The 288,358-nt window shown below is 42.3% G+C and overlaps 2 protein-coding genes across 2 annotated transcripts; both read right to left on the minus strand.

The window, feature by feature from the left end:
* Positions 1 to 37,118: 37,118 nt before the first annotated feature.
* On the minus strand, positions 37,119 to 47,509 carry CAVIN2 (caveolae associated protein 2). Its single transcript, XM_030488932.1, has 2 exons — positions 46,981 to 47,509; positions 37,119 to 39,716 (listed from the first exon to the last, which is right to left on the minus strand). Exons 1-2 carry the CDS (start codon positions 47,371 to 47,373, stop codon positions 38,922 to 38,924), a joined length of 1,188 nt encoding a protein of 395 aa, XP_030344792.1. The 5' UTR covers positions 47,374 to 47,509; the 3' UTR covers positions 37,119 to 38,921.
* Positions 47,510 to 75,047: 27,538 nt separating this feature from the next.
* TMEFF2 (transmembrane protein with EGF like and two follistatin like domains 2) lies at positions 75,048 to 202,769 on the minus strand. Its single transcript, XM_030488933.1, has 11 exons — positions 202,248 to 202,769; positions 200,786 to 200,895; positions 194,763 to 194,892; positions 192,094 to 192,120; positions 128,739 to 128,835; positions 108,512 to 108,660; positions 107,339 to 107,398; positions 83,392 to 83,515; positions 81,736 to 81,894; positions 76,730 to 76,816; positions 75,048 to 76,322 (listed from the first exon to the last, which is right to left on the minus strand). The coding sequence occupies exons 1-11, from the start codon at positions 202,420 to 202,422 to the stop codon at positions 76,226 to 76,228; spliced, it is 1,215 nt and encodes a 404-aa protein (XP_030344793.1). The 5' UTR covers positions 202,423 to 202,769; the 3' UTR covers positions 75,048 to 76,225.
* Positions 202,770 to 288,358: the final 85,589 nt, after the last annotated feature.

The raw sequence follows: 288,358 nt of genomic DNA on the forward strand, positions 1-288,358 counted from the left end.
GATACAACTTAAATTTTTTTGTGTGCTTCAAGGAATTCCCAGAGGGGAATGCTGTGAGGACTGCACTCTTTTAAATTAACCAGCTGGTTTCTTTACAGCTTTGCCATGTAAGTGCCTAGTGAAGCCCATGTCTACGTGATGCCAAGATGCAGGGCAAAAGAACTGAGCAAACAACAAAATACCTGCTTAAACCAAGACTGTGGTGTTTCCAAACACCAAACCCAGAGTCTGTCACACCAGGCTGGCTGGGTTTGGAAATGCCTATTGCAGCATCAGTTTTCAAGGGAAGTGACGAAGGAGGTGAGTGGCTGCTGGACTTGTGACTCACGTTAGTGGCTGTTTGCCATCCAGAAAACCATGCAGTGCTCTGCTGCAGGATATTTAGAGGGTTCTTAGATGTTCACATGGTACGTATGGTGGCCAAAGCCACGTGGAGTAAAGGCAGTGTGTGGCTGGGGTGGAGGAAGACAGTGGGTTGAGTCGCCTGCTGTTCTTCATCCTCACTGTGCCTAGGGGACCAGGACTCTGCTGGAAAGTGGGGATGTCAATCTCTTGTTTTAATTCCAGGCTAGCTTGCGCTATTTAGAAAAGATCTTTTTCTAATCTGTGCTATAAAATAATGAAATTAAATCTCGAGTGGGTAAGTTTTGTCTCTCCTAGTTATCTCTATTTTGTATCTCTGTATGCAAGGACAGGAGTGATTAGTTCAGGGGAAAATGAAATCTGCTTTCCTTCTGCCACTGAAATAGGTGTTTTTGTGCTTTGTGAAAAGTACTGAGTCCTGCAAATGGAAAATGAGAGTGGTTTGGGTTGTTTTGGTCTTGTTTTGAGGCACTAATTTAGAAAATGAGGCAAATTGCACATCTGTAAGTGGGTGAAGCATCAAAGCTATCCCTTGCACCTGCAGGACAGGCTCTTTCAGAAGACAAGATGTCTGGCTTAACTGCTGGAAGGTCAGCTTTTAATTATTGCTGTAATGAATCTCAATTTGATCTTTTTTTTTATCTACTCAGCAGTGACAGGAGGAACTGTTGCAGAAACTCATTAAAAGCAGGACTCTTGAGCAGAGCAGGGAGCCGTTCCTGGACTCTCCAGGGGGTGAGCCGGTGGGTGAGGGCTCAGAAATAGCACATTGGGCTGACAGCAACATTTAGGACCTCAAATACCACTCCAGGACAGCTTGAAACCTCCAAATGACTGAAATGTTGGACTGTGCATTTGATGTGGAAGTCTTGGGTGAGACGGTGGCATCCCAGTGTACTAAACACCCTGGCAGCATGGAGCCCACTTCATGGGGGTTCCAATTTAAGAGTCCCAATCTAAATCTGAACATCCCAGGCCTGAGCCTGAACAGTAAGAGGCTGTTGGAGACTAAGGCAGTAGTGGGTTAAGTGAATGAACAGCAGCTGTGTCCTATTCTAAACAGATCTACATTAAAAATAGGATGTCTTTCTCTTCAGCAGAAAAGCGTTTAGTTTTACAAGATAAAAATAATTTGTTTCCAAGCATCTGCCTTTCTGCGATTGCTTAAGAAAACAGCATTAGTAGCATCATTGTAGAATAAGCATTTTAAAATCACTTGGTGTATGTTAGTCACGTTTATGTGGATAATTCCATAGCATGAAGTTTGTTAGGGTTTGAACAAATAATTCTTTTGAGACAAAACAAGTAACTAGTATGTGATTTAAAGAAGGCATTCTGCAGATGCTGCCTTTGCTTTGATATGCTCACATCTGCACCACGTAAATGTATTAAAGATGGTCAAAAGTATTCTGGCCTGCTGGGATGCAAGTTTAATATGAAGTCACTGTAAAACTATTTGGAAGACCACAACTTTGTTTCTTAAGTTGAAAAGAGAGAGTTGAAAGCCAAGTGCTTACCAATGGGAATACCTGAAGCACCACCGTGTGATTTCAGGTATAAAAACATAAGTCTTGTGAATCTGGGGGGCTAAAGAGGGATTCTGCTTTCTACTGGCACGTAGGGTAGGTCACCGTTTACAGTTACAAAAGCAACCCCATCCACTAAAACCTTCAAACGTGGCATCACCCCCCCCAGAATCTATTATCACTTTCATTCCTAAGTACCTTTATGTTGGTTTTGTGGTGAGACCCAGTGCCCTGCTGCCTGATTAATTTGTGAGGGAGACTGCTGTGCAGTCTGTCTCATGTGGTGAATCTCTGATGCTGAAAAATCTAGCAGAAAGCTGGCAGGTCAAATGGGAGAGCAGTAGAGATGTTGCTTTTCCTTGTCAGGGTGAAACGAGGTGTTAAATAATGGGAGGCTTTGTGTATTCCTTGAATTCTGTGTATATGACTAGGCTAACCCCAACATGCAGGCAGATCAGGAAGATGAATTGATAGGGAAGTGGGCATCTGAAGGTGATCAGTGGAGTGGTTCAGAGTGAAGGTTATTAAGGGCTGTAGGGAAGGTGAGCACAAGCTCATGTCTGCAGCAAGAAAGGAAACCTTCATCTGTGCTGATCCAGTCATGGCCCTGCCACCTTCTTTGCACTCCTGATGAGAAGATGAAGGCTCTGACCATGATTTGCCATGCAGTGCTGGCTGCCCAGGTCTCACCTGTGTGCTACTAAAGCCCTGCCTCAGCAGGCACTCTGGTCTCTCCCAAAGGGCCATGGCCCCTCTCCTTGCTTGGCTGGGCAGCATGGGGTTCACACTGCTCAATGGAGAAATCCAAGCTTCAAAGTAACTACCTGATGTTTGGAAGAGAGTGGCTGAAGGAACAGGAGGTTGGTTTCCTTCTGAGAACTGTTTTCATATTCGCTTCTCACAATAAAGAATTAAAATTGCTCTTTTGTTTGAATCCATGGTTTTTATAAACCATGCTCCCCTCTAAGGAAATTGCTACAAACCCACGTGTTCAAAAGCTGAACATCATTTTTCCTTATTAGAGCATGTTATTATCCCACGTAATCTCTGGATTATAACTAATTAATGTAGCTACAGCTAATTATTGAGTTAGCTACAGGTGAGAAGGAGCTTATTTTTAATGAAATTTTTTTTTAATGGAAACGGATTCTCCAAATGGCATGTCTTTTCATCCATGATTATTTACCAAGAACTGGATATTGTAGTGATGTAGGTTGCGTTTTCTTTTGATTTCTTTTTGGGTATTTATTCCAAATACAATGTGCAAAACCTAATGTGTGGTAACTTGGTTGACTGTTCAGGAGCAAAAAGTGCTATTTACTAGGATTCTCAAATGCAAGAAACTTGCAGTGGTACACTCTCACCATAACATCGGTGTCACAACTTGAAGCCAAATTTAGTCATAAACATCCTTTATTAGTTCATCCAAATGCAGGCAAATAGTTTTCCCACTGATTATGGGAACAGTATTGTTTACTTGCTATCTTCTTGTTATACATTCTTTCCTTTTTTTTCCCTCATGATAAAATGAAGATCTTTTGATTAGAAACTACAGTAAAATGTGAGTGATGTATTCGCGAGAGTTGCTGTTTGCCAAGTACATTGCTGTAGCAAAAGTACTGTTTGTTATGACATTGTACTGAGTCACTTGTTGATGCTATTTGCGGGAGAGAACTTAGTTAAAGAAGCTGGAACAGGATGTTCATTTTATTTCGGTATTTGTAATCCTGAGTCATCTCTTGATAGCTGATGAAATACAGCAACTTGCGTTTTAGACAGGGCTTCTCCTAACATAATTTGGGGATGCTGTAATTTGATAGAGGGTGGAAAAACACACAGAGCTGATTTTATGCGGAGAGGTTTATTTTAGTTGTCACTCTCTGCTGAAGCACTCTTAAACTTTGCACATCTGCGGCACTTTACCGTGTCTTTAAATATGTTGTAGTCGGGGTGAAATAAGAGCTGATGTGGAGGCAGCACATGGCTGGGCAGGTGTTGGGGCTTTGAGGACACTGTCTCTGGTATGTGCAGATCAGTTAGATTGCTTTTTGGTTGATCATTTTGGCTGCCTTGTGGTTTGCTTCCACTGCAAAAATAGGAAGTCCAGAGGCGTTTGGTTGTGTGCATGGCAAGTAAAGCAGCAAAGGAAAAGTTATTTCTCATGTAAGAGATTGAATTCAAATTTTAGGTGAAATTTTGGATGTAATTTTGTTAAAGCCTACTCAGCTGTGAGACCGTGATTATTAAGGTGACAGAGTAGTATGAACCATCGAATGTGTATAATTATTTCCTGTATGAAGTTATTAATGATGGTAGGATTCTGAATTTGAGCATATTTCTTCTTAGGAGCAGAGAGGCTTTTCAAAATAATTTGCATGTTTCACTTCAGCTTCACTTCAGGGTAGCAGCCAGCAAATCTCTGAAAGCACAGAGTACTTATGGGCAGAAAATAAAGAATGCTGACTCTAAAGCTTTAGGAAGAATTTATGGTGGAAGAATGTAGTTATTAGATTTGGAATTTGACCAGGATGTACAATACTGCTTTAAGTGAAGGAAAACATAGGGTGAATATTGATCAGAGGCTATAAGAATGTATTTTCACTTTTAATTTGGATATATGTATGTCCAGCGGTTAATATTCTTGTACCAAGGTGACAAGCTGGCTTGGAAAGCAAAAAGATACCCATCATCTCATGCAGTTGTTGGTTTCCTTTTGGGATACTGTGGATCCAGGATAGCCAGGTTTGGTCTGGCACTGGTACAGCAGTGTGTCTGTCCAAAAGGCTTCTCCTTCCACCCTTTCACCTCCTGACATTCCCAGGAAATGCATATAAGGCTCCTTCATCCCTTGATAGGAAAGTACAATGAATACAGAGAACATAGGTAAAACTGTGCAATTAAATTAGCTGCAGTCAAGTAGTGAAATATATTCATCCCTTCTGGCACTATGGCTAATTTATATTTAAAGCAGTATGAATTTCATGAGCATTTAAAAAAATCATATTTTAAATTCAATTTGCTGTCAACTCATTCGATGTTTTGTGTAAAGTCATTTCCTGTAAACAGGTTATTGAATATCAAAACACTTGTCTCATACATAATTTTTGGAAAGAAATAATATTATAATAAAGGTGAGAATCTGGCCCTCGTGTGAGTTGGCAAGCACTTTCTGGATCACTGCAGTTCTTTGGTCCTTGCTTTATCACAGTCAAGGGAGTGTCCTGGGCAAGGAACATTTAAAAGCAGTCAACAATAGTAATTGCTTTCTAGCTACAGTAGGTTATTCTGCAATTAACTACTGATATATAATATATGAGGAAAGATATCAGTGTATATTTTTTCCAAATATCAAAAAGAGAGTTGGAAGAAAATAGATTAAAATACCTCAAATCTGACAGAACTTTCAAGTTGTAGAGCTCACACAGGGTAATGGACTGGGTAATATTAATAGATGTGTTGAAAAGCTGAGACATGTTTGTTATGAACTGTTGAAGAAATAACTGCTGTATTTTAGCATGGGATTCTTACCTGTGTATGGAGATTGCTGTCATTTGGCAGATGCTGTGCGATGTAAAACTGAGCATCAAAGCTGGTATGAAGCTGAATCCTTTGCAAGACAAAATAAATTGGCTTCTGGAAGCCACCAATTTCTCCTCCAAGTGTGAGTAATATACCCTGGGTGTAAGCATATAACATAAGCTGCTTGGGATCTCTGAAAGATTTGATGGATTCCTACCATAGTAGATCATGCCAGTAAGACTGAAATAGCATTTTATTTATCCATTTATTTGAACAAGCTCTGTTGTGAAGGTGGGCTTCTCCCTCTGTGTTTGAAAGCTGCCAGAAAAAGTAGTTTCCAAATTCTGAATTCCTTGTATCCTTGTTGCATGTGGTGCATCAATATAACATAAAGACTGAAATAGTCTTTGTTATATTAAAGGACATTAGAGGTAACTAGACATGGCACTGAGTAGAATTGAATTGTATTTTGGGCTTTCTCCAGCAAACTGCCTCCTAATTGATACAGGTGTGAAGCAGTTGCACACCTTAATGAAATTTAAAGCTAAACTTTGAAATCCCAAGCTCCCAAATTTTCCCAAATCAGTGGTTTTTTTTCCCAGCTGCTGATTGTTGATTTGTATGTTATTTCAATTAGGGAAGGAAGCTCCACTTAAAAGCTAAGCATTAAAATGCCCCAAAAAGTAGAATTTCTGATCTTGAGGCAACTCAGCTGAAGCCACTGAAGCATTTATGAAGCAGCACCATCATGTCCCACCTCCGAACCTGCCTGGAGCCCTTCTCTGGTTGTCTCCGAGGTTTGCTGTGTGTGTCGTATAGCATTCAGAGATGTGAAGACTCTTGTACAGGGCTGAGATGAGAGTTATCCAGCTTTTCACCTTCCCCATCACTTCTGGGCTGGCTCCAGATGTGGTGCCTGTGGCCAGAGCTTTCTCCTGAGCTGAAGGTTTCCATCTGGGTCCTGTTTGCTGCAAGCCCATGTGCTGAGCTAACAGCAGCAGTGCCCACATATGAATTTTAGCCTCCATCAGCTATGTGTGTTTCAGTATATTTTTAATGAGGTTAGGAAAGACTTGGGAGCCAAAGGGTTTGTAGATAAGGAGATCAAAGCAGACCCATGCTGCAGGGGAGGGAGAGGAGGATGAGTCCTGGCAGGGGCTGAAGGAAAACCCTGTTACTGCAGAAGGTGGTGAGTGGTGGCAGCTTGTTTTTGCACTCTGCTCCATGCATTTTATAGTTTCTGGGCAAATTCTCACCTGGTGGGTATTGCCTATTGCCTCTATTTTTTATTATCTTCAGTGGAACTAATCTGACTTGAAAGAGATGTGACTTAATGTGCATATCTGAGATACAGGTTCATTACAAGGAACAGGGAGGTGCTGTACAAATCCTGACTGTTCACGTGGTAGTGCCTTCCCCTGTGTTTCTTTTACAAGCAAACTAAAATGAGTCCCTGAGGGTCTCAGACATCTGTACCTAGTCTGAAAATGCTGACACCATTGCCTTGATTTGATTCTTGGGGAAAAAAAATCATAGCGGAAAGAAAGTGGAGCACGGGTGAGGCAGAACGGAGAAAATGGGAATAAAACCAGCTTTCCCCAGCAAGTACATGGCTTTGAAGGAGTAGAAGTGTAATGTGCGCTCGTAATGCTGAAGCCTGCAAGTTAGAATTGTTACAACATGAAGCAAATCCACAATACCCACAGCAGGAAGCTCACTGCGTTACAGTGGAATTAATACACTATTTCTGTGGTCAAAACATGGGGCATGCTGAACAGCAGCTAAATTGGCTGGGAAGAGCCTTGCCAGAAACCCCATATTCCTTCTGAGCGCTTGTTCTGAGAGCGTTTGACATCTTCTTTCCCACTCCAGGGAAAAGCAAAAGCTTCCCAGTGCCCGTGTGTGGGGCAGGGCTGATACCCATCTTGGTCACACCAGTTCTTTGAAAGGCCACCGTGTCCTCAAGTGTCACCAACGTGCCTCCTCCACAGAGACCGTGGCCTGAGGGCAGTGAGTGGTGGTCAAAGGTGAGGAAGACAGAGCATCCTTTGGTTGCTGGCTGGTGCTGTGCTGGCTCTCCATCGTGTTCAGCACTCATAGCTGCAACTGGTCACCGCCTGGGACAGCCTCCCAACATATCCGTAGCTCTCTGCTGCACACAAAAGACTGATGCTGCTGGGAGAAAGCTTTATATAATGTGGTATTTCTGATGATACTGCTGTGGAGTGTGCAGAAAAGGCTCAGTGGTGCGGAGATGCCAGGATATCTGCAACCTGTGCAAGGGATGGGCATTCCCTTGCTGCAAGACCAGTGGGGTAGGGGTAAGTTGAGAGTTTCCTATATGGCAAGAATAAATTGAACTGGAGAAGATGCCTTTGAGTTCTTGAAATACAGAGAAAAGTGAAAGAAAGCTCATTTGAAGCTGAGAAGTTCTCTGTCACCAAGGCTTTTGTGACAAGGAATCCAGAAATGCCTGATCCAGAGGTGGGGAGGCACAGAACCTCCTTTGCAAAGCACAGTCACTCACAAAGGGACAGCAGCATTCCCTCTGCTGGGATGGGTGGACACGTAGGAGGGCAGAAAATACTGTCAGGTCAGGTGCACCCTGGTGTCTGTAAGTGTCTGTAAGCTGGTAAGGTCACGCGCTGCTTTTTTGGGGCGTATTTTAATGTAAGATACTGGCAGTACAAGGATTAGTTTCCATGCTTAGTGAGGAGCACGGCTGAATTGCCGAGTCGGGTTTCTGGCCCTAAACCAATGGCTCTGTCATGTCGATAGGTGGTGCAAGTTTGCTGCAGTTTCTGGAAAGCTGGAGCATTTAGTCAAAGATTCCAGTACGTGTGTTAGGCTAATAGTGGGATTGGAGAAGGAAAAGGAAATGCTAAACACTGTGCCTGCTGTAAGTAAAAGCTGAATCTTAACTATAACGACTATCTGTAGTCTGGCCAGTACCAAACCAGCAGAAGCAGTGTCCTCTCTTGTGCCTTACTTCCATGTGTCAGGTGGATGGCATTTGGACAGGTCTTGCAGCAGAGGGTCAGGGCAGACAGTGGTGAACTCCCAAGGGTAATGACCAGGCTGGTGAGAGCCCTGCGTCTGCTGCTGGGGGCTCCCCCAGCCGTGCTGCGCAGCCCGGATGCTGCAGCTGAGAGGGGTTAGTGCTGCTCCCTGAAAACACACTGGAGAGAAGGGATGCATCCACAGGGACCTTCACAGCTGGAGAGGTGCGACAGTGCAAACCTCATAAGTTCAACACGGCCAAGTGCAAGGTCCTGCACCTCGGTCAGGGCAATTCAAAGCATGAACATAGGCTGGACAGAGGCTGGATTGAGAGCAGCCCTGAGGAAAAGGACTTGAGGGTGTTGGTCAATGAAAAGCTCAACATGACGCAGCTTCAGTATGTGCTTGAGCCCAGAACCCCTCCATGTGCTGGGCTGCATCCCTAGCAGCATGAGCAGCAGGTCAAGGGAGGGGATTCCTCCTCCTCTGCTGTGCAGTGAGGAGACCCCCCTTGCAGTCCTGATCCAGCTCTGGGAGCAACAACACAAGAGGGATGTGGAGCTGTTGGAGCAAGTCCAGAGAAGGCCATGGAGCTGCTGCGAGGTCTGGAGCAGCTCTGCTCTGGAGCCAGGCTGAGAGAGATGGGCTGGGTCAGCCTGGAGAAGGCTCCTTAAGAGGAGACTTTAGAGCAGCTCCAGTGCCTAAAGGGGCTACAGGAAACCTGGAGAGGGGCTTTGGACAAGGGCCTGTAGGGACAGGACAAGGGGGAATGGCTTTAACCTGATAGAGGGGAGATTGAGATTAGACATTAAGAAGAAGCTCTTCCCTGTGAGGGTGCTGAGGCGCTGGCACAGGGTGCCCAGAGAAGCTGTGGCTGCCCCATCCCTGGCAGTGTTCAAGGCCAGGATGGACACAGGGGCTTGGAGCAACCTGCTCTAGTGGAAGGTGTCCCTGCCTATGGCAGGGGGTTGGAACTGGGTGAGCTTTAAGATCCCTTCCAACCCAAACCATTCTGTGATTCTAAAATCAGGTCCTGGAGAAAAAAGGCTGCAGCAGGGATGACAACGAATAAGTTAGACTCTTAGTCTCCATGTTCTGTGCAGTATTAAGTGGTTATGACAGAAAGCGAAAACCTTGCTGGTGCTGAACAGAAATGACAAAGCTCCTGGTGTCAGCTAGAGCAGCTATGACTACTAAAAGTAAAGAAAAAAGGATCTAAACCAAAGCTGGGTGTCTAACAAGTCCTTGCACACTGAATGTGCAATTGCATAGGTTGCTGATCAGACTCTAATTGTGTCCTGTAAGGTTTGCAAGTGGTTGTGTTGCAGGTCTAGGAAATCTGGTATAAATCAGAGGCAGAGCCAGCGGTCTGCAGGAACATCAGGTCTTCCACTGCCAGAGCTCTATTCTAGTGTTTGTTTCCAGCGGTTAACTTGTGGGGTTGTGGAGTCTAAGTTTATCATATGGAAATATTTAGTTCAGCTTTTCCTTCCAAACAGATCCCAATGGATAGCTGTTTGCAGGTCCACCCCGCAGCAGAAGAAATTAATGCTCTGGCCCTCCAATGTTTAATGTAAGAAGTCTATGAAGTCGAGGACAATGATAAGCGGTGCAGCCTGGCTGCAGGATTACTTACTAGAAGGGTTTGTTTTCGTGCCCTGTAGCTGGCAGCCATCCTGCTCACAGCTGTCCAGGGAATGATGATTTCTCTTTGCTTCGGCTTTCAAGGTTTTTAACTGTGTCTGTTTCATATTGAAACAAACAAAAAATTCTTTGGGAATGTTTTCATCAAAATGGAAACATCTGGTTTGGGTTTAAAAATAGCAGGTGTGTTCTCAACACTGTACATTTTGCTTCTGCCTCTCCTCATGTGCGAGGGCATTAAATCCAACTATTGGGAGACTCTGTTCCCGCCTGGTCACTGTGACACCAAGCTGCAAACCCCATGGTGTGTGTGTCTGCACCCCATCCAGCATCCCTGCCTGCTTTCCCAAGCAGCTTTAATTGAAAGCAGTCTATCTCCAAGCTGAAAGGGTTTCTGGAAAGCAGTATGTTCCAGGAAAATGTTGCTTGGTTAAAAATGTCTCAAACAGCAAGAACACTGCGGGCGATAGGAACAGTGGCGATAACAGGGCTTAGACAGCTTTTCTACTGCGTTGTCACTTTGCTGCGTTTGTGGATTAATCAAGGCCTCTGCCAGACAGGATGGAAGAGCAAAGTTAAGGCAGATCATGCTCTGGTATCTCTCATTCGTTCTCTCCCTCCCCTTCCCGGCTGTCTCTCCTCACATAGCACAGTTTTGAATGGGGTGACAGCTTTCTCCTGCTGCTGTTGCAGTGAAGCTGCAGGGAGAAATGATCTCTGGTCACTGCAGCTGAGAGCAGACCTTGCTGTCGTCCCCAGTTCCCCTGCTCTGGCCCACCATAAGGCCCACTCCATAGTGCGTGATTTTCTTGTGGATGAATTCAGGGATGATGGCACTCTCCAGTGAATCATGGGGTGCACCTGAGATGGATGGGTGAAAATGCCGCATTAAGATCTCTTGCTAATAATCCTAGATTAATGTGGTTATGCTTTTGTTGTTAAAGGCTGTTGCTGGACAGGATTAAGGAAGAAATACCTCTGAGAAGCAGGATTGGTTGCGAGTTATCTCCCTGTATCTTTTAATGTCTCATGTGGTACAGCCTGATGTTTTCAAGTCTTCCTTTTGAAATGGCAGGTAGAAACATATTGCTGCTGTCTGGAACCTTTAATCTTCAAATGGAAATAAGGTTTTCTTGCAGAAGTAGGCTGCTTTTTCACATGCTTTCAGAAATGCTGATCTTGTGCCTTGGTTGATCTGGCTAATTAAAAACGTGCTCCTGTCAATCAAAACTATTACTTTAATGGTAATGGCAAAAATGCAAAGTGTAGCTCTGGTAAATCAGTGTTAGACAGAAATGTGCCTTGTTTCCTCTGTCTGAGGTACTCAGTTAGAACTGAGGTTTTTATTGTGAGTTTTGATATTCACAGACCTTTCTGTTATGAATTTTACCCTTTTAATTCCTGTTGGCTGCCCAGATGACCAATACTTGTTCATTCAATACTTGCCCAGAGTTTGGGAAGGGCATTGTGAGGTCCCTCCTCGAGGTCTTCACTGGGCTGAATCCCAGTGTCCAAGATACTTCCTCCTCCTTTGCCTTGTACCATCTGCATCCTGCCCCTTGGGAACACCTGGTTTTAGCAGATATTAATTTGCTCCCTGTAAACAACGAGCAGAACTGAACCCCTAGCCCCATGTTTTCTACCCTGTTGTCAGTCCCCTGAGCTCTGCCATTCCCCAGGGTCTGTTTGCTGTCCCAAATGTCCTGATAATGCTGAATCCTCCTCTGGAGATTCCCATCTCACCGGCTGTGACTGGCTGAGAAGGCATCTAACATAGGCTCCCTGATTAAGCACGCACAGGCAGGGAAGTATTTTTACTCCCTCCCTTACACTTTTTGTGTGTATTTGGCTTTTTAAAATCTATTTCTGCAACAAATAGATCATTTTTGCAGTGAAAGATATTTGCAGAGTATAGAGTTTGACTTAGAAGTGCATGCAAGAAATGCTTGTAGATGCGGCTGATGGCCAAGGTTTGAAGGTTATAGCAAGCAGCATTAGAGTGGTGTCAGCTCTGCCCCAGGCTAGCAAAGACACAAACCAAAGCAAACCTGCCTTTATATATGCAATTTCTCAAATGTTGGTAGGAAGACTCCAGGTGATTAATGACTAATTAGACTCAAAGTGGCAAATATGACCACCTAGCAGTAAGAACTAATTATATGCAAATAGTGAATTAACTCAACCTGAGTTAACTCAAAAGACCTCAAAGCAGCTCAAGGTTATAAAACAAAAATATTATCTCCACACCCTGCCAAATGCAAGGAATGGACCCTGACCTTCCTCAGAACAGCCTCGTATAGAGAGACTCTGACTTCTCCCTCTTTTCCTTTATTTGCTAACCCCCAGTACCTCTCCTTGTCACTTAAGCTTTTCAGTGCAGTGTCTCCCTTCTTCTGCCTTCCTGAGGTCCTTCCCCTGCTGACTCCTGCTATCTCTGGCTCTGTTCCTGTCCCTCCCTTCTTTTTGAAATAATGCTCTTTTGTTCTGCTTCAATGCATGTTCTTGCATCCAACAGTGCAGCAGCACTTCCCTGGTTCTTCAGTTGCTGCCTTATCCCTTCTTTACATTCCTGCTTTAAGTGCTCTGGTGCATCCCGTTTCTCCTGCCTGTCTGCAGCCCCACTGCAACCATGAGCTAAAACTCCTCACTCGGGCAGGGGTAACTGTGGTAATTTAATGGCACACCTGAATGCATCAGGATAGGCTACCACAGGCTCAGTGTTGTTTCCCAAGTCAGTCTTCCCTATTGCTTAACTGTCCTTTACATTTAATTCCATGGTGGCAACAGTTTCCTCCACAAGGTCCTACTTTAGCCTGTCTCCTTGCAGGAGCCCTGGAGGTTAGCAGGGATCTGACAAAGAAGAGTTGACATAGATCCTGCATGCATTTACAGCAGAGCCTCTTGCCCTACCATGGTGGAGGCCTCAAAGAAAGTATCAGCTAGGGTATTCCAGTGCTCTTACACCCTTAATTACATTCTCATGACTTAATCATAAGCTGCCTGTTGCTCAGGTCTGCTTGTAACATCTTCCTCTTTTCTGCTTCTGACGTGTGGGCTTTCCCTTTAGTGTAGCAGCTGTTCAGTTCTTGCCTCAGTGATGGGATTGAAATACCTGCAGACAAGCAGGGAATGTTTCAGATTCCTTTTGAAATACACCGGGAGATTGCAGATTCGGTTCTCAGATGGAAAGCTCAACTGCCTGACACCTGAGGGAAGAAATGAGGCACGAGCTTCTTGCACAAACAGGCAAGTGGCACAGATATGAAACACAGCCTCCGTGTTGAAAGAGCTCTGCACTTCACAATTCACTACTGTTCTTTTACTCGGGAGTCTCATGATAGTGAGTATTTTCCTTGGGGCTCAAGCTTCCAGTCTTGTGATAGACTGCTTTCATTAAACCAAATTGGCCTGAAAGCATGAGTGTGTTCAACAGGGTGATGCAACCGGCTTGAAAACCACAAGACAAAGATACAGAACTCTCCATTTTAAAGCTTTTTGGCTTTAGAGATCACGATTTCTTTGGAGGAAACCAGGGTGATAATTTTGGTGTGCTATTAGCAACTATTCATAGTATCTGAGTACTTTCACGGTATTTGAAAGAATGTTTTCTCCTGGTTTTGCTTCTTTGGGATATATCTCAGGGTGGAAAAGATCGTTTTGAAAAGCCTCTTTTGCTTTGTTTGATTTTTGCATTTAAAATATTGTTTTTTCTTAGACTGGAAGACATGTATTTTTGGCCAAGCTGTTTTGAACATGGCTGTTGACATGTGCTTTGAAGAAAGCACGTCTTGGTTAAAGATCCCTCACTACCAGTGAAGGTGGAGGCAGCCTTTTCCTGGTCATGTCTCCAACATGTCTGCATTGAAGTAGTTTTTCCTTTGGATGGTTTGAACATACAACGAATTAAAATGAGCATCCTTTGTGATCTGTTGGGTGTCATTCCCCCCCCCCCCCCCCTTCATTTTTTGATAGTGAGAAAAGAGAATGTGTTCAAGTGGGCAAGTAAACAAGCCTGTATATAACAGCTCTAAGCTACGATAAGAAATGCATAAAATAAGCACCCTTTATTTCCCACAGGTCCTGCAGCAAAGCTGGGAAAGATCTGCCTTATTTTTCTAAGGAAAAAACAACATTTACTTATAAAAAATTTTCTTGAGTGTTTAAGTTAAAAAAAACCCCAAATATTGGAATTGAGTTTCCAAAAAATCACATACAGATTACCTTTATCATCTGTTTAATGAAAACTAAAGCAAATATGTGGACCAAGTAAAAGGTTAAGGTCTAGCAGAAACTTGGCCATGAGTTTGGGAACTCGAAAACCTTGAGAACTGTGTATTTGGATCATGCAGTCGTTCAGAGATGAAAAATCTCCAGAGTCACCTCCTCAACCCTTTGCTGTATGTGATACATTTGTCATTCCGCTGCATATTGTGAATTCACCTGGCTCAGATTTATGCACATATAAACATTATAATGAGAAGGAATTACTGCTGCCACCAGTGGATGTGGCTGGCCGGCCGCCAGGGAGTTCACTGATTGGTGGGGAGATGCCAGCGCTTATGAAAAACAAGTATTCTTTAGAATCACAAAATTGTGTTTGATGGAGGGGGCATTATGAATAGCTGCAGTGTCTGCGGTGGCCAAATAAGTTTACTCCAAAATCAGTGCTTGATGCTCTGATTGGCAAATGCTTGGCAGCTATTGAGGGGTTTGGGCTGATTTTCTGGTGCGCAGAGTGCTGCCGATGGGGACTTGGCACAAGCAAAGGGGGTCTGGTCTATGGGAGACCCTTTGCTGGTGATCAGCAGCCCCACCAGGCTGTTCCCCTCTGCCGCTCCTTCCTGAGCTGGTCCTGCTGCTAAAAAGCAGTGGAAAAACACTTTGGTCTGGAGGATGTATTCTGTATATATATACAGATATATTCTGTATTCCCCTTGGTTGGCCCTGACAAGTTCTCCCGTTTACCACAAGCGATCCTGCCTCGGTTGGGCTGCTTTACTGTGGTTTCTTTAGTTCGGCTAGGCTCGCTTTGCCCTCCTGTGGCTGACAGCGGATGTTCAAGAGGTCTGTACTGATTGATCCCTGACATGAGTGTCCTCCGGGGCTGGAGGTGCGCACAAGCCTGACTCTTCTGCTCGAAACAACTCCTTGATGGCTGTGCTCAGTGTTTAGTACTTTCTATTAAAGGTAAATGCAAATGTCTTGTCTATCATTTAATCAAGAGTTGTAAGCTTGTGATTAGTATTGCCTATATTGTTCCCAACATTTCTAACTGGAGTAGGTAAAATTGGTTTAGGATTTATTTACTCACCTTGAAATACAACCGAATTCTTATGAAAAGAAACCCACTGCCAGTTTTTCTTTCTCTGAACCCAAATAATTATAGTTTCAGACAAAAGAATTCATATTAACAAGAGCTTCCCTGGTAAGAGATGAAACATTCAAAGTCACTTTAGAAATATGTATAATTCTACCCCAAAATAATGTTAATATTGTTAATCTCCTGCTGCTGCATCCTCAGCTCTTCAGATCTGTGGCTCCTTCAGGCACCTGTTGATGTTGGCTCAGTTGGTTTGTTTTCTGTTGCCTGTTTTCAGAAGGTAATAAAATGTATTGAGAGGGATACGAGCGGGGAACAGCTCATTGGCTCTGTGGGTTGTTCCCTTCTGGGGTGCTGCAGAGGCGAGTTGTGTCAGGTGCATGGAAACGCACCACCTCGCATGGCCCCTGCGATGGTGGCACGTGGCTTTCCCCATCTGCCTCATGCAGGCATGGGGATGCCATCTCCTAGTCACTCTAATTAAGCAGCTGGGACTGCAGTGTGGTGCTAGATTGACTTTCCCCTGAGAAACTGGAGGTGTCACATGTGAGAGTGGGAAATGGCTTCCAAATTTATAGCTGCTGCGTGTCAGGGTGACTTACTGGAAGTGGAAGGGTTGTTTTTATCATTGGCAGGTAGGATTTTTAATGTGAAGATACGAAAAATCTCATGTTTCAATTGTGAGAAGAGAAAATTACTGAAATAAGAGAAGCTGCTGATGTTATTTGGCTCAGGAGGTACTCGGCTATGTTTACAGTTTCAGCACTATTCAAGGATATCATTGGGCTATTTTGATTTCTAGGTGGGAAAATGAGAGAGCAGCATGAACACACATAAAGCTTGCTTAAGAAATATGTCTTTAAAGTACTATAAATGGATTGCTAATTAACTGGTACTTCATTTAAGATGGCTGAAATCTAAGCAGCTTAGGTCAGGTAAGGGTTCTTATTCTCTGGTATCTGTGTAGTTCCCTATAAATATCTTAACTGTAAGGTTTGTGAAGAGGAAAAAAAGAAAGTAAACTTTGAGATGTATGAATTGCAGCACTCTAAAATAAATACAAGCAACCACTGAAGATAAATGCAGTAGACTAAAGCAAGCCGACTGATAATGCAAAGAAAAGCAGTTATTGAAGCAAGCAGGAGCTCCTCCCTTCCCTGCTGTGCAAACGCTGCTGCCCTGGGTAAGCTGATTTCATTTGATGCCACATGCTCGTTTCTCTGGCACTGGTGCCAGCCGAGGGTGACTATGTCCCATGCAGAAGTCTGCCTTGTAGATATCTGAAGTTAGGGGAGAGTAATCCCATCACATATGTCATATGCTCCACAGTAATAGGGTAAGATTTTAGTGGATCCTTTTCTCCTATTTCTATTCATAATTACTGTTGCAAGCATCTGCTATTGGCCGTGCATCCTCCTGGCAAAATTCCTGAAACGTGTTCTTACAGTTTTTTGAGGATGAATTCTGGGAGAAGTTGGGAATTTCTGTTCAACACTTACCCAAAATCATACTTAATGCATTTTACATAAATATTCAGAGTTTGGGGGTAAAATTGATTTTTTCTGTTCTACTATAATTGTAGGTAAGCACAACTTCTTGTCCCTCCTACAGATAGAGCATACTTTTTCTATTGCTAAGCTCCAAAAAAACCCCAGCATTATAACTTCTTTCAGAGTGACAGTAACAAAATCTCTCCATTTAATGCTAGAACTGTGTTCCTTTTTAGCATCTCTTTAATAAAGAGGGTGTTGAGGATTCTGCACCATATGGCTTTTGCAGCCAGAAGTCCAGATGCAGTAACTGGTGCATTCAAATGGTGAAGAACCAGTTTCTTGGCTGTGACAATAATGATTGCATATGGCTTAACCAACGATGGGTGCTGTGCATTGGAAGATACGTCCCTGCCCGCAGCCATGAAATTTCCAAAGCAGGACTGGGACCCAAATGTGATTATAATGTGAGTCAGAATGTAATTATGAATGCAGGAGGGGATGTGGGAGTGCAAACTGTGTTTGATATGGTAAAATCTTCAGCGTGCTGTAGTTCTCAGCCTGAAGTTCTGCATCCATTGAAGATTTCCAGAGTTGAAGCTTTAGAGTTGCTTTAACGTGAAATATTTATTTTTACATTACAAAGAAAATAATGGCCTAGGGAAAAAAAAAAAAATGGGGAAAACGTTCACAAAACATGAGGATTAGGACTGTGAAAAATTGCATAGGAAATTGCTTTCAGGTCCACATTTCAGAGCCAAAGTGGCACAAGTTCTCAGATGTGACAAGCAATCACCGGCTCCTCTTAGACTCTACAGGAGCTGCTTGAGTGCTCAGTGTGTGTTTGAAAATGAGGCCACTGATTTAGGCTTCTGTGTAGGGATTTAATGGCCTGATCTGAGGCATCCACTTCAGAAAGTTTTGACTGGATTCACATAAACCCTTCAAGTCAGAGTATATCATTTCATATTTCCTGTGGCCAGTCAGAGACTTAACTCCAGTTTTGCATTTCATATGTAGAATTTGTTTATAGCCCTTGGAGGAAGGGAGGTATTTTAGGCAGTGTTGTTCTGAGGAATGGTCAACCTCTTAAAACTCACTGGGTGTTTCTGCTTCTGCAGGCTGAGGGCAGCAAAAAGCTGATGCTTGAGGAAGACTTGGGTTGGCTCAGCAGCATCCTGGCTCCCACCCTTGCCACTGAACAGAACTGGAGGTGCAGTGCTGCAGAGGGTCTCATCCCATCACCTTGCCCAGCTACAGGTATGTCATTCCTGGCAGGGATTTGTCCAACCTGCTCTGATCAGCATTTGATGATGGAGACTCCTCAGCCTCCCCAGGCAATCTCACCAGTGCTTTGTGGTGACTACTGTTAAGCATTCCCTCACCCATTCTGATATTCACTCTACCTCTCTGCTGACATCTTAGGTCATTACATTTCCCCATTACTTTAGGGAGATAATACCTAGATGATTCCTTCCTAGTTTTGGAAAGTCCTCCTTGCATCTGGCAGCTAGTTATGCTTTCCTTCAATCTTCTCTGTGCAGGAAGGTTGAGACAATTGTGACAAATGCATCCTGTCATATTTTCTGTTCCTTTGACACTCTTGGCTCTCTCCAGTTGGCCTGTAGCTTTCCAAATGCAGTATTTCAGCCAGAGTCTAAAGACTTGTTGGGTTTGCTGTTACTGTTACATCATGGGGATTTCTTATAGATACTGCATTTTATGACGTAAGTCTCCTTGCAGCAGCATAACTTTGACACATATGCATTTTATGATTACTTACAAACATCCCAGAAGCATTCCTGTGCCACTGTCTTGCCCTTCCCTGTTTCATACAGGTGCTTATCCTTACTAAGTGTAGGCCACTGCATTTTTCTTCACTAGGTTACAAACTGGGTTACATTTCCAAGACTTACATTTTTAAGACTGTTTGTTCTCTTGATTTGTCAAGACCATGTTCATTCTAGCTGTCTTCAAACCTCCTTAAAGCTTTTGTCATCTGCAGAATTAGTAAGCATGTTCTTTTCCATCATCCAAATTATTTATGAAAGTGTTCACGTCACCCAAGACAGATCATCATGGAAAATACCCTTCCAATCTGACAGTGAGCCACTGATACTGCTCTTTGAGGACAGAGTATCTTCTGCACTCTAAGTCATGTTTCCTTCTTTTTTTTTATGATTATGTCTGCAAGGAAAGCCTTGCTGAAGGCAAAATATGTATCATCGCTCTCTTTTCTAATAAGAAGTGGAGCACAGGACGATCACTTCTCTTTGCCCAGAGAAGCTGTGGCTGCCCCATCCCTGGAAATATTCAAGGCCTCGTTGGACGGGGCTTTGAGCAACCTGGTCTAGTGGAAGGCATCCCTGCCCTGGCAGGGGGTTGGAACTGGATGATCTCTTAAGTCCTTTCCAACCCAAGTCATTCTATGATTCTATGGATGGTCGTGTTTTGTCCTGTCCTACTATCTTATCCCACTAAGCCATGAACAAACTTGATGGACAGGCCAAGGTAGAAGGAATGCACACAAAGGATTTTCCTTTCTGCATTTCTTTTCCTCTGAGTCCTATGGGATTTGGATGACCAAGGCTAAGACAGAAGAACACATTCTCATGTTAGCCAGTGCAGAGGTTGAGCCCATTTCTCTTGGTTCCTCAGGTGTAATCCTGTACCACATCCTGACCAGGCTGCCTTTACACAAATCCAAGGCACGACGTGCCGACTGGACATGCTCTTGTGCTACCCTGCCAGCCTTGACCTACTAAACAAGGTCTGGGACCTTGGGAACTCAGCACCACACTAGCAGCTTTAATTGCTTTCAACCAGGACTTGAAACGCAGCCAGAAAATACACCAACTCTGAAAGCTGCTGTCTCAGCAGGGCTGTATTAAAAGGAGATTTAATGAGGGGAACACGGATGGAAAACCGCCGGAGAACTGCTGCCAGAGCGCTGGTCGGTTTTAACCCATTTTGTCACCAGTAAGGTGCCCCTGCCAGCCTGCGGTCTGTGGGGACCCAGAGAGGTCTGAGGAAGACGATCCGGAGTGGAAGGCAGCCAGGTTATCTACCCAGGGGTCATTCCTGCCTACAGGTTTCTTGTTGGCGAGGCTTGGGTGATGGGATCGAGCAGCCTGGTGCCGTGGCAGCGCTGTATTTGGGCTCCCATTGCTGCGGGGACACGCAGGGACCACCCGGCCCTGGCGCCGGACGAGGCTGGAGGAACCGCTGGCGGCTTCCAGGCGGGGTGTTAGGGGCACCCTCACGGACGGAGAGCGGCCGACGAGACCCGCAGCCCGTCTGTACCGGCCCCGAGGGCGGGCGGGCGCGGGCTGCCGGCGAGGCGCCAGGGGGCGCCGCAGTGCCGCGGCGCCGGGCGCTGCCCGCGGGAGGGCTGTGTCCGGGGGTTCCGGCGGGACCCCCGGCGCGGTCCGTGGGGGCCCGCCGGGGCTCTCAGTGGGCCCGGCCGCTGTGGGTGATGGCCCTTAGGGCTGTCGGATCCCGGTTTCCTGTGTGTCCGGGGTCAGCTCCTCAGGCTTTTCCAGCGGCGGGTGCTATGTGCGACAGGGCTGCACTGGGACTTTGTGCTGCAAGACGTGCAATAAATATTGTTCTTAATAAGATTCATGTACTGAACATGCTGTGTTTTTAAGCACAATATCTGTGGAAGGAAGGTGTATGAATATACACTGACCCATCCTAAATTTTGCAGGTCCAAAAACTTGCTGTCCTGAGGCACTGGCAGCTGAGCTGTCTCAAGGGCACAGCACCGACTGCCCTTAGCTGGGGTGAAACGTGGGGTTTCTCAAAGTGTTTCCGACCTGTGGTCCCTGTCAGATAAGCGACCTTGAAGATCTATGACGGTAGAGGAAGGGGAAATCCTGTGAACCGAGCCCCACCTATGAGCAGAAAGGAAAATGCAGAGGGTGAACTTCAGTGCGTCCTTGGGTTTTGCCTGCGCTGTGCAGCATCCCACATAAATTAGTGGTGAATCATAGCACAGTGACAAATTCCAGTCCCTGCGACTGCCCCTCTCCCCTTGCTTATCTGCTGGCTGCCACTTTGCTTTGTGCTAAGTGGGCCACCAGACCATAATAGTGGTTCTTGCATAGATGACTTGAAAGTACGGGCTGGGGAAGGAAGAAAAGAATAGTGCTATTAATTAGTGACAGTGTGGCGTAACTCTGGTGCTGTAATAAGAGATTACATACCACGAACGTTAGTTGCTGCTAATGGGAAGTGTCACGTCTAAATAACATTCCCATCTGGCTAAATATTTTCCACTGAAAGGTAATTCCTGACTGCACGCTTTTTCCTGAAGCATATGCTGTCTCCTGCTTTGCCGCGCTGGCATGCGGTCCGTTGATAGCATGTAGTGAGGCATGTTAAGCATTTTGCACTATATTCTTATCTTAATTGATATTCATAGCCCTCCAACTCTTTCATGGGGAGGGGAGGAGAAGGCAGAGCTGTGGATTAAAAGCACCTGTGTATGTGAGGAATACAAAGAATGTTGATTTCCAATAGTTTCATCTTGCAAGGTATAATATAAGCTAAGCTGGAGAGTAATGCTAGTTGTTTCATCTCCTGAGGCGCTTGACTCACCTTTGTGCTATTGGAGGGCAGATTTTCAGTTGAATTGAAGTGCAATAGTGGAACTAGCAATAATAATAATTCTTACTTTTGTATTGTTTCAGTAAGTGGTGCTAAGGACCTGTTCCTCAGTTCCCTCTCCTGTACTTTCAGGGCAAGTTAGATGGATTTGACATTCACAGCTTGTTAATCACCAGAACCCTGGGTAAAAATAACTGGATGCTTTAAGTGCTATAAGATTTTCTACTGATACTCAATAACACCCTGGATGTTTTTCTTAGGTCTTGTACTGCGTGTGCATTGTAGTAGTTTCATCATTGCAGCAGAAACCTGTCTTCAGCCGCATTGAGATGGAGCAGGAAATGGGGTTCATGTTTGAAGCTGCAACAATGGCTTTTGTTACTTTTGGCAATTTCATTCCAACCTTTTTTATTTGGCTTATTGTGAGTGGGGAAAAATATAGTCCTTGAAAGTACAGTGCTTTAAGCTGTACAGAAAGAACGTGTGCTGTAAGGAGCATTATGGACCTCAGTGCATCATACCACTTTTGTAGGGAAGGACAAATGACATGTAAATTTTACTTGTTTACTCTTAGATCATGTTCCTTTTTTTGACATCAGGGACACGGTTGCATTCACCTGATATTTTCACTTTGAGTTGCTGTCCTCATAGCAAGAAGAAATGTTTTGGAAATGGTGAATTTCAGATGGTAGAATTGTTATAGATTGAAGGACTACAATGGTGAAGAAGAGGAAGATGGTTTTTAAGGGGTTTTTTTTACATATCCATTTTGACACCACAGTCAGAAATTGCGTGGTCTGATTTCTGCCATGTGCATTCAGGGTACTTTTGTCTCGGGCTAGAACAAAGCTAAGATAAAATAGCTAAGCTCTGTGGCCTGCCTTCTGGGGAGCAGCTAGGAAATGTCAATGGCTGTTACATTATAAGATTCTTCAGTGTGAGTTGGTGTTACAGGGCATTGGTTGTCAGGTGATATTCTCATTGTTATAGATGTGATAAGCCTCTGCCAGAATTTGGCTGGCATGCAGCTGCATGGATCCAGCTCAAATTGAGAGGGTTTGTTAGTTAAATAGTGGTTGGAGTTCCCACCTGGAAATTCAGGAAAATTAAACCAAACTACCTGGTGCCTAGTAAACTAATTTTCCTCAATTGCAAACACAAATCAATTGGTTTAACAAACAATACTTTATTAAAGGGAATTAAATTCCCCTAGCTGGTACTGCTTTCATCTGCCCACATGATCCCAGACAGCAGATGCTTGGCTTTAGTCTTTCCATAGATGTAGTGGGTTTGCTTGCCTGAAGCCCACGGAATATCTGTAAATACCAATCTTCATCCAGTGGGAGATCCTGCCCACTGTGATCATCCAGTGGGAGATCTACTACCAATGTGGGCAAAGGCTGCTTGATCAGAGAGCCCTGTGTTGTCTGAGTTGGGGAAATGCATGATCATAGAATAGTAAGGATTCGAAAGGACCTTGAGATCATCTAGTTTCAACCCTCCTGCCATGGGCGGGGACACCTTGCACTAAACCATGTGCTCCAAGGCTCTGTCCAACCTGGCCTTGAACACCGCCAGGGATGGAGCATCCACAACCTCCCTGGGCAACCCATTCCAGCGCTTCACCACCCTCACTGTAAAGAACTTCTTCCTTATATCTAATCTAAACTTCCCCTGTTTAAGTTTGAAGCCATTACCCCTTGCCCTATCACTACACTCCCTAATGAAGAGTCCCTCCCCAGCATCCTTATAGACCCCCTTCAGATACTGGAAGGCTGCTATGAGGTCTCCACACAGCCTTCTCTTCTCCAGGCTGAACAGCCCCAACTCTCTCAGCCTGTCTTCATACGGGAGGTGCTCCAGCCCTCTTATCATCCTCGTGGCCCTCCTCTGGACTCGCTCCAACAGCTCCATGTCCTTTTTATGTTGAGGACAGCAGAACTGTACACAATACTCCAAGTGAGGTCTCACGAGAGCAGAGTAGAGGGGCAGGATCACCTCCTTCAACCTGCTGGTCATGCTTCTTTTGATGCATTCCAGAAGATCATGATCTCATGATCTTTTTGGATCTCCCTACTAGGAACCACTTCCATATTGCATAGCTTCATTTACACAAAGTGTTTGGCCAGTATTGCTGATGACAGCTGACTTGTAACTCCAAAGAATTGGAAAATACTGCAGGCCTTGTCAGCGCATTGTTTATTGCATTCCTTACATTGACGCTGCATGACATAAATTTGTTCCTGGATATGCAAACTCTGCTCTAGTTGTACTTGTTTTAGTTCTGGGGAATGCACATATTGGAGGGAAAGATTTACATGTCAGGCATGTCTTTGAATTGCAGAGCACTCCCTTATTAATAGTTCTAGGTTTTAATATTGCTGTGACAGTTTGCTGAGAAACAGATGTATACATCCTCACAAACAGCGATACATGAACATTTCCCTCTAAGCTGAGGGGAGAGGCTAATTTATTTTAGCTCTATGTTCATGCCTTTCAGCATCGTGAACGGCAGCGCTAGCCACAGCTGATGCCACAGAGTCCATGGCTAACAAGCAGGAAAGAAAATCAGTGTTTTCACAGCCTTGTAATGCCCTGTTTATTTATGTAATAGATTGAATGTCATGTAAAGTTTGAAACTGCACTTAGCTTTTCTCAGCTCCCTTGATCTGTCTCACAGCTGTGGTAGAGGTTCTCTCAGCTGCTGTTGCTGCCGCTCTAATCTGCACTTTGATTTTGCAGGCATTTCTTATCTGCTGGTTGTGGTCTGTTTGACACGTCCAGATATGAAAGGAAGAACAGACTGTTGAGAACTCCTGTAATAATACTTCTGCCCCAGTATAAAGGAACTTTCTGTTTCTTGCAAACTTGCCATATGCATGCCAAACTGCGTGTGTTAAAAAATTCCTATAAACACCAAGTTATTAAATGCCAGTGTTACCCTAATTTGTTTTGCACTTGATTTTCAGTGAATATGAGCTGATGTATCTCTGTGGGTATCGGTGAAGCTGTATCTGTTGTCAGAGGAAACTTCAGAGCTGTGTAGTTCCTGGAGCTTTGTAATGACCAGGTTTTACCAAACCTTCTCATGATGATAAGTGTTTTTGCCTATACGTCTGTATCATGAGCCCAGGTTCCCTAAAGCTCAGGCTGACCCTGGAGACCAAACTCCGGGGCCAGAAGCTGCATTGGACCATGTGAGATCCAGACGACTGAACACAGCCAGCAACTTATCGCACTGTCCAGGTTGCCATTGTCTGCCCACAGGTGATATACAGACTGTCCCCGTGGCTGAATTGGGGTGGCTTACAGGGTGTGCTGTGGGTCGTCTAATGTTTGCATCACCAGAGCTGTTGGCGCTGTTCATCCTGAGCAACAATGCTGTCTGCTTGATGTGGCCCTGGCACTGGAGCCTTGTGTAAGTGCATGGGAAACTCGTATGTCCCATGACACAGTCTCTCTGGAGCAACCCTCCGTCTTCAGCACAGCATCTGTTTTATCTAGGCTTGTGCAGGTTTTTAATATGTAAGTTTATTTTTTTGTGTGTGCACATTCTAATTACTTCGATGTTCTTAAGCAGGTTTAAACTTCGGCTTCTTTGGTTTGCTACTAGATCTGTTCGGGAAGCCAACTACAAAAGCCTGCTCTGACTACCATTTTGTCTTCTGACCTGAAAAAGCTGGTGCAAAAGAAAACAAGCTGCTTCTGCTCTGCCTCCTGCTTTCCTGGGGTCTCAGTGACAGAAACCTGTTCCTTCAGTGGCAAAAGGCTACGGATAAGTGTTTTGCCGGAGCAGTGATATCCAGCTGTTCATCTTCTCTAAGTGGGGAAGAAAATGACCCAGAGGAGCAATGGCTCTCCCTGAGGCAGCATCTGACATGGATTTATGAGGCTGTAGCAGACATAATCAACCTAGTTAGTTTTCCCAAAGCAGGAAATGAAGCTCTCCTCTGGGAACAGACATTCTGTACCCTTAAGCAAAATAAATCTCACTTCCTGGGTGATTCTACTAGATGGAACCCAAAAGCTGGGTGTTGTGCTGCTTCAGCTGTGGGAAGCTTATTTACCTGCTTGTGGAACAAGATCTGCTGAGGATGCTCAGGGCTTTATTTCACCTGGCAGGTATTACAGTCTATCCTAAATCTTTAGAAATAGCTTTCTAATGGATGCTCGCCTGCCTGAGGAAAAGACGGCACTCATGCCTTCTTGCTCTCTACTTTAGGCTCTAAGCTAGTGCTAGTTTTCCTGAAGCAGATTGCTGTTTTTCCATGAGAGGTGACCCTCATCAGCAATGACCTGTTTCAGCAATGCTCCCTGCGTAGACAGTAGTGCACAGGTACAACCAATGCTGTTGAACCTGCGGGGCTGGTTAGAGAGCACACTAAATCTACAGCAAACAGCGCGCAAGTGAGCTGTGCAGCTTCCGATTCCGGCATTTATTCATTTGAATTGTTTGGAGAGCACGGCAAGGCTGAGCAGCGAGGGCCAGGGGTGAGCCAGGGCTCAGGAAAGCGTGTTTGCGTGGCAGTGGCCCCTGAGAGGGAAATCTCCTTCACCTCTCAGGAGACTCGGGAACACAGGATCTATTCTGAGAGCAATGTCGTCTGCGTCTCTGATTGTTTGGATGGTCGCTTATCGCTGTGAGGCAAGTGCCTGGATGCAATCCTCTTGGGGGGAAACCTGTTGTTGTTTCCTCTATTTACTCTTTATTGTGGTAGTATCTGAGAGCCACAGTCATGGTTCAGAGCCCCCTTGTGCAGGGAATTGATTATGAACGGGACTAGGATGAAAGGGGACAGTTCCTCAGGGATGGACTGAAGTTTGGTATTTTCTGAAGTTTTATGGAAAAATATATTAGTTTCTAAATGAGTGACAGAGCTATTGGTATTTATGGCCAGTGTGAGCAATGTAACTCCTTTCAGCATTTTACTTCAGGGTGTGAGCAGCAGAAGGCTGAGTCCTGGGAAGAGGAGCTTGTAAGCGAAGCTCTGAAAATGTTACTGCATTCAGGCAGCACATTTCAGTGGCAAATTCTGACATTTTTAGCCTGTGCCTGTGGTTTCTGAAAATACAGAGGTAAAACACACGTTTAACAAGACGTGGAAATCATCTTCAAGGGGTGAAATATTTGCTATCTGTTGGAAGATCTAGTAAGAATGTTTTTAAACATACGCTTGGTGCAGGGTAAAGTGGTTGGTAAGTGCTTGTGGAAACTTTCCCTGCTTTCTGTTAAATGTGACCTTTTCTTACTGCTCTTTTCCAGTTTATTTTCTTGGCTGATTTTGTTTTGTTGGGTTTGGGTTTTTTTGTTGTTGTTGGTTGGTTTTTTCTTTAATCAGAAAAAAACTCTTTGGGAGTTAGTGTAGATCTACCTCAAAATTTCTTTGTAAAGCACTGCTATATTTTTGCTTGTCTAATTCATGCTGAGAAGCAGCGTAGTCCAAAGGAAGCACCATTAATTTTAAAGAACCATTCAGCTTTAGTAAGGTTGATTAGTTGAGAGTATCAGGTGAGAGTTTATGCAATATTGAAAGTGTCAAGCTCCTACCAAATTTTATATGGATTTTTACCGATTGTCACATTTTTTGACAAGTGTTTTAATTGTTGACTGAAAAAGGAAATGATTATTTATGTTCCTTCTTTTGTTGCCTCTCTATTTTAGAGACAGGAGTAATTAATTATCTCACGGACGGAAAACAATTAAAGTGGTGTGTCTTTCATAACTGCATGACAATGGAGTAACAAAATGGTGTCTCAGACCCAAAGTTCGTGGGAGGGAGAGGAGTAGTGTGTGCAGCTGAGCTGGCATAAGAAATGTCTCATTTGTCATGTGCTAAGGGGTGATTGAAATCTCCCTGTGAGCTACTCTATTAGATATGCTTATGCACTGCTGAAGAAACATGCAGTCTGTAGAAGAAAATACCATGGCAAGCAAAGCCTGAATATAGTAATACTTAACTTGTAGTCAGCTCTCCACTTATCTGGCTGAAAGCCAGCTTTTTTATGATACAGGCATCAGTGTTTGCTTAATGTGTCCCTTATCAAATCCAAAAGCTAATATTTGAGTTAGTCCTCCACGAAGATAAACAGGAACTGTTTGAGTGAGAATTAAGATATTGTGTATCATACTCCTCAGAACAGTACCTGGGTACTATACCTTGAATCCAGTGATATGTCTCACAGATGTGTATTCGATCTGTGTGCAGAGAAAGTTACCTTAAAAGCTAGTTTATGTAGTGAAAGTATCTGGGGAAGTTAGAGAAAAGAGAGGGACCTCGGTTTTAATCAAATGCAAAGCATGCTGGAGTTGATTTGAATCCACCAGTTGGCTCTCGGGTGAGTCTTTTAGGCCTGAAGGCGGTAGAAAGACTGACTTTTGAAGACGCAACAGGAATTCTACAATCTCAGCCTAGTTGTGCAAGGGAGTCTGGTCCACAACCAACTTTTCTGCTACACTGCACAGACAGAGCTTATGCAGCTCCATTGGCTTCAGTGCATTCATTCCAAACGTGCATCCACATATACAAGAGTAAAACTAAGCTCCCCGTACCTACTTCTCACTCAGTTTAACCACTGATTATTTTCCTTCTGAAAATGGCACTTTTGAGTACCCTATGTACAAACTCAGATTTGGAGGCAAGCAGCAACATAAGGACTCTTACTATATGGTTGGGATAAATGTAAATAAATGTATGGTGCAGCAAATGATTCCAGGATGCCACTGCTGATGGATGTGAGGACCACACGTCCCCATCACCACCATGTGATGGTGGTGTGTTAGTGTTTAACGTGTTAGTAGAAGCCTGGTGAAAAACAATCTCATAATGTAAATTGTGGTGGCAATGGTAGCGAAATGTGGATGCAAAACAACCCAGAAACATAAAAGGCAGCAGCCACAGTAGTGCAGCTTGGAAAAGGAAAAACAACAAATGATCACTGTACTAAATCCAGTTAAGAATGAAACTATAATATATATTAATTGTAGCAGGCTTTTCCTCACCAGGCAGCATTCAAAGCTGAACATGAAAATCTGAAAATATCACGATCCTGTATAAAGAGGATTATTGTGCAAAAGAAACTTCAGGGAAAAAAAGAACTACTTCTTACTAAGGGCAAACTTTAACTATGATATAAGAACAATAACAACTGTTAATGCTGATAATCATGAACATTTGGTGTCTTCGGGTTCTTGCCAGGCTTACCACATGTTTTGTCAAGTTAAATGCTGGGAGGAAGCACTGTAGCTGGGACTTGCTGAAGCACATCAGGTGGAGAAGAGGAAACCCTGTTTCCTCACAAATAATTTTTTCAGCAAATGCTTTTTTTGCAGTATTTGGCCAGCTGCATTGTTGAGTGAAAATAATATTTGGAGACAGATGACAGAATTCACTGAATAATATATAATCTTAAAGGATAAAATGTCTCCATCACAGTGGGGAGAGGGAAGTGGGCTAAAGCCTTGTCCTTACCTGCACGAAGTAATTATTCTGTGTAGCCTTCTTGAATTCTGTACAGGTCAGGAATGTCAGAAAAGCACCTTGCCTCTTCTTCCATCTCAAGTCCCTGAGGTCATCTGGACAGCAGAACTATGGCAGGAGAACTGCTGCTGGTGACAAATCTGACTGGGAGTTTTGCTCAGGGCGCCAGTGGATGGGCCCTCTGTATCATGGAGGGGCAGGCATATAGGTTGCTCCTGAGTCCACAGGCAATATTTCATGCCACTTTCCCCAGAGGATTTAGACCAGAAGAAAATCACTGCAAAGTTTAGCTGATCCCTTCTTTACTCTCATATTGGACCCTGTACAAAGAAAATGAGAGCAAACACCAAGTGCTGTATGGTAGTGTGATGACTAAGATTTATAAAGCCAAAATAATCTTTCAGATTGCTCCAGTAGGATGGCATCAAAAAGGAATTTTTGCCATGCTTCCTGCTATAACAAGCGAATCAGATGAGTTCTGAGTAGATAACTTTTTCTCCAACTTCAGTACTTAACTGCAGGTAAAACATTTAGCAGATGCATTTTTCTTTTGTTTAATTACAATCTGAAAATCTATTTTGTTCTATTACTTGGGGTAGGTTAGGCATTAATGGAGCAACAGTGGAGCAAAACCCCCTACAACTGCATTGTTCATGCAGGCAAAGCTCTTTGGCTGTGTTACCTAATAGTATTGTACAGGCAGAGATGATCTCACCCTGTCTGTGTTTTGAGCTGACCAGGCATCATATGGATGCAGTTAGTGCAGGGCCCCATTTGAGCTAATAAGAGACGTGGCATATTAGCGTGGGGCAACGTTTGACATTTAACATGTCTTCCAGTTGGCTTGAAGCATGGGCAGAGTGAGCTTGCGTCTGTCTCAGCGTGAACATTTGTCTCTGCCTGACAAATATTGCACAAAACTGTGCGTGAAAGACTTGCAAAGTGATTTTGTGAAATCCTCATACAGTGAAACACTCTGTAATATGAAATTACTCCTATTAGAGCTGCAGCTTGAGTAACTCTTATGCATGATCAAGAACCACCAATTCAAGTTCTCTTATCCCTGATTTTGTCTAAACACATTTGGATTTTGTTAAGTCTCCCACTGCTGGCATGTATTCTTGACTACTGTCACATCATGCAAGAGGGGACTGCCTGAATTTGTGTAGTTTTTCAGAATGGATGCTGAATGTTGTGATAGCATAAACACTGTAGGAAACATCAGGAGGAAAACCTTCGAGGAACTTTGTCTTTATTAGTTTATAGAATTAGTTATACATGTGCAGAGGTTTCAAAATTAATGAGGCTTGGGTGCCAAATATTTTTTTGGGGTTTAGAATATTAATCCTGTAATAAATAGCATGCATGGATATAAAGGTGTGCATATAGAGATAGATATGTGTCACGTGGGTATATAGGTGTATGCATATATGTATGCATGTATGAGATAGATATACGTCACTGTAGAATTGTATGGCAAAGAAGCCATAGAACTGAGTCTCCACTGTCATTTTTATCTCTCAATACATCTCCCCCTTCCTGTCTTCTGTAGAAGGAGACTTTCTTTTCAGGCACTGAAATTTGACAGCAGCAAAGTAGGCAAGTAGAGTCCTACTAGGTTTCCTTTCCATTGGCTCCAAAGCTTTTCCATCATTTTTTCCATATGTTTCCCTCTTCTGTGTAGGAAATGATACAAGTATGGCAGGTGTGAAAAACCCTGTATCCATTAACCCGCATTCTGTGAGCCAGTAACAAGAATTCATAGTAGAGCCTTTCATTTTATGAAAGAGTTATGTAGTGTATCGGAGAGCTTCTGGAAAAGTATAAGAAAACGTCAGGAAACAACCTAGGACGTGTTAGGAGTGGAGCAGGAGAAAGCTGCTCCCCATCTGAGGGGTGCAATGGTGAGAAGGGGACGCGGGCAGGTCTGTGCTGGCATCGGAGCAGAACCTGCTGTGCAGAGTGGCAGAAAGGCACCACTAAAATAAGAAACTGAGGAAAGCCAGAAAGAACAAGCTGTTTCTCAGCAGATATGTGAGAATGGAGCAACTCCCACGGGAGGCCAAGCATGAAGGAGAAACGGCCCAGCCAGCATTGCTGCCTCGTATCTTAATTTAGCAGACTTCTTGGCAAAGCAAGGGGGTGAGGCCCAGTGGAGGAGGAGAGCTGGGTTTGCTTGCCCAAAAACCTGTTTGCAATAGCAGAGAAATCCTTCTGGTTCTGCTCCAGCAAACTGCTGGGATTCAGTGATCTGACAGTGAAATCCAGCTGTGGAGATGCACCCATCAGTGCTATCTAGCAGATCTTGCCTGTCCCTTGTCTGCAGGAGGTCTGTACTCAGTGGGGGATTAGGTAAATGTGTGGATAAGAGGAGACTCCATCCTGCTGTTAGCTGCATCTATGCTCTTGCCCACTGACCCCCCTCCCACCAAGCCTTTTCGGAAGCAAGTAAGCATGGCAAATGTGTGATGGTGTGTGAACTTGCACTGCGGACCCGGGAAAGGGGCTGTTCCCAGCATGGGCTTCTGCAGGCTCAGGCTGAGCTGTTTTGATGTGAATAAGATGTTGCTTTTGCCTGTTCCTGACTAACTTTTCTCCCTCAAAACAAACTCCAAGCAAAACAAAAAGCATTGACAGCATTGCACAGTAAAAATCTTGGGCGCTGCCTTTGCGATACAGATTGGCAGGTGGGGAGATGATAAAATAAATACTGTGCTCTTTCTTCACTGTTGCTATCTCTCACATGGCAGCTATCCCACAGTCTTTTCCGATTCCCTACTCTCATTTCCATCCTTTTGAACTCTAGACCATATTGACTCTTGGTTTTCTTTGTTTTCCCTGATTTTTTGGTGCCTCTTAGTTCTATCCCATCCTTTGCTTTGAGGCCTTTGTCTCTGTTCTGGGTGCTCTGCTGGTGTTTCTTTCTCAGTAGCATTTCAGCTCCTTCCTCCAGTTCCCCACCCTTCCTACTGACTCCTTCCCTCACATGTTCCTTCTTTCATGCACATCCCACTGTTCCATTTCTTATCCATATTTTCCTATTCATTTCCTCCTACACACTTTTCCCTGTCTTGATGCCTCCCTCCACTCTCAGCTGGATGTCAGCTATTGTGTCATTAAGAAATAATGGGAACTGATTATAAAACCCAATCTGATGGATTGGGGTTTTTTTAGGATTGGATTTGTGGGATCCTGACAGTCTGTTTCCTTTTTAGTGAAAGAATTTATAACCACTCCAAAATCCAAGAAAAGTTTTCCAGGTTCTCACCTTATTTGAAACTGGATGTCATATATATTACATATATGTTTTACTATGTCATATATATTACATAGTGTTTTAGAGCTACTGCATAACACGACCATGGTTTAATGGAGATCTTCATGCTGCTGAACCTAACCCAGAAATGCATGCTTCCATGTACTGCAGGCTTGCCTTTCATTCAGAGAGGTGTGCAGCTTAAAGGGCTTATGCCTGGACGTGCAAACAGAAACCTCCTGCTTTTCAAATTTACATAGGAATATTTACACAGCTCTTACATGACATATCACCTCTTAATCTTTTCAGTCATAACCTGCTCCGTGACTTTCAGTCTCCAGCAATCATCAACAGTAAAATGGTAAACTTTGTAGGGAAATGAAGGCTATTTAAAGAAGTCACAAAGTGCACATAGCCTTCACTGTGATAGTGTGGAAGTGACAGTTGACTGCAAATGCAGACAACTTCTGTGTGTTCATACTTCATTTACTACTAGTCAGACATTCTCACTGTCCCTTTTTCCATGTCTTTCTCAGCGCTGTGTTGAGTTGTAATGATTCAAGGACCAGGCAGCTGGTTAATGCAGCTCATGCTGTCACCCTCATGGGGCTCATTTGCCTACAGGCATGTCAGAAAGAACAAGTAATATAAGGGCATACATAACTGTATTTGGCGGTGTACTGAAAAGATGCTAAGCTTGCTTTAAATGAATAGTGTAGGACATCAGGAGCTAAGTAGCTGAGAAATGAGATAAATTTGCTTGAATGGAGTGTTGTGTTTCTGTAGTTAGGCTGTGCCTGGTACTCGATCTAAATGAGGTATGTGTACATGGTGTGCAGTGTAGACATCCCCTGTGTGCTATTTGTTCCTAACACTGTCTTGCACATTTTCAATATCCAGCACAGTTCACATCACCCGAGCTTCTCTGCAGCTTAAGCCTGATGGGAGGGAATAAAGAAGACCGAGCCATACTCTCCTCACTGGAGTTAATAATGCAGGGTGTTACAATGACCTTCTCCCTGTGTTCCGGAATTTGAAGGTTTGGGGTTATTTTTTCCCCTCAAACCTTTAGGGAGGAGTACACAAGTCTGTAGAGTGAGTGATACTGTTAGCTGGTATTCTGGTCTTACATTGTGTGCCTGCACAAGCCTGTGTGCGCTGCTTCACACTGGCAAGGCACGAGCGAACCACATACCCTTGCTTTTGGTGCAATCTAGGTTTGGTTAAGCTGTTGCGGATCACACTGCAGAGCAGTGAGAGGCATAAGCATGTTCTGTCTCTCCATTCTGGATTCTGACTGTTGATTGAATGTGTGTGTCCTTGGGTTTGCTAATTGTCTTTCCCAATTCTTTTATTGCAAGAGGCACTATAGGTTTTCTGAGTGCTTCACACCAGCACGCAGCAGACTGTTGTAATGCAAGTGTAGGAGACAGCCACACGCAAAAAGTCTTACAATCTCTTGTGATGATCTGGTGTGATTATATGTTGAGATATTCCAAGGAACTGTATGGACAAGTTTTTCCATGGCCAGGTTTTCACTGAAGGGAGTAAAGAGAATCACGGTTGCTACTGGTTTTGGGCTGTGTATTGCAGCTTGTTCTGTGGGAGAGGAAATGTTGGAGAGTTTAAAGCTATTGACTGGCAGAGGAGCAATGCTAGTGTGCAACCTTGCTGCCACCTAGTATAATACGGTTTCCAGTTTGGATCAATTCCAGCTGTCAGACCCCAATTTACTACCCATGTTGGGAAGGACACAAGTTTTCTTTTTAGAAGGTCAGTATCATTTAAGGTTATTGAAAGTGAAGAAACCTGTTCTGCCTTTATAAGGAAAACATTGCTGTGGAGTTCTTAGGAGCCACACGGTTATAATGAATAATGAATGTATGGTACTTTGTGTAGTGTTTAGCTCAGCCTGAGAAAGAGAAAATAATGGAAGTCTCTTCTTTCTGCCTCTGTGTTCAAACGAAGGAAAATCAAAGCTGTTATACCAGAGCTATATATCAGCTAACATATTTTAGGAACTGTGGAATGATCATAATTACAAAAAAGTCCTCCAGAGAGAAATTATGACTCATAGTTTATGTTCTCTTTAGTGTTGCTATGGAAAAAGAGGTTAGCGCCAATGGTCATACAGCAATATTAATCTCTGATCTGAAAGAAAAATAAATAACAATCTCTAGCTTAACCCAAAGCAGATTTATTCTCAGTTACTGCAGCACACTCCATTAAAGGGGATAACCATGTAAGAAAAATTAAAGATGACATTGATTATCAGTTCTCAACATGCAGTTAAGAGTTCCTTATTTGAATTGGTGTGCACTTCATAGTCCTGCAAATGACTTGGTGGAGTGAGAGGAAGGGAAGAAAGGCATTTTGATCAAAAGGAGGGCAGGAAAGATCAGCCACCACCGACAGCTGCAAGTATGCTGATTAGAATTTCTTTATGCATGCAGTTAGACTCAGCCTGGGGTTGATGCTGATTCAAACGCAGCTCCTGAAGCAGAACCCTGGCGAGGGTCAGTGTAAAGTGGTGGAAAGTGGCTATCAGCCTTTTTCCGTTAATTTGGGACAGTAAGGGCTGTGAGTCAGACAACGGTGAATACTTGGGTGCTGAGTCAGCACCCTCCGGCCTGCTCTGGCATTTGTTTCCTGCCAGTTGTTTAGTTGCCTAGGCAAAACCCTAACCAGGACGGGGGCCAAACAACTGCATGCTTGCTTTGTTCCGAGTGGAGAATCTATTCCTTTGCATGCAGGAAGACTACCTGACACCTCTTGACACGCAGAGTGAGCGTGTGTGTCTTAGTGGGTCACAGGAAAACTGTTCTGCCTGCGTACCTGACTTTTTTCAGGAGTTAGAGCTATGCCTGCTCCTTTGTTACTGACAGCAAACACTTGCAGACAGAACTTAGCTTGAGATTCTGCTCACAGTGCACCCTGCAAAGCAGGCTGTAGTCTTCCTTTCTCCCACACCGTTGCATCTGCCGTGCTGATGGCAGTAAACCTTTTTATTCTGTTGATGAGCTAAGCAGTTTGGATTGGGGAGATACACGGATCTCATGTCCTGCATCTATGCACACAGCTCTTGCTGGTGGTCACCGGACTTGTACATGTGGCCCCAAGCCATTGTATGGCTCAGAGAGTCCTTTGAGCCAGCTGAAAGCTTTTCATTGACTTTCAGGGTTGGAGTGGTCCCTTGGTGAACAGTTTGCCCTCTATCGAATTGCCATTACTTCACTAATTCTTCTGAGTTTACCTCTTTCAAGTATGTGACTATCAGTCATCAGCCGCACAACTGTTTAGCATTACAGCCTGTAACAACAAGTGGGTTTCACTGCATCAGTGTAAAGGGCAAACAGGTGTATCTTACCTTCTGATCCTTTTCTTCTTCTTCCCTTTCTTCTTTCTCTTTAATCATGAACATGCTTCAACAAGGCCTGTATGAGGGCCTTTCACTGCACTCTTATTAGACAGTGATATGGTTCAGAAAGCCCGTATCTGTGCTTTTTCACAGAGGAGCTGGCTCAGGGATTAGCATATGGGGGTCAACGTGATGCTCTTTGCCCTTTTCCCCTAAAAGGGGACAGAAATGTCAGCTGGTTTTCTGGCATTGAAAATAGAAGAATCAGCAGCCACCGGGTGCTGCCTGTTTAAATATTTATACCATAAGGACTTTATCACACCTTCTTTCTTTGTGCAGAGCTCCTGCCGATTCCAGCGGAGGTCAAACTCTGAATCTGAGCAGCAGCCAACAGGTCGGGTCTTCTAAGGAACGATGGTATGAGTGGAGCGCGCAGGCAGGCGCTGTACCCGTGTTATCGTGTCAAGAAGGGTAAACAAGCAGTTTTTTTAACCAGTAATTATGTAGACAAACCTGTCAGCACAAGCATGGAATACCCCTGCATATGCTTGACATCTGCCAGCCTGACAAGATCCAGGCACATGCTTCAGATACTTGAAAGAATACAGTGCTGCTGGTGCTGCAGTCTGTCTCCTCCCTGAAACAGTAAGTTTTGCAAGACTAGTGTTTCTCGTCGGGACTCCAGCTTCTTCTCTGGTTTGTAAGATAGCACAAAAGCAGACATTCATGAGTTAACATCTTTTTTCTCTTGGAAAGCATGCTTTCTTATGGTTGTTAGAATTACAGGCCCGCTCGTCCTTGTAAATGTTATGATCATGATGGAGAAAACATTTAATTCTAGCCCTGCAGCTGATGGTGGTGTGCGTAGTGTATCCTGAAGTGGGTATTTGAATTAATTCTCACAGATGCTCAGTATCTGCATTTCCAATGTTTTTTCTGGATAGCACTGTAATGCTTTTACAACACCTCGCATGGGATTCATTTCAGCATCTCTAAAACTGGATAAAGCATGGCCAAGGGTATTGTTTGAATTAAAGCTTAGCAGGACAAACAAACCAGGCCTATCTGAAAGCAGAATGTAAACATGATGCTGGGGTTCCTGGTTAGCACTTGGTGGCTGTGGGAAGTTGACAGCTGTTACATAAAGGTTAAACATGCATTCTTTGGTCTGTCAGTAAAATTAAGCCTGCTATAGACTATGTGGCACTCTAGAAGACGTGAGTTTATCTGTGTGCATAAACAGAATATACACTTCAATATAAATACACTTTTCAGGACTATTTAAAGTATTAGAAGCATGCTGCAGTCTAATAAAAAATGCAGATGGAACTAGCAGATTTGGAAAGTGCCTGACTACATTCAGATGGGTTAGAGAGCTGACAAGTGTCTGGAAAGCAAAGCACTGATGTTTGCGTTGCTAAAGAACAGCAGAGGATGAGAAAGAAAATGGTATAGGTACAACAGGGACATGAACTGAAGTAATAAATGCTTGACCTTTAAATTTCATCTTTTCCAACTTCTCACACTGCTTATTCCAAAAAGACTGACGTGGCTGTGTTTTATGTTAGGCTTTTATTTGTCATAGTTGTAGTTAGTTACAAGTAAAAATGATTGAAATCCATTGTAGTTAATACAAAATAAAAATATAGCTGCACGAGTTATGTCATGATTTTTCTTACAAACAGTATCACCTATATGATACCACACACTTAAGAGCTTAACTCTTACTAGTACTCACCTACACTAAGCTCTTAGTGACTAAGTTCCAGTGTGATTTACTGGTTACAGATATTAACCCTGTGGCATAATACCTGCTAATCATTTCATAATGGTATTTTTGCTGGGGTTTTTATTTCCCCTGTAATTTGTGATTCTAAACACAAGTTGAAGGAAGCAACCTCTTAGTGCAATGTTACGTATCAGTAGAGTTTTATATGTATATAAAAAATAAAATATAATCCACTGCATAAACAACTAAGGATGTAAGGTAACTGTTGTGGGTATTGTGCTTCCCTTTCCTCCCTTCCCCCTTACCTTTTGTTAAGTGACAGGAATGAACATTCATAGCGAACAAACTACCCTGTAACCTCTCATTTTCAATTAATTCTGAAAAATTACAGACTTGTAATTCTGAGAGCAGGTAGGTGGCTTTGACGAACATTAGCAGAGAATCAAATCCTGTGGCTTTGCAGACTCATCCTTACGCAAACTCATCCCTGCCATGAAGTTCAGTCCGTAACACATTGTTCCCTTTAGACGTGCCTAAGTGAGTGTTTCACCTTTTGGAAAAAATTGTCCTTACATCCCTGTAATTACCTAACTCTTCTGTGTAGATATAAGCTCTATATAGGAAATAATCTGTAAAAAGATAAATTATGCTATTTTCAAAATACTCTGAGATATGAAGTTGTGCAGGTGCAAAGTTTGATAGTATATTGCTATAAAGACTAAGAATTAGTGTTATCTGAGTACATATTCTTTAAGCTAGGTGTATAGATTTAATATTGTGGGGGGTTTCTTTTTGCTTTTTTTACATTTCATAGCATCTCATACTTTCTTCAGACTATCTCCATGTTTCTATCAAATCCCTTCTATTGTTTTTCTTCCTTTTCAATTTCTGATTCCGTAAAGGTACAGTAACTGATCATACATTCATGCTTGTCACTAGTGTACTTCCATAACTCTGGTAGATTGCAAAACGTCTTTTCATTTCCATCTAAACGCAGTCATTTCTTCTAAGTGAAATAGCAGAGACTATTGGCAAAAATCTTTCCCCTACTGAAATGGATGGAACCAACTTCTCGGCTTCTAAGCACTCTGCTCTTTTAGTCTTACAGCATCGTGGAGCAAAGCCCCAAACGAACTATACGTGTACACACAGCTACTGAGGCTGTTAGTATTCCTGGAGCATAGCAAGGAAACCGAAATCAAATGTCCTCATTGGTATTTCCACATTTACATACAAAACTACTCACAGTGCTGTGAAATACTTATAAAGAAGAAAACAGAAATGTTTGGGTTTTGACTACTCTCCACGCATTCCTCTGACCTAACTATAAGAAAGCCAGCTGACCAGCTTGCTTCTACCAGACATACTCTTTTCCTGCCAGTCTCTTACACCAGCTGACAGCATCTCTAAATTAATAAACACTGGTCATTCGGCCTAAAACAGAGCATGTTGCAGCCTGTGACATTGACCTTGTTCACTCTGCATTCCAACACAATGCAATAAATTACCACTGCAGAGAAAAGGATGGAAGAAACTTGAATCGCTACTACTGCCTGTGTAGCAGAAACCAGTTACTCGCCTAAGTAAACCTGTGTGTATCTGTAAGGCGAAGGAAGGCTCAGGTTGATTACGCTGTTTGGTCTATCTGCAGGACAGCTGCTTGGGTTGTTTCTTCATCAGATGGTTCCATTTCTGCGCCGACTGGGTTGTTTCTTTCATCATAGAGTTTCTGGCTAGAAACTTGCAGAGGCACCCCGTACTCTTCATCATCTTCAACAATGGACAGCTCGATGTTGTTGTTCATCATGGCATTCCCTTCCATTCTTGCTTCCTTCTCTAGAGAATCGGCTACTGCTTTGCCCTCCTCGGTCACTGAGGTGGTAGGGGTCACATCTGAGTGCATGCTGGCGAATGACACTTCATCCTCGTTCTCAGCTTGGTCATTGCTTGCAGTTTCTGTTGGTCTGTCCTCGGTTTCAGCAGGGCTTTCTCCTTCACGGACTTTCTTCACGTTGAACATGAGGGGCGATACTTTGAAACCTGAACTCTTTGAAGAAGAGGACTTTTGATGATGTACAGTAAGCGATTTCTTGATCTTTTCTCTCCGTTCAGGTGAGACGATCTTTGTGCTGATCTTGTTCATCTTCTTCTCAATGTTTTGGCGAGAAAATGCTTTCTTGAGGCTGTCTACCTTCTTAAGGCTGGATCTTTTAAGTTTCTCAGCTCTTGATTCTTCTGTTTTCTCCTCTGCACTGTCATCCATATCATCTTCCTCATGAAACATTTCATCATCCGAGTGCAACTCCACTGTTTGCAAGGTTTCTTCCAGGGTCTTGTTCTCATCCACAGGTTCTTCTTTTCCTTCTGTAATGCTGGGAACAGGCTCTTTTGCAAAAACACTGGCAGGGATCTCATTTTCCTCCTGAAAGAATTGACAATATTTGAGTTTCATAGTTCACAGGACACTAATTTAATAAACAAAGCACAACCCTGCACAATTACCCCCCCACACCCTAATGAGATGAAGGCTGCTGAACATTTCTTCTTGTCTCAGTATATTTAACCAGTAACAAACCACTCAAAGCCCACTGAACCATTATCTGATAAAGTTAAAGACTAATGAGCTCTCAGCTGTAAGATTTCTCTTTCAGAGTGACTTGGAATATATACAGAATGGGAATCCTGTTCATTGTTATTTAAATTAGATACTCTTTAATGAGAGTTTAGCTGTAAAGTTTGTACACCTCTCCCTGGAGAGGAGGTATTGTGCCTAAGGAGGTCATACTACAGACCCCTGCACAGACCTACAGAAGTCATGTAAGCCCCCAGAGCTTTCACTCTCTCTAGCCAAAGACTGGGAGTATCTCTGCAGAGATGTTAGTTGCATCTGACAGGTACCTTAGATGGCAAATGCAGTTAGCACTTTCATTCTATTTCAGCAAAATGTGTGTTGCTGTTAAAAATGGACTGTTGATACTGAGAAGCCATGCAGTTCATGATGTTTAGACTATGTGCTATTTTACAGCTATTCACAGGAGAAAAAAAGTATATTTGGTTGGTAAATATTAAAAATATGGACAGAAATCCTTGAAAAAAATGTTTATGGCACACAAAAATAAACAGACATTATATCACATAGAAAACACAAGTAGTCACTTTGAACTAACAGGAAAATGATTGCTTTTTAGAAACAAACCCAAGAAAGGGCATGGAAAGAGAAAAGGTGTCTGAAAACAAACCAGGCTGAACGAGGGCAGAAGCTGCAACTCATAATGAAGGACCTCTGTGGCTGCAGAGTGCAGAAGCTCTGCAACCCTGAGCAGTTCAGAGGCAGCACAATGAACACTCTGTTCTGTGGTAGGATTTGCAGGCATCTTCCCTGCAAAGAAAACGAGACACCTCGCACGCTCCCTTTTCCTTTTGGAATTGTTACGCCTTAGGTCTGCATAGTCTCCATTCATTACCTTTTTTATCACTCTCAGACAGAGTGCATGCAGTATCGCTTAGCTGTATGGATTGGAAGGATTTTCTCGCCTCCCCCCTTCCCATTTATCTTTAGATAGGAAAAGCAGTAAGTTCTGAGTGAAACGGTTGTAATAGTCTCAGATCTGTCCCTAGTGGGCCTGAGTGTACAGTTAAGGGGAAGAAAGGCCACATACACTTCGAAGCTCATGCTCATTATTTCAGGACTGAGCATGCAGTTGTGATCACTGGAGAGAATAGTGTCTTGGGTTAAATTTGCTGTTGCCACTCTATAAGAATGTTTTTAAAAACAAAATAGTCCCAGCTACCTTGTAGTGCTCCTGGAACTCAAGAATATGCATATGGCCCGGCAGAATCATTTTATACCATACATACACAGTATATAATCATATACGCTGTGATTTAAGTGTGGTGTTGTGTAGCTCTCATAAAATGAAAAGTATGCATGGCAATTTGGCAGTTTTACAGTTGGTATGTACTTTACTTCTATGGTTTCTGCACACCTTCCTGGACCAGCAGCCTCAGCCACAATCACTGGCACAGACAAAGCTTTCCAAACCCATTGCCTGCAGTGGAACATCTAATAGAGCCAGCCACCCTCTCCCAACATCTGTGACGTTATTGCAACTATCGGCAACAGCGACCAAGATAACACAACAAAGGAAACCCGCACCAGCTTTAAGTGAAAGCAGCTGTAACTGCAGTACAAATATTTATATTTTCTCTTCACTGCAGTTAATGAAATATGGATTACATGAGTGGGTGCAGTGTAAAATTATTCCCCAGAGCATGACAACTCAGTATGAAGCATAATTTGCATGTCTCGTTCATTCTTTCCAAACCTAGGCAATCACATGCAGTTTTAAATATCTGAACACTCAGGTCTAAGTGTCTGAATGGCGTAGAGAACTCCGATTTTAATGAGTAAAGATGGGTTGTAACTTTTAAAGTATTTAATCTAGGAAAGTGGTGGTGTGTGAGATGGATTACAGTACAGTCTAAGCCAGAGACGGACCTATATGGCTCTTCTCAAGGTCAGTTTAGCTCCTTGTCTGCTGTATTCACATTAAACTGAAGTACTGCATGCAGCCTCTAGAAGAATATGGACATAGATTTTTATTTCAATTTTTATCAAATTTGTGACTGAGTAGAAGAGAGACTGTCAAGCAATCCGTATTCATAAAGAAAAAAACCAAAGAAAGATATACTACATAATAATGAGCTAATGATTCAATTAAAAGCAGTTTCTAGGTGGTCTTTAGCTATCGGACAGTCAAGAAATCACTTCTCTGTCTCAGCCTCCTAAATGGCCCTGGAAAACATAAGCCTCTGGGCATCTATTACTCTTCTTATAAAATGGGAATGACATGCTCTCTTATCTCACATTTCTAAAAGACTTTAGGATCACAGAAGTTATTAAAATGCAAATGAAAATAAATTAAGATGTTTTGGAAATACAAAGGTGGTATAGTAGGAACGCCCTGGTGGAACAGACGTTTCTATTTCAAATGTGGTTACTGATAACATGTTCTAAGTGGGCTATTGGTAACTTTTTGGTCTAACAAGTTTATGTGACAGCTATATTTTGTTTTGATGCATTTTTCAAGCAGTCTGGTATTTCATTTAGGACGACTAGAACAATACACTGAAAAATGCCAGCTGTTACAAACTGCATAACTATTTTCTGTGCCAAAAAAAGTAGAACTTTGATCTTTTCTTCTTGATCTAATCTAAAATTCTGAGAAAGCAACACATCTTTTTATTTTCCACATCCGAGTTCAAAAACAGCACTTGCATTTTCTCAGATGAGCTTGACTGTAGGCAGCTAGCTCCTCTGAATTTTATTTTTCCATGTAGGAGACAAATAGAATAGTGCAAGCTCTTTGTGTAAAACAAGTCTTGCTAATACTAGTAATACCTGCAGAGTTAAAATCAGTGCCTTCCCTGCAGCTTTCATCAGCCATTCTCTGGAGCTTTCTATAGGTCATAATCTCATCCCTATCTTTCACCAGAAAGGAAGATAAGATCCATAATGGTGTACTACAAAACTGTATGGCCTGAGTGAGCAGGTAGGTAGTTTATTCAGGAGTGCTGCATTTCTGATGCTGCATAAGGAAAATCAGTGTGCTTTGGTTTGGATTTTTGTTAGATTTGTTGTAAGAGGCCATGGCCTTCAAGAAGGCAAGGTGGCATTTCCCCATGCTTGCAGCAGTCCAGGCTCCTCTGCACTTTCTAGATGCTGTTATGTGCCCACATGATTGCTAGTCTAAAACTTGTTTTGCTACACAAAATAGCTCAGAAGATGACAAATCCTTCTAAAAAGAGCAATATTTCCACCTACTTTCCTTCGGACAGGCTCTTCTCAGACCTGGATGTCACCACAGGGAGGGAGGAGGGGCAGGGAGCAGGCTAGGGCTACGGGCAAGGAGGAGAAACTTGCTACGTGCCCATTTGCCCATCAGTACAGCCTGGGGTGTGGGCTGTACCATCCCCCTGACCTCCTGCAGCACAGCTGGATCAAGCCCTAAGAGCCACACAAGGTATTTTTGTCATAATACAAGCATATTCTCCCTGCAAGGCTCCAGTGGGACAGTTAGCAGTTAGATGATAGCATTACCAGCCTGTAATTCTTCTGCTTCCCTCACTTGTTCATTTCTGAGTTTGAAGTTGCTTTTTCGAAAGAGTATTACGGTGACCCAAACAACAAGGTACAATCAAGTGGCTGCTTTTCTGTGCCCTTCTTCCTGCTTCATTTCAGTTTGAAGCATTTACCATGAGCAGTATCTGAAATGGACTCGAACATCAGTGTGCTTGACCCCATGCTATAACTTTGACTTATTTTATCTGTCTTATTTACCAGTAAATGTGACATTTTAATTTAAATATTAAACATGAGCCTTTTTAAATCTTGTATTTTGCTTTTGCAGCTAAAAAAAAAAAAAAAGCAAAGTCCCCACCAAACTAGAACCAAAAAGCTGGTCACATGGCAGGAACAAAATAGAGGGGAACAATGCCAAAGCTTAACAAGGATTTTTAAAACAGTCACTTCAGTGTTTTGCTGAATTGCTGTGTCACTTGTGGCATCTGTAACAACTTTTGCATCCCCAAATGCTGGGAACGGAGCGCCCTTAAAACATGTCACCAATTAAATAAATATATGCAAAGCAGGAACAATGCAGACAGCTTAGGGGAGAGAAAACTAAACGCATTTTAATGGAAAATATGTAAATAGGTGACCTTTTCTCAACGTGGTTCATTCTCAGCGTGTACGCTGAGGGAAAGCTGATGCTGGCGAGTGGCAACATGGCATCATAAAATGCAGAGCTGGAGCTCAGTCGTGTTTTGGCTACGCTCAGTGCCCCCACCAAGAATCAAGGAGTTTGAGGTACACTGAATCACAAATGTGTATTTTGGTTTTCGTACCAAGCTGTCTTCCTAAGCTGGAAAAGTGGGTTCTAATGAGAAACATGCGGAGTGAAATTTGGGATTGGTTTGGGCTTTTTTTCAGTGGAAAAGAAGAATCCCTCAGCTGAAGTCTCTTACATCCAGATTTCCCTTTTGTGTTTACAGAAATCTGGCATCATTATGGCTTCATTGTTGAGGCTTCTCCTTCCTGCAATTGTTTTTCCATGGATTCCTGCTCGGGGCAGGACAGAAACCCAGCCAGCCTTCTGCTTTCCCCTCTATACAGTTATCCTAGCAAGGCAGTGGCCCCACTGGCTACTGGGTCGTCCCACCTCCAGCCTGTAAGAGACCCTACAAAGCGATGCCATGGAGGTGGGCACACAGGTAAGGTGCCTGCCTGGGCTGGCAGCAGGCATGTGGGCACAGCCTGGCAAGCACCCACCATCCCTCCGGGTGCGGCTGCTTCCCCAGTGGAAAATCCCAGCTCCTCCCATGCCTTGGGAAGCATTTCTGGCCACCCGGGTTTTCCAGCCAGCAGCAGTGCAGTGCCAGGAGCAATTCCCAGTTGACAGCTGATTTTTTAACTGAATTTAACTGCAGTGTTTCTGTTCTAAGGCTTGTATTCCTGATCTGCATTGGTTTGGGATTGGTTACATTCATCTTCCCCCTGCCATGGCAATCTATTTTACAATGAGAGACAGGAACAGGGTCAACTAAATCTTTGTAAAAGCAATGAAGGATCTGCTGTCCGAAGGTACCAGCCTGGTGATGGGCAGTGGAGAAGCAGTGGATTTTCTTTAGCTGTTATTTTGAGACACAGACCTATGTTGGTTGGTTGCTTTGGGTTTGTGCGGTTTAGGACCCAGTATTAAGGAAAGGCTTGGAGGTTTAAATAGGCCTTAGCTTTGCAATACTGTTCAGCGTCAGGAAACAAGTAAAGCCAGCTCTCCCCTGTCAGGACACTGCTTGCTTTACCCTCCAAACTCTTCTTGCTGAGTTTTACCATTACTTTACCTAGTGCCTGCAAATCACTGCCGCTAGGCAGCAGCAAATGGGGATCCCCAGCCGAAGTAACAAGACCTGCCCTGCACACACACAGCCATGTTTTTGGCTTTCCACTCTACATTATGTCATTTTAAAAGGCTACAGTGTTAGTTCCATGGAGGAAGACGCTGTAGTTGCAACAGCGAGGCCTTAATTCTCATGCTTGGAGGTAGCATAAATGCCATAGAATTGCCTTCCCCCAGGCCACGCTGGTGCACCCTCCCCATCCGAAGCCTTCAAGGTCTAGGTCTGAACCTGGAGGTGGGAGCCAGCTAGCGGGGCCTGGGAGATGGCAGTGTCTGACTTACAGCAATGGATCATAAATTCCTTGCAGAAGCGCAGAACATGTGTCTTTTAGTTTACCCAGTCCCTGGAATAATTTCCACATTCCTTCTGGGGTGGAAACTGCCACGCTCTGTACATGCCACAGCTCCTCCTCTTCTGGCTTAGCAAGCCAGGACTGCAGTTTGGGAGAACAATAAGCAGGAGATGGGGGCTTCCTTTCTGGGGGAAGCACCTCTGCACTAACCAGGCCTGCCAGCTTTTAAAATCAAGCACTGCTCTGTTGTTTTGGGGTTGTTGCATTAGAAATAACCTGCAACAACTCAAGGAGGGGAGTCAGTGACTGACAGATACAACACCCAGCCAAAAAGTTTAGTGCGAGGAGGTGGTGACATGCCTGAGCTGGGGCTAATCCAGCCCTGCATTTGCTCTTCTTCCTCCTCAATGTGTTGTGGAGGTCTGGCTTTTCTTTTTCTTTATTTTAAAGATGTGAAAGTCACGTCCTGTGTTTAGTTAAAGCTCATGCCGTGTTCTGTCCAGGCCATTGCTTAAAAAGGGGAAAATATGCAAACTGCTGCTCTCGCTGGGTGGAATCTCAGGAAGCTGAGTTTTTAGCCGGATTTTTAGCTCATCCCTGAATGGGCCGCAACAGCTTGAGGAGTAAAGCAGGGTATGAGGTTCAGTATGACAGGGAGCTGCAGCACTGCCCCTCTCCTCATCCTGAGGGCAGATGCAGTGGCAGTTTTTAGGGGCACTGGTACAAGTTAGCAAAATGGGCTCTTGTCTCAAGTTTGCCAAGTTTACTAATTAAAAACAAAAAAGCCCTTTCTTCAAGTTTGCTTTAAAACCCCAAACCCCACAACAAAACAGCTCTTTCCCCACACATCCTAAGAGTTAGTAAAAGATGGCCCTGTCCCCAAATTTGCTGAGAATAAAGGGTGGCACTTTCCCCAAGTTTACCAGGAGTTAGCAAAACAAAGTCTCTTTCCTCAGGTTCAGTAAGAGTTAGTAAAAGACAGCTCTTTCTCCAAGTTTGCCAAGAGTTAGAGGGCTCTTTCCCAAAGTTTGCAAAAAGTTAACTGAAAAAGGTCTTCCCCTCCCCAAACTCCCTAAGAGTTAGCAAAAAGACATCTCCTTCCCCAGGTTTGTTAGGGGTTCGCAAAATAGGCTTCTGCCCCGAGTTTGCTGAGAGTAAAAGTGGGTGTTTCTCCTAAACTTGAGAATTAAAGCAGGCTCTTTCCCAAACTTTGCCAAGATTAAAAGATTTTTTCTCCCAAGTTTGCTAAGTTAGGAAGAAGACAGCTCTTTTGCCAAGTATAAAAGTTAGGAAGAAGTCAGCTCTTTCCCCACATTTGCCCAGAACGAAAAGCAGCTCTTTGCTCTTTCCCTAAGCGTGCTAGGAGTTAGCAGAAGCGGTCTTTTCCCTGGAGCGTGTGCAGGGGGATACGAGGTGACCGGGGGCCGTGTCTCACCTGGAAGATGAGCACCTTGAAGCGGTCCCGCCGGAGGAGCTGTGCGTGATGCTGCTCCAGGCGCCGCACCTGGTCGCACTGCTTCTCCAGCCGCTCCCGCACGGCGCGGGTATGGGCGCACACCTTCCGCGACTTCTCCAGCAGCTTCTCCACCGCTTCCCCTGTCGCCCCGTGGCTGCGGCACAGTTTCCCCAGGTCTCCCTGAATACCCCGCACCGCCCCTTCCAAACCCCGCTGCCTCTGCTCCATCTGCCGCTGCTGCCCTTCCACCGCTTCCAGCATCGACACCAGCTTCTCCAGCAAGGCCAGCACGGTCAGGGCGTTCACTTGCCCCCCGACCGCCTCCGACGGCGGTAGCGGAGGGACCGCGCTGCCTCCCGCCGCTTCCCCCATCTTCGCACCGGGATGGGACGGACGAGGCCGCCGCCGCTCTTAAGGGCTGCGCCTTCCCCTCCCCTGGGGAGGTTTCGGGCAGAGCCCGGCCCCGATCCCGGCCCGCCCCGGGCGGTCAGACCGCCCGGGGCGGGCCGGGACCGTGGCCGGGCTCCCGGTGCCTCCCCGCATCCCGTCCCCCGCCTTGTATTTTAACAGCAAAGTGGGGGGGATTGTCACCCCACTCTTAACAAAATGCAGTCCTCTCCTTCTCGCAAGCATCAGTAGATGGCAGGAGATACCGCGGAATGCGGCTGCTGGAGGAGGAGTTGGGATTGGTGGTGGTGATGGTCCGGGAGAGTTCGTGAGAGTTTAAAGCCTGTCGTTGAATCGGAAGGAGTTTAATAAAAATAAATTAAAAAAAAAAAAGTAATTAATATATAAAACATAGTTATTATGATAATAAATTAACATTAATGTGCCAAAGCATGTTAATATCATAATATTACCGTAGTTGGGGTTATAAAATATTAATATAATTATAGGCATGTATAATTTCAGTACTTAAAAGGGGTTTACAAGAAAGATGGGGAGAGACTTTTTAGCAGGGCCTGTTGTGATAGGGCAAGGGGTGATGGTTTTAAACTAAAAGAGGGGAGGATGTAAGGAAGAAATCCTTTACAATGAGGGTGGTATGATACTGGCACAGGTTACCCAGAGAGGTAACCTGTGGATGCCCCATCCCTGGAGATGTTCAAAGCCAGGCTGGATGTGGTTCTGGGCAACCTGATCTAGTTGAAGATGTCCCCGCACATTGCAAGGGGGGGGGGTTGGACTAGATGAGCTTTGAAGGTCCTTTTCCAACCCAAACCGTTCTCATCCAGTTCCAGCCCCCTGCCATGGGTAGGGACACCTTCCACTAGAGCAGGTTGCTCCAAGCCCCGTCCAACCTGGCCTTGAACACTGCCAGGGATGGGGCAGCCACAGCTTCTCTTTGGTGAAAAATCATAGGGTCAGAAGGGCTCTTTTGGGGGAATAGCAATGAGCTGGGTGTGGTGGCAGAGGGACGGTGTTCTTGAGCTATTGCAAAGCTTGGCATGAAGAAATGCCAAGCTGTTCATTTAGAATAATACATAACTGTTCCCAGGTCTGATCCAGAGCTGTTATCATCAGGAGAAATATTACAAAGTTTTGCAGACTTGGGTTGCTCATCTGTGTACTGACGTCCTCAAGCATAGCCAGTTTCTTTTTATCTTCTGTTCTTGACGTTTGCCTGGTAACAGGAATTCTTGCTGCAACACAGATGTTTCTAATACTTGGGTATGTAGATTTCTAATACTTAGGTAGCTGAAATATATTATTTTCTAATGCTTGGGTATATATAATTCCTCCATGGTTTTCCTGCATCCTGTAGATCAAAAACATCTATTTGGAGTCTTGATAGCTGTGATCCTCACCTTTTTTTTTGTTTCTTGTACAAAATCATTTAATCATTTTACCATGAAAAGGAATAAAAATTAATGACTGAAGAACAATGCAGGTGTGTTAGCCATGCCAAGCTCTGCATGTTTGAACCCCTGAATGTTCCACAACATTACTGGTTTTGGTCCTTGATATTTTTTTCAGGCTGCAATTTCTATTCCTCAAGTTGTGGGAGCTTGAAAAATGCATTTGGTGAGTGTGTTCACTTAGGAAAAGAACAAAAATCACCGAGTCTGCCAGAGTTGTCAACAAGGAAAGTATGCTGAGACTGTGAAATATGCAGGCTCGGAGAGGAGTGGACGTAGTATAAAGGAGCAAACTAAACAAACCCCTTCTGTTTCCACGGGCTCTCCCCGGCAGCACTACCTGATACGCCCTTCCTATGACATTCCTGTTTCCAAAGGGCTGCCGGTGTCCGCCCCTCTCAGTAGCTTGTTTCCTTGTTCTCTCACTTGGTTTTGGCTGGGATCTTGGAACCCGGGCGAGGAGTTTAAACCAGTCACAGTTTATAGCAGAAGCAGCACACGCTGTTGCATGTGTGTGCGAGATGCTGGCTTTGGCCATGGTGGTGCAGGGGAGAGATTGATTTATTCCACATTAATTTTTCTTCAGGTTTGAGGAGCTGTGGTGAAACCCTGGCCTGGCCGTGGTCCAGGTTGCTGGGCAAGCTGGCTATCCATCCCATCTCTGGTTTGCGCTCTGGAGCCTGTCTCCCTGAGCCTTTCTGCATCAACCTGTATACATGGCACATATATGTGATGGAAGAGATGGGGAAGCTGTCTATGCAATGTAAGTAAACACTCTCCTGGCTCCTGCTATGAGCCTTCAGCAAAGGTTCTGCAAGTTTTGGAGTGTTTGGAACTCCCAGCCCTGTGCATCCTAGGGAAAAGCTGGAACACTCCATGCCAGCCAGCACAAAATGCTAAGTGCGGTTTCCCTGTTAGTCCCCTGACCCAGCAAAGCCAAGCCAGGAACAGCAGTGTTGATGTGGCTGCAAGGCCCATCAGCACCCACTGCAGAGGATCCCTTGGAGTCCCAAAGGCTCAGGAGGTGCCTGTTGCCCCTGTGCTCCCTTGCCCAGCCTTGCCACTTCGGTCACGGCCTGGAGGCAATGCCGTGGGGAAAGGAGCACTGATGAAACCAGGAATAAGATAGCCCCAAATTGGTACCTTTCCCAGCCTGCTGTTAAATTCCAGCTGTGGATTTTGACACCAGCTGTCAGCTCTGATTACCTGTCCTGTTTGCAACAACACTGTCAGGCTGGTGGAGCCATCAGTGCTTGGAGGAATCTGAGACCTTTTATGCAGGTTTGGTGTTTTTCTTAGTTTTATTGATTAATGCGGCAGGGTAGCAGACGAGTGTTTTTGCCAAGTTCAGTGCTGGTTTTACTGGTGAGAAACTTTCTAGAAGAAAACATTTTATATGTATTTAGAAAGAAAAAGCATTAAAGAGATTAAATTTATCAGGGTCATCCGATGTAAGTCAAGAGTTCTTTTCATGTAAAATCAATGTGCGTGAATTATATGGACAGAAATTGGAGGTTAACTCACTCATTAGTCACATGGTGCTCAGGATAAGAAATGTTTGATGCTGGAGCATTGCTCATAATTTATTAGGCATGGAGTAATAGGTAAAACAATATGACAGGAAAGGAAGGAGAGGGGAATTAATAAGGGAAAGAAGAACGGCAGTGACCATACAGGTCATCCTCAGCTTATTGGATTTCATGTCCAAGCTCCCACTGACTTTAAAGATGTGGCATGAGGCCATCTAACTGTGCAAATGCAGCTAGGTAAAGAGCTGGTTAATGAGAAGAGCATAGTGGGAGAGCCCAGCAAGGGAGGGCAGGTGCCTCGAGGGGCCTCCAGGGGGGCAGGGGAGAAGGAAGAATAGGCACGGGTTGGGAAGAAGGGATGCTGCCACTACTGGCACCAGGACTGGGTGTCTGCACCCAGCAAGTGAAGGCTGAAGACATGAAACACGGTTGCCTCTTGCTGGAGGGTTACTCTGAGGGCTGCTCCTGGATCACAGTAACATTTCCCTCCTGTCTGTCTGCTCCTTCTGCCGCGGTGATGTTTGTCATACCAGCAGAACCTCTGCCTTGTAGCCAGGGTGGTTTGAAACTGGTCAAAAGCTTCTGTGGAAGCAGAGAATGGACTGTCTGGTTTGTTAAACATGCATGGTGAGTTTTGTGTTATTGGGCAGTGAGGCTAAAAATGCTGATGGGATTTGTCCCAGCAGAAGGCATTTGTCCCCCTTGGCCACAGGCTGCTCCTTCCACTGGCACAGCACGAAGAAATTAGTCCATCAATCCCTTGTGTTGCCTTTTGATGTTTTATTAAAACAAAACTTTATGTCTGTTACAAGCCAGTCTCACTGGCAGCACCCAGTGTGTGGTGTGCTGTAAAAGCATTGGAGAAGAAACATAATGGGTTAGAGAAACAGTGACTGATTTACTGCATTGTCTTTGGCACTGAGCAACCAGTTTGGACAAACAAACCCAACCCTGGCTGATAGATGCCAGTAAGTGCAGTGGATTATGGAGAGCCTCTCCTTTAGCAGTAGTTACTAGTGCGTTTTGAGAAGGTATCAGCATCTCAGATGTGATGTAGTGTTTTGTGTATAGGAGCAAGCACTGGGCTGGGGAGGAGAAATCTTTTACTGCTCGCACTAAAGAGGCTTCACGCAGTGTGGTGGGTGCACAGAATATTTCGTATGAGGCGAGCAAGTGGAAACCCACCACCTGTGTACAAGGTGGATTGGGATCTGTGCAGCGTGGGGCCCTGGGTCTGCTGCAGGGAGAGGGGAAGTTGGTGGATAGGGAGCTGTAGAGGGAGGATGCAGCAGCAGCATCCTTGATACACTGGCAGCATGAGCCTTTGGGAAGCGGTTGTGGGTGAGGCAGTGGCTGGAGGATGCTGCAGGCAGAGACCACCCTCTCCTGCTGCACTGTCCATGGGGGGAGCAGGGCATTGTACCCACCTGCAAAGGCTCTGCTTGTCCCAGTGGCCATCCAGCCCGCTCCCTGAAGGAGGGAACCCCGCAGGGCCTGGCTCCTAGCTGGCAAATCCCTGCAAACATGAGTAACTGGCTTTGGAGAGCTAATATGCGAGAGTGGGAAATTTGGAGAGTCACTGCTGGGAGTAATTTTAATATTTGGGGGAAGAGCAAGATGAGACCGTCTGACGGGAAATGTATCATCATCGAAGAACACGAAACTGCAGTTCTGCTCTCTTGTGCAAACGGTATCCAGCAGAACTTAATATGCAACGAAGAAATCCACTTCCACTTTATCGTCCAGACTAAATCATGTTATGCACAGGAGACTTCCTTTTCGCTGTGTGCCAAAGAGTAATAATTCTATGCACACTTGTAGACAAGGAAAAAAAATAAGCCACATAAAAATACCATATGTGCCAGGCATTCTCTGTGTATTTCCTCAGACATTTGAGGAGCATAATAATAATAAACTACTTCTTTTTCAATTTGAAAAGCAAATTAAGTTTTGTGAAAGGGTGAGGAATAGTTTCCTTAGCTTCAGATAAAGGAGGATATTTCAGCCACTCAGTTGGGCTTTTTAGCAGCTTGGACAAAAGAGAGGTCAGGACACCAGCAGATACGGCATTGACGTACGGACACCATTGAACGGCATATGGCCAGTCAGACCAGAGTTGCCAATGTATTTTATTCATCTAGTGAATATGTGGGGCACAGAGCAGGATAAGCAAGTCCATTAATGTCAGGATAAAAAAAGGTACGGAGGTGATATTAAAAGGACATGAAAAATGGCAGGATCTGCAGGATGGGCCGTGATTACCTACAGGGAACTAGTTCTGCTTTTGGAGAAGAGGAACAGCTTCATCCTCGAGACCTGCTCCTGTGGCCAAGCCTTTGTAGAGGGTGTGAGGATCAGCAAGGTCACAGGGACCAGGGAACCAGAGCCCTAGAGAGGGTGTTTTCTTGTTATTTTTGGTGAAACAAGACTGGAAGATGGGCTTTTAGGCAGTGTGATTAAGATGCTCACCAGCATTTTAAATTTCCTCCAAAGGTGCCAGCTTCTTTGGAAGAAAATGCTGGTTTTTCCCCCAATTTCAGATCAGAAACTATACATGGGAACAGAGCTACTTTTACGTTTAATTTTTTTCTATTTCTGGAAAAAAGGGGAAGTAGTTTTCAGTGAAAGGCAGAGATCACCTCTCTGCTTCCTCTTTCCTCGTCCACTAAAAGACAGCAAAAATTAGAAAGCTTTTAATAATTTGCAGCTGAATACACATGGATGCTTCTTCTTCTATGATACTTTTTATTACATTATGTGCTCAATGATTTATTGTCTTTTGAAATTTCTCAAGGAACATTTAAGAGAGCAACCTTCTTGGAAAGGACGAGGACAGTCTGCTCCTGTGAAGACTGGCAGAGTGATGTCACGTTGCTCTATGAAGACTGCTTGAGGTGGTGCCTCTTCCTAGCGGAGGGGAGATTTTCCAGCAGTAAATCAGGGATTATGATCACTAAAAAGAAGTCTGCCTCTATCTGGCACGTTCCTTGTGATTGTTATTATTAGTAAAAAGCTGAAAGAAGAGCTTTGTAATCAGGTTGTTTGGAAGAAGGAGATAATGAAATCACATTTAATGGAAGCAAGTAGAACATTAATTATGTGAAAAGCAGGTGAATTGAAGAGATCTGTTTTCTGCAGATAATTGGGGAGTCTTGAGTCACTTTCAGTCTGCAGACACATGGTCATTCATGTCCCTTGAATTTTTTATTTCATGAGGTATAATGGACCTGGAATCTAGAGAGTGTCTTTCCCTCATTGCTGAGGCATCCGTCATGTTGTGCCATGCGACTTCATGTTGTTCAAATGACATTGCAGGAGATAATAGTGCAATGCAAAGCCAAGCCTGATAAATACGACATGGCATGTCCAAAACAATACTTGCTTTTAGTAGATCAGTTATCCTTTAAAAGCTAGTATTTAGGTTTGTCCTTAGATAATTCAATAGCTCCTGTCTCTGGTAGGAATGATGTCAACCTGAGTTACTGTTTCTGATGAACAGTGATGATGGGACAAGATGGCATGAAAAGGATGAAAGAACAGCAGGCGCCGGGTGTGCATCCCAGAGCTCTTCTCTGAGTACCCGGTCAAGGCGAGGTTTGCGGGGCTGAGCACGATAACAGTGTGAGAAATAGTCCAACGGGACCCGTCACGGGCCAGCTGGCCTCAGTGGTAGCATTTGCCCACTGCAGCACTCTTGATTTTTTTCTGTCCTTTTTATCCTCAGGTCCCCTCTAGCGTGCCTGTAATAAGGCAGTGGAAGAGGAAGGGAAGAAAAACAAACCACCAAACATATGGTAAGTTGTGTGAATTGGGTAAATGAGGATCTGGTGAAATCAAATGATTCAAAACGAAACTGGGACTGAAACCTTGACCAGCCAGTTTGTTATGAAAGCTGCATCTGATGTGATCAGGCAGAGCACCAGGGAGAAGACAGGCCCTCACTCCCCTAGGGAGAGCTGGGGTAGGAGAATTTCCAAAAAATGGGGTGCATCCCAGGCCTCCAGAGTTACTTCCTCTTCACATGGGACTAGGTTGAAATCTAGTTATTCTTGTATGTGAAAACCAGAAATCTAGGCTTGAAGGATTTGGGTATTTGATTTGGTGTATGTTCTCTTTTTCTCTCTCTCTTTCCTGCACTCTCCCCTCGCTGCCTTATAGATGGCCTTTGCATGCTGCTAACTGTCTGTTCTTGATAGCAATTATTTTCAGTGGTTGAAAACACTTATTAGTTATAAAAAAAGTTGCATATTTTTCAGAGCCCCTATTGAGGTTAGGAGAAAAAAAGAAGATTAAATCAGGTACCGAGCATCTGTGGTGCATGGTATTAATACCTTATTTATTACTGCACGGCTATTAAGTGTTTTCATTCAGAAGTATTGAATAAGCAGAAAGTCATCTACACAGGACACGGCTAAAATGTCAGGCTGCAAATTAGTTTGTTTACGCAGCAAGCACTGAGGATTTCAGCCCCGCTTCCTGGCATGCTGTCATGCTCTAGGTTACAGGCAGTGAACCCACGTTCACATCAAAGCCATGAGCAGGGTGAACTTAGTCTTTAACCCGAGCACAGTTCACCAGGAGTTATTTACATGTATTGGCTGCAGAACTGAACCCGTGGTGCTGTTCAGTGTTTCAGATGACCGCTTGCTTGTGCCCTGCAGCAGTCTGTAACTCACCCCAATGCCGCGTCCCTCCTCCAGCTGTCATCTGAGAGTGTTTCCCATTGCCTGCTCCAGATGCACTGAGGGGCTGCTGCAGTGGTGAAGCGGGTGTATGTATTTCCCTGCAGAGATTTTAGTTTTATTTTAGGTTATGGATCTTAAATTACCAAGACCTGACGCTGTCTGTCAGGCCTCTGTCTGTCCACAGGCTTCAGGCTGTGTTGCCAGACTTTCTGGAGATCTCTCACACAGTAGCCACAATTCAGGGTTGCAGCCGTGTAAAGGTTACTCCTGCTATGAGAAAGGGTGGTGAAGCGGTTGCATTGGGTGCACTCTGTCATTAATGATCCTTTGCTGAAATCCATTGTGTTTTGCCATGTCAATGTGTTTGAACAAGGTTGTGGAAGAATTTTCTGTTTTCTCAGTGGCCACAGCAGTGATTTGGCAGGATAGCCTTCTTCCACGCTGGCCTCTTGCTGTGCATCAGATCTGGATGTATTCCCAAGCAGGTCAGCCCTGAGATCTCTGTTCATGCTGCCAACACAAAGATCGATTAGTCCGTGTTGTATGGGGCACTTTAAGGAGGAGACCAGTGCACTACAAACTGGTCTGGACCTGCAGAGCCATTTCATGTCTGTCACCAAGGAGCTATCAAAGAGTAATGACTTTGTCATTAGTATGCAACTGAGATGGATGTGAAGTGATAATCCAGATGTGTAAGACTCCATCCCATAATTAGTCCTCCAAACCAACCAGCTGCTGTGCCATAACTTTTCAACTGGCTCTCACCCTGATTGCATACCCACACAGTGCTGCTGCATAAATCCACAAAAATCTCTCATATAAGTTAGTGGCAACTGTACCTATCCCTGTCTGCACAACACTAGCTGTAGGTAGGTCTCCAGGTCCCATGGCTTCCCCTGTGAATGGAGATAATCTCTTCTCTTCATCCCTTAGAAGGGGAGGACGTTTGGGAGCTAGGGCATTTAGGGCACAGGAGGAGTATGTGGGCATCTCATCTAGCTTAGAGTTTTCCTCACCATAGGATTTTTTTGTAGTGCAGACCTGTTGTTGAAGGGACATCATCTCTCCCAAAAAACCCTTCAAACCCAAAGCATTTTCCACTCTGAATCTTCTGACAGCATTGCAGGTTGCTGAAAGAAGGGTTGAGAAAGTTCATTGTCATCCGGGGAGGGCTTTTTCTCCTAGCTTGCCTTCTCCACAGAGTCTTGCTTTTCAGCTTCTTCATTGCTTGCTAGGAGCAGTAGCCACAAATCCAATTCTGAATGGAAGCAAGGAAGACCATGGAAGGGAAAAGCTGGGATTGAAAAAATGGAACATCAAGATTTTGTGGGGGTTTTTTTTCTCCAGACAATCTCCCTTTTATAAAACCTATAGGGCCAAAAAAACCCAAACCCACATTAAAATTCAATTGGTGGTGTGCTTTAGTAAAGTGCATCAAAAAAGTAGTACATTTTAAAGAACAATAAAAAAAGCTTGGTTCCTTACTGCTAAACATATTTGCCTAACCTCAGAGTTCACTAGTAACTCTACTATGTTTCTTAGCACCAGGCATCATTGCAACTATTCTGCAGTGTATTGCTTTACAGTGCTATGGTGGGTTGGTTTGTTTGTTTTCTAGGCATCTGAGGATACCCCAATGGGTTAAGGCAAGCAAGATATTGTAGTTTTAGTCTCAAAGCTATTTAGCTTTTTACCCTCATACACAGAAAGCAAAATAGCTGGATGGTGTAAATTAGCTGCATGTAACTCCAAGAACTAATATGAACAGAAATACTGGCTTCTTTAGCTGACTTGTGATGAAAAATACCATTCAAGGGACTCAGAAATTCGGCTCTTGGACAGCACCCAGCTGAATGGGAAGTGTAAGAGAAAAAAGTCAAGCTAAATTCTGCCTTAAAACAGAGCACTCTTCCCATCCTCTCTCTTTGTCTTTAATTTTAAATGCTGATAAACATTTCCCCCCTGTTTATCATCACATCGGTCCATAGTTTTGTGTAGTGCAGCAGCCTGTAATTCAAGGTAGCGCAGTCTAAAGAAGCAGCATGCTTTAAAGCTGTTTATTTTCTCAGATTCAACAGTATTGGGCCAGACAGCAGTTCTGCACCTTCTGTGGCTGCAATGAAGCTCAAGAGGACCAGGCAGACAGAGCAGAGTGTCACTTTCCACCTGAAATCCTCTCTATGTCGTTTGTCGTATCTACATTTGTGAGGATCCTGCATTCAGGAGAGCTCTCCATCTTGAGCTGTAAGAGTGTGGGTGTTAATAGAAATGAAGTGGTTTTTACAGAAAAATGAAAAAACTAAGAAGCTTCTGGCCAAGTTGCACTCAAAGGATGTGCCACAGGGATGATTCAGGAGGTTTGTGGTGAGTTGTTGAGAAGTTAATATTCAAACTGAAAAGAAAATAATCAAATTTGCTCCACCGAATACCTTCGGCAAGTATTTCCACATCTTCTCCAGTTACTAAATATGGTAATGTTTAAAGAATTAAGAGGTGAATGTAGGAGCACATGAAATATCAGGTCGTAGGATATTAAAGACGTCTTTTGAAGTCCAGCTTCCCGAATAATTTTCCTCTTGCAAAAATTTGATTGCCTTTTGAATAACGCTGTTTAGAATGCATTTACTGATCATCATCTTGTGGGCTTACATCCTGTAATGAAATCTTCCCTGCTGCCTTTCGGAGTGTGGTCCTTCCGGAGCTGGAAGGCTCAATGTGGCTGTGGCAGTATTGCAGCTCCATCTCACCCCTGTCTCCTGACACCAGCCACTTCCCTTCCTCCCCTTCTGCTTTTAAAGGATAGCCAAAGTGTTTCAAGTGTTGAAATCCCTGTCTCACTGAAATTGCTCTCAACTGGCTTATTTCCTTTGCCTTACAACTTGTAATTACTTAGAAAAAGGTTAATTCTGTGCCTTCCAGTACGTTCTCTCCAATATTATCCAGACCATGGCTGTCTTTCCCTGTTTCCCTCTTTCCTCTGTCTCTTCTATAAAAATGGCTTTTCAGGATTAGTTGGATCTTGATATTTTTGTCTGATGCCTTACAGGTCTCTATTTAAAAGCATATTACCAGTGTCACTACCTGCGAAATCCATATAATTATTTTTTAGGTTTGAAAGGTTTTTGCTTTCAAAGGGCAAACAACACCTTGCAGCAGCCTTTCCAGGTGCATTGAAACACGTGGGAATTTCCAAACACAGTGGGAGGAGAGGTTTCACCATCAGCAGTGAAGAGCATCTGGAAGAGCTAGCTGGTGGCCCTTGACACTTTGTGAAGGATGATGGTCATCTGCAGAGGATTCTCAGAGCCTAATTTTAAGAGCATTTTAAAGAAATCTCTCTGTTGGTTACAAAGAGAGACTACCCAGGTAAGGATGGATGTCTAAAACCTATTGTGTGTGCCCTTCCAGGAAAATTCAAGGTAATAAAACCAAGTTTTAGAAAGTGTCAAAGCCTTTTTCAAAGTTTTTATTTCTGGGTCAGGCGTTTTGTTTCTCATCAAAGTATTAATCAAATTCAGCATGGTTTCACCAGTTAGTTTTAGTTGTGATCAAAGGTTATCCAGTGTCCCCTGGGTATATCCAGCAAAATGAGGGGTCATGATGCGTCCTTCTTTTGCGCATCCTTGCCCTACACTAGTTTAGTCTTCTTTGTACCAGGAGCGCCAGGGAGCAGTGTGGTCCTGTCAGTAAGTGATGCGCAGTTAGGGGCAAGCCACCAAATCCTGGCTGATGGCTGGTGCATTGTTGCAGCTTGCTTTCAGGGAAGATCTTCTGGCATGGGCTATTTGCTCTTTGTGACTGCTGCTCAGCGAGCTGGTGCCTTTCTGCTCTCCCCTTCAGGGAATGACTACAAAAAGTGGCACAGGGGCAGGGATAATACATGTTTGAGACTCTTCTGATGGGATCAGAGATTTAGTACAGTATGGTATGTCTTAGTTTGGTGAAGGATAGTGTTGTGTAACATTGTTGGTATTGCTGCTCCACCAAGATTAACATGATCTTGTCATCAGAGAATGTCAATATGCACCAGAAAAGAAAATATCTCATCTAGAAACGCTAAGTAAGCACATGGAGAAGCCAAAGGTAGGGGAATGTGGAAGGGCAGATCAAGCCAGTGAGAGGACCACATCTACCACCTGGGGGGGCTTTGTACATGATCGGTAGGCAATACTCTTTTCACTGGTGTAGCTGAATATAGATGAAGCTCTGGCAGTGTAACATAGGGCACATATGCAATAGACAATGTACATATACATCCTGCACCCATTGAACCAACCTTTAATATTCTTACAGTCTGGTGTGTACCACACACAAAGCTCCACCAACCTTCTAGTCCCTGGAGTTCTCACAAGGGTGAGGTAAGGGCATGGTCAAGAGGTTCCTTCACCATTTTGCTATTTTTGAGGAGAAGGTTAGAGGTACTTCAGCTGTGCTGCTGAACTCCTGGTTTTGAGACAGCTTAGTATTTCTTAGTATTCTGGTTTGTGCTTACTTTATTCAAGTACTAATTATGGCAACATTAATATAGACAGATTTTAATACTGAACAAGCATGCACCAACATTTGTGAAGACACACTGCCAAGTGATTTTACAGTCATCCTTGACAGAGGACAGGATGGAGGTGCACAAGGAGAAGAACTGGGAGGATTGGGAAGGGATTTAGGGAAAACCTTGAGTCTGAAATTTGAGCGAATTGGGAAGAAGCAAGAGAACTGTTGTCAGGAGCAGCAGGAACAGAAGGGATACGTTTCTGCTCTAGTGAATCCCTGGTTACAGGTGAGCAGAAGTCAGGAGGACATGGGAGAAAGAGAGGGAGAAGGCAGTGTCCCTGCTCTTGCTCTTACTGCTCAAAGCAGCAGTGGGTTGTTCACTGCAGGATTTATCCACCCCTAAGTCCCCAGGCTGCCTTTCCCCAGTTGACCCTGAAGTAGTGATGGAAGAGGGCCTGCAAGTGACTGCTGGAAGCCAGCAGCAGTAAGTGTTTGTCACGGGAGCACTGGTGAGGGTCCCAACATTCTTATCCTCTGCTATTTGCCAAAATCAGAGGTGAGGAACTGGAGAAGGCTGTCTGGACCTTTGCTATGCCCCGGTATAGGGGGGTCCTGCGTGCTTTGTGTAGCCTCTGGCATAGCAGCAGTGGCTGCCTCAGCAGGTTATGTGTGTCCAGATGAAGCAATTCGATTCCCTGGGGGACAAATGACAATGGTCATTTGTAGCTAGGCTTTTAAGTGCCATTTGGTAGAGCAAATGTGTTTAGAAAAGAATCTTGTTGAAGCATCAGAGCTGTATATGTTGTATTCTTGTCCTCTGAGGACTGCCTTTCTCCCAGCTTTGAGGAAAGCAGAGCCAACTCACCAGGCTGTCCTGCAGGCATGACCTCAGCCCCATGTACCTCTCTGAGCAGCACGTCCTAAACATCACCCATCCTCTTCTGAAATGACTTGGGCATGCAGTTGGTTTTTGACCTTCAGGCTTCTACCTCCAGCACAAGAAGACTTGTCAGCTTCTGTGAATCATAGAATAGTCAGGGTTGAAAAGGACCATAAGATCATCTAGTTCCGACCTTGCATGGGCAGGGACGCCCCTTGGACATGGGCTGTGGATGACTCCAAACTGAAAGGTTGCCACTTGTCTTTCGAGGTTGTGCCAGGCTGTCCTTTATGTTAGGACTGGGAGCCTCTAAGCGCAGCACAGGAAACCCAAGTGGCTGCTGGTGTTTGCAGAGACCGTGAGTCTCTCGTGGTGGTGTTGTTGGTAAGAGTTGTCCTGTGCAAGGCTGAAAGGCAAGGGGACAAAACTAACCTCTAAAGGTTATTTTCAACCAACTTCATTCTACCTTGGTTTTAATGCTGTCTGCGGCCTCAGGTGGAACTGCCCAGGAGCAGAGAAGGTGTGAAGTAAGGGAGAAAGAGGTGATTTGAGACCTACAGCCTTTGGTGATGGAGAGGACAGAGGTCAGCGTAGGTGAGTTATGAAGCAGCACAGCAGATAAGCATCGAGCACGCTTGCCCTCCTGACCATGCATGGGTTCCTTCCGCAGCAGCTTTTGCAACGACTGCTATTGTTGTTCTAATACAGGTGGGATCTCTGTCATTGTCACAGTCCCGCATGGGCTCAGCTCTCTTAAACCGCCGGGGCAGGCTGGCCCCCCGCCAGCCCAGTGAACTCCATCTGCCTAATTGGGGCTCCTGGCAGGGCTCTGCTGCATGGAGCAGCTGGTGCAACCGGGGCACCCTCAGCAGCAATCGCTGCTCTTAATGAGTTCGTTGCTGTTTCATTAATGAGTGAGTGGCTGGGATTTCATTTCCCCCCCTGCACGGGTTTTCCAGACCTCTTCTTGAGAAAGCAGGCCGAATTCAGACAAAAGTGACGCTACAGGACTCTAGATAAAATTACTTCTTTTCTTCAAATCCTTTTAACCAGAGCAGTCTCTGAAGGCATCAAAATCAATACTTTTTTTGCATATACAGTGCTACTGCATTTGAAACTTTGCCCTTATTAACTAACATAGGCATATCCCTAAAAGACGTTGCTATTCCTGGCTGAATAGCATCAGATATTTCCAGGGAGAATTAGGATTTTGAGGAGGCCTTTTGTAGCCAAAGACCTAACAAATACACACAAAACCCGCAACCTGAACCACGTGTGTTTCTTTGAATGCATTTTCCACAGGCTTCCGCGAGGTCTTTTGTGAAGGGAGCAGCAGCCAGGGACCAGCTTCATGCACCACAAATGTCAGTAAGTGAATGAACAGCAGCAAAATATTTCTCTCTTCGGAAAGTGGGTTCGCTTTCCTTCCCAGCTCCGGAGAAGCACACACTGGCACAGCCAAGATAAGGGCGAGCAAACTGCTGAGCTGGTCTGCAGAGCAAGGACTCGACCTGCAGCCTGAGGGAGCCTGGGGTCTGACAGGCTGGAGGATTAACCTGCTTATCTGCTTTTCTGGCTTTCAGTTAGGATTTAGTTAAGAACTTCCTGCATCTGCATCAGCAAAAAGAAATGTCTGTTCCTGAGATTCAGAAAGGTCAGCAATAGGCCAAAGATATTTAAGCACACAGTTTGAGACTTTTAAGGTGTTGGAAATTCGTAGGCTGGAGTCAAAGCCTGAAAGTAGGTCCTTGGCATCAGAAAAGTAAGTATGGGAAAAACTCATAGCTAGGACTGCCCCACTGTATATAGGTGCCTTTGTAAGCAGCAGGAGATGTGCGCACTCCATTTTGTGCCGGCTGTTCATTCCTCCAACACCAAACCCACCCCGTGTGCTGCTTCCTTTCAGACCATCAGCAAAGCCTCCATGGGCTTGGGTGCTGCTGAGTCTCACTGGGTCCATAGCGTTGGGCAGACCATCTTCCTGGGCTGGAGCTCCCTTGCTGCAATGCCTGGGACCATGACATTTTCCACCTCATCTGTGCTTTGCCCACCAGCAGTCATCTGGTAGATGCCTGCTTCGGGGCATTACTCTTCTGGAGGCAGAAAGAAACCCTCAGATTAATGGTCTGCCTAAAAGCTAAAAAGGAAAAGAGGAAGAAATCATTTAAAACATCACATTAAAATGCCATTCCACATCTGAAAGGATCCATTAAAAGTTTTATAAAGCTTTTTTTATTTGTTTCCCATTTTACATTTTGTTCCAGATTCGGGTGCTCATCTCTTATAATTTTCCTTTGTAATAAGCACTTTTGGCTTGGTTGGCTCTGCACTAACGGGGACTATAGTGTGCAGAAGGAGATGTGGAGCTTTTGCCTAGAATAGAGCTTTTCTTTCTGAAACCGCCAGGTTGCAGGGACCTTCAAGATCATCAAGTCCAACCATTCCCCCAGCGCTGGCAAGGCCACCACTAAACCGTGTCACTAAGGGCCTTTCTTTTCTACATGGTTTGTGAACACTTCCAGGGACAGTGACTCCACCATGGCCCTGGGCAGACTGTTCCAATGCCTGACCACTCTTTTGGGGAAGACCTTGTACCATCTTTCAGTCTTACTTGTAACAGATGAGTGCAGACCAAGGACTCCCTCCTGCAAAGTTGTTTCTCCCTGCAGCAACCACCCTTGGCCATGACTGCATTTACCTCTCCTCGTCCCACTGTGCTGGTCCTGGTCCTGCCACTCCATGTGTGTCCCTGCTGCAGCTGCCTGGCCACCATCCCTGCTGCTTTCTCTTTCACCACCTCTCAGTCCTCGTGTGCATTCTTGATTTTCATGGCCTTTCCATTTAAAAGAACAAAAAAAGCAATTAAAATCTGCTGTGAGTGAAGGAAAAGCTTCTAAGGTTCAGTAGGAATCGGGCATTTGTCTCCTCTGGACTGTGGGTGAAAAAACATTGCTTTCACCTTTTTAAGCTTTCTCTTTCTGAAAAGTCTTTAACACGTAGCTGTCAGAAGAGTGTCGACACAAGCCCCAATGTCTGCAGTGGAAGGTGGGAGCAGTGAGATGTGTCCTGCATCCTGCCCAGCCCATCACCTCCAACAGGGCCTGGGGGAGCGAGAGGTGATCTTCAGCCTCCCCTCGATCATGAGCCCATCTATATGTTGCATCTTTGCCTTGATGGCCTGAGGTATCATGGGCCCACCGGGCTAAAAATAATTCACCCTTCTGTTGCCAATCTAAGTCCATCTGAGCCGCTTCAATCTTAGCAGCTTTATCCACTTGCTGGTTGTTCTGGTGTTCCTCAGTGGCCCGACTCTTGGGTACATGGGCATCTACGTGGCGTACCTTCACCACCAGGTTCTGCACCCAGGCGGCGATATCTTGCCACAGTGCAGCAGCCTAGATGGGTTTACCTCTGCGTTGCCAGTTGCTCTGCTTCCGTTGCTGCAACGACCCCCACAGGGCATTTGCCACCATCCAATGACTTAAAATAGAGAAACCTTCTGTGTGAAGACTTGCATCATACTGTTGATCAGCTAATAAGACTGACAGAAGCCTCCAAGAAACATGATTCATTACTTCAGTGTGCAGAGGACGACATAACGAAGAAAGAAGATATCGTTATCTCAACCGTTCATGCCCTACATTGGGCACCACAAAGAACTGTCGTGGTTTAAGCCCAGCTGGTAACTCAGAACCATGCAGTTGCTTGCTCACTCCCACCTTCCTTCTTCCCTTCCTGCTCACGGAGGGTTGAGGAGGAGAATGTAAATCCCACATGTTGAGATAAGAACAGTCCAGTAACTAAGGTATAAAACAAAACTACCTCTGCTACCACCAATAATAATACTGATAAAGGAAATAACAAGAGGAGAGAATATGAAATGAAAAGGGGAAAAGGAAAAGATGACAATAAACACAAGTGATGCCCAATACAATTGCTCACCAGCCGCTGACCAATACCCAGCCTGACCCGAGCAGCGATCTGGCCTTCCAGATAACTTCCCCCAGTTTTTATACTGGGCATGGCATGCTGTGGTATGGAATACCTCTTTTGTTAGTTTGGGTCAGGTGTCCTGTCTCTGCTCCCTCCCTCCCTTCTTGTGCCCCTTGTCCCTGGCAGAGCATGAGACTGAAAAGTCCTTGATGGGAGTAAGCATTACTTAGCAACAACTAAAGACATCAGTGTTATCAACGTTGTTCTCAGACTAAACTCAAAAACACAGCACTGCACCAGCTACTAGGAAGGAGAAAAATGAATATTACAGCTGAACACAGGACACACTGACACTGCTGCTCCTTGCACAGCTCCTCTTCTTGCTGCATTGCCTTGCTGCTGTACCTGTCGCTGAGGCTTTTCTGCCCTTTCTCTGGCTGATTGGCATCAGCACACCTGAGCCTTGCAAACTGAGGCGTGACTTCAGGAATGCAAATGTCCCCTGTGCATCCACACCATGTCTCTAAAAACCTTTTTATCTTGCTTGTTGCCCTGGAGGATAATTACTTCAAAGAGCAGCCCCGTTGCCTGGTATTTCAGTTTATCCCATTACCATTGTGTTTGCCAAGCCAGCCAGCTTTGCCAAAAACAGAATCAAGGTTGCTGGCACTGCTGGCTGGCTCACATGTTCACCCTCTCTGCTGGATGAGATGCTAATTTTTCCTTGATTGCAAACCCTGCATTCACCTTTTGTGAATTAACTGTGCCTACAGATGTGGCATAATGGCTTTAAAACCCAGGCCTGAGCTTGTGGGCTCCTCTCCATGGACTGTCAGAAGCAGGGCTAATGGATGCTGTTAGACTATTTAGTTGCCACTTTTTTGGCCAAGGGGAGCAGCTGGCTGGTACCCACAGTTGGCAAGGGGCAGGCAGGAGTGTCACGTCAGAAAGCTGCTTGGCAGGCAGCGCACTGAGAGCAGGAGGAGCTGGAGGAGGCACAGCAATGCGGATGGACGGATGGATGGATGGGCAGGCACAGGGACGTATGCACCATTGCAAAGATTGTGTGTCGCAGTGGTGGCTAGTCACTTGAACAGTGATGGGAGCTGACAACTTCTGGCTGTAGGGGCTTCCCCAGGCTTCAGGAAGACTAAAACAGCCTCGGGATACCCTTAGGATGGTCTTAATATAATCTGATTTCCCTGTTCTAATCTTGAGTTGATTGTAACAAACTGTGTAAATATTTTAAAAGTCTAGTGCAAAATGCTGAGCTGGCAGTAGTGTAGCCACAGCCTGAACAAGCATTCATGCTTACGTTGACTTGCACTGGCACTGCCGTCATGGTCAGAATGGGGCACCAAGCTTTGGATTGCTGCTTAAAATTAGTTTAATGGCTGAGGATTATTGTTGTTAAGATCCCTAAAATCAGACATGCCTCCAAAAAACCCACAGAAAATTAGCAAAGACTGGATCTGTTAACCCAGATCTGAGCAGTGCTTGCAGGGATGGATGACATGGGGTGGATAGCCACATCCCTGGGTTTTACATTGCTGTTTAGGATAAACCTGCCGTAAGTGATGCTATGGCTGTTGCTAAGCAACAAGTGATGATTGCTATGGCAAATATTCCCCTCTTAAAGGTACATTTGCAAGGAGTAATCTTTTGTGTGCATGAAATTAATTTGCAGATGTATGGATTTATATTAGTTAATGGCAATAAACTTTGGAAATGCTTCAGTGCAGTGTTAAAATGGGATACAATGTGGCATGAAGATACTGCGTAGCAAAAACATTGAGCCCTCCCCTTTAATTAATCGGAACTTAAAGCTGGGATGTCTTAGTCACCAAAATAAATTAACAGTGAATCAGGTTGTAGAATAAATTAACAAATTAAATTGGGTTAGTTGGGAAGTTTGAAAGACGGAGCATCTGTGAGCTGCTTGTATGGCAAATAGAATTCAAAAGTCTTGAGCTGGAAGGAAGGCTCACACAGGCAAACACAACTGTCCAGGAAGTGATTGAAAGTGATGGATTTTCGGTCTTTATCATCCAAGACTGGACTTGCTCTAAACATGGATTAAAAGTCAGCCATGGTGTAATGCCCACCGAAGTCAAAGCGGCCACACCAAGAAAGGACTTTGGATGTTTATTTTCTTCTGCTTTTGTGACTAGTTGCCCTAGATTTGCGGAGGATAATGCTCCTTTCGCAGGCCATCACAAACCTCCCTTTTTCTTTTATTTTTTAAGCTTCTTTTCCTTCTCTCACTTTTCTCCACTGGCAAGGACTTCACGTTGTCTCCTGTGGCTGCAGAAGATGCTCCCACCCCTCACTTGCTCCCCAGGGACTCCCTCCCTCATCCAACCTAGGGAAGCAGTGGCTCTCATCACCCGTTAACCAATGTGGTGGCTTTTGGAGAGGCACAGAGCCAATTTCAAGGCCTGGGCAGAGGTGCTGCTGGCTCTCAGGGTCTCCATGCTGCAAAACTTCCCTGCTCACCTTCACTTGCTCTGCTGCCATGGCAGGCCTGGAAAAATGCTCATCTGGTGGCAGCAAGGAAAAGAGGAGCTACGGCAAGGTATTTTAACTGTATTACTTTCAGGTGGTTGCTACATCTTTTCTAATTAAAATAAAATCATCCTAGGACTCCTGAAATGAATATTTCGTGTAATAGATTCAGAAAGTGATGAAAATGTTTTCATTAAATAGTGAGAGAGGGAGAGAGACCCTGCAAGGCATAGCATTTTATCTCAACTCTCTAATAACATTAATAAACTCTTTAATCTTTGTCACGTTTATGACTTAATGGCAATCCTTAAAGACATGACAGACAAGTAAGAGCTGCCAGGTTCCTTTAACCTATAAGCATTCATATTCCTCGCAGGATTTTGATTAAGTGGAAAATCCCTCTGTGACAGGCTTTATCCTGTGTGTAAAACTGTCCTTTGTGGTCTGTGGGAATGGTGGAGGATGCTTGGCCCCGGCCAGGACCCAATGATGCCAGCGGATGGTGGTGGCATCTGCCTTTTCCATCGCCAGCAGCCAGGTTGGTGCTGGCTCCTTCCCTGCCATCAGCTGTGGATATTTAGTGTCGGCCCTGATGTGACCAGCCCATGCTGTTTCTGTGCTGCTCAGGTACCCTCCTTGACCCTGCAGATGGGCTTTGCTTCATCAGTCACCTGGGGACTTCATCCCTCCTTTCCATGAAAAGGGTGCTTAAAGGGATAGGTGGTGAACTTTATGTTGTGTTCTACAGTTTCTCTGGGCCACAGAGCACTGAATAATGCCCACCCCTTTATCTTTGCTCACATACACATGGGGTCTGTGGTGGTCTGTAATTTCAAACAAGTAATATTTGCTAAGAAGCAGCATTAAAAGAGTGTCATTTGTTTGCATGGTCAAGCACTCCAGTTGTGGCTGCCAGAATGAGAGTTGCTAAGCCCAAACTTCACTCTGCCCCTGTACGTCATTGTCCTGTGGTCCAAAAGAAGCAGGTGTCCAGGGGAAAAATAGCGTGTGATCATGTAATTAGGGGGCTGCACAGCAAGATAGGCACCGCTAGGAACTGACCCCAGCCTTTGTGTTTCCTTTCTTTTCTTATTATTTTTATCCAGACTCCCAGCAATCTGGCATTTTCTAATCTTCGAGTCCCTGACTATAAAACCTAATTAATGCTCTTTTAATGCAAGGTTTTTGCATTTAATCTCCTAGGGCTTTTTTTTATGTTTTAATGTTCCGTGGCAAGGGCAGCCTTTTTTCCTCTATTGCCAGGGTTTGGACCCAGAATATCCATTACTGCAGCTGCCAGTGTTCCTCATCTGGAAACAGAAGGATGCTCTACCGATGGGTGAGTCCAGAAAAGGGTTGTCAGTGGCAGCTTGGCTCTTTTGGTCCCTGCGGTACCCCTTGGGCACCCCGTGCCTCGGTGGGGTCAGGGCAGCTGCATCCCTTCACTGCCTGACTCAGGGGCACAGGAGCATCTCCTGTGCCCAAAAAGAAAGAACTCCGCATGATGCAGATGGCATTTCATACAGATTTGGTTGGGTGTTATCTGTTGTGAACATAAATACCAGCTCAGTAGCTTCACTCTTGTAAATGATAAGCTGAAACCTCTTTGGTTGTTTCTCAGTCAAATGCCAGTAACAAAATGAAAAATCACCATTAACCTCCACCCCCTTTATTTGCATAGTTTTGATGCTGTCAAAAAAACAGACAACACTCATGTAGCGTAAGGAGAATTTTTAAATAGAAGCATTACATTTTAAAACCCTAATAAAGATAAAAGCAAAATAAGCAGTGAAATTTGAATTTCGAGAATGAGAGAAGAAAGATTAGTCTGTGCTGGTGAAGTAATGAAGGTAGTGGCTGGTAACAATTTTTAATAGCACATTAATGCTGAATTACTTTGGAATTTCTGCAGGAGTCGAGATGACATCCACATAAACACCAAATGAATTCCAAATGATTGGTATTATCATAAAGAGCACCAAATGAATTAATAATGATGGAACACTTAAACTAAAATGTTATCTTCTCTAATCTGTTGTCTCTTTTATGCACTGCTCAATTCATTTTTAGCCAACTATGACCCTTTCTTTCATTTGTCTTTTAATTTAAAATATATATATATTTATTCTTGCACAAATGTTCTGCTCCTGTACCGCATGAAGCTGGACGTGGACTAGTCCATCTTCATAACAGTTTTGTGTTGGCATCACAAAATTTAAGAGATGGATGGGAAGACATCTGGACGCGAGACATATCGCTGGGAAAATGACTATGACTAATAAGAACCATAATAATAACAATTGCGCCTTGATGGTCCCACATGTGCAGAGACCTCAGGGCACCCTTAACAGCGTTTAATAAACTAAATGGCTCACTTTACAGCAATGCAATATGCCTCTCCTTCCCATGGAGAAGCCCAACAGGAGAGGAAGCCTGAACTTCTGTGTAACTCAGATCAGTAAATAGGAGGCTGGGGCTTGTTTCGGGTGCTGGGCAGTGCTGTTCCAAGGGTGCCGGGGAGGAGCTGAGCCCAAGCACTGTGGCTACATGCATGAGGGCTCTTTGGGGACCCACATACTGCCAGATGTGGGCTCCTCGGGGTGGACACCACCAGCAGCAGCAGCAGCATCACCTTCCTCTGGGCAGTGGTGCCCTGAGTCACTCCAGTCCCTTCCTTGGGTGCGCTCATGACATATTAGCAGTCAAATGACATTTAGGGAGCACAAGTCCCACTCTCTCCTGCAGGCCAAGTAAATATCATTAGTAATGATATTAAATCTCAAATTGTGCTCCTGCACTATGGCAACCACTCAGCAAGCATTTGCTATTGCTGCTTGTTTCTAACAATTACTTTCATAGACTTTATTTCTTAGAAAACTATTACTGACTGTAATCCTCTATGTGGCATGCCATAAAAATAAAAAATAATGAAAGAAAAGGAAAAGTCAGCCCAGCTTTCAGAGTGAGGCTGCAGAGCTGCTGAGAGGCTGGCGCAGCAGGCTGTATTTTTGTTAGGAAGATGCTGGGTACTGCACTGAGGACCTGGGCAGCGCAAAGCTTTCCTGGGCAGTTAGCCTGGATGCTTTAAAGCAAAGCAGGGCATGCTCCAAGGCAATCAGCTTGCTTCCCTCTGTAGTATTCATCACACCAATATCTATCTATATCTATATCTATATCTATATCTATATCTATATCTATATCTATATCTATATCATCTATATCTATATCTGTATCTGTATCTGTATCTATATCTGTATCTACATATCTATATATCTATATATCTGTATCTATATCTCTATATCTATCTATAAAATCTATGTAATCTATATCATCTATATCATCTATATAATCTATACCTATATCATCTATATCTGTATCTATAGCTATAGCTATAGCTATAGCTATAGCTATCTTTATAGATACCAAAATATACACTACATATATATACTTGTATTTTATACATGTGTGTATTATATGCACGTGTATAGATATGTATACGTGTGCATATATGAGTGTGTATATATAATACATGTGTGTATACATATATATGCGTGTGTATAGACCCCCACAACTTCTTAGCTGTTGGCTGTTCCGTCTGCAGCAGTGTTTGCTGGGCTGTTGCAGGCTGCCAGTGGCAGGCCGCTGGCCCATCGCACATGCTGCGCTTCTGTGACAGAAGCAACATATAATTATATTACAAATTAACTTGCAAATGCTGGTAGAGATGTACTCCACAGGAAAAAAAAAAAAGAAATTGGTTTCATCTTCTCTTGTGTCTTGTAGCTGGTCCCTCCAGCACAGTCTGCGTCTGTCAGAATCCCTGCCCTGGGAGCACTAATCATTTTTATTAACCATTAAACAAGAAGATCCTTTTTATTTGAAAATGTAAAACATGCAGGAAGCACTATCTATAGCTGCTAATTCAGGTCACATTAAATGGCTCTTCCTCACCTCTCGGCTCGTCCCTGCTCTGCTGAAAGCTCCTTGCTGTAAAACCCACCGCTGCCCTCTTCCCTGACGGCACTGATGGTCTGTTGCGCGCATTTGCATTTAGAGGCTGGATTTTATCCTGAATAATGACACTTCATTTCTGACTGACCCGACGTAAAGCAAGCTGCTTTTAAAGCTTCTCCCATGGCAAGTTTATGAGGTGGTACTACATTTTCTTAACACTTTTCACCTTCCAATTGTTTTTATTTCACGTTAAAGTGGTGACAGGGGAAGGCGCTGTGACCCCTGGAAAGAGAGCCTGAGGATGACAGTGGCTGGGGTCACATCTGCATCTGTGAGGCTTGGTCACTGGTGGGTTGAAACTCTGCTCTTGTTCCTCCTTGCCTTTGGTGTGGAAGAGCCACAGAGGCTAATGGCTCCCACAGCCCAAGGAAACTCAAATGGGAGAGGGACTGAAATCAAGGCTCCTACCTGGGGTCTGTTCTTCCTAAGCTGAGCAAAACAGGCCTCACGTTTTATTTACAAAGCCATGGCTGATGCCACCTAGTTAGCATTACAGAGCAGATTCCTCACATGCTTTTTTATTATGCAGCTTGGCGGCTGCTTTGTAAGACTGCGGAATATTTTACTGCTTTGTGGCTCGTGTTCAATACGGCAAAAAAAAAAAAAAAGGAAAAGTTGAGAAAAATCAAAAATATCATGCTTTTTTTTTTTTTAAAGTGCATCTTTGTTTTTAGCATCCCTCCTGCTGTGACAAAACTGTTGATTAAAATGAAATGAAAGTAAACTAAGCCCACCTAATATAAAAAGCATTTGAAGGCAAAGCATCAGCCTAAAGGCTGGCTGGGGTAGGAGCTGGCTGTGCCTGCCCCTCCTGTCTCTCCTGTACCTCCTGTTCCTCCTGTTCTTCCTGCCCATGGGTGCCAGCAGAAGCTGTTTTGATGGGTGCACCGTCATGTGTGTGTGGGGCAAATAATGAGACTTTTGGTTCCTGTGTCAAACAGAGCATATTAGCTCAGTCAGCCAGGTTGTGGTCTGTCCAGACCAGAACTATAGATCAAGTATTATTATTAATAAAATGGCTCTACAGACCTCATCATAATGGCCCAGCATATCTCCATCAAGTCATCCTGAAGTCCGGTTGAGGTTACTGATCATTCTGGAGGGAAAAACCCCACCAGCATTGCCAGACGTGGGCATTCCTGCCTCCAGCTTGCCATACAAACCCATGGGAGCTGACATCTGTAAATACCTTGCAGCCAGCCCAGCCTTGGAAGGGTAGGCCTGGCCAGGACATGGTGCCTACTTTGATGTGTGGTAATGAACTTTGCTTTTAATTCGGAGTTGTAACTTCCACCCTGACACAAAAGTGGGAGCTGCGGAAAAGCTGCATGCATAATAAGGGGTGAAAGCAAGGATGCGGCGCGAGATGTGTCTGATGTTGGAAGAGAGGGAAAATAGCCTTTAATCATTTTGTTTTCAAAGAAGCTTTAGAGAGCTCTTTGAAGATGAGGCTTTTTGAGAGCTGCTTCCAGAAAAATAGGAGGCAGCGATACACGGCACCCACCTTCTGCTCACATCCACCCGCCCCTTCAGTTAACCTGTGCATGGGACATACATATAGACACAGGCATCCCTGCCTTCAGCATGTGGCCCTCCAGGCTGGCACCCAATAAAGCTGAGCTGATCTAGTGTTGCCCAGGGAGGTGAGACCCTGATGGCTACAAGGAAAAGCTGCCCCAATGTCCTTTCATTTGGGGTAATCATGGCTGCTCAGCATGCAGAGGCAGGCAAGATAAGGGGGCAGCAGCTAGAATAGGATATCCAGCCTCCCTTTATTAGTTATAATATTTTTGTAATGATAATGTTCTGTAAATCATGCCTTACTCTCACTGGATGAAAGTGAATGATAATGACCACCTGATTAGACTTTATTTTGAGGAAAGGCCTCATGATGGAGAGGCGTGGAAGCTGTGCCTGTCCTGTAGTGCAGAATTTGAGGTGGGAGAAGGTGAGAGTTGTGTGTCACCGACCTCAGTCTGTATGAGCTACACAGGCAATTTACTTATAGGCTGTCATCCAGCACAGCGCTCTTGTTTGCCTACATCTAAATTCACCATGGGGTTGAACATCATCTGAACAGCCCAGGCTGGGGAAGGTGGGTGGGCTCTGCTCACCAGCACTTCGTGCATGCCAATAGCACTATGGCTTTATTTTGAGGATTGAGGTCAGGATGCTGTTGTGTTAAATGCATCACAAACAAAATAATCACATGGCTTCTTGCTCCAAAAATGTTACAGGCTGAGAGGAAAAGCCTTGGGGAATGGGTGTGCCAGCAATCCTGTATTTACCTGTTTCTACCAAGTGGTTTGGCCTCAGTAAAATAACAGCCAGGCTAATAAGTGACTGCAGGCTGGCATGGTCCTGAAGGTGAGGGTGGTATTACTGGTCTTGTCAGTGGTTTTGCATATCTAGATCTTCTCTTGTGTTATCTGTAAAGTAAGCGTGTGATGGTATTTGAAGTTATTTACAGATGCCACAGTGCCACAAGAGAAAAAGCCTACAGAACAGCCAAAAATAAATTAATTACTGCATCCTCTGGCTAAGGAACAAGCCCACTCCCACTGGCATTGCAAGGGGCCTGGTGTCAGAGAGTACTGGGAAGTGGACAAACGGCAACACATCAGCACCCCTCCATGTGATTCTGGGTGGAAGAGCTGGGCTCTGCCTCTCTGCATGGCACTGTCCCCATGGCCATGGCTTCACGCGGCTACGTCCTCATGTGCCCAGCCCAGCTCCCTGCATTCTGTGGAGTTCAACTGCGCAAAGACGTTCCACATCTCGAGTTCTGGCCCGCAGATAGCTCTAATAGATGCACGTTGCAGTCCCTTCTGGAAAGGGAAAAACACCCCCAAATCCATGTCTCCAAATTTGCTGCCGTGTTTGGTACAAAGTCTGCAAACATTTTCTGTAGAAATCTCCATTCCTGTACATACAACCCCAGGACGCTATTATTGTCAGACTGTGTGCCCATATCAGCATGTTGAAGGTTAAGTCTGAAAAGCCCAATGAGGTCTGCTGTTTGGTGGGACCTGCCCTCTGTGCATAAAAACCAAAATCACTTTCCCCTCTCTGCCCTCCAGTCTACAGCAGGTACTTAAAAACTGGCCTTGTTTTCAGAGGTGTGAAGGCTTTGTGACAGATACTGCAGCTGGGGATGCAGCTAATAACAACTCACAAACACAGGCTGTTTAGGGATTAAATGTGGCATTGCAAGGTAAAAACACACCAAATAACTTCTTTGGGAAGTTTAGAGATAGTGTGTTGTACTCCTATTTTCACTTCCAAGCGATGCCATATTATTTTAGGCCAGGCCTTTTTCTAATTAGGTTTATTGCTATCAGTACATGGCAGTGTGTATGTGTTAACATTTGATTTTTGTATCTAATGTAAGTAAGTGACTGAAATAAACAATCCAGATCTGATAGTCTCAGTGGGGGGACTGACATTTGGATTCAGCTCAAAATCTGTAGGTTTGATGCTTGTTAAGACTCCAACATCTCACTCAGAAAGCACAAAGCGTGGTGGTGGGGGCTGCAGGGTAGAGCTACATTTGCCACCTCCAACCTAATCCTCAACCTTATGCTGAAGTGCTCCTCAGAGGTGTTCACTGCCATTGCTGCCTTGGGTTTAGGTGATGGAGGGATGCCACTTAGGTATCAATGTAATTATCAGAGCTTGCAAAATCTCCCTAGAAAGGATCTTGTGTCACCAAACCTATACAGCCCAGCAGTGCCTGGGTTCTCCTCCACGTCACACTAAGCCTGTGCGTGGGAGACAAAACCAGCAAGGACTGGGACAAAGAGGAGCATCGTGCAGTGAGTTTGAGCATGGAAATGTCCCTGTGGTCCAGCGGGCCAGCATCACGCCTGCTCACTGCCTCTCTGCTGCGCTCTCCAACCCTGCACCATCACGCTTCTAATCTGAAAACAAGCCCTGAATATCGGAGACCTGGGTGAGGGCTGAGGAGCAGGGAGAACAGCCCCCTTCTCCCTCTGCCTTGCCCCAGCCCACGGCACTGGGAAGCAGATGGTCCCTGCAGGGCCAGCATCCCTGTGCTGCAGAGCCGTCACGCGCGGTCGCCTGCCCGCTGCCTGCGAAAGCACCACACTCCCACTCCCATCAATCAGCACAGACCAGGTGCCTGGAAGCATCTCTTGCCAATCGCCTTTTATTACCTTTAAAAAGCCAAGAAACCCAGAACAAGACAAAAACTGAGACCGTGTGAACATCATGCAATGGATTCACTTTAAAGCAGGCTGGGGGCAGGGGGGAGACCAAAAGCCATGTTAAGAGTAGAAGTACTGCTTCACCCGTGCCTGATGGCTGGATCGGGTGGACTGTCACCGGTGGGGTTGGTGGTGACTGTTGTGGGCGATCAGACCGGTGCTGAAGCAGGAAATGGAAACATACTCATGAGACATCATCCCAGGCAAGCCCAGGTCTGATTCCAACCCAAATGCAATTTCTTATGTGGTGATGACAGTGAGAAATACTCCTAACTCTTGTCATGGGTACTTTCTGCCTCAGCAAAGTCTCTTTGGAAAGGAGCAGCACAAAGAATACTGTTACAAGAGGGTTTTAGTTCACTTATATTACTTAGTGTGACTAGGACTCCGGAAATCAATTAGTGGAGTGGGTTATCCAGCAGGAGTGAAGTTACCACACTCTGCCCTTCAGTCTCACTCTGTCGTCTTCAAAATTCATAGCACAAACTAGAGTAATGCTACCTTCTCAAAAGAATGTGTTTTGGAGAGTTTCAGCTATCACGGAAATAACTTTGCATCTTGTCCGTCATGTGCATGTGACAAAACACATGCCCTTATTTTCCTGAGATATAGCCAACATTTCACTTCATTACATTTAATGGAGTAGGGTCACCCATAAAGTTATTCATCAGGTATTTTCTGAGTGGTTTTCACCTTCTCTTTGAAAAAAATAAATTGTATCAGCATGTTCATGAGGTACAAACGATGCTGGCATTTCAGCTGTTATTATGTTATTAACTTTTTTTAACCTAATAATTTTCAATCAACAGTAAGAAGCAATTTTCACTCACTTCAGTGACCAGAGTTTGAGATTCTGCAAGGTGTTCTTGTAGGGTTCACCTTGACAGACACCTAATTCCCTCCCAAATCGAAACATTACCCCCGACACTCTCATCGCGGTTACTGACAATTTCCATTTCCCCTTCGGTTAGGATTTAATTTAGAAGCCAAAGACTTCCTAAGCTATGGGAGAGTAAAGATAGATGGTATGGGAGAAGAAGGCTGATGAAATGTAGTTGACTCCGGATCTGAAATATTTTATCCCTCCTCAATGTAGGTTAAATTATTCTTCACCTTTCCCACATCCATAATTGTCGCTGATCTTGGACCAACTCAAAACCCTACTACTGAGTTCAGTAGACTCAAAATTGCCACTAGAACTGGAAAAAGAAAAAAAAAAAAGATTTGTTAGTGTCCATATACAATATCCCAAGACTATACACAGCTATGTATGAGATACAGCAAATTTAAGAAAGGCAATTTTTTTCTCATCACTGAGTATTTATTATATATAACAAATACATGAAAAAGAAAAAACTATATTGTGTGATATAAATAGTTTATTTACATTACAGAAAAACATCAAGACAATGTATACTATTTCAAATATATCCATACATAATCAAATATAGCTGTAGTACATGTTCTCATTGGTGTAGATTACCACAAATGCAAGGCAACATGTGTAGATCTTGTCTTAATCTTTTGTCTATAATACTGTATTTTGTAGTCCAAGCTCTCTGCAGTTAGTTTTGCCATTGTGGAAACATGCGCTCTTTAAATTAACCTTGTCGATGCTCTTGTTGTGTTGTCTGAACTGTAGTGCCCTGTGTTTTGCTTCTGTCTGTGGATTCTGTTGCTCCTGGGACATTTTCTGGAAAAGAGAGTTGTGAGAATACACAGCTCTTAACAATGCATCTGCTCGAGCGGTGGCACAAGCATCCTCTGGCCCTCAACACGTTTCCTCTTCAATTAAATGAAATGGGCTGGCTAATGGCAACGATACCACAAAAAAAAAAACCCCAAAACACAAACCCCACAGAACATACTGTAAACAAAAACATGGCAAGGGAAATGTTAAGATTCCTGCTCCTTCCTGGTGAGCAGTGGTGACTCTGCGGCGTTGTGACAGCCCTAACTGCACCGCACCACTCAACTTTAAGAAGGTTTACTTTCAGCGAGGTGCAGGTGGAAGATTTAGGACAGTCTCATGCTCACCTGCTCAGCATCCCAGGTCTGTGAAGCATTTACAAAGTGGAAGCGGGGGCTGCCTTTCCGAGGAGCTAAGTGTCTGCAATCCCTATTAGTCTCCATGGAAATGCTCCATGTTCAGCTCATTAGCGAGCAGCTACTTTACTTACGGGTGCCTGCACCGTGCTACGCTCCTCACACGGCTGCTTGGCTTAGTGTGGAAAGCAATTGCACTGGAAAGACCCAAATCTTATTTTTCTTTTGGATGGCTGCAAAAGCAAATCTCTTCTGCCCCAGGACTTCACAGTGCTCCTCAGCAAGGGCACGTTTCAACCTTTCACCTGCAGCAGCATCAGCTGTGGGGATGCTGTGAAGCATTTTTCCTTAATGAGAAGGTAATACTGTGTTTCTGGTTTCCTCCCATAGAAAGGCACCCTTAGACAGAAAGCTCTTTCTTTGGCTGAAGTTCAGTGTGAGTGTTTAGCCTGGGTTCGCCTCATTCTGCCCTCTGCTAGGGCACCTACACAAGAAAGACTGAAACACCCTCTTGGAGTGGCATGACAGAAAGCCCCATGATAACCCAGTCCATACTGACACAGAAAATAATTTCCTTTGTATCGGGCTAACTTGTTTTTCTGTTTACAGGAAGGCTTTCTGCAGCATTTTGTGAAACCCTATGGATTATGCACAGGGGAGAGCCCACCCGCAGTGCAGTGAGAGCTCAAAGCGCTGTCTTTCAGCTCTGTGTCAAATAACTAACAGCAAAACAGAGTGAAATAAGTTTTGACTGACCCCTTAAAACCAAAAAGGCTATTTTTTTCCCTGTTGAATGGGAGTGATGCTATAGTTTTGTGACGCCAGCAGAAAGGCTAAACAAGAACATAAGGGCTTATGAAGCATTTCAAAACGCTGAAACACAATTATATAAGTGTGTAACAAAATATGGGTCAGATTGTCCTGACCAACAGGACCACCCCCTCATGAGAAACTGCATGGCTGTGTATTATATTGTGCCTCATTCCTTTCTTGGAAGCACTAAAGTAGGCTGCTATCTTTACTCCAGGAAAAATAAGCGCTCTTGGAGGTTACAGCAGAGCTTTCATTATGAAACTAATGCCGAGTTTAGCTGGTTTGCGATTTCATGACAAACTCATTATTCAGTGTGTGTTCCTAAAAAGGCGATCAAGCTTTCCGAGTGAGTCAGGGAGCCGCTGTTAGCAAACACAGGGCTGATTCACTGAGCCGCATGTCATGTCATGCACGCACTGACAGCCTCCCAGCCCTGACTGTCCCCAGGCGGCCTCTCCTGCCCAGTCAGCTGGGTACTGCACAGCAGGACCCTGCGGCGCTCCATGGGAGACAGCACTGACACCTCGACACAGTGCTGAGAGGCAAAGCTAGTAAATCCTCCTGCAGATGCTGGCAGCCCCAAGCTACCCGGGTCCCAGAGGATGAGGATGTACAGCAGAAAGTGCAGCCCTGCTTTGCCCAGCACTCAGCCATGAGAAGGTGGGTTGGGGAACCAGGCGTGGGGAGCCACAGTGGGCACAGCCAGAGTGGTTTTGTAAGACACATGGAGGTACCAGGTGGCTGCGGATGACCAGGATGGTCAGCAATCTCAGGGGATGCAGCTGTGCATTCCCAGAGAACAGTGGATATCGACTGGTCCTGCTGGAAGCAAGGAGATGAGCACCTCACAGGTGCTTTCCCAAAACTGACACTGACAGCATGTATACAGTCACTTAGGCCAAGTTCGAGAGAAATCAATTCAAATGCAGAGATTATTCCAATTAAGATGATGAAAAAGCACCTTTTAACAAAAAATGCCCATGTTTTAGTTGCATAATATGCTATGCTACCAACTGATGGAAGGTTGGGAAGGCCTCAGGATCAAGTACCAACACCACGACTACTGAAATGCAATGATATTGCATTTACAGGTAGGTTGTGTCTGAAGTGCATTTGAGTTTCCTGAAAGGGGTGTTGGCACTTAACCAGCTTTTTAGACTTAATCACCCGCTAAAATTGAGTGACAGCTTTTCCTTGGTCCTTAACTCTTTAATCAAAAGTTCTTTGTAGTGCTCTCTGTGTGGGATGCATTCATTTATGAACATAGCAGTTACATCAATGTAAACTAGGTACTGGAGCACAGGCTGCCTGCCCTCCCTCCATTGAAGCCTGCTTGCAAGCTCGAGTTACTCACAATGTGATTCATAGCAGGTAAAACACATTACGCATTCATTTTTAATCAAGTTATTTCTTCACATAAATAAGCTGCTGTGACTAAACATTAGGCAAGCACTAAAAATGCAAAACTGTAAAGAAAACTGATGAGAATCATTATGACACCAGGCCATACCAATATTATTTACCATCCTCCTTCACTTTTATCATTGCTTCTCTTCTGCCTTACCTCTAAGATAAAAGTCCTTGGGTGTAGGAACTGTGCCTCACTGCTCTACTTACTTCCCTCTGTATCTCTTGGCTTCTGGTCCCCTACTTCTCCACCCCAGCTGCTTATTCCCATCACTAGCACTAGCGATGAGTAGCTGGGTGGCCAACCTCATCAAGGAATTGAGCCACTTGAAAACAATCAGTTTTGTTGGCTGAGTTCATCCCCTGACTGGGTTCATTGTGTGGCTACAGAAGTACCAATGGTGGCAAAAGAGCATTGGCAGGACCAGGTACCCAGGAGCAAGGGCAGACTGCCCCTGTCAGCAGCACAGCTCATTTATTCAGATTAAAGGATCTGTGCAACAATGGACCTAAAAGTGCCCAGGAATTGCTCAGAGCCTTCCAGCAACGGAGGACACCTCGTACATCAGCACCACTGTACAGCTGCGGTTTTTAGAGCAACAACAGTAATGATACCTAGAAGATTTATGATGGTAGTCTTTGTGGCTCAAATGCAGAGTTTGGACACAGTGCACCAAACTCGTTTGGTAAATTAATTAGGTGAAGCTGTACTGAAATTAGCGGCAAAGAATTTGGCTGCAGCATCCTCTGAGTGAGTGAAGTTTCCTTTCTTTCTCCCAGGAACCTGTTAGGGTTGTTTTAGCACTTTCAAGAGTTCAGAGCGTGGAGTTCAAACCAGTACAGTCAGGTTCTTCACTGCAGATTACTTTAAAAACCTCAATTACTTATGCATATGCTGCCACAATGCGCTCTTGTCATGTGGATTTCTCCTAGGCCACTTAAGGGTACACTTTTGCAAATGTATCTCGAATCATTATGCTGGGACAGAGGATGCAGTAATTACATCCATTACAGAAAAAAAGTCAAAAGATCATGAATTAACCTGGTCACAAAGTGTGTGGGAAAATGTACCATTCATGTATGAAAACAGTGTGATGGGTAATTCGCATTATGGTACCAGATCACTGAAAGCACATTGTCTTCATTCTTCAATGTAAAATACTCCATGTTACTGTGTCAAGGTGACAAAACTACAGTCACTCAACAAAATGATGCAGAGCATTTGTTCCATTATCAGTTACTACACCACCACCTTTTTCTTATTACAAGCTAGCGTTTTGTTTGTTTGCATTACTTCTGTGAATACCACCATAATCTATTGCTTGTTCGGCATTTACCATTGAGCTGATGGACTCAGCTTGGCCAAAAAAGTGGCTACCTTTCATCAGAAGATTTTGTTTTATGCCTTGAGGACAGAGAACAATTTATGATTCTTTTTCTTTTTGGCTTTTCCAGGAACAAATTCTACACCAGTCTTCCAGCCAGGTAGTGCAACATAGGGACTGAAATACATTTGAGATTTTATGTTCTGCAGAGGTATGATACCTGGCCTTTTTTTTTTTTTTTTTATTTAAAAAAGAAATTTATTTCTAAGAGAAAGATTTATCAGTCTTGCTAGCTGAATTTAACCTTGTGATTTCTGAGAGAAGCCTGAAGATGTCTAAAGTTCAGAACTTACCCCGAGCCCTCCCAGAGACAGTAACACAGTTCAGTGGGGAAGTAGCAGCACGTGTAGGAGGGGAAGGACTGCATCTACCCCTCATGTTCTGAACTACCCTGGGGCTGTTGTTTCCATTCCAGCTACCCTTTCCTCCTTATTAAAGAAACAAACAAATATCATATATGGCTTGGTGTGCCACCATCCAGAGAAGACCTTAAACATGTGCGGTACCTTTGAACATGTATACATGCCTAATGAAATCATTTAATCAACGGGATTGCAAACAGGCTTAAAAGTTTGTATGCTTTGCCTGATTATGACTAAGGGAATGGGCCCTTGAGGAAACCAGATGGAGATATGATTAGTTTTATTAAGTGTTGATCCAGCTGCTGTATTTATATTCCCCTATTTATATGAACAATATTTGTCCAAGCATCTGAATGCAAAATAGGAACCTTCATTTGCTGTAGGCACTGTTGCTACCTAAGTTTGATTAAGATGGAAGTAAAAATTTAGTCGTAATTATGAGGCAGCACTGGCTGGCTGGACCAGACGGTATCTTCTGTTTGTTGGTGAATTAAACAGCATTTGTTATCAGCAGTGTCACTGCAGAAATCCATATAATCAGTGCACAAAGTAGGCAAAACAAAAGTCTTTTCTTATTGCAAAATACCAGAGATACTGACCTTGTAATACAGAGGACTACAACACAGATGATAGCAATCTGGATGGTTCCAATCACAGCTGCTATTAAGACATACTGAAATCGTACTGGACCTGGAACCACATATAAAACGCTGTAGTCCTTTTTTTCACAGTGTTGTCCAGTATAGCCGGCATCACATCTGAAACAAAAAGTATTTTTTTCTGGTTATCTGCTGCTTTCAGGGAATGCAAAAACCAAAAATTACATGTGAAAAAAAAAAAAAATCAGTTGCCTAAGCATGAGCTTATGTGGTTTTTTGCAGGATGGGCTCCCCAGAGAGAGCATCAATGCCTCCTTGACCTCTCAGGGCAGATCTCAGGTCCTAACATCACTGCAATAGTGTCAGGAGGTGCCCAGGGGGCTGGGACTTATCTAGCATCAAGTGGAACTACTTGCATGTTGTGTTGAGAATCCATTTAGTTCCTTGCACAACATATTTTACATTTCTCCCTTTCTTTGGGGAGGTGGGGGAGGGTGAAAAGCCATCTAGTTGTGGCTCCTTATGCAGATTACCCCTAAGGAGGTGATAAGCAATCATCCAAGCTCCATATGAAATGTGATTAGATGTTCCTGCAAGTGGATACATCATTTACATTTTGTCTGGTTGCTATAAAAAACCCTCTGTTGATACTGCAACCATCCACCCAATGCTGCTTGCTGCGCTGCTCACCAGTTCCCATCCTGCAGGCTGACATCTCTGCTTTTGTGATTTTGGGGAAGAAACAGTGGGTTTCCCATTTTAACTCTTGCTAAAAAGCCCAAGAAAGAAGATGTGAAAATGCAGGTCAATGGCAGCAACAACCATAAGAGACCAAGCCAGATTGCTTGGGCCTCTCTCAGAAGTGTTAGTGGCACACTAACGCTGATGGGTTAAGCCTTGTGCTTCCACCCTTTTCCTCTCCCACATTCCCACAGCAGCCAGCAGCTTGAGAAAAAGACATTTTACAGCTGAATGGAGAACCTAAACCACAGCAGCTGCAAAGAGCAAAACGTGCCCTGGCTGTTTGTGGGAGCTGGGAGAAGTTGGCTTAAGGGATCTGCCCTGTGGGATAAGTCTGGTCTGTATCTTAGCTTTCTGAGTCCAATGTCCCAGGAATATGGTCCTTCATGCATAATAGTCCTTTTCTTTGCCACCAGGCTGCTGGTTGGACTTCAGAAGTTACATCCCCACCTCTGCAGGGAGGCATTAACTGCAGAAACATGTACTTTCACTATTACTCCTCTTCCCTGCCCTAACCTCCTCCAAAGACTCCCATGCAGAGCCACCTTCGCCTCAGCTCGCTGCCCCATAAGCATTCCTCCTGCCACGGCAGGGACATAGTCCTGGTGGCATGCCTTTCCCTCAGACTGAGAAGGCTATCTAGTTGCTGTCTCAGCACTTTGTGAAGTGCTTTTAAAAATATATCTAAATATAACTAAAGGTTACTGAATGTTTTTACAATCAATTAACATGGTGCATAACTCAATACACTTTCGCCACACAAAATGGGGACTTTGTTGAATAATTTAAGTCTAATGGGTTTTGTAGCACAAAGGGCCACGGTTACCACTGTTTTCCATAGTTTATCTATATTAAGTGTTTTTGTAAGTCGACATTTTCATGTGTGTAGCCTTCACTCCTCGGTAGAAGAGTTACCTGCAAGACGGTTCCAGCATGTTAGTGGAGTGCTCACACTTGCCATGCATGCAGAAGCCATTGTAATGCTCTGGACAAGGGATGTAGATCCCTCTTGCACTTTCTTCCAGTTTATTTGCATTCTCTGTGAACATAGGTGAAGGGAACATTAACCTGACAATGCAGAATAAGGTGGAATGATGGAAAGAACTCAACATATAAAAGAAAGGAAAATCAGAAGAACAAGATGTGAAAGATGTTGTTTATGGAAGCAAGAGCAAGGGTTTGCACCTTGAAACAGGTCGGCTGATGTAGATGAAAAGCTTTGAAGGTTTTCTGTCATTCTTTTGCATATCTAATTCCTGTCAAGTTACAGCAAATGAGACACCAGAAAAAATACTTTGACTATTCAAAACCTGATTACAGAATAGCACATAAAAAATGCCTGATCATTCCTGTTATCCTCTATGGACTGTCTCCTCACACCCAGGCAAGGCTAGGAAGAAGACTCTGGATATTTGCATGCAATATACCATTACAATATACTTGATTATTCAATACAACATATTCAGAAAGATAATTTTACAGCTGAAGTAGAGGTGGAGGAGGCCAGAACTGAAGTTTATCACCAGTACTGCACACCCGTGTCCCACAGCCCTCTGGCTTCCTCCCTGTCCCACAACATGGGTACCTTTAAACTGGTTTGACTTTCTGTGCCTACTTCTGTAGCTGCTAATAGTCACTGGGACTGCAAATCCTGGAAAATACTTCCCTCCATGTGGCCAGGAAAATGGAGGCTTCAGTTAGTTTGAAACAGGTATGTGCTCAGCATTTGCATCATGAGCTAAAATGCAGAGTGTTACTTGCAATAGACTCACATGAATTTTTCACACCACTGAGATGTTAATTGTACTGGGTAATTTTGGAAAATTCTTCCATTTAAACAATACTTATGATAACTGAAATGGTAAAAACACCTTTTCTGTGATAGTATCATCTAGCAACAATTAATTAAAAACAGAAGAAAAAAGTCTCATGATAGATGTCTAAGGAAATATAGTTTGTACACAAGTTGAAGCATTTGTATCTTCCAAAGGAAGTCCCTGAGTGTTATGAAACAATTACAGTTTGTGTTCTGCCTCCAAGCCAGTAGTGCTGGCAGTAGGTATGCTTAGGTATTATCCCACCTTTGGGAAAAGTGTGTGTGGCAGATCCAAGGTTCAGATTTTCATAATGAATTTATTTCCTGTCACTGCTGTCCAAGGAGAGTTTTAAGAGTCTCTAATAACTTGCGCTAATAAAGTTGGTTATATTGTCCTTATGTTAAAAGAGCAAATGAGAATGACAGGGCAACCTCTGCATCCCTGTAGACAGCATTAACTTCTATCATTAGGACTTTCAAGACCTCTGCATTATGGACTATTACTTCATCTTTTAAAATGCACATATGTTGAACACAAACCTGCCTGCTTCTCCTGGTTCCCTGCTTGCGTTGGGATACCTGTGTAAGGCTGCCATGAAAGCTCTGTGTTAATGACACGCAGCACAGTAGACATCTTGGTGCAGGATCATTCCTGGGCTTGGGCCTGACAGCTACCCCTGGGATGGCACAGACAGGATGTGCTGACAGGGGGGCATGTTATAAGTATGGTATAACCTCCTCTGGGAGCTTGCCTGGGAATTTCTGCCTCTGCAAAGAGGTGGAAGCAGAAGGTCCATTTGGTCTCACGCCAAACATTTTTGGCTACCTATCACTCTCTAGGTGAGGCACTGGCTACCAGCATGTGAAATATATGACAGAGAGTTATCATCCCACCAGGACTTCACGTATGTTCCTTCTTTCCACCTGGAAATCTTCCCAGAACAGAAAAAATGAGTGACATGTATCAGCTATCAATGGACTTGGCCAGTGCACACCTCTGCTATGGCCCACAATCAAACATATTTCTGTCCAGGAAACTGCAGCAAGAAATACGGGATCCGTATTACTATGTATTTTCTTTTCTATTGTGAAAATATTATGCCATTTCCTTGAAGTCTTCCATTATCAAGAGGAAGTTCACTTCCGTTCTGAAGAACAGGAGACTGCTGTGTGTGTATTTCTGATCCTTCCTTCTCAGGTACCAAGATATTTCTGTGATGTTTGTGTCCCACCACCAACCAGTGTGAGAATCCCTCCCCTCTCAGATGAGCCAACAGTGTTGCTAAAATGGTAGCATACCATTTGGTTTCTTTCTTTTAAAGGCATGCTTCAAGGTGGTGAGGGAAATTGTTCCTTTCAGGACAGACTAATCTGCTAGGACTTGAAAGGAGGATCAGGACCTCTCCCAAACTTGCAGATGCTCTCACTCTGTGTAGGCTGTTAGGGGTGGCAAAAAGAGGAATGATTTTTCCTCCTCCTGTAATCATGAGGGTAGAAACGGTGTTTCTTTAAAAAGGTCTCTAGCATAAAGTAAATCTAGGATCCTGTAGAACTTGTAAGCACAACTTTAAGTGTAATGTTAGGATGGAAAATGCTTTTCTGTATGAAAAATGAGATGGCCCAAGCTTTGTTAGCACTTCACAGGATAAACACTTCATTTGGGAACACTTATTATCTCGCTAGAAGAGACTACAAAACTTACATACGAACTCTCTGTAGTCCCCCATTTTGACTGATGACTCCTCTAAACGAATTAGGGATTCAACATAAAGGCAGAGAGGGGGATAAAAAGTTGTATTTAGTTTGATCTGCCATTTCAGCCATTTGAAAGACAGACCGCAATAAAAGCATCATTTAGTTCAGAGTAAGTTCCCCTCTTTGAGCACATTTGAATTAATCCAAAATATTTTCCTCCCTCAAAACAGGTTATTTTTCTCATTACATAAAACGTCTTTTCAGATTCAAAATAGAGACCCAAACACCAAGATATGCTTTAAAAGTCCCTTCATGTTTAAACTGACTGCTCTCATTTCTGAAGGATCTGAGCCCTTTTCAGTAATCCAGCAGTCAATGAGATACTAACTCTCATGAATGAATTGCAGGGTTTACACCACTATGAAATAAGAATTATAAATCATTTCTAAAAAGAGAGGATATGAATAAAAATGTGTATAAATTATGAATCAAACAGGAACTGCATAATTAAAAAAATAAACCTAAACGAAATAAATTTGGATTATTTATAAATCTAGTACTAGAGGCAATCTGCACTGATCAGATTATAGCATCACTAAACTAAGGAGCCCCTTTTACCACACCAACCTTACGCCTACAGAGAGCAAAGCTTAAATACAAAGTTACCCACTCTTTCCCAAACACAGTAGATCAGTATTCATAAAGCAACGACAGACCAAAGTGTCTGTAGAGTGGCTTTGAAGTTAGCCAGGTTTCAGTAAAGTTAAATTCAGTAGCTCCTCTTCAAACATTAGAGTTGCTGCATTGTTATCGATGACTATGCATGGAAGTTTTATTTGCACCAAAACCATAGATTTGTACCTTTTGGTAATGGCTAGAATTTGAGACAGAAGCTATAAAGCCAAGATGAAACCTGAACTGACTGGGTCAGTCTCTCCTATCTCTGGGCAAATGTAGTTCCTGCCACATTTCCCAAAGAGCTTCTCCTTTTTTCTGTAAAAAGAAGTACACCCTCACCCTTCAGATCAACTGTATTCAGGAATCTTTTTCTTGAAGCATTTTTCTGATAGAAAATGCCACTTTGAGGAAGCCAACATCTTTTGCATTTCTGCAACATTTTTTGCATCTTTAGCCTAACATGACATTTCATATTGCTCACATCTTTTGTTAGTGCCAGAATATGACATGATAGCCTATCATATAAGATACACTAGTCAAAACAGATTATTTTTAAATGCATTGAAGCCAGATGCTACTTTGTGTAGACTGAAGCAGCTTATCGTCTTGCTTCCTAGAAGAGTCTCCCAGCTGAACACTTGCTCTCCAACCTTTCTGTGGATGGCAGGGAGATGCTGAGACAATGAGCTATTTCACTGCGTAAATTTGATCCTGAAGAGCTATCCAGTGACTGACCACCCACTCAGTGATCTTGCTTTTCCTGATGGATTATATGCTGAAATGTTAAATTAAGTATTTAAAGCTATCTTGTCTAAATTCTTTAATATCTATGGCTGTTCCTGTCCTCCTTTAAGAAGGAGTGGAAGAATTATTTCAAACATATTTTGTATTATTTTACTTTAATTTTTGGTTTAGCTTTTCCTTCAGCCTTTCCTTCAGTTTTTGGAAGCAGACTGTGCACTGTTAGCATTCGCAGGTAAATATTTCAGTGAAGGCTGAAATTCAAAAGCCGAAACAGTCTGCCCAGTTGCAGGACCCGACTCTGCAAGTGATGAAAAAAACGCAGCCAGTTTCTTCTCTGGGCAGCCCTCACCGGTCCCCAGCTCCCATCTGAGCTCGTGTGGAGTTTCTGTTACACAACTTGAACATGTGGAGGAGCATCATTGACAAACGAGTAAATCCATTAGTGCCCTTGATGAGGATTACATGAAGTACTGCCTGGAGTGCCCAGAAAATTCTTTCGACACATAAGTTCCTGCAATCCACTTCGGAGAAATTAGATGAAAATCTAAGCAAAAGCATAGGATTTTTATGTCCAAAAATGGACTGCCAAGCACTGAACAATCAGTTCTGCAGGGCTGATAATTCTGTCGTTCTTTATATTTGAATCAGTGAGACTTTCTACATGATTTCAGGCAAGCAAAGTAGAGGGCCACACCTCTGAATTCTCATGTTAGCTGTTCACTGTTGTACAGTGCGTAATGTTGGAGCTTATGGAAACTGTAGCTGATAGCTTAGGCCCATGACAAAATGTTGGCTAATGTATGGTGTTAATACGTAGTGTACAGTCATCACTGGACCAAGGCAGGTCCTGGAAATACACGTATATATACACATATTTCATCAAATAAGGAATGAGATGGTGAATGATGTGCAGCAGAAGCTATTTTGACACCTGTCTCATTGGAAACAGTGGTTAAGGAGAATTGACTTACATAAGAATTTAATCTTTTAATATTGCTGAAGTCAGCCAAATTTGCAGCTGAAAGCTCTTGCTGATATTGAGGTAGTGACTCCTTGCACATCACTTTGTCAGAGGATTTATGAAGGGGGAAAGGGATTCTTGGGTCAAATGTGTGTCCTTAACCTTCTCAACCCCTTCTGGAAGCATGTCCCTCTACCTCCTTTTACCTCCTTGGCAGTTCTCCCAGTGACATGCTGCAGAGCGTAGCATTGGGAAGTTACTTAGAAAAGATCTTTTGCTCTGCATGATAGAGACTTGGTACACAATTCTTATTTGAAATCAAAATAAAGGTCCAGAGAGTCAGAGGTCAACCTCTGGAGCAAATGCAGAGGATGCCCTGAGCTTTATGGAAGAGCTTCAGTGACTGACGAAGGGTGGGAATCTGAATCCTATGAATGAGCCTAAGGATAGTTTATGTTACTAATCGTCTGTCTTCACAGAGTCAGCAACTGCTGCTTTTTTGGGGGTAAAAGGGAGCTTCCTCAGCCCAGGAATGCTTGCAGGAACAGCTGAAGGTCCCTCCGCAAAGTCAGGAGGAATGGGGTGGTAATGATGCTGCTCCCTCTGAACTTACAGAATTGCTTTAGCAGGTTTCCTGATACTTTCCCACCTCTCTAATAGCATCTAACAGGAATTGAGGTCCCATAGCAACTTATGAGGATAAAGTCCTTAAGCAGGCTTCCTACTTAGTTGTAATGAAGAACTGTGATGATAAATCCCAGCTCAGACCCAGCTCTGATGAGAGAAAAGAGAGTTCTCCAGAATCTTTGCACAACAGCTCCAGACACTCTGCCCTTGACAGAGCTGCCAGCAGCCACCCTGCCATCTACCAACACAGCCATACCTAACCACTAACAACTACTCAGATCTGACCTATTAATTATCTTGACACAGTATGTTCCCTTCTTTTAAAACCTTGATCTTATGAATATAGAATGTCTCTTTACAATGAAGAAAATGTGTGCAAGCAACTCGCATGAAAATCACTGTTTGGGTGGGTGTTGGAGTTGAACATTCAGAAGGAAGTGCTTGCTGCCACTCAAGAGGGAGCTCACCAGCCCACTCTCCCCGAGAGCTAGTGGAAAGTGAGACACCAAATGTCAGCTGAAAACGTCTGGCACCACTCTGCTGCAGCCTTAGCCTAAATTCATCCTGCAGCCATTCCAAGTACAAACTTCAAGCTTGTCTTTCCACATAAACTGCACAAAAAATACCCTCCCTATATTAGCTACTTTACCAAAGGCGAAAAAAAAAAAGAGAAATGGAACTTTGTGAATTAAATGACATTCATTTCTTTTCTCAGGCACAAAATAGGCTTGCTCAACACAGTAATTTATTAATTTTAAATGTCCCTATGCAAATGAGTTCCCTGGAATAAGATAACATCCACTTTCCTTTTCAAAAATAATCTAGTGCTTTTTCTGTTTGAGATGATGGCAAGATGTCCTAGCACACTTGGAAAAAAATATTGAGCTCTGTCTTTTGCAGCAATGTATCATAATTATTCAGCATGCTGCCATAATTAATAATAGAAACCGATGAATTAAGACACTAATAATCCCCAGATGTTCAAATAGAGAACTTTCAGCTTGTCAGCATATATATGTGATCTATGCTATATATGTTAAAGCTATCTCTGAACTTTTGAAATCAAGAAGCGCTTTTATTTACAACATCTGTGAACAGATCTTCCTTATTTGAGAAGACTGCCTGAAATTAGGCAACTTGTTAATGATTTTCTTGCACATAACACCACCATTTTTCTGCTCAAAACTAAATGTAACCTTTTTTTTTCTTTTTTACCCCTCATTTGTTTTTTCAGTGGCCACAGTCCACCTGCATTCACTGGCTAGACAGACTCCTGACTCCTTCCCTTAGAGACTGTGTGGACCCCGAGCAGCTGAGGCTCCTACACACGAGTAGGTGCTACCAAGTAGCTACTGTGATACAAGATCCAATACAACCCCAAAATAGCACAGAGATACAAGTACACTCTAGCAACCACTGCTCAAGTGCCTGAACAGGAACACCCAGTAATATTAGCCAAGACAAAAGAGAAAAACACCACGTAGGATAAAGTGTTGCTCCGAACCAGCACTTTCTCAGTGTACAGGTGCTCACAATAGATACATTCCCCCCTGCGGTGACCATTTCATTTATGGAGGTAAAGCAAGCTGCTGTGTCACCTTGCCTGACCTCCTCCACTTCCCCACCACCCCATTTCATTCACTCACTGCTATCGAGGCCATCGGTAAAAGCAGTGGTCACCGCTGCAGATGCTGCACAAGTGCCTCCACACTTGGTTTGAGGACATCAAGAGATGATGGACTGACCTCTTCCTTCAGCAGCTTCCCAGAGCGGATCATTGCTGTGTGTGAACGGCACCTGCCTGCTTCCCGGTCCAATAGACTGGAAAGGTCTTCAGCTCCCCATGTGGTCTCTCTGTTAGCTGTCACCAAGTCATCTCTCAATACTTTTGTGGATAAACTACACAGATGGAGCTCTTTAAGACCGCCGCTACAGGCGCCAGTCTCGAGGCCTGCAATCATTGCTACAGATGGGATTTCATGATGATGGGCTGTACTGTGGATTTATCAAAGCCCTGGGTAAAGGGGCCCTTACAGTTTGTGCTTCCTTCTTTTGTGCCAGGATTGAACAAATCTGTGTTAACCCCATTCCTAGAATAGATTATATCCTTCTTTGTGCTAACTCAGCTAGTCTTTGTTTTTAGCATGCTGATGATGTTCCCTTCACTCAGATTCCCGTGTCTAAGATAGATGCCACTGGCCCCGTGGGAGTGGCTTCCTCCCCCTTCAGAAATCAGCCATGTAAAGAAATAAAGTCGTAGTTTTTCTTCTTGCATATGATCTCCTTAGGCAGCTCATGACAGAGCCCTTAGAGGATGAGTTAACTTTATTATTATTGTAATTCTGTGTTGAAAAAAGTTAGTGTCAGTTTAGAGATTTGTGAGGTTCCCTCCAATTAGGCTGCGTGCCTGAAGGCAGAGGGAGTAATGCTGTATCCATCACATGCGGCATAGCACGAGCAGAGCGGGTGTCACCTCTCTGTGAGAAATTCCTCCCAGTGGCTCGGCTGACGGCTTGCTTTCCTTCCCATCCGCCTCTCCCCCAGCTACTCATTAGTGCCAGTGCTGGAGGGGGTCAAAAATGGACAGTAGGAGCAGGACCATGGCTCCTCTTAAAGTTCTCCCCTCTGCAAAAGTATGCCCGAGAGTTGCAATTTACTCTTTAATAACAGATTAAACAGAGATGGAAATAACCATTACACTATGTCTATGTTAGCAGCAGAAACTGCTTCTTTACATGACCAAATCGTGCCTCCTTCAGAGCAAGCAGGCATGGAGCTACAGAATGAGGCAGAGGGTGGCTAGGAGGGATGCTGACATAGGAAACATATCTATATTCAGCATTACCTTCTGGGGCACAGGAAGTGTGACAACTGCACAGCCCCATGCAGCACATACATACAAACACATCCCCCCCTGTTTTGCTTCTCCCTGGCAGCAAAACCAAACCATAGCTATTCACAACCACAACTGTTCCCCATCTAACACCCAGTGCCACAGCAATATTAGTTAACTTTGTTAAGTGGTGATAAGGAACAAAACTGCCTGAACTTGACCGAGTGGTGTCCTGCTATTTCTGCTTTGTGTGCTACTATGCAATTTCTATATCAAAGCAGCCTTGCTAGTGCAGCACTCCAAGAGGGGCTTATTTATATGTAGATGTGGCTATATGACATTTCCAAATGCCATTCATTTGCATATGAAGGTTCCACTTTTTTTCCCCATTTCGAGTAAACAGTCTGCTGCCACTCCAAAGCAGTGCTTTCACCCAGTTGGAGCTTTCTGAGAGCGATCCTCCTTAAGAAGCTTAAAAACCCTTGAACCACCTCATTTTCATAACTTGGCAACCTTGGCTATCAGTAGTGCCTATGCCTTTTGATTCATAGCTGCACATTCAATACCAAACTGAGTGCAGAGAGCAAAATTGAAAGACCTTAAGATTTCATATGAAATGACTACAGATAATTTGCAATACAAATCAATATTTGCAAATAGGCCAGAAATGTGATGGAAGCTTGTTGTCATCCTAAAAAGGGCTGTGGATCACATTCATTATAGCTATGAAGATGGTATTAGTTTTTGCCACTGCTCTTTCACTTGAAAACAAGAGCAGGAACTTGTTACAAGAGATGCTGAGGAGCTCCAAAACTGCAAACCTAATACGAAATCTCAACCTTACATAATGCTGGGAAAGCCAAGTGGACATTATATATTCAGCTGTCTTGTCAAAGAAAGACAAGGGAAGCAGATGGTATGTGGGCAAAGTTTCAACCTGAATACATTGCCTTCTAAAAACCAACGGTGCTAGGAAAACAGCCCAATTTTGTGGCACGAGGCGGATGAACACATTACCTGCACATTAAAGAGCCACCTGATGTGGAGCCTCGAGGTATGTACTGTGGAGGAGCTGGAAGAGCTTCCCACTGACAATATATGTATGGAAAACCAAGAATCTCAACACCTGTCACATACCACCAAGTTTGACTAGTATGAATTATGCATAATATAGCTTGAGCCCCGTCCTTGTACACATTTGCACTGGGATGCGGAGCCAAGGGTGTGTGCTGAAGGAAACGGTCTTTTGGCATCACCAGGTGGCGTGGGAGTGCTGATGGCATGCAGAGTGGATGGCAGAGTCACCAGACATCCGCTGTCCTCCTCCCTCACTGCTCAGCCATGCTCCATGGCTGCGAGCAGACCTCCTCCACATCCCCACTACCTCGTGGGTAGGCAAATGCCAACGTGAGGATGAGCCACTCCTTCAACCCCCTGCTCCGCCTACGGTCAGGGGACTGCAACAGGCATTTCCAGACTGTGACAACAAGCACAACAACCCCTGGGAGTCACCATCACTGTGCTCTTACCTTATGAAGTTTCACCCATCTGCCACTGTGTTTCTAAAGGACTTCATCCTCCTCCCCTGCCAACTGGTAGATAGCATCAAATATGACAAATGGGATGAGGTGCCAGAAAGCCGATAAATACTTTTGATACAGCCCTAAAAATAGTGAAGGGATATTTGTACCCTTCTGACAGTTTTCAGAGAGTAGATGGATATGCATGACCTAAGTTTTAAGATAGGTGTCAAGAATATTGATGTGTGGAGGGAGCAAGACCGTTTCTCTGGCATCGCCCTGAGGGACAGTCGCATGACTAACGATGTCTCCCGTCTCCCAGCTCTGGGTGTGCGGGGACAGGAGACACTCGGGGAGGGCTGCGCCTTCGGTGCCCATCCTGAAAGAAAGGATTTGGCCTGACAGTGCAGCTGTGCACACCTAGGACGTCCTCTAAATGGGAGAAATGGGGTGCAAGTGCTCTCAGTGCTGGGTGGTACTTTGCATGGCTGGCTCGTTCATGCTACAGCAAGCTGTGACCGGTTGCAAGGTCTGCACTGCTCTGCAGGGCTATACGGGAATGAAACTAAGCACATCTCTCATAAACACAATGGGATAAGATATATATATGTTCTGATGGAAGAAGATGCTAGATTGGGTAAAAGTTATAAACAATGATTTTGGTGCAGATTTGTTCTGGAGGACTAGTAAAACAGGGTATTTGAGTGGCCTAAGTTATGGCTGTGCAGCTGCTGCCAGGCTAATTTGTGCTCCATATATGATTGAACCTGGTGTGTTTCTGGGAGTACACCTGTAAAGTTAATTTAGTATTTTCAACCCATCTCTGGAAATGTGGAAGGCAAAGACAGCTTTTTCCTCTCCCCTCCAATCCCTTCAATAGCATACATGCAATCCCAGTGTCCTGAAGTTACTCCCTCTTTGGCACCTATGCAGGTGGCTGTCAGAAATTTAAGTACTGATGCAACTAGTGGCTCTTCCAAGTTTTAAGGACTACATTGATAAAAATTGCTTTTAAGCCATTTAACTGTGGATTAACAAAGCATGTTTCCATGTCTGTATGGAGATGCACTTACCATCCTTATCTACCTGACCACACTCAGAGAAACACACACATCTTATGCAACACAAAGCTGCATTTTCCATCAATCCTTGCCCTGTCTCTTCAGTTATGTGAGTGGCTTTTCCTGGCAGAAAGATCGGGCAGGCGATCATTGAACAAAATAGGAGTTTCGTTTTGAGAAACTGCTGCAAATAAAAGCACACCTTAATCCAATTATCAGGCTGTCCCCTAATTTCCAATAGGAACTCCAGGTCCGAATGGATTGTTTTCTGCGGAGATCAATGGGTGGCAATAAGCAGCATTTGAAAAGCTCTCTGACTTATATTTAGGCCTGCCAGCACAACATTATGAGAACTTGGTTACACACTTCAAACAAACTCAAAAAATTACAACTGAAAGCAAATATGAATGGCAAAACTGTCAGAGACGTTTAATGGAAGGCACAGAGATGGAAAGTTTACCCAGGTATGTGACAGCATGGACAAGTAGGTCAGGGACGTCATTTTGGCCACAAGGTGTTTCCTTCAGTCCTTTTGACAGCCTGATGGTTTTACAGCCCTAGTTTTGCACTAATTTTATATTCAGTTTTGATTACTAAAAGCAGCCTTTCATGTTTTCCTATTTTTTTTGGGGTGCATGTTGGTAAGGTGCTGCCAAGCTGGAGTATGACACCCATTTGGCTTCCTTCCCTCCTTTTTTTTTTGACAAGGTAGCATCTGTGCTTGTAAAAACATGCTGCCTGAGAGAATTAATCCAGGAAACTGAAGAGCGAGCTGTAGAATTTGGGGGAAGCATGTGTAAGAAAATAGGAGACTGAAGTAAAAATACGTAACTGCTATATGTGGTATTTTTGAACGCTTCCTGAATCACATGCCTGGCAAATCCCTTGTGCATATCTGGGTTATTTTAGTTGCCAGAACGTGACCCTGAATGGCCTGTGACTACTCAGAGATATGTCTGTTCTTGGTTAAATGCATGGATTCAGCCAGGGTTTTCCTGCTTTTGTTTGGGCTATTCAGAAAAGTTTTATTATGTTCAAGAATATTTTACTGCATGTTGCAAAATTGTGATCACTCCTCCGTAAAAAGCAAAGCACTACGCCTGCTGAGGGATGAAACCTGCTCAGTTTGCCTCTATCGTTACTCACCTGAGTCCTGCATTGTAAAACTGTGATGGTAATGGGTCCACACGGTCTACAACTTTGCTTTCTGTATCTGCCCAGTTCCATTGTTAAAATCTTTTGTGGCTGCTCAGAGGATCCCTTTTTAGCAGATTATACATTAGAAATTCCTACTTGGTAATCAGGAGTTTAAGGCTTCCTTTCCCATGCCTGAAGCTGGAAAGATATCCCTTGCTATTCCAAACTTTAAGTGGAGGGGGAGAAACCAGTAAAACAATATAAAATGCCACTGCAGCAAAACCTGCTGTATTTTTTTACCTAATGTACTTTGTTTCCCATCTGTCATGAAACTCTGCAATGGCAGGAGAAAGCCGAAACCTTTGTGTGTCCTTGGTTTTGTAACAAAAAGGTCCTATCTTGCCATACAAATTTAAGCTTTTTGTCTATTACTCAGATGCCAAAGGTCTATCAGGGGAAAACTTGTCTCTGAGATGTGGAGAGGAGACCACCCAATGCTGCTGAACATACTTTGTGCCTATGAATAGCCTCAAGGGCTGAAAAGAGACCCCACCGGGGCACACATTGTACTGGAGGCAGTTATGGAGCTGTTGCCTCTCCTTGTCTGATGACTGCAAACTCTTCCGCAAGCACAATGTCCTTGAAGTGACTTCTCCATGGCTCCAGCTCAGACTCTGCCTGCTGAAATATGCCAACTGCAGATGCGCTTTGGCTGTTTTGTGATGTCCATCTCCTGTCAAACTCTTCAGAGAGGAGAGAAGGCAGCCTCCCTGCCTCTACATGTTGATGTATTTTGGTGTGAAAGGACACATTGTGAGCGCAATCCTGCCTTGCTGTTTATTTCCATAAAGAGTAGAGTAGCTTTACACTATAGAGGTCCTGAGATTCATCACTGGTCTCAGCCCATTTTGCAGCACAGCCAGAAAAGTCTATTAAGGACATCTTTTTTATAAATGAATACTTGCATTTACTATTTTTATACGCCTGCACCAGTATTATTGTCTTAGAGAAGTGCCACAGAAGTGAGCTGTAAAGATGGCATTTGTATAAATAAAGGGTTTGGCATTTTATCTCAGTGCTCACTCCTAGAGCTAATATTCAAAGTGGGAGAAGCTGAATGGAAAGGAAAGGGCAATTTCACGAAATGGAAAATTTACTAAGAATAAAAATGGATGAAAAAGCCATACCGAGTAATCACAAAGCCATTAAACTCAATGGCCATTGTCCCAGTAGCTTCAGTGAGGCCAGAATTTTACCTACTGCCCCTTTAAATCTTATTCACTCTTATAACAGTATTTTAAACCAAACAGCTGACATCCTTCTGCCCAGCCAAGGCCCTTTAAATCACTGAAATGCAGGATGGAAAAAAATCCGCAGTGCCAGATGTGTCTAAAAACAGTCACAGTTCTTGTCAAGGCAGTCTGCAGAGCGGAATGTTTAGCATATATCATGCCTGACAAAACACTAATAGTTTATCAATTTTGATATTATAGACTAATAACAAGCCCTTCCATGACTACTTCATTTGCAGACCACAGGGACAGGCTACATTTGTGCTACTTGATTTCTGAACAGTGCTTTTTATTTAATCCTTCCCCATCCTGGCGAGATGGAAGTACACTTTCATTATTAAATGAAATTGTAAATGAAATACCCCGGGGAGGGGGTGTTTTTGATGTACACCTGACATAGCTTTAAACCACAGACAAAGTAAAAGAGAGAGATTAAAACCATAGGAAGGGTTTTACTGTGCTTTGCTTTTTTTTTCTCCTGAAAAATATTTTGCTATTATGTAATGCCGTCTAAAATGGGTAAGGCTGGTGATAACAGCAGTAGGCAAAGAAGTACATTTCAATTCAGTGCTGATAACCTTCTGAAACGCACGGCCACTGGTTCTGTAATAGCGCAGTTTGTTTACAGCTGTTGTATTTCCAGGAAGAGTTTCACACTAACTTAATGCTCATGGGTACATGGTAAAATGACAGCCCAAATGTGTAAGAAGTCATCTTGCCGAGTAGGAAAATGCTGCTTTTCCAACCTGAGTTATTAAGAGTGCTTCCGCTTGCTCGGTGGTACAGAAGTGTGCCTCGAACTGCCCAGGATGAGTTCTGAGTGCAGAAAAATGCTTTTACGGACAGAAGTATGGGAGAAGGCACAGCTGATTCAAAATACTGCATCTCCTGTAAGCCATTTTCCATTTTATTTAAGTAACAGATTTCTGTCATTAGTGGTTTCAGTGTCTCATACACTAAATATTAAGAAATACAAACAGAATAGTTATGCTGCATTGCTTCAACAATCAGTGCAAGATGCAGGTTTTAGCAGATGTGTTCAACGAAAAGAAGTGAAACCATCAGCAAAGTGAAACTGACATGGCAAGATATTTGTCCGTCTTTACTTCCTTTACTCTAATCTACTAAACTAGGCAAAAATTACTACTTGTCTCCATGTAGTTTAATTCTGAAGGTCTATCAAAAATAAATACACCAGCTCCTTTGTTTCTTCCCCAACCATACTTCTTTTCATTCTACCCAATGCATTTATACTTCCTGAGCCGAGGTGAAAGCCTTTGTTATCTTCAGGCTCAGGTTACCATTTCATGTGTCTAAATGATCAAATTATCTTGTGTTTGTATTGCAATTTGACATGATGATACTCCTTCTAGAAAAGATGATGTTTCAGTCAGCTCTAACTAGCAACTTTCTTTACTATACAACTTATTTATTACAACTGTCATAGGCTTTCATCTCATGGTATTTTGATATCTAACATTTCAGAAAGAATGTCAAAACATCCCATGAAACAAAATTCTGAAGAAATTCAGTTCTATGAATATTTCAAAATTTTTTTTTTTTTGCATTTCAGACTAGATCAAACACAAATATTTAAATGTTGATGTTTCCTGAAAACGGATATTCTAGCATCTCATTACAACTTTAACTCTCAAATTCTTGGGAAGGCTCTGCAATTCCTAACAGCAGATTTACAGAAACCAGACCTAAAATAGGGCTGCTAGGCATAAAAATACACTGTGGTACTCCTTAATATCCATTAACTAATTCAAGCTGGTGGTGTGGATGGCAAACAGCTGTGTGCTTCATCTCAAACAGCATCCTTCAAGGACGACTCTTGAGCTAATCAAAGTGCCTGTAGCCCAGGGGAAGGGTGGAACCAAGGGTGAGAGAAATTCCTCCCCAGATCCAGACAACAGGATTAATTTTCCCAGCCTATTCCTTGGGGAAGATTGACTCAAATACAAGTCTTGTCTCAAATACTTTTTTTAACTTTCCTTTCCTGTAGAGAAGGCATCGGGGTTGAAAAGCAAAAGAAGGGAAATGCCTTCATGAAGATGTCAAAAGAACAAAGAGAGTTGGTATCTACCATCTTCCTGGCACATGGATAAAATGCTAGGGGTTACAGACCGATACCTAAAACCAGCACCACAGCTGACACAGTGAAACCCAGCCGTCGAGGCTGCATTCACTTCTTCTGGGTACCCCTTGCCATTAGAGGTCCTATTTAGAAAGAAGGCATCTGGTTAAAGACAACTTGAGAAATCAGACACAATTCAAGTTGTGTTGAGTTTTAGGGATCACATTTTTATGTGGAAGCACAGAAGTGTCTTTTTTTCTGCAAGTTCTACCTCCATTTGAGCTTATTCATTCTTCTGATCAAAACACAGATACTGAGCAGAGGACAAAACCAACAGTGGGCACTGGAAAGCTCAGACTTGTTCAGGAAGATGGGTTTCTATCCTCCAAATAAGGTAAAATATATGTAAATGATACACGATGTTTTTATGGACTGGGAAACAAATGGAAAAATCTGTAGAAATGCCTATGTAAACTCAGGTCTGCTCATCTCTGTTGCACTTAGTTTCTGTTTTTATCCGTAACCTTTAACAGAACAAAATGTTACAGAAGACTGCTTACATGGTAGTATAAGGGAAAAAACAACCAGTAAGGTACATAGTCTTGGGGAAGCAGAAGAAGTGAAAGCCAGTGTTTGAAGCAAGCTTTATGAGTTTTGCACAGTAATGATGGAAAACCTAGATGGAAAAATACACTTGCATTACACCCTCATCTTGACAAAGCTTTACACTTGAATTAATTTCCAGGACTTAAATGCTTCAGGGATGCTGACAACGGTAAAATAGCCTGGTCTAATTTTGTATTTTTCAGGCTCTCTATGCCAATATCAGTATTACACATTGGTACTTGCTTTTCCTGTTTATTTCCTGCAGATCAAATTCTTAGCCTGGACATACTGAGTTTTCAGGCTACCGAGCTTCTACGCAAATCACATAGCTTTCTTTATGATGTTCACTTACAATATTACTGAATTTGTTTATTATGGGAAGAAAGCACAAATTAATTCTGCAACTTTTGATTCACATTCATTAGTGACTAAATTAAGGGCCAAGCTTTAAAAGCACAAATGGAAATGCTCTTTTGCCTTGTGCTGCATCAGTCTAGGTAAAGAGATGTCTAGCAGTTCACCTGAGACCTAATTTAAGTTTTAATGCTAACAATTACAGGTTCCATGAGCATGACACTGGGAAATTGTAAGTAATGAAAAGGCACAATTTCTCTCATTATAAAACCACAAACCCCCAGAAACTCAAAAAAACAAGGCACATTTTACCAAGCTTAGCATATGCGGTTCAAAGTTAGAGGAGAACTCTCATAAAAAGTGAGGCATTCTCTTGAGGCTGGCAGATTAAATGAGCAATATTTCTCTCTTCTTATAGCTTGTTTTTAAAATCTCCATAAGCCTGTTTTGATTTTGCATGCTCCTCAGGAAAAGACTGTTATGAGTAAGTGCTGTTAAATCACACCGCATGGCGCTCCAGAGTGCTGCAGCTTCCTTCCTGGCATGGACTTGTTTGTTGAGGCTATGATGTGACCTCTACAATAGAGTGTCCATCTCCTGTTCCAAAAAAATTACGTAGATTTCAGTAAGATGGAGCCAAGCAAAATCTAAAGATATATGTAAGAGTGTAAGAAGAAGAAGGCTTGGGGTAACCTATGCTGCAGCGCCCACTGCTAGACAATTGCATTAATGCCTCGGTTATTCATATTTTAGAAATAAAGCATCCACTCCTCATGATGACACAGAAAAATGCAGGAGTGGGACTTTCTGTACTCCACCTTTTGAAAACCAGGAGTTAAATTACAAAAAGCAGCAGCTGCAATTTTTCATTTAAAAAAGCACCCAGGATAAGTGAAGGTTTGGGGGCCAAGCGAGTAGTTGGGACTGACGCTGCTGGCTACTCAGACTTTGGTTCAGAAGTAGCTGACAGTAAGATTTATTAACCTACCAGCTGGCCTCTACCTCTACTTCATAAATTTTCTTCTAGATATCAAGAAAAATGGAGGAGCTGCAAGGCAGCAGAAGGGCTGGAGACCACTGTATTTTCAGAATACGGTCATCTCTCTCTCTCATCTTTGAAAATCACTCAGAAGAATTCCAGAATAGGAATGGTTTTCTTATCTGTGTTTTATAGTACTCCATAAATTAAACTAAGCTACACACAGTTACTATTTCCAAGTAAACACTATCCTACTTTCCGCAATGGTAAACTTGAGTTTTATTTTGGAAGCCTCCAGGTTCCATGCAATGTGCTGAGACATTTCCTTTGTTCTACTTTTGGAAAATTTTTCCATGAGGAGAGCCAAGATTAGGTAGGCAAAACAAGACCAAAATACTTTCACACCTGACTTTTACGAAATTATTTTGTAAGTGAAGACCAGGTCTACAATTGGATCACCTTGAGTTCATATGCCCCAGACTTCAGCTATTTGTAAACATAGAATTATAGAATAGCTAGGGTTGGAAAGGACCTTAAGATCATCTGGTTCCAACCCCTCTGCCATGGGCAGGGACACCTCTCACTGGACCATGCCACCCAAGACTCTGTCCAACCTGGCCTTGAACACTGTCAGGGACGGAGCATTTACCACTTCTTTGGGCAACCTGTTCCAGTGCCTCACCACCCTCACAGTAAAGAACATCAACGTTTCCAAACCACCAGACATCTTAAAGGACATCCAGGGATGTGGTGCATAATATGGTCACATCTCTTGAGGGAGATGCCTTCATTTGCTTTCCTCAAGTCACAGTCCAAAACCCCCCTTAACTGTACAGCCTGAAATACAATTTGCACTGGTTCTTCTTTGTTTTGCAAGCTCATCTGCTGCCTCCTGTGGAGTTTCACTGTACATAAAACTCACGTATGTTTTCATAAAGCCTTTCATTTGTAATTGCAAATAACAATTGCAGCAACATTTAAAGCTTCACATTTTTTAAAGCTATGTACCACCTGTACTATTCCAGGAGTGTGCGTGCCTATGTGTGTGAGCGCAGGTGGAGGCCGCAGCTAGACGGCATTCATGCTGCCACACAGCTGTCAAAATATTAAAATGTGGGGTTTTTTTTCAATTCTTAAGTGATTTGATGGAAAAGCAGGAACACTTCCTAAATAATCTATTTGTTTAGTGTGACAACCTCTGACTCTGAGTCTGCGGAAGCGAAAGCCAAGCAAATCTGCATATGCAAGGATGCAATTTCCCCAGCCTTTTTACAAAGCTGCAGATGAGAAATGGTTTCTCTCTAGCTGTGATGGATGCACGGTGCTCGGCTCTATGTCTCACTTGCTAATTCCATTAAGAAGAAAGGAAAGCCTGGTTCACAAAGGCAGAGCAAAACTGCATGATAGTTTATATCCCATAGCTAAGCTCTGGGGCTTTATTATTCCTCACCAGTTTAGGAAATGGCTTACATGATAGTAGACACAAAATTTAATTTAAAGGGACAATGTCAAGTGGTTTACACTCGAACCTTAACCTACTTTGAAAATTTTATAATCTGGAGGAGGAATCTACTCTAAAGTTCTCATATTTTATTCCTGGGTGGCGGGGGGGGGGGGGGGGGGGGAGGGAGAGGGAATGAGGGGAAATGAAATAATCACTCTCTACAGAAATGCAGCACTGCTGTTCTTATTCCTGGCCACTCTCCAGGCCTATTACAGACAATAAAGACGACTGTGACTGAATTCAGTGGGCTCTGTATCAAGCCTATGAAGAAAGGGATACATCACAGCCCAGTGCTTCTCACACGTGCTGGGTCAGTGCACCAGTGTCAGTTCTCCCCATTTTCCTTGATAGGCATGGCTTGTTGTCCTGTTCAAAGGGATTAGAAGTTAATGATGCAGAGTAGTGGGTTTTGGTAAAGTTTTAGGACGGTTTTCTTTTCTCAAACATAAATATTACATTGTATTTATCTTGGAGTCCAAAACTCTTAGACTTTTGAAGAGACCCTTTATCCCTGGAGGGGGGAACCTGTGATGGCTCCCGTGGCCTTCATCCCAGAGCCGTGCCCCAGCCAAGGGAAGATGATGTGTTGACACAGATGGATTTTGCCCTTTTCGGTGGAGCATTCCATTTGCTTGGGCAACACAGCCATCTGCTGGATTACTTGCCCAAGCAACGCTGGTAGTGCCAGGAAGGCCCCTGTGCCAGAAAGCAGCCTGAAAAAGATCCAAGACTGTCACAAAGATTTGAAATCCCATGGGAAACCAGGGGCAAGAGCAGGGAACAGAGCAGCCGTGAGCATACGTGCCACATTTTGTGCTTGTTAGCACTTCCTGGGCACAGCATCAGCATCAGCAAGAGGGTCCATGGCACTACCTGCAAGAGAGACCCTGAACGAGCCAAGACTGCAGAAGGTACCACCTGAGGCTCCAGCCAAGGGAGAATTTACCACTGCTCAGGAACCCAAAAATATGGCTCAAACTGACCATTTGTGGATGCGTATTTTTCATCAAAGGAGACTATTGGGGCTGAAAATACCTTCCTCCCCTTTCCATCAGCTTTGTTGTGCTGCTGGCGTTCGGCTGCTAAGACTTGATCTAATCAATGCTCATATAGGGAGGTTTGTCTGGCCTGGAAGATATTATTGAATAGGTCTATCAAATTTGTCAGTGTCTTTGCTGACAATTTTCATGAATATATAACATTGAAATATGGCTCATCCATGCTGACTTATTCTTTATAGTGCTCCAAGTGACTTGAAAAAAAACTCAGTAATTTGATAATGAGAAAGGATAAAATCAGTTAGGGGGATAATTGCTAATATTAAATCTTAAGAAGGGAATATAAATATTGAAGAATAAAAATAAATAGGCAAGTGAATAAACAAGATGAAAACTCCTTGATTTGCCTAGACTCTGAATGCAAAAATGCCACCGAAACAGTCAACTTTTGTATCCATATAATGGGGAAATTCAAGAAAACATCAATCACAGGACTTTCAGCTCTGACACTACATTCCAAAACATACATTAAACTTAAAATGTTTAAAGATGCTCTTTCATGGAAATTGCCAGATAAACTGTATTTCTATTGGATTTGAGGGAAAAATCCCACCCATTCATTTATCGACTAAAACCAAATCTTGTTTCACAAACTTGATCAACATCAACAATCTGTCATTTGTTGAAAAAAGTGAAAATCCCCCCAAGTCTGATAAATACTTTGGGGTTTCAGAAAAAAGAGAGAGACACAAACACATCTGTCTACAGACACTGCGCTGACATGCACTGCACAAGCAACCATGGCACAAGCCATGGTGAACCTGGAGAAATGCACACCGTCAGAGAAGGGCCACCAATGGCTCACTCTCCCCATCTTTGCTTTGTTTAAAAAGGGGACATGCTTTTTGGGTGTCCCTGACATCAGTCAGGTATTTCCACTATTAGACAAATCTCGCCTGTGTAAAGTAAGAGCCCTTAAAAAACCAAGGCGATGTAAACTTATTGCAAAGATTTACTCTCCAAAGGACCGAGTACTCTTGGTTTTGCAAACTGTAAGATTTGTGTGTTATTTGCAAGTATCAGCAGGCTTGAAGGAACAGGAGGGAGCAAAGACACTGATGGAACAGACGGTTTGAATATTTCAAGATGAAAAAAATCAGCTGGGTGTTGGGATTTGTGGCTGTTCCCAAAGCGGCTGCCTTCCTGGGACCCCACGTCGAGCGTGCGGGGGTGCTGATGGAAAAACCCGCACCGCTCTGCAAAGAGCATTTGGCACTGCTGCATTAGCATAATCGACAACATCAATTATGCCCACTGCTATTTTCTCCTCTGGGAAAGTCAGTCCATACAAGTCAATGCTTTTAAAAGCGTGGAGTGCTTATGGTCTCTGCAATTTTTAGCGCCATTAAATGGTAAGAGAACAAAGGTATTCTCTGGGAAGGCGCAGGCTCGGGGAAATTGCTTCAGAGGCACGACAGCTGAGGAACTGCTGCTGCTTCACACAAAGCTCCCCATGGTCAGGGCAGTATTTCCCTTCTGAGGGATATGAAGGTAGGAAAGAAGTAGCACATACCACATTCCTGTAATAGCCATCATCAAATGTTTCTACACTTGAAAGAGTGTGAGGATGGCATGGAGCTTCCTGCCTGGAAAATGCTGAAGCCTGAACGTTCCCTGAGCCCCAGTTTTATATTCATGTCTTCCTTTTCATTGACTATTTCCAAAAGGCTGGAGTTGCTACAGCATTTTTCTTACAGCGGTCCCTTTCCCCTAAGGTCTTCCGGCAGGGTTATGGCACAAACATGTGGGGACAGCGGAGTCATGTGGATTGCCCTGCATGAACTTGCACCTTTCACCCTACATGCTGTCACCGTATGTAAAAATGAAAAAGTAATAGTTAGGTGAATAAAACGAAAACATCAGATGGTGCAAGTGACTGCAGTTAAATCAATGGATGGTACCTGATGAGACCCACCCAGGAGACACAGTTGCTGGTTTTGAAGCCCCGCACTGGGGCCTGGAGCATACCAGAAGCCTCAAGCTGCTGCCTGCTAAGGTGCAGTCCTCGTGCCTTTCTGTGCCAGAGCTACCTGCTGAACCTCACTGCTCATTTTGGATGTCTCCATCACTCCTCTGGCTCTAGAGCAGTGAGGTGCTGTCTCCTCTCCACAGCACCCTGTCACCTCTCACTGGTTATCTGCTCCCACCCTCCTTCTGACCCCTCCACACTCATAAACCATTTCCACTACAGACTTGCTCCTCTGTGCTGTACCTCCGCCCTCCCCCCTGCCCAATAAACCAGTTTCCTCCTGTGTTCCCTGCTCGACTCCCAACCCCTGACAACATTTTGCTGCAATCAATTTTCTTCTACCCACCACCTCTCCTCTCAAGCGTAGGCTGAAATATCATCTCCTAAGCAAGAGCTGTTCTTTTCCTCCTGCCCACTTGAGCTGAAGGTGCCTTCTGTGCGCCTCTTCCTTCATGACCCATGACTTGGCTTTCTCTTGTCATCGCTATGATCTCCTCCTCCTCCCCCTCCTGCCTTTCCTCCCTTCTTGTTCCAACCCAGTTGCTTCATGCTTAAATGTGCTGTCTCCTCTCTAGGTGATGTGGGTCTGTATCTCCTGCCTATCACAGGATACAACCTCAGCCCTTCCAGCCTTTTAAGAAAACTGACAGCTGCCTCCCAGAGAAAAGCTGAGAGTAATCAAGGGTTTGGGGGGAAAGAGACTGAAGACTTTTCTCTCTTTGCATGACTATCTCTTCACCCATGGAAGGACTCCTTGGCAGCAGGTAATACCTGGGCTGTTGCTCATCTTTGATCTTTTGGAAATGAATCTCAGCATTTACTTTCCATAGAGATTTCTACCCTCTCTGCTTCGTGCTGCAGCCACCCCCAACACCTAGCACTCCTCTGCCTCACCGAGACATCATTTATTCATAGCTTTATATTTTAATCATCACGTACCATTTTTTAAGTAGGAACAGAACAACCACTTCTAATGGCTGGGTACCCTTATTAACACAGGATCGTTATGCACAAAGGGTCGTTATGCACAAAGGGCACAAGAGATGACCAGCTGAATTAACTACTGTTTGAGGACTCTCCAGGTAAGAAATGTTAAGACCTGTGAAACCTTCAGCTGGATTTCACCTAAGCCGTGCAGTGATCTGCCCAGATAAACCCAGCGAGCTGCACCTATTCTCTCTAAATACTTTCAAAGCACAAAAATATCACAAACTGAAGCAAGGAACGCATCACCTGACCCATTTTCACAGTACCTTCCCAAAGGCTTTAATTCTCAGTGTGAGCTGTGAATATTTACATGCACGTGCGTGCGCACACACACATTCAACTTCTAAATCAATCCTCCCAGGCAAAAGGTGTAAAAAATGCCTCCCAAACCCTTCTAGTATTTACATGATTTTAATTTCAAACGCCATATAAGTCTGCTCAGCCATTATATTTTATTGTAGCTTCTAAATAAATTAAAACCATTTATCACTTAAAAAAACCCCCCACATTTTAAGAACCTTATTAACTTCATAGTTAAGCACCGACAGGTAATATTATCTATAATGGCAATGTTTCATGGTATCACAGCTGGCTACGCTCTGGATATGCACTTTCTTAAACCTGTATATCATGACAAAAATATGCATACTCTAGTGCACTGATTCAACAATTTTCAATAATGTCTGCTAATTCTGGCAAATAATTTACAATACTCATTTCCACTGTCAGAACTGTTTTATGGCCAGGATATCTGTACATTGACAAAAATGGAAGAAGCCTATTTATTAAGAAGGAAGAGAGTTACCAGCAAAAGAAAGAGTAATGCAGAGACAGTGTTTTTTTTAAAGTAAGCCAAGAAAACCATACTAGAAGATGAGGACACCTAAGTTTAGCAAACAGAGAGAAAAAGAGACTCACACAGTTCCTGTGAATTGTGATTCTCACAGAATAGGAACCGTACCTGCATAATCTGTTCTTGCGTAATGCCCATCTTCCGATTTTGTAGTTGTTGTAGTATTATCTGTGTGAAAAGAAATACATTAAATTGCTTGGGGAGCTGTACTTGATGCAGACTATGTCTCAGCCACCAGTGTCCAGGCAAACGTGGCTTTGTTTGCGTGCACAGCATCACTGCTGGCTGCAAGGCTCCCTTGGGTCTGCCAGGTGAAAACAGCAGGATCCAGCTTTTTGGAATGAAACATGAAACATCTTCCATTAAGAAAACACATTTTTTTTTATAACAATATGTGATAACAGATTGCAGCTGGGATAAATATATCAGTATGAAGCAGGAGTTGTCATTTCTGCTCTATTTGAAGTAATTGGGCAGTTTTAATATGTACCATGAAATGAACTGCCACACAGAGTGGTTAAATTTAAAGAGATAAGAATAAACTAGAATGTGTTTAATATACCTGTATAGTATGGCTTTGTAAGTAGATGTACTGAGGATTTATTGGTCAGAAGCTAAAGGGAAAAAAGCTATTAAGAGTCTGAGCCTTAGTAGACACTTTATTTACAGGAGCTATTTAAAGGCAAATTTTCTTCACTTTTATTTTAGAACAAAATAGAGTTTTGAAGTCAACTCAAAGGTTACAGGTGATGTAGTAGCCCATGAGCTGGGCACAGAGATACATGGCATTCATGAAGAAGCACAGTGGGTCTTGAGCTGCTATTGGCATCTCATGGGCCCAGCAGAGGTCACATGAGAAACAAGCACCAGTCTATTTGGGAGCATGTCTTTGGCCTCCTGAGATCGCTTTGTGCTGCTCCAGTTAAGGGAGGCAAAATTATCTGAGGGGCCCTCCTGCTGTCCTGCTCTAACTCCTACCTGGAGGATAGACCTCTGGGCAAAACACAGGTGCCTGATTTTGAAACCAGTGCAGGGCTGGACAGTCCCCTGCTGCTGCAGGCACAGTGTGGGAAGGGTTACACATGCCACTCCTCATGCCTCGCTTGGCATCTATACTGAGGAGGGTTCTGCCCTCTCCTGCAGCCTGCGCTCTATAATATAAATTGCAAGAGTCTAATGGAAATGTAAGAAGTGCCAAATAAGAAGCCAGCCCCGGTTCTTCTTTTCCCCCGAACAAAAATTGAAAACATTCTTTGAAATGAGTTTTGTTATGAGAGTTACCTTGACATCGACCCAAAGACATGACTTCAATTTTCTCTTGTTTCTGGCATGATGCCTCTTTGATTTGACATGCATTATCATAAGATTTCCCATCGGAAGCACAAAGAGGATTGAAGTTGGTTTGAGAACAGTCAATGTTGCACACACACCTGAAAAGATAAAGTAAGAGAAAAAAAGAAGAGGCTAATATGAGAAAGTTTTTTCATGTCATCATAAATACATCTCAGAAATAAAAGTGTTTGTCTTTTCCTGACTGCGCAATGCAAATCAACAGAATGAAAGTGGAAAGTTCTGTCAAGAGGTCATTTGTGTTTCTGGATGGAAATGAGATGCAGGGAGAGGCAAGAGGCACAGAAAAGAAAAGCAAGTAAAAGGGAAGATAAAGAGTGTTATACATGGAAAACTATGCCACAGCACTATTGCTTGTAATTTCTTGTAAACCAAAGAACACTCAAGCAGATATGGAGGTAATTCAAGCTGCTATGCCCTCTTGCAATTAAAGAGGCCACAAAATTCACCTCTGTTGAGATGCTGCCCATCATACGTAACAATGTATAAATGTGGTTTTATATTGATTTATGGTTTAGTTCTCATAATAATTACAGCACCTGTAGGCACTCTGATCATAAAAGATGTGATAGTGAAGCCTCATCTCACCCTACTAGGATAAAACCACCTGCCAAGACTGACAGTAGTGATGTGATTGTACTCTCTCTGTGCCTAGGGTGGTGGGACCTCCCACTGAGTAGCTTCCTGGACACCATAATGCTACTCAGTATTAAAACCAGGGGAATGCTGTTTTAGGAGAGAGTTTGTGCACAAGCCCTTTCTGAAGCACTTGAATAACTCAGCAACCAAAAAGCCTTACCCAGGTGTCACCCAGGAAGGTCAGTGCCCACTCCCAACCTGGTGACGTGCTCTGTGTGGAGTGAAGGCTCCCATGGCCAAGAGCAGAGTATGGGTAAGCACAGGTAGGGCAGTGCTGGCTCTGTCCTCAGGGAACTTAGAAGCATCTCCAAGGCCCACTGACCCAGCTCATAAGCTCTTGGGCTGCCCTGAACCAAAGCATAGTGGGGGATTCAATTCAAAAGTCTGGTCCCGATCTGAACTAACACACTAACATGGACATATCCCGATGCCAGCAAGCCTCATCTCTGCTCATAAGATGGAGAAACCCAATTACTTCCATCAAGAGAAGGCTGCAGCCTTTTTTCTTTATGTTTCTCCTATTTCATTATCATTAGCAATGTCAAACACCCTTGGGCATCGGCAAGGGAAGGGCATGCTAATCTTCTGTCCCCCAACTGTGCCATGTAACAGACAGCTCAGCCCCAGTAACGCTTACATTAACACCGATGGGATCCTGCCTGGGGACAAAGCCAGAGGTCTAACCTGGCAGCTGCTTCAGCTCTTCTGAGCACATAATTGTGCACATGCTGCTATCTAAACTCTTCTCAGCTCCTTCTGACATTTAAGGCAAAGGAATGTGACCGATGCTCTATCTCCAGCCCACTGCTTGTGCTGAACCTCACAGCACTGACTCCACAGCTCTCCCTTTGGAAAGTTAAGTAATGGAAATGTCAGCCTCTAGCCTCACTGCTTGATTTAGGAAAGAGCTGAAAAGTCATTTCACCTCCCATGTTGCAGCAGGCCCTGGACACCTTTGACCACTGGAAGTGTAGAGGGATATAAGCAAGAGTAAAACCTTGGTGGGAAGAGGAAGTGTGGAAAGCATCTAGGAAATGTGATGATGTGGGTAAGATTTCTTCATCACCTTCTTTGGCCTATGGCCTCTGCAAAAATGCCCAAGGTGATAAAAATCAGTGGAACCAGTACTTGTCATTCTTTTAGACTTTCTTTACATTGGGTAGGCCTATTTTCCCCAAATGTTCACAAAATGCAGAGAACTTCAGCCCAAAAAGAGGCCAACGGTGAAAAGCTGTGGTTGTAAATTAAATTACATGATTTCATAACTAGCGGAAGAGCCTAGCTCCCTGTGCAACAATCTCCCCACACTGATGAACATATGAAAAAATTCCAGTCCATTTCCTAAGAACCTCCTTATCAGTGGAACAAGAATGCTCTGCTCCACCAAAATATTCACCGTTGTCATGTCTTCCTGAAGCCATTTCCAGCTTCCCACCTTAGTCAAACTCACTTCATTAGGAAACATTTACTGCTTAAGTAATAGCAATTCTTTCCACGTAGCTCCACCATTTGCATTTCAGATGGGACACAACTAGCCATATGCTCCTTTTTTGTAATAAACCAGCTCAGAAACAGCTTCACTTCTCTGCATTTTGCTACAAAAAATGAGTGTAGGTTAATATATATTATGTCTCAAGTCAGGAGAAAATTAAGTCAACGAGAAAATTAAAACAAAAGGGTGCTCTTTAGGGGAAATCTAAGCAACTTCGGATGGAATTTCAAAAGTGCCTACGGGACACAGGAATCTATGCTCAGAGTTAGGCGCTTAAGAGACGTATTTTTAAAGGTGTTTAGATGCTTAAAGATGCATGCAAATACTTTGTGTGGGATTTTCGAAATCTCAAAGACCTATCTCCCACTGATTTCAAAGACCATTTCAGAGCCCATTAGGCATTTATTTGCATCTTTTGATACCTTTCAAAGAACAAAGTTCCAAAATGACTTTTCTGACCTCTTACAGTAAAAGTGAGAAGAGAACCAAGATTTTTCTCAACTCCATTCTAAAATGTTATCTGTACGACCAACCTTTCTTTCCAAGCAAGATCTCTGTAGCCTCATGCTGCATTAAGAGGACATATCACATGAGCACCATGAACCATGCACTGCTTGTGCTGATGTCAGATTGCTCATGTGTGAGGGAGAACAGAAAGGGACAACCTCAGGATGACACTGTATGCTCAAGTCTTAACGGATCTCCTGTGTGAAGCCTGATTTTCAGTGATGTCTAGACAGGTGGTGAAAAAACACTACAATAAACTTGTCACCCCAATCTCCTTGCTGCAGGGATCTGTGTGTCATCCGCCCCTTGCACAGTTTTCATGGGACAGCTTCAAGCTTGCATCTGCACTTTCTTACTGCTTTCTCACTTTCGTACTCAAATCCTACTTTAAGGCTGCACAATTAAGTCAACATCAAATATATGTCAGGAAATGATAAAGGTAGGATTGCATCAGGAAGATTAATGTGCCTGGATTGCTGACTGTTTATTTTATAGTGCTCATCTTATCAGGTAAAATGACAGTATATACAAACACATTTTTTTTCAAACAAGAGGAACAAGCAGTCTGCCATTTCAACCATGCCCCCAAATTCCAGGAAAGTAAATTACAGAGAAAGAGGCGGGGCATTTACTCCAAAGGTGCATGCCAGGCACACACGGCCACAGAGCATAGAATCATAGAATCACAGAATGTTTTGGGTTCAAAGCAACCTTAATGATAATCTGGTTCCAACCCACTGCCACCGGCAGGGACACCTTCCACTAGATAGACCAGGTTGCTCCAAGCCCCATCCAACCTGGCCTTGAACACTGCCAGGGATGGGACAGCCACAGCTTCTCTGGGAAGCCTGTGCCGGCGCCTCAGCAGCCTCATAGTGAAGAATTTTTTCATAGTATACATCATCTTTAAGCAGGATCCACTGGTGGTAACAAATACAAAATGAACGGCACTTAACGTATTTGACTGAATGAAATCCTGAAGCCACAGGTAAAAGTGCCTTCACTTCTCGATGCATTATAAAATGCAGAAGTGCGACTGTCTCCTATTAAATGAGCAGAACAAAACTGTGACACCCCTGCTTGGCCCCCAGGGTGCACATTAGGTGAGAATCCTAATGGAGTTCAAGTCTTCAGATCCTGCGGGACACAGGAATGCCGTATCCCAAAGGGAGTCTTGCCCCAACACTTCTCATGCCCAGAAATCCCATCCTGCTCCCAGCTAGCACCCAGTGCTGGCACTTCCCTCTCACACTCACCATGCAACCTGGCTCTGTCTAGGCTCTGCCTTATCATCTTCTTTTACAAGTTGACAAAATTGGAGCAGCCTCACCTCTTTTGGCTGTTGGCTGCACCTACCATGGGGTTCTCCCCGGTTCCCCTGCCTGCACGGGGCTGGCAGCATGCATCCTGCTGCCATATAGCTGGCTGGCTGCCTGCCTGCAGCTTCGTGGTCCCTGAGGCACTTCAGTATGCCTCTAATTTTAAGTAATTTGATCATTTGACCATTTTATCATCCTGGCTATGACTTCTGATTATAGTTATATCAATAAATCTATGTGGTTTCTCTGTTCCTAAGTGTAGCACTGGAAAGCTTGGCAATATAAAGGCTGACTGAGCTTTCTTTGGGCTCGAGAAGCTGTGAGAAGGTCAATGAGGTCTCCTATGGGGTCACAGAATGAAACTGTACCCAAGAGCACACACAAAATACATGTGCAAGGCTTAACTATGCCTTCTGCAGTCAGAAAACCAGCGTTAAAAGCATCAGTGAGGAAGGAGTGCTTCCAAGATGTCAGCCGATACCCTTCAGCTCCCCTGAGGAAGGAAGAAATAACGAATGCTGTCCCACAGGCCCATCGCATCTTTCAAGTAATGGGCTCATATGCTAATGGATTAAAATTTGGGCTGTCACTGTAAACAATCATTAAACAGGGCTCGCTTTCTCATGTCTATTCTTGCAGGTCATTGTGATAGCCTCTGATGAATTCCACTTCTTTTATATGCCTTATTTTATTCCATTTCATGTCATATGATGAAAATCTTGGAGGAGCTGAACATCCAGGAATCCAGTTAGTTATTATGGTGATCATGAAAGCAAAAAAAAATCAAAACAAACTAAAATGACTGTCCAATGGGAATACCTGGGCACCTCCTCGGGGGATTTTGGGCTAACTCCCCATGGCACATCCTGCAGCACTGCTTGGTGACATAGCTGGACCCTCACATGAGAACATCGCGTCCAGGCAGAACTGGAAGGTGTCTGCAGACTGAGGTGCAGCTCTGCAGCTAACACATGGAGAAGCCCATGAGGCTGCATGTGGGAGGGCTGGCAGGGCTGAACTAAGCCTGAGGCAGGTAAGATGCTGACAGGCGCCTCCTTGTGCCTCACTGCTGACTTGTGGGGTGCAAGTCGTTGCACTTTGGTCTTTGAGCTTCTGTTAGGGCAATAACTGCAATAAACGTACTAAGCAGCACAAGGGAACCCATGAGCATACTGGGAGAGGTTGTCACTACTTCCCCTATGTAACGTGCTTCTCCTCTTCCCTATTAGGGAAATAAGAGAAGAGCGCAAAATAGACCAATAGTTATCTCCTGCACAGATCTTGACCATGAAAAGATGCCTCTTCAGACCTCAGACAAGGTCTATATCCCAGCAGTGATGGCAATGTGCTGCACCTGGCTGCTTGGCCAAGCTGGAGCAGCCAACTTGGCTTTCTGTTGAATCAGTCTCCGTAAAAATTAATGGGGTCAATAAACCAGGCACGGGTGAGTACACCGGTGAGTACACAGGCTCCTAACTCCCCACTCTTCTGCAAATAACATATGGTATTATTTTCTGGGCACAGAGTGTACCTTTGCCTGCAGAGAGCATGCTGCTGAAGAGAGGATTCACGGCTATGAAGGACTGTCCCTGGAGGGAAGAACTGCGTTTTAAGGAGGCATCTCAATAAAATCAGAGAATGGTTCTTTGCCTGTGAAGTGTAGGGGAGTGCTATAATTATATTTCCTTAGTTCATGAATAAAGTATAATCATTAGTGACACAGTGATAATAAAAAGAACCCCACTCCATGCTTTATCTTTACTCCTAAGACAACTATTCAGTCTTTATTTTCAGCAATGTATTACTGAAAAATATGATTTTTTTTTTAAATTACTATGCAATATCTGCACGTAGCATGAAGAAGGTTTCATGTGTAGCTCTGATGGGAAGGAAGGAGGATAAATGAGACAATGTTTCTAGAAGAGCAGTTTTACTGGGAACAGATGCAGGCGCATTTTTGTCAGAGCGAGATGATGATGGCAGTTCTTCCCTATTCAACATCTTTTAATTAGCCCTCTGCAGTTTGGAAACCTGAGAGCATTGTTGGTACTATGTCTGTTTATTAAAGATTCATATGCAGACTTTGCTGGCCATGGGTCATTTGCTTTTTGGAACCAGAGCAACAGAAAATTGTGTCTGAGATATCTGCAAAAAAGTACTTAATGAAATGACTAACGTCTTCAGCCAAGTGTCTAGTTGATTATAGGGTCCAAACAGCAGAACAGCAATAAATCTGCCACAAAGAGAATTGTCAGTCAAGAAAAAAAGGCATAAAACCAGACAGGGAAGTGAGAGCTAAAAATGTGAAAATGCAAATCTAGTGTTATTTTTACTAGTCAGAGCTCTGATATTTGAGCGCATATGCTAATTTGGTCAAGTGTGAGATCCCACCATGTCTCAGCGAGCACTATTTTACAGGGGAAGTGATGTTCCATTCTGCAATCACTTAAATGTTGTGTATTTTCTCCAGGCAAAAATAAAAATAAAAAAAACCAAGGAAAAAACCAACAACATTTTGCAGCATAAACAAGCCCAAAGCATTCCCTTTACCATAAAACAACGTATTAATAAAAACACAGTTGTTGTACGTTTATATTTCCACCAGAGACATTTCTTACCTTCGTCTGCTCTGACTAGAAAACAGTGATCAGGAACTCAAATTCCTGGTCGGATGTCAGTATGGTCCTCTTCAAGCCCCCTGCCCCTCCGAGTAGGGCACTAAATGCACATTTAAAGCAAACCTGGCAGTATATGCCTGCATAAAGTGTCTGGCAATCAGTCCCAAATGCCTTCTCTATCATTTGGATTCCTGCAAGGTTTTTCTTTCTGGTACACAGGGCATCTTTGTTGACATTACCAGCAGGCAAGTTGAAATGAAGCCAGGCTGAACATTATGCCTCAACATTCGAACATGCATTGTACTGTGGTTCAGCCACGTGTCAGGAGGCTGGTGGGAGCGCTCATTTACCCAGGCAGCTTTGGGTATGTTTAATATGTCTCAACACAACACCATGCAGAGATACTTGAACCAGCTCTAAGCAGGGACCTGCAAGGTTAACCAGGCTGGGCAGACCCAGCCTCCGGGAGCTCGGTTAGCCCGTTCATACCGTCTGTGTGCTGTGGCATTGCGTCTTGTTAAAACACACTGCCTGCAATATCCCTTTGCTGGGGAGTGACTGGTCATCTCTGCTGCTCACCTCGGCACCACATCAGTCATCCTCAAAGCTGCCCGCACACACAGACAGCTAAAATGGGCTGCTCCAGGGGGCTTGTGTGCACCTCTGTTTCAACATCAGCCTCAGAATAAATACCAGCTGCTTCCTCTGACCCTCAACCCATTTACAAGTATTCTCATACAGCCCTATAGCAGCAATGACTTGGTACTGTTATACCCATTTTACAGATAGGTTAAGTTTTAGTGTAAAGTCCTGGCACCCTCCATACAGAGTCAACAGGGACTTCTGGTAGCCTGCCCAAGCTCAGGTACCTCACAGTGGTTTCCGCAACATGTGGAGCTCAGCCCAAGAGGATGGCACCCAACAATGCCTCCTGCCAGGAGACAAGACTGCCTGGCATCATTGCCTGATTTAGCACACAGTTGAACACCAGGTATGCAGACATACATATATATAAAATAGTATATATAAAATATATTCATAATGAACACAGGCACACAATATTTTACACTTTCTATGAATCATACCCTACAACCTGCCTGTGCTTGCAAAGAGATTGAAATCATACCACTGCACTCTTAAGAATATCATTAAAGAACAGCAATGCCGCGTGTCTCCTTCAAAACAAACTTTGCTGTATTTTTGAGGTTGATGCAAAACTTTAGCTGCAGTGCAGAACAATAAACAATACATATTTTATAACAGCAGCACAAAAATAGCATGCAATATTTCTTTCCTGGGCCTGCTAGTGCTTCTCTTCTGCTTTAAGATCACAAGAGAAGAAAAAGCACAGCTTATTTTGAGTGCCTTCTATTCAATGTTATTTATTTATCTAATTTATTTTTCCTTTTTGTCCTTCGTAGCCCAGCTTCTGCACGAAGGGCTTTAGAATGTCTACTTTTCACAGTGGTTTCCCTAGGATATTTTACCTATTTCAGCTGTTCAAATGTTTATCTTCACCAGGAATAAAAGGAGAAAAGCTTGATTCTCTCAGGGTGATGCAACGCTTCTGCATGGCATTTCAATAGCATCCTGTTATTCAAACAATTAGAAATCACAGAGACCATGCACAGAATTATCAGCATACTGCATAGAGATTTTTATTATTATGTAGTGGATAATGAAAATGATTTGAAGGACCCCAAAGCATCATAACAGAAGGAAGCACTGAATAATCAGGTGATTTTGGGGGGTTTTTTGACAGCAAGAGAGCAAAATATTGTTTACTGGACATATGTCAAGCTAAAATGCACTAAAGTGGTGAATATATTTATTGATGCCCTTCCTTGCATACCAAATGCAACATGCTGTCGGAGTCTAGCTGGAGTGCAGAGCCAGGAGCTAGGGCAATCACCATACAGCTGCCATGCTGCTGCTGCTTAATAGCTGGGAGTGACTGGCAATGCTTAAAAATCTGTATGGATTTTCAGAGCACGTTTGTTATGACAGCTCCCGGAGGTTGTTTCAAAACAGTTTAATGGGCTGCTCCCAGAGCCACCTTGCCTTATAGCCATGAGGAGAGCCACCCAGGCACTGCATCCTTCTCTGAGCCCGACCAGCTCGGGTGAGGAGCTGTTTCCATGCTCCACTAGTTTTCAAGGCTTCATCCTGGAGACTGCAGCTCATGAAAACTGCTTTAATCTGCTGTGCAAGACACTGAAACTTGATTCCTAATTCTCCTTTCATTTTTTCCCCGTAAATTTCTTTACTAAGTTTTCGACAAAAAACATCACAAACTTCACCTTTGCTTCCTTCTTACAATTCAAAGCACCAATTATAATATGACCTTCATCTGGCTTTCCTATGCGTCTAGTGCCCTCAACAGTACAGTGAATTGTATGCTAACACCGTTAGGGCAAAATAAATGTTTCATTTTATTTTTTTTTTTAAATATCATTCCTATTTAAAAGGAACTAAGTTATGTAAAACAGTGTTTGCTAGACTGGATGCTTTAAGCCCAAGCAGAGAAAATAGAGAATTACAAGGCTGATGACTGGGTTTGAAAAGCAATGGAAAAATCCTCATGCTAGCTGTGTGACTAGAGAAGAAAATTATGTTCACAGGACAATTCAAGTATCTGCAGGTATCTAACGTGTGAAGTTTATTTAAAGCACATAGAATAAAATAAATGGCTTTTTATGGTTTGCCTACACTTGATGTCCTTCACGTTTCTATAGCCTGTGCTAAAACAAAGCTTTGCTAACTGTTTCTCTCCTTTTGTAAACATTTGAGTCTGTCCTTCACGAACATTTTATCCTGATATTGTTTGCTGCTATCTCGAAACCAGCAGAATAATGAGAATTGTCCCCACAAAGCCCAGCGTTTCACTCTGGCCTGTAACAGCCACAGTGGGAATATTGCAACATCTTGTGGGAAGCTGGGGACACCATCTAGCTGCAGGTCCTGCATGGACCTTGCCATGCAGGAAGGCTGGGTCTGCTCACGAAGACCTACAGCACCAGTTGGGACCAATGGCAAATTTCTGGTAACACCTTTGTTAATGACACTAGAAGCTACTTCTGAAAGTGGGAAGTGGACTCATTTATCAGTGATAGTAAAGAGATGATAGCCTTCTGGCTAGCAGAGACCAGTGTGCTGCAAGCCCCATCCCATGCAACATGTGAACTATTCACCGCTGGTGGAGAAGGCAAGGCTTAGGAGTGACCCTCCTAAAACTAGTGAGAAGAAAACAGTGGTAAAATCATTCTTCTTTGTAAAGACTCCCTCCACAGTCCTGCAAAATCAGACTACCTCTCACCATCAACTGCTCTGTGTCCTCAAATGTGTGCCTCCCACTTATGAGCAGACCTGCCTGAGGCAGCAGCATCTGAATTGGCTGCCTACTCCAGGCTCCCCAGCTTGGTAAGCTGACTTGAATTACAAAACAAAATCCAGTCTAGTGATTTAATGAAATTTTAGGAGGATACTTCCAGGCTTTCCTTCAGGCACTGTTTACACCTTCTGCACAGACAGAAATAAAGCAAGATAACCTCATGTCCTTCTGCAGAGCGGTGAAATGAGATCCTGGCCCATAGGTATGAGCCTGGGACCCAGGCAAATTGCTGCACGTGCAAGAAGGAGAGAGCAGTAGTAACCCTCTTTTTCCTCAGAGCGTTCAGGTCTGTAGGTGAAAGCTGCTGTACAAACCTCGATATTATTACTGGCTGGGGATGCTGCCTCTTCTCTTGCTGTTTCATGATGACCACAATGGCTGACTGCTTTTGGGAGCAAGTCGGAAGGAAAAGTACCACTTCCAGGGAAAGGAAGATGTACAAATGAATGAAACATGCCATCTCAATGACGTGTCCTTGCCAGAAAACTAATGAGATGACAGTAACCTTCTTCAGGTCTGGGACACAGAGCTGTGGAATCCACCTGCAAAAGGATGCACCAGAAGGACGGGCATCCCTGAGGCACCCGGGCTTCTTCACATGGGAAAGCTTCATTACAAAATGGACAGGCTGAGACACAGCAATTAAGTCTGTACGTCTGGGCACATCTCACATAGGCTTTTAGCTGCGACTTACTCATGGGAAAGGCCCAGGGCAGGAGATGGATGCTGTGGGGAAGAGACACCTGCCACCCCACAGAGGCTGTGGGAGCTGAGGTCAGCCCCGCGCATCAGCTCCTATTGAGTTTTCCTCAGGCTCATATTTAATGCATGGGATGTATTTTTAATGGCCTAGATGTGTGAACAAATCATGGCCTTGATGTTCCAACATGGGTGTGTGAAGGAGCCTCCGACCTTCTGCAATGGATGCAGTTTTAATTTAATAGTTAACATAAAGTAGGATGGAAGACATGAAGCATTCTATTAAGACATTTGATAATAAATTGGAAAGTGCTTTCCCTGTGCTTTACATAGTTATTCTCTCTGCTGATCTATTTAGCCAACACATGTAATTCTGAGCTACAAAGTTGTATTCCTGCTTTCGTAAACATACTTACATAAAACTCAATAACAACACAGTCTATTTATTGCTAAAATGTTAGTAGGAAATTGGAAAAGGTATAAATACAATTCATTGCTGGTGATCTCCTGCCCCCTGAAGGCACTGTAAGGCTCCAAATCTTGCTCAGTTCACAGCATCATAAAACTGAAGCAATAAATGTCACTCCTTTCTTGATTGTGCATTAGGCCAATCAACTTTTTATTGCGACTAAATAGGCCATCATGAAGGCACCGCTCCGTTTACTACTAGGGCATGACTTTGGCTAAATGGGGGGCCAGGGCAGAAGGAAAGCTTATTTTTAAATAACAAAAAGGGGGAAACAAAATCAGGGAAAAAAAGGTGCAAAAGCACGTTGTTCTCCAAGGTCTCTGCAGTTGTTCTTTCATGCTGTAATGCCCTGATGTACGCAGATGATTGTGTGTCAATGCACATTAATATCTGCTGTGCATTATCATATTATCCCTTATGTGCACTTTCACAGACTGGTGAGCTCGGGCTTTCCCAGCCATGGGGGTACACAATCAAGTGGTGGCTTCACCTTGGAGCACCTGCACCTCCCACAAAGCATCAGGAGCGGGGCATGATCTTTATAACACCCTGTATTATAGCAAGAGCACAAAACAGTTCTAAAGCATTCCTTCAAAGGCAAATAAAGGTGTGTGCTCAGAAAGCTGCTACATTTTCCTACCTAGGACTGAAATCCAGTCACAGCTGGTGGCAGAGGAATAAAAACCCAAAATCCCTGGGTTCATTTGCCTTCCTTTTAAACTGGGCACACAAGATGCTCTCTGCCATGTTGTCATGTGTATATGTGGTCTATGGCCATACCCAGAAAATACAGGGGGATGCTGTGGCTGTCTCACACAATGCCCAGCCACACATGTGCACCCTTGTAACACACACAGGTTGACGCTAATGGAGTCCACAGCCACACCACCTTGATGCCAGCCAAGCCACTACCCCACACATTCTCCAGCTGTCCATACCATATAGATGTTCAATTCACCTGCTCCATCCTGGATGTGCCATTTCAGCCTCCAAGCCATGGAGAAGGAAGGCAGGTGAGGACTATCTCCCTGCTGCTGTCAGATACTGCCCCCAAACCCCATCCCGAGCCCCAGCACGTGCAGCTGCTGCAGATCCTCCCCACTCCCCAGCAAACAGCAAACTGGACCAACTGCAAGTCAGCTGTAGGTTTTCTCCCTGCTTCCACAGTCCTCTATCTTTTCCCAGTCCATCTTTCCAGCCTTCTCTGCCATGACATCCTTCTATGTCTCCATGCCTCCCATCCACACACCACATGCTGAACCTAGGGATAGGCATCTTGGTAATGGAAACCTAACAGGAAAATCAGGCCATTTGAACCACACTTTTAAGATTATTGCCGCTTTAACCCCACCCCCCCAATCCGTTAATGTTGACAGACTGATGAAGTGGCTAATTTGTGAAGATAAATGACAGCTCTACACGTCTTACAATGCTTCCTCTCCTTAAATTTTAGGAGAATTTGTGTCTTCTCCTACAGGAGCTTGGCATCATGATAAGACAAGAAAACCCCCAAAATCTCAGGAGTTATTTTTGGCTTTTCACAAATCAGTGTTTTCTCTGAAGCAATTGAAGCAGTCAGTAAGCCAAACTCTGCTTTTATCATCACAATTTCCAAGTTATTCCTTTGCACTGTGTGAACGATTGTGCATTTACATTCCAACAGAGTCTATTCTCCCTTCCGTCAGCGAAAGGCTCCACTGGCTACTGAGACGTTACTGCACGGTTAAGATACAGGGAAAGAACTTTTGTTTCACTGAAGTAAGTGGAACAACTTTAACTGACTTCCATAAGCTGGAAGTTCACCTTCTGAAACCAAACCCCAAGTTTGGATCAACATCTGAAAAGAGGAGCACAAGGGAAAAAAAATCTATAAGCTTTATGACTGTGTAGGGTATTATCCCCTGGACACAGAGTGAGTTTTGCTGTAATTGCAAAAGATAACAAATGTCTGTTTTATTACAAAACCAAACATTAGGAATCCTAGGTTTTGGATAAGATGGATGTGCCGTATAGGGTCCCTAAAAGACCTACTTGGGTGAGTAGTACAGAAGGAACACAATGTGGGTTTGCATTTATCTGAGAACGTTTAGAGCTGTGATATATAGTGTATATGACAGACTTCCTCGATGTATAGAGAAAATATTGCCAATTTCTTTGTGTAGGCTGAATTATTTACCAGAGTGTTCCAAAGTGTATTGGCAATAAAACACTATGAAATATAAGTAACTCCAGACAATCTTGGGTTATGTTAAAACCATTTTTTTTTTTTTAAAGAATGTTATTAAGAAAATAAATCCTGAGAATCTGGAAAGGCAGAACTTTCTCAAATGAACATAAACCTCTGAAGGATTTCATTGACTCAGTGGATGGAAAGGTCAAATTCTCCAAACCATCACCCTAAGGGAGTTGGGAATCAGCCTCACTTCGAAATTAAATAGGCTGTTTTGGCACACGATGAAGGCTCAAGGATGGTAAAGCGATTTTGTGAAACTTACCTGACTGGGAAAAAAAGCTGTTTTTAACTAAACCCAAATATAATGTATGTAGAGTAAGAAGTTTCACCAGATGTCCAAAAAAGCCACGATTTTCCCAAGCATTAACTTTCTAGCCAAGCCACTAGTAGTGCATTCAATTTAGAAGAACAAGGTGCTCATTCCTGCCTCCTATGGTGGAGGACTGGACCCCAGGGTTTCTTAGAGAAACCCTTCCCTTCCCTTGTTCCTTCTGCAGACTCATTGCTGAAAAAGAGAAAACACACATATTTTTGGCTTGATTTAAGGTCTTTTACAAGTCAATGGGGATCTTCCTTTGACTATGGTTGGGGACAAAGCCACTTTTTCATCTGGGCTAGTTTTAAGTTGAAATTGTCCACTGAAAGAGTCCTACAATCTCTCAGCAGCTTTGAGTGAGAAACCTGATAGGAGCTGTGGCATTCATGAAATGCTCACCTGTGGACTGTATTTTTTGACTCTTACACGACATCTAGACACTGGTTGCTAATAAGCCTCAAGCTGTCACCTAAGCTGGAACCACTGCAACTTTGTTCTTATTTGTGCTGTGGACAGCAACTCAAGCTAGAAATTTGTATTTTGCTAGTTTTCCCACTTTTGTGCCAGTTCCCGTGGCCTTTCCTTCCACAGCCCAAATGAAGGAATATGGCCAGGTTCATGTTCCCATATTCAGCTTCCATTTCCCAGGCAGCAGATCTGGCTGACCAGCCTCCTACAAAAGCCACCCCTTCTCAGAGCAGGCTTAATAATTAAAATATAGCACATAAGTAGGTGTCATATTGTGTTTTCTAACATGTTTTGTCTTTCATTACAAATCTTTCTTAGACCAATTTCCAGTTGCTTAGGCTACTTTTTTACAGTAGTACTGACTGTTAACCCACTGCATGGTATCTCTACAGATATCTCAACACAGCATCTCAACAGTGACACTGGAAGTCAGCTGCTTTCTTTTTATTCCAAAATCTTTGAACCATAGAACATGTACCAAATGATACATTAACAGTTCACAGAGCAAGAACTGAGCTAATTTCTGGGCAAGCACTGGAGGTACCTGTTATGAGGATGGGGCTAATATAAGTGACACGGGTGTAAGAGGGAGGGTGTAAGCTGCAGAGATTGCATGCTGCAGTGCCTTTACTTTCCTCTGTAAATCCCTGCTTGGACTGTTATTAGACATGACTGCTAAGCACCAGACGAAAATTTACTCAACAGCAGCTTCACTTCATGCCTTAGGTATGATCTGAAGTTAAGCAGAAATCGCAAGACTGGGTTTTTTTTAATTATTTGATTCAATTTCTGAGCTTATTTACACCACAAGTCCAATGAGTATGTTTAAGCGTTACATGTAGTCATGAGTGAAGAAAACAGAAAGCAGCGGAAAATGGCAATATATCTACTGTATAATGCACGGGACATCGCAGATGTTAAAGGAGCTCTTTGTTTCTGCATCTGGAACAAGTAGGTCACACATAGTTATTATACACACTGCTGAACATGAAGCAGCCAAGACCCGTGTAATGTATGTAAGCTTTCAAACTACCCTTTAGTACTTTATAGTAGTACAGAATCTTATTTGCAGATGTTCTGGTTGAGAGCAAGTGATGGAAGGGGCAAGGGACACAAAGCTGACTGACCTAATTGCTGGGTGGATTGAGAAGCTGGCAAAATCATTAGTTTCTTTTATATGTTTTCTTTCTATACTATAATAAAGATAAATATTGATTGCTAGAGCAATATTGATTGTAGGGGTCACTGCAGATGGCAGCTGCATGATTTACACAAATATCTCCCATGTACGGCGCCGCTTACTTGCATAAGAATGCAGTTTCACCATCCTCGTGTGTTGCAGACTCTTCACTAGCCTTATAGGAGCATTTACCCAAACTACATATGTCAGTGATTAGCAGTAAAGTATGAAACAAAGGACTGAAACAGTTCATCTTCTTAATACGTTTTATGTGTGTGTGTCTGCTGTGGCTAAGTGGAGTTTATTGTCCCAGCCATGTGGAAAGAAGAGCAGGACGCAAGGGACCTGCTGTAATTATGCTGCCACCTCACTTGGGAATACCACCCAGCTGCACAGCACGCCTGAGACCAATGCTCCTTCCTTCACCCATTGATCTAGACACTGAATGTGCCAAGCCCCTTCTTCAGGCCTGGATGCCGTCCTCCAAGCTCCCAGCTTTGTGTCACCAAGGACACAGTGTGCCCGCAGAATGGTTTCAGCATCTTCTCCTGAGCTGAACCTGCCCGGTGGGATCCTTGCCCATTTGGAAGAAATGGAAAAGGCTCCTCCTGGGCCAGGCTTCTGAGGAGGGAGGAAAGTTGCCTACCACAAGCATGCTGCCTATGGCAGAGCACAAAACCCTCTGCTCAGCCAAGGAGGAATCCTTAGGACGTGTGGGAGCAAGCTGCAGGAAGCAGCAGGGGTATTTAAGCCCCTTTTAATCATGGGTTCAACCCCCCAAGTGGCCCATTTCAAGGTCAGGCCTCCTCTGCCAGGGATACCACTGCCTCTCTTCTCTATCTGCAACCTCCAGGAGGGAGGAAGGAGAAGGCAGAGGAGCAATCTGCAGAGATGGCCTCCTTACTTCCTTGGACGCTGTCAGGCTGCAGGGAAAGCACTCTCTCCCAAGCACATTATACATCTCTGTGTGTCTGTCTTACAGCTAGCAAACTGCATCTTATTCTGGGCAATGCTGCACTTTGGGACTGCTGCTGGCTGACCTGCTGATATTGAAATTCAGAGGAAAGGCATGCATATTTAACCCCAATTCATCATTTTGACTTTGATTAACTCTACAAGTCAGAGGTCTGCAGGCTTTAATCTTGTTTAAGAAAATACTCCTGTCCTCTCTATTGTTGTTTTCCAACAGGAAACTCAACAAAAGAGTTTTTCCAATTATTTATCTCCTTCTACTTACTTGGACACATTGTGGACCTCTGAAATAGCTGCCCAGTATCTATCCAAACCATGGTTTGTCCATCGTAGAGTGCTCTTATTTCCTCAGTGGCCCATAAGGAGGAGATTAATACTGGAATGCAGGTTTCTGACATGGTTATGCACTGACACTAAGCCACTTCAGCAGATGAGCAGGCACTCCATTTGGTTAGTACTATTTATATACAGTGAGTGAGTATTTCATAGATGCTTTCTGGAAGATCTTAGAAACACACCATGGTTCAGAATGTTACGCTTCATTTTTCATTTCCTTTTAAGTATATCTCTCGGGGTGTTGAGTAGCCCTGTCTTAAAAAATCAATTATTCTTTAGCCAGCTCAGAAATAAAACCCAAAGTAAGCAACACCAAATGTCTGATTTACCAATAGATTGCAATCCCGTGCTAAAGAGCATAGCCACTGCCCTGCTTTAAATATTCATGAAGCCCACTGGTGCAAAATGCATTAAAGGTGGGAATAATGCCAGTAATACAGGATCCTCTTAGTGACAAGAAGCTTTCACGTATTAAAGTAGCAAGATGTTAAAGACTTTCAACTGAACAGTCTTTGTTTTTAACCTAGAGAAAGAGATTCAGTAATGGAATGCCAAATTGCATTCACTCTTGCGATACTAGACTGCAGCATAGGATAATAATACATGTGTGCTTTACCATGGAGTGGAAAACCTGTTATTACAGTGGGTTCTTTTCTGCCTTTTCTTCATGCTTTCCAGAAAACGTTCACACACATATCTTTCTCCTTCGAGCAGTCTTCTATGTGCCAACTCCCCACCCCCTCCATCAGAATCCCAGGAGTCTAGCCATTAACAGAATGGTTTTACACAAATAAAAAGATTTTAAAATCCTGGTGACATAGTACAATACCACAATTCAGCTGAGTGACAACTGGCAATGAATAACAGAGAAAAAGAAAAGAAGAAAGATAAAAGAAAGGGTTAAACCAGATACAAGGGACTGCAAAGTAACAGACTGTGGCAATGCAGAATAATGTTAATTGTCGCTTTAAATCATCAGCAGCCCAACTACATCTGCTATCACACCTGTGCTCTCTTCTCTGATCTACTCTGGCACCCTAGAAATATTAGGCGGACAGCCAGCCTTGCATCTCCAGCTCTCTGCAGTCTGGCTCAGCTTCCAGCTTGCATCCCTTTTACCTGGAATGGATCAGGCACTGACCCTGCACTCTCGAACTGGTCCTGATTGATAGGGGATGCTGCCAGTGGCGGGGCTTGATATCCCGTACCAATAGGTGCTGCAGCCACCAGGAACCACTGACCCCATTTGAATTACACAAACCTCATCAGTCAGGTGAGATGCCTAGAGGAGCCCTGCTTACATCTGAAATTTGATCCACATAGCAATAGTGATCAAATAATAAACTGAAATGTCTTTTCCCACTTCATCTGTGGACATTTCCTGCACACCAAATCTTGGCAGGAGGAGTGGGGGAATGTGTCTATCTGGTGCCAAACATGGAAATTCAATTAATGTACATTTGGAAGAGGGATCTAGGACCTCTATACATAGTCTGCTTTTATTCTAGAAATAAGAATAACAAAGAGCTAACACCCAGAAGGCTCATTTTTTAGAAAGACGTTTATCCAAGACTAATCAGGGGGCAGGGACAGGAAATCAGGGCTCTGTTATGGCATATGAAGTTGTTTACTTCAAAGCAGACCTCTAACAGGCTTTACATGGTCTTTGTACTTCTGGTTGGAAATCTGCTTTCCTGCCTTTTAACAGTCTGTCTAGTAGCATCTTCCTAGTAAATGCCCTTCCCTGCTTCCTGCCCTGAGAAGCCTCTTCCCCTGCAGGAAGACCACCTGTCAATAAAGATTGAGAACTTTAGCTCCTGCAGCCATTATGCTGCTCCGTATAAGCCAAGTTGTTTCAGAGGGGAGGAATTAAATGGTGCAAAAGCTGCAGTGGGAACATTATTGGGGTAAGTTGGATCAGGCTTTTTACCAAGCTATTTCTGGAAAAAAATAAACACTGCTACTCAGTACTTATGATTAATAATGTTATCTTGTAGCTAATTTTATTCCTTGCCCCTCTCTTCTGCCTTCCAATCTGGAAGTGCACTTAATTATGAAAACATGAGCACTAGACTGTGAATTTTGATATATTAATTTTACCACGGTTTTGTTTCTACGCTGCACCACCAAAACTATCAAGGACAACCGGTCAAGGAGACAATGAAAAACCTGACACCTGCGGTAATTTTCTTAAGCAAAGTCAACATTAAGCAATTTCTTCCACACAAATCTCATTACGTTACTGCAAACCTATAACCATGATGCATCTTGCTCCTGTTCAACACCACAATTTCTTTTGATGACTGGAGCCAGAGAAAGGCTGCTGTGGTTTGTTTACTTGGTGTTTTTTAAATGCTAGAACCAGAGGTTATTAAAATCCTGGCAAGACTAAACCAAAATGAGCACAAATGGATGACCATGACCATATTTCTAAGCTTCTTCGCCTACTAGCAGAAATGTTCATAATTTCATGCCTGACTAACAGTACATGGAAGCCTTGCCTGGATGAGGTCAGCTGCCCAACACTGGCACAATTATCACGCTCACCATTCATTCGTTCATTGACTCCTCTCTGCTCCATTCATGCCATCCAAGTTAGAGTTTGGGCAACGTTGCTTTATTGACATCTCACTGTCCAGCTTCTGTATCCATCCTTTAGCTACCACCACCCCACAGCTTCAGAAGCCACATCATTCAGATAACAGCTCTAACATTTGCATGATTATTTTGTTGTCTCTCTAAATTTTTATAAATTCCTTAGACAGAAATATGAGGTTTGGCATTAAGGCAGTGTTAGAAGTACACCTCTGTGAACAGCGGCTTTTTTAATCTAGTGGCTATTTCAAAATCACAATGAAATTATTAGTTTAAAGTTGGCTTAATTTCCATGTTTGCATAGTTTCTAGCAAAATGAAAAAAATAAATAAATATTCTGAATAGACAGAATTAGTTCCCTTCAGCTTATGTGGTTAAGGTTTAAAATAATAATAAAAAAACCCCCCTGAATACTTTTGAAACCATTTTTATAAAATAAAAACTAAACCAGCTTCCATTGAGAAAATGTCTAAATGTACACTCTAATTATTTCAAACATTTGAGGGTTAGGTCATCAACTCCAGCAACTAGGAAAAAGCGAGACAGATTTCCCAGCGCTTCTAATGCCATACATGAATTAACATGATCATAATACTAATGATACTTTTTAACCGGAAAAGCTTTAGGTCAATTATTTTTCCCAATTCTATTTTTACCAAAGTATAAAGCTGTAAAAGCCCAGATGGAATAACAGAAGTTATAACAGCAACAAAATGGATAACTCTGTTTCTAGACTTCATGTTCCAAAATTATAAAACAGACTGGTTTATACATTTTTTCATGGTAATAACCACCTCAATCAGTCGGCGATGATCTCTGGGTGCAGAAAATTGAATATCTAATATTTGTAATGCTTTCTAAACCACAGTACCTTTAAATAATACAACGTTCATTAAAATAGAAGAATAGACCAAATTACTGTACCAAACATCCTCTGCATCTTCGTCACACTCTGCCCCAAACTGGCAAATGTCACAGGTCGATGTCTCTTTTTGATTGGTTTCACCTGAGCCTTCATTGACTGTTTGATGGAAAGCAGAAAAATATACATTAGTAAAGACAGCACTGTAGCAAAGCACTTCTCTCTAGAAAAATCTATTCACTGTGTCAGCTTAATGCGTTGCTCACAAAGCTGATGGCTGGCCAACAGACAGTGTTTCTGAGTGGGGCCAACACAGAGATTTCCATGTTGGTCTGTGATAAATTCCCTTAATATATTATAGAGTTAGAAAGGAAACTGGAGAAAGACCCTTCCTCTTCCTTTTCCACTTAAACAATGATCATTTCAAAAAGCAGCCTGGGAAGGTTCTGTCACCATTAAGCCCCACTGCTTTGTTCCCTGGGAAAATAATGGAGGTGTACTGATAGCATCACACTCTGCCTTATGTCCTTTACCAGTGAAGGCCTTGAGATGGACCCCAAGGGGATGCTTTCCTCGAAAGTGTTTTGAAATCACCTGCCGTGTGGTGCAATCTAGTCCATTCCAAAGCAAAACATTTTTCTCTTCAGAAGCACAGCTATGAGCCCCAAGGACTAGTTATCTCTGACAGGGAAGATTTAGTGCTGTCCAGAGGAGGGGATGATCTCCAGCATAGGTTAAATCTGAAACCCAGGAAAGTCAACGCCTATGTCTGCAGTTGTGTAAGGTTTGTACCTGGCCCTCAAGTCAAAACCATGAAGGGACTAAGAGGAAAATAGAAATACGGGTGTAGGGGACTGCAAAAAAATATCAACAGCCGAGAACTGAAAAATAGAACGGTGCCTACTAAGGCAGGCACCAGGAGGAGGGGTTGTTAAAAGATCCAAAAGAAATATAATCTGCATTTGTATTGAAGTATAGAAGCACCTTTTGATATGTTTTGAAAGATGCTGCTTTCTAGCAAGACACTGTACCTAGCGATATCCTTCTGCCAGTTACAGAATACTTAAACCACCCCAGACTTTAAGTATCAGTCGGCTCTGACTGATGTTGTTATCTGCATAAACAGCCTCTGCAGTGTCATCCTTTCATTCCTCCTTCATTTGGAGTCGGCACTGTGGTGCAGGCTTATAGCACATTTGGGTCCAACCTACCAAAGCTGACAGACACTCAGAAGTGTGTCAGTAGCCCCAGTGACATCGTTGGGACAAACTCCCTGCCTGATGTTGCATATCCACTGCATAGGACCATTCACCCCGGTGTTACTGGTTAACCAGGTTGTTAAAACTTTGAACAGGCTGCTTTTGTTACGTACTCAGGAAAGGGAAAGACTCCCAAGCTTTCACAAAGCTGTTGGAGGAGAAAGGGCTTTTATCCCTAGAATGTCCCAAAACAAACTTGTTTTCCTACCCTGGACAAGTTATTTAACCTCTGTCATTTTTCCTACTGTGTAAAATGGGAATAATACCATTTTCTACCAACAATGAATATGGAAACAAGTATATTAAAAGATTGCTATATGCTTAGATACTAAAGTGATAGAGACTACAGAAACACCTGAGGTAGACAGTTTGTCTTAAGAAGTTTTTTCCTGAGGCTTCTTCAAAGGAAGAGTTGGTATGGAATCACAGAATGGCTTGGAAGGATCTTTGACCTTAAAGATCATCTAGTTCCAACCCCCTGCCACAGGCAGGGATGCCTGTATGTTTAGGTATGTGCTATGCTGCAGCAATTTCTTGTCATGCTTGAATTTAAACTATATTAAATTGAAAACAATTCACCTCTGATGAGCATTCTAATTATCTTAAAAAAAAAAAAAAAAAAAGAGGGTTTTGACCTTTTTGTACACCTTTTTGCACACCTTTTTGCTCACCTTTATATCCACAAAATTCATGTCCGAAAAACCAAAGGGGAAATTCAGAAAACATTCTGGATTTTTGTTCTACTGCATTGTCAGGCTTTGCAAGGAGGCTCTGAGCTGTGTTTTTGGTGTTTCTTTAAACGACTGAGGAACACTTTAGGCTCACGTTTTATAAGAGGTGAAGGTGTATGAGGGTGGACAAGGCGTCCAAGTGTCATGCCCTCACACCATCACCATCTCTACGTACTGCCTGTGTGATCCCAACCCAACAGCACTGTGAGGCTCCTGCTGCTATACAGCTCCTCCCCACTCCTCTGCAGCTGCATCCGGGCCTGTGTTTTTCAGTAACTTTCATTTACATTTTAAATATAGAAATCTTTTTACTGAGGAGATAACTTTGACAGCCAGTCTTGGCAGGGGGTTTCCAGTGGTTAGGATATCAGCACAACATGTAACGAATGACTATATGCAAAGGACAATGGGACCTATGGGCAGAAGACTTCTTACAACAGCCAAGCATTCCTCACCTACCCGGAATATGACAATCTCTCCACTTCAGGAGGGTGAGAATATATGGAAAAGAGCTATAATTTCTTTATTTCGTTATTCTGCAAATCACTTCCCTTGCATTTCCTTTTAATTAAAAGCATATGCCCTATTTTTTCCTCCCTATAATGTTTCAGCAGGTGTGGTTTGATCAGGGTTTTACACGGTTCCACATCACAAGCCAAGTAAAATAGCTACTTCCATCATTAAAGGAAAGCATTTGAAAGGTTGAGCATGTTGAAGTAACTGATTTAGATAAGACCAACCATACTAAGGCACAATTCATTTCATAATTTCTACTAGAAAATAATAGGTCACTCCTTCATATTTTTCTGAAGAAGCTCTGCATCCAGTGACCCATAGTCAATGTGCACATTGTCATTAAATGTCCAAGCATGCAGCAGTCTTGATTAAAAAAGACAGCTGTTTATCTCTCTCCCTCTCTGTTTTCAGATAATAACCACAGATAATATTATCTTTACATTTCCTTGAGGTGTTTTTTCTCTCCCTACACAAACATACACGCTGGCATATGCACCCACACCCAGGACTGACACACAGGACTTATTTTCTCCATGCTGTGCACATAAGTGCTTTGACAAATCCAGACATCTTAGAGTTATTTTCCCAACATTACCTGCTGGTTTTTAGCTTGAGGTCTAGTGAATGCTCATTTTCTAAGGTGACTTTTTCCTTTTTTTATTCTCCTTGCTGCACTTGCTGATTTGCACTTATTTTCATATCCCAACTAAGAAGAAAAATGTTAGCAAAAATAATCTAGTTTCTGGATTCCTCTTCTAAAAATAAAAGGAGTATGATTATGGGTTTTTTTCTCATGCACATTATGTAGTTATCTTACTAGCAACTGTTCAGGTTTAACACCAAGACCCTGTAGGAACATAGTAGGGCTCCAAGGAAGCTAATCGCTGAAGCCCACCACTTATTACTCGCAACTGAGAGATGTTAAACTGCAAGTTTCTATTTGTATTAGCAAGATTAGCAACTTCCAGAGTTCAAGGAAATGTGCTAACATGGGTTAGAAGGTCACTAACATTATCTGAAAGTCACTTCAGAGACTACCTCGATCTCCTAAGCAATATAAATTCTTCAGCTGGGAAGACACCATACACAATTTACAGAGTCAGTGGACTGTGGTAACCACAACAGCTCCTGTTTTAATCATTTGGTCCTTTTCTGGCCTCCTCACTGCACTCAGATCAAATAGTCGTGATTTCAAGAATCTGTATTGCTTGCAAGTCCCACTGGAACAAAACCATTTTCGAGACATTTTCTTTGTTTCCACAGATGAAAAAACAGACTGAAAGTATAATCAGTAAATTGGTCTGACTCTGTGCTTATCTCCTGCAATATCAGAAGAAAACCAGAAGTCCTAAACTGTCCTCCTGATGTAGACACAATTTGACTTGACTCCTCATGGTGGGACATCTTTGCTATTGTTGAAAGAAGAACAAAGCTTGCTCTAGCTCATCCTAACACTTGTTTTAGCTGTAAAATCTAGGTAATAACAAAGATGAGGGTTGATGGCCATTTTTGTATTTTGGAATGAAAGACAATGTGCAATTTAAAATGAGGAGAAGGAAAAGAATGCTCTTCAGAGCAGCTGAAGTGATCTCACCACATGCTTCAGTCCCAACAGGAGTGCTCTGGGCAGGTGACAAGGCAAGTGGAGGAAGTGATAAAGCTCTGAGAAACCAGGGCAGAGAAACCAAGAGAATTTACTAAATGTGTTAGAACAAACACTACCTGCACCTCTACCAAATGGCTAAAGCAACTCACAAACTCGACCAATAAAAGCCCAGATGCTGCAAGTGACTTATCTCTAATCAATAAGTCTTTTTTTTCCTGGAAGCATTAGCTCAGTCAAAACCTACAAAGTGAGAAAAATGAAGGGTGTGAAGCAAGAGGTCAACTCATGAATGACTCTGCTCTCGAAGCCTGGCAGAGGCTTACAACAGCATTATGGTCAAAATGAAAAGAAAATGGCCTACCGTATTGGTGATAAATCCAAACTCTGACATGCTTTGTTCTGCTTTACTCCTGCTGCATGGCTCCATCTCAATAAATACAAATTTGTTCTCTCTCACACGCACAAACACGCTGGGGAAATTACTTATCACACAAGGAAACAGTGTCTCTACCCAGCTCAGGACCTGACTCGGAACTTCTTAAGGAGACCTGAAATATTCTCCTTCACGCCAATGGGCCTTTGATCTGTTTCTCCATACCACAAGGGCCAGCCCTTGAAACCACCTCTCTGCTATCGATGGGCAGGTTATTTAAGCATCGCCAGGGTTGTGCCATACCTGAGCTGGCTGCCCAGGAAAACAGACCACCTTTCCTAGAGTTTATATTGCTTCAGGTCCCATCTTGGGTACCTCTACGTTGTCATTCTCCGCCAAGTAATGGAAAAGGTTAACATGATGACTTCAGTGTGATGCAAATACCTAGCAGGGCTTTTGGGGAGGAACTAGCTTTATCCGGCCAGCTCAGATTGCTGATAAAATGTGCTCTTATCTTCTTGCTAAAGACCATATAGATACAGCCTGGCATTGCTTTGATGCCAGTCAGACTCAATTTGTAGTGTTTTCCGTATTTCTACTGTGACTCTCAGGTTATATTTTTCCTTAAAATCACAGCCGGTGATTTTATATATCATATAAGTATCTCAATGTATAAGGATCTCAGTTTTTATGTATACATGTCTCAATGTATAAGGATCTCAGCTTCTACGTATATTTCTTTTGGGAGGTATGTCTAAGCTTTAGGGCTGTAGAAAAAAAGCTCGTGAGTGTAATAAATACATAAATACCAGAAATGATAAATTGTATAATTTTAAAATACTAATTACACTTCTGTAACAGCTCACTCTCGTGCAAGACCCTGTGCTGAGCTTCCAGCACCTTGTGCTGAAGGCTCTGATTCTGCCCTGGATACAGTTTAATAAATGCAAGAAAACAGTGTCTGGGAAGTGCCCTGAGTTCAGTAAATAACTACTATAAAAACTGTTTCACATTACAATTAAGCGCTGCTGCTTTCTCTAGCTCCATCTCTTGTTTTTTTTACCTCCTGTCTTGCCTCCTGTCATGATTTCTTTCTCATTCTCTTTTGGCTTTCCCCATAGCCCCGATTTTTTCGGTTGCAATTACCTTAGCATAGGGCCCAGCACGGACCAGCTCTGGCAGCCCCACAGACAAGGTGCTACTGTTGTGAGGAGAAGCATGGGCCCATGCAAAGCTGAGTGCCTCTCACTTTACACAGCTCAATGTCTTGGAAACCTTAGAAGCCTCCTCCATCTGTCGTCCAGTGCAGGGGCTTGGCAGCCTCCCCTGGTGAGATGGGTAGCCTTCGCCCCCTCTGAACCTCATTTATCATGGCTAAAGTGGATGGAATGGGAACAGTTTCATAGTATCTGCATTGCTCCTTTGCATCTATCTGACTACAGTTCTCTTCTTTAAGCATGCACAACTGGAGGTCTCCAAGAGCATCCAGGTCTAAGTCAGGACATGACCCCCTACAGACCTCTGAGGAGACTTGCCTATATTTGTACAACTGGGGCCAGGAGGGAACAGATTCAATTCTTACTCAAAGTTTATTTATTCTAAATAAACACCATTTGCTTGTTTCTGTCTCATGCATATCCCCGCTGCTCCCCCGGTGCATTCGATAAAAAATTAAATACGGTTAGTTGAGGCCAGTTTCTCCTAGCAAATATCTCTAATGGCATTTCAAAAGGAATGGCTCATTGAATAAAACCCTATTGTAAGCTTTCTGAATGCTGACATGAAACAGCTGTGATTATTGCACCCTTGTGCGGTTCCCCTACAAAATTTGATGTTTGCCTGGTGTATATGGGATGCCAACACTGCAGATTTATGAAGGTGTACAATGACCAGCGTTGACAGTATTTGCCAGCTTGAGGAAGAGGAGGCTCATTTAATTTTGCCAAGAGCTTCCCCTCATAAACAGCTTTGAGTAAAAAGCCAAATAGCACATGGGGACTATTCATCTCTGCCTTGCATTAATTTAATTTTAAAGAGAAATCACTTCCTTGCAGGAGAATTTTCAAGGAATAGATACAGCTTGTTGTAAAAACATGCCTGCGGTGCTGCCAAAGCTTTTGTGGCATCAGTCCCTGCTCTCATGTATTTCAATATGCCCAACAGCACGAACAAAACAACCAAGTGGACATGCCCACAGCTGGATGGATGCAATGCGATGGGTCACCAATCAGGACCATTATTAAAGAGCCTGGAAGGAGATTATTGTAGTCCTAATTGCAAGGACCAGAAGATTTTCCAGGATCAAGGAGAAATAAAAAAAGATGATGTTTGATTGCTTCCGCAGGTTGACTTGCCTGTCTGCACAGATCATTAAACCTCAGCGCGGCGTCAAGGGAGATGGGAAGCTGCAGTGCAGGGAAGTACCCAGTATCATAACACTTTTCTTATTTGTCTGAAAAATGGCCATCAAATGTTTCTCAGGAGGAGTTAAGTGTGAGCTGTTTGTGGCTGGCTATCCCTAAGTGCCAGAAGGGAGGGGAGCAGGCCATGCTCAAAACTCTCTTCATCCCTCCTGTGGACTGCCAAACACACTGTCTCTGCAGACCTGCAAAGAGCACCAGCATCTTCAGGCTCTGCTGAAAAGCAGGGACTGGTTCTGGCCCCTCCTCTTCCTCTTGTATGCCTGGGCAGAAGCTGCATCCTCTACTGTCTGAAACAGTAGTTTACTGCTGGACACCTTATGTTTGATGCACTAAACACATGATGCAAAGATAGTCTGATGGGGAGAACATATGGACTATGTGTTGTAACGCTGCTCTTACAGCAAATTCGATTGAGCAAATAGCGCATTAGATATAGGTTCAGTTGGAGGAATATGAGTCAGCAGTGCCTCCCTCTGCAGCGAAAGATGATACAGTTGGGCATGAACCACAGAAATTACCTGTCTGTGCTTCCCCTGACCTTTGTCAAGAATCTGAATCCCACCTGGGGTTCTAAGCACTTTTATTCATTCTAGGCAGTTTGGAACCTGGATCACTGAGTTTAGAGACATTCAGTGAAAAGAATACGGAAGGATCCAACCCATGGTTTCACAAAGCTTACAATAAGGAAGCCCCAAATGGGTGATGTGACTTTCCAGGGCTTTCTGCACTGAAAGGGTGCTTTTGCCAGCTTCCTACCTGGAGGAAAGATTAACAGAAGACTTGAACGTGAACCCTTACAGCTACTCATCTTTCAAGAAACAGAATGAAAGGAACAAAGATAAAACCTAAAAGAGCTGTCTAGCATCCACTTGTTGACTACTTCAGTTTTAAGGCCTTTGTCACTTTGCTATTGATTTAAGTCTGTGTATCCTTTTGAATATTAGTATGGCTAGCAAGATAGCAACATCATACATAAAAATGTTCTTTATTCCAGAACAGATGAAACTCCCAGTGGTAAAAGAAGATTTAGGTATCTCTGAAGATTTCTTATCACTGTGCAACATAACTCTCTAATGGTTCAGTGCCTTGGAGGGTCATCTGCGATCACTTATCACATAAATCAAATAGGTGGCAGGCTATAAGAGCTTCCGCCTATAGCATTTTCATGTCTTTGCTTGCAGACATCAAATCTATCTTTTAGGCAGACTATAGAGGAGATAATATGCCACTCCATTTAAGCCACTGAAGAAACCCAAATCTGGGTATTAGGAAGCTGCTCCTAGTCTTGACTGCATCACAATTATCTTGGGAAATGGCTGGTTTTAAATTCTAAAACGTAGAGCGCAGACACTAGTCCTGGTTCTAATTTACACTAAGGCTTCTGTAAATCACTCTGGCAATGGAAGGGATTGTCAGAGCAAGTGAAAGTCTAATTTACTTTATGTCCCATTTACATAATCAGGGTAGTGTGAAGTGACTCTCCTGTAAAAATGACTTGAGTCTACCTTTCACTGAATTCAACAAGGAGTGCTGTTTTCTTCTCCCACTCCACTTTTCTTCTGTGTTATCATAGAATGGTTAGGGTTGGAAAGGAACCATCTAGTTCCAACCCCTCTGCCATGGGCAGGGACACCTTCCACTAGAACAGGTTGCTCAATGCCCTATCCAACACTGTCAGGGATGGAGCACACTCCTCTCCTTTCTGTTTATTTCTGCAGCGCTAATGCAGGTCATGCACACGTAACTGAGAGCTGGAGCTGCCCCAGAGCTCAGAAGCCAAGAAGACATGTGCCAAGGTCGTGTCCTGTAACGGGGTCTCAGAAGGTAGTGTAGTGCAGTGTAGTCAGGTGCCAAAACTGGCAGTCAAACCCCATGTCTAGCCAGGCTGTATCCCTGTGGTTGGGAGCCATGACAGATGGCTTCTTATCTGCTTCTTCCTCCACCAGCTCAGTGGTCAACCTGCATGCAAAGGGCAATCCCCAATACCCTTCCACAGCTCCTGCCCCAGAAGAACTTAATATTTCTGCAGTAGCATTCTCTGATCTGCAATTGTCACCGCTGTGCTGAACCTCCAAACCTGTACACAACCAGGCTCATCCCTGTGTTGGCTCCTTTCTCTATGAGAATTTCCATTTAAAAATAAAGAAAATCTGGCTCAGAGCTAGTTGTAAAAATATCCCTCCTGACATGTGTAAAGGTATTTCTGCCTTCCCAAGCCTGTAGCTATGCAGTCCTTAGGTACCCTGTGGTAGCTCAGGGTGCACACAAGTGCAGGCATCTAAGGAACTTGCTAGAAGATAAGATGAGGGAAACTGCGAAATTTCTAAGTCCTGCAGAAGGAGATACAATATTTATGCAACACAGATCGTAGCTTTTATATAATCCTATTCTTCAACAAAAGTGAAAACATACTGGATCAGTTAACTGCATGAAAATGTTCAGCAGTAAGATGACCTTTCAGGACAAATTGGGAAAAAATCAGTTGAATCATGTTTTTCCTTTTTACTTCCATTATTAAGTGGGCGGATTGAGGCACTATGTCAGTAGCACCCTTACTGGCTCAATGTAACTCATTGGTTTATGGTTTATGCAGTGGAATAGTCATGTCCACAGCACAAATCCCATGACAAATACTGGCAGCACTGCTGATAGCCTAAGGAGAAACGCAAGGGGTTTCATGAGCACAGCCACTCCTGGAGGAGCCACAAAGATTTAGGAGAAGGAGCCTCCACAGACCAGTTCTGTGGATAAACAAGGGATCTATTTTTGTGTTTTTATGTGATTAAGTAGGGAAAAACCTCCCAGATCTCCACTAACAGGACAAACATGTTGAATGCAACATGTCAAACTCAGCCTTGATACGAGCAGCAGAGAAGCGTAGATTTGAGTCAATTTATACCAGAACGATGTTGCCCTTCTAAGTATAATTTTACAGATGTGTTTATGATATAGGGGGAGCCATATGGCAAGAAAGGTTTAAACATTTAATCTCACTTAGCTTCAATACACTGCATATACAGAAAATTGGAAGCCCAGCAGGAAAATGCCAGATTTCATTCTCACTTAGTTATGATTAACCTTTATGAGCTCACTCAGAGTTTTGTCACCCGTGAAGTCACTCAGGGCTGGCAGGCTGTGACAGCCCTGACTTTCTGCTTGGCCAAGGTGCCAAAGCTGCTGAGCTCGAGCTCTCTGAGGGCTGTGTTGCCCAAAACATGGGCCTTCCTGCCCAAACGGCAGCATGCCCTGCTCCATATCTTCTCTGAGTATGGAAAGTGTAGATGGGACTATAGGGAGTGAATGATCTGGAGGGTCCCTGCGTTGCTCAGCTGGGTCTGGTTCAGAGCAGCCTTACACAGGCAGAACGATGCAAAGCAAAGAGCTGGTATGTATCACACTTTGCAAATATGTGCTTTCTCATTAATATTGATTCCCACACACAAACACTTTAGCTATATTCACTGATTGCATTACCATTGCAGAAGTGTAATTAACAAATTAAAAGGGAGGATTGTGATTCAGTTTAATTTGGGGAAAATCTTGAAGTAAAAAAAAAAAGAAGTCTGATGTTTGAGGATCACTCCCCTCTGCTATTCATTTTAATACCTTGGACATGCTCTTAGAGAAATGCTTTCATAAACATGTCCTGAGTATGCTGCAGTACTGGCATACACAGGTACCTAAAGAAGCATCAATGAGACAAAAACCTAACGAATGAAGAAATCCTGACAAATACTAAACCAGATGCTAGATTACAAATGAAGGTGTATCATCATGCAGAGAGAAGGAGGAAAACACCAGTTGGAAGCTGGTCAGACTGATCTGAGACTGCCAGCTTATTCCTAAAAACTTATGAAAAGCAACACAGAACACGCACACCACCAACCTGGGTGAAAGCCAATGCCACAAATACTTGTGCAAGGAAGGAAGGTAGAAAATCTTCCATATTTGCTGTCCTTACAGACACTTCCATGATAAAATAAACCAGCTTCACCAAGTAAATCGATGTTTGCAAGAGCAATCAGGACTCCTGAGCCAAAATATGAGTGCTTTTCGCTCCAAAAACCAACTGAGCACACCTGGAAGAATGGCTACAAAATGGTACCTACTATCCCTCCCATCTTCTATAAAAAACACCTTTCAGGTGATCTAATATTATGAGAAACCATAATCATTAAGGATTGATCATGCTAATACAATTTTCTGGATGGCTTATTAACCTACTAAGACATGTTTTTCTCTACTTCCCTTCATTAGCGACAGCAATAATTAGGTAAGGACAGAGTAGCAAAATTGATCATATACTACTGCCGAAGAGGACAGAGAATGTATCATGAACATTTAGCATAACGTTCTCCAAACTCGAGATGCATTAATTATATTTAGTAACACAGCTATTTTCTGCCTTTGATAGAAGGAATCTATTAATGTAGATATTGTGTAACAGAAGCTTATTTTTCTCCTATTCCAAGATGGAATTTTCTTTTTTCTTTAAAGTTCACAACACAAAATGAGACAAGACAAGAAAACATCACTGTCTCGAGTATCTACCGATACCACGTCCTTCCCTTATTTCAGTCTTCACTAGCAGCCTCCTCATGAAAGAGGCACTTTAAAAGCAGAACAGCCGCAGAGCTCTGGCTAGGAAGCAAAGAACAGAGTTATACTGTCACCTCCCGGACAATAATCCCCAGAGACACTTCCTTCATGTTTTTGGGTCAGCTTCAAACAGCCTTCCCGCCACTGGCCACCCCTCGTCACCAGAACAAAGCATCTTACGCTTAGGCGGCACTACTCAGAACGCGTGTGCTCTTACACATACAAATTTGATAAATTTACAGCAATGGCTGAATGGCAGCTGCACTCTGAGCCCAACTTAAGGTCCCACTTCCGTGCCTGTAACATCAACAGCAGAAGCATCACCATCACATGGGCTGGGGTTGAAGGAGCAGCCATATGAAGCGTCAGTGCCTGTATGCTGCCCATCACCCTCCTGACCTGTGGTCCCAGAGTCACAGCCCCAAACCCTGCAGCAGCCACCCTGACCCTTGAAAGAGAAACCGGCAGTTAAGTGACAACCCTAGTCACATCTGTCATGTGTGGAGATAGGGACCGGAGTCAACCCATGATGGGGGCTGCCGGCTTGAGCTTGCAGCTCCACGAGACCCGCAGCATTAACTTTCCTGCACCACCCTGTGAGCACGGGAAGTGTGTGTAACGTGTGAGAGCAACAAAGGGATCGCAGCAACGGTGAATTCTTACATACTTTTTTAAATGCAATTTACTGGCTTTCCCTGAGCTCTCCCCCCATGTGTGCAGTCGGCAGCTTTCTGTAGATAAAAGCATTAACAGGGAGCTGTAAAGAGTTGACATTACAAACTTGGCACTCTGATGGCATGCTGCACAAACAGGGAAAGGGAGGATCTGCCGAAGTGAGAGCCAGAGATAATATGAAAAGCACAAACCCAACTTATTGACCTTATTTAAGTCCAAACAGCATAACACCAAGATACTTAATGCAAAAATGTCTAAATCATTCTTTATTCCACACACACACGAATGTTTTCTTTAAATACGCAATTCACTTGATATCTGCAATCCCCCCTCTTCAGATGCAAAATCCAAAATAATGATTATATCAGTCATTGCTTAATACATTCAACTGTGGCCCTGATTTTCATGCATGAATGGTCATTTACATATCATTACCCATCATGCCATCCACTCAGATTTTTCTTTCTAAATAGAGTTATACATTTAAAGTTGTCATTTAAAAACAAAAATGCTTAAAAAGGAGACTTTCATTTCTCGTTATCTTATCTGTGCTTTTAGTGGGTAATAGACCAGAATATTAAAACGGAAAATTCTCAGTGTGTGTGACAACTGCCACAGTGAGATCATCTTAGAGAAGAGGCAATTATCAAGGGGTTTTTCTCAAATTTGGAAACACAGATAAATATGAACAGAAAAGCTGAAGCAAACGAACTAGAAGCAAAACAGTAATTATAGTACATTCTTCTATTTTCTTAACACAGGTCCTTGTTGGAGGCAAAGCTAGTTCCATTTTAGGAAAATCACTGCGGACATGAGGTGCAGTTAGAAGCTTTGCATGAATAAATTACATTTTTTCAATTAATATTGCCCATGCCCACAATAGAGAAAGGATTTTTTTTTTTTTTTTCCCTCTTCCTGCTACTTTTAAAGTAATTTTCTGCTATAGTTAATTAGGAATTTTCTCTACAGAAGGGAATGTGATAGAAGATTAATTCTCTATTTTATCACCCACTGTGTCAGTAGACTCAAGTGGACACTATAAACCCCAGTTAAATACGACGAGGATGATCAAGCACGGAGCTCCTTTCAAGAGGTCGCGTCTGCAGACCGGAGATCTCATTTCAAAACAATAGAAATGAGTTAGAAAATGGTATCTCTCCGTGGTGCACCGCCACAGAGGAACGATTACAAGTGCTTCATGGTGCGAGGGTTCACCATGCCGGCTGAGAGGGTTCACTAGCACGGCTAATGATACCGAACGCTGCCGAGTGAGAAATAGCATTTCCACAACCACTGATGTTTTGGGTCTTTCTCTCCTGTTCACCATTAATAACTATTCCTCCAGTAGTCTCATCCTATCTTGCATCTTTTATGCCAAGAACGAAACAGCAATTAAACAATAAATAATGAAATGTTCACTGGTGGGCAATAAAGGCTTTTTTTTTTTTTTTTTTTTTAAGGGAATAGACAAAAGGGTCAAATAGTATTTGTTTTTAATGAATGATGAAGGGAACGAGCTATTTACCCTCAGGACATAAAATCCTATGAATGGTCTATTGCTGCCAATGCTAAGTAAATACTGGGTTAACGCTTTTTAAAATTGAAATCCAAACCAGAGCAAGAACAATTATTTAGAAGAAACTCAGACCTACAAGATACTGGAACATGCCAGATGCTATCCTTTGACAGAGAGGGTAAGCAGTTTTCTCACAAGTTTTATTAATGGAGTGGCTGAACATCGAAACAGAAAAAGAATGAACAATTTAGAGGAGGAAATGCAGACACGCAGCCTAGTAAAGATCAAGAGCCTTGCTCATTGATTAACTAGGACCAGATTGTTTTAATACAATAGAAGTTGTCAGTACATACCTCCTGGGGACAGGAAAGGTCAAAACAGGACAACTGGCAGAAAAAATGTGTAATGCAGATGAACCTTCACTCCCAATTTTATTCTGGGCTTAAAAAAAAATAACTCAAGATTTTGGCTAGTAGGTACTTATTTCCACCCCCAACCTGTTTCAACATGTTTATAAGGTGTTCTTATCCCACTCTGCTTGATGCTGCTCTGGTTTCAAGTAGAGAAGTGCTCCAGCAGAGCATTCAAGCAGGGGCAGCCACCTTCACAGAGTCCAGGGGAGAGCTGCAAGGATGACATGATTCCGAAAACATGACTTCCGCAGTGAGCTCAGGGGAATGGAAATTTCTTACTTTGGAAAAGAGAAGACTGAAGAGAGACTAGTCGTCTGATATAAAAAGGAATGTTTAAGAGGTTGCTATAAAAAGAAGGATAATCAATTGTTCTCCACATCCATTATTTCTGAGACAAGAAATAATTGATATAATTTACAGCAAAGGTGATTTAAGTTAGATATTCCAACTTCTAAGAATTACTATGGGCTGGAACAGGCTGCACCGGAATGCAGCTGGTGTGCTCAGAAGTGGCTTCTGAGATCAGTCCATGCAAATCTCAGCAGGGACAATGATAGTTGTTCCCATCAGACTTGAGAAGGATGAGATGATCAGCTGAAGCTACTTCCAGAACTATATGTCTGTATCACCCCATTTCTGCAGGTTAGGAAATGGCTGGGCTCCCTACGAAGTGCAATTCAGTCTTGTACAAATTCCTATTGAAATCATTGTGCAATTTTGGTAATGTAATTAAAATGTCTTCATGTCAGCTGGGTGTGTGATGTCTGCCCATGTATGAGGCCACTACATATTTTTGCATAATCTCTAGAAGTTCCTGACTCTGCAAATTCAGAGGATTTGGTTTCACCTAGGACCTTGTGGACAAGATTTCAGCTCTTCTTCTGCTCCTGAAGAAGTCAGAGAATCAACCATACCCTCTTCCTCCCTCAGGAGAGAAGTTGCTTTTTTTAGACATGGTTTGAAAATGGTTTGAAAAAATTCCTGTTCCAGCTGACCAAGTTTTTGTTCCATTAAAGAAAATACCTTTTAGAGAGAAGGAATAGTCCTCTTTAAAAGGAAAGGAAAAATAAAAACTTCTGTTAAATGGGTTGCAAAATCTATGTTAATGGAGAAATATAGGTAATGCACTGCATTTCCCAGAGCAGTCAGCAGTGAGTTTCCAGTGCTATCACTCAGCTCATCACTATGCAGGTAAAACTCGGGGTGCCACTCCTGCTCAGGGTGAGGGTCCTGCCCAGCAGTCTGCCACCCTCACACCAAACCAGTGCTACCTGTCATGGACCTGAGGCGGCTGCACCCCTGATGCGAAGGGCAGAAGGTGGTGGAGGGAATGAATGAAGCTCCTCATGTCAGCTCTAAAACAGTGGACAGCAAAGCTGGGTGTCTCGGGGAGCCCTACTTTCAACCAGAGCAGACTGCGACTGCCTGAATGTGTGTCAGGAGCCTCAGTGGCCCATGCAACAGCCAAGAGTCACGCGACGCAGAGGGCTTGCAGCCACCTTTGTTCTGCATCCCCTGGAGCTGCGTTTTCTGAGCTGCATCTGCCGGAGGCACAGCACAAAATCTGTCCGCTCTGTTCCTGTTTCCAAGGAGTGAGCAGCCCTTCTACAGAAGAGCCAGTCTTCAGAGGTTCCTCAGCCTCCGGTGTTTGCAGCTAGCACCCATGCTATGTAGCTGCCTGGGTGCACACGGGGTGTGCTTCTTTCCCCCTCCATTTTCCTTTGTGAGCAGTCGGGCCTGGGGCAGAATTACAGTTTATTTGCACAGTGATAACATAGCCTTTCAGAAAGGAAAGATAAAATGATGAATCAGAGGTCCAGACACATCCATCTGTCATATCCAATAAGCTTGTGTGTGCCATGTGAATGCCTGGTCACTCTTGTAATTAGCTATTAAAGCTGAATGGGCAATTTTCAGCCAGAAGTACATGAAATGCATGAACATTTTAATGATGCACAGAACAATTAAGGATATTACATACACAGTTCCTGATCACCTTGAGATTTTTCTCTCTACTTAGTGTTGTGGGAACTCAACCTCTTTAACCCCGTTAGAGCAAGAGGGCACAGCTGGAGACAGGAAATGGTGAGCTGAATAAATTGTAGCAAGGCAGGCTCCTTTTAAAATGCAACTTTTCCTTCCAAAAAACTCTTAATGATGGAAAACCTATTTGCAGTGAATTCTGATGAAAAAAGGAAAGAAAGGCCATAATAATAAATGCTTCCCATGTGATAGCAAAAGTGAGGGGTTTGATTCAGGTCTTGCTCTAATCAATGGGACTCTCTCCATTACCTCTGCTAACAATCACATTAAACCTTTTCTGTTTGGTTGAGTAGATACAGCACAGAAGAAAGAAGCAAGAAAGCCTGAAATGGCAGCTAAGCATCAGGTAAGCCACCAAACTTGCTCTGATGTAGTATATCTGTATGCATGAATACATACAGGATGCATACAGATGGTATGGATACTAATTCAGCAGAGAGCAAACTCCTTATGTCTTCCCCCCAAACATGGGAAGAGGAGATCTGGACAAAAAACCCCCAAAAATCACACAGAAGGTAGCCAGACTCTATAAGCATAACCAAGCAATGTAAATGTAGCCCAGCAGTGCAACCCCGTATCTACATACACAGAGACGGATAAAAAGGATGTGGTGAGGAAAGTCTTAACATCACATATTGAGTATTTGCAATAGAAGATGCAATGTCATTCTTGCTCAAAATACTGTAAATTTGGCTTCAGGATAAATTTCATCCAGTGTGTGTCAGTCTAAAACACAAGAAATGCTGTGGCCTCAGACATACAGCATGGTAAGGGAGGAGGAAATGCCTCCTAGCTCACAGAGTGGAGGTCAGCGTTCAGCTCCTATTGGGTGCCCACTTCAGCAGAGCAGAGCTGCCTCCTAACGGATTGGGACCAAGCCCTGAGTGTTCACCATGAATATTTCTTTGGAAAAGTTAATTGGTGTATGGTAGATGTAGGTATGTTTCTTTCCAAAAGCCTGTTCAGAGTGGAAGAACCAGTGATTCAACGAACGTTATTTTTACACTGAGTTGCTACAAACTATCCCCGTAGTACTTTGTTGTAATTGCATGTAGTAAAAGGAACAACCGGCTAATTACCATGGACTTCGCAATAACATTTCCACATTAAAAGTGCAAGGTGCATAGCTCGTGTCCCTGTTTTAACCACAGCAAGAACAGAAGACTACACATTTGAGGGAAAAACCACACACTAAAAAGCTAACAGTGGTCTGGAGCTGTCCTGATTTGGGCTGGGCACCTGCCTTTGCGTATAACTCTGCTGACGGCAATGCATGGTTTTAAAAACAACCGTGTGTGTCACCAAGGGGTGTTTATCCTCCCTGGAGCCTGGCACCCCTGAAGTGTGCACAGGAGAGCTTAAAAGAGACCATTCACCAGGTACTGGAGAAACTGGCTTTCTGACCGCGGTCCCACCACAGGCTGGGATAAACAGGGGCTGCTGACCCCTCATGCTGCTCTCAGGCAGCAATTACAAACGTGGCGGGAGAAAGTGGTGTTGGATTAGCTGTATTTCGCCTCCAGAGGGTTGTCTTCCACGTTGAAGGATTTTCTGTCTTTCATAAGATTTTGCACTTCGTTTAAGCCCTAAATAAAGCACAAATAACCCACGGGAGTAAACTTTACTCTCTACCTGTCAGAATAATATCCTACCTGAATTAACTTGTGAATACACTTTAAAAAAAAACCTAGATGCATCTTCTCTGCAGCCTGATTATTTTCCTGCTCTATTTTCCACATTTTTTTAATGCTGCTTTTCCATTTTGCGTGCAAGTAGAATCATGTTAATGGACTGAGTGAAGAGCAAACACAGGCTCAGACTTTGTGTGGTGTATGTGATTTGGTTTATACAGGCCCCCAGGCATGAGTCTTCACTTGACAGTGCTCACATGGGCTCTGTGCCTGCCTCATTTCTTAGCATCTGCATACTTTGCAGACAGAGTTGCAATGAGTTCTTGCCATGGGAGTTGCGAATCATCTCATCATTGTGCATCAGAAAGAGCTACACAAGCCCCCTCAGCCTTGCCTGGCTGAGTGGGAGGAAGAACTTTCAGGATACCCCATTACAAATCTCAGGAAGACAAACTTCACATTGGCCAAACAAAACAGAAACAATTACTGATTTTGATTTATGCTTTCAAGTCTTAACACCCATAGGTGACCAGTTCGACAGCACAGGTTTTTTCATTGCTGCCTGAGATCTGGACAGGCCACAAAATCCCAGCCACTCAAACCAGAGCTCATGGCTCATTTCTAAGATAACCATGGATGTATGAAGTTTGCAGATGGCTTTGCTTTTCAATAAAGCGGAACTAGTTGCCTTCCAACGTTTTGGTGAGAACATCAATAGCATGCCATGGATGGATGCATAAGTTGGGAGAGGGCTGGTGGGAAGCAGGAGGCCATCTGAGAGGATCCCAGCTGTACCACACAACCAGCATCTAGCAGATGCTCTGCCTAGCTCTGTGCTACTGCTTTATTAACGAGAAAAGATAATCATCTCTTCCAGCCTTACTATCACAGGTAGTTTAATCAAAGAGCTAATGAAGCAAGTAAGGAAAACACAGCCACGCATTGCGCTAGTTCCAAGAAAGATGCTTTAGAGGAACAGAAACCTCGAGCACCCCGACAGTTGGTGATTGAGCTGGCTGCAAAACAGAAGAACCAACTCTGCCAACATGATGGGCCACTTCCAAGAGCTAAGCTCGCAAGGAGCTCCAAGTCCCCACCAGTGTATCCAAAACCCTGTAGCAGAGCACAAAGCATGGTTCTCTCTTCTCAAAGAAGCCAGTATTTATCACTGTTACATCAGTCACAGTCTGTTTTCATTGCATTCTACCATCTTACTGGACCTGGGTTCACTTTCTTCACCATTTCCCCATCTCAGGGTCCACGCTGACAGAGGCACAACGCCTGCCCCTGTAGGGTTTCGGTCTGCGTGTAGGGGATGGTTCTCCTCAAAGACCTCCTCTCAGCTTGCAGATTCCCATGGTGGTATTTCTGAAATGGGCTTATTTTATGAGGAGCACCTCCCTAACATCTGAGCAGCTTCAGGGTCTTGCACTGTGCCTGTCTGCTTTGTTTCTGCTGCTGTTTTCCTAACAATATTTCTGTGGTAAAATGAAATTCCCACACTTTGCACCCCCTGAACAGTAAAAGACTTTTAAAATATAAATTTATCATATTTAAAATACGAATTTATAAAATAATTTATAAAATATAATTGCTCGGTGCATCAAGCATGATTGAGCTCCCCGCATTTCCTAGTAATTACCCTCAAGAACAGTATACATTAGACACTAATGGGAAATAGTGTCTAGGGCCTTGTGGTCAGGTTTACTAAAATACCCTCGCAGTATGTGACCTATAAGACAAATATGCATATCCTACTTAAGTGGATTCCGTTTTGACTTTGGATTTGCACTTCACCAAAGAAAAAACATCCACAAAGCTATTCTACTACACTACCATTATTTAGAACAAGTAAAACAAACCCTCCTAAAACATCCAGCATTATGTTTTCTCTCAGCTTCTACAATTTTTTTTCTTACTCATTTCATTCTTGCCCTTTAAAAAATAAATTTACAAACAAAAGTCCATATTTAGACTTGATTCTGGATATTAACCTTTACAGAGCATCTATTTTCCCTCTGTAAGCATAAGGTTTTTTAATGGTTGTTTTTTATTTACAACGTAAATAGATTAACAGAATTTATGCAGTATCAGAAAGCTTCATCTCAGCTTTAGGTCACACATGCCTGTGGGGTAGATACCTATCTATTCCCCATTTTGTACAGCTCCATCTATACCTAATGATGGTCACTGCCTCTGTGACAGGTCTGGAATAGGTTATTCTTGCTCAGAACCAATCCCTATTCAAATACAGGATCTGATGCTGAAATACATTAATTCTTACCCAGTAGTACTACTACTTTAATTTTTGCTTTGAATCAAATTATTTCTGATCCTTCTAAACCAGTGGCAAACCTAAGCATCTGAGTAAATGCCATCCCGAATCATTTCTGCTCTTTCACTATTGCCAAGGTAAAACAGAGCACCTGCTTTATGCTTGCTTCTCTAATATTTGGTTCAGAAACCTTTCAAAGCCAATAAGGACATTAAGCAGTTGAAAAATGTTACAAAAATCCTTGCTAAACCAGAAACACCACATCTTTGTGAACCACTCTTCCCTTTTGCTACCAGTATCCAAATGGATAGATCTAGATAGTCCAATCAGCTGAGCATTAAATCAAAGGTATCATTGACAAATGGAAAAAACTATACAGGAGACACCCCATTTCCTGCAGCCTATCCACATTCTTTCTTTGTACTATGTTGGCTTTAAGATCCCAGGGACAGAGAATTCAGTGATTTATTCTCAGAGAGTCATCATTCCATTTGTTTTAATTTACCTTTTGCAACTGGCCTCACGCCAGCAGACGTTCCCCAGCACCTTATAATGTAATGCACCCTTCACTGGTGTACACCTTGTGAAAGGCCAAACCTTCTTGATGTCCCCCGCTTTCCATGCTGCTCTGGCTGAGCAGCCGCCAGCCTCCCTGTCTGCCCATGTTCCCCAGCAAGCCCATAAAACAGTCCTGCAGTCCTGAATAGGCCTCGTGACACCGTGGATTCTCCCTTAAATGCTTCCACAGATTTCAAACATCGCGATTGCCTCTTAGTTTGGAGTTAGATGGGAAGGAGTGAACTACAACTACTACTGACTACTCAGAACACAGTATTTATTGCAGATGTGTTTTTTCAGACCTCCTAAGTATATCTGTAGTTCACAGCAATTTTGTACCCTGTCTGAGCAGAACAGGCTAAAGGGTGCAGGTAATGCTTTCGGGCCATTGCTAATATTTTTTCTTCTCTCTACATATTCTAGCACCCATCCCTATGCCTTAATTGGGTAGGAAATACTACTTCCATGCACACAGGGAGCCAGCTGAGTACTGAGCTATGGGAAAGGGGTGGCTTTGCACAGGAGAATAGTGGTTGCTGGATGCTGAAGGCAATACAAAGGGACAGAGGATGGTTTTGATGGCCATTCGCAGTGTCTCACAGTCTCGTAGTTGCTTTTTTGGTTCCTAGCTTTCTATTGCAACATATCTTGTATGGTCCCACTGAGCATCTTAAATATTTGTATCTATTTACATGGAACATCTCCTAGAGAGAAGAGTATCATTGTCCAGATTTACATTAAGAGACCTAAGCAGGGAGGTTATGCCAAGGCTACCCACTGTGTGGGCACTGCAGTGCTGTGTGCTCCTACTGCCCAGTCATGGCCTAATAATCATTGGCTTCTATCTGGGATCACAACCCGGATTTTCTCACTTTGCACATTCTGAGGGTAGCAGCTCAGGCTTTGCACCACATGCCATCCTTGTATAGGGAACAGACATGGCCACTGACAGCAGAGTCTTCAGGAGTAAAACTCTGAATTCGACTTTGCAGAAGACCAGGCTAATGCTCTCACTGCTGGCCAGCATTCCTCTTGAAGATTAGCAGCCCAGTGTGGTGCAGAAGGCTTTGTAGAAGATAGGGCTTTTGGTGATGAAGCAGGGTAGGTATTTCACAGACAGGTAAGAAGAAATTACTATGGCAACACCACACAACTTCATTAGAGGTGGAAGAGCTCTTTCCAGGAGAGCAACATGTCTATAAGGCCTAATGCAAACTTATCTTCATAGCTGCAGTTGAAGAATACCTGAGAAATATGAGTGGGTGTGCAGATAACTAGAAAATTTGCCTATACTGCCAGAGCACACAGAAAGCACAGTGTAAAAGGACAAAGAATACCAGAGCCTGCATCATCAGATTTTAGAGGAACAACCCAGATTTGTGCCTTGCCACCTAAATAAGACCATATATCTTCACCTGTTAAAACTACCAACTTACCATCTATAAAGTTCACATTTCTATAAATTTTGCATTTCAAAGGCAATCTGGGATACTGCCAGCAATTTAATGAATTTATAGCAAATATATCCAGGCCTGCTGTAGCAACACTGTCTGGGTAGCAGTTTTGCATGCTCTGAATAGAAGTGGCTATTAAGAGGGCCAAGAGCAAGAGTTAATTATGGTATTCTAAAAGACTCCAACAACCTCTGCCTATGACTTGTTTCATAGACTTCAGCATTTCATGAAACTAGGCACATAGTTGAGTAAATAAGCCTTGTGGGCTCAGTTTAAACCATTTGCAGAAATGAGAAAGGTGGGTACTGTATTTCCTTGTGAGGGGAAGGACAGTCATCGCATTAGGGAAGGGGGGTTGGCTGTGTGTGAATAAAAACTGGCTGCCACTGCATGTATTGGAACATGATCTGAAATCAGATTTGCAGTCGTGCTGCCAGGAGACTGAAGAGGTCGGCTGTTTGTTTTATAAATCGCTGATGTTTTCCCCTCTCCCTGCCTCCTCCAGTCTCACCAGAAAGCAGCATGATGGATAGGAGAAGGTCTCCCTGCTCCCAAAACCCCCTGCAATGGAGGCTGCAGGCAGGCTGTCACCTCTGCCTGTCAAGCCTGTCAGGGCAAGGCACTCCAAAATTCCCTCTGTGTCAAGGGTCCCTGATTAGCCCCACATTCACCACAAAGCCATCGTTATCCTTGCTCCTTGGGCCATGATTGTTACACCCGATGGTCCTCTAGAGATATTTATAAGCTGTGTCTTAGATAATATAATACTGCCTGTTGAGTGCAATGCTCAGCAAGACAGGAGACAGCATTGCCTGGAAAATGCCTACACCCTTTCTGCAGGCAGTAGGTCTGCTGGGTTCCACATAAGCCCTATAGAAAGATACGCCACTTGGATACATCAAATACCAAGCAGGTTATGTGCCTATGAAGTGGGGCCACAGGCCCACAGTAGAAAAGGGTAAGAAAACTTCCCCAGTCTGCACTCATGAAAGTCTGAAAACTTTCAGACTTCTGGGATGAAAGGTGTTTTTAAGCATCTTTCCTCTGAAGAGACTGGCAGAATAAAGACACTGTCGGAGCACTTGAGCCTTCTACTCTCAAACCTCCCAAAGTCCACAGGGAGCACTGCGCTGACTTTGGTCAGCTTTGGATCAAGCCACAGAAGCCAGCAAAAGCCATCCCAAGACTAGCATTGTTTGTGCTGGTGCAGTCTGCCTGCGTCCCACAATTAAAAATCAAGGAGAAGTACAGAGCATTATCTGAAGGGAAAATAATCCTGAAGTTACACTTGGGCAAAGCACAAAGCTTTGTCTTTATCAGCCCTCTCCCTCAGCAGATCTTTTCTTTCCCCTCTCACGTTCACCCTTGAATTCTCTGCTTGTTTTCTGGGGACGCAGGAGGTTTTGACTCTTGTGGTAGATATTACTCAGAGAACAATGAACAGGTAATTTTCTCCTTCAGGTGCCTGATACTTTCCTTAATGTTTCATTACAAGCACATACAGCCAGCTTGCAGTGCACACAGTACAACTTGAAAAGAACTGCGGGTCGAAGTATCTCACAGCAGAATATTACTGTGGATTTAGCACTAATTCCAGCTTTATTCCTTTCCTAATTCCTGTATCACATAGCCTTATCTGCACAGATAAAGCCCCTTGAAGTGCACTTGCTTTGATGCATGGATGGAAGAGTTCTGTCAAAAAAATGTAAGATTTGCTTAGAAAACAATTGTTCTATATTTAGACCACAGTCCACTCCAAAGTCTCCTGACAGGTTTCAGTGCGAACAAGCAAAGGCTTCCCTTGGCTAACTACAAAAGTTATATTTCAGACAAGCCACTAGTCTACCAGAGTGGTGAATTTTAACCTCTTGCAGTATTTTGAGTATAGCCATGGTCTCTCAAAGCTAACACCACCGTTACCAGCACAGTATCTGCACACCGCGTAGCTAATTCCCTGACTGCCTCAGAGTATCAGTGTCCCTGAAGGGCATACTATTGATCCATAGGTAGATTATGTTAGTTGCTTGGCTTTGGGAGATATGTGCTCTCTCTCCAGCACCCTTGCAGAAAATAGCTGTGTTTAATGCACACTCTGCCGAGGTTTTCAGGAGCTCTTCAAGCCAAATCATAATGGTGCAAGGCATAGATCTTTTGATGTCAAATCCTGTATGATTTTACAGTTGGCAACAAAGAAAATTTACATTTATAGTAGACAGCAACTTTCAACCAGAAAGATTTCAAAGCACTTTATGAACTATCATTCAAAACAAATAATGCTGAATGAAGACATTTCTGTGTTGAAATATAGAAAATATTGAACAGAACTACTCAGCAGCTGAGGGTAATAGGTGAAGAATACCCCATCCAATTGAATGTGTGCAATGCAATTTTAGTTAGGCAGGATGCAATTACAAAAGCTGGAGTCTGGCCAAGCCACCAAGGTTAACTACTCTACTTTTTCAAAAAGTATCATGGGATTTTTCTAATGACCACAAGTTAATGATGTCGTGTCTGAAAGCCAGCACCTCTCCCCTTACAGCGGCCTTTACAATCATTTAATAGCAACGGCCCTATACCAGATCCAATGACAAAATCCCAAATCACCATTCCCACCATCTCAGAAACTTGCTCCTCTTAGAAAAGTGGGTTTGGAAAGGATCAAATCAGTCACTAGGTCTAGTTCTCTAGAATCACAAGAAGGATCACACATATAACGCATCACTGATACTGAGTCTAGAAAGTTCTATATACCTTCTTCGAAACTTATGAACACCATAAACTTGGCACCTTTCACGAAAGGAGCTACACAGACCGGTGATGAATTCAGCTTAGTAGCATCCTTCAATACTTTACAGTACAATACATATCCTGAACTTTGTGGTAACTTGCAATACATATATTCTTGGACTATGCAATAGAAAGATCTTAGACTAAACAGAATTACCACATCGGGCTGCTATGGATTATAGTAGGAATAGTTACACAGATTACTTAAGTACTGCCAACCTATTCCTTATTAATCTATTAAATCACAGATACTACTAGTAATTATAATTAGTAAGAACATATCCCTATGTGAGACAATGAAGAAATCTCTTAGAAGTCAAACAGGACTATTGGAAAATCATGCATGGCAAGCGAACTCTAATGCAGTCATTAACACAACAGTCACTGTATGTTCTTTGCACCAATTTTCCTATCTTCAGATTTTAATATTGGGGTACAAATCTTCAGCTGTAAAAATAATAAATTATGTACATTTTTTATTTTGCCACACATGCCTTTGGGTTTCTTTGGCTAATCCATTTCTTTTAATGGACTTCTACGATTCTATATGATTCTATGACTTCTAGATGATTCAGAGAAGTGGTGACCTGTGTTTTCAATTGTTTGCTAGACAAATAATTACAAATAAAATGCAGAATTTAATTTTGATAACAAAATTTAAACAAGAGGAATGGAAAAACTAGAAAACCCAAAGTCCTTTATAATCTTCCATTCAGGTCTTGACTATTGCTCATTCAGACCAAACCATCAAGGTATTACTTGCCAACGAACATATATCACTCTTTGCAAACAGATATAAAACCTGCACGAGTCAGTAAGCCTTAGAAACAAAGGGTATGATCTACCAAAATCAGAGGGTTTTATGTTTATCTCTGTGTGCTTTGACCCTCATGTACCAGATTATAACAGTTTACCATCCACACAACAGCATTTGCACAGTTCATTGTCTCATGTCCCTTTGTTGAATGTTGATATGATTAGGTAAATGAGATATTATGGCTGACCTTTGAGAAAGTTTTGTATTATGCTTTTCTTGTGCAGGATATTAGATAAGGAAATCATAATAGCCTGTGCTAGCCTGGCCTCAAAGAATCTAGTATTCTAAAACAAAAAACACAAAATAAATCACGCTTGGAGAAGCTGGGCCAATTCCTCAGGTGGAATAAATCAGAGAGCTCCTCTGCCAGCCATGAAGTTCTCAATGGCCCTCAAGGAACTGACCACCTAGCCTACAGGATGTACCTTGTGCTAATTCATTAAGTTCTAAGCAAACTGTATGTCACGGTTTAACCACAGCCAGCAGCTAAGTACCATGCAGACACTCACTCACACCTGCCGCTGCCTCGCAATGGGACGGGGAGGAGAATTGTAAAAGGTAAAACCCACTGGTTGAGATAAGAACAGTTTAAGAATTGAAATAAAGTACAATATACTGATACTAGTAATAACAATAATGAAAAGGAGAGGTAGAGAGAGTAATAAAACCCCAGAAAGACAAGTGATGCATAATAGAATTGCTCATCACCCACTGACTGATGCCCAGCCCGTCCCCAAGCAGCAATCGGCAGCTCCCAGCCAACTGCCTCAGTTTATATACCAAGCATGACGTGCTGTGGCATGGAATACTCCTTTGTCCAGTTTGGGTCAGGTGTCCTGTCTCTGCTCCCTCCCAGCTTCTTGTGCCCCTCCTCATGGCAGGGCATGGGAAACTGAAAAGTCCTTGATCAGGATAAGCTCAACAACTAAAACATCAGTGTGTTATCAACATTATTCTCAGGCTAAATCCAAAACACAGCTCTGTACCGGCTACTAGGAAGAAAATTAACTCTATCCCAGCTAAAACCAGGACATTGTACAATAGCTTCACTGTTACTTTTAATACTTAGCACACTATACCATCATTTGCCAACAGTTACTTTTTCTTGGTGCCAACGTTAAACTTGCAGCCCTAATGAGAACTTAATGGGACTGAGATTCACATCAAGTCTGCCAGAATTTTCTAGTTTTGACATACTGTAATCTATCTCTGATAGATGTTTGAGTCCTCACTTGTTTAATTGTTTACAGGTGAAACAGTAAATCTGATCTTTGCTCTTGTGTTAGCTGGAAGTGAGCATACATTTGTGAGTATCTGTCAAGAATTTTTCATCTGGGAATTCATTTCCTGTAGATGAAAAAGCTATCTTCTGGTCCTAATGCTCTGATCTTTATTTGATTAAAAAGATTCATTCAGATTTATTTCCCTGTGATATTGCATAATATCTCGGTGCCCTGTCTGTTTCATGAGACCTCTTCAGAGGTTACTTCTTGGCCCTCCTGTGAGTCCTCCACCTCAAAAGGGGCACACAGCTGATTGTACTCACAGTCTGGAAATATGTGAAGATGTTTAAGTATGCAGGCAATGCAGCCAAGCCATATTCAAAGGTCTCTTCTGTCATCCGAACTGAGAATCTAAAACCTGATGTTAATATTAATCAAAAATGGTTCATGAATGTAAGTTCCTATTGAAAGCAGAGGGATGTGCATATTCTCATAGTTTGGATCAAACTTTTGATGGCTGAAATATTTTTCAGCTAGAGGGACCAAACAGAAACAAAAGGAGATTGTAGAGAACATAGTTGTTAGGACTGCCTTTTCTCCCAGTAAGGAGGGTTTTACAGCTGTGCATTTGGAGAAGAAAAAAAAGCCCCACAACGTTTATGTACCTTGGTATGAGTGCAATAACTCAGCAATAACCCAGCACATAAAAAAGGAACATACAAAAGGCTTCAGGTGAAACTCTCTGCTGCGTAGATTGCTTGTCTGCTTTGCTGGTTCACCCTCCAGCTCTTCACAAAGGCAGTTTTAGGCCTACGAGATGGAATGGATCACACTCAGGCTTTGCCCATTAAAAGCAGCACTGACAGCTGTCTTTAGACATTTGGCTGTCTATACTGAAACCCAAACTTGAAGGCAGCAAACAAAGACAGCAACTTGAAGGCAGCAAACAAAAGCAGCATAAACACAGTTAACGGGCTCGATGAATACATAGCTAAATAGATGGCTAAATGAAAAATGAAAGCATAAAAAACTAAATTTGACTGAAAAATCTAACTCATTTCTTTGATTAAAAAAAAAAAAAATGCTCTTTTTAACCAAATTGTGCCTTTCAATGCAAAAGATTCTGCTTTAAATGAAAACGTTCAGATTTTGTTTGTGCAGGAACTCAAACTTATTTTCTTATTTATGTGACTCTTACCATACATTTTTACACTGGTGTCAGGATCATTGCAAATAACTCACATTTTCAATGTTTCTTCTTAATGACAACACCCTCTGCCATCCCCAGCAGTTACAACATATTTATTCTGCCGCTGTGCTAAAAGTAAATGAACAAGCATAAGCAGAAATTCCATTGGCATTTTATTTTCTTGTATTAGAAATATCTGGGAACCAATTCTGTAATCTTAGTTTTGTGATGCCAGTAGGACTTGCACATGCACATCTGTAAAGACAATGAAGATGAAGAAATATTTATTCTTTTAAAAGATAATAATTACTAGAGCAAGGTAGAAGAATAAAGGTCTTTATATTCAAAACCTTAAACTATTTGGGGGTGGCTGAGAACCCATGTTTGTTAAGAGCCTCAGACTTAAAACCATTTTTCTTTGTGATCAAGCCAATGGAAGAATTTTCAAAAGATGAAAACAATAGCAGAAGTCAAAGTGTAGCTTCATATTTGGAAGATGTTGTTTCTTTTTCCTCTTTCTTTCCTAAGCAATAGCTTCTCATGTCTGGGGAAACCTTGCTTAGCTGAGCTTTCTAGGAATCACAAATCGTTCTGCTTCTCATTGCGTTGGAAACATTTTTCTCCCTTTAAATTTTGGCATGAAAGCAGATGATCTAAATACTGAAGGGGTTTTGGCAGTACAAGTTTTAAACCTCACAGCAAACAAAACATTTTTGTCACTGCACCTCCTTGCAGACATGTGGCTGGAATTAATGTGGCCCTTTCCCCTCACACCTCTGAGCAGTCATTTGAAGAGGGGGAAGTGTGCACACCATATATTCTTGTATATAAAGTGAGAGCTACATGCCAAAATGTCAACAGATCTTCCATATACAAGAAGGCTGTGCAAAAAAGAGCTGCCAATCTGTTAAACAGTTCTTTAGATGCCAACTTTAGGAAAAGAGAAATATTCCAGAAAATGGAATAAATCTCAGAGACCTCTCACTTCCCCAGGAGGAAAGAAAGCACCTGCCCAAACCCACCACTGATCAGAGCTTCTGGAATCTCCTGCTGTCTTGCACCACACAGTGGGAATATTCCTCCATCCACTATTTCTTGCTTCAGGAGGAAGTCTATGTTATTTGGAATTTCATTACTTTCCATGCAATCTCACAGCCTAGCTCTTCAAACTTGCAAACACCAACAAGACTCTCTGCCAGTGAAAACATTCTCAAACCCGTGTTTTGACCAGCCCTCCCCTTTTCCAGGGTGCAGTATTGCTTTTACATTACACTCCCTTCAACAGCATGATGCTTTTCCCCCACTGCCTCCATGCGTTTGAATCCCTGGCACCGTCTTGGTCGTCTGGTGTCCATCCCATCTCATCTCTCTAGCTCTTACAGACATTACAAACCCATATATCCACTGCTTTGTTCCTTTCATAGGAGACCTATAAAGTCAATAAACCTTCATGACATCTCTCCTGAACATCATTTTCTGATGCAAATCATACTTGAAAAGAGAAACAAAATCAGCAATGCGGTAGGAGAGAAGTTACTACATTAAGGTGTGACCAGGAACAATTTTTACAGCTTTGCTTGCAACCAGCCTTTCCTGTAATGACAATCTCCACTTACTCACCCTTCTGCTTTAAGAATTTGAACTCTGTTCTTTTTCAGACACAAGGAACTTAACACAGGATGGATATTATCATAATAAATAATAAAACAGTCGTATAATACAGTCATCTGGATCAGTGGACAAGCACGGATCTTTTCTAGGTGCTCTACAGAGCACTTCTTTACCTCTGAACTGGGATTTATATAGTAACGCAAGCTCCAACCCACAGACGTATTAGACACTGCAGTTTTAATGGGAGTTTAACAGTCTGATGCATTATTTGATTTCCAAATGCAGTCAGTGCCAGCCCATCATTAGACATCAAGGCAATAATGTGGCCCAAGGGAAAGCTTCCCCCTAGGCCCTAGTAATCACTATTGGCCCTTAAATTTCATACCAAAGTGTTAGTTCATTCAACATTTTGCTCTTTTTTGTTACAGCTTAAAGAAAAGGACAGAGCGTAATTTCATACACAAATGTACAAGAGATTTGGTGTTCATCTGGTGTGAAGAAGGTAATTTAAAAGCTCTTTTATTTATAAAATCTAAATATAAAAAACTTAGGCCTTTGTTTATTGGGATTCAGAATCAGGTCTGGAGACCAATAATAGTTCAGCTCACAAACCATAAAGAGATGTAAGCTCCACTAATTTCATGCTCCTTTAACCTGCTTTCATCAACTGTGTGGATTTTGTAAAAGCACTCAAAAATTAAATGTTACCATTTAGTAAAAGCATTGACTGATTTCTAAAGGGTTAGCTTGCAGCACTGCTGAAAACAGTGACACGGCAAATAATCCAGTGCTATGAGCTTCCCAGCACTACATGATTTCTACTCTAGCAACATAAATATCACGGTATGAAAGTTAGTCCATTCACTTAAGGGAGTCTGTCACTTAAGGGAGAGAAAAAAAGCTTGGCCTGGATGTTGATCTGATTCTGATGAGGTGATAAATAAAGTGCTGCTCATAGTCTCCAATGCAAATAGTTTGGATGTGCTCAAATATCATATTCATTAACATAGACTGTGTTTATACAAATAGAAAAAAGGTGATAGTGAACAAGGCCATTGATCTCAATGTAACAAGCAATGCAAAGCAACTGAATACTGTTAAGCAACAATGTCAGCAATATTGCTTTTACCAGTTTGACAACAAATTTTTTCAACATGTATTTTAATCATTTCTATGATCATTATTATCAAGGACAATTGCATTAAGAGTGCTGGTTCATCAAATTACCTTAGAACATCAATAACTTTCATGAAGATTTTTTGGATAATAGTGTGAATATATAGAGAGGTGAGTTCTAAGGAAAAAAAAACCCAAACAGCTTAGCGCAAATGAAAACACATCGCGTACAGCAGATCCTGGCACTGCGCAGGACAGTTACAAAGAGTGTTAATGGAGGACAAGCCCGAAGCCATCCAGCTCATCAACTATTTGGCAGTTTCTTGACTAGAAAAAACAACATCATCTCCATCCTTCTACTTCAACTCAGCAAAATGCTGAAAAAGCTTCTATGAGCAATAGCCACTGTGCATGCCAAAGCACAGCCAGTGTTCATGTTACCCATCAGGAAGCATCTGTGACAAAATTAAGACACCCCCTTGTGCAATCCTATGCCTGACCCACATTCCTTGCCTCCTTGCAGATGAGTGACACAGGAGAGCAACTTGCCACCAGCCACAGTGGTAGATGGACATTAACAAATTTGCTACACACTGTCTGGGCACACAACTTCCCCATGAAGTCAACAAGAAAGTTACTTCCAGCATCAAGTAACTTTCACTGATATCTGAGCATCCAGACTTTACATTAAAATTTAGATGGCGGCAGCAATGACCACAACTCCCCTAGTCATGAGAAACACTGTGGATATAGCAACACTACAGGATAATGAGGCGGTGATGGACAAGCCATGAGACATCTGGCTGTGATGCCACTGTGAGAAAGGTGACAAAATCTTAGGATTTGTCATGACATATTTTCACCATCAGGAGAAACAGAGAAGTATTAATACTATTATTGGAGTGCCATGCTAAGCAGCCATGCACAAGAAATCCTGATATCTAAATCTGACTGACTATAGATAAGGAGAAATAGAGAAATTACATGAAACTGTGGCCCGTTTGACCTAAGACAGAAGTTGACAAGTGTGGTGGCTACCATGGGATACTGTGTGAATGAAGAGAGAAGATATGTCAGGAAGTGGAAAGAACTGGGGTCAATAAGCCATTTGGTCTCTGCCACCTCTGTACGTAGCCACTCAGCTGGCTCTCATTGGAGGAGACCTAGAGGGTTTAATGGGTTCCATGGGTTCCCTGGTCAACTTCTTTTCCATGGAAAATGCCCATGAGATTTTCAATTTTTCTGTTTGAATTTTTACACTAACCTTTTCACCCCTCTGGAAAAATGTACAGCATTTCTGAAAGGTTTTAAAACCTGCTATAGAATGTTCTGAAGTGGTAAAAAAAGAGAGCACAAAGGACAAGGAAATGCACATGGAAATATTTCTTGTTGAAATCAATGGATATTTTATATCATTATATTATAATATAATGATATAAACGTAAAATATTATATTTTTTATAGCATTACACTATATTTGTCATGTACCCTTCCCCCCCCCCGAATGGGGCTGGTGAAATTCTGACATTATGAACTCAGCGGCAACCCTGCTCTGGTTACTGTATGATCTCTGCAATAATGAGGTCCAGGCTGGGTTAATGTTTTCAAAGGAATTGAAGATGTTTAATAATCTTAACTCAAAAACTGCTGCTAAAATTAGTCAGTACGTTCATTTTGATTGCTTCAGTGTTCAGAACAGACAGGCTCCAGTGATTTTATCATAGTCCCAGTATGGCTGAAACTCACTGGAAAGAAAAATCACCCATTTCACAGCTACTTTGAGTATCAACTGGTAAAGCCCTTTATAAACAGAAAGCAGGGGAGGTGAGCAAAGCAGTACAGGTATTTGTTCAAAGTACAGAATGTGCAAGTCAGATCTAAGGAAATATTACATGATGACTGGGTTAGAACTACGCAAGGCCAACCTTTTCTTTACTATCTAGAGATCCCTTGTTCATAACCTCGGGCTACTATCAACACTGTGATGCCTGCAACAAAGTACTATGTGCATATCAGTACTTGATGAACTGAATGAATAAATGTTAAATCCCAAAGCACGATGTTCCTTGTGATCTCTGTTAAAAGTCTGCAACCCTTTAAAACAAAAGCCTTAACATCATAATCTCAGCGGCATCTAAATCATCATGAGAAATGAGTTCATTTTCCATACACTGTGTTCTGCCAAGCAAAGTTGTTTTCCTGCATACTTATTATGTAACTGTTTGACGGGAAAGGCGAGACTGGAGCTAACCCCATGCGTGCTCAGTGCTCGGCTCAGCCTGATGAGATTCCTTCTGCTAACTGGAGCAAGTTTCTGTTCAGATTCCACCCTCCTTTGGCTCTTCGGCTCCTTTGTACTCTCTCAGCCAAAGCACTGGCAGAGGCTGTAAGCGATAAACAGCTCCTCCACTACTCACGCAGTGCTGAAACAACTGCCTTGTACTGGAACCTGCTGTTTATTTCCCAAAATGTATTAATGTCAAAGTACTTTATCAAGGTTCAGACTGAAAGAAAGAAAACAGGACATCTGTGTTCAGGGTCTGATCTGCAATTAAAAGATTTCTGTTGAGCTGGACATTTGGACTGAATCCTGGAAGCTGCCTTTCCACAGCTACTTTCCTCTGTTTCAGACACAGGCTTCATTTAGGCCTTTCTGTGTTTCCACACTTTATTGTTACCTTGGATGACTGTAAACCACGTGAACACAGGATAAAATACGTTAATACCCATCAGTGATAAGAGGAGTGAGAAAGCAAACCTGTGTGGCTGTAGAGCAAAAGTTCATCGAACAAGGACAAGAATTCACGACTGGCAAGGGAAGACCCAGGAACCTTGAGCCCAGCTTAAAAAAAGGCTTTAATCAAAAATAATAAATCTGAGGCCCATCTTCCCCTGCTCTGGGTTTCCAGATTGCAGTGCCAACTTGCTTTCTACTGCAGAGGGGCAACTGACTCTCTTTAAAAACAATCAAAGAAAGCTCAGATCTTCAATAAATCACATGTAAAGGATCCTAAGCTTATGTGTAAGTTCAAAATACCACAGAGGCCATGATAAACACACAAAACTTGGCAGCAAATGCCACCCCTTGCTACACACAGTTGGGAGAGAAGCCATCTTCCCAAAGCATTTATTTAAAGCTCTCATGACAATATATACCTACGGCTGAACCCATTAAGTCACTATCAGCATTCCCAATGCTTTTAATGATTTCCGGAGTGAGCCTCTGGAGACAGCCAGTCTCTGAGCCACGGAAGAGAAAACCCACAGTGTCGAGATGGAGGTTTTCTCAGGCCCCAGAGGCAAGATGTGTGGCAGCTCCCAAAAGGTTCCATTTCCCTGAGGCAGATCCAATAGTGAGCCTGTACTCAGACTAGACCAGTCAGACCAAAACCAAGCTCTGATTCTGGCATAAATCACGAAGAGGCAATACGAGGCCTATGGGGAGCAAAGAAAAGACGGACTCAGGAAACCACAATTAATCATTTATCTTCTTGGTATCCTGCTAACAACGGAAACTTCCAAACTAATGATTATTTGAACGCAGCCTTACACACAATGTATCATCACTGAACAGACCATTAAAACATCAAATAAAGAGTTCTAAGATTAACAGGATATTTACAGATAGTTATTAGGAGGTGCTTGCCTAATTTTGGACTTTGATTTGGTGTATTTACCTTATTGTATACAAATATATCTGTACTTTGTGCTATTTACTTATATCTAGTTTGTGGCTTCACATACTCTTGCTATAAAAATGCTGATTTACTATTTATGCAGACACAGTACACATTTTACTGTGCTGCAGATGCAATTTGCCAAGCTGTTTCATTCCTCCTTTTGTAGTTTTCTGATTATTTTGATTTTCCTTTATTTATTTTGCTTAATAAACTTTCATGCATTTGATTCAACAAATACTACAAAGTATGGTTCTTGTTAAAAAATACAATTTCTAAAAGGGAAAAAAGGTCTTTGCTATCAGTCTTTAGGTTTATCACTTGGCCTAAATATTACCCCTCTTTATTATGAGAATTACTGTGTTGAACACTCATAAAATGCCATACTTAATATATGAACCATATTATTTTCTGTCCAGCTTTGGTTATGATCAGTTGCAAGAAAAAGGGAACTGCTACATACACAACCCAATATTGGCTAATCTAATTTATGGGCTGATATTTCACTACTAAATAAGGCTGGAAGGTGCCCTCCACAGGCATAAGAGGGCACTCCACTGGTGATGTGGGAGGCTCTTTGCTATGCTGGAGTCCATGGACAGTTATGCCAGGGCTCAGTTATGCCAGGCACTGTACAAATAGGTATTTTCTAGCTATTACAGTTATATTCCATTTCCCTAGGCACTACCAATATAGAGCAATTCCTACTGGATACAGTAAATTGACTTTAACCCTTGTCAATGTGCATTTCCCTGCCCATCATATCCCATGGCTAATCCCAGATGCTTCACAAAGTCCTTTAGCATCATTTCCACATGGACCTCCTGGTAACAGCACCAAGAAGGTAAAAACTTTCTCCACACCATCATATGGGAGACCAGTGTGGGACAAACTACCCCATCTGCCCACCCTGGATCATGGCTTTCTGCACAGGGGAGGAGAGGGCAATGCTTGCTCTGGGCAGGTATGTCCAGTGTGGTGGAGAGGGGCCAGCCCTTGATGCTATCTCCCCATGGGTTGCCAGCAGATACAACACAGTAGGTGCTTGTGTCTCCTTCAGGCACCCTAGCTTTGGTACCTGTTATCTCTAAGGTCCATATACATCAACAGGCACCAAGACAAAGAGACTTTGGAGAGCATGTAGCAATTCAGAGGAAGAGCCTAATTTGAGTGCTCTGATTGTCCCCTGGCCCAGCCTGTCCCACTTGCTGTTGCACATAGGGGTAACTGCAGAGACTGAGCTTCCCCTGCAGGTACCTACATTTAGAGACCTACATTTAGACAATGCAACTGCCTCACTTTGCTCTGTGGTGAGCGGAGGAGGAAGGGATCCTAACAGGTAATCTTCCTTGCATGAGTATTATATCAGAAGTAATGCATTATCAAGTGAGAAGCAGATAAGGAGCTGTGATTCTGTGTGCTTTTTGGTTAATAATACACCATCCCTTCAAAAGGCAAAATGTAACTCAGCCTCTATGACTACATGAAAATACACAAACATACTAGTCTTTACGGGGATCACAAACCAGTAATACTTCTTACTACATAATTTTGATCTAGCAAAAATATTAAACACAAACACTTTCTACCCCTCTGAGGAAATGCTTAGAAACCAAATTCCAGGTACAAAGAACTATGCTTCTGAAAGCACCAATCTGGCGCAGTTATGGATGTTTTCTTACACATATCCAGTGATTTTCATTTTCTCTATTGCATAAATCTTTTTCCTCCATTAGCTCATTTAGTCAGGGTCAGATTTATAAGGGGTGAACTGGCTCTCTCAAAGCTCCTTCTACAATCTCAGGAAAACTATTATACTTATCTGTATCTCAATTGCTTATTTGTAAAATGAAAATAACTGTACTCTTCTCACAGAAGAACTTAACTTCATCACAAGAAGACGTACACTCTGACTGCTAACACTGTGATATTCTTCTTTAAGCCATAATAAAGCTGACATTTTACTAGTGTTTTGCTCTTCTCTTCAGAATTGTTAGAGCTAAAAACCAGTGCTTCATACCATGTACTGAAATGCCAAGGAAAAGAGTATGATATAAATATACAGATATGAAACAGCATCTAAAAATGATGATTTTGATCTTTCAAAAGACAAATCACTAATCTCTGGCTCTAATGAGATATGGGATGATAAAGGTCATGCTGTGTAAAGAACTAAGCTGACGGATCAGGCCAAAAGTTTCAAAACTGATACTGCTGCTCTTGTCCTTTTTTGGGGAAAAAGCACGATCCTTTGTATGTATCACAGCAAACTGTTACAGACACATTAAAGAGACCCATTAACTGTGCTTAATGCAAGGACAACTCAAAACTCACCCAAAGGATGTGCAGACTGAAGTGTGGTACTGTGGTATTTTAAATGCCACAAAACCATTCCATTTATTCTTTCAAAACACACTTTCAATCTGAAACCAGTAAAAGCTCTATCACCTCTGCACATCTTTATGAGGATTATTAATGTCATACAGTAGAAATTGCCAGGTGACTGTGAAAGGACCTTTGGTCAACAGTAACTTGTATTAGCTCCTGATGGGAAAAAAGAAATGCAGAGTAACACAATGTAATTCAATTTGAGATCTGATAGTTTAGGACAGAATTGCCAACAAATAAGAGCACCTCAGCAGACCACTACCGCAATCCTTGATTTACAACTTTCATCCCCAACATTGTGTTGCCAACTGGTGCCAAACAACTCTGTTTCACTGGCTCTGTTTTTTCTGGTGTTTCCTTTGCTCAGGTGAGCTGGGTCCTGTTTTATAAAACTCAGCCCATGGTGCATTCCCCTAAAGTAAGAGCAATAAAGATCTGTGACCTCTTACACCGACAGAGGCTGCTAAAGAATTGCTGCATTTTACCTGCTGCTTTTTTCTATTCAGTCTCCACTGACCTGGCTTGAATACTGCTTTCAGATCTTTGATGAAAGCTAATGTCCTAATGCCATATAAGCTAAAAGTCTGAGAAAAGAGCCAAACTTTTTCCTATGTGTCTGACTGAACAAATGCTGTAAGGTGTAGCTGGAAAAGTATCTTGCTCTCTACTTTTCTTTCAGAAGCCACTTTACGCTTATTCTGGGTTAAATCTGCAACTGTGCTTTTAGGTAAAAATCAGTTTGCAATACACTTATCAGGTTCAGCAGACTGCACAAAGAGTGAGAGAAGCTGCTCTGCAAACCACAGAATGAAGCAAGGGAAAGAAGTGAAGAAGAGAAAATGAAGGTACATTTTTTACAAAGCTGTGAAACAAGGCAGTTTTGCTCTTCTGTTTTCTCTGCCATCCAAGTGAACTCATTATTGAATGCAGAATTTGAGGGAGATTGATTAATTGCAAAAGGGCCCAGAATGGACATGGTATTGTCATTTCATTCTAAATAAATAGAGTATCATACAAGCTGCATGTAAGGTGAACAAAAAAATCTTTTGTTTCTCTCAGCAGTAATACTCTCAGAAAATACTAAGTAAACAGTGTTAATAATAGAAACAAAGGGATGGAGCCTAGCAGAGCTTTTAGGTCACTGACTCCATTCATAGAAGGGAGACAGAAAGGAGAGTAAGGTACAATCCAACCTAATTATAGCTTTGTGTAAATTATTTTCAAGATATTAACTGAGATTTGGCCTACTTAGATTGTCAACTTCTGGGGGCAAAGACTTGTTCTTCCCTGTACTTGTGTGTCTTTCAAAACGTGGTCCATGTCCCTGACCAGAGTTCCTGGGCCTAATTATATTAACCCATCAAGCCATGAAGGTGAGCCAGCCTTGGCTGTGCCCACTGCTGGAGGACCTCTGAAGCTCTCATTTGGCACTAGCAACTGGCAAGGCAGAATGTGGTTTGAGATTTATGAGGTATAATAAGAAGAACTAAACTGTTGAGTGTAGTAACTGACCCTTCCATGAAATCCCAGTATCTCTGGCATTAGAATAGGTAACCATCCTCTCCGCGCAGTGCTCAGCATGAGTCAGGAGCCAGGCCAGGAAAAGCTTTTCCTGAAAACTCAGGGGTATACACACAGTCCTGCCCAAAATCAGTCATCCAGAATCTGGGTCAATGTAAAAAAAAAGAATAATCAGAAGAGTTACAAAGTTGAGAGGGGGAAGACCTCTTGGGGAATGATCCCAACTATTTTTCAGGCTGAAAGTGCTATTCACTGAGAATGAGCACATTCTTTTTGATTTTCTATTTCTTCCAGGTCAGCTGCCCACGTAACCTGCCATATGCAGAGAACCACTTATTGTCATAGTTCTGTTGTGATATGTATGATATATCTGTTGGCATTGTGCAGGCCTCGGGTGCTGAAACCAAGAAAGCGCACAAATGATTTCATGGAGCGGGTAGGGGAGTGACTGGGGAAGAGTTCTGCCCAACTCCATGACTGCAGAGAAAAAAACCTTGATATATATGCACTCTTAAAGATGGTGAAACTGAAAGGCAATAACAGAACTGAAACACATTATTTTAAAACAAGCTGATTTAGAGTCACTCCTGATTTCGCAGTGTGCTGTGAGGGACTGTGCAGTGTATAAATTCTGTGTTCTTAAATGGCCCGTACCTCCCAGCATCACAGTGATTACATTTCTATTGCAGCTGAAGAAGTTCCACGGTGTAATTTATAAGTCATCTCCAATCTGTGGAAAACTCTGGTATATTACAGGTAAAAGCACCTCACTTCTTACACAGCAATCATCAGATGTCAGGAGTACAAATGCTTGGTTCTACCGGTATTCACAGCCTCATGCATAGGTTTGAAAAACACATGCAGAAGATTTGGCCAGGAGCATTATTTTTTAATTAAGAGGGGAGGGGAAAATAAAACCTTTACAAAGCATCTTAAACTGACAAGGTGAGGTGTGTGGAATGACCTAAGATAGACAGGCACTGATTGAAAGCCATTGAGGTAATTCCAGAAGTAATTAGAACTTTGGACAACAAAGTGATGAAACAGGACAAACGACCTTTTCTCATTCGCACACTACCAGCTTATTTTTCTGATTTGTTTCACTCTTCAGGAACAGTATTTCTTTTAAATACTAGCAGGAAAAAAAGTATGGCTACAGCACTGCGCTAGGATGCAGGGTATCTGGATTCAGTGCCTGGCTCTGCTGCAGATTTCCAATATGACCTTGGGCACATCCATTAATCTCTTGCATCTCAGTTCTTTAGCAGTAAAACAGAAAGAGAGCTACTACTTTTTCCTTGCCTGCTTGCTTGTCTTCTCTGCGGAGCCCCTAAGCATTTCTGGAGCAGTTTCCTGGAATACCATGCCTATAAATTTAACAGAGGCCATGGAAGTCAAACACTGGGCTAAAAGTCAGGTCCCCAGGCTGTCCTCTGCCCAGTGCAGTGCTGGAGGGAGCAGCGCTGCCTGCACGGGTGGGATATGACACCCTGCTGCACACCTGCCTGCCCCCCTGCCCTGGCAGTGCATTTGTGAGATGGTTCCCATGACCTCAAAACCCCATGTGAAATATTTGAAATACAGAATTTACCAACTTTGTAGAGCACAGGAGGAAGGCAGGATTTAGTCCTAAGCCACATGGCAACTTTTAGGTAAGATAGAGTATCAGATAATTACAGATTGGTCTCACAAAGTTACTGTGAAAATTTAGCATCCTTGGCATCTAATCACTACTTTGCTGCATCTGTGAGAGAGCAAATACATAAATATGCACCCAGACACTGACATGTACGTTCTGTCTGTATACAATATGCAGAGATACCTATGTGTGTATGCATACACATCATTAGACACCCACACATGATCACATTTGAACATAATGTCAGAGTTGGCTTACCATCAGAATAAGCATCTAACTTGACACATTTTTCGCAAGACCTCTGTGAATTCAGTATAATTACATTTTTGAGGATGTATTTTGCAAACGTGCCAGATAATGCCAGAAGCACAGCTTTGAGTTGACTGCATTCCTACTCCCACCAGTGTCCTTGCTATGACAGTTTTGATACAAACAGTGTGTATTAGATCATTAGTACAGAGACAACCCTCTCTCCCTGCCATGCTTTTGAAGCTGAGTCTGATGAATGGAAACTTGCTCCTTTTGCATTGCACTTGGCCAATATATCAGAAAGCTGTGCCCAGGGAATGGCATCTAGATTGCCTCCAAGCACGTTACTAGGGTGTTCCCTATCAGTGGAAACAAACAGACAAAAATATACACCATGCCTACAATTGATCAAGGTGTAATTCTCTAGAAGCATACAGGTTATTTATTGACTAATAAGGCAGCCAATTACCCAGGGTTCGTTAGGTAGTATGAGCATTCAAACCTCCACTTGCATCTATAAGATTTCTCAGTGCCCCATGTGGACAGGAGCATGTTTGCATGCCTCCCTGTGTCTGCTGCAGACCCTCTTAAGAAGCAGAATGATATTTAACTTCTGGGAATGTGCAAAGAATAATGAGTCAAAGATTTTTGTGCATGAACCAGGAAGGAGGATGGGCTTTTGTTTTGGTTTTAATTTTAAACACTTGCACAATATTTCAAAAGGCAAAACTTGTAAAATCTCTCCCTTTGCATGAAATGACCTGGAAGAGGTGACAGTAATTACAATCAGGAGTTGTCCAAAGATGCAGACTTACACTTTGCATCACTCTTTTGCTAATCAAGTCTCTGTATTGATCACCTCTTCTTGGATGCTTTCCCTTTTACCCTGGGGCCCATGCAGTGCTTTGCATATGGACTGTAGCTTGAGCTTTCACAAATCCATTACAGGAAGACACTGAATTTGATTTGGAAAAGAGCAGGGCAGTCCTGCACCACAAATACCTACAAATACAAAAATCTGTTAGCTCTTCTACAGCTAAATTTGCCCTACAGAGATCCCATGCCAGTTTTATCACTGTTAGAGAAGCACAATAACTTTCTGATTTTCTTTCTCCGTCACATGACTTCCACAATTTTGGATCAGATTTTAAAAGAATACTAATTGCCTACAAGCCTCATGAGAATAAATGGATTCATTCAGATGAGATACCCCAACCAGAGCTCCCACTGATGGAAAGGCTGTGCTTAAAATTGTGCTGCATTCGCAACATTAAAGAGCTTTCAGAGGAGAGAGCTGCTGTGAATCCAAACCACAGAAACTGGCTTTATACATTCTTCTGACCATGAAAGCATTTGGAAATCTGTATTTTGGCAAAAAGCAAAAAAGGTCTCCTTACATCCGTATTTAGGGACTTTGTTATTTTTCATTTTTGTTCAAGATCAAATTCTGGCATAAACTATCTCTTCTCTGTTGACTTTGCAATTACACACAACGCTTACGCTGGCTCCGCACTGACCCTGCTGATCCTCCTTGTCATTTCTTCCTGACATGCTCTTGTGCAATCTCTGCTCTGAATATTGCAACAATGATCAGTTACCTCTTAGAATCAGTGAATGGTTTAAAAAGATTTATTCCAACTTTTTAATTAAAAAGACAGTTGCTACAGTCACATTTCTCCTTAAAAAAAAACCCCAACCAACCAACCAACCAACACCCAGTCTCTTTTCCGCTGTGCTAATAAAATTGGAAGATTTCTGCTGGAAAAATCTAAAGATAGCACTGTATATTTAAATTTCAAGACACACTAAGTTTAGGACAAGATAATGTGGCATTTTAATTATGGTTTTTCTATTTATATATTTCCTATGTGGCACAAGACCCCTTTAATGAAAGGATGTTTTAGAGTAGCTTCAACACCCAGAATTATTGCAAGTTTTTGAATGCACCAGAAGCTTATCAGCTAAAATATGTTAATTTCTCTAATGGGGTAATGAAGTCTAAATGCTTTCAGGAAGACATTGCTATGATAATGGGTCTACTTACAACACAACATTAGGAGAACCTTGATTACAGGTTGCTCAGTAGTTTCTGACTTCCTTAGGAACCAGAGTTTGTTCCATACCTAATTTGCTGCAAGAGCTGTTGGGAAGGAAGCTCATTTCCATTTACTTAGTCAATCACCTTTGATAACATAGCCAAAACAGCTGCTTGAAAAAATACTTGCTAATACAGTTGCATGAGCCAGACTTAGAGAACGACTTAAAGCTGCAAAGGGTTTGAGGATGAAGTGAGCCCCAGGCATGTGCAAGGGAACACATGATGGTGAGGTGGTGGCACTTATGTAAGAAGCAGGGGGACAGTCAAAATGAAGTGTAAGGTTTGATAAGAGGAGAAAAAGCCAGGGAAGAGTTACGTAGAGCAATGAAGATGCATGCCTGCTAAGGAACCACCTGGCCAGTATCTGTGCGCATCTCTGGAACAGGTCTCTCCATTTCTGCTTGTGCAATACTTGGTGACTGGGAGACTTGGCCCCATCGGAGCCTCAACACTTTCTAATGTGGGAGCTCCTCTTGGCTTTACAAACAAGTATTTCTCCTACCTTCAGCACACACACACAGAGCTCTCAGTGATAGCTTTTTAATTCTCTGTGAAGCAGGATAACCTCACACTACTTTTGATAAGGAAGGCACAGAAGCAGAGCTGTGGTAATGGCTTTGTGTCCCCCAGGTACGTGGTATAGAGATGCTTGTTGACAAGCAGCACCCTATGTACAAGCTAGCAAGTTTATACTGAAAATTAGATAAAAACCTACTAAAAAAAGAGGTAATTCTCTACTTCCCAGTGCATCACACAAAGTTCTGACCTCAGACATCACATCTGATTTCCATTATAAGAAAATCAAGAAAGTCTGACCCTGTCGTACAGATACACTCTTTGAAAGGAAAAGAGCTTGATATTTGTCTCAATGTATTCAGCTGGGACTATGCTCTCCCTCGTTTCGGAAACAAATGGCTCCATAAATCCAGCAGTATTGAGCTCAGCATGATCTAAGTGAACTAAATATTCTAGCTTGCTATTTGCATTTTCTCTTTTATCAAAACAAATAGTAATCCACTCATTAAATCCAGTATTTCTGTAATTAATTTGCAGTCATTACAAATCACCTTTAACTGGATTAGCTATAATTACAATAAAATAATTCCCTGAATTAATAAGTTATATTTGTGGTTGTTTTTTGGTTTTTTGATTTTTAGAGATATGAACTTTAGGCGAACATGAGAGATGAGAAACACTTCAGATGCAAGTATGAAACACCCCTCACTCTTCTTTTCACTGAGCTCATCTGTCTATTGCCTCCTTTTGTCTCGAGTGATCCTGTCTTGCACTTGGACTTGACAGACCCCAATTAGCTGAAACAGTGATTCATTGCTGCTCCTCTGCTGCCTGACCTGGCCAACGCTGCAGCGCATGGTATCAGCTGGTGGGGGCCCACAGGAGCTCAATGGCCATCATGACTCTTCTTTCCTCAGGTGTCAATCCGTCCCTGGAACTAATCACCTCATTCTGACAAAGGAGGCTCAAAGCCATGCCTAGGTTTTAAAAACGTAAAGGCATTTTCTTCGGCACAGCATGACATGACTTTAAGGAGCTGATTCCTCCAAAATCTCACGTTTTTCTGGCAAAACAGGTTCCTTCACAATGTCTCAAGTTAGGCATCCACAAATTATTTGCCACGAGTTGGGACTAATTGCCATATTAATAATGCAACCTTGGCCTAGGTCTGCAGTGTAGATAGTACCACAATTTTTGGCATGAATTCCAACCCAGCTCACAGCCTGCTTTTGGGGGGGGCGGGGGGGGGATTATTTCATAGCCAAGGGTGTCATCAAGCAACTACACCTTTTGGATTAGGCTCTTCCTGTGCTCACATACACCAACACAGCTCCAGTGACTTCAGTCAACATTGGCTGAAGGTGTGGAGCACGCTATACGCAAAAGGGACATCCCCTTGTACTGTACATGATTTTACAGCTGCAGAAACCATCTAGGTTTCTCTGCTCATATTCTGAGATGAAATCAAATGTCATGTAAGGAAGAAATCAAACAAAAAGAGGGCAGCAACCTATGGGCATAGCTGACCCTAGACAAATGGAATAAATTTGCTGGAAATACAGGGTTCTCATTCAAGACCTTTCATTCTTAAAATAAAATCACATGGTATGTTGGCAGGAGTTCTGGCACTGCTCTAACACCAGTCACAATTTCACATTTAATACATGCTGTAAAAATAGCACATTTGATTCACATAAGCATGTCATGTCACATAAACGTAATACCACGCTGCAAGTTACATTTTCTACCACGTATATGAATGTGCTGCCTTCCTTTCCACTTGCCCCAGCTCTCACAGCTCCTTGTGAACAAAAGTACAGTAAGATTTAATCATGCTGAGCAATCTGAAAACTCATTTTCTAAATAGGTGGAGTCAAATTAGCTTCTAAGAAGTATAAAGCACAAAACAGAGTTCTCTGGAGAAAAAGAGGGAGTTGAAAAAGGTGCTATATTTAAAAAAAAAAACCCAAGAACTCATAAATGATGCACATTTTATGCAACCTGACTTTACCTAAGGCTTTAGTGTTTCTATTTAACTAACCCTTTAAACAGAATGCATCTCCAGGGCTTTCCACAGCATCTCTTTTTCGACCACTATTGCTAATACAGACACCTCTCACCTGATCTGTCTCCTGCTCCCCATTTTCCACAACAGTTAAGGGCTGGTGGGTGCAAAACGCTCTGGTTAAAATGCGAATTCTTCCACAAGGAAGAGAGAAGTGGGACTGACAACCATGATGCTTGCAGACCGCTCTTTAACTGCACAGCACAGCATCAGACACAGGTTCACCTCCACTGCCATTCCTCTGGGGAACGTGGGCAGCTGTCCTTCCTCAGCCCCTTCCCGAGGTGCTTTTGGCCCACACCCGGCGCTGTGCTGAGCCACTTCGCTGCAACAGTCAGCAGAGGACAAAGCTAGGGACACAGAGCTGTTTTGTGCTGGGTGGTGTACTGAAAGCGCATGGCGAGGGGCTGGGAAAACAGCAAGGCCAGCAAAACGCAGGGCAGGACCTCGGCAGCCCGTGGCGAGATGAGCTGAGATTGCTGCGCTTGACAAAACAGCCCGATCAATATGTAAAGGAGAAAGAGGGTAGAGGAAGAGTAATTAGAAAGAAACATTACTTTCCTCAGTTTCTCTTCAAGTTCCATGGCCAATCATGGCATAACTGATGTGGAGCTCTTATATTTAGCATCTTTGTTTAAGAAATTGCATGTCCCAATTCATTGTGCTTACAATGTGTATATTGCTTGGAAACCCAGCCTCCAACTTGATGCTCAGACATTAGGCAGACATTAAGTATGTTAATACTGCAGTTGAAATTACATGTTTTTTTCTTCTAGTTTTGGAAGGATAATTCTTTGGAATAATTACATAGAGGGTAACTAAGTTCTGAGAAACGTTTGAGTCACCAAGAATCACATCTGCACTCCAGCAGAAAGGCTTGCTGAGATCTTGAGCATTTTTATCCCTGTTAATTATAAGAGCTGGGAAAAGCAAAAAGTTGGTTTATGCCTCCTAGGAGACACACACAGAGTCTAGTTGGAAGATGCTATAGGGATTCCTCTAAAGGAAATAGTATAGCTGCTATGACAAGTTTCTGACCTGAAATTTGCAGAAGTTTTTCCACTTCACAATTAGAACAGTATTTTATGTTTATCCAATACCTTCATGCTAAAGAGCACACAGACAAACTTCAAATAACACCATTGCTCAAATCTTATGAGCTTCCCACACAGACCTCCTGCCTACAGCCAGGGATGAAATGCAGAAAGACATGAAATCCAGGGTATGCAGACAACTTCAGTTTGTAGGACAGTCACTTTGTAATAGGACACTAAAAAACTCCCAAAAGAACTGAAGACGAAAATTACACACAACTGAAACTGCCATTTAAATGTCAGGCTTGCAGAATTTCAATTCTGAAGCTGCTTACTTGAGAGCAACCAAGCACCCATGGATAAGCAAACAAATGAAAAACAAATGGAACTTTTTAGTGTTCAAAAATGGGATTTTAAAACTTGAATGTTTAACATTTTAACAAATTCATCAGCAGCCAAAATAAGTTCAAGTGGAGTTTCTGTACCTTATTCTCCTTCCTTGCCCAGCTGTAATGCAGATTTATTTCAGCAGCCCAGGGTCTCTTAGTAGTGTTTGTGTGCTACCCACAGGTTTGAAGTCCTCTATTCATTTGCATTATTTAAATAATAATACATATGTATAATCCTCCTTCCTCCTGTAACTGTTCTACTTGAAGAACCAATTAATTCCATTTGTTACTTCCTGGTGTATTATTTCTTCTCTACAAGCTGGAATCCCTTTAGGATCCCTGTCTGCCCTTGACTACTGATGATTTCCTTGGCTTTTCAATTACCAGAACCTCTTCCTGTGGATTTTAGAGCATTATTGTGATTGTCAATTTTAATAATACAGGGTTTCATAGTCTGTGCCTACTGCAGACCTTTAAAAAAAGAAAGAAAAAAAGAACAATCCTACTTTAAATAGCTTTGAAAATAAATGACCCAATTATTTTTTGGAGGCTGGGGTGGGTGTTGTGTTTGTTTGGGTGGTTTTGTTTTGTTTTTAATATATAAGTAATATATAAGTTTTTAGTATATAAGTAATATATAAAATATATATATTTTAATATATAAGTAATAAGTAACACGGTCTTATACAGTGCATGCCCATATATTATGTGCTACATATACAAACACAGCTCTCAACTCCTTCTGTTACTGGTTCAAACACTAGCCATAAAATACTCCAGTTTTTACCCTTATATTTACAGAAAGAGAATTTCCAAAAGAACAAAGCAGGAAAAGGATCAGCCATTTAAATGCCTTTAAACCAAAGGCACTAAGTACTACTCTACTTTGCAACCAGAACCTGTTGAAGAATGGTACAAGCCAGTGTATCTGATGAGGCTACCTCACACTTTTTTCAGGACATTATGGATGAAAATCATTTAACATTGTGTAAGCACCTGACCAAATGATCCTTAAGCACTTCAATAAAATACTCAGAGGTACACAATTCAAAACAAAGGCATTTCCTGAGACATCAGACTTCAGGAATCCAAGTTCCAGATCAGATCTACTGCCTTTTGCACTATTACATGATTAGGGAAAGCATTAAATGCCCGCATATCCCTGTGGCTGTGTAGATAGACTAATTTAGCTATCAGGTTTCAGACAGAGCTACATAACTGGACTCACTCCTAGAAGCTTTGGAAGTTACAGACCTCCAGCCAATGTCCCTGTCCTGTCTATGAGCCTGCACCCAGACTGCTCTGGCATGGAGTACATGAAGGATATTAAAAATCTTCCCTATTCTGCTTAGGTGAACAGCAGAGTAACACCTTCAGTTCAGCAAGAGCTTCTACTGATGTGATGTTTTTGATAGTTGAATAAACATCATGAACACAAACAGAAACATGTTCTCTTAATAACCTGCGCTGTATTGCTACCACCACATGAAGTGGTGCTCTGTAGCTGAGGAGAGAGGTCAATGGGAAGTTTCTTCTTCTCTTTCCATTACTTTGGCCAGGCTCTGCAGGATGCGTCTCCTGTCCTGCTGCCTGAGCAACACTAAGGTGCCCACCCTTTTTAAATAAACACTGTTGGCTGTGGCAATGCAAAATTAGGTGTAGATCTGAGATTCCAGTTATGTCTGTCTGTAAACAGAGTGCATCTGCCAACAGAGCTACACAGACAGTAGAAAGCTGTCTGTGAAGTTATTTAGGACCAGCTGAGATTCAGCTCTACCCCAGTTTTGCCTGAATAAGGACTTCCAGACTAAACCCACCATAAGGTTGCTGCTCAGACCGAGAGAGTGTACTGCATCTATGAGCTTTCAAATGCTGCCTTAGTTTTTTCCTTTCAGTTACTGATCAACAACACAAACATATGAGTTCATCTGTTTTGAAGGAAGCATTATTAAAAAATACAGCAAAGTACAGCCAGTTATGTCAGGTTATGGAAACACACCACAGTCAATCACCTAACGACTGATAACAGTATTCCTTATAAATAAAACTAATAATGTCCTATTAGCATTGGAAATAGTGTACAAAAAGCACGGGGGGGAAATGGACAAGTTGAAATGCTGGGAAAAAAAATGTTCTGGAGCATACAAGTGCTTCCCTAAAATGAGATGAACCTTTTATATAGAATTCGAAGCTGAAAGGAGCAGACAGGCAAACAAAATAAGGGCCATCACAGGGAAGGGTCCCCCACATCCTGAAGGGTCTTGTGTTCAGCTTTCAGAATCCCAGGAAAAAAAGATAACCAGGGAAATATTTTTCATTCCAGCAAAGGGATCACTATCAAGCTCGTTATCATATCACCAGACCCCAGCATTTAGGCGTATTCACAGCTGATTCTCACATACAAACACATTTTTTTGTGTGAGACCATTCATGTTCACATTTACACTCCCATTTTGATGCACTAGCCAAGCACTCATTGGTAAGGTTTTAGCAAGCAATTTCCCACTAGGGTAGCTCAAGGATGAAGCTTCTTTCACCTTCTTTGGAAACAGCTGCTCCTGGCTATCATCAGTGACATGATTTGGAAATACATTGACCCCAGTCTGATTCATGATGAATATGCACATAGGAACATAAAAATTGTGGGTATGCATTTATGCACAATAATGTACAAAAAAATATGCATTAGGCTCCCTTGTAATGCTCGTACCTACAAAAGGTTAAATTGCCCTAGGTGAGAGAGCTATTTAAATGGACCTTTTTATAATGGCAAACAATAATGCATTCTGGTTACCTTCCGACATGGCTTACTTCTAGTCAGCATTAAGGAGAATTACTACCTGATTTTAATACATCTTGGTTCAATTTCATGCAGGCTTATTGTCTTCTAATTATCAACACAGCAATTTGATCCACATCCAGATTAAGGCATTGCCCTGACTTCTAACACCAGAGCAACGCCTGCGGTGGTGTGCTGATTTCTCAAGCAGTAAGCAGTTTGCTGTTGTCTCTCATCCCCAAGGCATAAATAAGCAGATGCTGTATTAAAGCTTGTTTTACAAAACTGCTTCAGTTGTGATATACATTTTTAATATAATATACTGAGTGCATTACAGTGAAAACTGCCAGGGCCAATAAACTCATACAAATTCATTAGGAAGACCAGCTTCCCAATTAAGTCTAGCTGAAGACTAGATCTAGTTGATCTAGAATTGTCCAAAAGAAGCTGAAATGAGTGAAAAGCTTGATTGCGTTTGCCACACGTGCGCATGGCTCTAGTTTACCATTTCAGGTTTCTGAACGTCAGTTGGGATTGTTTCTCATCAAGGGCAAGCTTCACTGACCTTTCCCTTCTTTTCATCACAAGGATACTGTGGTTGGCTTGAAAGCTTGAACTTTTTACAAATACAAATTCTGAGCATAGACGCAGGAGTGCAGCTTTTCATACCCAGAATGGGTTCTACATAGGAGACACTAGTAGCCCAATGTTTTGCAGCAGCCACTGACATGCTTTCATTCATGGGTAGGTTTAAAGGGTAAGAAATTATATCTTGTTTTCAAAAGAAAAGGAGAAGGAAAGACAAAGAGAAAGCAACATTTTCAGTCTCTTTGGCTTATTTGCATTTATTACCTATGCTCTTCTTCGTCAGCTGACATTGTCAGCTGTAGGATGACAACTGAAGAGCACCTCCGGAGTACTCTGTAGTTAATCCTCTACAATGCCTGTAAACTACATAGTGAACTGGTGGTTCCAACAGGAGCTCTTGAAAAGCACAAATTTCACCCTTCCTTCAAACAGAGGGCAATCTTTCTTGAGCACTTTGAAGAAGCTCAAGCTAGCAGAGGATTATTATTCTAAACATATTTGTTTAAAGACAATGCTGAAAATTAACCTGGCCAGCAGCAGACTAAGGTTTACACAAAGCATCTGCTGGCTGCCTCTGGTAAAACATTACATTTGTCTTGACGGTGTTTATGGCATAAGTGGCTGCTACTGCTAAGAGCTGCAGTACAGCAGCCTTGTGCAACAGCTTACCTTAAAGGAAGAGAAGTCCTGTAACACAACCTTCTCCACTACATTTTCAGGATTTCTGTCTTTTATGAAGCCCGCTGGCACTAAATCTTTCCAGACAATAACAATGCAACCATAACAGGGAGGATGAGCTAACGGAAGAGCTTTCCCTCCCTCACTGCTGTTGGCAGGGTGCTTTGCGATGTCTTCTCCTCCTCCTCTTTATGTACATACATAATCATGAGAGTATGCTTACTTTTACCTCCACAAAATGATGGCACCTTCATCCCCATTCTTTCTGCATCATGGGAAACAATGAAAATGAGCATTGCTGGAACTTTCAGCAGGTTTATAAATTCAGCTCAGACACCAAGCTGAACCAGTCCAATCCCTTAACTAATGACACTAAAAGTGACACTAACTCCTAAAAAACACAAAGAATTTTGATTGCCTGCCCCACTCTGAGACAATGCCATTTCACAAGATATGTGGCTGAATGTCTTCTCCATGCACTAATTTAAGACTAGAATTTGCAGGGATTTACACGGTGACACTTGTATCATACATACGAGCACCTACTACCACTGTACAAGTAGCTGGGCACTAATTTAACCTGACTTTAGCAAGCTGTGCAATCTGACAGCTCCCCGTGCTGTTCACCTGCTGTCAGATCAGAGTCTGCTGAGGATCTTACATTCCCTCTACATCCCTTCAAATTAACAGCATTTCATCAGTTAGTTCTACAATGCCATTAAACGCAGAAACAGCAGAGATGACTTTCTGAGGCCCTGAAGTCACTGCACTTTTATGGGAAGGCAGAAAGTGCAGATTATATGCCTCACCACTACGTACTGCCTAAGACGGAGGGAGGTGCATATTCCTAATTACCTAGATTGCACAAGTAATCTCTCCAAGAAAGAAGAGACTTCTGAAATGTCTCGTGAAATATGATGAAAGACTGTTTGTGCCACAGAACTTTTCCTGCCCCTAGCAGCTGTTCTATTCCTTAGTCAAGACAGAGCAAAATCTCTCCTTCCTACCAGTTAAGTTGAAAAGGAATGAAGCAGGGAGACCTAAAGATGAAGACAAGAAAGTAGCCCTGTGAATTTCCAGTCTACTAAATGTAGAGGTTTCTCCCCATTTGTCAACTTTGAACCTTCTTGTGTTTACAAATAACTATAAAACTCTAGAAAATGACCTCATGTATTCTTTCCAATACATAAATACAAATAGATTTTCTCAGCATTACTTCCAATACTTCCAAATTACGGATTTTTTTTTTTTGTCTGCCCTACTACTAGCTTGAGACTGTAACAAAACATAAATTATTCTCAATCTAGTTGACTTCTGTAAAACAGGTTTAGCTTAATGCAACTGCCTGATTGCTCAGTGAAATCAAAAGGAAACAAAAAGAAACAAACGTACCCAAAATCAAACAACCCACTACTATTGCTGCTGCCTATAGAGAATACTAAGGCATTTGCCACCCTCATCTTTAGCAGCATGCTGAAGTGTTGAGATCAAGGGCCTCAGATTACATCCACCCACAGGATACAGCCTGATAGAGTATACCATATGAATACCATATGAAAAAAAATCAAAGGAAAATACCCAAGCATATACCTGATGACACGAGGGAACCTGCCTGGCCCAGCCAACATTGCCACAGCAAGGGGGCAGTCACCACCACTGGGGCAGGAGGGGAGAGACTCCAGGAGGAAACCAGAAAGAGCTCCAACAGCAAGGTTGGAGCCATCCTTGGCACAGCCCTGGCACCTGAGATCTCAGTTTGACCTCATAACTCACTGAGTGCCCTCAGCTCCTTCTGCGAAATGTGAGGGGGTCAGAAAGCAGCTATGGGCAGTACCTGAGGGAGCTGGGTCAGAAGGGCTTGTGATGACAAAGATGCCGGGGCAGGTGTCATCTGGCCCTTTCACTGCTGCCGTCCAAGTAGAAGCCACCAGCCTGATTCCTGCACATGGACAGCTTGGCCAGGCCATCTCCACCACTAGCTGCCCTTTCACCAAGCTGCCTGCTGAGCCTCTCCTGTGCTGCCTGTAAAGGCTTCACATGGAAATCCTCCTGCTGGCTTTTAAAAGTCCCATTCTGCTGCTTCTGTGGCACCCAAGTGAATGGCAGGATGCTGCCCCTGAAGTCCTTGGCTACTGACCTGAGCTTTCATTTCCAGCACGGATACAAGGTGTATCCTGGCAATTCAGGTCATAGGAAGAAAGATGGGACATCAAGTAGGAGGAACATGGCCCTACTGAAGCTCCTTAAACACACACAGGACAGGGGAACCTGCCCAAACTCCATGACACCCCATGCTTTCGAGCTGAGAGGGGACAGCACTGCCGTGCCATGCAGTAGGGAGCTGGCGGAGGGAGCCAGGTGACAGCACCTTATACTCACCATGGGAAAGCTCACTTTGGCAAATACTCAAATCCCATAAGTGTTAGGGATTGTTACACAAGGGCAAGGGATTGCTCTGCATATTGCTAGCAAAAGGCTTCAGAGAGCCAAGGAAGAACGAAAAGACTAACAAAAACTTTTAAAAATATTTGAGAAAACCTGTGCCAAAATCTCCTTAGACGTGTATCCATGACTAAGCAAGAGAACTAAATTGCTGTTGCTGATGTGCTGCTTGCTGGTCACAGTCAAAAAGCACTGATGCAGCAATAAGCACAGCTTAATTGCTGAGAAGCTTACATATTAATAGCAGAATTTTTGGTCAGAAACATGTGAAAGCCTGTAGGCTTTGGAGCAGTAAAATAGAATTGGGGATGTATTCTGGCAGAACAAAGGCTGTTGCACTTTCTGCCTTTGATAGGGACTTTCCAGAGCTGTCAGCTGAGCTGCAGAATTAGAAACCTGACATTGCAGCAGTCAGTTTTTAGATTTCAAGCTGTTCAAATGACTTGTCTCCAGGGAGGAATATCTAGTGCGCAGGAATCAATAGTGAAACAGGTAAAGATGCCAGCATGCAGGGATAGCCACCCCAACACCATGCCCCAGACAGACAAGCAAATCTACTAAAAAGCAGTTGTGGGAGAGGATGACTGAAAAGCTTGCTCCCCCTTTGAATCAGTACAAGAGAGATGCTATAGACTATTCATTACATTTGTGAGATTGCAGCTTGATTATATTCGATTCCACGTTACAGATTGATCTTCCACACACCCTCAGTTCACACTACGCCAGTGCTCCAAGACACTTACTGAAGAGATTATAAAAGAGTCTGTTTTATCATATCTTCACCTCTGAATGCATTACAAGTGACATCGCTTAATTTTAGCCAATCTGAACAGCTAATTAGATGTAAACAGATTGAAAAATTGTACACACAGGACAACTCATTTTTCAAAAGGCCACTAATCGAAACAAACCTGAGTCCATCAATTCACTTCAACATTTGTCTAAATGAATTACAGCATAGACTTGTCCTGTACTGGCCTTGTGATTCATACAACCAGCTCCCTCCTCTTTTGATGAAAATCACAGGCACTGTACAATAGAATAAGTAAATTATTTGTTTATCAAGGCTCTATTATAACAAAGATGAAGATGCCTCTCTCTCTGAATCTAGTGGACGACATGTATGAGCCAAAGTAATTACAGCCTACTCTGGTACTTTCTTCCCTCTCACCTCCCAAACCCATTGCATACATTGAAGCTGGGGAGGGTCTTTGTAATAACAGATTAAAAAATCAAATTATATTTAATCATGATCAATAGGGGTTCCAACTTCAAAGCTCTTTGGGTGTCATCCTCCCCTCTGCTTTCACCTCCTTACAACAGGAGAAATGGGAAAGAAAAGGACCCTCGACAGATCCTCCAGAGGTAGCTGGTAATCCTCCTTGGGGCTCCCTCCAAGCACCAGCTGCAGGTAGACCAGTAATTACACTGAGCTGCACTGCACGACAGAGACAAGCCCAAAGGGGCCTGTCATGATTCAGATGAGATCAGGAGCAGCTGAAGTTATCCACACCCAGACTTCTACATGCTATTGTCTTCACTTACAAACATGCACCTAAACTGTACTCTGAGTTTTGTCTAGCTTTAATTGCCAGCCTGGCATCTCATTAGACCTCTGTTTGTCAGCATAAAGAGCCCTGCTCCTCGTTTGTGTTCCCCACACTTGTATTTACTGACCATGACCTACACACCCCTTTCTTTTCCCTTGACAAAGCTAACAGCATCAAAGATTTCACAGCAAAGCTTGCTTGCTGGCCACTGCCCTTGGCTGTGCACAGCCTTCTTTCCTGCTTCTCAGTACCTTTAGAGCTGCAGGCACCACATCTAGTGAAGGTGGAGGTATTTTGACATCCTTACGCCTGCTCAAGAGTCTGCTTCTTAAATATAGCAGGTGGCTTTTTGGCTCATTGTGTTTGCAGAGGACTCTCACAATGAGCCCACTAACTACCAAGACTCCAGCTTTCTTGTAGCATCATTGTTATCAGGGCATTTTCCCACCTCACTCCCCTGGTTTCCCATCTTTGTTCTGTGGTTGTGGCTTTATGTTTGGCAACATCAAAGGGCCTGTTTTTACACCAGTGTACCTAGTAAATCATATTGGGTTGTGTCAGTGAACTGTTTGTTTCTTATTTCCCCAGTTACGTCTGCCAAGAACTTGATCAATGAGGAAAGCATGTACCCACTAGGTCACTGGTAAAACAAACAAACAAATAGCATGAGTCTGGTCCCTGTGCTGTCCATCTAATAATGATAAATCCACTTATAATTACATTGTGAAAGGCAGTTTTTACTCCTCTAATTGTGTAACGCATAATATTGCATGATTCTTGTTCCTTAATCATAGTGCCATATAGTGCCATGCCAAACACTTCACTGACCTCCACGTACACTACATCAATATTGTTGTCTTTATCAAGCAAACATGTAGCTTCATAAACAACATTTCAATTAGTGGACAAAATCTATTACACCAGTCCATATTGCTCAGCATTAGTTCTCAGATATTTCTTTATTAAGCAGGTCCAGGTCTGCATGTACTGCTTCAATCAACGTCAGACTGACAGGCCTACAAATATCTGTATTTTTTTCCCCCTACCCTTTTTACTACTACACTCTCTCAGACCTTCAGAACTTTCCTGTGTTCTCAAACTTATTGAAAAGCAACACTAAAGTACCTTAACTGTCTCTCTTTAAACTCAAGCCTGCAAAATATTTGGGACTGCTGAGGTGAAACTGGTCCTGCTTCAGTAGCTGCCTTTTTAATGGGTTTAAATAGGCACCATCATTATCTGACTCCCATGCAGCTACAGCTAAGGAGATCAAGAAGTCCAAGGTATTAAAAAAGTCATGTTAAATGTCATGGAAGAGTTCTGACCTCTTCTTCCCTTAGTCAGGTTATTCTGAAATGCAAGCTGGAGTTCTCCCAGTTGTTGAGCATTTGGGACTTTTATTCAAATATTTTCTTGAGTAATGAGGACTAAAAACATTGTGTTTGTTTTAAATGAAAAACTAAGTGTCTTCTGTGACACTATTTAAAAACGTGAAATACTTGTGGCAATGTCTTAAAAACTGGTAGTGCTGTACCATAAAATTTTCAGATGTCTGGATTTGAGTATGAACTGTTCTGGATTCTCAGCCATGCACCGCGCCACACTCATTAAACTCATCCTATATGTCCATTTACATAAAGAAGTTGGCAATCTCCAGCTTCTTAAGTGTCTGGGAATCAGTCGTACCCTTCCTGAATATAAACTCTCACTGACTTCAAAGACAGCAGGTAAAATTTCTGGTTTTATTTCCCAATCTCTGAAAGAAAGCCTCTTGGACAAAAGGGAATTTAAACATCCAATGCAGAATATATTAAATTTGTCAGATGCAGCTGAGGTCTGAAATGTAAGAGTTAAAGAAAAGTGAGTACATGAACCTTGAGAGAGACTTGGTAGTTTTCACCCCATTTGTTCTTTTTAAGATCTCATGAGAGCATCTAACAAAATCCTATGTCACGCCAAGAACAGTTCAAAGCAAGTACATAGTGAATCAGTTTCTTCAATCACTAAACCACAGAATATATAATCAAGAGATGCACAAGGATCTGAAGAAGTTCTGGTCACTCCAAGGCTGCCTCAGGCCCCACTTGTGTAAGACATACACATTCAGAGAAAATGTTAAAGTCAATGGTATTTAAGCATGAGATAAAAATTAAGCATGTGATTGAACACATGCTCTTACCCTATGGAGTAAGGTGTTTGTAGTGAGCACGGCAGAGCCTTTTGAAAGCTTGAGAAGCATTTTTCTTCCCTATGGAAGAACTCCCTGCATAGGAAAGAGTAGGCTAGATTCACCTCTCATTGTCATCACCGCTAATCTCCAGTGACTCCACAGTTGTCACAGGGAAAATTAATCCAGGTTTACAGAGATGTAGCAGACAAATCTAGTTTGCTACATCTCTCTCTTGCTGTGTTTACAATAACAGACCGATAAATGAGTATTTGTGATCCAATGCCCCCGTTTTAATCTGTTTGCTGGAGTATCATAGGATTTGTTCACTGGTTTGATGACTTGGTTATCTGTGGGTTTACAAATTGCCCATGATTAGACAGCATATTTTGGATTCTTTTGCTCCATTTTGATGTGGACAGACAACTTTGACTTTTAAAGCAAAACCAGGGCATTCTCAGTAATTTTTGATGTAGGCAAGCATCTTCCACTCGTGGTCTCCCTGTGTAGCTCTGAACGACTTAAAAGAAGTGCTAAAAACCATGAAGGACTGCATAATTTAGGAAAGAGGGTATAACTAGACATCGTTCCTACTTCTTGCCTACAGAAGTCTGGGGATCTTTATGGCATCTTCTATTCATTTTCTTCAGTTTTGCATGAATGACTGAAAATGGGCCACAAATCATTCACTATGGGTCAACTCTTTCCGCTGGTATTTCTCAGTGTTGACAGTCTGCTTGATAGAACCTGTGCATTCACACCAGGAACACAGCAGAGACTCTGGCTATTAATAACAAAGCAAGCACAGGGATAAAATGCACCATTTTTCATTGGATTTTTGCATTCTAACTTCAGAAGCAGCAGAAGCAGCAAGCAAAACATAGGCAGAAACCAGGCAACCAAATCCAAAACCAGTATCTCCCAAACTAGTACTTTATATATAACCCTGGTGAGCTTCAAGTTCACAGGAGCTGTGGGGATTTGATGGAACTTCTCAGTCAGGTAGGGCTGATTAGCTCAGTACTTAGCTCAAATCAGAGCCTGAGAGGAATCCAAAAGCTGGTATTCCTGTCATTCCCATACCTTCCTAATATTTCCAAAACCAGCACAAAATGCCCATGGCAGAGGCCTAAAAATTCAGCACTTGCAAATGCCCAAATGCTTCTCATCTAGTCAACAACAACATAGGAACTTCATCTTTTCTTAATTTTTAAAGGCCACAAAGAGGCTTTTCCTGACCTAACTCTTATATAGGTCAGAAGCACACCAGCCCTGAACTAGAAGTCATGCAATCAGGTTAGGACAGCAAAGAGCTTGAGCTAATAAACCCAGCCTTTCAAAGAGCTTATTGGTTTGGGCTCAGTGTCATGCTGAGGTTAACAAGGTAAAAACCTGTTTAACAGAGGAGACATATTTGAGCATCCACAGTCAGGTCAATCATTCGAGATTTAAACATTCCCTTCAGAGGTATTTACCCAGTCGGTGCACGTTGCTTATAGTTGATTTTGTACCTTCTGATGCTGCTTTTAAATTATACCTCCCAAATTAAATTAGAGTAGAAGAAGCTTTCCTATTGCCTTATTGCAGTTGATGATAGTACATGGGGTCAGCAGATATTTTAAATTCACATGAGAGAAGCCTGTATTGCCAGTTATACCCAGACAGAATGGATTCCCTTTCTTTCAGAAGTTAAACTAGAACACTCCCAATACTTTCCTATATATTGGGAACATGTGTATATGTGTGTGTTTATCAGCATTGCATTTTATACACCGCTTCATTCAAACCAATATACACTCCAGGTTTTACTGTGTATTTTGGCTCAAGCGTTATTGCTAGGATAGCGTTTACAGCAATATTCTTTGTGTTCTGCATAGCCCTGCCCATCAATCAACCTTGTAATAAAGCAGAAAGGGAAATCAGTGGAAAAGCAGCAGAGCTGCTGAATTCAAGTTAGTCGTACAAAACCAGCATGGAGACAAGTACAAATACAATTGGGTCAAAGTAGCCACTTGCCTGTTGTTTAAAGGAAAAAAGATACACTTGCATCATGACAGTTTGCCTTAAAAAATAATTTAGACTCCAAAGTGCTAATTTTTTTCTCCCTAGTTCCTCTGAGTTAGTGTTTCAAGATGACTGCTGCTCCATACAGATTTATAGTATGTATGTGTTTACTCACACATCTTCTAAGCCAAGAGGAAAGGCAGACCAGAATTCCAAATCTATCATTAAGTCTACATGTTGGCACCTAAAAGAGCTGCAGGACTTCAATTTTTCTGGATAAGATTGAAGGGATACATTGAAAGAATGAACAAACAAACAAACAAGCCATTCTCCTCCTTAAAAGACACACACAAAACAAGAGAGGGGGGAAAGAAGATGGCTTGCAAGGTTGCTGATTACCAGGTTTGTCTAACATTTTAGTAATAACTTTAAGAGCAGTATAATCTCTGATTCTTTCTGGATTACATATGGATCTGCTAACAATCAGTGTGGTTCAAAAGACACAACACTGGTTTGGCTCTGAAAGCAGCATGTGTTATTCCCAGTTCAGCCACTGAAGTGTGATGCAACTTATAGCCTTTGCCCAATTTGTATATCCAGATGCTGCTTCGCGGATTTTATTCTCCCCCTTACTGTGAAGAAGTGCCTCACAGTATCAGGGTGCACCACACTGGAGTCCTAATCTTATAATTAGCGCCTCTAGATGCTACTGTAAAATAGATGCTGATGATGATATTGATGAATTATGACTTGTTTTTTCATCCTGCTTTTGTCTAGATCATAAAGAATTAATGTAAAAATCAAACTAGGATAAGATCTGTGTACCCAAGGGCCCCATACAATTCCCACTGAAGCCAGTAGGACTTGAATGGAAATTGAATAAGGCTCTGAAGCTGATTCAACACAGGTGCTTACACACTGCCTCGCTGGGGATCACAGAAACACCTAATGTGATAGTCACCCACAGTAAATCCATTGGACTATGAATGCAAGCCAATCAACAGAACTAAGAATACAGATAATGCAGGGAGGGGAAAGAAGTGTTCAATGTAAAAAAGGCACCAAGGAGAGATGTTCTTAGCACAGTAAGAGCTATAATGAAATACTGCATCTTGAGTTTGTCGCTGTTTGAAGGAAGCTAGGAAACGAGCAAGAATTCATTATAAAGCTGCTCAAGACCAAAACATGAATCACTGGGTGCTAAAAAAACCCAGTTGTCTAGAGAACAGCGTAGATGAAAATGAATGGAATGTCTTTAAATTACTCTCTGTATAAACGCTTTCACATTCATTCTTTCTGCCATTGATTAGTATCTTTCTGGGATATGGGTTTTTAAATAATTCCACACCATACTCCCAGCTTCTGCAATCAAAACACAGAAACGGCTCTTGATTCTGCATTTTTAGCCTTCATTTACAGGGCAAAATGTCTTCTGCAGTAAGAAACTTGAACACCTACTGTTCTTATCCATTTACTGGATATCCCCAAAAGTGCATGCTGAAGGCTCAGTAATCAAATGAGATTAAGATTCCCCCATGACTTTACAAATAAGGGGACTTTTGTACGCTACTGCTGCATAAAAAAGGATTAAATCACCTCTGGAAAGCCCTCAAGACCATTAAAGTGCTAAGAAGCTGAGACTTCTCTGATCCCAGCATCCCTGACGGGAAAGCAGAAAACCCTAAATCCTAAATAGCAAATTGAGAAGATTTCTCTGCAAACCCAGGTAGGAACATGCAGAAGGGAAGTACGGCAGGGAAAACATGGCCTCTGGCTTTATTGTTCCTTGTTCCTGCTCTGTCCAGTTTCCCGAGAAAACAAGGCTTGTGTGACCACATGGTGTGTACATCTGTCCATTGCACCAACTCCTGCCCAATAATTTCTGAACCCTTAACCAATTACAGTTCCATGAGACAAGACCTCCATTGATAAAGAAGCGGTACTGAGAGCTGAAGAGGTGTTAGTCATGGGGGAAAACACCTCGAAGCAAGAAATTTGCCATGTTCCAAGAACTGGAAAAACACAATGTTCTCTACTAGTTCACAGTTTATTTCCTATTCGATGCGTACCTTATCAGACCTAAGAAATCCAACCATAAGATGCAATTCTGCTGAAGAGGTGTTTCCCTTGTCTCACAGCTTGCAGAGTGATATACAACACTAAGGGAACCCATAAGAATAACATGGAGGGGCTTCAGCAAGAATCAATGGCCTTTTGGACCTACAGGTGCTGAAAGGCAGAGATTCCTGCTGCTGAGGACAGTCCTCAGCAATTGAGACTGAAGGATCAGCCCTTACAGATGCCTTCAAGAAGAAGTTCAGCCACTCTTTGTCTTTTTAACCAGAGCCTCCTAATCCATGTACAGGATGCATTGCTCAGCCTGCTCATTGCCCACCGTGGTCCCTAAGGGCTGCAAGGAACCTCTCACAGACAGACCATAACAGTCACACAAACCTTAACCTTGCCAGAAAGTCTTGCCAGCTCTGAAAAACACAACACAACAGAAATAGATGTACCATAGAGCACACAGGAATGCCAAAGTGTTGTGCTACCCTTGCACTCTGATGGCAACAAGAAATGGGGCAAATCAGCAAAAGAATGGCTGTTCCTAAGGACTCCCAGTGTCCGATATATCTCATGTCCCTCACTGCAGACATATCTAGCACCTCTGATACCTACAGCATCCATCACAACCCCATTCTGCTGATTCAGGCAGAAGTATGGCCAGCTGGGAGAGTCCTCATGGCTGTAGCTTCACAAAAAATGATGCTGCATTGGTTAGCAGTCTGTTAACTAAGACTGGAGAAGCCTAAGAAAAGAAAACTTACATAAAACCAGCAAACACACACAAGATCGCCCAAGACCTCAGGCTTCGCATAAAAAAAACATCCCACTCATGATTGTTGGAGTGGATTTTACAAGACTTACTCTGATGACATCCAAAATTTATTACAGCTTTTACAACAAGACTGTGTCTAGTAAAGAGTGATGTAGTGACAGCATTTACTTCACTGGATTTAGCTTCTTAGGGCACATAAATACACTTTTGTACTTTAGGAAGAGCCATAGCTGCCTACTAAATCTTGAATAATACAAGGCAGCTTTGTAGACCTTTAAACACATGCATCAACTTGGTTCTGTTTCCTTCACAAATCTGTTTCCTCACTATCTGCCCAGTCAGTCCCCAAGCTCCTGTCATGCTCACCTTTTGTCAACTGTAGCTTTTAAAATGAAACTGTTTGGAAATCACACTTTTAAATTCCTATACTTTTATCTAAAAGGAATGGAATTCATTAATTTTAGAAAGTGGCCAAGTTTGTTTTCTCACCTCCCCAGTTATAAATCAAACTGGAAATCTTATCCTTTTTCCTTGGTACACACATGATGAATTTTGCACAACTTCATTTGAAAACTGATTTATTGACCATATGTGTGAAAGGCATATCATAAATATAAATTAAATTGTAGATTTCTATTAAGCAGTGAATGAGAAACTTCTTTGGTGTAACAGTTAATAAAAACAATTTGAAAAGACATTAGAGTAAAATGCTGGACAAAACTTCTGAAAACTAATAGCAACATTTTAGGTTGTGATTTTGGGGGAGAGCCATATCTGAAGCACATTTTAGTGTCCTGATTTCCAGAAAGCAGCCTGAGTTCAATATAAGAAAGTTATGTCCTTTGCAACTGCCTCATGCTCATGTTGTTGACCACTTCACACGTAAAAATAATACTTTACCCACACATTGCACTCTCTAATATACCGGTTACCAAAACTACACAAGGATTAGGTGATATTTTGCCAAATAATGGGACTGTATTTGAAAAACCTGAATCCAGCCACGACCAGTCATAAAATTGGATAAGAGCCCAGACCTGCTGTCTGTGTCTTATGTCGAAAGCTGGCTCAGCTCCTGGTGGCTGCCCCAGCCAGAGGAGTCCAGCAGCATGTCAGCCTGATGCTGATCTTGCCCTTCGCCTGACATGGGGCTCCTAGACCTTACTAAGGAGGCTTGCACAGAAATAAGGCTAACTCTTAAGGACAACCTTCCATAGCCACACAAACTAGCCCTGGTCTTGCCAGCCCCCAGAGAAGCCTGAACCCACTGGCCCCACCATGCAAGCATCTCCCAAAAGTCACATTCCCTGCCCCAAGGCAGGGCACTACAATAGCTATACTTCCATGAAAGATCAGTCACAAACCCTAGGACCAGTGTTAAACAAGCAAATCCATAGATGACTGCACCTAAGAAATAAAGACAATCCCAACTCAAATGCAAGTTTGCCTAAATTCTACAGTACCCCCCGCATGCAGTAAAGGGTTTGGACTATTTCCACGTTCATTTTTGCTACTGCTGTTCTTATAAAAACACATTGTTCCTTCCCTGTGACATGTCCTCATATCTTTGAAAGAATGCTCTCCGTTACCACAAAATATTTGGCTTGAATCCTCCAGTGAGGAGGAGCCAAAGGTTTGGCTCATGTTATAAAAACAAAAGAAATATTACTCTAAACATAAACCAAATAAGTGCAGCCATAACAGTAGATGGAGATAGAGCTCCTAGCACAACCTATGAATAATTCCAAGTCCTATTATAAGCAACACAGCTTTCTGAATTTCCCTGGAAAACAGCGTGTCATTATTAGGTTCCAGCTTGACTAAAATGCAAACCATCACTTTATTTCAGTGAAAAAGCTAAGCAAGAGACAGTATGCAGTGTAACAACTAAAGTGCAATGCACAGCCATATAAAATCTGAAATTGTGAAAGACAATGTGTGTACACATAAGCACAGAGATATTAAAAGAGGGCTCTCACCTCCATCCCCAGATCCTGAGCCGGCATCTGAAAGAAGAACAGAAAGAAATTCATATTCACATGCTACACTATGTCCTGTAAGCATGCAAAGCAAGACTGTTTGGTATAACTGTATTACAGTGTTCCCTACGTTTGATGTCATGCCTGGGTAAATTAGAGAGATCTAATCTGAACATAGTTCACTCAAGCCGTCTTTCTCATGTCTCAACTCTTTTTCTTTAAAGTTTCTATATCAGACTAAAATAAGATAAGCCCTGGAGTGCTGCAACATCCTCATAAGCCTCTGCCTCATTTTGTTGTACCAAGACTGACAAATCTTTGTTTCCAAGAGTTGTGCAAAGTTACCTGACTTGGCCACTACTAAGCCCTCACCAAAGAGAATTTTTAAACCCATTTGTTTGAGGTCAGACCAATTGGAAATTAATGTCATTATCTTTACAAAACAGTGACATCTCATCAGATCTAGTTGGAATAAACCACTGAAATTATTATTAAAGTCTTTAGATAAATGATTAAAATGCCATTTTTTTCTCGAGGTTGTTGCTGAGTTTCAAAATTAAGTGCTTTATTTTTACCCCTGCTCGATGGTTTGTTGGCTGGAATGACGAAAGCCGCAGATTTAGAAAGTGCAACATCACAAAATTGCCAATCCTAGAGCTTCATTACGAAATTTTCTAAGCAAGGCAAAGCACAGAGTGCACACACATGTAGGGTTACCAAAAATAAATCATAAGAGGAGTTTCTCTTGCGGGGGAAGGAGGGAGGTTGTCATCCCATCCTCCCCCTTAGTGAAGGGGTTACCCATTTATCAGCATCAAGATTAACAGAAAGGGTTTGGAAAGGGTGCCTTGAGATCAATTACTCTATGAGCTGTTAGATCTAGTTTACTGACAGCAAGGTCTGGTGGATCTGAACTGGCTTGTACATGCCATCACTGCTCAAAGTCAAAAAAAAGGAAACTCCTTATTTAAATAAACTTGTCACAAGAATAGCTTAAAGTGGTAGATTTACACAGCAACATTGCATAGGACAGGTGAAAAAGGGGGCTGAGAAAGAGAATAGAAAGTGACGGTGTTTTCCCAGTGACCATCTCCCACATTTTCCTGATCTTCTGTCCTGATTCTCCTTCCCAAATGAGCTACTAAAGAAAGAGGAGAGGTGTCTTCATGGCTCTGGGAAGCACTGCTTTTCCAGGTGTGCCAGGTCTCCCCACCACAGAGAAAGGAATGAGCACCTGCTATCACCTACAATGAATTACCATATTCCCTGGCTCTTTGGAGGAAAAGGACCCCATGTCTCTCCTCATGCCCCTACCCTTCAACACCCAGACCCCTGGCAGTGATGGCCAGGAGGGCTGCTCGCTGCCAGACTTCCCAGCAGCCCAGGTCTCTGTTTCTGAAATCCACTATGTGTTTCAGAGAGAATGCTTCCGACATGGCCATTGCCAGCAGGCAAGCAAGGTTAAGAAAAGATGTTAAATTATCCCTTTAATCAAAAAGTTTGAACCAAAAAAGACCAATTGCTGTGCTGAGAGAATTCACTATGTTGAACAAATCCTACGCTACAATAAGTTCTGTCAGCCTGAGCTCTGTTTAATACCAATTTATAGACAAGAAAAATCAAAATGCAGCATGTGTTTTTTTCCTCTTGAAAATTGTCAGGTAACAGCTTCAGAGAAGAACAACATTTCCAGGGAAAGAAGTTGATTTTCTCTCAAGTGTATGAAACACAAAATTATGGCACTGCAAAAAGTTTGTCTAATGCACTTTTTATTGCCTCCTCCATTCTCAGCCAGGAAAAAATTCTGCTTTAACTTTAAAGAACTCTCTCAAGAACAAAGACTTACTCCTCCTGCTCTTTTCAAGTTAACTTCACTGCCCACCTCTAACAGATACCAAGTACAAAAGAAAAACATCAAGAACCCCTGCACATAAGCAACTCAGTTTTCCTGACTGAGTTTGCTCATTCACCTTTCTAGCTGTTTCATAAAAGCAGAGATACAAATACCTCACAATGCTCAGAGTTAAGAAAAGATGTCTCAAATGCCAGTTTTCATACACACTCTTTAATGAATTCTTCCAACAAGTCCAGGAAAAAACTCCAACTGTTGCACAGACTTGTTCATTTAATTTAATTCGTTAAATGTGTTTTGGGCAAATCTTCAGCTGGTATAGACTGGTAGGGCTCATGATAACCAGTGGTCTGTTGAATGATACCATCTGGGATTCTGGCCCTACATGCGTAAGAAAAGACCTAAGAAACTAGATTGCAGGCAATAATGCTCCAGTTCTACCTCCCCAGATTATGGAGAGGTTTGTGGTAATCCAGATGCCCATTTATCAGACATCTGCTCGTTTAATCTGCTTCCAGTTACTTGTCGTAACAGCTCAGGAGTGCACGCAGCACACAGAATGATCAGGAGCACAAGATACGTATTAAGAAAAAACAACTTCTGTGCTGCACTCTTCAAAACAGTGTCAGTATCATAGACAGTGAGCATATACTAACTTAAATGGGAAGGATGGCAGAAACTTCTCATGCCTACAACAGTAAAGAATTAACCTGTAATGAATTCAAAGCAGGGAACCAAATGGCTTTGGCCACCCACAGGTTATTTTACTCAGGGGCATGGCAAGGTCAGTAGGCAGCCTGGACCGCATTATACATACCAGTCGCACATGATCCTTCAGACACCAGGAGTATTTCGCTCTGCTGCTTGCAGGCAGCCTGTTTCAAGTAGCATTCGTTCTGGTAGGTGTCGCCGTTGGAGCCACACACGGGCACATAGTCATTGTTACACTGATGGGAACGGACAGAAAGCAGCAGTGTTAGTGACACAAGCCAGGTGGCATGCCATCCATTTAGCTACCCCTCTGCCCCCTTCCAGTATTAAAACCTTGGAAAAACAACAAAGAGGGAAACGCTGACCCTCCTCTTCACCTTTACAGCTACTTAGGAAGAGGGAGGGGGGATTTTTAAAAAGACAAAAGAAGAGCATAAACCAGACTCGAACACGTTAGGGGAAAGATAATCTGAATGGCAAAGTGTTCAGTAATTGCCACCCTGAGAGGTCTCTCCCTGCAGAACGAGGTGGGGGCATTCCCCTGGGAAGCAGCATGGGCAAGGCACACAGCTCCTCGCATCTGCAATAGCAGCTCACGTGTTTCCATTGGATGGCTACAGACAAACTGTAATGAACAGGCTCGCTTTTCCCCTCCTCCCGCACAGACACACTCTCGCTGCTACAGAGACAGCAGCTTGCATACACAGAACTGTGTCCGCCTGTGCGTGTATAACTATTTAAGTACTTGGCTATAATTAGAACTGATTGGACAGAGGGAAATTATCCGAGACACCCATGATCAAAACCCATCCTTCTTTCTGCAGGGACATTTCTGTTTCCTGTAACTGGGATGCTCCACGAAGGTCCAAGCTCTCCCCGCGGCGGCCAGCAAGCAGGAGTGGCAGCATTGCAGCGAGCCCAGACAGAAGTTACTCACACCACACACCCCTCCTTCAGCTCAAACTCCTGCCCAACTCTGCAAACCACCTGTGCTTTGTTCCCTCCACTACCAGCAGACAGCTTTGCCCTCTCTTGTTCATTTTAATAAAAATAATTCCGTTTTACATTGAAAATTTGGCAACCTACCGGGTGCAGTTATCATAAGATAATCACACTCTGAGGCTTAGAAATACTTGGATGTACCCTGTACATGGTAATTATGCCAGGGATATGATTATCTCATGATTACCACACTCCTGGTATGCCTCATTGTTTAATTATAACAAATGGGATGAACACAATTATTATTTACAAATGCTCACCTCTGCTTAAATCCAAATAAAAATTAAAAAGAAATCATACTTTGTCTTTAGCCGTATTATGCCTCAAAGTGTCTGAGGTGTGTTCATCAGACACAACGTAAAATGCAGAACGGAAGTTCCAGGGATAACATCAAATAGGCTTCAAAGTGAATGACTACCGAAGTGATTAACACAAACAATTGCATAGATTGCATTAATTGCAGGCCTCCACACACAGCAGCTGCCAAGAAATTATTCATAGTTGGTCAGAGTGACATTTTGATTGGGCCAAATCAAATGACATTTTCCTTATGCATTGTATTTTCTTCAATCTTCCCAAGCTGCTGCCCACCCCCAGCACTCTCTTGCCTTAGAACAAGAACCAGCAGCCACAACAGTAGAAATATGCTCCTAACGAAGGGCTCCTCCATGCAGAGATTTTAAACAGTTGACTAAAAAGTGTTTCTATGCTATTTTCACCATTATGTCCCAAATCTGAGCAGAAAAAAACAACTCCATCCAGAAACTCAACAGCTATTGCTGGAGGCTGATCTGGAATACTTAACCAGGACAATCAACACAATCATGCAGATTTTTTAAAGCATGAAGGATCAAATTGTGTTTGCTTTAGATATACTATCCGCTTGTCACCCATGGGACTTTTTGCCAGAGCAATCTGTGCAGAATTTGGCCCGAAGAATCTCAACAGGCTCTGTTACATGCAGAAACAATGTTGGATCCTGTTCTGAAGAAACACAGTGTCAAACTCTCTGCTGGTTTTGCCCAGAGCAAGAGACGATCTTTTACGCTGACTAAGCAGCAAATCTGAAAGGCCAGGCGGCCCTACATTAACAGCATACAGCATCACAAGTGAGATGCTGATCCACAGAAATGAGTAACAGAGCTGCTATGAGATAGGCAGGAACTTATTCCAAAGATTGGCAATTTTAAATGCATTTTGAGAGACACCAGGGCCCCAGGCAGGAATAACTCTCCTCATAGAAGTTTCCCCATCTCTCCTGTGGCTCCCACCACATTCAAGCTTGGCTTCGGCCAGTGGAGGCAGAGGGTACTTCCATGATGCGTACAAGTGATGCAGCCTTTTCCTCCTCAAACTATGCTGGTCAAAGCTGTATTTCTTCACCTGTTGCCCACTCTTCCCACCACTGCTGCCTCTGGACAACTAGTTCTGGGATGGAAAAGGCAGGAGTCACAAGAAATAAAAGTAGTGAGATCTTCCAGGTGGATCCTGCCTTGGCTTTGAGCTGGGATGGCTCTGAAAGCCACCAGAAAACTGTAGTGGAATTTACCCAGGAAAGAAAACAAGACCACGGATGAGAAGGTTGTGATGTTTGCCACCAGGATTATTCCTAACCCACTAGAACTAGACTCTTGTACTTGACCATGCTGAATCTGATACTCACAGCTCTTCCCCACCATAAAATATGTCTTGTTAGCACTGGAGAATATTAGACATTGACTGTCAGTTTCCTCAGTCTACTGACACATTTTTGGCATTGGTTTAGGGCTCAATAGCCCAAGCCCTAGAAGTGGGAATGCTTCTCCATGCCACAAGGGCTGATCAAGGAAATCCATGTCAAAACTCCCACTAAACCCAGCAGCATAGTGCCATACTGCCCACTTCTGTCTCTTTACATGCACATTTTAAAAATACAGATGTACAGCAGGGAAATGGATGTATCCAATTCAGGCAAGTATCAGTTAAAGGCTGCCTCCCTCAGCACTAGCAGCCTTGAATGCCCACTATCACACCAAGGGACAGAGCAGCTTTGTAAGCATTGGGGTCTGCACCGGGAACTGAAAGCATAAGGTTTGCTTTCTTAAGAAAACGGTAACTTGTTTAACTTCTCTTCCTGGTAACACTGTTAAAAGTGTCCTACTCTCTTGAATTAACTACTCCCAAATGCCACCTACATCTTGAATGAAGTAACATGAAAATATATTCTGGAAATATATAATATAAAGCTGTAAGTTGGCAAGCTGATGTTCCAGCTCCACAAACACTGAAGCATGTGAGGGATTCAACATAAGTGAAAACAGGACTCCTCCTTCACATAAAAGCCAGTGAATGTCCACAGTTCTGGTGACTAAAGGGAAAAGATACGTGAGTGATGGAAATATACTGATGTATTTTTGGGTATGTTCATGAAATCTAAGAGGGAAGAGAATCCGGGCTGCCAGACCTATGGCTTTGGGCAGACCAGGGTACAAACCCTAGAAGACATATCTCCAACCACGTGCCTGCTGGCACAGCTCTGCACCTTCTGGTGGACCCATTGAGTTTGCCCTGTGCAGGGAGGGAAGGAGTCCAGGTTTCTCCCTTGCTCAGCCCTACTGCTGGAGCCAGTACTAGCCCCATGTCTTCCCTCTCTGATGGCACCAAGGTCTGGGCTTGCCCTGAGCAGGGGATGGGTCTGAATTTACAAATCAGAGCGGGACATGGTATTTTCCAACTCAATACATGTCTCACTGTAAGAAGTCAGTGAATGAGCTATCATTTTGCAGTAGACTACAACAAGAGAGACAACCAATATGAATCCCTTTCTCACTACATTCCTGCTGGCTCTCCAGGGATGGAAGTCTAACTCAGATGTTCCAGAGCAGTCTGATCATATTCACCTTTTCAAATAAAAATAAATTCATTTTAACTCCACTTCAACAGACATGGTGCATCTGTGATTCTAGTTTGAAAAAACCCAAACTGAGATTGCAGCAGCCCTGCTCCTCACTCCTGCCTCCCCCAGCCCCTCAAGACACAGGCTAGCCAGCCCAGGACTTTTCAACAGTACGGAGGCAAAATTAGCTTTCCGTCCTTGTCTATTCTCTCAAGCTGCAGCTAAAGCCCCTGGCAAATTGTGGGGAAAACATAAAAAGTAATTATAGTGATGAGGAGTCTGCTATTGATTTGCTCACTATCACCCCAGAGAGCTGCAACCAAAATGGGGGACCTGAATTCTGATGGGGGAACCCCTTACTCATGACATAAATTACCTGGCTGGCTCTGCCTTACTTGGCCAGCCTCAGACACCCCACCAGAAATTAATTTTCTACTCTGGTGGCGTATCTTTTTGGCTTGTCACATTGTCCACTGATGTTATAAGAGAAGCTAACATCCCCCCAAGCTCTGCCTGTATCAAAGCGGATGCATTTGATTACAGAAGCCCCCGGCACTGCACCACCCTTCGCAGCACTGGCACAGGATCAGCCACAGGTAATTTGCCCTCCAAGGTCACAGTCAGCCCTGCGGCTCCACGGAGGGCTCAAATCAAGACAAAGAGCTCTGAGAGTTTACAGGGCCTGATCTAAACGCCACTGAAACCAAGGATTACTGCTGATTTCAACCCATTTATTAGTGATCAGGCCCACAACTGCCCAACTCATTCTTTTAATACCCTCAATCACCAAGGACCAGCATCCTGCCTTGGGAAAACAGTGGTCCCAATGCTTTCTTCCCTGCTGATAGCAACATATGAGTTTGCTCCTTCTAGGTTATGAGTTCATTGCTTTATGCCAAAGTTGGCAAAGCCAAACTGGGACCGAAGACAAGACCCAAACACTCTCTGTGGCTGCCCTAAGTTCCCAGTGCTCATGGCACATCTGCTCTTGCTCACCACCAGGCAGTGGGACAAGTCACAGATATTTCACTTCATTACAGATTTTTCTTAGAAAGAGAAAACAAGACTAACTCTTAAATCACTGCATGTGCTGAGCCAAAGCAAATGCTTAAAACAGCATTCTCACATTGAATTTTTGATTACATGTAAACTAGAAATGGAATTAAAAAACCCACAGTCAATATGAATTCTCTCCCAACGTGGGAAACACAAAGCACTTCAGCAAACAACTGTCTTGTTCTTATTATAGAAAATTCCTTCTTTGTTTTAAATGAAAGAATTTATCACTTGGGTTTTTTTGTCCAAAGACATGTTTGGCTCTCGAAATATAAACAATACTTGTCATGCTTCGAAGTGAATAGTCTATCAAAGCACAGTAATAACTTAATCATTATAGATGTGCACAATCTTGAACTGTGCACTATCTGGCCTGCTCTACTGTAAACACTCAAATCAGCATTACAAGTTCCACAACTTTACAAATCCACATGAAAATGCAAGAAACCACAGGGGCATAAACGTACATACAACACGTGCTGGTACATGCTTAAACTCCTTTAATTTGTTCAGGTTTTATTCAGGTCATTATGTAAAGCACAGCTGTTTTGTGAGTTGGCTAAAACATATTAAATGGAATCCTTCATAATGAAATCGTCTGACTTCGAGAATGCCTGAGATTTAGATGTAGCTGCAAGAGGAAGAGAGAAGGAATAGAAGGAAAAAAACCCTCCTACCCAGTAATAGCCCCCCTAAAACTATATAAAACCTAAAGGAAGTTCATGATTTTGGAACAGAGGGATTGCTCCTTAATCTGATCAGCTAGGCAGATAAACAGGCAGGAGCATTCTCACTATGCAGCCCTTCCTGAAAATATTGCATAAGCACATTACAGATCCATTTCTTTAACTAGATCAGAACTCCGAATACAATAAGCCATGATCTGTATCAGAAATGAATTTAGAAAGGACTCTAAATCCTTGTTAAAAGGGCAGAGATGAAAAATCAGAAATGCACAACCTGAAACCGCAGACCCGGAGGGACATTTAAAGCCACAGCATCTGCATTTTCCCAGAGAAACTTATGTCTTCTTGACACCAGTTGGTTCTCCTGCCAGCTTTTATACACGCTGCCAGGTTTTCCCTCTAACTTCTCTGCACGTAGAGAAATAAATTGCCAAGTGATAGGTTATAAAGGGAGATCCTTGATTTGTATTCTCATTAATGAATTAGAGAACGAAATATCAATCTTCTTACCTTGAACTGACAGACACAAGTCACACTGTCTCCAATCCTTAAACACTCCCCATCAAATTTACAGGTATTGGTGTCGCAGAGAAAGAGATCATTTTCTCTGTCATCGTAACCTCAAATGTAAAGAGGGAAAAAAAAATAGATGTCAGCTTTGGTCTAGCAAGGGGAACAATACCGGATGATTGCTTTTTAATGCACACAACACAATAACCTTGTTGATGAAATGATAGAGTCCAGATTTTCTTTTGTCCTTCCCCGTCTGTCCCCAGTTTTCCACTTTTTCTCTTGTTTCTCCCTCACTCTTTCTCCTAGTCCTTACTCCTCACTACCTCACACACTTTCTTTTCTCTTTCACAGACTCTATTTCCTCAAAAGCCATCCGGTAATTATGCTATTTCATGGCTCTGGGTTGGAAATATCGTCAACGTATCCCCATCCAGTCACAAATCTGTTGGACAAAAGTCCAAATTGGAATTTCTCCAGCCCATGATGCAACAAAGCCCCCAGTAATAAAGACAAACAGGCTGTGTGTTTTCCGTGATGGTCTGCCTGATCCCAATGAAGACTGATCACCTCTAAGTTAACAGGGAGAAGTGCCAGATTCCCCACGAGCCGCTGAGTGAATCGAGCTCTCTGCCTTCATTTTCTCCAGGAAAAACCAACAGATCTGACTGAAGATTCAGTTCACGAATACAAGCATGAATTTCAGATTTCGCTAGCTGACTTCCCACTTCAACAGCGTGCAGCAAGGTATTAAACAAAACAGCTATATCAGACTCCAAACCCATTAAGATCTAAATCCATTGATTTTTTTAGAAAACATCTGAGCATTCTTAACCATCTCGCTACATGTTTAAAGTGAAGAGCTTACAGTGGAAATCCCCCCCCGACCTCACACGTTATGTGCGATGCACGCATTACCCCAGATAACGCTCTTTCCCTCAGAAGGCTATTACAGCCTCATGTCAGAATTACTTTACGTATCGGAGAAGGGCCGGCTGCTGACCTACATAGGAAACTCATTATAAAAGGTCAGCCAGACTTTAAGGAACAGGCACAGGGTTCCCAGTGTCGCGGCGTCCCTACCCCGATTTGCTCTCAATTTGGTACGCACGGCAACAGCCGTCCGCAGGATGCGCGCACACGGCCCGTCTCCCCGCACCCCCGCTCCGCAGTCACACACGGAGTTGCCCGGTTTAAGCGCGGAGTTGCGCTCCGGCGGACCCGGGAAGCCGCGGCGCTGCGCACCGGCGGAGGGCGCGGCTGCCGCGCCCCGACCCGCGGAGCAGGTGGCAGCGGGATACCCGGGGGCTGCGGGGAGCCCCGGAGCCCGGCACTTTCTGCCTTCTCCATTCTCATGTATTCAGCGGGACGCGGCATCGCCCTCTGAAGTTGCCTCCCCTGGGCTCGCCCGCGCAACTTTGAGCGCCCGGCGGGGCCGGACGCGGGATGCTCCGGTGCTTACCGGAGCAGTTCCAGCCGGTGGGCGTCTGGCAGTCGCTTAAGGAGGTAGGGAAGGCCGCCAGCTTGTCGGGGCGGGCGAGGACGAGCAGCACGGCGGGCAGCAGCAGCCAGCAGCAGCAGTCGCAGAGCGTCCAGCCGCCGCACTGCCGGGGCGGGGAAGGCTCCCAGGGCACCATGACTTCCTAACTCAACTCTCCGGCTGCGGTGGCGTGCCCCCCGGGCGGCGCGGCGGGCGGCAGGGACGGGCGGCGGGGCCGCTGGGCATCCCGGGGCCCCGGCCGGCGGCGGCAGCGGGTCAGCGAGCGGCGGCTGAATGCGGACGCGACGCTGGTGCGAGCGGCGGAGCCCGGCGGGGCGGCGCGGGGGTGCGGGCGGCGGCGGGGCGGGGAGCGGCTGCCATAGGGGCCGGGCGGCGGGGAGCGGGGGGAGGGCGCGGAGGGGCCGCCGCCGCGCAGCAGCAGCCGCCGCCGCCTGCCCCGCTCTGCCGCCCGCATCCCTCTGCGCGGGGGAAGCAGCAGGTCCCGGCCCGCCGCGTCACGTGCCGCCGCCGCGCCGCCCCCATTGGCCGAGCGGGATGCGGGGCCCGGCGGGCGGGGCTGATGCGCCCCGCAGCAGAGCCCGGGGCCGGGCCGGGCCGCGCCGCCGCCGGGCGGGGCAGGAGAGACGGGACCGGGGAAGGAGAGATGGGGGCGCCTAAGCCCGCCACCCCCAGGCCCGGGGCGACCCCCGCGCCGCGCCGCTGGTTGCGGGGCTGCAGGCATCCCCGACGGGGCGGGGGCCGGGGAGCGCCGCGCCGCTGCCCTCTCCTTCCTCCCTGCGTACCCATACGTGGGCGCGCATCGCCCTCCGGCCGGCGCGGAGCCGCAGGTGGCTGCAGGCTCAACTGGGAGCGCAGGCAGGCGCATACATGACCTCCCATCCCCATCGCACCACACACCCGGGCGCCGCTGAAGTTGCCTGGCCTCACACCCCGCTGCCGGTGTTCAATCACGCGCGGATGCGACGTTAGGGAAATAAAACACTGTCACTACTGCGGGGTTTGGAGTGGGCACACGGCCGGCAAGGTGATGAGGGGAAGAAACGAGCACAGCAGTGAAAGCAGGGAGGAGAAAGACAGGGAGATCCTGCCCAGCTTCGGCAGGCAGCGGCCAAGGGCTTGTCGGGCTGCGGCACTATCCCCGCGACGGAGCCGGAGGAAAAATGCACCATCACGGCAGCACGGAGGGCTGCTCTGCCCCCAACGCCCAGCGCACGCTCGGAGAGCGCGGGAGCCCCGCAGCAGCCGCCCTCCGCCTCCAGCCGGCGCTTTGCCACGGGGCTGCGGGAGCCGCCTCTCCCCGCTGCGCCCTCCGCCGCGAATCCTCCCTCCTCCCCTCCTCCTCTACGCGGCTTTAGTTTTAGGGGGCGGCGGCCCGGCCGGCGGGGACTCCCCCACCCTCCCGGGGCGGCGGGACATGACAGCGGTGTCCCCACACCCCCTCCCGGCCGGTGCTCGCCCCAGCCCCTTCCTCAGCCCCGCCGCAATGGTTGGGGCTGCTCAGCCTCGTCCCCGCGGCCGCTCGCCGCCGGACAAACACCGGCCAGGTAAACGGGACCTGCTCATCACCCGTCCGGCACTTAACGCGCGGCAGTGCCGGCGGCGGGATAGAGCAGCTGTCGCGGCAAGGGCGCGTTAGACCATAAAATAAGAAAGAAAACCGGATCAATTGGTCCAGACAGCAGCAGGGAAGCGCTGTCCAGCCACGGCCGCTCCCTGCCCGCGAATGCGGCCGTCCCGCACTCGGGCCGGCGGCGGAGTAGCCGGGCCCGTCCCGTCTCCGCCGGGCAGGACCGCGGGGCTCGGGGGGGGCACCCGGCCTCTCATCTGCGCCGCCACCTCCCGCTGCGGGCGCAGCTCGGGACCCCCGCGGGCTCCGGGCGGGCAGGGGCGAGCCCTGAGGGTGGCCGGGATGGGCGCGGCTTCCCCGCGGGCCTGGAGCCCCCGGGGATGCCGGTGAGGAGGCCCTGCTGGGTATTTGCTTCTCCCGCAAGTATGACCTCCTTTTCGACCCCCAAGTTAGAGATTCAGGAGTCGCTCTTTAAAAATACTGCCTGACACAGTTGATGCAACCACGCTTTGAGGGGACTACACAAAACCATACAGCAGTACTACTGCTTAGCGTCCCTTCATATGAAGGTCCCTTCATACTCGGAAGGCAAAGAATATTTTATGCTCATATAATTCCTATCTAGCTTCTCCATAACCTGTAGGACAGATTTCTGCTGCCTCCTTTCTGTCCCAGGCATCTAGTCCTGCTCCCTGCTCTGCTCCCCTGCTGCTAACTGTATTGACCTGATCTACCCACCTGTAGTCCAGAAGCCTTCACTACAATTAAAGGTTATCAATTTGTACATTCCAATATGTGCTAAGGCTCTGATGAAGATCCGTGAAAATCCCTGTGCCTACTGTTTCCTATTGACTAATCAAGCCCTAAGCAGCACCTAGCAGAAAGGAAATACTAATTTTTACTGCCTGCTAGTGGTTGCACTAAATCTCATCCTTCATCTTCCACGGGCTAACAGAGCATCTGCCAGCTGAGCACCTGGTACCAGATCAACTTTTTTTCCCTTTGCTTTAGCTCTTTATTCACTTTTTCGTGCCATTACATTATTCCGTTTACCATCACATTCTTTCTATTTATTTCCTCTCTCTCCTCTTCCTTTCTGTTTAAAACTTGTTTCCTCTTTCTCATATTCATTATTTGTTGCTTGCTGAAACTCAGTTCTTTGCTTGGCTGATCACTAAGGTGCTTAAAAATAAAAAAACATTGTGACTGCCCAGGAACCACGGTCACACAGCCTCACCAGGGACATGACCTGCTCTCTCTTCCTTTCTTCTTGCTTCCCCCTTGTTTCTTCTTCACACTTCCCTGGTTCCTCTATGTGGTCTCACTACTCTGTTTTCCCCTGGTTGCAATTAACATTGCCCACAGTTTCTATTCTCATTCTGTTTTAGTTCTTTGCCTCCACCCTCCTTCCTTCTTCCACCCCAAACCCCTTTTATCTCCACATAGCTACAGATCATAAAGGCACCACTGGTCTCCTTATTTTTAGCCCACTTTAACCAGATCACACAGGGAATGAAACTGTTAGGCCAATCTTCCCTAGTCTCACAGCCAGACCCTCTCTGATCCATCTCTCCTGTCACTATAACTCACGCTCCAGATGATACCACAAGTGTATCCGGCATTCACAGAGTATCATTAAATACAGCAGGAGAAGCCTGGCTATGGCCCATGTTCTCCCCAGAGTGCCATATAACACCACAGCAACCGACTTGCAGGCACACGGTTCTGTCTTACATTTACCCTGCTTTATTTTCAGCCACTTAGACAACAGGCATTGCCTGGGGAGACAAAGGAGCCCCTCTATTTTTATACTTGTTTTCTGACTTTGGAATAGGGAAGCTCCACCAGAGGTCCTGTAATTGTCACAACATGGTGCTTGAACTGTGAACTTGAAACTGTCTGAAGGGCAATCCGCTTAAGGCACAGTATTATGGTTTTTGCTGTGACTAGCAGTGGTACTTACTTTAAAAAGATTTTCCTTGTTGATATGAAAACTTCACTTATAAAAACATTTTTATGATGAAAATACATCTGTCTGTTCCAAAAGGGACAGCCAGACCCACAAGCCCCATTTCTCCATTACTCTCCCTAGCAATTTCTTTTGAATTATAGAGACTGAGATATAATCATTTTTTCATGTAGTTCTTCGCTCCAAAGCATGCATTCTTCTGCCCTATTAATGCGACACTGCACACACAATCTCTTGGTAACACGTTATTCCCATATACTTCAACACTTAGGCTAATTGACACCTGCATTCTTTTACTCTCTAATGTTCCCATCCCGTCCTACCGCTACGCAAAATCTACTTCTTGTAAGCCATGGAACGGGTTCACTGCCATACAGGCAGCATTATGCTAGTGTGATGTACTAATTGTGATCAGCATCTCCTCAGCAAGATACTGAGGTCATGACATATGTGCCTCAGCTCCCCATTCTCCATGCCCAAACCAAGTACCACAGAGAGTTCCTTGTGGTTATACGTTTGGCTCCAGTGCCAGATAAACAGCAAAAGCAATCAGAATCCTTCTTGGAAGGCTTCTTCTATTACATGATGAGGGGAGACTACATCTCAAGTGTTAAACCTACTACTTGTGGAGCTTTTCTGAGGCCTGCGTAGTTTTGAGATGTTTATGCTTCAAGAAACAGACCGATGAGAGGCCTCAAGGGCAGCTGATCCATGTGATCATGCCACACGTACCAGTGCTTGGAGGAGATGAGATGCCAGATGAAAAGCAGCCGGTTGAGATGTTTCAGGTGTTCTGAAGATCTCAAAGCGAGGGCAGGATCTGCCCTGGCTGTGCATCGCACTTCTCTGCTTGGACTGGGCAGCAGTAGCTGGCAGCTGAGGCCTGGGGCCAGACTGCACCTGATCCCAGTCCCACGTAGCCACATCTATGAGTAATGCCTTCTGTTGCTGTGCTTGGCTGGGAGATGGTGTACTAGCGATGAATTATACAACCTCAGTTATTCACACTTGTGTTATATCTTGGCTGGGCTGCTCCTGGAAGCCTGCAGTTTCCAAAAAGTTTCCTTGGAACTTGGGAGAAGCCAAATGGTACAGATGGGTGTAGCAAAACCTTCTCAGCGATAGAATCTATGGGTACACAACACCCGTTCTCTTTCTGCTCTGCCTACCCAAAGACTAAGTTTGTGGATCCTTCTCCTTAAAGCACTTTATGGCCTGTGTTAATGTTTCTAAAGGCCTTAGGAAGGTGACCATGATCAAGAATACCGATGAAGAAAAAGCTTCTTTCAGTCAAACTAATATTTATCAACAACGTTTTCCTCAAGTCAGCACTAAAAGTACCAGATAAGTACTGGTTCCAGAACAAAGGTGAGAACAAATCCCACCATATGTAAAAGGGACATCTGAGTCAGCCTCTTCACCACTAACACCATGTTGAAATATGTTTATAAAACACACATGTACAGAATCAATAAAAAATCCACTTTGCACAATTTGTGAGAGAATGAGAGCCACACCATCTGCGTGAGCTACTGTGTAATATACCACCACCACTGTTAGTCCCTATTAAAGTCCTAGCCAGAGCTAAAAATTGTCGGGGGCACCTATTTTCAATGGCAATTCCTCTTGACAAAAGAGTGGGTCTGATTCCAAAGACTCCATCAGAAAAGGCTTGGGAGCCCAGTTGCCAGTTAGAAGACCCAACACAGGAGGAAACGATGTTGCCTATTCCCTGCAGTTTACAATGCACAATCTGTATGGACTTGCTGTGTACGAAGCCACAGTTTCTCCCCACCATGGAAGAACAATGCTTATTTCAGGTCCGTGTATTTTCAGGCCTGTTTTGACCAGAAGTTGGCAGACTTAGCCTACACACATGTTCCTGTCAGAAGTTTGTGAATCTCAAGCAGATTTTATGATCATTTATTTTTCATGTGCATAGGAAAAGTACACATGGCTTCACTCGAACACACAGGCAGCAGGGTACTCTTTGCCTACACGCAATTTTACAGATTTTATACAGCTTTCAGCTAAGTTACATCTCTCAATGCAAAGTATACCACTCTTGGATATCACATGGATTTTTAATGCTCCGAGGGATCCTTTGGGTCTATAAACAACAAGTAGATAACATTCATCTACATACTGTCAGACTTTTTTTTCCCTTACTTGTGAGAGAAATATGGCTCTTATTTGTCACTTGAACTAGTGTGTAATCCAAGTACAATTCATGGACAGTTATGAGAAAAATGTGCTAGATTTTTCATTGTAATTAACTGCTTCAGAGCAAGACTTCTCATGTATAAAAATGAAAAAGGTCTCAGCTTTTCCTGAAAGACAACTTGCCTTTCAGCAATGTGTCTCACACTTTGAGTTTTGACTGAAACATTCCACTACTTTGGTGACCTGTTATGCCAAAAAAGCTGTCTTGTGTTACGCTTTACTTTCAACTGAATGTGCCGGCACATGCCAAGAAACAGAACAAAGTATTGCAATATATACTGGAACGCTATTTTGTGCTGCTCCACACATGAAATTGATGTCAGAAAAAATTGCACAAAGGGCATGGAAAATGCGAATAAATACTGTGATCCTTTTACCTTCAGTTTTAAATAGAAGGATTGAAATACATGGATCCTAAAGATTTATGCATCTGTTTATAGTCCATTCTGGAGTTTTAACATTTCATGCAGCTTGTAGGAGGGAGTGTATTATTTATATAAAGTCATGGTTATTCAGCAGTGTTTATTCCTGAAGAGCAACAAAACATCTTTGAGGGAGAAGAGATTCGTAACTCTGGTTTATTGCCAGGGTTAGCCAACTTAACAGTCTTATTTCATGACTGAATTACAAAGAGCTTTGCTCTTACAAGCACCTTTGTAGCACTGGATATTCTGCTATCAGCAGTAGAAATCACCTCCATCTCCCAGGACAGACAGCACTACAATGGATTAAGTGGCTTGACAGCTCTTCAAAGAGTCAGATACAAAGAGGTGGTGGTTGGGGGGACCTTTACCATTGTGGAGATACTTGAGCTTTATTTTTACAGCTCTCTTCCCAGCACTGTACTGAATGGAGATACAGAACTGGGGCCTGCAAGGAGAAAACCCATGGCATCTATTCACTGATATAATTTCTGTGTGACATCAGTTTCTTTACCATACAAACTATTTCTTCTGCCTGATGCAGTGTAACATCCACCTCATTTTCCTTCTCTATTCTTGGGCTCTTTCACTTAGAGTTCTTTTTAAGACAAAGAGCATGAAAGTGTTTTAATATGAAAGAGTAAGTGCAGCCTTTGCATATCATTGGTCTTTCTAGCTACTTTGCCTCATTGGAATTGTAGTGGTTGCTTTTTTTCCCAGCAGGCAATAGAACCGTTCCAATGAAAACGAAAACCAGCCTGGAGATGAAAACCAGCATGTCCAAATGGCATTTCTCAGGCAACTTTTAGGTTCATGTTTTATGAACATTTTGCAGAAATTCCATTCAGCTCAGCCCAACTGACTACATTAGTACGCTTCTACCCAGATACGATTCCTGCAAACCACAAAGGGGAATTAATAGTCTAACTGAACAAATCCCAACTAGTCTGACGTACCCATTGCTGTCTCCACACAGCAATGCTGTCAACAAAAACACCTGAACTGTGTTCATCTATAGCAGAGAGAGGGCTCAACCACAGACAGAGATAGTACTGCTCAACATACAGATGTATGAGCCATTTCTGCTTTTCAGTTGACCCTTGAGGACAGGTAGATAGCACTGCTCAGCTGTTTAACAGATGCAGTGAAGGAGGAGTGCTGGTTCTTGTGAGAGAGGCAGGACTGCTGATGGCCCATGGGTGACAGTACAAACTGTGGTGAAGTACCTCATATGGATCCTCTGACATGTAGCTAAGAGTAGGAGACCAGAGTGAGGTTACAGTGGTGTTTTCCTTGGACTCTCACAGGCAATTGGAGATTGGGACTGCTCAGGGACAGCCTGTGTGGTTAACAGATCCTGACAGATTTTCTTTCCATGAATTTCCCATGAACCACACAAACATATGGTAGTCAGGAGGACCTGTGGTCATGAGCTTCATGTACTGTGTGAGAAGATAACTTTCTTGAACTTGGCACCTGCTAACATCATTTGATACTTCTAGTTCATGCATTATGAAACAATAAACAATCATTTCGTATTCAGCACCTTGTGCCAGCCCAAGTCTGTAAGCCCTGCTCCATGTCTCCTGATATATTGCTAAATCATTCTAATAGATAACAGCCTGTCCATGCTTTCCTTTTGCATATGGATGGAGATCTAGCATCAGTGTCCCTACTTATGAGAAGCATCAATGTCTGACCTTTGTGTGCACTGCCAGTGTGAGCGTCCTTGCTGCAGTAACCAAGCACGTGGTGTGGGTACCAGAGCGTGTGGAGTTACCTGTCACACACAAGGCTTTTGGGAACAAAGGACACTTGTACGCCCCAGACGAATATCAAGGTATCACAGATTCATAGAATGGTTTGGGTTGGATGGACCTTGAAGACCATCTAGCTCCAACCCCCCTGCCATGGACAGAGATACTTTCCACTAGATCATGTTGGTCAAAATCCCATCTAACCTGGAATCCAGACTTCAGTTCAGCTACTCTGTCATGGTATCACACGTAAGTGACTATGCCAGAGTAGTGGTCTGGTCCTGTACACTAAGCAGTGAAAGGCTGACAGGCAGCCTTCATCTGGCTTGTCTCAGGTCAAAGAACCAAGGGTCACAGGAATGTTTCTGATTGTTCTTGGGAATGGGACATGAATTAAAATTAAGTATAACAGAAGTGCTAAGACTGTTGAAAGATTTGCATAAGAAGGATTCTCACAAGGATCAGAAGTCAATATCCTTAGCAATTTCTTCCACACGCAGACACACACACACACAAACACACACGTGCATTATGAAATCAGATTCCATACCTGGAAGGGAGAGGCCCAGAAGAGCTATAGTTCTAAAAAACAGATCATTTAGCATTTTCTGTCTAAGGATCTGAAAGGGATGTTTTGTCAATACTGACATTGTACACAACAGACTACCAACAGCTAGCACAAAGGTGATGTTCTGAGGAAAACTAATATTGTTTCCATTTAATGTATAGCACCAATGCTTCTCCAGGTATAGTATTTTATCAAGCCACATTAATGTCCTATTGATGTGCAAGCTATCACGCATATATTTACCTTTACCTTGACTTTACTTTGCACACATATATTTAACTTTACCTAAACTAATATTGTTTCCCATTTAATGTATAGCACTAGTAGTTCTCCAGGTATAGTATTTTATCAAGCCACTCTAATCTCCTATTGATTTGCAAGCTATCATGCATATATTTAACACCTTAAATGAAACAAAACAGCATTACAGAGAAGCATTGTTGAAACCTGAAAACATTTCAGTCCCTATCATGTAATTAATTTTTTATTCAAAATGTCATTTCTTGTGCATGATAGAAACATTTTTTATGATCAGTCAGGCAAAAATAACTATTATTTAGAAATTATTTGAAGGCACATCAACTCAAAACGCTAAAAAATTACAGGAAGATGCTTCACTAAGTAAAACATTGATGTAAAATGATACATATAAATGGTAACTTAAAAAAAAACCCCAAAAGACTTGTCAAGTACATCAAGTAAAGCTCTGTAATACTAGAGAGACCCTTGCTGCCTTAAATGGAAAGTTTAATAGCTTCCATTTAAAGAAAGAGAAATTAAAGGCAAAGTGCAGTCCTAAATACCACTCCTATCTACTCTGAAAGCAGCAGCACAGATTGGTTTTTCATAGGTCTGTGAGACACATAAACAGAAAATATCCTGGGAACTCACATGAACATAAAACCAGCTTTTGCATCGACTAATACTGAGAGACCCAAACTAAAGGTGAGCAAGATGTCTTTGCACTTGTTAGATCCACAAAATTACTTGTCCCTCTCCGCAACTTCTCAACTGTGTTTTTCCTCTGCTGATGATCCATGTCTTTGCTGTCCCTACTCCGCTCCCAGCCGCTGTCCTATGAGGTTTAGAGGCACAGCACACGCCCTGCTGTTCAATGGTCCCATGCTTCTGGGAGAAGCATGACTTCTGGTACAAGAAGCTGGCTCAGCTGAGTGTCTACCCTCCTCCTGCCACAGTGGAGGTTCTCAATCCCAGCGGGATGGGCTGGGAAGAAGCAGGATACAACCGGCAAAGGCTTTTGCTTCCTATGGGAATGGCACACTCTGCCCAGAATACAGCCTCGCCACTTGTTTTCCCTTTGCTTCATAAAATATGCCACAACTTTGGAGCAAGGCAATTACTATTAATCACTGTGCAGGAGAAATATGCAGCAGTTAAGAAAAGTTCTCTGCAGTTCCATGTCCTGTATTAGCCTTGCTGTATGCCTGTGGGCAAGGCATGGAGGAGTCTGGTGGTATAAGGTCTCCAACAAATCCCCTGCAGATGATTTATGAACTTAGACTGCCTTAAATAGCTCTTATTCATATCATAGCAGGAAGATGTAAAATCTGCTATGTGTCAGCTCTGTAACTGAGAAGGGTGTGTGGATATATATAATACATGGATAATAGATAAGGTGCCAGTAGATGGCTCTCAAGATATGAGGCCTATGGCTTTCATAGGACTGAGACAACTTCTTGGTTATTGAGTAATATCTGCTTTTGCTGAATGCCAGAAAGAAAATAACTACTTAAGCTGTATTTTGAGAAGGTGACAGGACAGCGAGTGCATGAAACTGGGGCATCTTCTCTCCAGACCTGCCCCAAAAAATATCAACGTTCTTAGCTTAGTTATTTTTGATAATTCAAGGCAAAAATGCAATCCCCTTTCAGTGAAGCATGCTTGAAATTCCCCTTTAATTATTTAAGTGAGGTTTAAGGGCTGTTTAACCAGACTGGGAAAAGCTGAGAGAATACTTCTGCAATACCCCTGTTTCTGTGCAAGAAGAGGTACTGCCAGTCTCAGTAGGGTTATGTAGTTAATAAGTTAGATTTTCTTAACTAAATAGTTGAGCTATGTCTGTTTAGAGTTGATTTTCTCAAGCATATATGAACTAACACCCCTAAGGGGAGGGGGTCTAGGAGGGAAGCTCACAGTTAGCAATTCTACAGAGGATTAAAATGAATTTTTAGTATTGAATGAATGTAGAAGATACAACTTAATTACCATTTGGGGAGCGGGAGAGTCCTCATTCTCAATTTGGGCAGTGATTTATATACCAAGCCCAAATTTTGTGAATTGAGTAAAGATAGATAACAAAAGCAATCAAATTCTTCCAGCTATTTAATCATTCTTAAACCAAGGGAGAGGATTTGTATAACATAACTTCATTCAGACAGCTGGCCATGTAGTATATGAACTAGAAATTCTGCTTGAAAAATTATTCAGATTTTAATTAAATTTATTTCTGTCAATGCTTTAAATGCAGTTTTTCCATGTAGCATGTCCTGAGGCCTGCGCCACCCAACCGTGATATATTTTCCCAGTCAGCAACCCCAGTCTATATTTATTATACTCCTTCTGTTTCTTGGTTTCATGGCAGGGACAACCAGAGTGATTGCTGACTAAATAATTAGCCAAGGGAACGCTTTCTCTGTGTGTATCTGTACTCATTAGGCTACTGAGAAATTGTAACTTACTTTCATAATCTCTTTCCCTATAGGTACCCTGGCACTTTCCAGAAGCAAAGTAGGGAGGAAATGTAATTGCTAAAAGCTCACACACTTGTTATTAGACTAATTATACCTTTTTCTCTCAATCTTGCCTAATAAAGGCAGCTATAGAACTGAAGGTGTAGAGCTGCTGCTTCCCATTATAATAAGAAGGAGAAATGCAGGCTTGTAGTATTTTACCCCCATCAAGCATTAGTGGGAGTATGTAGAGTGTTACAGTATTATATAATATAGTAGAATAATATAACAAATAATGTAGTATTACTGTCATACACAGCATGCCAAAACCACATACACAGCCACAAACAAAGTAAGGGTGAAGGCAGAGCGCATGTACTGATGCCATCCAAGGTTAGGAGTCCCCTGAGTGGCCTGCCTGCCTTATGTGTCCTTCAGAGGGACAACACTTCCCCATTTCAGGTCCTTCTTCTAAATCTGTGTCTCTCTCTGTGTACGTCTTTCCTCTTGCTCCCTCCTACTCCACTCATACCACAGGTTACAAAGAGAATTTAAGGAAAGCAGTTGGTTAGTTTTGTCAGGTAAGTTAGGTGTCCTGCCCATTTTGCATGAGGGTACTTTTCATATTTCAGCCTATTTTTAAAGAAAGGATGAACTTTAGCTGAGAAGTTGAGCTGAGTTGAGCTAGGATCAAATCGCTTCATTTTGGTTTCTACAATTGTGCTTTTTACAGAAAATGAATATTACTCAACCCATGATATTCTTCAAAACCTTGCATGAAACTCTGCTCTCAGGTTTAACAAAGAACTTTTGAACTTAAACTACGTCAATGTAAGTTACCTTCCTGAACTGCAGCCTTTAACATGTTAATAGGGGTACCATAAGCTTTGGGAGTCATGTAAAAAAGCTTCCATTCTTCCACAAGGTCATAATTTCTTTTTTTTTTTTTTTTCCACAATTCCTCCCATATAAGAAGGTAAAAACTGGTATTAGCATTGGTAGAAAGTTGGATGACATTCTGATCCCACTAAAATCAATGCGAGTTAGTTATTTTAGTTAGCCAGGATTTTTTCCATCAGCTTTCATGACTAACATAGTAACTCCTTGATTTACATACTATTATCTCCCTATGAACTTTGGAGAATACTGTGCTCATTTCTTTTTATTACAGCACTAGAAACTATTAAAGAAAAGCTCACCTTGAAGTGTAGAAGACAAGGTGGTGGTTCTGCAGATATGGACTATCTAATGAATTCATGGCTTCCCCTACAGAACTGTTCTGGTAGTGGTAAGGGATGACGGAGATTTTTTAACAGAAATTTGATAAAAAGGAAATGCAGAGTTTCACTTACTATGCTTCTCATTTTATGGATCCATGCCTTGATTCAATCCCCATTCTGAACATCTGGTGTGCCTTAAAAAGAAGATTCTTCCACGTGGAACCTGGTTCCTGATTTCCTCAGCTATTACTTATTGCATTGTTTGGGCTTTAGAAGGGACTGCTGAACCAGTGTGGATAATCTGAAAAATAAACTTAATCTAAAACTAATGCAAACTGAATAGCATAGAAGATTTAGAAAAGCCTACCTAGCAATCAAGTAAAACCCTTTCATTTATCTTGGTACTTCCCGAATCTGGCTCTGAAGAGATATGGGATCACGAGGAAAAAAACAAGTACTTTCTTGAGTGACAGAAGGCAGAAATTCACAAGACTACTTGAAAAAGATTGTCCAAGCAATGTTTCGGGATCAGAGTGGTTTAAACTCCCAGACATTGTTCAGAACCTGCCCTCTTCAGTCTGCTGACCCTCTGGAAGTCAGCACATCCCAGTTATACCTGACACCAAAGTTATGCGAGGGAAATGTAAAACAGTAGGAAGAGCTCATTCTGCAAGCACATGGACCCTGCCTCAGTTGCCAGGTGGCATCAGTAAGTTTCAGCCCTTGTTTTGAGAATTATGCCTATTACCCACACTTACACCAAAGCATCTTTTTTAATTTAAACGATGGCTGCCTTAATAGCTTACTGCCTGAAATGTTCTTTGATACTGAGGCATAACACTTTCCAACTGTGCACAATCAAATATAAGGGGCCGGTTGATGCTGCATGCTGCACAAACTGTATTTGGGAGATAGAAAGGTGATTAGCACCTTCTAAGCTCTATCCAAATAGAAAGCTAAAACAATTTGGATTGGATATGAACATTGCATATAAAATTCTTTAGCATCTCATCTTCATAGTCCAGGTTAGTGCCAACAGCTTCAGCAAATGAAGCAAATTAATCACAAATTCAAGGCTTTCAGGAGTGTGACATGTAGAACTATTGGTAACAGCAGTGCTGCTCTTACACCTGTCGTTGAATGTAATGTCATAACATGAATCCTCAAGAGCTTGTAAACCCAGATGCAGTATTTTTTCTGTAGACTTGCAGCAATGGACACTGAGTCTATGCAGGGACAGGCGACACAGGTACTAGGTGTTGTACAGCACACCTGGCAGTGTTGAGGATTCTGCACACCTCGAGCTGCCCACCACCACTCACCCGAGTCACACCAGCTTGACTACAGCTGACCCAAAGAGATGGGAAGCTGTGGCTGGACCTAAACTCAGGAATGCTTCCCAAATTTGGGTTCAAATGTAATTTCTGACTTCATGCCAGGGGAGGACTTGAGCACTTGTCCCTCCTCTCCTGTGCCATGGTGTGAAGGCCATGAGGGCTGGTGCTGTAGGCTGCCTGGGTTCCTGGCCCAGATCAGCAGTGATCAAGGGCATGCATGAGCCTATGGAGGGGCGACAGAGCCAAGACTACTTGTCTAAACAACCACATCCACAAGAGATGGTGCTCTAGAGGCAGACACTCTATTGCATTCTGTAAACAATATGTTTGTTAAAGACCATCAAACAGCTTAGAAATAAGATTTCTGGAAAACGTACAAAATGAAAGCAAAATTACAACATTGCTGTATAGAGTGACAAAGCACGAGGATACATCAACATTAAGCAAATAGCTAGCTTGGGGTTTTCAATTGCAATTACCATATACTCTCCCTGTAATACCTAGGAGACCCATAGTGCATTAGAGAATTTTGTTAATTACTAAGTAAGTGAAGAAAGAGAAGAAAAAAATACTGTGACCAAAATATATATTGTGTATTGATTTAGAGAATTGTAATTTAGATTTAATAATTTCTCATTCCCTTTAATATGCTACGCTGTATTTTATAAAAAGTAATGAAACCTTAGGAATACAGAGGAAATCACCCTCTGTCACTTGATCTATGTTGAGAAATGGGAAGGAGTGGTTTGTCTTCCCCTTGCCCTATTTATAAAATGTGCAGTTTGGCAAAGAGTAGATTAGCAAGATTACAGACTTTTCTATGTTGTTATTTATCATGCAACAGTGGACAAAATAGTAACTGGTGTTTGATGTTAAGAGAGTCTTCCCGGGTGATACCCTCAGGAAGCAATCACAGGAGCACTCAAAACGATGACAATCATTGCCCCATCAATTTCAGCAGTTTAAACCAGCAGAAGTTGCTTGGCTTGTTGAATGATAATGAGATCATCTCTCTATTCCTAGAAAAGCCAAGTCACTCAAATCGGGACTTCCACTACTACTATGCAAGCTATTAATGAAATCACTGTTGGATCACATCTAACTGGAGGAATAACCACAAGAAAACTAACTTAGCATGAGAAATTATTTAACCTTGTTGCAATACATTTATGCATCTGCAACCTTAGACTGTTTTGAGTGTATGTGCCTATTTGGGCTACATAATTTCATAGAAGTGCACTGTGAAAACTTTAGGGGAAAAAAAGCTTCATACAGAACTTGAAACAAAGAAAAAGTAACAAGTTCTGATGTGTGCTTTCTTTGTAGAGGCTTTAATCATTTTCAGTTATTACTCATTTTCAGCACAGATAACTACTGCCACATCTGCACTGTTGAAATCAGAGGTGTCAAGCAGCTTCATGGTACAGTGAGGAGGTCAGGTCTCAGCCTTGTTTCCAGTGGAAACAGGGCTTATGTGATCACATTGATTATGAGCACGCAACTCTTTCTTCCCACATCCATCATTTATTTAATTGGCTGCTTTCAACTAAACTAGAGAATCACAGATTTCTCAAAAGTAATAAAATTCCTACCGATTTCACTGAAGTAGACAAATAAGGAAAGGACAGAGACCTTAGACATGCACATTTTTAACAGACACCAAAGGACCTCAAATGAGATCCCTGAATGATCCCAACAATGGGTAAAATCTATTTGAAACTTTGTCGAAGGTCATTTGACAGAAATTAGACACCAGTAGATACAAATCTAGTACTGATGCTCTTAGAGGTTGTACACAGAAAGGCCTCAAAAGCTGAGCTGTATTTGGCATCTTCTGAGTTCAAGACATACTATCAGACTCCTCTGGACTTGATTCAATCAGCAGTGTAGGAATGGCAAAGGCATAACATCCTGCAGCCATGCAAATTCTGCTGTTCCTCAAGAATGCCCTGAGGCATCAGGAAGTCACAAAAGAGACTTGCTTTGGTGAATCTGTATCTGCTGCCATCAGCTGCTGCATATGCCTTGTATTTTGCATGAAAGCCTGATGTGTTGAAATGGTAGCCCAAAGTTAGGACATGGTCCTAAAATTTGGAGAGATTAGTTCTCTACCACACACATCCAGGTGATCTTAGTACCATTGTACAAATCCTCATCCATAAAATAAGAATGATGGCATTGACCTGTGTAAAGAAACACGCTACAGATAATACACTCACACAGTATGGAGACAAAAAAGAGAGCATCTCTAAGGCAAATATAAGATGCCTAAGCCTGGAGAAAGCTGTGAAGTTATCGTACAGGCCTTCTTTTCTCCCACTTTTGCATATCTTGTTTTCCAGATTTTAGCCATGTTATTTTTTACACATCTTATTTCTCATCCTTATATCCTCTGCAACCAATTATTTCCTTCCAGATGATTCAATATGAGATCAGCTTGGGAAGCACTAGAGGAACAGCTCATAGCTGCAGAATAAGACTTTAGGAAAAGAGTCCAAAGTATCTGAAAGAAGTGGCATCCAAGAATGGCTGATAGACTTCTGGAAGCAAACTGTATTTCAGAGAACCACTACTCTGCCTACAGTTTGATTTACATCCACTGTTGATTGCTATGCTATATGCACAGTAACTTTTCTCTTGAGACTTACTCACTATAAAATTAAACTTTCCAAATCTTAAAAATTTGAACAGGTCTCCAAACAAAAGCATCACAAGTGGAAGGAGGGAAGGAAGGGGAAGAAAGAAAATGTGGCAATCACCTATTAAGAGCCACAAACACAGAGCATGGTGTCTAATCCACTAATCCCCAACAGCAGGAGAAAAGTCATTACCTGTAGACAAGCACAGACCTTCCTAAGCCCCGGTGTCCTTTCATAGCTACACTCACTTTTCATGTACTGTGTTTTCAGGGATGGGATGCAAGAGCAGAGCAGAGGTAGCTTTTCTGATCAGACACACATATTACAAATATATATATCTTCAGAAGTATTGTGTATAGCTTTTTTTCTTTCCCCTACCAATTCATTAATTTTCCTTCAAAGCTCAACTTACATTAATGGGTGAAAATTCTGGTCTACTTAGGACCATCTTTTTAATTTTCTCTTTACTTTTTGCTATTCTTAAATCATCTCCCTTTCTGGGGGAAAAAAAATCTGAAATGTCAAATGCTTCAGTAAGGTGACTTCTATTTATTTCATCTAGATGGAATGAAAGAATTACCCATTTCATATACAGTAGGCAGTCCAGGACAAAGACAGAAACTAAGTGGCTGCCCACAGATCTCTTTACGTCTAGTCATAGATCATCTTACTGTTGTGCAGAGGATAATGAAAAGTAACAAAGGCACTTCCGTATTGCTGGTTCACTTGTCTTCCGCTTATAATGAATACTTAATGATATAACTATCTACAATTTTTCATATCTAAGCAGATCAACAGATTACACAGCTTGCAAATAGATAAGTAGACCTTAAAAGAGCAGAACATTCCTGGTGTTCTGCCTGGGTAACATTGTCTATTACACTGCCAAACTAATGAAGCCCAAACCAGCAAAAAATCCTGGGTAGGAAAACAAGGTGCATCTGCCAGGTCTAGATGGACCACTGAATTATCACTCATCTGCTCATAAAGTTTGGTTCCAATTACACCTCTGAATTGCTCATTCCTTGAGGACATCTGCTGCAAGTTGCTTTCTGAAAGGTAGCCACATCTTTCACAAAGTTATGCAGATACAAGAGCTGTTGTATATATGGTCACCCAAAAGCGAGAAGCAGCATTCTGTTTCTCCCCCATCTTGGAACATAAACTCACTTCTTTGAATCTACTGTGCAAGCAGAGTTTGACTTTTTGTTCTTGTTTCTTTTTCCCTTCCCTCCCCGTCTTTATTTTCCTGCTGGCTCCACTTCTTTACACATAAACCTACGCCTGCAAATTACAGATGCTGTGTTGCTAAGTTCTGGCTTCATACCTAGAAGGCACTTGAGAAAACCTGGCTGCAGTTGTGCTGAGTGCTACGCAACTGTTTTGGTACCAGCTGTTTTCTCTGAGTCAGCCGGAAAACAGCTGTCGGTTAGCTACCTTCTCCTTAGCCAGAGAGTGCTCACTGGAGGCAGGTTTTGGCTTTGTTATACAGGTTCATTTGCAGGAGATGGCTGGACAGATACCACTTCCCCCATAAGCTGGGAGGCCACCTCTGCAGGCAGCTGTCATGCGATTTGGAAGGTGTTTTACCATGTTCCTACTTTTGAGAATTTGATTGATCAATATAATGTGAATTTTGTTCGAAACTGTATGGGTCCAAACTAAAACTCATAGTTATCAACAGGAATGTCTCTACACACTTCATTGCACTTTGAGTTAGATAGTGCTAAATACGGTCTATTTTCCCAGCAGATGAGTGTTGGAAACAAAATTCATCTGTATGGGGAGAGATCAGAAAAAAAAAATCTATATCCAACTCAAGCAATGCATAAACTTCACCTGAGTTATCTATGTGGTTAGATTCATCTGTCATTTAGACTATCTTGGTATCAGCATAACTCCCCTGACCTCAGTCAAACAACTCTGGATTTACCCTGAAGAATAGGGACAAAACAAAGGCCAACATCTTGAAATAGCATAACATGGGCTATTGGAATGGATCCCTTAAAAATATACAAGACACATATAGTACCAATGATCCTGATAAAGGACATTTTAAGAGAAAAATAAGGATGCTATTTACCTTTCCTGACCTATTGTGAAGTAGAAGGGGTGGCTTGGGTTTTGGCCTTAAAATAGTGAATGCCAAAAAAAAGAATCTGTCAATATTTTTTAAACTGAAATTTCACCAGTATTTTTTCTGTGACAGATGAAGAGGTATCTTTTCTCACATTAGTTGAAGGCCTGTTTAATAAATCTGCATGAATTGACATAATATACATTGACAGTATATTTATCTGATTTAGTTATACGATGGGAAAAAGGGAAATAAGTGTATTTAACATGGAAAACCAAACACACATCAAAAATGATGAGATTAGTTCCAGCCTTTACTGTGATCATTCAGTTCTACATTCTCCTCGCCCCCACTTCTGTGTTTCTGTGTCTACATCCTTCCTAGATTTTATCTGACTCAGAGACTAAGCTTCTGTCTCTGGAATGTAGATAGCACACCTGTGTTACTGCAGTCTAAATAATGACAAATGACTGATTAGTAGGGTAATTGTTGCAGGAAGGGAAAACTGTGAAATATTCTAGATGTATAGAAAATGGCATAACATACTACATGCAACACAAATATGCTTAGAAATGTGCAAAATACCATGGACCTCTTCAGTTTTCCCCAATTTCTTGGAATTATGGATTTTTTCAAAATCCTCATCAGCCTGTACCACAAAAGGCATGCAAAAATACAATTATACAATAAACTATCTAAATATTTATAGTACCAGAGGATGTGAAGACATTTTAAACATTTAATTGCAGTAAGAAGCTGAATACAGAAGCCAACGCATGTTGTTCCTCAATCTCCCTCCCCCATTATACGTTAAAATAACATAGGGCAAGAACAACACGTACTAAAGCTAGATCGACCCTTTTCCCAGGGGACTGACAATCAGCTGCTCTTGATGAAAGGTGTTAAACAGGAAAGTATTTCCAAGAAGTTTTACATGGCCTTACAGACAGATCTGCCCCTTTTCCAGGCTCAAGCTCTACATATGAGAAATGGGCTAGTGACGCACTGTTCTTGCAGCCTGCCTGTCCATCTGTCCTCCCCTGGTGTGTCACTTTAAAGCACTGCCCCTGATAAGGAGATAGGGGCAGAAGGAAGTCTTTTTTCCTTAGGGGAAAAGATTTTTCTAGCAACATACACCCACATGTTACAGACCGGTACATGCTCAGCTCCTGCCTGCTTTCAGATCAGTTTCTACTCTCTGACATATACTGCCTTTTTTTCCCCCTCTACACCATCACCAAGGATCAGCTCTCCTAAACAGGGATTTATTTTAGGGGAAAACCATAAGCTGGAGTCTTTGCAAAGAGTAGCAAAACTCCTTTTGAATAAATTGCTTCTGGTGACCACCATCTGATATCACACAAACAGTGAACTACTACCACTCCTGTAAAGGTTACAGGATTTGTCTTGTCTTTGGTGAACCTTAGGCTGCTGTTTCATATTCTAATAGAAATTAAAGAACTAATTACATATAATTTAGACTACACATGAGGGACACAGGCTCAGCTTCCAGCTGAGCTGGGAAAATTTTAATTGTTTAGTTAGAAGAGCAATCTATTCTGAGACATGCAACAAGCAGCTTCTGATTCTAGGTTAAAAGTCATTAGAGCAAGTTATGATCTTGCAACTATTAGTTTCCTAATTTAGATGGAGGAATAACAACTGTAAGGAAAGGCAGTGACTGTGCAGATTAGGTCATTAGACCCACAGTCAGCAGAACTAATGTCCATTAACCTAAGTGGTGGCAATAACACCCCTCTTCCTGGCAAGGACCCACAACCTCCTCCTGATCGGAATTTCTAGAGCACCAGGCTACAGCAGAGTGAGCCAGTTCCAGGGACACATTAAGCAGGAAAACAGCAACCATAATTGTTTGACTACGGGATTTTCCACCATAACCTGGAGTCCTCCGGTGCCCAGTGCAAGGAGTGTGGGTCCCCCCCTTCCCACTCAGAGTGCTAAGGACACCAAGGATCCCAAAGCCTCTTCATTAGGAAATGACTTGGTGAAACTGTGGGCCAGAAGCAAGGAAAGCACCACTTCTCTGGCCAGCATCAATGTCACTTGAGTAACCACGTTTCCCCTCCTGCCTGGTCAGGCCACCCAAAAACCTGACAGACAGCTTCCAGCAGAGACAGGCTGCTGAGCTGCCATCTCCAGCGGGGGGCTCATCACACGGATCCCAGGAACCACAGGACATCAGTACATCAAAAGAAATGAACTAGAGAAAATTCAAAGGCATTTTATTTTTTATTATAATGAATAAAACAGGTCTTCACGTTTCAGTAGTGAATGCAAACACATGGATTTTAGGGAACTTTAATAACGGCTACTACTTAGCTATTCTTTTCTCTGCTTTTCGTGTCTGCCACCATGAGCTGCGTATAGGCCACAGTTAACAAGGGATGTTATTTAAAAACTGCTAATGCGTAGGGTTTAAATAGCATCTTTGTGTTGACAGATTCTGTGTTACTGTGCAGAAGGGGAAAGTAACAAAAAAACATCAATAAATTAGAAACTTGCAAGAACAGTGAGAGTCAACTAGAGAGCATTCACATAGAGCTGCTGAGGGCAAATGAAACGAACCAGGATGGATTACCATCTGTTTTGGGCAGTCTCACTTGGCAAGGGTCTAAGACCAGAAGGGACTGGTGTATCTTTGCTGTCTAGGTCACCACGCCATGCTGTCTAGAACAAGCTCGAGTCCTGAACTGAAATGAAATAGTCTCCTTCAACTTTCCTTCATGCCAAAGCACCACAAAGCAAATAACTTGTCAAGGGTTATGCAAAAAGTATCTGCCATATTAATCTCTTGATTTGCTCAGTTGAATCTCTGGATTTATCTGTTCTATTTTAATTGTGGGCATGATTCGGTCATCACATCCATTTTTGGTGGTATCAGTGAAACTGTAACACATTTATTCCATAATATGCTCGCTTTATTAAAAAGATAAGGAAGCAAATATAAAATGAAAGCTATTAATAAACATAGGACTGACTTCGTACATCAAACCACCATGTGAATACTCATAATTTAAAAGAAACTAATCGTGTCAGTCACTGAATTAGTACATCTACAGATCTGGGTTCCCTTTTCTAGAGACTACACAAATCCATCACAAAAAAGAAACACACAGCCCCTGCTTCCAGGCAAAAATATTGGGTAACTGCTTCAACACCAATCATTAGATAGATTGCCTGATATGTTGGTGGAAAGTGCTCAATATTATAGGTCCAAGAACAGCATAAACCATGTCAAACAAAAAAAAACCATGCTGCCCCCTCAACCTTTCCACAGTACTGGCTGAACTGTTGCTGAGTTTCACTTCTAGGGACCTGTGCAGGTCTAGAGCACTGTGGTTTTTCCATTCTGCAAGAAACTGCTAGAGCATGTGAAGGTAAAATAGTGTCCTCTCTCCACCTGAATGACCTGGGAACAAACTGCCTTTTAACTACAAGTGGACTGAGTCTATGGACTAGTGGTCACTGCTCAGGCAGAGCAGTTGGTGACTCCAGTCTTTCAGCTGGTGTGGTGGGATAGTAAAACCAGATCTTTTTTTCCTGAGATTGGGTGCACAGAACAGACTTTGCCTAAAGATTTCAAATTTTCACCCGTTACAAGCAGGACAGACACATGCAAGGCTTCAGGATGATGTTACACAACCCCTGAAGAACTTCTGGTTAGAATCTATAAACACAGCACCACCGGTGAGCTCTCTTTGGAGAGAAACTGCTGGAGTATATGAGAACATTATTTAATATATACTCATATAGACCACTGACAGAACTGTCAGGGCAAAACTTTATTGTTTTCAAAGTTTCCCCAACACAAGTGTCATGATATATTCCTGCTTCTCCGAAATAACAGAAAAGTTGTTGTTCTAGGTGTGCAGAGCTTTTGTTTATTACCAGAGAAAGAAAACTGTTATATATGGGCAGTTACCTTCTCTCAGTCCTTGTTACTACAGAGTTAACACATTGCTATAGGAAAGGAATATTGCTAATGGGAATATTTTACTTTTGGTCTCTTCTGGGTTTTGGCACCGGTAAGCGAACATGTGCTGTTCCTCAGTTCACCTGGGTCTGATGAGACTAACAGCAAGGAGTTCCTGCCCCCTTGCAGCCCAGCTGAGCATTTACTCCTTGTAGGGAGCAGTCTCCCTTCCCTAGTACTGACATGGCACCTCCTTCAGCTGTACAAGCACAGCAGAAGTAGCTGTTGTCTGGGAGCCTAGAAGAGCCTGGGCTCTGCAAAGCTCTGCTATTTGGCAGTCATCAGGAGCAGTGCAAACCAGGGAGTCTGTCCATGTCAGTGAGCTGTGTTACTTGTACTTCCCACGATCCTTCGAGACAGGAAAGCACAGCTCCTCCACCTGCAAGGGTCATCAGTCTGCTCCCATTGTCAGTCACCAGCAGCATTAAGGGAGAAAGCATGAGCCTTGCTGTGTGGATACATTCATCAGACCTGGATGTTCCATATAGGATCATTTTGCTAAAGCTGTAACGAGCATGTTTTCTGAGGGACATCTGAGCAGTACATCAGATCACATAGGTACTGAGGTGAGAGGTGACTGCACAGGAAAGCAAATCCACATCTAACTCCACGGTGTTTGGATGCAAGGTCTTCATTTTGTTCTTTGTGGATGTAGAGAACAGCCCCTCCACTCAGCTTTACTAACCTCCAGCTGTAAAACAGTATGGGTCACATTGCCTAAAACCACAAAGCTGCTCAAGATATTAATAAGCTGCCTCTTGAGCCTGTAGAGACCACTTAAGTTATTTTGAAAACTTTTCTTCATATTCAAGAAGCCCAGAAAAACACTGCCTTTAAATAAAACCAGCTTTTCATATAACCCTGGGATTCTTGAGCTCTGGCTAGGAAAAAACATCCAGGTATTGAAAGTGTCTGAAGAAAAGAAAATATGAGAAGTCAGAGACAGCAATAGCAGCATTTTAAATGAGAATGTGAATTCCTCCAACATGTGGGGATAGTCAAAGAAAAGAGAAGTTGAGGATCGTGCTCAGGGCAGACAAGGTCATTGCTGGAAAGTGAGATGAACAAAAAATTTGACAGAATTCAATTCACAGGCTGCCTCAGTTGAAGCAGGTAAAGCTTGGCCTTTTCTTAGAGACTGCTGTTGTTATGGTTTAAAAACTTTTCTCCCAGCTTCCTGCCTATCTTCCTGCTGCAGATTTAAAGAAATAGGAGGCGGGTGCATTGTGAGATGAACAATAAAGGTGGGGGGAAGCAGCCCTTATCGTTCTCTAATATCTTTCCCAAAGCTATGAAGCAGCACTTGATGCAACCTGTGTCATGCCTCACCCCTTGCAGCATGAAAGATCCTATTTCACAGGACTACTGTGGTGATTGAGTCCCTTTTCATGCTCCATGGCAGAGCGGGTATGCAGGAAGGCTGGCAAGGGAGCCAGGGAGCAGAATGCCAAGAGTGGGGAAAAGGAAGCAGGAAAACTACCAAGACAGACAGAGTGGAGGAGGCTGGATGAGAATTCAAACAGTTACAGCCAGCATGAAAGGCTAAAGCAGAGCACTATATTTAACAGAACTGCTCAATTGAATGTTGCTGTAGAGCTTAAGTTTTGAAGGATCATAGAGTTAGGGAGTAACTTTTAACTTCAGTGCTTCTTCCCTGCTCTGTTCATGACCTTCACTGCTCACATCATGTTTGAATGTAGGTAGTAGCTTCTCCAAGACTGCATCATTGCACCTGGCATGTCTTTGAGCAGTTGTACATACCTAATTAGCCTTTCTAAATATTATGTATCACTTACTTCAGGACAATGGTGTTAAATTAAGTGCACACTATGGAACACATTTAAAAAAGACTATAAATCTGGCCTCAGTAAGAGATGGGGAGAGCTGAGGGTTTAGTAGCAATCCAAACTCATTTTAAGACACCGCTTGCAGAACAAAGTAGGTTGGAGAAAGATCTTGAAGAAAAGTTAGGATAGGGTAGTTATGTGGAATTCCACTACTTTTGCTCACAATGTTCTATGATCCTTTCTAACAATTGTAAACCAAGCTAAATTAATATTGCAACACAGAACGTTACACCATGAATACATGCTGGTGGAGTTGCATGTAACTTCAGCCAAATACTCCATGTTGCCAGCTTAATTTAATTCTAGAGGACATCCTTAGATTTTATATTAATACACTGATATGGCCCTATTTGGTACCAACCTACTGATTGTCCTGGTGGAACTGGTATTGTTGAATACTTACCTGCTGGGTCACATTAGATCGCATATAAGACAATACCAAAAATTTCTGACAAAGTTACCCGGGATTACATCAAAAGCTATCAAAATAAACCAGCATGATAGCAAATAAAAGATCTTAAGCAAGTGTTTGGTATTTGATACTATATTCAAAGGCACCTTTTGTATTTTGAGAGGCAGACCAGGGTTAAGCTTGAAGAACTTGAAATTATTTATTTGGAATGTCTTTATTCAATTGACACAGTAAAAAAAACCACTATCCAGAGTGGGCTCAAAACCATGACACAGATTAATTGCTTCATTCTGTTTCTACACAAGGAGTGAATTGGATATTGTTTAATTAGGGAGAGATATTTTAAGATGTTACAAGATTGATTGGAATATTTCACAGACCTTTCTAGTTTGCTGTTAAAACTGAAACACAGCAGTGGATGTAATGAAAACAGAACAACTTGTTTATTCCCCATTATGCTATTGCTATTATGGAAATTACTGTATTATAGAACCATGTTCTTACAGATATACAGCCTAAGCCAAAGTCTACTCAAGCTGGCAGATTCAGGAGCAGACTCATAATGACCTGTCTAAAAGTCAGAACATTGGTGGATGTTTATCACCATATTTTACTTGCTTCGGTGAAGCTAAGCCAGCTACATCAGCTCAGAATATAGCCTTATTCATCTCAGGCAACAAAGCAGCGTGTTGGGAGCACAGACCAGCTTCATGGAAGAGGAATAACATCATCTGAGGCAGATGAGGAGTTTCTGATATGGCAGACCTGTATTTAATGAGTATCTTCTCCAAGACTTAATTACGCTTAATGCTTTCCTGTGACAGAGTGAGGTGGTAAGACAGACTCTCTCATGCCTGTTTGTCAACAGAAATACCAGAACTAACAACAGTAGTCTCTGATAAGTTCCATCTTGAACTTCAGAATATGATCAGCTGTCATGTCCCCCCACCCCTGCCAGGAGACAGGGACAAGCTGAGGAGTGTGAACTCCCACTCTTTATTGGACAGGAAAGTTGCCATGACACAATTCCTTCTGCCATTATGTCAGGTTTTACCAACAATTTCAGAATACCAGGATCTGCTTTCTGTCACAATAACAAAGGTCTAGACGTTTTCTAGACCCTGTGGTAGCTGCAACCCTACTGCTGAGTGGCAAGAGACAACATTTGCACTACATGCATTTCAGGGTGTGCACATAAGAGAGAGAGGAAAAGCACACAGCTCAATTCATGCTGATTGGTTTTCATTCTGAAACATAAGGAAAAGTGCCCAGAATGACTTCAGCTTTCACTTAACAGAATGCCATATCTCACCTATGGCATTTTGTTCTTTAAATAACAAAACAAAATAAAGCCCTCCACTTAATGTTGTCTTTCAGCCCTTTCTTGCTCTGTTCCCTTTTCCCAGAGTTGAAGGGGCTGCAACATTTTACCAGCTAATCTCTTAGCCTGTTCTTCCAAACACAGAGAAGAGGGCCACCTTTGACACTCACGCCAGGATAAAAGGAAAAAGAGCACCGAGAGCTACCGCAAACAACTCAGTTGAGCTGAGCTAAGCCTAATGTGGAGTACAGCCAGAAAAGTGTCTGGAGAGAAAGTTCAGATCAGCACATTCCTGCTAGTCCTCTTAAATGGCCAGATCCAGTAGATCCCTTCCCTTGTTCCCACATTGAAGTTTGAACCACACAACCCTAACAGGCACCTTCTGAAGCTGGAGGTGTTGATGGGAACACAGCGGTATCGCAGGTTATCCCGAGCAGGGCTTGCAGCCAGTGTGGTTTTGGCAAACTGCTCTTGGTGCATACGGTAACACAATGAATCATGACGCTCTTCCCCACTAATGGGAATCTACTGAGAAGTCTCAGAAGAATTACACAAAGCTTTGACTTTGTGTCTACAAAGCAACCTCCTGGCAGGAGCTCCTGTCTGCTTGCCAGGTCTCTGGCACAGCATGGGACTGGATGAGATCCCATCCTCTTGCAGGTCGGGCTCAGTCATGCTCGCTGGCAGCGCTCCTCCGCAACTCCCCTCTCTTCCCTATGATATAGGCTTCAACCCAGCACAGGTGCTGAGTAAGAGTGATCTCTTAGCTCTTTAATGTTCCAATGAAAAGGCTGCGGGCCACACTCCACACTTGATCAGGTGCACAGAGGAGACCTGGGGTGTCTTGCCTTAGCCAGGAGCTTGTCTGTCCCACCACCCCACATACAGGACCTGATGGTCACCTCAAGAGAAGATGCCTGCAAAAGCTGCTCCTGGACAGCCACAAAGACCTTGAGAAGTGACAGGAATACCCAGAGCTGTGGTTTTTCTTGACATTTCCCGCCACAGGACTGAGGACGGTACCTCAATCCCTAATGTAGAAAACTGCAACCCCTAAAATGCAACCCCCAGAAAGATACTGAAGCTGGAGGTGACCAGCACATCACACAAGTCAGAAGTCACAGACTTCCAGCCACATAGAGGCTGCAGGTTGTGTGCTCCAGAGGGAGGAAGACAGAAATGCAGTATCAATAATTTTTCTACTCCTTTTTTTTAGGAGATCTGCAAAGGTGCTAGAAAAACTGCTTTCCTCATTCCAGTTAAATAAGACTAGCATTTTCTTCCAGTAATTTCAAGTAGGGTGCACGTTTGGCTTCCTGTAAACTATAAATTCATGAAGACAAGCCCCCACAAACCAGCACGAGTAGGAATCTCATGATTTATGTGTGCGTGTCATTTTCAAAAAATTCCCGCAAATCATTTATACAGCAGGATGCGTACATGCTGGCTGTAAGCAATTAATCAGAAACAACATTTCACGTCTCTGGGCTGGCATTTGAGGTGAGGCTTGAAATACAGTAGGGTGGAGAAAAGAAAACTTAAACATCTTGTAAATATAGGAGAGTTCTCCATGTAAGGCTAGACAGGAGAACTGCAGAGGAAACAGGATTTGCACGTGCATTTGCTGGTGATGTGAGGAGGAGCTGCTAGCATGTGCTGAGATTTCTCTCCAGGCAGCTGCCCAGGTCTGTGTCTGTTTTGATTATGAGCTGTGCCAACAGTGAAGAAGCGTGCTGCAGCTACAGGAGCCTCAACATATCCTCACTGATCTCTTCCTAAATGTTTCTGAGCTCTGTTTCTGGATCCCCTTACTCATGGATCCAGGAGAATTCTCTAGTTATTCCTCATTCCTCTCCCATAATAACATCCCTTACAGTATGTGAGAAAGAGCAGCTCCTGCTGGAAGTAACTGACAGATAACTACTTAAGGATGCTCAAGTACCACCAGGAGGACTGAGATGAAGGGAATCCACACAATGTTGTTGCTTATGTTTCACAAGAGCGAGTGCAGCTCCTGGCTGTTCATTTGAATAACAAGTTGATTGTACATTCGTGATGCTTTTCATTTCAGGAAATTGTGATCACATACTCATAAGCTGAAAATCCTTAAATGCTTTTTTAGTGGGCATAGAGGGAATTACAGACTGTAGTTTGGTGATGAGAGTAACTAAAGGCCGGCTATCATCCCAGTTTAACTCCTAGCAGAAGGAGTCAGGGGGAGCGTGAAAGCAACCATCAGCCTGAAGTCAGGCTGCTGAGAAAGGAGGAGATATCCCCCTTTTGCCTTAGTAGACCAGCCTTCAAAAGCAACTTGAGTAAAGCAGATAGAGTTGAAAAGCCAGCCACTAGTGCAGAGACTGCAAAGGCTGATTGTGGTTTCTGTACCTGTGGTGGTAAATTCACCTTTTTAAACCGAAGAGGCTTTGCACCCACTCCACAATACCCCACACAGTGGTAGCAAGCTGGCCACAGAGGCCATGATTTAAACCCAGGATTTTCAAAACCCAAAATCAACTTCTCCAAGCACAGGGTCTGTCTGATCTCTTTCAAGCTAGGATGAATAATACAGGTATGTTTAAATCTGAAAGACTCTTCTTGTGAGCTTTCTCTTCCAGCAGCAGCAGATTCCTATCCTCCTTCCCCAGATGAGCCAAGATATTCCTGAATATTTTATAACTAAAAATCTTTTTCTTTTTGCCCTCCTATGTAGATTCCCACACGCTGCAGCCCAGCATGACAAGCTCTTTTCTTTGAAATATTCAGCCACTTTCAGTGGGTCTTGTCAATCCTTTACACCTATTTTAATTGAATATTTCAAAGCGGTGTGAGATGAGAGCACTCTGCCTGGGTGGGCACTCACTGATGACGTCAGGCTCTCCCTCCTCACCTCTAGCTGAAGCTATCAGATATCTTGCTTCTTTGAGTTGATGGTATGACCGATGTCAGAGCCTAATGGGTGAAAAGTGGTGATGAGGGAGCTTGAAAAAGAGTAGATAAAGCATGCTAAATTTAGAAGCTGTTTGTTTTCAGGAATGGATTTGAACTTGAACTCACGCAAAAATCGTGTCTCACAACTCTGCAGTTCCGTGATATCTCTGTTCCCTAGCTAGGGCCAGGAAATACAAAATCAGCCTGTTTTTAATAGCAAGTTTCACTGCCTTCCCCCTCGCCCCCACGTCTCCAGGGTTGGATGACTGGATCATATAGGTAGATGTAGCACCCAGGTCTGCTCTAGATGCAGTGTAGTAGCTCTCATTGTAGTAGCTGCCACCAATCTGAGTTCTTTCCAAGGAAAATAAATGGGAAACAGTAGATATTATATTATATGATATGATATATTATATTATATTATTCACTTATTCACACCAGAGTCAAACCAATGGACACATAAGTTTCTATTCTAGTATAACATTTAAATCTTTTAAAATAGAATCTGAACAACTACTGAGTTTCTCAAGCAGCTTGTAAAACTTCTGGATAAATAAGCAGGTAGCACAAAATGGGATCTCCTGTACCTCATCGCATTTCTTTGCTTATGTGAAAAGCAGCTTTTTAGAGAGAAGGATTGCAGAGGGAATGGCTGTCTGAACCCAAAAACTCTTGTCAGGACATTCTGAATACTAGTGACCATCAGGTCCACTAGCATCAGACCACAGGCAGACAACTATAAGAGGCTGCCATAAGAAGTCGTCCTCAAACTGAATGCACACAAAAGGAGGACAGTATTTTCTTGAAGTAAGACACCCAAGGAAATACATAAGACATAAGAGTTTTTGTTGGCATGGGTTTGGTTTATTTTTTCTCTTCCCCTTCCCCCCCCTTTCTTTAAATCATCAATTTGTTCTAGCTGGCAGTGATACTGTGAAATTAATTATTTCTATATGTTGTCCCAGGCAGAATCCCCTGCAATTCCCTGATAAACTCCTATCTCATGTTCATGTCTTCATCAGTTTAGAGGTTTTGCTTCCCATTAGAATTAGTTGTTTACAGTTGACAAATATTATCTGTAGTTTCCTTGCAAAAATGATCATGGGGATAAAACTTCCATTTTTATATTCACAAATAAAGCTGAGCAATTATATGGCTTTTGGCATAAACAGGAACATGAGAAGTTTTCAAATATTTTTCCTCTTAAATTCTCTATTGTGGTATTTTGGATCCAATGCCTGAACATTCAGTGTAATTAATTAATCTTTTTATTCTCATGAGTATTTTAGTGGGATTTGCCAAAAAATGTTTGGAAAATGGCAGTGCATTTAATACTACATGCATTGGCTACTGTTATAGCACTCTGTAGGAGTGGATAGCCCCATTAAGCGTAAAACATTAGCTATGTCTGGAAACTGGGGCCCTGTTACATGAACGTAGTTTAAAACCAAGAGATGAGTGCCTGGCTTTTCTATTATCCCAGATGATAAATAACATATCAGGCTGAAAAACCAATTACAGGTGAGATGGGTAAGGTGAAGGGTAAGGTGCTAGCCATTTTGGTCATCAAAAAGATTGGGGCAATAGATGGAAAAGCAAAGAGTAAACACGTAGTAGATATGACAGAGGCAGCCCGAGCACCAACAGAACCCACTACCAAGACCAGAAGTGGACTCCGGATGTCCAGAGCTTAAGTAGCCTCTACCAGGTCTCTACTCTTAATGATCTGGGTGCAACCTCTGCCTCATCAAGTCTTATACTCATTTTTATATTTGCTTTCCTCTTTATACATTTATTCTACTGTCAGAGTCACTGGAAACCAGGCTAATAAAATAGGCTTCAAACCCAAACAGAAAATGCTAGGTGACTTCACATTACGGTCACTAAACCTGGGTATCAAAAAAAAAAAAGGTTATATAGCTTAGCATTTACACATGAATCTCCATGCTATAGTGCTCTCTGCAACAGAAGAAGCCTTTAAACATCATTGCCAAGAGCTGGGTCTGCCTCCAAGCATCTGTTTGCACAGGATGTGACGTGTTGTAGCCTTAGTACTACTGTAATATCAATAGCAATGAAAAAACGATAAATCTAGTCACTCTGCTTACAGAGGTTTTCACAGTTAATGAAGACATTTGGGTTACTTGTTTCCCAGTCCTTGAGATGAATTAAGGTTTCTATTCATTGACCCCAGAAGAGAATAAATTGGTGCTAGACCAGTGCAATAGCACTGGCTTAACTTACTCCAAAAGGAAAACTAAGATGCATACAGCTCTACCCACAACATTTTTGTTATAAGTTATAATAAACTATTAATTGAAAGTCTGAAATCCTTCAAGTGCTATATATGTTTTTTCAAACAGCTTCACATTATGTAATTCTTCAATCAAATGTGTATGAAAGAAACCCAATGAAAGGCTGACATATTTCTGCACTAGTAAAGAACAGGTCGCCCAAAGAAGTGGTAAATGCTCCATCCCTGGTAGTGTTCAAGGCCAGGTTGGACAGAGCCTTGGGTGACATGGTCTAGGGTGAGGCATCCCTGTTCATGGCAGGGGTTTGGAACTAGATGATCTTAAGGTCCTTTCCAACCCTAAACATTCTATGATTAAGGGGTCATATTTAGCTTTGATGTAAGCATAGGCAGCCCTTACAGACTGCAACCTGCCACTGATAATTGTTTTGCCTCATGTGTTTAGAAGTGTTAGGATAGAATCTACTAGTAAAAAATACACTAGAAAATATGGGCCTAACCCAGCACTTACTGCAGTTAATCGGATTTTTTCCATGGCACTAGCAGAGATGATTTAAAGCCCCTAGAGCAGAAGTTGGCTCACAGTTGTCCACTTTCGCTTGTCATTCGCAGAAAAGAAATTCTACTATGCCTTTTCAAAGAGGATAGCTGAGTTTTAAATTCATGCTTTTATTTTGCTTAAAGAGAGCAGATTTCTTTCAAATAAAGTGGTCTTTTTAGCTGAGTTCTGGCATGTGTTTCCAGGGTCAACTTCTAATAATATCTGTACAAAAAAACCAGTTGTGACATTCATTCTTTGGTGCAGCAAAGAATGACACTGTAATGATGATAATAATTGTGTTTATTTTTGCTTCTAGACAAATGTCATCTATTCTGCATTCAGTTCTGTTGTGCAGTGGGCCTGAGCCATGGCCTCTATGAGGATCAACCGGCACAGTTCCACCTGGCCAAAATTCACAACAATCTGCTGAAATATGGGATTTTTTTTTTTTTCCTATGCTTTTCTCACTGCTGAATAGATCTCCTGTAAGAATTGTTGCTTTTATTTATGTTAAAATATTTCAGCTAAAGATAAGCTGAAATAATGGGTATTAATGATGCATTTAGGATCCTCCTGCTGCAGAGGATCACCTTGTGTCTGTTACAGAGGTCCTTCACCTACTCAATGGAGAATTACCTTCAAAAAGTAAACACATCTTTGTTTGACAGCACCTTTCTCCAGCTGCTCTACTACCCCATTTTAAGGGAGTGTCTCATGCAATTCTTGCTACTGAAGTTAGGGGGTTTAATTTTATTTTTAACTGTTGAGTGTTTATCAGATGTTCTTGTTCAAATAATAACTTCTCAGGGTTTGCATTTTGCAATTGAGCAGCATATATGAATGCCCCTTTGCAATGCTCTTTCAGAAACCTTTGTTCTTCTATAACTAACCTATGCAGGAAGTTTTACCTAGGCTTGTGAAGTCCTTGTGGCCCAAATGGTCACTAATAGTGATCCATTGTGTATTTTTGACAAACACAAAACAAAACTGGACCTCTGACTTATTAACTGGTTAAACAACCCTAGGGCTCAGGCGCTGATTTAAGCTCAAAATATTTATGATCGATTTCCATCATGTCAGTTAATCCCTCTGGTTCACTCAAGAAATCTTTGACATTCAGATCATGAGTTGTGTGGGGCAGCAACTGTCTTGTGTGTAAATGTAAGGTAGAAAACGGAGATCCCCAGAACTGGCTGGGGATTCTTGTATGCCAACACCTTATACCCAAGTGTCCTGTTAAAGAAATTCAGTGAACTACCCATTTCCAGGAGTTTTTTCCACTTAATTTCATTGTAACCAATGAAGTAGGTTAGAAATCCTTACAACTATGCAGACCATCTCTCAGTAACTAATTTATCTCAGAAAACAATGGGAAACATTTAGCGGTAAGAGGTGTTGTTTGGAGTTTTTCTTACCACTGCTTTGAATGATTTGACATCTATTCCCAAATTCTTCAGGGAATTTTACATCATTTTAATACCAAAAGAAAAAAGGCTATTTCTGGAAGAGCTATGTATCTATGTATTATATATGGACTACTGCAGCTAGAAATAGGTTTCAAAGAATTTATAGGCACGGAAGAAATGCAAGCAATAAATATATATTTAGAAATGGGCAATTCAGAATACTCATTATTCCACTCATTCCCCTCCCCTCCCAATAGCCTACCTGTAGTCACTTTACCTTCACTAACACTAACAGAAGATGCCACAAGACTTGCTCTCACAATATATTCTCAAATAGTCAGTATGCAGCGATGACCATTACATACACTCTTTCGTTTCTTTTGAGATTAATACATGCTATTACCTCCAATTGACATGGTTCTGTAGATGTCACATCTACATTTCAAATAACCACATTAGTATGATTAAGTATTAGGCATGGGTAACACATCAAGACCTCACCAGTTGACTTAAAAACCGTTTTGGTCACTACTGTCATGAAATTTCTTCTTACAAGTAGTGCACTGGGCTGATATAGCAGGAACTTAACAATTAATTTCAGCTCCCCATTTGCTATTATAACCAAATTCAATTTCTATTCCCAGTAAGAACAAAGAAAAATCTTACCCTCGAAGCACACACACCCCCCTAGATTATTACTTTTTAAATAAACATGGATTCTTCCACCAAGTTTTTTTAATGAAACTGAAGAATCCAACCACCAATTTCCACCCACCATCTCCACTGCTTGCCAGACAAATGACCTGGACAAAATGCAATGCAAATTTCAGAGACTTTATTTTTCCAGCAGCCCTAAAAATTGCATTGCTTTCAGGTCAGCTTGCATAGGACAGGTAATCTTTACAATCCTTAAAAAAAATATTTCTAACATGCTGTAAAACAGAACTACATAATTTCTATTATAAAAATGTTTCTTTTTAAAAAGTATGCAAGGACAATCATACAATTAGTCCCAAGCACCTAGGGACTAATGAGATGGTGTTAGCTTCTTCTGGAACATATTACCCTGCTGCCACCAAGCTGGGGCCACACTGCACACTGAGGATGGAAACACGAGGAAGGATAAGAGTAGGAGAGAGGAAGGAAAGTGGGGGTGAGAAAGGAGGGACTGGTGGAAATCTTATCTTTGTGATAGCTTTCTTCCAGTTAATTCTGAATTTGTAAAACAAAAACAATACACCAAAACAAAAAAACAATAACAGACTATTTGAATACCCTGTTTAATTATAGTTCAATATATTTTGAGCATATAGTTGTGCATATATTTTCAACATCGAGGTATTAAGAAAATCTAAAGGATTAGCAGCTGCCTACTACCAACAGAATGGCTTAGAAGTGTATTACCTGCAGATAAATTATTTGAAGTAAATATTTGTATATTCAATCTTTTGCAAAAGAGTTTAAAAATTGTTCTGCAGCAGCCTAGCAGAGCGATTCTTTATAGCAGTCCCTATTCTCTGTATGTCTACATTTAAGAGAACTAAGTGATTCTATTCCTTACTTAATTTCTTGTTTTCCCCTCCTACTTTCGTTAACAGGCTTTGATTTAATAGTTTTTGTTGGAAACATAGTTCATTACTGTACCAAAGATGGTAGCAATGCAGCAATTTACCTGTCAACCTCTTCTCAATACATAAGCAATTTTTTATATAAAAGAGGAACTTACTGGAGCAGTGGTCTATTGTTATGGCATATGGACCTATTAGTGTAGTAAATTTATCATTAAACATGACATAAAAGATGCATTATCATCCATTAAGTTCAGGTAGAAGCAAACCATTGGACGCTGCCTACCCTTGGATCTCTCACACCACAATATCCTTTCCAGTAATGCATGTGTGGTCTTTGAAGAAAGTTTCCCTTTTAGATGGTAAATGGTACCCTACAATTAAATGTTCATGGCTTTAAAACGTAAGCCAACTGCAAGATCCTAGCATCAACATTTACTACTATTTAATGAGGGCCAGCCCAGTTAAAAGTCCATAAATTATTACTTATTTTACACGGACAGGAAACCTGCTTCCATGTCCTGCCCCCAAATCATCTTTCATTACATTTTTTCCTGTTAGAGAGGGGAAATCTGCACAGCCCTGGACTTCCAAAGCAGAGGAACAGGACCTCCAGGCAAAAAGCAACTGTGGCCCAAAAGCACAAAGAGATCCCCCCTATTTTCAGTAAAATTATTTAAATAGCAAAAATATATTGCACTGTAGCATACTATAGTGCTGCCCTGAGAAAAGCGTGATTTGATCTAAATTTACACCTGTAGCTGACTAGTTACAGGAAGATAATTTGTCTGTTCAGTTTTGCCTATTTTAACCCTAACAATGCTCTTTGGCAAACCTAAATGTCTTCTTTTTTTTTTTTTCATGTGTGTGTGTGTTCTATTTCTAAGAAATAAAGGCCAAGATACAATTGGAAAGGTCATTCTCCATAGTAAGAAATGTTCCAAGATAAACACACCCCTCTACCTATTGTAGCTGGCCTGACCTTTGGCCATTGAAGCCCGTTGCAATTTCACACCAAAACTTTCATAAGAGCAGGAATTGCACAGAAGTGCAGAACATTTTCTTTTAAAGGGTGATTAAGTTATCTTAAGTTATCAAGACTAATCTGTAAAGATTAACAGCTTTCTTCACGTAGTTTCTGCTGTTCAGTTATTTTACAAGCTTTGCTATTGCATTAAAAGAAAAAGCAGAGAGAAAAAACAGGGAGGAGATAGAAGAGGATGAATTCTACAATGCCAAGCCTTGATTTTGAAGTAAGCAGGACTCAAAGTCTAACTGCCACAAGCAAGAGTCTCATACACCACACATGCTGCTTTCCAAGTAAGCTCAATATGTACTTTCTCACCAAAAAAGCTGATCAACTGAGAGTGTTGGTGTCCTGTTGGTCAGAGTCATTTCTCCTATTACTGCTGAGCAGAGATGAAATTGAGGAGACCAAGAACAAATAAATTTTACACTGGCCTCCTTCACCACTCATGAAAAAAGATAAAGAAACAGTTAGATTCCACCCTGATAGGGATGGTAAAGTCCTAGGGAGTATCATATGCAGCAGTGGGAAGTTTTCTTTACATAGTTGCTAGATTCAAAGTAAAAAATTATATCTAGGTATGTCCCTTCAATGTTGACTACTGGAGAAAAGACATACTTACTGAGAAAACAAGGAGGCAGAAGGTAACCAACATTATGCAAAACATTCACATTGAGAAAAGATGATGTTTGGTGGACTTTTCCATTTGTAGAAGATTCTTCTTCATTGAAGAAAACTAACTTGAATGGAGCACATGAAGAGGCAGGGGCATGAAGGAGTACAAAGCTGCTCTAGGTGTGTTCAGAATCAGAACAAGAGGTCATCACTTAGCTGAGACCCACACAACAGCCCCCTCACAGCATTTGCACTGTTGGTAATCACTGCAAACCAGTTATCCCTTTTAACAGACCAAAGGTAATAAGAAGATAAGGACTCCCATCACCATAGAATGGTACCACATCGTTGCCTCAAGAGGGAACCTTTTCATGCTCAGAAACATGAAGAGACAGTCTGAATTATCCTCCTGTCACTGATCAAGCCCAGAAGGTATGGCTAGAGGATTGAAAAGTGCTCCTCAGATGCTTTCTGCTATAAACTGGTGACAGGAGGAGAAAATGTTTCAAAATCTCAAAGACCTCAATTCAAACGTACTTGCAGAAGCATCTTTTTATCTATCAAATGCTTTTGGAGTCCAATTAAGCACAGTACAGAAAGGGATGGAATGGCCCTGAATAACCTTTGCACAAGATAATGCTTGTACACCAAGAGCACAAAAAGCCATAGAAGTTATTTAAACCTATATTTTTTTGTCCATTTGCAGTAACAGCTATCACTGCATGCTGTGTATCAATGGGTTGACTTGTCAGCGGATGAAGCCTGCTATTAGCCAATGAGTAACATGGTTTCACGCCCCTCAGACCTTCAGCAAGGCTTAGCTTTCACTGTGAAATATGGACATATTGGCAACACATGCATTTTGGAACATTACTGGAACATCTGATACACTTCAGAAGTATAGATTCTTTATGTTTTACCACAGTGCCAGGTCCTATAATCAATATTTAGCATTAAGTGTAGTTATTTTGATGTATTGAGTCTGTCCCAAGCTCTGCATGTCTGTACATGATTTATGCTTTAAGAACAATACATACAGATTCCAATAGATATTGACGTACACTCAAGTTATAAAGCATTGTCACTCCAGACAACTTTTCCAAAGCACCCACATCCCAGACAGTGTCTGTGCAGGGAAGGACCAAGTTTTAAGCCTGACATACCCAAGTTCACCTGAATGACAGAAAGAATAACTGGTGAGCATTTCTGAATAAGGAAAACTTGAACACTAGGATGCCTTGAAATTAGCCTGAAACAAATGGAACATAAAAATAACAACGTTAAAAAAATAGCAAAATATAATGCTTGAATATAATTCATTGCACTAAGCACAAGATTGCATTTACTGACTCTAAGAGTACAAATATTTGCATGGCAGCTACCCTGTTTTACCACTAGGAAGCTCATAGGAAAATGTTCCTAAAGTCATGCCCTAGCATATTAAGCTGGTATTGTTCATCCTCAAACAAATCCATCAAGCCAGTATGGCTGCACGGTTCTGCTGGAGAGCAGGACTCTGGGAGTGGAGAGCTCCCTTCTCCCGCTATACATCCTGCCAAGTTCTGCACACCAGGAAACACAGCCTGGGCCCAGGCACATCTGCTCATACCTATAAGCCATGAAAGCAGTGGTAGCATCACAGGGAAGGACTGGGACCCTTTCATCCAGCAAAAGAGAAAACCCTCCAAAACTCTCCTGAGTCTCTGGATACCCATGCCATACTCTTTCCTCCATCTTCCACTGACCCTTGCTGGGAGCAATTTGAATTCCTTGCCTATCTCACTGCTATGGGATAAGTTTCTGGAGCTATTGCAGGCAAGTCACTTCAGGTCCTAACATCCTCCTCCCAACTTAGTATATTTACATACTTATAGGTTTGATGAGACACACTTGGATTTTTAGCCCCACACCTTTGAGTAACCTCTGCAACCCAGCCAGTTATTTACCTGTAACTTCTAGCACAATCTACTCTAAATACATGAAAATACATTTATATAAAAATCATAGAATCATAGAATAGTAAGGGTTGGAAGGGACCTTAAGATCATCTAGTTCCAATCCCCCTGCCATGGAGCAGTGACACCTCACACTAAACTATGTGGCCCAAGGCTCTGTCCAATGTGGCCTTGAACACCACCAGGGATGGAGCATCCACAACCTCCCTGGGCAACCCATTCCAGTGCTTCACCACCCTCACTGTAAAGAACTTCTTCCTTATATCTTATCTAAACTTCCCCTGTTTAAGTTTGAAGCCATTACCCCTTGTCCTACCACTACAGTCCCTAAGGAAGAGTGCCTCCCCAGCATCCTTATAGGCCCCCTTCAGATACTGAAAGCCTGCTATGAGGTCTCCACGCAGTCTTCTCTTCTCCAGGCTGAACAGCCCCAACTTTCTCAGCCTGTCTTCATACGGGAGGTGCTCCAGCCCCTGATCATCCTCATGGCCCTCCTCTGGACTTGCTCCAACAGCTCCATGTCCTTTTTATGTTGAGGACACCAGAACTGTACACAATACTCCAAGTGAAGTTTCACGAGAGCAGAGTAGAGGGGCAGGATCACCTCCTTTGACCTGCTGGTCATGCTTCTTTTGATGCAGCCCAGGATACGCTTTGCTTTCTGGGCTGCAAGTGCACACTGAGGCCGGCTCATGTTAAGCTTCTCATCAACCAACACCCCCAAGTCCTTCTCCCCAGGGCTGCTCTGAATCTCTTCTCCGCCCAACCTGTAGCAGTGTCTGGGGTTGCCCCGACCCAGGTGTACGACCTTACACTTGGCTTGGTTAAACTTCATAAGGTTGGCATCGGCCCACCTCACAAGCGTGTCAAGGTCCCTCTGGATGGCATCCCTTCCCTCCAGCGTATCAACCGAACCACACAACTTGGTGTCGTCGGCAAACTTGCTGAAGGCGCACTCAATCCCACTGTCCATGTCGCTGACAAAGATGTTGAACAGGACCAGTCCCAACACCGATCCCTGAGGGACACCACTCATTACAGGTTTCCAACTGGCAATACCCCTATTCATGATTCTGTCTTTCATTTTTCAACTGTATATTGAGAACAGCATTGTCCTTCAACAAGGCATGTGTGAGGCATTTGGGTACAGCAGCAGGAAGGTCAGCAAGAAGGTTGCCGGAAATCCTAGCAGAGGACACAATGCAATGATCTTTTAGACCTGAGGGCTCTGTACATTTTTGTAATGACTGTATTTTACTTCTGCTGCCATGAAGTGTCTTAGATGAAAGTCTCCGGTATTTCTCACCAACTGTGTTTCACTGGGATATTTCCATCTTGGAAAGCGAAGCATTTTTGAGTGAAGCCTTATTTAAAAATAAAATCCAAGAACAAAATACATTAAATTCATCATCATACATTTCTCCAAATAAGAAACCAACATGAGTGCTCTACACCTCGCATGGGAGGGGGGCAGAAGGGTACTTTACCCATCTAATTGTTTACAGCATTGAAAAAACCCCAGTCAATGTTAAGGATTTATGATTGTGTCCATCACAGTCAGTTTTAGCAGGCAGTGTTTTTCCTTGTTTGACCAAGAACCACTGACTATTGTAACAAGGATTGACCCTGTCAGGACTGCTCAAGGCAGTTAAACATAAGATGTTATCATTGGAAACAAATAGCTGCCCTTTATTTTTACGGACGGTAGAAACAGCTTGTTACCATGGCAATGTTGCATTTTTGTATTTTGAGGGTACAGTTGAAAGGGGCATGCAACCTCTAAACTTTACCAGTGATGCTTGTGGGACAGAATAGAAGGCAAATGTATTTTCAACAAAAAGACTAATATTTTTGCAGTTCTGGGGGAGAAAATGCTTCGGGTATTGTGTGTGCGGTTGTTGTACCACCTCACTCTTTAAAGCACATATCTCATCTTGGTGCTGATCAGACAGAAATTTTAGTGATGGTCACATCACCTGTCTTCATTATCCACAATGTTAAGTGGGCATGGGTGAGAAAATTAACATTTAAAATTTATTATTGCAAATTAATTAGCAGAGGTTTTAACATTTATTTAAATACAGATATTTAAAAGCTTCCCTCTGGGAGAAGGAAAACATTCCCTAGAGGGAAATTGCATTTTAAGATCTAAAGCGCAGTATGCATACAGATATTGCACATGCAAACAAGAAGTCCTCATCAGCTTCACAGTCATTTAAGCATCAGGTGAAGCATCTTCCTTTCGTAAGGCTCATTTGCCCAATTACAAGAAAGGCCAGAATAAAATGAGGGAAGCATCCTCAAGTGCGCTAAGGCAGAATGTTTCCAGCCAGACAGTTGCCGTAAGTCAGTGCAATGGATTTTACGAAGAGAATCCTCATCAACATGCCACTTTCATTGTCTGTTAAACACAAACAGAAGTCAATTAAATAGAGAGATGAGCACCTAGGAACATTAACTCATAGCTTGTTGTATGGCAAATGTGGAGTAATGCTTTAACACTGTCGTGAGCAATGCATTTGAGACTGTTTTTCACGATGAACAGGCTCAAGTTTGTCTGAAATGGGAAAGAACAGAGGACTTGGATTTAGAGTTATGTATTTCAGTATACAAGCTGGACAATGGCCACTGATGGAAGGAAGAGAAGAAGGAAAAAGAAGCAAGAACAAGAAGTTCTTTTACTATGGTCTAGGAATGAGCTTATACCACAAAGCCTTAAGTGTCTTTTAAAGCTTTTTTTTTTTTTAAATTAGTATTTCAAAACGTATTAATACTTCAGCCACCTTTCCTGGGTCTTACTAAATTTCTAGCTAGGATGACATCTTGTGACATTGATTTCCATAGCTTAGTGCACATTGTACAACAGAAGACTTCCCATCCAACCTACAGTTGCCACTTTCCAGTTTAACCAATGATTCTTGTAGTATCTCGCTCACTTAAGTAGGGAGAAAAAATAATCCTCAGACAGCTTGTTTTCTTTGGTTCCGCTCTTTACATTCTATCTAAAAGAAATAAAAACTTCCGGATGCAAAAAGTTAAGATTTTTCTCTTTTTAAACAAAGCTGGTCCACAGCAAATAGGACTGCTGGAAATGTTGGCCATGAAAACCTCTTGCATAGTGAATTACCCATCTGTGGGCTTGGAATAGAAACAATGCAGACCTCTTATTTGGACTGATGTTACCATTTAATGCTCTTTCCAACAAGCCATTCATAAAATCCATGGCTACAGCTGATCCCAGTTACTCTGTTTCTTTTTGCACATTTGTCTTGGAAAGTCTGTTCCACATCTTTACAAAGCTGCACGCAGAAGAGTAATGTTTGACCTACAGCAAGCTAAAGGCCCAATGCTCTCGTCTGCAGCTATCATGCAGCAGTGGTCAAATAGTAAATTATACAATTGCTGACAGTGTGTTTGATGATTTTCCATTTCTCTTTATCTCCAAAACACGGAACCACAGAAAACAGACAGCTCTCTGGGTTCAGCACTCATTCTCATCCCTTTGCAGGAAGTGGGAGCCATGCCACTGATTTCAGTGAGAACAGAGATGGATCCAAATGCAGAACTGAATGAACCTAAGCTGCTCCATTTCTGTGGACTCTAACTTCTAGCTATTCCCTCATCATTACTTGCTCCCTTCTGCATCCCCAGTTTCCCTCATTTTTCTTCCTACAAACATGATAACTGAGGTTTCGACAAAAGAATCTAATAATAGCAATAGGTCTCATTGAGATTTTAAACAAGAGATTGTTTCTTTTTTGAGGGAAAATGTCCAACTAACAGCTGTTTCCCTTCATCATCAAGTAAACAGAAGCTGATGATTCTCTGTAATATGCTTCCACTCAAAATAGGGTAGGACAGGGAAAACGTAGGAGAGTGTCTGAATGGCTTTAGAAAAAGACAACCCAGGTCTTAACTCAGTTCCTAAATGCATCCATGACATACTCCTATGGGCGCACAGGGCACCTAAGTAGTACTTGGCAAACTGCAATCTTTCTGATGACTCTGGGCAGAGTGTTTCAGTACAAAGAGACATTATGTTTCTGTGCCTACACTTATTGAATTTAGTTGCTCTTGGGACTGTCACCAATCAATCTTTACTGAAGAGAACTTGAAGACCAGAAGTCACATTTGATAATCCATAGCATTCACATAAGGTAGCATCTGTAGTCACTAAAATGTATCCCCTTGCCTCTCTTTTGCTTTAGATAACAGTTTATTTAAAACCATGACACTCTGAGCACCAATTAATCTGAAGCAAAAGAAGATACCATTGAAATCAAGTTGGCAGAAAATTTAATTTTTCAGCTTTCCTTGGAGCCTAAAATAAATGGGTTGTATGATGGACATGGAAGGATAAATGGGAGATGAGAAGAATGTGTTGGTAGCATTGTTTGATCCACTTCTGAAAAGACAGTTTTGCTGTAGAGAGATGGAAATAAAGGGTTTTCTCATAAATAAAGTGCTGGAGGCTATTCCATTGTCCTCCTACATGGTACACCTGCTTTTCATCACATATCCCATCAGATAGCTCTCATGGCTTAGCCTGTTTTGCATTTCCATATGTCTTCAGAATACTTTTCTACTACTTAAAAAACAAACAACAGCCGTAACAAAGACATCAAGAGTTTTGCTATTTACCATGCTTTATACATCACACACACACAAAGAAGGCTTAGACAGTTTGTCCCCCACAACAGATTAATTTAGTTTGCCTCTATATCTGCAGAAGAACATTTCCATGATGAAAATTCAGATGTTGGGGGGAATTCAGTCCTGTATTAGGAAATGAGACATCTGCTATGGTAGGCTCTGGCAAGGAATGATGCTCTGTAACTGAAATGCCCAACCTCTAGTGGGTATCTACTCAATAAACATCCTCATTGTTGATGAAACTGTTACAGACAGAAGCTTCTTAGCTTGTAAAGCCAGCAACAAGCCTTGTTCTCTGCACAGAAAAAAAAATCTGGCCCTCATAAATACAGTTCATAGGATGAGAGCATTGAGGGAGACAAGCAAAGACAACTGTATTTATTCAGAGCCAATGGATGAGCCTCATTCCCCTTCCTAAAAACTATATTCAGGAGGTCTTAATTCCCATCATGATTATTGGCTGAGTGGCTAGATCAAAACCATGCTGTAACATCTGGTTTGCAGTCATGCACGGCTACTTGAGCTTTATAAAACTGTCAATGCTTTGTTTTCCATCAAGACTATAGCATCTTTTGGTTGGAAATCTAATCCTCAGCAATAATATTCTTTAATGTCTTAAAATCTGAAAGTTTTCTACTCTAACATATCAGTCCACAACTTCTATGTTTAATATGTTATTGATGGGAAAGTTTCATCTAATTCAAGCAGCTAGTTAGCCAGTCTGCTGCTGGCTCCTGCTGGCTCCATTGAAATACCTAAACAATCTTGTATGTTTTTCTTTTCCAATTATACTTTGTTCTTTCAATTTTTTTTTAATTTTTTTTTTAATAATGGATATCTGTCCAATTCTTCCTTTTACAGTAAATGCAGTGTCATGCCAAATGAAGTCTTATTCAAGAATGACCTAGAGTCATTAGCTTGTCATGGAAAACTAAAATCAGAGAAATACTGAATCTCTCATACAGCCGCCAACACACACAAACTCCAGTACATTAGATGTAAAGCAAGCTGTATTACACACAAAAGCAAAAAAGATAGGCAACATGGCAATGGCAAAAAGAATCCAGTGATGTAAGAGACAAAAACTACAAAACTGCTTTATGTACACAAGGGTTTGCACTTGCACAATTCACAGTTGAAACAAAAACCATGTTGGGATGCATCAGTTCAGAGATCTGCTTTGTGAGTGTCCAGGGCTAATTCTAAAAGTAAGGTTGCACAGCTAAGATAAGCAGAGGCTTCGTCTTTAGCAGAGATCAGGTAACTATTTCCACCTCTGGAAAGCTTTCTGTGGTCATTTTCTAGAGGCTGAATGAAATAGAAAAAAACATTATCTGACAACAATGGCTTAGTTCTTATCAAAACTCATCTGTGAAAGGAGGCAACAACAGTGGAACAAGATATTCTCTGTATATACTTTAAAAGGGGAGATGGACCAAAAAGGGTAAGTCACTTTACATACAAATTCAGTTTTACCACTCTACTTAGAGCCTAACAGCAGAACTGGATCCTACTTTGATATCACTGACACTTCAATATCCCTTTATTTATCTGTGATCTCTTTCCCAATCATGTTCACCTCACACAGACAGTCAAGAAGGGAAACTTTGTACTGCATTCTAAGTATTTAAATATGTGCTTCCCTTACAAGTGAAGAACTGCTTTATGAGTACATACTACGAGATAGAGTTCTCGGATTAGAGAATCTATTTGTTAGTCTGATATAAAACTTAAGTTTCTCAGTGGTTTAATGCTCCTAATATCACCTTCTTCTCAGTGTAATGATCTTTTTATTCACTCAATTTTTTAGTTTTACTACTTAATTTGCACTTACATATTACTTTATGATTAGCAATATTACTACAATAAGAATGTTTTGAGGTTCTATGGCTCTGTTAACTCCAGAATGTTTTGAAAAGCAAATGAACACTCCATGTAACCCATTTTTATTTTTTTTCCTGATGAGGCAAATAAACCACAAAAGGATAGAAAAGAAAAGAAGCAAATCTGAGTTCCTTGGTGTGAGCACTGCAATCACTACAGGACTATTCCCACTTCAGTTACATTGTCTTGTCCTGCAGCACTATGAATGCATTTAATTTACTATCACATTCATGTTGATGGTAGGGGGGTTCTGGCTTACAATAGAAGAAAAAAGCATAAAAATATCTTTAGATGAAGTTGTTTCACATGCAACTTGACTAGCAGTTCACACCATTTTTTTAGATGTTAGATTTTAATAGCCAGATATGTCCTTCTAATTTGATTTAAAGGAAGATACACGAGGCGACAGTAACGCTTCCAACATACTGGCTGCACAAAAGACTCTTTTAAGCAATTGCCTGTCACTTTGGAATCTGTGACAGGGCGACTGCCCCTCCACAACCTAAAACAGAACTAAGTTCTAAGTCTGAAACTCTTTCTACTTTGCAAAAGAGATTCCGATTCAGGCAGAAAGAGAAGTAGCACATTAACGCATGTTACCAGGCACTTTAAAACAGTGTATTTTAGAGTATGAGCAAGGGCGTTGAACTGAGGGGGCACAAAGAACTTTAGCATTTTCAAACAAATTAGACCTTGACTTTGTCTAATTGTTTGCACTGCCAGTAAAATAAGCCCTGCAAGGAACTTATAAATTGCTCCCATCCAGCCTAAGCTTAAGGGTTCTCTATCTTTCTTATGCTTGCTTCCTATTGCAACCTATACTTATCTAAACATTACCTAAACAGTAATTACCTAAACAGTAATTCTCCTTTCATGTTGGTCTCCACAGCTACAACTGTTCACATTTGACAGGTTGCTGTGCCTGGAGTGTAGGACTCCCCCACCAGCTTCCCTCTTCCAAGGTTCTCCAAGTTATCTACTAGACCTTTACCAAATTCGATTCCCAAGAAAACCAGGGGTTTAGCTAATATTCTGTAAACATACTCTTGTTTTTGTGGTGCTCCAATTGACTACCCCTAAATAACTTCGTATTATGTATAGCTGAATATACAGCAATTATTTTAATGTACAGACACATGGAGGGGAGAACAGGTATAAAGAGATGGTTAAAATAAGAGGTGTTCTTGGAGGTGAGAACTGTAGGATCTAGACAACATGAATATAAAATGTAAGCACAGGGATAATAGAAAAAAATATCAAGACCTACAGAGACGTCTTTGTAAATGTCAGTGCAGAATTTGACCTTTTGGTATCTATCATACATTCACCTGTCTTTGTTTGGGACTGGTATCTCCAATGTCATTTTGCATTGCTTTGCAAATCCTGTGGTGTCTGTTCAGAAATACTGTACCAGAAGGATCCAAGAAATAAGGCAGAAAACTTTAGAGACCATAGAAACAAAAGTTTCTTCTTAAAGTATCCCAGAACCTAAAGATTGCTTTCCTTCTTCATTTAAGATATCGTGGAAGCATTACCCACCACTGTATTTCATGCTTATGAGCATGGGGCTCCACATTCTTTGAATACAGGTGAAAAGGAGCACACTTACTCACCCATGCACCCACAAACTTTGATTTTCTTCATACATCATCTGAACTGACATTTTTTGGGGTACACAAAGGCTGCTATCAGCTACTTACAAAAGATGCCTGTCCCCTTCCCATTTAGATTTAATTTTTATGAACTAGCAGTATACAGATAGTGATTCTGGGACAAACTTGGGCACTGAATCCCACCGCTGGCCTCTATCACTGTATCCATTAAAACTGCAACCTATGGAAACCAGTGAAGGTCCAGCATGAAAAGGGAAGCTACATGAGCCTTACAGCTTTGTCGTTGCTTTTCACCTGGTAACTGGAGGAGCGGGATGTGGGGAGAAGATTAAAGGTGGAGAGAAGTTATTCTGTTAACTAAAATGGGACCCAGAGGATCATCCAGATGTGACATAATGTTCTTATGACAGAGTACTGAAACACTGGTGTCACCAAAACCAAGCCAGATTTTACATGATACTCTTGTCAAAGCAGATGCTATTCAAATACGCACTCAGATGACACCATGTTCTTATCCAAAATTACTAGGCTTGTACCATCAAATGGAGGTTGAGGTCCCCATCCAAAACATACTGTTGGGACTATGTGTCAATCACGGCAATAGCAACGCACATTACAGAGAGCTGAGGTTCTCTGCATAGCAATAGAGCTGCAGTTCAGCTGTGTTTCTGGACTGAAAGGATTTAGTCATCTCATTTTTTGTTTTGGCACAGGATTTTTATAGGGACATGCTAGATTGTATAATAAAGCACTGACTGGTTGATTATTCATAAAGTAGATTTTTTAGTTATTAACAGTTCTTAAAAAGGACATACAACTCCTTCTCCCCTCCACTCCTTTTAATAAAGGGGAAGGAAGAATATGACCTTGTGACACTGATGCACATGTGAATAGCACATGTGAAGGCCCTGCCAATTATCCCAGCTGGCAGCAGATCCTGTCTAAGCAGGAGGGTAGCATTTCCAGAGAAACCCAAACCTATTTCTCTCTGGGGTGTAAAACCAGATCATTTTGGTTACTGTTCCAAAGAGTGGGGATAAGTATAAAAAAGACAGAAGCTGTTAAAGATACGGTCAGCTGAAGCTAATCTTGCCTCTGATGTGTGAGTTGCTTGATCAGTGCTCTAAGTGCTTTGTTATTGATGCTACTCATGGAAACAAAGTGTGCACTAAAGCAGTTCACTCAGCTGGGGCCTCTCAGCACATGCTTTCCTGAATCCCTCTACAGAGGGGTAGAAGAACACAGATTTTTAGCCCCTGTTTGCATGTTCTAATAAATCAGAATCTTGAGGCACCTACTGTATCTTGATTCCTAAGCTAGTTATTTGCTAGCTTTGGGGGCTTACTTGCTTTGTGGAATAAAGACAAAGCACAGAAGCATGCTGCAATGCACATTTGAAACTGTAGAAATAAGGCTGCCATGCTAACCTGATCTAACAGGGTAGTTTCGCCTACTCTTGGCAAATCACAACTTGGTTTAGAATAGAAACCTTCCTCTACATACATTAGTAGTACCAATACACTGATAATTTACCAATATCTTAAATGGAACTGGATACCTACTGCAAGAAATAAACATTTGTGGTATTTTTACCCATTTTAGCACATTTTTCCAGATGTTTGTTCATGTCACAGCACAAATGGTAATCCAATATAGATATTTGGAGGTGTGGTTTTGGTTTGTGGTGGTTTGTTTTTTTATATTTTTATTAATTTTAATTCTCCCCCCCCCCCCCCCAACAAGATATTCCTGCTAGAAGTTGTTTATGTGGAAAGTGGAAGTCTCTTCTCTTTTTGTAATTCAGATTAATATTTGCAATTTGAATTTTTATTTAGTTAACATCAAACGGTGAAAAGATGCCAAGAAAAAAGTTACTGATTATAAATTATAGCATCCCAATAGCAAAAACACTGCAGTATCAAAAAAAATCCAAGTACTATTTATATTTCTTTTCATTTTAACAAATCCCAGGCTCTCAATTTGAAAATAGCCTTAAAAGAAAATGAATGTAAAACTCCCCAGAAACATGTATGTCCAAAGACCAGCAGACACAAGAAACACGGAGGGAGAGCAGCACCGAGCAGATAGCATCCTTTGGCTTATTCAGTCTGCCTGACATCCGCAGCCCTTACTCCCTTCTGATTTCCACTAGCTTCTTTCCTAAGCTTAGCTTCACTGCTCACATTTCCCTTTCACCGCAGCCTGAGCATGCCTTATCTGTACATCCCTTTCTCAGCAGATGATTCCCACAAGCTGTGGCTCAGGACCCACGGCTGGCTGGCAGTGTTACCTCCTTGCCTCTCAGGACCACAATTATTAATTTATCTACTACTGAAAGGCTGAAAAAAGATGAACCCACTTTGTTCAAACACTCCGGGAAAAAAAAAAACCCAGATCTGAACACCACTTATTTTCAGGAATCTGGGGCTGAGGGGGAGGGAGGGAAAGGGGGGAAAGAGGATTATTAATCATGTCAGCTAATTTTTTAGCAGTAAATAGTTTTGATCAGCTCCAGTTGCTGTATATCTCGCTATAAGAGAACCATATTTTGACCTATAACTTCTATTTCCTGCAACAATCCATCTGCAATCAATAGATTACCTGACAGCAGATACTCCAGGGATGTGCTGGTCAATACACACGTGCAAAGACAGTTTTCTTTCTGAGCTAAGTGTGGATAAATTCCTGCTGTCTGCATCCACCTGTGTACCCTTAACAACTGCTCTTTATTCAGAGCTCCTAGGCCTGGATATCTGGGGAGAGGTATTTATGACACACCAACACCAATCGTCCACCCCACAGAAAGACCTCACGTGCTTGGCTTACTTGTATCACTTGGATATAAGCAAACAATTCAGAGAAAGTAAATTAAAATACATTTAGGTTATTTTCCTACTTGTAGAAACATGTGGGATGTGTTCAGTCTTTGAAATTATTCATGTTTAGTAAAGAAATTCCCCCTCTCTCCAGAGAGATGAAACTGTTCACTATCTGCTCACTCTGCATCCTCAGTACCAACATTTGAATTAAAAACTGTTAGTGGTCATTTATCACTTTATATCATTTCCATTACTTTATGGAAAACAAATGATATGTTATGATAAACAAATTTGAAGTTACAAGTACTGTGGGCCAGATCCTTCTCTGCTTGTACAATTACCTTTCTCTAGGATTTTGGTAAGGGATCTCCTATCCTCCTGTGTGCCATTTTTCCATCATAGCTTTGCACAGACTTGTCTGAAGAAGTAAGGATATTAGATTAAATTTCTCTGTTAAGTAATTTCTGCTTTAAAAATACCTATGTGAGCTTTCCTCTTGGTTCAGACCGGGTACCCTCTATTCCTGCATGCATGTACCATCTTTGGTTACTGATTTCCAGAACATGTGGCTCTACATCCTCCCAAATGACATAACTTAGAAGTGGTTTTATTACGAGAGTTTTCTGAGGTTATAAATGGAAACACAGAAGAAGCCACAATAAGTCATTTTGGGAATTTAAGTCTGTGCTCTAGCCAAAACATGAATGGCTCAGGCAAACAGATGTGGAAGAGATGATTGTTCTCATGTTCAACGACCTTCCTACTTTTTATATCAATTAGTCACTGTCACTCTCCTAGTCCATCCAAGCCAACGCACATACCTATTTAGTTTGCACTGATGGCCTCCACTGTCACATGCTTTATTTTACACCACTTCTGGAGCTTTAAAAGGGAAGACAACACTCAGGCTCTAGCTCCTGCCAGAGAATTCCTGCTGGTAATTCGTCAAGTAAAATGAACAAGTTCTTGCTTCCTGGAATCCAGGCTCAGGACACCCTCCCTCCCCCAGACTCAGAGATACTCTCTGTCAGAGTGGGCACTTCAGAGTGTTTTGCACAGATCACTGCACCTGCTTCCCTGCTTCCCTCTGATTTCTCCACTCTGTCCCCTCCCTTCCTACACTGAAGGCAGAGAAAAGCATCTGCCTCTAGGATAGCACAGGACCTAACAGAAGCTCCATTCTTGTGTTTCTGGCAAGGAAACAGAGTTAGGTGCTTCAATAACACATCATGCATGAGGAGTGGGAGGGGGGAAGGGATGAAAGAAGCCAGCAACTTCTGTCAATATATGCCATTTGAGTGCCTGTCTCATACTAATTTCAACATAAAATAAAAACAATTTATCACTAACACAATTTATTATCTATTTGCATTTCAGGATCTTAAAAATAGAGCACACAAATCATAATGCATGATGCCCCTAGTGATTTCTATTCCCTAATTACACTGATAACTTGCTTGATTAGTGCTATGCTTTATACAACAGGACTAGCTGGAACAGAGAAAGTCTATTTACTTCAGAAGTGCTCTGGATATGATTAGCAGGAGTGCATAAATGTACATTAGTGCACATTAATGCAGCAACTAATCTAGACAGTGGACAGAAACAATGCATATTGTATTTTTCCACCCAGTATGTTTCTATTTGAAAATTCCTTTCACAAGTGCCTCTGAGGTACTTACTTTAATTTTCCTGTTGCAATTTGTAATTACCTTAGATTGATATGTCTGTTTTTCTAAATAAATTGCTTTGCTGGCAAAAATATGCCCTGTTTGTAAGCAGATTATATTTACTGCCACACAGCACACTTAACTTCTTTCTCACTGGGAAAGGAGGGTTTGAACTCCATGCTGTGAGGGATTTTTTTGAGTTGTTTATAAATACATCAAGAACATTTTTTGGCCAGAAACATGGCTTCTCTGTAAATGATGTGGATGGTTCTGACATCCACCTTCTTACTAAGGATATTTGTATTTTAGTGACTTCCACTGGGATGTCTGCATCAGTGAGGAGCAGTTTTTGCACACAAACTGCCACTCCAGGAAAGAGATGGTTATATCTGTTTTCTAAAGATACATTTGTTGTGGCCTTGGCTATGACATATGTGCTAATTACCCACCATGACAAATACTTCCTATATAATATAGAAAATATAATAACTTGTATTTCCAATATGACAGTGAAGTCATTAGGTACCAGAAAATGGATAGGAAATTCATACCTTTTGCCTGTGGTGCCTCCAGGCCCCTCCACATGACCACAACAATCCAAAGGGCACCCGCCACCGCTCTACAGGAGAGGGACACTCCTCATGGGACAAACAACACCCTGGTAACAAACCCATGTTCCTAAGTTGCAGGATCCCTTCAAGAGGGACAGGAACTATACATCACCTTAGGACCTTATTTTCAGAATTTGCAGAGATAGGTCAATTTTAGTAGCAAACTTAACAGCTCAAAGAGCTAACCATCCCTTGAGTCTTTGGAAGAAATGCCTTCTTCCCCAAGTTCCTTTCAACACTATCTATTTTTGAGAGAAGACTCAATGGTTGTTTCAAAGTTGTTTGATTTTTTAATGCAAGACCCTGTGTTTTCACATTTTTTCTACTGTCCAGAAAGCTCTAAGCTCTTGTTACGCTATCACGACATTCAGTGATTGGTAGTTAGCATTGTGATCACCTTCAATAGAGTTTTCTATACAAAGATACAGGGACTGAAAAATCTTCTACTAAAAAAAGAAAAAAAAAAAAGATTACTTTAAAACCCAAAATATATAGCCCAAGAAAATTATAAAATGTACCTCATAGCTGCTACCTATACAAACCAGATTGGCAAGTTTTCTCCTCCTTCCTTACCTCAGGAGGAATATCTTTACCTTCCTTACACTTACTCGCAAGCACACCATTTGCATTCCTCCTAATTTGGCTTTAGCGAGACACATTGTGCTCTAACTTCTCAGATACATTCTGCTTGTCTCTTGCTAATCAGGTTTCATTGCTGGCAGCCAAATGGATGATGCCCAAATTTCATGAGATCTGGAGCGTTGCAAATTACTGTTCTGCTGGGTATCTGACCATGCCAATCTGCAGTCTTGCTGACACTTAGCTGAGTAATTTCATGAAGGTAAATGCCAATACCAAATCACTAGAAGGTTTATAAAGACTGTGCTTCATGTGCATTGTGTATCCCTGTGCTAAAGCAATACAAAGAAAGGATGATCATGACAGCTGAAAGGAAGGAGGACACTGCGGAATGGAATGGTCTTTAAAACAGCACAGCTGGTCATACTGATCCTTTGGAGGCTGCAACATGCTTCAGATGAGCCTACAGCTCAGCACGCAAAGAGCAAGACGGAAAAAGAAATCCTTGGCACTTTGTTTAACTGTAACCAGACAAAAATGTCTCACCTTCTGCTTTCAAAACTGGGTAGCTAGAGACTATGTAACTGCATTGCCTTTCTGATGGGATGCTACTCCGCAGAATCTATCATTTAGCTTTCAATTTCTTTCCAAGAGTTATGGGTCAACAGCTAGAGTCAAATATAACCACTTCCTCTTGCTTATGGTAATTACTAACTCCCACTTTATCACAGTGCCTTTTATCTGAAGTATCCCAAAGCATTTTAGAAATTCAGCAACACATCTATGTTGGACCTGATCCAATGCGCATTAGGGTTAATGAAGTTAATACACAATGTATTATATGCATGTAAACATTGGATAAATTGCTTGCAATAGCATAATTACAGTTGAGGGCATCCAAACAGCCTTAACTCTGCCCTATAGTGGTGGAAACAATAAAAAAGAACAATTGGATGAGTCTTCAAAATAAAAGCCGCATTTTTTGCAGCTAATCCAGACTAAGACCGTATAAAAATACTTAAATCATAATTAATGTGTACTTCTTGCAAAGGACTGGGTTTAAGTTGTGTGCATGTCTTAGCTGAACATTCCTATTCTTGAGGTTTTTACAGCTTAACTATCAGTCTGAATTTCCCAGATTGAATGCAGTTTATCTGAAACTGAAAGAAATTATCAGAGCTGAAGAGATGACAAACTCTAGTTCTATTTTAAGACCATATTTATCCAACTAGTGATCAAAACAAGCCTGTACACATCAGTATACCATCTTAACGCTTTCCAGAGTACTGAAAAATACATATTGCCCCATGGAAGTCCTTAAATTGGAGACATACCGGAGAAAGGATCATAGTCTCCTTCACACCTTTTTTAATGCTCTTTTCTGAAGTATCCTCAAGTGGCTACTGTCAGAAATAAGATGAGTAGGCTGGACATTTCACCTGACTTCATGCAACAGCAATGCTTTTAATGACACTTTAGAACATAGGCTTCGGGCTTTATACCAAGACTTTCAAAAAGTTCAAGCTAGCAAATCTACACACTGATTTCAGCCACCTTCTTTGACTTCATATATCCTAACAAAGGCCTACACTGAAGAACTAACAACAAAATAACTCATTTCTACCCTAGAGCAGGGCTGATATTTTATATGCGGACACCAGTATTTTAAAGTTGTAATAAAAACCAATTGTAATTTCTTCATCAAAACAGCTCGAAGTCCATCATTATGAACACTTATATGTTGTCTGGAATTTGGCTCCCCTTGTCTCAGTGACATTGTTGGACTTTTACTGAGTAAATGACCTACCAAGTATTTTCATGTGTGGGCTTCTGTTTTCCTCAGCACTAGAAGGAAGAGGAGATTGAAAAGAACTAAAGAAAGAGCTGGGGGAAAAACGAAGTTTAATAAACCAAACAAAGCACTCTCTTAAGTCTGCTATGGGAGACAAAAGAACAGCACTTTAGAACGTAGCAGGTGTTACAACCAGTGCAGGTATCAACCCCCACACTCAGTATCTGCTCCTAAAGTGCTTCCACTATAACAACACAATTCCCATCTTTCTTCCCAGTTATTCATACAGAGAATGTGCCTCAATTCACGTGGGAAGGATTACAGCAAAATTGTAGCGCTTGTGAGGTGTGCTGGGTTGGCAGCCTTGGACACCAAAGCAGGAGACTATTCAGTGGAGACTCTCAGAACAGGTATAAAACAATAGAAACAGATGTCATTTCCTCTACTGGAAAGAGCTCATCTCTGGAAAAGCTTTCTTTCTGCCTTGGATCAGGCTCCCCAGGGACAGCACAGCTTTTCTGCCAACTGAAGCACTGATGGTGTCTAACCCAGCGCGCTTCTTGTGATAACTAGACTTGGAGCATCTACTCATTGCACAGTGACAACTACGGTCAGCAGTAACAACCTTCAGCCATTCAGATGTCTGTTCTGAAGATACAGAGCATTATATTGATACAGAACAATATACTGTAACATTTTATTTGTCTGAAAAATGTTGCAGTTCTTCAGTTTTGAATGGAAACTGTTTTCACAATAAAACCCCCTTTCTCTGTCAAAGCAGAAAGCCTATTGTGAAACCTTTCCAGTTCAGGTTTGCAACAGAACCCTGTACTGCTTTTATGACTATATGTTGTCCCATCGTTTTCTAACATTTATAAACTAATAAGCTAGGCCAGCTTAATAAGCACTATGAAAAAGCTCCCTTAACTTCAAACACTACAGATATTCATAAAAACTCTGTGAAGGTGAAAGGTGCAGGAGAAATCTATTCACCATGAAGACAGTTAAGCAGAAGAATGGGGTCCCAGACATGCTGTGCAGTCTCCATACTTGAAAGTCTTCAAGGTCTGACTGGTTAATGCCCTGAACAGCCTTGCCTCACAACTGACACTGCTTGGAGGAGGTTAGAGTAGAGGTCTCTTTGAACCTGAATTATCCCACAATCCTGTGAAAGTAATTCTCTAACAAACACAAGAGAAAATAGCTTCAAAGTTAGTATTGGATTATCAAAGTATTTGATAACAAATACATTTGAGTTGGAAGAAAATATCTCTCTGCTTTTCAAACACAGAAGACCAAAGACTGACCAATAAGGGCAAGAACCATGATACAAGCTAGCATTTTACCATGGCATTACCGTGACATAGATGCTAACAACATAAAGATCTCTATAATGCACATATTACTGAACTACATAATAGCCTAAATACTTCCTTTCTAAATTTCCAGACTTACAGTTGTACAGCTACTACCAGACATGGCCAACATCAGCAAACCAGACGTGAGTTACTTGAGCCCTGAAGGGATCAGGTCTGATGTAATTCAATAATAAAGCACATATAGGTAGAAAAACCTGTGAGAATGCAGAGGGCACAAAGATTATTTTGGTAGTAAGACGAAATTTCAAGTGGGTAGCTAAACTGGTGACAATTCCAGTGGTGACAATTCAGTGACCTGGAAAACTGACAACAATCCAAGACTCTGTGTTTAACACAGCCATAAGGAAAAAAACCCAACACTGGCTGTAATTATAAAATGAGTTAGGGTTTAAGGATTGGAGTTAAGTTGTTCAAAAGGAACTCTTAACTAGTTAACTAAGTTAGCAGACCTGATGTCATCCTGAGTTGCATAGCAAGAAAAATGTATTTCTAAATATTCTAAATATTACATTCACAAATCCATGTTTTAGGAATATGGAAATGACAAGAAGTCATAAAAGTCAGTGGCAAAAAGAAAAAAAAAGATATGACTGCGATATTTTAATCACATTGCCCAATCTATTCAATTAATTCAAAGTAAATTTTAGAAATAAAATCTTAGGGGGTTTATTGCTGTTCCCAAAAGCCAGAAATAAAGACCTCTCAAAGCACAGAGCAAGGGCCTTCCAATCATGTACACACAGAAATAACAGGAGCTAGTGACTGGCTAAACAGCAGCTTCAACTTCTGGGAACCACATTACAACAAAAACCTCCAAGTCCCTAGAACATTCCAAAACCAAACAACAAAAAAACCCCACAACAGTCTGCTGGCTATCATTTTACACTGGTGTTCATTCAAAAGTAAATTTTTTAAGAGGCAACTGGTGCAATTCTGAATGCAGATACCAAAGGTGTGTATGTTTAAGACTTACTACACTGATGCTCCCAATACTCGAAGAACCAGCAACTCTTATGTTTAAAGTGATACATGTATTACTCGTCTTCAACTGTCTCTCAAGCTCTACTCTACCATCCTCCCTTTAGTATTCACTGTAATCTATTTGTGATTCTAAAGATCTAAAAAAATTCAGAAGCTATAACCTCTTTTTAACATTGTCACTTCTACTTCAAAGGGGCTGTGAACATATAGCACATAGGGTACAAGTGTTAAGGGCAAGCATTTAATTCCCTTTGCCAAAGTCAGAAAAATTTGGATCGCCTTGAATACTTGCCATTGTGAGTGTGCACAAACCTGAAAGAGAATAATTAAGATGAACATTGGCCTGTTAGGTCTTTTTTTAAATGGTGCTAGTCATGAAGGGAAAAAAAGAACCTTAGAAGAAAAAAAGCGATTAGAAGCATTAAATCTGGTCATTTGGCTTAAATTCCATCCTGAGTCACAGTCCAGTAGGAAATACAGACACTTGATCTCTTTTCCCTCCTGTGTCCTTTCTTTCTCAGTGAACTAAGTGTTATGGTACCTTATGTGACCCTTCCTGTTGTGCCACTTCTATGCAGACCTGCTTTCTCTACTCTGGTTATGTCATTATCCTCATTTTAGATCATACTATCATACCTACCAAAAAAATGCTATTTATCAAGGTACTTGTACTTTGTGTAAGCATTTTGAGTAGATGACTTTACATCTACCTTCTTTGATCCACTGCAACTTAACATAGCTAAGGAACATGCTTCCACTTTTCAATTAATAAGAGCAACCAGATGAAAAAGAGTTTCAGAAAGTAACTAATTTGCAGACTATTTTCTCCACAACAGAAGCAACTTGGTGGGGTTTTTTTGGGTTGAGGATTTTATTTTTGTTTGTTTGGGGGTTCTTGTTGCTTTAACATGGAGCTGTTCTTTTTCAGTATTCTCATTATAAACTTTTCAAAACAAAACCTTTCTTTTCTGTTTAAAGAAACAAAAATATGAGTGATATATACTGCATAAGTTATATACCAACGAATGCACTTATAAAAACACAATTTCTCTTCCAGTTTAGCCAGAATTACTGTTGAAAATATCTATTTGTCCAATAAATTGACCTTACTTAGAATTTTCCAAAAGCGGGGGCAGAGGGAAAAAAGGAACATTCAGGGCATTGCAAACTCTCAAAACTCTACAATCCATCCTTCCCTTTTCAGTGGCACTATAGACAACAAAATCAAACATGGGAGAGGGAGAGCACCTCCTTTCTAACCAGCTGGGTCGAAACAACCCATCCACAAGGACACTGCTTCACTCCAAGAGGCTGACTGAGTTGTCCTATATTGTGAACTTCTCTCTTTTATATAGCAAGTGAAAGCTCAATATTTATATCATGACCCGAATAAAAAAACATTGCAGGAAAAAGCCCATCATCCTAGCCACCATCTAACAGCTACTTATAAAGAGCATATAACTATAGTTATTAATATAACTTTACTGGGCTTTGAGACAGGTGGTACTCGTACGTCTTTGTGGGCAATGGCGTGACCTGACCTTGCCCATCCTGGCATGCCAGGAGAAGAAGATTCATTCTGCCATCTCTCAGGTATAAGGCAGGCTGAGCAGTTCAGCAGGTGTTTTTGTTCACATTAAAGGCTTGTAAATGGTGCTGCTAATTGAATTACAAATTATCTCATTATCAGATACAGTAAGTAATTTCTTTAAATTAAGTGGAGATTAATTAGAATAGCTGGGCAGAATAACTGAAGCAAAATGGTCCCACCCTCCCCATCAACATCTAAACCTGTCAAATTATTCTAGTCTGACAGGAATTGATTTAGGATTATCAGGTGCATCTGTTGAACTAGCATCAAAATTCTTCAAAACCTCAGTAATTCTCCTAATATTAAAACTTTGACATCTACAACTGTCCTTAAAAATAGGGTATTATGCAGCTATTTCTCTTGAAATAATGGATTTAATCTGCATTTAAGTGCTTATGAAGGGCACATTCGTTTGTTGTTTTAGCAGATTAAAAAACCCAATAGAAAACAGACCCTATTATCCTTTGAAACTTTACAATTTATGAAATTGTTATTAGCATGAGAGTAATATTCTCTGATAGCTAATAATTACACTGAGGTTTCCTGAGGTTATACAGACCTGGTTATACATAGTCACTAGTAACACTGAAGCAATCAAGGTTATCCTTCATATCATGACACTGTGCCTATCTATAGAACAGAAAAAGACAATAAAAATGCTAAAAAAAAAAAAAAAGACACTAAACCCACCAGGTTTTGGGAAAGACCATTCAAATAAAAATCTGTCCCTAAAGCAGGAGAAAATGGTCAAACACTATAAATCATTATTAGCAACTGTAACGTTAAGGACAAAGACAATTTAGAGATACTCCATCAACTGATCAAGAATTTTCTTTCTCCTCCCATATGCATAAGCAATGCCACATGAAATCACCCAAAGCCTTACAAGTAGCATTTTCACTGCGGAAAAATAATGCATTAAACTCTTCTCATGTGAGTCCAAATACAGTAAATCATGATAAACTATATTGTAATTGGAGACTATGAGAAGGAAATTAATTTCACCAACAACCTTCTGTGGTAAGGAATGTTACAGGGATTTGATACCAGTTTGGTCTTGTAAGTAACTCTAACATTTCCCAAAGAAAATTTATATTCAAAATACCATATTTTTAATCCCAAAAAGGGGCTAGGTAGCCCCTTTCTCAGGCCCAGGTGATAATCAGGTGATAAGCATGCAAAATATTAACTAACACCTCAAAAAAACCGCTTTTTCCAGCAATGATCAATAGCCCAGAGGACTGGAAGGGACAAAAAGGTTGTAACAGGCAACCACCCTTCCCATCAGGAAGTACTCCATTTTCTGTTCAGTGACTAACAACAGAATCTGATGGACAGAGTCAAATAATTATTGGAAAAATTCCATTTAGAGACATCATGGGTAGATACATTTGTATGTGGGGGCCCCAGAGGGAAAGGTGACAAATCCAGATTTTGTCTACCAAAGTAGATCATGACAAAGGAAAAAGTAGGAAAAAAAAAAATTCTATTTTAAACTGCCTACTTGAAAAAATTCAGCTCCTTTTCCAAACATTTTTCTTTCGGTGATTGTATGTAGGTAAAACATTCATATCTTAGTGGCATTTAAAAACAAACTAGAAAGCACACCTAAACCAAGATCTGAAAGCCAGTGAAAAGCTAAATACATCACTCCCTCATCTTTAAAAGTCAAACCAGAGAACAGTTAAAACAAACCAATGCTTGAAGTTTGTTGTTTTACATTAAGAAACAGAAGGAACACAGGTCAAACTCTAGCGGACACTGCTTGCCGCCAGACCCACAAAAAACAACCAGGCCACTGTAACTACCTTTGAAGAAACACCAAGAGGACTTACCCAGAAATGAGGCAATGAGGTCAGACACACTGTCAGAAGTACCAACCACAGAAGTAGAAAACATCACCAAAAAAACCCCATCCCCCAAAAAAACCCAACCCAACCACAAAAGCCGTAGTTCTTAGAAGCAGGCAGTTTGGATCATTTTCTGCAAGCTGCACCAACCTAGCCTAACTCTGCTGGGCAAAGAAAGAAGGGTCTAGATATGGATGTATGTTTGTTTTAGTAGTGACCATCACAGTTCTATTGAACTACAAGGTTCAGTCTACTAAGTTCAGGTTCATTAACAAACATGACATTCTAGGCACTGTGCTCCCTGAGAGGACCTTTGCATACACCCCTGTTATAAACCCAGAACTCCCCATGGGAAGAACCTGGTGCCCAAGAAGGCTATTTGAGAAACTATAGAGGAAGAGAAGACAGTTTAGGATTTTGATATCCTCCAATGTCTCATGCCAGGTTACACAACCTTCATGAAATAACTTTAATTCAAAAGACATACCCAGAAACTGAAAACCATTTAAACCATATATTAGACAATCATCACAGAAGAGCAAATTTGAAGAACTTGTTGTGATAAATGAAGAAAAGCTTGTTTCTTTCATTTTTCTCTTAATGCAAATTAAAATGGTATGAAAACCTGACAACTGCCAGACATGGCAGTCTGTGTGGACACGGCCACATCTTGGCAAGTCCTCTTTGGACTCCTTATCAATATAGTACTGAAGATATTTGAGGAAGGAAGACATTTGCCATTGCTCTGACAGACCTGCTTGTTGCCATCCACATTAAAATGTACGTCTGTTACAGGGAACAGAAGTAAGGAAAAAGTGGATATACCAGAGTCAAACAGCTGTAAAGGAAAGAATGAAGAAGGGGGTTAGAAGAGAGTTAAAAAATGCTAACTGTAAAGCATTTAAAATTCTCTACAGAACTATCAGTGGTACCATATTAGAAAGCAGACCATTTTCACAGCTACTAAAAGAGGTACCATAAATTAACCAAATGACACACTAAAAAGCTTAAACTTAAAATCTGCTAATCCCTTTAGACTCAGCCTCTAACAATTCTGCAATAGGAACTGCAGCTCCTTTTGACAGAAACAGTAAATCATCCCCTCAAGCAGCATATCTTACTGCAAATAGGTATGTAAGAAACTAAATCTGTCCCAGTCTGTTCAGAACAGTGTTTTAGAGCAGCTTATATTTTAGAAGAACTTTTTCCTCATTTAAAAATTCCATCAGTTTTACAGTTAAATCCAGAGATAAATTGGGCACTTAGAGATATTAGAGGCTTTTTCAATAGATGTTCTAGACATTGTACTACCTTTCATGTTATTCTAGAAGCTAGTCAAGCTCATTGTTTGAAGTCCAAAAGCTTTTGGAAATTGATGTCTAGGGCTAAGCTTAAATCTTTAAACACTTTTCAAAAGGCAGATTCATTCTGAGAGCCAAACAGTCTTAGCAGTCAGCCTTTTCAACAAGACCTATTTGCAAAGATGGATCTAAAATAAATTACTTTATCTGGCTGTACCAATGAAAGACATTTTCAGAAAAAAAAAATTAATACATCAGCCTGTTGTATTCACAGAAGGCAGCAGTTTCTAATTTGTCCTTCACATAGCTGCAAGTGAAGCGAAGATCTTAAATTCTTTATCTTGGGAGTGGGGAGGGGTAAAGAAAGGAAATGCAGATGTAAAATACTGAACTCATTTATTTGGACAGTAGATGAGGGAACAGTGATACGTTTATTGATTTGCTGCTCTACTAATTAACGTACTGCTTTCAGCCATAGAGCTTTCATCAAAAGATTGAGCTGTTTAAGACAGCCTTTGGAAAGCCACTTCTCAGAGATGCCACCTTAAAACAGAGCCAAAAGCACTATCATTTCTGGTTTTAATTGGTAATGAGCAAGCTAATTCTGTGAGGACTCTGATCCACATGCTCTGACATGCAGAGTTGTGCACAACAGTGTAAACAGCAAACCAAAGCAACATGTTGTGTACTTGCTTGTAAGTAGCAAATATGTTGGAACAGAGTACTAGCATGTAAAATCATCCCCATTATAACATGTAGATGTCAGATCTGTGTCCTTCATTAGACATCTCACTCCCCCTTCTGTGAGGCACCCCTACACAACAAAGAAGTTAACAATTCCTTAGCAATATTAGAGAGGAAATAAAAAATGGAGTCCCAGAAATTAAGACACATTTCTATTATATTCTACCACGTTTAACAAGCCAGTAGCTCATTCATTTTCTGAGAGATCCGTTCACTCATATCCACAACAAACAACTGCAGCTCTGACAGTCAGAAGGGGAAGATGATGTTCTTTATTTCCTACGATCTTTCCATGTCTCCTGACATCAAGGAGACTTTGCTTATTAATGCTGGCTTATTTTTTTTCGAATGACCTTTACACAAGCAGAATCTCGGAAGGCAGGAGAGGAGCGATTATGGTCTGCGTGAGCCCAAAGTCCAGTTTGTTTTCTTAACACCTGACTTTTCTCAGCAATTACTTAGAAAATTCACTTTTATTCAGAATATCAGCACAAATCCCTGACCTTTGTTCCTTGCTACATGCAGATAATTAACCCATGAAAACAGTACTTTCACACCATGAAAGGAAGAAAACAAGACTGCTATCTGGGAATTCATCTACTCCCTAGCGAGCAGAACACAGTGTCTCAGTTAAGTCACAAAAAGGGCTTCTGATAATACTATCTCATTGTCGCAATAGAGACCTTGCCCTTACAAATTCATCTACAGAGGCAGGGCTCAGGGCCCATGCAAAACTTGGAGGATGCTAACAAAGACAGAGTTTTTCTTCCCCTTCCACCAAGTTTTAAAGGAATAGAGAGGTAACCAGGATAGTAAACCAAATGGGGCCTGGGGAACCTGCTGCCCATAAACCAGTATGAAACCCAAATACATTCAGGGATTTCCAAATTAGACACCTGCTTAAGACAAATACATTACAGCTCTTAAACATACTGCCCTTGGACCAGACCCTTAGCTCACAGGGAGGTCCACACATGGAGAACTGTTCCTCTATCTCATGTGTGTCTTTTTGCCAGTGTTTCTGGCAAATGAGAGAGCTAAAGTACTGGGACATAGGTATTTTTATGCTTCAATGGATAACCTCTTGTTACTGCTGCTGGAATACAAAACTGAGGAGCAAAACAATCCACGCCAGGTTACATGATAGTTTACTTCAGAAGATACTACAGAAGATACACAGAAAAATACTTCAGAGCCATGCGTTAAGGTGCACACGCTTTATATTCCAGGTAAGCATCTTCCACAGAAGTGCGAAACTGCTGTTCATACCCAATACAGTTCAAATGAACTGTATAAGCTTTTTTCCCTGATGCATTTTAATCATATCCTCAGTATATTAACATCAAAATGAAAACCCTTCCTTATGTACCGAGAAGCTCATCTGTAATTAATTACTTCTCAGTGCTAAAAACACTGCTGGTCTTTCTCCTTATGATTTTACAGTTCCAATGAACAAAATACATCCTCTTTAATTAAAAAAAACCAAACAACAACAACCACCAAACAAAAAATCCCACCAAAACCCCCCCACCAAAACCAGCTACAAAGCCTTTTCACTGGAAGTAGCAATACATCGATGTTGTGACGAGATGGACTATAATGGTGTTTAAAAAAGTTGCAAGCTCAGGTAGAGCAAATATGTGATGATGTGAGAAGGAAATGAAGCAAGAAGCGTGTGCCAGGAAGAAAAACACAGGGATGAAACAAACTAGTTGTTTCATTGGGATTCTACAATAACTTTAAATACAGCAACCACATGGGAACCCGTGATCAAAATGATCAGTACTTTTCCATTTAAGTGTAGCTACACTGTAATTGAAAAAATCTTGCAAGTCTTATCTAGAAAGAACTCAAGTAATCCTCTTGTTCCCCCTCCTGCTGCATTCAGTAGTATTTTCAAGGGAATGAAAATGGGGGGGGGAACATGCAACTACTTCTATAACCACCAGAATTTCTTAAAAGATGAACAGTGAAACTGGTGGGATTTTTTTCTGTCCATTTTTCACAAGATTTTACTTTGCAGATAGCAGATGTCAAAGTGGCACCAAAAATCTTCAGGTACTTGAACATTATAGAGGCTGGCCAAGCTTCTGAATACAATGGTTTAGGAAGAGATTGCTGCTGCAAGCAGCAGCTCTGCAGTGATGACACCTGAAGATCTCAGCAGCTAGAGAGAAGCAGTGTCCTGGCACTAGCTCAGAAACAGCAGCTTTGCTCAATCTACCAAAACCTGCGTAAACACAGGTTTAAGTTTTTACTTTGGCCTGTCTCCACTTTGGATCAACTTTAATCCACAGTATAGGCACCTGTGTCCAAAAGGCCGCTCACCAAAACCTTTGCAAATGCTTAGATGACCAATTGTCCTCCAGGGAGCAAATCTTCTGCCTCAGGTGCCTCAGACTTGTTTTCCTCAATGACATGCATCTCACACTGGAACCCACCAGAATTTTTAGGTAAGGGATTTCTTTCACTGCACCACTACAGGAACTTGGATGTTAACCATACAACACTCACCGAACAGAACAGTCCTGGTCTGTGAGGCAGCTCCACGCTCCGCAATGCAGAGAACTTCCATTTGTTTGGGAATTAGGGACTGACTCCATGCTGCAGCCTCCCAGAAGCAGGGAAAGATTTTATCCTAAACTTTACCTATAAAAGCTGCTAAGAACACAACCAGCTGTCTCATTCAAAAGGATTTATCTTCCTGGCTAGAAGCACAGTTGTTTTTTAAGGACATGACTATGTGAAGATGTCAGCTACTTATTTGCATGTCTAGCAAACCTGTTCCTCAAGTGTAAATGCACTCATGACCATAACAAAAAGTGATTTTCCCCCTTTATATGTCCTGTTAGTTTTACAGAGCCAACACAACAGTAGGCAAGCCAGATTTTGAGTTCCTCTTATAACAAGGGGAAGTGGTTGCTAAGCTGTATTTTGTCACACCTGCACAACCACACTGAAAAGGCAGGTGTAAACAGAAGCTGTAATTTGCCCTGCTGTTGCTGATGCATGGGAAGGCAAAAAACCCAGCTTGAGCCAGAGCCCTGGTTTGAACGCACAAGGCTGCCAGGTAGAAAAACAAAAACATCGTTTTACTACCAAACTGCATGCATTTGATCTGAAAATCACTAAGGCACAATAAATACAGAACCCCACAAAGAAATTTCTTTACAGTCAATTTTCAGAGAAGAGCTGCAATTTCTATAATGAACACGCATTAAACCCTCAATAAGAAAGTTAATTAAGAAAATGAGTTCGTTGTTTGTTTTTTTTCCCCTCAAAATAAGTATTCTATTGAAAAATACAGTATGTACAGTAAATATGGTTTGGCAGTAAACATTTGTTGTGGGGCTCTATTGGTATTGATAACAGAGTCCTGCTCTAGTACAACTTAAATTGAGACATTCAGTGCAATGAAACACAGTATATATAAAAAAAGGCAGCACCTGAAACACCACAAGATCATAAAAAAGCAAAACACAGATGTGCAGAAATGGCTCAAAACCCACAGGAAAAAGAAAGGTCAGATATTTGCTATTCAAATGGATAACTAAAGTGCATTATTTCCCCCATCACACATTGGAGCAAATTTCAGTAGAAGCAAAATACCACACTGTTTCCTTCATCGGTAATTTGGAAGAAAAAATAAATAAATAATAAAAAGTCTGTAAAGAGCAGAAGTTTTCCTTTTTTGGTCACTCAGATTATGAGGGAGATTTTGAAATCACATTCAAACATTCCTGTATCGACAGTTTCCAAATTTTCTCTTTAACTCCTCCATATCATCTTTCAAAATAATAATAATGCCTTGAAGCAGGAGGCAGTAAGTAAGGATATCAGAGAGCTGACAAAGAAGAATACTGAAGAAGGTTCAGAGAAAAACATATGTGTATGGTGTGACATAGACGAAACCTATATGGAAGGAAAGCTAGAGATTAAAAGAGACTGTTAGTCACAAGTAGAGAAACATAAAAGGAGGAAGAAATCAAAGAAAAAGGTCTACTTGTATCATTAAGCTAGGAGAAATACAGAATAAGCCTCTAAAAATGAAAAAATCCTAACCTTTACAGTGACTCATAGTTATAAAAAAGAAAGTGTAAGTTTTGCTAAAGCAAACAGAAAAAAACCCTAGTGGGGTACTGCAGACTTGATGCCTAAAGAAATGTCAGGTTCATATTTTAAGGCCTACGCTTCCTCACTAGCCCCAGTGGAGGATGAAAAAGAAATGTCTTGTGGGTATTCAGCTTTGGTTTTCCCATGCCAAGCCAAGAAAAGGAAAGCAGGCCAAGGCCAATCATTGAGGTTCCTAGTCACCAGGATAACTTCCTGGGGGCTGACTGACAAACCTCTCACCTCTGGGCAATCAGTGCTTGTGCTCTGCACCACAAATAACAGGATTCTTGAAAATATGGTAGCTTCAACGTTTATGACAGCCTCTTTATAAATTCCTCATTCCCAAGGTATGAATAAAACTGACCAAGGCTTGTAGCCAACTCAATAGCTAAAAATTAAATTTCCCTTGGGTAAGGTAATGGTGGGGTGGATTCACGAGGTTGGAGTGCCAGACACAGGCCTGTTGAGAAACAAATTCTGTTCCCCAAAACTGACTTTTTTTTTTTTTTTCCCTGACTACAGACCACCAGAGGAAAAAAGATGAGCCAACAGCCTGCAAACATCATAAACTAAAAGCATGGGAAGACATATATATTTATAGCACACAGAAAATGTGACTTCCTCACCTGTAGTTCACGAAGCCCTCTTGACTAACACACCCAAAACAGACACCACACAAATGAGTGAACACCAGCCTGCTGTCTAAGACTACATGCTAGGCTCAGAAGCTCCCATCACAGAGGACCTTCAAGAGCAGTCCCAAGCATACTACTCTGAAGGACTCAGAGTAATTCCCCTAGATTCACAGCTTGTTCTTTGTACCAGAAGCACCCTCTTCACCAAAAACCTATCATATTAGCAGCACATGGATACTCACTTGCTCCTCTTCCCTTTGCCCAAATACTGCAAACAAACAAGGATGAGCAAGAGAAGCAGGACCTCAGCCAAACCCATAAGGAGAGACATGCACGCCCCACTAAACCGGAAATATCAATGTGACTTGTTTTAGCCATAATTCATTTCGTAAAGCACAAAGTTTCATACCTGTTAGCAGGTGGAGAAGGAGCTCTTGTTTGCTCTTGTCCAGTCTTTTTCTTGCACAGAGGAGAAGCCAAGACTTCCAGCTACGCCATGAGAGCTGCCTGCTGTTAAGGCTCAGCTAACCTACCTGTGGGTAATTTATAGCCTTGACCACAGCACAAAGCCCCTGGGGAGGGTGGAGGCTACATAGGTAACTCAGCTCCGAAAGTTAACTTTGCAGGCAAAACCTTCAGTGCTCATTTCAGGGTGGAACAGGGAAATAATTCTCCCTGTTTAGATGTTTTCTTTTCCTTCCCTTCATTCTTGCTCCTTTCTTTATGGTTCCGTCCATCCAACTTTCTTCATCTCTTACAGACTGCCTTTCTTCTTACATCAAGCATTTATATAGCTTCATTACCTGACAAGGAATAAGCTTAAATGAGAAACTAAAAGTATATATCAGACCTAAGTGAAAAATGCAGAGTTTATTCTGATAAATTAAAACCTATAGCCAAGAGCTGTTGGTGTTTTACCAGGGAGTATTTCTGCAATTGCCTTTCACAAAACATTCACTGAAATGAGTACTTGCTTATGAGCTGAGAAAAAAAATCTTGTCAGTGTGTTCCCATGTCACAAATCATGGCAGCTTTGGCTCCACCAGAGCAGCAATCCCACCTGGCCCACATCACTGGCTTTGTTCAGCAACAGGCATCATTAGGCGCTTTGGGGAGCAAGCCTGGGAATAAGTGCTTACCAAATTGCCTTTCTCTTTTTGGTGGTTGCAACCCTCACGTGTTAGAAGAAGATGTTCCAAGGCGTTGGTTTCTCACAAAGGTATTTTAGGATGTTTTTGGAAGCCTTTGAACGTCAGGACTTCTTCAGCTATGTGTTTATTTGAGTTTTTACATATATTCGGGTCCTAAAAGAAATGTCCCTTCCAATAATATATTTATTATGCAACTGTTCATAGGAAGTCAGAAGTAATGTAAATTCGAATGAAAATAGTTCTTGTGTTTTGGTATTTCTGCATGCTGTTGCTTTGTAAATGCAGGCTGTCTGACTCCTCTGCAGAGAGGCAGCCCACAGCTGATGCATCACTGAACTCTTCTTTTGAATACTGAAGTAACAGAAAATCTTAGACTGACTTTCAAAGAAGTGAGCTCGGTCCACAGACTGGGTGTACATGGAGCTTTCCCACTAGAATTCTCCTCTCACACATGCCTGATCTCAATGGTGGGTGTAATTAATTCTCATACCCTCTCACACATCTTCCTTCTCATTACCAAGATTGTGATTATATTGGATAGTGTCTTGTCTAGTCTATTAAAATGCATATTACATGACAAAAAGACCTTCAACATCCAGAACTGTCAGTCCAGCATATTTCAGCTCCCGCTGACATAAGTGGGAGTCTCTTACACGTAGGCAGCTGACTATCTAAGCAGCGATCTGTGGCGTGGCTATGAGGACAATATTGCCTTTAGTCACTGCTAGGACACAAGCAGGTAGAGAAACATTTTTCTTCAGTCTGTTCTTTGGTATCTTGAAGATGAAGCATCTTTACTCTGTCTTCACTCACCATGAGAAAAACTTGGAGAAAAAAAGTCAGGAATAATTAAAGACAACATCTGCTGTCCAAACTTCTGACAGAGGCATCTTTGATACATAATTCATCTTAAAATTCTTGAGAGGTATGAAAGAGATGGCAAAAGAGGTGCTCCTCTTCAGCACTCAGGCCTTCCCGAGGAAACCTCCTGGAGCACAAGCAGCTTACAATATCCTGGAAGGGGCACAAAGAGAAAATAGTTTTAACAGATTTGTCAATGAAGCTGTCAAGTACACATGTATGCTGTAATCAGGTACTTGCATACTTTACAGATGCCATTATGCAATTCATGAATTACCAGATAGCTTTCTACAATGAATTCAGGGAAGAAAAGGGAAAATATCAGACTCAACTCACTAACCACAACTGCAAAACAATGTAACACATTAACAAGAGTTCTCACAGTGTGTGTCCTTCATGCAGGACTGTGGTGACAAATATCTGTGCAGTTACAAACTACATGACATTACACTATTGTCGTGGTTTGAGCCCAGCCGGTAACTCAGAACCACACAGCCGCTCGCTCATCCCCCCCCCCCCCTTCTTCCTCCCCCCGCTCCCGGAGGGATGGGGAGGAGAATGGGAAGAATGTAACTCCCACGGGTTGAGATAAGAACAGTCCCGCAACTAAGGTATAACACAAAACCACTACTGCTACCACCAATGATAATAACGATTAGTGAAATAACAAGGGGAGAGGATACAATTGCTCACCACCCGCCGACCGATACCCAGCCCGACCCGAGCAGTGATCTGGGCCTTCCGGGTAACTCCCCCCGGTTTATATACCGGGCATGACGTGCTGTGGTATGGAATACCCCTTTGGCTAGTTTGGGTCAGGTGTCCTGTCTCTGCTTCCTCCCGGCTTCCCCTCCTCCCTGGCAAAGCATGAGACTGAGAAAGTCCTTGGTTGGAATAAACATTACTTAGCAACAACTAAAAACATCGGTGTTATCAGCGTTGTTCCCAGGCTGAAAGTTAAAAAACACAGCACTGCACCAGCTACTAAGCAGGAGAAAAATGACTGCTATAGCTGAACCCAGGACAACTATTTAGACCTCAGGGAGCATTCTGACAATTTTCTGTCCATCATTTATTTTTAGATCTGTTGGTGTACACATTTTGAGTGCTCTTAGCAGAAGGTCACATCCAGCGAAGTTTCAGCACCAAACCATTTTCTGTCTTTGGTTTTAAACAGTTCGATTTTAAATATTTTGTTATACTTCCTTTCAGGGGACGTGTCCATAAGAGCCAGAGGGAGGTCCAGGGAGCTGAGTCTTCCAGCAATGCAATTATTCCGCTTTCTCCAGGATTTACTCTTATACAGACCAATTGAATCACTTGCAGTAAAAATTTTGCTCTTTTTAACCTTATATCCTTCTTCCTAGAGCTCTCCTGATCCTTAGGCTACGGATGCGTAGGAAAACAAATGTATAGAGAAACACTTTATCCCTTCTCGTAGTTAACAAGTAACAATGAACCTGGAAGATCATACAACTAAATTTTTAACAGAACCAATCTTTGTAAATCAGGGCTTTTAACTGAAGGGCAGTCCTGGATAAGTAAATACAGATCAAATATTTGCATATAAAATATATCTAAATTATATATACATATTTATTTCTTTGGGCTAGATTAGCCCATATGAAAATGGGCTAATGAAGAGAGGATTGAAAAGGTAGATTTCTTTGCTGAGGGTACCTGAGCTGATCTCGAGTGAAAAAAAGTATTTCAAAGAGGTATTGTTATGTGATAGGCAATGCATTACAGTGGAAAGCATTGAGGAGGGGCTTCCACATGGTTTGAATTTGAGAAATTCAAAACAGTAGTAGGATGGTTCATCAGGAAAGGTGAGACACATATGCAGAAAGGTATTTGAGTATAGCCCACAGCAAGCTACTCCTTGCTCATACTTTGATACCCTGTAAAACAGTTTTCACAGTTTTGGTTATTTTTTCCATTTGTGTGTTATATGGGTCAATTACATTAAACTTTGGACATTTTCCCATCTACTTGTCAACCACCATTTACTTAACATATTGATTTTTTTGTCTCAGTTAATCAGAGATCGTCTGACAGACTCTTACAATGTCTAGCCAACTCTGCCAAAGGAAAGCTCCACACAGATCCTGTTAGATTGCAATTACCGTACTGAGGGGGAAATATTTTTATATTCCATTTTACTTTCCTTCCACTTCTGATAGAAGAAAAGTCATGAGTTAAATCATGCTTACTGAATGCATCTTACAGAAGCAAGAGCAAGGGTACCTAAGACTATTTGCAACCAGATTTAATTAGGACCCATTCTGGATGACCAAACTGACTTAAAAGAAGGGTGAACAGAAAAAAAAAAACCCAAAACCAAAACCCTAATCAGTTTGACACTGACGATGTTATGTACATGTGTATGTGTCAAAGTAAAATCTCCAAGGACTTTTTTGACTTGGAAACAGGTGGTCCTTATTAAAGATTTTATAAGTTTATTAAAAAAAAAAATCTATAAAGACATTCAAAGACATTCTCTTGTCTCATGTTTTTATTCTTACGGCATTTAAGCTGAGAAAACAAGCACAACATTTGTGATGCAAAATAATTAATACTTTACACATTGCTAAGAGGGAAAAAAGTTTTATAAGTTGCTTTGTAAGAGCCTCCAGCACAGCCGCTCAATTCCCTCCAGTAACGCCCCATGAATCCTGTTTAAATGAGTGTTAAACCTGGAACCTCCTGAGGTGCACCTGGACAGTAACCATTCTTTGCTGCTTTAGTCTCCTTTTGATTGCAGGAAGTGCACCTTAACCTTAAAAGTTTAAACACATTTTGATAGAAGACCACAATCCGGTTTCAATTTGCTTTTATTTATTGGCTGACCTGGCCCATCGCTAAGGTTGCATTACACAAAGATGAGAGTCTACTATGCCCCCTACTAAATAGCTAGGTGATCACACACAGTCAATGATCAAAATTAATGTTAAGGAAAATTTCACGGTTATTAACAAAGAGGCCAGAAATAAGAAACCTTTTATTGAACACCTAATATTTTGAAGGGTTTTTTTGAATGAGATCAGCTAAACAAACTTACCAGGGCAAACCGAAAATTTCACTGAGTACTACTACAATGTTGTCATTTTATTGACACTTGTCCTTTGAAGAAAAATGATGGCTAAATTTGCTTACATAAAATACAAGCAGACTCAGATTCTTGCAATATGTGGGCTTCCAATACAATGTTGGATCTCTTATTCAGACAAGAAGTAGTTTAATTTATATGAACATCCACATCTAGAAATAACAATTTTAAAAAGAAGCAAGAAAGAAGTATAAAACTTATTTTCTCAAGTTAAACGAGAAAATCAACTTCTCCTATGACCACAATGAGACTGCTTTTATGCAATTTTATATAGTTTTCCTGTTCAGTGAAAGAGGGTATTCTAAATTAAAATACAATTATTTTACCAAGAAACTTACCCTTCTGCCCTTACAAGAATGTCCCATAAGCTGAAAAGCTGAGTGTGGTGGACATTATTGAGCAAATAATTGCTTCCTCCAGATAATGTCATATTATGTCTCCTATACAATGCAATACAATTTGTTTCATAATGCATTTTCACAGAAATACCTTGCTATTCGCAGAAGTTATGTAATGCCGAAGCATTCTATTGTGGAGTGCTTCAACAAAAGGGAAGCTGTATAAATGCAGACAGATGAAAAAGTGAGCTAAAAAAGTCTGTGTGTTCATACTGAGGGTACTGGTCTCGAGCTACGAGTTGGCAATGAACAGAAACTTGCTCACTGCAGACAGCACAAGAAATCCAAACTCTCCCAATGCCTAGTTAAAGTGGATGTGAGGCAGAGAAATGTGGAGCCTGGAGGGGTGAGGAAGGCGAACTACTGTAAACAGCAGAGAGAAGAGAGCCACTGGATGAATTTTAAACCTAAGAGGAGCAATGCTGGACTGACAGAAGGCTGTAATTAGGAGACTAAAAATCACACAGGGAGAAAGCAGAGCACTGTGCAGGATGTGAAAGGTCTTGAAGACAAGGAGACTGTTTTGTAACAATAAAAATTCAGAATGCAAATAAATGGGTGCATCTTGCCCTGGGAGGAAATAAAAATTTGTAGCAGCATCCTTTACTGTTTGGTGAATCTTCACTGAATCCACAGACATTAGAAGCACAGAAAGTTTCAAAAATATTAATTCCACTAAGCACCTGCAATGGTAATTGCCAAGATGCTTCTGGTTCCTGGGCGAAACTGGTTTGGGACTTAGGGTGAATGTCTTCCCCTCCCCCCCCACTTTGATATTCTTTTTCTTTAATTGAAATTAAGCAAAATTTCCTGAAAAACCAAAGCTCTGACTTTTGTCCAACTCCAGAGGCAGTGAATCAGTTGCAGGAACTGAAGCATGGAATAACACATCAACAACTCCAAGGATCAGGATGAGAGGCAGAGAAGTGCAGAGCGTGATGCGGGGAGGGAGGGAACTACTGCAAACAGAGAGGTGAGAGCCACAGGATGAATTTTAAATGGAAGAGAAAGCAATGTTTTACAGGTTTTACAGCTGATCTTGAACCATGGGACACCCACTGATTCTCCAAAATTGTTCTAAAGACAAATGAACTGTAATAGTACATCATGCCATGATTGCATGTTGATGTCATTTCCTGAAGTGATGTGATGACACTGGTAGGACCATTAACCCTTCTGTCACTTTCTGCATTTGTCTCAATCAAACTGTCAGAAAGATTGTGTAAATGTGACTTTGGGCAACGCAAATCCAGTGATGTGGACCTGACATATAAAAAGGCAGTTGGTGTTGAAAAGAGGAACTTACATGGCATAGACATATGTTTGAAAGTAAGACTACTGCTAGAGGACATTTAAATAAAAGATTTGTCATTCCTTGCAAGCAATTTGAGATTATTGCTAAGACACCCTGAAGACTGCTGCCATTTTTTGACAATCTATCTGCACATAATATACAGAGCATCACACCAAGCTTCAGAAAAAACAAATACTTCTAAGGTCTCACCTTTCTAAAACAGAGGCATCAAGTTACCTGTGGGCACGTCTGAAAATACTGCCACGGCACTGGTAGTTTTAGAAACACCATGCAGGACAGTTTAGAATAATGTTTTGATAATATTGTAGCCCATGTCACAGCCAAAATTTCCATTTCTATTAACCGAAATTCTAGTGGATTGAGGACTGTGTTTTTTTAAAGAGATAAAAGTATAATTTATATGTGTTGTCTTTTTTCCTTATGATATAATAAATCCTTACCATATAACTGAATCTCCTAAGATGCAACAAATGCTATTGTAACATTGTCTTCTTCTTTCCATACCTAAATACATAAATACCCAATTCCTGTGTACAGATTATTGTGGCCCAAGGAAATAACTGAATATCTTTCTGCAAAATTTTCTTTCCTTCCATTCTATTCCTAATTCGTTAAAGTACACATGGAACACAATTTTCTGCTGCCTTTTAACAGATTTTGGTCTGTTAAAGTGTCCTCCATCTTGCAAGGTAAATAACAGATAGCTATAGAACAGCTTCTAGAAGTGAAGAAAAACAGAAAACATTTTCTGGAGCACAGAAAAAAGTTTTCAAAACACCTACTAGGACACTGATATTTAGAATTATGAAGTAGAAGTAAATCATATTACAATGTATTCAATAAGCATTACTCTGCTTTACAAATGTAGTTTCACTGATAGGAGGACTGGAGCTGTTAAACTAGACTAAGCTAGCCTACAACATAACCAGGGTAGAGAAGATGAAAAAGCCAGCAGTTGCTTAAGAATTACTAACTAGAGACTAGAAATAGAAACTAAAAGTTACAGGGCCCGCAACGATACTAGTTTGGCTGCATATTTTTTTCCTGCAGACTCTATCTAATGTTCCACAGCGTCCCACAGCTATTGCCCTCCCTGAGGAAGAAACCCAAACTAACAACTATATCTATCTCTTTTACTCCAAACACTGAGACTATTTGTTGTTTTTGTTGCCTGAGTAACATTTCGACAGGATCAGTTCCACAATCTGGATGACAACAAGCACACCGCAAACACCAGCACTAGCATGCACAAGTGAGCAGCAGCTCAACCTGTCACCACCACCACATTCAGCTCTGCCAACCTATTTAGTTCCAGACCCAGAGAAAACTTCTTGAAGCTGAAGGAGCAGGATGAGGGGCAACAGGCTGGTGAATGAAGTAGGAGCAAGTGCAAGGACATGGGTAGAAGAAACCTCCAGTTAGCACTGCCTCCAAAAAATGTACCTCATTTGGGGCCTTTGGTGTTACTGCTCTCTAAAGTGTAATCAGAGCAGAAAGAACAAATTGAGGAGGGCTTGTGAAAGCTTGCCTGGTTTTCCTACCATATCAGTTGTCTAAAAAAAAAAGTTATTACCTCCCCCTAAAGCCTTGTCTAACAAATAATACGTTCCATCTGCCAAATTTTCTTTCTTCCTCTTTTTTTTATTTTTTTCAAACGCCTCAATCATCCAGGGATAAAGGAGCGGCAACTGTATTTATTTTATTTCCCTAAGTGTAATCTCTCTCCACAGCAGATGTGACAATTTACTGCCAAAGTAAGTTCATCACACAATTAGCGGTGTGAAAGGAAAGCCTATTGTGTACCATAATGGTTTTTCTCGCCATTAGCAGTTAATAATTACCGACACCGGCTTCAGGGCGGGCTGAGCCCCCCTGCCCAGGACCCCATTTCTCTGCAGCACTGACAGCGCTGTTCTGCAGCCACCAGGGACAGAGGCTGGAGAAGATGATGAATCCTGAGAAAGCCATCGCTTTATTCCTTCCAGACCCACAGAGCCCCATTTTCTGAGGTGGCATGCACAGCTGTGGCTGGGCTGGCATCGGTCCCCCGAAGTCCCTTGACTCATCTGATGCAGATTGATTACTTTTCCATTGGTGGTATTTTGGACAAGCCGTTGCTTTATGGTTACAGTAATGACTTTGCTATAAACTTTTACTGCATTTTCTAATACCATTTCATAAATATTACTAGCAGAATACTAAGTTCAACATTTTATTTAAAACCCCATAAAGTAATAATAAAGATTGTCGAAACTGGACCTTTAAACCATGCAGCATATTTTCATACAAATCACATTCTAGAAGCTGACACTGCCTTGCTTTTTTGGTGCTATCAGCATTTCCTGTGACAGGTACACTGGGTCCCGGGTGAACAGCTGTCTCTGCTACCATTGCTAACTTCTGCCTTTAAAAAAGAATAAATCTATTTTGGAGCTATTTTTTTGAAAGGGGGGGGGTGAGGGTTGGTTTTTTTTTTTCCCCACAGAGATTGTTGTTCTCCAGCAAAACTACAACAAAGAACTAAAATAAACCCAACAGAACTCCCAACAGAGTCAATACACCAGAAATTTATGAAAAGCCAACTAAGAGTGTAAAGTTAATGAGAGCATATACCGAAGCCTGTTAAACCACCATGTTCATGCTTCTCATCCAGGAAAAAGGCAAACTTCAAACTACATTAACCTAAGAGTACTTCACCCCAAACAAGAGCATGCACACTGCAGCTTAAAAGGCTTTTATTTGTGCCCATTAACTTTACTTGAGCTCTTTGCATTCACCTGCTCCTCTCAAGGCAAGCCCTGAAGTTGTTGCCTGTGTCTCCACTGCTCTATCCCAACTTCCACCCAAAGAAGCAGTTTTCCAACCAGAGGGTCACAGTTATCCCTAAGTCCTAATCACCAGTTCACCCTGCTGGTCAATCACTGCCTGCAACACGGGACAGGGCAGTCACTCTGGGGAGCCTGCCACAATGAAGTCCTTATTCTGCATTCTGCTGTGGAATGGGCTCTCTCCTTCCATTTGCTGTAGCTAAAAATAAGACACATGGTTTGGGTATTTAATTCAGACGTGTAAAGTAGGCATACAAATAGCATGTCCTATCTCTCAGGACATATTGGTGAACCAAGAGAAAAAGAAACCAATAACATACTGTTCGGTCAGATGGATTGAGTGCCCTGGTTGATGTTCCAGGATAGTTGATAACGCTATATTACCCAGTTTAGAAATGAGTAATTCAGGACGCATTACTGACATAATGGGAAATTATTTCTGTAAATGGAAAGTAGTTTTTTAATGCTTGCAAATATATGAGCAGTGTAAACCAGATGCTGGATACAAAAGCAATCTGAATTCACGACAAGTAGCTTGTCACAGCCATGTAACTGGCAAATTTCTGGGCAGCTTTTACTCCTACCATAGTTAGACACATCATTTCTCATACCAAGTTTAGCTACATCATGCTCATATACTTCTTTGCTGGTTCTCCTGCCTCCTTCCCATGCCACTTTGCTCCCCTGGTGCCCCTGCTCTTCGCCAGACTCAGCCTATGTGACTACATGTCACCTTCCCTTGGAAGTGGTGTTCAAAGCTCAATCCTGTCCTTTTACACCTTCCATGAACCAGCATGCCAACCAAGCACATCTGGAGTGTTTATCTAGCCCTTATGCCTCCACATGGACCCTGCTGAGACCTTGGACTGCCTTTTTAGCTGGGGAAAGGCAGTGCATAAGCAATATGGTTTAAATGTGCACATGCATTTATACATGCCCCAGGCCTAAATCCTCACTGCCAGCAAGCCTTCCCTTTGAGAACACTTTGTGGACTGCCAAGGAGACTGCAGAAGAAGTTCATAAGGACTGCTACATTTGCTGTCATAATAATGGGATTGTGTGATATCACAGGTGACAGATCAAGGTAACTGTTGTGCTGAGTAGATGTGAGAAAACAGCCTCCCAAATTTCTTCCAACTCCCAATCCTCTTCCGTGTGCTCAGAAAGGGGATTGCAGATGGTGAGAAGGGAACAGTCACTTCCCCTACATTGTAGTGGTTCAGTCCAAATCCAGTCTTTTGCCCCGTATCACTTCCCATAAGAAACTGCACTCACAACATAGCTGTTTTCACCAGCTGTCCCTCTGGTCCCTGTGCCTTCCCTGCCAAGTGGGTAATGCACTCCGTTCACAGAAAAGGCTGGAAGACATGGAGCAGGAGTGAGGAATAACATTTCATCAAGAAGACTCATTCATCGTAGGCTATTTAGGATTTGAAATTGGCACCAGCTATTCCTCAAAAGACAGATCACAGAGCTGCAGAAAACAGGGTGAAAAGAAATTTGAGAGGTCATCTAATCTACCCCATCTCAAAAGGGCCATCTGTGGCACATTTGTCTGACCTGCTCTCAAAAGTCTTCAAAGACGAAGTGCCCATGATCTGTCTCTCTGGGAGTTTTCAGAGCAGCAATCCCCAGGACATGGAAACAGCCACTTCTAGCTCCTTTCAGCAGGCAGCCGGCTAGCAGCGCAGTTGCAGTCCACAGCTCCTGCTTGTGTTTCCACATGCTGGGAAGCACTATCTGACAGTATGGGAAAGTTGGCTGCTACATTTCTCAATGCCTGGTTGTACGAAGCGGTTATAGCAAAGAATCCCCCTTCAGAGCAAATGCTCTCACACATAAACCCCCAGAAGATTTTTTTCTGGCTCACAAGCAAGTCATTCCTGAGCCTGGAGCATATTGCATCATGTGGGAGGATTTCGCCCCATTCTAAGCTTCCTCATAATTTCTATGTCAATTTCAATACATCAAATTAGGGATTTCTAGCAAAGCTAGTTGAAAGAAAAAGCACTGATTTCTACTTTTCAGAACAAGGAGTTATTGGCCAAGAGCTATGCATTAAATATCATCCTTTAAAAATTTTATTTTGTAGGTTCTTCCTGCCTCACACCAAACCACCAACGCCTGTGCAAGGAGTCTTCCGCATGTTTTCTGGCCACTCCATTATTATCTGCCCATCTCACCCATTTGGGTATTTAAAAACAAGGCTTCAGCCACTTTCACCTCATTTTTCCTTAAAAGCAAATTACTGCTTAATGTTTTTGGTCTCACATTGCAGTGCATCAGCTGATGATGAGGATGCATCTTGCTATCCAGAGCACTTGTCACTCAGAAGTAAATTTTTTTGTAACACTTCTGTCCCCTTCTGTCATTCTGGGTTTCTCACCAAACTGAGTTAGCTTGTACACGCTGATTTGTTTCCTTTTAATTGATACTGATTAAAAAGAAATCACAATGTGATACCATGCCATTTGGTAATGGCAGACAAAGAGTGGCTACGTTCTTCTAAACATGGGCTTTAACAGAAGCAGGAAACAGAAGCATTTTTCCCCTTCGTTGCTCTGCCTCAGTTGGTTGGTTTTTTTATATATATAAACCAGGCTGCTCAGTATCCTTCCTGCATAGCCTTTTTATTTTTAAAGAAACAGAACAAATCTCCTTGCAGACTCGTGCTATTAATTGTTTATAATGCATCTTTCTGAAGGTAACACTTACAATGATATCTCGGCAAACATTTCATATTACTTATAGCAGTAAGTGCTCTAGGAAGTCTGAGCTGTTCCCTCATGGCTGAAATAAGCCTGCTTCATACTTTTCAACGCTCTACTGCCTTGGGACTTAGTGCAGTAGACATATATTTTAAAGTTACATAAGATTAATTTTTTATGCCATTGAAGTGAATTAGCTTTGTAATTAAATTTATTTTCAGTCGTCTTTTGGGGTTTTTTTTGTATTATTTTTTGTTAATCCAGAATGCTACTTAGCTTGTATTTGCATTTGGAAGCTGAAGTATTAAAGAGAGTTATAAATATGGTAAGTGAAAACGATGTTAAATTTATTTTCTAAGAAAACAAAATTCTTATCATTTATTGGTGATTATGTAAAATGTTTTATAATCAAGAGAACTTGAGAGAGGAGGAATTCCCCATCTCCTGAGTTTTTATCTGTTGAGGAAAAGAGAATTCATTAATGTAGAAATAATGTCTGTAAGAAAGGAATAGATATGTCTCTATCTTTTCTGAGTGTGAGCATTGAATATCATATGAATTCAGCAATATTAAAAGAAGATGTGATGGCTACATTATGCATGAACCTGGTGTAGTTTGCTCCTTCACACTTTGTCAGCTTACTTGTGCTTTTTCATTTCTTTTACAGCAGAGATCAGAGAGCAAAAGATTCCCTTGGCAGGGGAGCTAAATTGGATAATAATATATAAAGAGTAATGGGAAGAGGGAAGGGAAGAGGGAGGGTTTCACTCAACAGTCTTCAAAGATCATTAGTGGAAAGTTAACACTGAAATAGCACCAAGTTCACACTTCTGCAAATCCCTAATTTTCCACTTTCATTTTTCCCAATTTCATTTCATTGGGAAAGTTTACACTTTCCAATTTCATTTTTTAAGTGTTCCAATGGAACAAACCACATAAGAAAATCTCTCGGATCAATGAATTGATTTCCTTGCCAGGCTGGAATTATCCCAAAGAAAATATTTACTACTATCATATTTTGTTACCTTAGAAAGTCCCAAGAAAACCTGCACTTGAAATAACAAAAACCATATTCTAACCAGAGGAAAAGCAGGTTTTTAATATTCACATCTTCCCAGGTTATTCCTTCCCAGCATCAGGGATAGGATGCTACATACTTACACTGCTGCCATTTTTTTTTTGCTTTTCAACTCAAGAAAACATTCACATTCAGAGCAGCACTTCAGTAAATGTTTAAGTGCTTTCTTGAATCAGAACCAAAATTGTCACTCTCTAGATGATCTATATTTGGCTATTTAAAACTTTACCTTTTTTCCCTTCAATTAATCCCATTTCAGTGGTCGAGGTTTGGTTTTTGGGATTTTGTTTGATTGTGCGGGTTCTTTTTTTCACCCTGTTGCTCCTCTCTCTGACATCTCCATTTTTTCATTATCAGCATTCTGGTGAATGTGTTCCCAGAACCAAATGAATTCTGATCACCCCTCTCATATCCACCCACTTCATTGAAAAAGTTGGAGCCATTTAATTTTGCACTTTTATCTGCTTCATTATGAGAACACTACTGTGTGAAGTTGGATCAGATCTCCCACCAGTCACTATTCACATGCTGACTCTGCTTCCTGCTCCATCAGACAAACCATGATGAAAATGAGAGGAACACAGGACTGTCAGAAACCGGGTGCTCTCATAAGCGGTGAAGGAGACTTCAGAGCCCTTCGTGTGAGAATAACTGGAATGATAAAGAGGATTGCCACTGGAATGATAAAGAGGATTGCCTCTTGCTTACAAAAAGCACAAAGCAGAGTAGCAAAAAAATGCACCAACTCTCCCTCCCATCATATACATTAACTGAGGCTGGATTTTATTCACAGAACAGACTCAAACCCATTCATTTCTACCGCACAGCTTACATGAATGGTAAACTTGGTCTTTGTCACCTCTTACTCTGTCTCTAACCCATCATTGCATTCTGTTCTTCTCCACAATTTCAATTATCCATTCTGGATTTGAGCTAGGATCATGTGGATAAAAACACCTCTCTTGCACACTCTTTTATTTTTATAAGAGCTGAATAAACTTTTTACCTGAGCAGGTGCTACCACAACCATGGTCTCATAATTCTGTTTTCGAATGATATTCTACTATTTGGTTTGCAAGGCACAAAGTGATTGCAGTTAGCTTAAAATAATGAGTCTGCAAGGTAGATCTGGCCTTCAGTCCTATGACTCACGACCTTATGCTTATTTGAAAGTACTTGACTTATTCTATGTATTGATATGCAATGCTAAACTCTTGAAAAATTAAAATTTTAGAAGGAAGATGATTTCACATTGTATTATTGCTTAATGAAATGACAGAAACTTCAAATTCAATTATATAGCTTCTTGCCTTTAGCCAAAAATCAGTCCAGTAAGAGAAAGAGCATGACTTTGAAACATCGCTTATTGATGCACTTCATCCTCTAAAACTATACAAATTAAATGAACAAGAATCTCTTTTTCTCCTTAGGGTTGTGTCGAGACACGGTGAACTGAAACAAGGGCAACACTTACAAGCCTTTTTCTTGGGCTTTTAGAATTCTGGAATTCTGAGTTCCAGCATCCACACAACCTTTCCCAAGTGCATTCCTCAGCAGAAGTGACAATCTCAAAAATGTCCATCATTCAGAAAATACAGATTACAGGAGGAAGTCACTAGCACATTTAAGAGTTTGGAAAACCTGTCTCAAGCAGCATACGTAACAGGCTGATGGTACACTGTTGATTTTCAACCTGGACCCAGGCTCCATGTATGTCATTACCTGCTATGTATTTATGACTGCAGCATTAGAAAAAACAGTGTAATTACAGTGCACATATATCTTCAATAACATGGATTACTCACCAGGCTCCAATACATAACTTCTACAAACAGTATATGTAAATTATTAAGGATTGCACATAAAGATACTAATTACCAACGATGCCTGCTGAGGTCCTATGACAAAATCCCAGCTGCAACCACTCAGAAACGAGGTTTCAGAAAAGGTTTCACCATCTCATTACATACAGGCTTCTGTTAGCAGAAGCTGGGTATTACACAAAAGTATTAATCCTTACTGAGAAAAGGAGATCAGGATTCTGTGTTGACTTCCCAACCACTGCTCCGGGTGCTGAGCAGAAGGTTTGCAGCAATAAACCTGAAGTTATCTATTCAACAGTGAATCCAAGTCAAATTAACACAGCACTCAAAAATAACCCCAACTATCACTTCAGAAATAATGCATTTGAAATGAGAAGTGGATACTTCAAATCAATTTGACCTGCATGAATAAGTGTCTTTTTAGATAATAATGGGGTGTCTAGACTCTTATGTCAGCTATGGAAGTACTGGAGTACAGCGAGTTCATAAATCTATAATATGCATTGTGGGAAAATCAACTGTTGGGGCGGAAATTAGAGAAAACTGGGGTCTAACAGAAGTTGTAGTATTATAGAAACTTTTTAAAGGTAAAATACAGTTGCCACTTTCAAGATGGTTGGTATGTACAGAATCTACTCCACCATGGTTCCCTAGGCAACACAACCTGCTATCCTAGAGGAGCAATGGAGGGTGGAGCAGAGTAGAGACACCGCAGCCAGGCAGCTGATAAGCTGCATAGCAGCTGTAAAATGGAAATTTAAGAGAAGATGCCCGTTGCTGAGCCAACAACTGTGGCAAAATAATTTTCCTTAGGTGAATCTTGCTCATTATAATCTCATTATAATACTAACGCACACTTCCATCCCAAAGTTACCTGCCTCCAAGGTACGACCACCCCTCATCGAGCATGTGCTTTAGATTTTTTATCGGCTATATCTTTAAATGAGAATTTTACACCAATCGATAATAAAAGAATGTACGACTGGAGTCACTCAAGCTCCACCTGAGAGTAAAGTATAAAAGTGAGAGAGGTGAGGGAGATAGAGAAGACTACATCATAACTTTTGAGATCAATCGATCCCTGTCTTCTTGCCCATAGGGATGCCTATTGGGTAAGAACTTTATCTTATGCGTGCTAAATAATTAACTCACGCTAGCTGTTATTAGTGATTATAGTTTGGTTGTGTATCACTTCAAGTTTGTTTTTGCAGACAGTCCCTATCACCAGCAATCACGAAACTCAATTTGTCACGATTTTATATTAATAAAGAGTGTTATTCTGTAACCTGTTAGTGTTACTTCTTCGTGGGCGCTAGCAGTTGCTGGCAGCAGGTAGCACAAACAAAGTGGGCAGAACCCCTGATGCTGTTTCCCTGAGCAAGTCAGTTGAGTTGCTCTCTGATCAAACAGGACTGATCAATGAAGGGTCCCTATAACAGGATGCTGACAGACTGGTCAGGCACAAGGGTCTTGGCTCTCCTGGGGCGATGGTAGACAGATCAAACACTAGGGGTCGAGAAAATCTCCCCCCCTTTGACGTGATATGCATGCAGACTGTGTTCAAAGTTTCATGGGGAAAAAAAGAAAATGACCTAATTCTGTATTTTCTTGTTTCAAAAAAAGCCCAAGCATATATCATGCTATGCATTTCTGCATAGCTAGGGATACCGTATACACCAAATAATAAGCTGGTATACTGACTATAATTCATTCAACCCTCTCGCAATAAAAACCTTTATATGTGGTATTTTTAGGGCAGAACTCAACAATTTCAGTCCTGTTCTGCTTACCTGAAGAATCAGGAGGCATTTCCTCATCAGCTGTGCTTGGATCCCAAGTAAATCACCTGCAGCACGCACCGCGTGTGTTATCAGTGTAACAGCTCCTGCTGAAAGCTTGAGGTGATTACGAGTTACACGAACAGGGCAAAAGACTAAAGAGTTTGGGTTTGTGTAGTGTGAAGTACATGGTCAGAGCCTTCATTGTCGGGTTTCAAACACAGCCTCATGCTGTATCTGTACACCAGCCTGAGACCCTGTCATGGTTCAAACCCAGCTGGTAATGAAGTACCATGCAGTTGATTACTCACCACCCCACCCCACACAGTGGGATGGAGGGGAGAATCGGAGAAAGGTGAAACCTGTGGGTTCAGATAAGAACAGTTTAATAACTAAAACAAGATACAAAATGGTACTCCTACTACTAATGATAATGATAAGGGAAATAACAATGGGAGGGAATATAAAGCTTAAAAAAGGGGAAAGAAAACAACTAAGCAGTGATGCACAATACAACTGCCCACTACCTGCAATGACCAATACCCAGGCCACTCACCATCCAGACAATTTCTCTAGAGAAGTTTGCTACCCACTAGAAGCAAACATTTCACAATGTCACAAAGAGGCTGCCGAGCCTGGTGAACCCTATGGAGTATCATCTGCTCCTGCTACTCCACACAGGGACTAGTGATACTGCAACAAGGAAACTCTGAACCACCTCGCAGAAGAGACTACGTCTTCTCAGAGCAATGTTAAAAGGATTGGGAGCACAGGGAGCACAGATAGAGGTTGTCTCCTCTATCCTCCCAGTCAAACCAAGCAGCGCAGTAGATTCTCTAGAGGGAAAGGATGTCATCCAGAGGGACCTGGACAGGCTAGAGACGTGGGCCAGTGCAAACCTCATGAAGTTCAACATGGCCAAGCACAAGGTCCTGCACCTGGGTCCTGTATTGGGGGCAATAGCCAATATCAGTACAGACAGGAGATGAAGGGGTTGGTTAAATCTTAATAAAAGGTGATAAGATCTTCTTTTATTAGGGGTTGCCCAATGAATTACGTGCATTAACCAGGGGCAGGGTAGGGGGGTGTGGGAAAGGCAGCATGAAAGATTTGCTATGTCCAAGTAAAGATCGTGGCTCAAAGTAAGATCTGTTCATAGTCAGTAAGAACCACAAGATTTTCAGTGTTTCTGACTGGAAGCTTTGTTAAAACAGAGGTACACAATTCCTAATTACAATGATGATATAAAATAGTATAATAAATCCTATTATACAAAAAAGCCAGGGTGTTCTGTTTTTAAAATCCAATTTAGTCTAGAGAATGAGAAAAGTGATCTTTTGTCTTTAAGAACTTGGGGAAAATAAATTGGATTTTAATTAGGAGAGAAGTATGATAAAGTTAAAGCTAAAGGAAGAACAATGATTTTAAAAAAACTAGCTGAAGTATTCTTAAAAAAAAAACGTGTTTCTACCTTTTTTTTTAATTGTAAATTGAATTTAGGAGCCCATAGTTGTTATAGAAGAAAGATAATTACAGAAAAATATTCAGCTGGAGAAGCGCTTTAGGAGTCAACTGGGATATATTCTTCAAGTTTTAGTTTATTCCATAGAAAGCATCCACACTTGCCTGTGTGCATACACAAGAACAATCCATGCCTGAGCTGTAGCATGGGATGCTCCTGCCAAACATCTCCTTCATGGTCTCTGCCACAGCTCACAGTGCTCAGCCTCCTTCCCCTTGTCCGGCTGTCCATCCTGTGCCCGTGCTTGGGGACAGCGGGAAGAAGGGAGCGAGTGTTTTCAACAGAAGATATGACAATGACACGGGGTGGCACAGGAGGAGGTTCAGTGGGTTGGAACAGAGTCAGACATGGCGTGACATCCTGGCAAAAAGCTTCAGCAAGAGAAGATGAAAGGAAGGAAAGCCTCTACGAGTGGTCACAGCGCCTGACCAGCAGCACAGGCTGATAAGGAGGGTGGCAGCCAGGCATGCCTATTTGTGCATGCAAATTTGTGCCTGCAAAGCACAAATTCATGTAGAGCCAATCTCAGCCTCCTCCCCCACTAGCATTTTTGCTAAGACTAGTGCCTTGATCTGACCAGAACAGGACAAGGCAAGGTTGGAGCCATGCATATAAATTTTCCTCTGCCTTTGCAGATGAGAGGGAGAGGGTGAGAGAGGAAAAAAAGGGGGGAAAAAAAAAAAGGAGACAGACAGATGAAGTTAAAACAGCCCAGGGAGCAGAAGCATTTCTGGCTAGAAAGAAGGAAGACTCCTTGCTGAGTTGCAATTCCTCTATTTCCGTGTCTTCTCTTCCCCTACCATAAACATTGTGGACCACAGGTATTCTCCAGCTGGCTGTCAGACCTCCTCTTTCTCAGTTTGAATAATTTCATTAGCCACAAAAGCAGGTTCTCTAATGTCTTAATTCACAAATGCTTTAACAAGCCAGGCATAAGGAGAAAAGGAAG

The sequence above is a fragment of the Strigops habroptila genome, chromosome 5 (assembly GCF_004027225.2).
Source record: "Strigops habroptila isolate Jane chromosome 5, bStrHab1.2.pri, whole genome shotgun sequence".
Lineage (NCBI taxonomy): Eukaryota > Metazoa > Chordata > Aves > Psittaciformes > Psittacidae > Strigops > Strigops habroptila.

Excerpts from the sequence above, each read along its gene's own strand:
- CAVIN2 (XM_030488932.1), bottom strand. The coding sequence starts at position 47,373 with ATGGGGGAAGCGGCGGGAGGCAGCGCGGTCCCTCCGCTACCGCCGTCG. Across the intron at positions 39,717-46,980 it reads TCAAGGTGCTCATCTTCCAG|GAGGAAAATGAGATCCCTGC; the intron begins GTGAGACACGGC and ends CAATTCTTTCAG.
- TMEFF2 (XM_030488933.1), bottom strand. The coding sequence starts at position 202,422 with ATGGTGCCCTGGGAGCCTTCCCCGCCCCGGCAGTGCGGCGGCTGGACG. Across the intron at positions 108,661-128,738 it reads GAAGATGCAGAGGATGTTTG|GTGTGTGTGCAACATTGACT; the intron begins GTACAGTAATTT and ends TTATCTTTTCAG. Across the intron at positions 76,323-76,729 it reads ACAACAAGAGCATCGACAAG|TTCTAGTGGCAATTTTGAGT; the intron begins GTTAATTTAAAG and ends TTCTTTTTCCAG.